Raw genomic sequence first — 238,283 nt, 5'->3', positions numbered from 1 at the left:
GCTACAGCCACTTCGGTTTACATATTCATGCAATTGAAGCCCGCATTCTACACGGATGAGAGCACGGTTTCACGCAGAGTTGTATTGATCATTCTTGTAAGAAATGTGGGATGTAGCGACATCTATATGCAGCAAGTATTAAGTATCGTTAACGTAGTGTAAAATAGAATACAAATGTCAAAACAATTTGTTTATACGCCAGAGTAGTTAAAGTAAGTGCGAAATAATGATGCAACAAACCATACACACCAACAATCAGCAATAAACTTGATTATTGGCATTCTCTCTAGATGTGCCTTGTTGTTCTTTAGTGTTAAAAATAATGTTTTAATTTGATTATTATGTACTATATTATTATTGCCCGAAAGTTATTGGATAAGTAAGCATGCTAAATGTCTATGGAAAAATCTAATTTGAATAAAGTTCTACAACGTTCGATGAATTAGGCCAAATCTTGAGGCATACGGCTGTAAGGTTACAGCCTACTTCTCCCAGCAGCAGTACCTCTGATTCCTTACTATTAAAATTTAAGCTTTAAAATTGAATATGAAGTTGTCTAAATTCACTGTTTGTATAGTTTTAAATGCTAAGGTGTCTAAGCTAAATTAGTAAGCAAGTGAAGCTAAATTATCCCCACTTGATTAGGATTGAAATAGAAGATATAAAACACCTGGGATTTTTGCCAGGTCTGTGTAGTATTCGGATGATTGGTGTTAGTGAGAGATAGAGTGAGACATTTTAGATCACACCTTGCTCCAGAATTCAGTTCGACCTCCACTGATTTACCGCCCAACTGTAACGCGTCATATCCTCCGCCGCCTTGCGTTCTCGCCCATATTCTACACCACAAACAGCACCAACATTAATCCTGCATTATTTACACACACCGTTAACGCGTTAAACACCCGTCCAACAATTGCTAGTTGCGTATGGTTTTTGTTCATTGGTTTTGGTCTGCTTTTGGACGAGAGAGACCACGCACCAACGCATTGCAACGAGGCAACGACAGCTTGCCGGGGCTTACCGATCGAGCCCGAACTCACTGTGCCCGTGTGCGATCGAGCGATCGCTCAATCAGCATAAGGCGTTTATTTCTGCGGTGTAAGCTTTTGCGCAATAATGAACCTGCCAGTGCGTCGTTAAATTATTTCCGCGCGAGTTTATTGTCAGAAAAGCAGAGTGAAAGAGAAAACTGCCACACCTTCCCTGTGATTAAGAATGATTTTAATCCTTTTCTAGTGGTAAAAATACATCTCATGTCGAAATATATTTACACAATATAATAATATATAATTAATAAAGAGTACAGTGCAGTTTATCCCTTTACTATACATAGCGCCATCTATGTGTAACTAGCCGCAACTAGTGTTAAGTGCGCAACGCAGCATCAAGACAGCATTTCGCACTAGAAGGTTAATGCACGTGAGCACAAACCGCCGCCGTTTAACCGACTAACTAAACGATCGTACGCGCAGACTGTCATGAAAGTGAGAGTGAGAACCTACGGATTTTCCTTACCTCGCGCACACTAGCAACCTGCCATGCCGATTTGTCTGAGATTGCTCCGAGCGTTTGGCCCGAGATAGATGCATGTGTTTCTCCACAGCGCAGCTCCTCGTGTAGCGCGACCACCATCTAAGTGTCAGGGTGCGTCCGAAGGCAAAGACGCTTGCGAGCCAACCGAAACCAATCGATCGTTCGGGCTGTGTGCCCGAGGAGGGGAGGGACCAAGAGAACGAAACCGATTCCCGGGAAAAAAACGGCGAGCGACGCAATGTGAAGCAGCTTTAGGTATAAGATGCCGGTGCCGTGCGCTACGAACGGTTATTTGCTAGCAGATCGTTGTCTGGAACGGTTTGGCCAGTGTTAGCGTTCGTTTGCTTACCAATTTCCCAGCTCCCCTGCCCGGCGGGGGTCGACGAGTTCCAGCTTCAAGTGGGCAACGGTGCGTGTGAAAACTAAAACACTCTACATCGTTTCTTGTTGTGTGTGCTTTTGCTGAAGGAGAAAGTGAACCGTACGCAAAGCCGACGTTACTTAGCGGTGTGCGAAACAGCAAAGAACGAACAGGATAATCGCACAGTGAAAGTTGTGGCCGGGGAAGGATATCGTGCGGAAAAGCGGAACAGTGTGCAGTTCCATTGTTTTGTTACAGTCACTAGTCTACGTTTGGACAGGATGAAACATATGCTAGCTTTGGTATGTATTTAACGAAAGTACAGACAACTCACAACAAGGCGTTTGAATAAAAAAAGGTGACAACTATAGCATTGAGGCCATCAACAATGCCATAGTTAAGCGCTTAAAATCCATACGAAACCGATCACTCCTCGACCGATCCTTGAACTTCTCTCGCTCGACCTGCCACACCACACAGTACAGCAAAAAGGGTGTGTGTGTGTGTGTGTGTGTGTGTGCTTGTATACCCGATGCTAAAGGGTGTTTCGGTCACTTTCTTGCTGTTCCAATTCCATCTCAATGACATCACACATTCGATCACTTGATCTCATGTAGTCGGTCGTACGGCCCATTGCGAGAACTATTTTGCTTGGTTATAACCGACACAACCGTCATATGGCTGTGTGCGGAGCAGGGTTGGTACACCTTTCGCCTTCCCTTGGCGAGATGAATTCGAAACCAGATCCTAGCCAGCGCCAGAAGGCCTTGAGTAACGATTGGAGCGAATGTTGCCCAACCGTGGCGCTTACAGGCTGGAGGAAAGTTGTTTGCTCGAGCGTATTTAAAGACACTCAATGGACGAAACACAGCCCTTATATTCACTTCCTCATTCTTTCGTCAACCCGTCAGATAAAGCAGCTGGAATGTTCTCTTTATTTTGCTAATTTTACTGTAGATTACCTGTGTTTTTTTTTTTTCTTCTCGACATTCATCATGATTCGTCAACTTTCCACCTTTGGCTGCAGAACGTCTTTGCAAGGGGAGCTGTACGAAAAAGGTCACTCCGTGCTGCAGGCTGCAGGACGCTACGCTAAAGAAGCCAACCCAACTCGTTGCTGCCGTGCTGGTTTGCAAGGAGTTGGCTGGTTTCGTAAACAAAACCTTTACCAGCCCAGTCCGTCTTGTCTTGGTGCCCCCAATTGCTTCATAATGTGGACCCCCGTGCAATTGTGGTCGATCCACCATTCGGCGAAACCTGATTGTAGGACGAAACTTATGCTTCGTTCGCATGCACGGCTGCACGGGATCCGGTTCATTGGTTCGTTCGTGGGCTGGGCGCGTATTATCAGCCTTACACTGGTTGCACTGCATTGTGACGTTTGCACTGTCTGCACCGTTTTGCTCTTGCGTAATAATCGAGATGCAAGGAAATGCAACGCGCTCTGCTCGTTTGTTGTGGCCGGAATGATCGCGCGTTTTATTCGAAATATTGGAACCACACATGGAGAGGCATGCATTTTTACGACCTCAAATTATGCAAGGGTATTCAAGGATGACAATTTATTAAGCATGAAAATTGCTCGATATAATTACCCGTTGTGCTGCTGTCATCGGTGCTGTTGTTTATAGTTCAAACCGATGAAAATAATCGGCAAATTCTTCTATTGGCGTTGGATAATAAAACAAAACATACATTCGAAAGTGATCTTGTATTTGTCTGCTACCAACAATCACATTGCGATCGAAAAAGATAATCATCAACCGCATAAAATATCGTGTCTCGTCCATATTTAAACTCTCACAACCGAATAGCTCGATGAACCAAGCGAACGGCTTTGCGTTTTCCTTCACCATCATCATCTCCGCTGTCGAACATTCAATTTTCCCCCCAAAAAACCCTTGTTTCGGACCGCTAACATCCTCCAAACTAATCACCGGAGCGGAAAACTGTGCATCGGAAAGTAATTCGACAAACGCTCGCACCGGTATCTACGCTGAAAGCTGCCAACACCAACGCACAATTCGCGCCAGCCGGTGTGAGAATTTGCAAAAGGAATTCCAATCAAACGATCGATCGAGCTTGACCAACCGCGGACGATCACTGGCGATCCATACACGTATATACGGTTTTACCACAAATCGAGCAAAAGTATCTACACCATTCGCTTCCTTATTGCCGCTTTGCCCAGTCTCCCAACCATTCCTAACATTGTCCATTCGCAGGCTGTTTGCAGCTTGAAACAACAAACTAATAACCGTTTGATCATTTATTCCATCCTTGGTGTTCATGCGCCCCACAGTGATCAATCGTGTCGGAATTAAAACTTATCGACAGAAAAGATCGCACTGCACCGCATTGGCGGCACTGACACGGTTCCACTCCTGAGCTGTTGCATATCGCAAAACAGTAGACTTCAATGCTGCGCGTTAATTAAAAGACACGAACCCGGTTGGCAGAAAAGAAATGCGCGTCGAAATGAAACAACGCAAAAACCCACAGCCCGTTGTCATGGTAACGAGCTACAAAACTGCATAACCAAAAAAAAAACATACACACACACGTGCCACAATCCGACGGTTGCAAACGGTAATCGATAGTTTCATTATGCAACTCATTTCTTCGGTGGCGTTAGTTCCGCCGCCATAGATAAATGACTTTCGGAAGAGAAACAGGAAACCCTTTTTTGCCTTAGGTTGGGTTTTTTGTTTTTTTTTTTAACGTTTCTTTTAAAAAAGAAAGGCAAAGGTAATTAAATTAAACTGTTTCGAAGGGGGGACCCTTATACTTTCTTGGAAGAGCATTAGCTTCCCAAAAAGCGTTCGGTTTTATTTATTTGAAATCAATTTCTAAATCGGGAAGTGAAGTTTTCTACGGAAGCCACCAAGATTAACCTGCAAAGTTCCATGGTTTAGTGTTCGTGCACAAGATATTCCCGGAAGAGTTTCTGTATCGTTTTGTCCTGAATGTACACCGGGAAAGGACAATATAAGACAGCCGCACATTCCATGCTCAATGATGCAAAAGGGACCGGTTTTGGTAGCAAGGTAGCGAGCTCCTGGAACCGTGACTACCGTAAATGCACGTCAGGTGAAAGGGAATTTCTTTTATCTGTAAGACTTCCGTAGGGATTGCGAAGAATTCAAACGAACGAACTTAGGTATGATGAAAAAGCCATCTACTGGGGGTTTTATTCAAAGAGACAACAAGACAGAACAAGAGGAGATAAGTAGAGAAATAGTTCATCATACTTTTCTTAAGCGATAACTCTTAAATTTAGTAACAGCTAGGACTTTAAATCCACTATTTTCTTCTAATAATGCAACCTTGTTTAAATGTTTTAACACATGAAACAAACCTTTTCTTTGGTATTATTTAACCTCGTAACGTATTTCTGGTGATTAATGGCACGAGTCAACGTGAGAAATTTATACTACTCTTTTGACATATATTGTAACCATATTCAGCGCCCAGTATAAATCCTTACCAATTTTTCACTTTCCGTTTCTTCTGCTTGTCACAACAACGACCACAAAAAAAACACTCCTCGCCACACAATGGATTGTGGTGCATTTGTAAACAATAAGTAACAATTTGAATGACAATGGCAAGACGACCGGTTCCATTCCCGCCATTTCATGCATTTGCCTTGGGGAAAAGTGTCGTTCCCGGCGAAACTTCTCTTAGTGTCACCTCAAATCGTTGCCAGGTCGGTTCAGGTCTTGTGCCGGGCGGTGACTTTACGGCCACGGCGGCGTAACCGGGCACATTAAAATGAGATGCAAATTGTATCGCATCGGTACAGCTAACGTGGGGGCCAACGATCTCACCACCTCCCGAGCACCAGCGCTCCCACCGGGACACTCCTGGGGAAAGCTGCATCGGCGACGGGAGAGGAATTACTTACGCCGGGTCGGATGGATGATGAATACCAAAATCGGTCCCAAATCGATTCATTGCAAATCCCAGGTACGCCGTATTGCCGGTGTGCATGCATCAATGTCTGTTAGGTGGGGGGGGGGGGGGTTCCAGTTCTTTTCTTTCTTTCTTCGGAGGAACAGATTTAGTGGGCTTGCGTGGTGAACCGGGACGCCGGTTTGTAGCACTAGACCCCGGTGCCATTGGTCGTGCATGTTTGATTAGTGAACTTTCCAATCCGCCGTTGCCCGACCGGTACCTGAACGGAGTGCTGCTGGTAAACCGTACCCCAAACGAAGGCTTACCTGCCTGTGACAGACTGACAGTGGAGTGTCATTGTTTGGTGACAGTAAAAGATTGGAATTATTAGCATAGGACGGGAGATGGAGTGCAGATTATAGCCGGGGGTGCAATATAGTGTAATCGAAAGTGAATTATTACCATACGCAATGAGAGAGTACGGTAGTTGGAAACTATCAGAGGGGCTTTCGAAACGGAAAATTAACCACTGATCGTATCTTCACCATGCGGCAGATCTTGGAGAAGATGGCGGAGCGGCAGCTCAACTCCTTCCATCTCTTCATCGACTTCAAGGCCGCATACGACAGCATAGCCAAGGTAAAACTTTATGACGTATTGAGCTCCTTTGCAATTCCCCCACAAACTTACCAGACTAGTACGAATGACAATGACCAACGTCGCATGCCAGGTGATGGTGGATGTAAAGTACTCTCAGGGCCCTTTGCTACCATCAAGGGTCTGCGCTAAGGAGATGGGCTAGTTTGCCTACTCTTCAGCCTAGCGCTAGAGAGGGTCTTCCACGACTTGTAAGTGGAAACATCGGGGCCCATCTTCTATAAGACAATTCAGACCACGCTGATGCCATATCATTCGAGAGGAAGATGCTCTGAAGAATGTTTTGCCCCGTATGTGTGGAAGGACAATGAACGATCGGCTACAATGACGAGCTCTACGATAACTGTACGGCGAACTTACTGTCGTACAGCGTATTAGACTCGCCAGGCTCCGGTGGGCTGGTTACATCATGAGAATGACACCGAACGACCCGGCCCGTAAAGTCCTTTTAAACTGTCCACATGGACAGAGGAGGCATGGTAGGCCCAAATTGAGATGGAGTGATGAAGTTGATGCATCCGCCAGAAAGGCCGGGATTATGGATTAGCTGAAGCTGTTCAACTCATCAGAAGGCATGTTAAGTAAGGTCTAAAGCTAATGTCCAAAGTTCTTCATCATTTTTTAGAACCGAAAACCCCCCCTAATATCTATCCACAACACACCAATTCCCCAATTCCCAAAGAATTCGTCGAAATAAAAACGAAAAAGAGATCGTTCTGAAGAGAATGACCTAAGAAACACCCAATGGCTGACCAGTGATCGTAAAGTTCCGCACCATCGTTGGTGATCGTTCCCATAAAATTCAGCCACGTTTTTTTGTGAAAAGGCCAACAAAATGTCAAATTCGCTGTGAGCTTTATGGAACGTTTAGAAGAAAAAACAATCTCGCAACCCCAGGCTATTCATTATCGGATTAACGAGATCGAAGCACTCAACAGAGGGCTGGGACCTGGGATCAACATTGGTTTCCAAGCTAAAGGACGTCAAAAGAACGATGAAGCCATTAGAGTTAATGGGTAGAGTTTTTTTGACAACCTATATGAAGATAAAAAGAGAATAAATCAAGATAAAATTCTTAGACCTAGGTTAAAAATAGACAAGAAGCCATTAAGATCCTAACCTAACAAATGCATCACCATCGCACAATCAAAGTCTCTTACGACAACGTCCAAGATGCAGTAGGTTTTTTGATGTCCAAATGATTGCATATCGTCTACCGTTCCACATATCGACATTCCATCACATTTAATTGCCCACCTCGTAAATGCGGCCAATAGCCTCCCCCATAAGCTGGTGCCAATTTGATGCTATTACCGAAACTGTAACCCATGCACTCATGGTTGCTAACCCCTCGGCATGTGCGATGGCGTTGATCAACTGACCCGTACAAGCTCGTGTGGCTTTCTTTGCACGATTGCGTTTCGTGCCCCGGTTTACACGGATGCGGAAACGTTCGCACTGCGCATTTTGTCATGTCAATCGGTCAGCGATTTGCTATAAGAACACCAAGTGGCGAACTGCTTTTTGAGAAAGGAGCACGGCGTATTGCCGGCGTGTTGATTGCCGGTTGGGTGTTGATCTACCGGACTGACCTTGCGAATAGTAATTGGGCGTTATAAAATTGTTGTTCCCCACTTCTTCGGTCGAGAGTTATGACTGCTCGAGTGAAGGTTACTCTAATGGACCTACTTTTTACGCAAAGACAACAACAACGACAAAAAACTTTTTCAACATGTGGAGAATGTTCCACCCGTGCCAGGGAGTTCCTTGTTGTTTTACTGCATCAATACAGTTGTATGATTGACGTTATAAGAAGTATAATGTTTATAGTGTGTATCGCTTGTTAATCCATCCCTTCCATCCAAGATCCGGGAGCAATGTACGTGGCCTCTGCGATAGAGTGTCACGACGTTCTTGAGGCGCAATTAGCAAAAACACTTCAGATCATTCCCAGGCTGCCAGCTTAGCGTTAACACTTGATCACCATCAATCATTGCAAGCTGTATCGAGATAATATCAACCATCTGGACACAATTCTGCCACAGAGATCTTTCACATCCAGTGAAAGAATGCACACCCGGAACTTCAACGTTTTTTAACACTACATCGCAATGTCGACCGAGGTCGAGGACACCGGCAGGGAAACCATTAAAACGCCAAAACCGTCAAGTTTACCAGCGTGACCCACACGGTCATTACGAGCGCAGGGAAAGATTCCGCCGGGGCCACATTATCTCCGATCTCGCCATCGGATGGAGAAGTCATCGAACCAAGCGACGGGTTGTTTCGGTCAACGATACCGGACCGTACATTAATTGCCCTCCGAAACCGGGTATTATTATGGTGGGTTCGTACCCGATTGCGACACTGGCACACCGGATGGTGATGATGATCCTCCAGGCAATGCTCGGATCGCACCGCCCGGCGTGCTGGTGGTGGTGCAATAAAACTGGTCGACACGGTTTTCACTTTCACTTCGGATCTGCCAAATCGCTTTGCCCCGTTGCTGATCGGCAATTGATCAGTTCCCGGCGAGAAAAAAGAAAACTTCCCATCGATCTTCCATATGATCGAAGATCGTGATAATCAGGTTATGGAAATTGTACCACTGGCAATGGCGCGGTGCATCACATGGTCCACAAACCTGTTGGTGATGAATCATTTTTATTACCTCAAATAAGCATGTAATAGCACCAAGATTAGCGAGCGAATTAAAATACTACGACCCAATGGGTAGCGCCCTCCGACGGTCAGGAGAAATGTACTCTTTGGGAATCTGTTTAAAGATAGCTGTAAATGTGCAATGGAAATGGGATACAAATTCGGCTACAAAAAAACAGATGTTTTGCCCTACATTGGACAACTCCTACTACCGCTGCATCAGGTTCAGCTAGGAATCTCACAAGACTGCTAGCGGATGCACACTAAAGATGTAAATGTTTTAAGATGAAGAAAAACAACTACGAACATTGGGTAAAATCTAAACATTTGAATCGTTTTTAGATTAGATGAGTAAAAAGTAATTAAACGGTTGTCATTGACGTTCACTAAACACACATACGCTAACGTGCTATACGTCACTCACTTTTTAGTCCGTTCCACTAATACTAAAATATTGATAGTAAACCAATGCATACCTTCTAAGGTGTACACACGTTGTCGCAGCCGCAGGTGAATGCACTTTCTCCGATGACAATCGTTCAACTTAATTTGTGCCATGTTTCACTGTACACTTAAGTACCAATTGATCGGTTTTGCGTGTATTTTCCGCACTCGCACCGCAATTCCCCATTTCCTTGGCCATTAAAATTAATTACGCGTTGTTGCTGTTGTTGTTGGCTCGTTCCAACACAACGTTTCTTCCGTTTTTCCCCCCACTCCGGCAGCTTCCCCTGGCGGGACTCATTACCCTAGCGACAGCCCAGTACGGTCCGGCCCCACCGAGGCTGAACATCCCCGGCGCCATCCCACTGCCACCGATCCGCGAGGAACGCCTGCTGCCGCAGCAGTCACCGCAAGTAATACGCGTGCGACGTCCGGGTGCGGTGCGCATCGCCGCCCCGAACGCCATCCACCACCACCAACTACCGTCCGCCTCCCCCAAATTCCACGATCTCAGCACGATCGAGCATAAGCCCGTCACCGAGGAACCGGAGGACGACTTCCGGCCCGCCTTCATCCCGCAGCTCCAACCCCACCACCATCCCTCGCCGGCGGTCCTTCCGTCCCCGGCACCGGCTCCACCGTCCCCCGCCGCCTCCCCGGCCCTGCAGTATCCGATCCCCGCGGACGAGCAGTCGTCCGAGCGCGACCGCGAACTACAGCAAAATGTTCTCTCTCGCTTCAATGCACAGGAAAACCGGCCAGCACCGATACCGCGCGCCCAGATCCCGGAACGGTTCTTCTCGACCGACAAGGAACCGCAGCGCTTCCCGGTCGAACGCCCACAGCCCCAGCCCGCCCCGAAGCAGTACCGACCGGCGCCACAGCAACTCGCCCGTCCGGCACCGATTGCCGCACCGCAGCAGCAGCAACAGTCCTTCCGCCAGCAGCAACACTTCCAGGATGAGGATCGGCGACCAGCACCGCAGCAACCGGCCCGCCAACATTCGTCCCAGGATCAGGACCGCAAGCGGAAACCGGTAGCGCAGATTCTGCGCAAGTGGCGCGAAGAGCACGAAGACGGTTCCATTACGTGGGGCTTCGAGAATGACGATGGTTCATTCAAGGAGGAAACGATCGGCATTGATTGCGTCACCCGGTAAGCGTAATTGGTTGCATTCATTTCTAGACATACGTATACTAACAAAACTACCGCTCTATTCTCAGCGGTCGCTATGGTTACGTCGATCCCGATGGTGAGAAGCGTGAATACAACTACGAAACTGGCATCCAGTGCGATCCGAACCAGCGGGACGAGGACGATGAGGACAACCTGGAGGTGGATTATCAGGAAAACAAAGCCGTCCTACCGAACGGCGTACGGCTCGATCTGAACAATATGGGCAAAAAGCAGTCCAAGCGACCGAGCGGACAGCAACAATCGCAGCAACCACAGTACTATCGTAACTAGGCTTTTAAGGTTGATCATTCACCACCACCTCAACAATCGCAATTTCTTTTACAATTACAAACGAGCTGCTTAATAAAGGGCGAAAGAAAACTTCGAATGTAGGAAAGATTGTATTTATTGCAAGCACGCGCGCGTTTATCACCGTTAAGGTGATACTTTCTTACATACGGCTCGTTTGGTTCTAAGTTTTAATTAATGGAAAAAAAACACACACACTCATTCCACACACTTAACTCCGAAGATGAGACAAGAAATAAAGTTTTCCGTACAGGCATTTTGATGTGTGCGATGGAAAATGAAACACTTAAAATCTAAAAACCACGCCGATTGTACTTCTTTTCCTAGTCGTGTAAAAAGACATCTCAGTGCAAATCGCTGAATGATGGCAGATTTGGTTATCTGGTCGCTATGTTCTATCGAAACAAACCCCTTATCGTACGTCCTCGAGGACGTAATTCACTTTCGTACCGCTTAATATGGACGCTGCCGACGTGGCGGTGGAATTCGGTTCGGTGGTGTAATATTAATGTCCATGAAATCGCCGATCGTAAACTTTGCTTGTGCTAACGTTTTTGAATCATCAGCCCCTTTCTGGCCGGAACAGGTGACGCCAATCTCGCGCATACGGTACGTAGACCCACGGTCCGGATAAACGACGGCAAAGTCGAAGTACGTACCCTTACGGCGCGTTTCCGGATTTACGTCCCGCACCAGCGTCGTCAGTTCCCGCAGCGTTGCATCCATCCAGGTGTAGATCTGTAGCTCGTTCGAGGGCACATTGCCATAGGAGTACTCGTTGGTCGAATGGTGGCGTCCGGTCGAGCAAAACACGCGCAGCAACAGTGGGCATGTCTGGCAACAAAGAGTTTCAATCGAATCAATTCCGTCTAATAGATTACGGCACCGTATACTCCCTGGTAAGTACGTACCTTTTCCCGGTCAACACTTTTCATCGGTTGCTGCTTTTCTTCCACTATCATCGATTCTAAGCCGGCCATGTTTGTGCACTTGCTAGATGGTTTATTTACACGCGTTAAACTGCGGAATCGGTATGATGGTGAAACAACGGAAACTCCTATGAAGTGTGGCTGTTTCTATATTCGGTACTCTTTCAGTAAGCTTTTAAAACGGGCATAAATTTAATCGGAGATTTCGGTTTTATCTTTTCCTTGACAAATTTATAAACAAATGTGCCGATAGCACCGCGAAACAAACGAATGGGGAAATGTCAAACATTCAAGCGAAATGTCGCTTTTCGCCCGACAAATGCCGCACAAGATGGTTAGATGCATGATAGTCCAGCAGCAACCTTGAGATATTCAGCGAACAAGAAAATTCAAACTATTTTTAACGATTTCTTCTTTATTTAGATAATTAAATTTGCACATCGTGCGGACAGTAGGAGATTGCATAAAATTATAATACGATTAGTACATAACCATTTCACTGTTAATTAGTCATATGACAGGACGACATTACTTGGCTTCAAATCTACTTCTTCAGCACCGCCTTCAGCTCGTTCAACAGCATCGAACCTACTACTAGCTTTTCACAGTTTACGGTTAGCGCAAATGAGTTCTTATCGTCGACCGTATTGACCTTTTCAAGCACCACCAGTACCAAACTTTTCGAGCTCATCGTTTGCCCCGCGAACAGGAATCGTAGACCGTTCGGACCTTTCGGGTCTGCGGTCACCACACTCGCCACATTGCTCGCTTCGAATACCGCTCGGTGCAGACTCTTATCGTCCGGCGAAAGTGTATCGCTTAACTGTAGCGTACAGGAATGTTCCGTCATGCCGCGTAGCTTCGCACGTTCACTATCGAACGTACTCTCCCCGATGGCAACCGATCGTACCATCTCACCGACCGGGGCCTTCAACGTTACCGTGCTTGTTCCACTTGCAGAACAAATGTCTACCCGTACGGGTTGGGTAGAATCGTTGAAATCAACACCTAGCATACCGGAAACGGTCTGTCCCGGATTGAGCCGACCAATGGGAGCAAAATCATTTACAGCCATCCCAGCGGGAAGATTAACTTTCTTGCCCATCTCAATATCGACCAGTTCGACGTTACCGTGATTGGTAAACGTTAGCTCCACCGAAACCATGCATGATGAGTACAGATGGGGCGACCGTACAAAACGATACTCAATTCCCAGCCCGAAACCGTTCACTTTGTTCAACAGCTCGTGTTTTTTCATCGGAATATAACTTGGACCGACCAGCTCTATACCGACACCCAAATCTCCGGCGTTCGCGTTCGATGCCGTCATCGGTGTCAGGAATCCACCCAACGAAGGTGTCATCACGGGACCGATCGGAGGAATGTCGTCGAGATCGAGCAAAAGATCTAAATTACTTTTACCGGGACCATCGGATGGAGGTTTTTTCTCTTCTGGTCGCGGTTTGCTCTGCTTTTTGACTGGCGCTCGATTTGAGGACGGTTTTTTCTTCCCAGTCGATGATGGAGCTGATGAAGACGATTCATAGCTTCCGCTAGTATCACTTCCACTATCATCGGCAGAGCTTTGCTTCTTTGATCGGCTCGTACCATCCACCTCATTGTAAGCATTCTTGATCGGTCGATCGTCCTTCCGACGGTTAGCTTTCACAGCTGTGCTGCGTGCATTGGTTGTACCCTTCTGGGGTTTATGCACTCCATTATCGCTAGATGCGGCGGAATCACTATCCTCACTACCACTGCTACTGATTCCGCTACCGCTGCTACTGCTACCACTATCGCTACCGCTCGTTTCACTTCCCGAACTCGACGAACCGGACGATGACGATGAACCCGAGCCAGATCCGGAACCCGACGATGATGACGATTCGGATGGTGTTGAAGCTCCTTCCGTGGTGCTCGATCTAGTACCATCCTCCGAACCGGAGTAGAACGATTTGGTTTTCTTCTTGCGACGATCACCTTCAGCGGCAGTATTTCCGCTACCCGTACGATCGTTTGTCGATCGGCCTAGATAATCTCCCATCGGTACCGGTGGTTCAACGTTCCTCACCGAGGTGTCCGGTGCTTCCGTTGGCCATGAGGGCAAATCTTGATATCCGTTCGTAGGCATGTTGAGGTAGTGCGAAAGTGACCCTAGCTGATACTGCCGTCTGCCATGATACATACTCTCCAGTGTAGGGGCCGGTTTCTCGGATAGAAAGATTTTTCTTGCTTTAGCCACCAAAATCGATTCCGCAGCATCCGCACCGTCCGGAGAGGCTAGCAGAAACGGCTTAAGGAACCGGGCACGATCCCGAATATCGTAGTTAGGATCGTAACGAGCGAGATTGTGCAGATGCTGACACAACAGGGTCGTCTGTTTCGGGTTGGTGATGTGTAGCTTTACAGCAAGATTCAGCACCTGCAGCTTCACAATGTCCTCCTCGTCGATGAAGCTTTTCACTGCTTTGCGCAACACATCGGGTGCGATCTTCGGTACCTTTTCATTGTACTCGCCAATCAGCCAGAGGATTGAAGCTCGTGCAGCCGGAACCTGAATGAAATCGAGCAGCTTTGCCATTTGCGAAATAATTTCGAAATGTTCTTCCTTTTTCGTTTGTAGCAGCTTCTTAATCACGACCACACTTTCCGCTACAACGTACTCTACGAATAAAATAGAAGTTGAGAGTATAAATCAATTTCAATTCGTTTATGGGAATTGATTGATCACTTACCATCTTTGTTAGATAACAGATGCACCAAACCGGACAGACATGTTTCCGTAACCTCAGAGATCGAAACTGCACACCGTCCAATGGCCTGAATCGTTGAAGCCACAAACTCCTTATCGTTACTGCTGATGTACGTTTGGAACTCACGCAGAATCACCGAAATGTTAGTGCCCGTAGCTAGATTCGTCAGAATTTCGAGCTTCAGCAGCTTTATATGCGTTTGATCGCTCGTACGCACGAAGAACGATTTGATGAACGGTTCAAAGATGGACTTCCGTTCGATCGACATGGAAGCGATACAGGTGAGCACGATGCTCTGCACCTCTTTGTAGCTGCGTAGCAATCGAATCAAAGCTTTCGCCACAATTTCCACCTCATTGCGTGGTGCTACATGGTGGTACAGCTGGGCAACGGCCATAACAACAGACGCATTGCGACTTTGCAGCAGTGGCTTCGTTTGCCGCAGCAACATCCGATGGTCTATATCTAAGGTATAGGTCTTACGCGGTGAAGCAACCGAACTATCCTTTCTTCTTTTGTCGGACGAATCGGAATCGGATTCATCCTCATAAAACGGCTTGTTTTCCGCTTCCTGGTAGTCATAATCATCCTATAAAATTACAAAAAATATACTTAAGCAATGAGTGACAGAGAATTTTTGGCTAGCAAACAATCTACTTACATCAGCATTAGGATCCAAGAATTGAGTTCGTGCGTACCGCGTCAGCATGTTTATGATAAGCACCTGACCCCACTCATCCACATCCGCCAGCAGATTACACAATTTGCGATAGTTTTTGTGTATCAACTCGGTCCGTTCCGGGCATACCTCCTCAAATGCCATTACTGCCGATCCCACCACCAGCGTCGTACGATCGGCTAACAGCTTCTCGATCACTACTATCAACTCATCCTTCTGTTCCGGATCGAGATGGTAAAGCTTTGGGATTGCATGGGCCGCAGTCTTTCGCACGTACGGACTCATATCGGATGCCGAATCCCGTATCGCAAGCATCACGATCGGAACAATCATTGACACACGAATGCTGGAAAGCACACGCAGTGCACTGGCACGTATCAGCTGATTCGGGTCTTTCAGTGCCCGCTGGAAGGTGGAAATTGAAAGCAGCGCAAGATCCTGCTGTTCTTCAGCGTACCGCACTAGATACACGTACACCAGCTTCTTCACTTCGATGTTCTTCGATACCACGTTCTTCACGACGGCCGGAAACAGGTCGGAGGCATCCCGGCCCTTCGCTATCATGCCGATGATGCGCTTCATTGCCTCCAGCTTCAGGCTGTCTTTATTGCTGTCCAACATTTGCTTCAAGTCATCATGTCTAGACGGGTGTGGGGCAGGGGTAAAAGTGAGATCTTGATAAACGACCCCAAAAACATACGCTACTTACTTTTTGTAATCGGCATGAAAGAAGCCACCTTCGTTCGCATATTCTGCCACTTCGGTACGCTCATTTCCGTACGCAGTCGAGGCCAACGCACTCACACCGATCGCGGCCGATCCAGAAGAAAGCATTATTTCATTTAATTAGCAACCCACGGAAGCCCTTGGCATAGAATTAATCACAAACTTAACAGAGATGGATCACGCACAACTGTTATCGGAGAAAGCACTTTTTCACTCAAACAAAAGTTGCCAACTAAACATCGACCAAGGTCTCTGTGGCTGAGATGGGCCTGATGTGAAATATAAATCCGAAATATTTAATTTTAAATTTCATGACAAAATTGTACATCATCTACTACATGTATTGAAATGAAATAAATTTTTAAAAATATTTAAAAATTATCAGTATAATTACAATGGTTGAGAACGAATAATCACGGCAAAATAGCATTTTCAAACGCTTTTCATTCGATGCTGTGAACGAAAAGAGTGGTGTGTTTATCTTGGGATCATCTGACATCGCTCTGCGCGGAGGAATGTTGTGTATTTTGTTTGGCTACTGCACGTTTCCACAATTTGCCGGTTCTTTTGGTTCACGGGGATAGTTTTATTTGATCCAGCCATGTCCGATTCTGATAGTAGTGAGGATGAAATAAATAAACAATTACTGGCAGCGGTAGATACTTCATTTCTTTGTGAAAAGCTTTACAATACACCGCCGGTAGTGGACGCCACAGCTCCTGTTCCATGTGGTAAACACAATGGTGCTAATTGTGAAATTTTTTGTTATGCGGTTTGAAACATTTGTAAACAATTTTACATTGCAGCTGATGTGAAACAACCCAAATCAAATCGTTACCTATTGGAAGAGGATTCAGTCTTCCATAGCGATCTCAATGTGACGACTGCCGTACAAAAACATGTCGCCGAAAAGTTATCCAAACTAATCGGCTCAGTAATAGAATTTAAAGATTCCGATAATATTCAATCCTCAACTCAACTGGATTGCTCAACCGATGACACCGGAGTGCGGCTTTTAACAGGATTCACCGAAGCAATTGATGTAAATGAGGATCCAGAAATACTGCCACCGAGTGTGAAGCCGAAAGCAATTAAACGAAGAATGTTGGACTGTGAGTCGGAATTACCGGTTGCCCAGAGAATCGCTTCTTGCATTTGCGATCCGGGTGCTTTCCCGAAAGAGGTGCAGCAATGGAAGGGTCCACGAAAACGATCCATACAGTATCAGTACAAGAAGAAACAGGATGGCACATTACTGGAAAAGTCTAATCTACTTGCAAATGAATTTACTAAAGCACGCAATGCAAATATGTGGCACGAAAGTAAGATTAAGAAGTTCAAAGGGAAACCTCAAAACGGTTCAAAATCTTTTAATGGTTAAAACGAAAGTAAGATTAGGAAGTTCAAAGGGAAACCTCAAAACGGAAATGCATTTAAAACGGATTAAAAATTTATGCTTTCAGTTTCGTACATAAACGCTGTTGTTTCTACCAGATCCGTATGGTCTATAATGACGCTTTTACAAAAAAAAATCGCTTTTTTGCGCTCCCAGAGCGATCAATCTTCTCGGATAATGTTTGTCAGTACAATCGCACTTCATGGAATAAGGCTGTTATTCAATATAGGTCCGATTGGCTGTTAAAATCGTGGCTTCTCCTCCTAATTTACAGTAATCTCCAACGCGATCCCGTCTCTAATTCCCACTGTCCGTTTCCGAGTGTGAATATATCTTTGGACTTAGTACGGCCGCATCCAAAAGCTTGGCAAAAGTCTCCCGCACCTCATCAACCAAGCTTTCAGCGTGCTGCAACTGTCCGCTTTGTGACCGACGCTTGCAATCCTGCCCAACGTACAACGAAGGAAGTGATGTGGAACGGCCAAGGGCAGCTTGGGATTGTACTATACGTCCGAGATGTAGCAGATACAGTATGCACTCGTCCAGCAATGGAGGAAATGCTTCGGCAAAGCGTACGATACAGGGTAGCGAGGCACGGCACATTTCAGTGCGAGTATCCCCGGAAAGCACTGTGAAGGAGAAAAGAAAAACATATTGCAGTCAAACGATGCTTTGTACCATTCTGAAAGGTTTAAACTTACCGCCTAGCAGCGTCATGAGCGTGTTAATGCATAGCTTCGCTATACTAAGCGATTTTGGCAGTGAATACTGCAGCGAAAGGTGTGACGCAAGATCTATCGCAAATATTTGCTTTTCCATTTCCGCCATGCTTAGCAGTTCCGGTATAAAGTCCAAGCAAATGTGCATCGAAGGTATGCCACGCACCGTTATCGCTAGCAGCTCGCGAGGATATCCTTGAAAGTGGACCAGCTTCGCCAGCGACGGTTCCGCGATAAACATCTGATGGATGTACGAGCAAATGACGCCGCGAACCTCTCTGAGCGCCCATAGCCGTCCCGGTTCTGAGCAATCTGTTTCATTCTCGAGACACGCCTCCAGAATAATCTGCACTCCAACGCTTTCCTGTGTAGCGATCAGTGCCAACTTCAGCTCCTCACGATCGTTGTCCGTTTTGACTTGATTCCCAATGTCGATCAGCGGTTTGTCGAGCATGTGGCGCGATAGTTGACTTCTGGAAGCAGCCAGTATCGCTTGCAATATCCGCAACACAATCGTAAGAGCACTGGAACAGCGGAAGACTCGTTTGTCGCATCGCAGTACCTGTAGCGGATCGAACAGAATTTTCTCCTGGGTAATAGTAAAATTTTTTGTTACTTTATCCTCAGGCATCAGGGCATTAATCGACATGACCCACAACCGTCGGGGGAAGATCGTGTTTAACCGCATCCAAACCTGCCGATACAGTTCTTGTAGAAGCAATGGCACCGTATGGTTAAGCGTATGCTTGAAATATCGGATAAACGTTGGAGCCAGCGGCCATAGTGCTGTAGGTGACTTTCGCATCATTCTGCGCAATAGCTTGATAACACGCGCTGGGTTCAGATCGATCTCTTCGAACGCTTCAATGATGGTAAGCTCGTTGATGCTGGTAGCAGCAGAACTGTCGTTGAACGCGGTCGACTCTTCATCAATCCAATCGTCCACCAGCGAAAGATGAGGAAAGTGTGTCACCAAAAGGCGCAACAGTGGACTAAACAGAGCGCTGTATTCGTGTTGATTTCTTTGCGCCTGTTGTAACAGATACTTTATAGGCAGCTCGGACATGAACTCGTTGTTGTAGCTTTTAACCTGCCGACCGCTGGCAATTATTTGTGGCATACTGCTCAACCGCACATCCTCGTAGAGCAGCAGATAGTAAAGTAACAGCAACTGGGGGGTAAGATTTGGCTGCCGATTGCCCGAATCATCCACATCCATCGGCACGTGATCTTTGTTCAATCGATCCGAACCAGACTGATTCATTGATTTTACTCTGCCCTGTTGCTCCTTGTTCCACAGTCCGGAAGCATTCTGGAACACCTGTGCTATTTCCTGCTCGGAAAGCGCCTTATGCGTGTGCTGTTCCTGCAAACCCTTCTGATTTGGCAGTATAATGGAGCTGACGTACACTTCTATCAATGCCGGCAATACTGGGTGCATCGGGGTGACCGAATTACAGATCTGTCTGTATATCCAGCTCTTGATCGGGACCTTATGCTTGGAGAAGGCTCTTGATTTTAGTAGCTGGTGGATACAATGCACCGGCAGATATCCCGGGATGGTCGCGTTGAGGTTCAGTGTTACCGGTACTTTAACCGCATGAGCTGCGACAACCTGCTCGGTAAAGATTTCCTGTGTGAAGATCAGCTTAATGCGCGTGATCGTGTTTGGTCGCAGTGTAAACTTCATCCCCAGCGTAGAACAGACCAGCTCGGTGATATGTAGCATCTGATTGCTATGAAAATGGATTGCCAAGAGCAGTAACATCTCACCGAACGACGCTGAAACTTCGCTCACACTTTCGAAGTATGCTTCCTCCTTGATAAGCCACTGTATCCATTCGATCATCTTAGCTTCGTGCGATTGATGCGTGATGAGTGAAGAGCAAGCAATGAACATACAAAGGCCCAACGAAACGAAGCGAATTCCTGCTGGAGTTGGAGGTGGTTTTGAGGTGATCAGCTGCACTAGTAGTTGTATTTCCTCGTCAAAGAATTTGATCCCCGATATGGTCCGTAGTGCACAGTAAAGACGTACAATGGCAGCAGCCTGCACTACGAGCTCTTCCAGCAGCGTTCCGTTCACGGACTGCAAGTTGATGTTCATCAGCTGCTTTAGAAATTCTTCCCGCAGTTGGTGCAACACATCTCCTTTACGCTTCTGACTCGTGCGGATGTACAGAGCGAAGCTGGAGCGAATGTTTTGATCATTGCCTAGCAGTAATCCGGACACGAAAGCCACCAAATTCTGGGGATCCTGAAGACTCAGTTTGATCATCAGCGAGGGCATCTTTACCGTTTCCACACAGATCGTACGCATCGACAGTGCCTGGCTGGGGTTCATTTCGCTCAGTTCGTACAATGCAGCAAGCTTCACCCGGCCATCGGTGGTATCTTCATCACTGTTTGTAATTAGTGCAGTAACAACCTCACGAAAGCAATCCGGCATGTTAGCCACGATCCAGCAAACAATCTTCGATCCATTGCGAACGTACAGTAGCGTTTCGACCACTTCCTGCAAGTTTAACAGCGAAGGAAGCTCGGCCAGTGCGATACAGATGATGTCAGCTATTTCTTCCAGGTATATTTCATTGTCAAACAGCTCCGATGGGCGTATGGTAAGCTCGTTTGAGGATGATTTCTGTAACGATGCTTGCGTGGCCAGCTCGTTAATCTGGGCCTGAAGGTAAAACAATTCCGACAGTACTACGCGAACCTTATTCGTGCCGTCCGCTCGCTCAAACCCCATCACAATACCGTTCGGAAGGCTGTGAAACTGTGCCGAGTCCTGTGTTGTGTATCCAATCTTTTGCCTAGAAATGCAAAAAAAAAACTCGAATTGACAAACACATCCACTCGGTAAGTGTGATAACAATTACATACCTAATCTGCTGTTCCTTCTTTACATCGATTTCCAGCTCATGGTAATTGACTTGCAGTAGTGAAACAATATTATTTACCACCTCGATTCCCACCAGCAGGGAAAGAATCTGTTTCCGTGCATCGGCCCATCCCTTGGTGTTGTCCAGCGGCGACAGCAAACTCATGCGTACCAGACACGGAAGCAGTGGTCTAATTTCTTGCTGGCTACAGGTGGCCAACTGCGCTATGTCGAGGTTTTGCATAGCGCTAAACGCTTTACAAGTTACCGGCGCGAAATTCATCCTTGTACCGCAGCCAGGCAACGTTTTAGAACGTCCTTTTCCGTAGGGCCAACAAAATATCAGCGCGCTGTGGTATAGAGCTAAAGTATCAACAACAATGCCAACACCGACGCGTACGTTTTGACAAACGCGTCACTAATGTCAGATGCAGAACACAGTGGACCATGATTGTACAGCGAACTGGTCAATTAAATTTGTTTATTTTTTTCTTCCTATCGATCTACTAGCTCAATTACAAACGATCTACTAAAGTAGTGCGGCCCGGTCTTCACATGACAGGACCGGTCCAAAATCCCATCCGAGTCAATCTTCCATACGTCTCAAGAGGCCGTTGTTGTGCCGATAAAGAAGAAAAAAGTAGTGCGCATCACAACCGATCAAGTCAGTTTTTGGATGAAGAAACCCGCCCAGATTAGATCTGATTTGCTAACTATAAAATAGACTATAACGAAGGATGGACACCTTAAATGGTCAGGCAGCCTTAAATTGGCAGGTATTGTAAGGAACAAACATGCACACTTATATATGTCGGACCATATCTGCAAAACTATCACCATGTCTTCGAGACAGCCTTGGTACAATAGCCCCAAACTGATTCTTTTCGGGTGTGGACTCCCCCCAACGTCTAATTAAAACAAGACAAAGCAAAAATTCAGGTTCATAGAAATTGCGACGAATTGCTGTTAGCCCAAACATTCAAAGTCTCACTACATTCAAACCAGAGCAAACTCTTTCCATTCATAACTCTGAAATGAAGGTGTTTTGCTCGGTGCTATCCCCACCGAAAGTAGAGCAACGAGACGCGACATGCCTCAGTTACACAAATTATCGCTTATCACCCAACTATTTGCAGTGAGCATCAATCGATTGCATTTAACACCGCTGGAAACGATTATCGGTACGCTTACCTTGTGCCGGTATGGCACATCCAAATGTATGCGGCAAGGTTTTACGGATCTCCCGGCTGCAGCCGTGCAACATTAATGCCCACCCGTTACCTTAACATTGAACGTGGTACACATCACAAACAATTGCCAACCATCACGTCCCATTGTCACCACGATCTACGCATATAAAGCAGCTGAAAGTCCCAGCAGTGGGAGGTACTCCCAAATCGACCAAATGAACCAGAAGCCAATGCAACCAAACCCTGTGGTAGACACCCTTAGCCATGCTGTTACTTCAGTTCGCGTTTGAAGTGCTTACGATTGGTATGACAGTTTAAATCGTTCCGGCACTAAATGTACTACCTGTTTGTTTCGAAAAGTGTGATCATATATTAGAAAGTGAACATAATCCCCAACCATGGCTTCTGGGTGCATTCTCATAACAGTGTTAGCCGTTTTATCATTGGTATGTTTTGTTGTGCATAAGTGAATTTTTGATGATTAAGTGCTCAAGTATCTGGCCGCTGGTATATCCATTCCACAGTTCTCGCTTGTGATGAGTAAACCATTCCTCGGAGATCTACTGGCACGAGCGATATCTTCATCTTCCACACCCGATGATCCTCAGTCGCACATAACCGATTTTCGGATGATGGACAAAAAAATGGACAAAAAGGCAGACAAACTACAACTAGTCGATATGGACAGAAACCGTACGTCCAATGCGATAAACCGGACAGAGGCTGAAGAAGAACAACCGATACATGCCAACACGGAAAGATCGGCTCCTACCACCCCAGCAAGTACACTTTGGCAACGGTGGAACAGAACCGACTTTTTGGCGCGCATCATAGACGACATTCTGAAACCAGCGCAAGAACGAATTACGCTAGTGTTTCAAACGTTAGTCCCCAAAGATGGGACAACCAATTTGTTCAGAGAGAAACAAGTCCCAACAAACGACACGCGGACGGTATCAGATCAACAGCTAAACTCCGCCAAGGACGATGCGTCCGACGAACTCGACACCGATCTCGATCAGTTGCAGCACGAAATTGAACCGGCTTTGGTCGATCCAGCCGTGAACGGTAGTACCCTGCTGGGACAGTTGCAGGCCCGAAGAAATGTGATCCGACGCCGCGTAGCCAAGGCACTATCGTCCATTACGGGGCTATTGATACTGGCAGCGAACACGCGCAAAGAGGGCAACGCACGCAGTACACGATCGATAGAAGCGGCTCCCAATGGGCCCGGGTACTGGACAGGTGAACGACACAGTTTACTAGCCCGTGCGCCGTATGAAGATCACATTGCAGCGGTAGTTGAGGCAGAAGGCATCGATCCGAACGATGCGAGACCCCGACGTAACGCGGAACCGATCGGTATATTCATACTGGAAGTGTTCGGATCGATGGCGGGATTTACGTGGGGTATATTTAAACAGGTTCAATCGTTCTTTTGGTATGCAATAAGCTAAAACATACGTTGCGTTGCTAGTTTCATTCTACACTGTGTAAATATATTGGTTTTGCATTTGTAAAGTACACGGGTGCTGGTTCTAGTTGTCTAAATCACAATCCAAACTGCAGCGGTGGCACCACTTCCAACACCATCGTTATCGCGCTATTGCGTGTGTTTAAGTCTGATAAGTAGTAGAAAGAGGGAGAGAGAGAGAGAGAGAGGGCAAAGAGATATATAACTTCACCAAAGCGTAGAAGGAGAGAGAATAATGCTTACCAGTAATCATCTGTTTCGAACGTGAAACGACGTCCGACTTTTCGATGTCCTTTCGTTCCAACAGTTGAGTTAGAGCGTAGTGTAGCTGGTCCTTTGCGGTCGGGAAACTCATCTGTTCCAATTCATTTAGAATAGCCTCCGAATAACCCTAGCCGAAAATCGTAAATTGTCTCACATAAATGTCCCATTGCAGAGCGTTCCCGGTCCCATGGTGGACCAACCTACCTCATAGATGCTGTACATGTTTTTCTTCGCCTCGCGCTTCAAGAGATCGTACAGCACGAGCATGTGCAGGTAGGGTTTCGTTGGCGGTATACGCTTCTTGCCACCCTTCTTGGTGCCCTTCTCCAGCACGTGCACTGCGATGGGTCCACGATAAGTATCGTCATACAGACGGCGGAACTCGTTGGCGTTATCTTCCGGCCGCAGGGCAAGCGGTTCATACGGTTCCCGGTTGAACTCCTGCAGCACCTTCAGCGGTAGCGGATCCAGGAACTGTACGTCCAGCAAGGCTAACATGGAGATGCAACATATGAGCGCGAATGCAACACACCAGCGTCAATCACAAACTTACAGCTTTGCTGCATCTGTTTGCGCTTGTTTTGCAAGAACCATTCCGCGAACGGTTTATCGCTCCACAGCAAACTAGCGGCGGTGGGACTTTCGTTCACCTTAGGCGTCTCGGTTGTCGTCGTAGTGCTGGTTGTGGATGTTTTCTCCACCGTGCTCACAACTGTTGGTGGAGGTTTCTCCGGTCCGTAATAGCCCGGTTTATGCGGACTAGTGGGGAACAGTGTTGTATCTGGACAGAGTTGCAATGAGTTGGGCTCACTTTTTAAACCATAGTTTACCGATCACCGCCCGTCCATACTAACCTGCGGGCCTAGCCGTCGACAATGGGCTTTCTTCCGGGGACTTCATGGTAGAAGTTGGCGATGTTGGGGCCGTTGTTGTGGCAGGTCGTCGCGTGGTAGTGGTGGGATTTTTCTCCACCTCCGCAACCATCGTTGGTGGTGTCATCGTTGGCTCGTACTGTATCATCTCGATGCAGTGGTGCAATATTTGCATCGTTACGGGAATATAGTTATCGACCAGCAACGGTCCCCGGTCGCCCAACTTTTCCTCCTCATCCGCTAGCATGCTTGCATCCGCTGCATTTATCTGGTAGCATTGAAGGTCAGAATCAGAACGGACTGTTATTGAGATTGTTGCGAAACATTACAGCCAAACAGTTTTAGTTTTTAGAAATTCTATGTACACTTTGGAGTCTGGAGTTTGAACTATTTAAACACCAACATTTTGTTTAAAATAACTCCTCCTTAACGCATATTTTCACTGCTTTGTTTCGTTATAACTTAATGCGTTCCTATCGCCGCTCGTTGGACGAAACTGAATATTTAAAACATTCCCGAACTCCTTTCACTCACCGGTTGTTGTAACGACGCGTATAACATTCCACACAAAGCGAACAGGATGAACTTCATTGTGCCACCCGTCGTAAATCGACCAATTCGGTGTGGCGTCTGGAAAAGCACTGATTTCGATACATCACATGCGTACGATCGCAACCCCTTTCAGGACTGTCCGCAGCGAATGAATGCGCGAATTCCATTCCCAACCCCTGAACGCAACCCCTTCCCCATGCGGCCGCTTACGATCGCGAAACCATGGCCCACGGTAGGCCAGGATGCGAACGTTCGCATCACCGTTAAGCACGCGACAGCCCCACATACTCGAAACGAAACGGGAACAAACGGGAAGGTGTGCACCGGCTGTAGCCGACCCGCACCATGCGCCTCCTTCGCATATCTGCACCCGTCCCCCCCGGGCCCCCGGGCTCAAACACGGATGGTTGCGGCCCCCGCGATCGACCCACTCGCTTGGACTTGTTTTTGTTTCGTTGTGCGCCGCTTCCTGCCCGCTCCCTGCCGGTTGATTTGCTCTGTCGGAATCGGATCAACAGTCGAAGGCGGACCGATTAAGGGGACCGCGTCCGATATGTGCCCATCCATTAGCCCATCCACGGTCCGCCCGGGCACGGTGTTGTCACTTTCTCTTCCTTTGGCGGCCGGTTCGACGGTAGTGCAAGCGAAGCACCAGAAGCGTATAGTAGCGGCAAAAGGTTAAGCGAAAAAGGGAACCAAAAGGGAGAGAAAAACAAACAAACCGTGCGCGCGCCGTACACCCGTTTGCGATCGGTGGGAGACCTCAATGCGATGACGGATGAGAACCGCGCGCGTTGCACGCTATTGATCGGAATTGCTGTGCTAGTTGCATATGAGGCTGATGATTGATTGCGGCGCGAAGTTGTGAATCATTTCAATAGTTTAAAAATATTGCGAGCCAAATATTATATATTTCTTCGCAGAGTTTAACGGATGTGAGCCGAGACGGTCTGGCAAACCGAACCAGTTTCCGTGTCGTACTAACCTTTGCCGCAGCTCCACGCCCGATCGTGTTCGACATTTGGCATTTTGGAGTTTGTCGTTTCAAACAAACGCAAACACACCAAAAGTCTCCAGCGTGAAATGAATTCCGTTCCCCGCCTGATAACGTGTAAACAAACAGCGCAGATATATAATGCTGGTTGGGTGGCGATGTGAAACCGGAACGCGATCGTTAACCTTTTCGGAGACGATGAGCGCATTATTCAATACGATCATATGTTTGCCGTGCAAACGCGTCTAATCCAATCGCGCAGCACAGCCCCAAAACTTGTTTGATCATCACGTGCAAAGGCAGCATCATGTGTTTGGCTAGATGCATCTTTGCAACGCGTTGCCTCCGGTTAAACTGACACCGGCTGCAGCAGCTTTGCGGCGAATCGCGATCTTTCGATGGCATTGAACTTGAAAAAAAAAGACACGGGAAGGTCAAAAGACGATTAAGTGCCCCAACAAACTGACACTCGCTCACACACACGCCGATCGGCTGCTGGAATCAAGATCGATTGGTTTGTTCAGCAAAAAAACACTCCCCCCCTTCACCCGCCAAGATGATCAATCATCCGGAGCACCACGAACCAGGAGTGAAGCTCGTTGAATCCGTTCATCTGACACGCATGCTTAATCGATCAGTTCAAACCGATGGACTGACACGAATATGAGCGGAAAAAACACGGAATTTATGAGACGAATGTGCAAGGAAAAGAATGTTGCCAGCGGGAAGGTCTCTCAACAATGGTTGAGTAATGTGAGAGAAAATGCATTCAGTGCATTTTCAGGCAACAAAAAAAAAACAAACAAGCCACAACGAGGACAATGCATCTCTGCTCGTCGCAACGCAACAAAAGGTGAAGACAAATTAGCGCATGAGTGCTAATTTATGGCGAACTGCATGAAGCAAACAGGAAAACCAATTTCTAAATGTATTACCCCGGGCATCGATGCTCCACCAACTTGATGCGGGAGGCGCGTCTGCAAGTGCAAGTCAAATGCACATTCACAAGCAGGTAAAATCCCACAATGAAGCGTAAGGTTTCACCGTGCCTAAAAATAGCACTCCAGCACGACCAAGCTGCAATCCTGTTTGGACTGTCCACATCTTCCCGTGCTTACGTTTCCGAGGTCGAGCCGTAAAGGTGCTGCTTTGCGGGGAAACCAGTTTTTCCTTAATGAAATGCCATGTGGTTTGGTGTGATGGGAACAAAAATTGCGACGCGCAATATTTTGGCCCGATTTACATCTGTTACGCACGGCGGGGTGGGTCCCGACAACCACGGGACGGTATCTTCAAAAAGACGGTTGGATTAAAGCACACTTCCTTCGGAGGGGTTTTGGGCATTTACTTTTTTATGATAAATGATAAGTGATTTTTAAGATTGTTTTGTGCAAAATCGTGTGTTTTAAGTGGATTGTAGATGAACACGTTATTCACTCCCACACATGAAGCTTTATCTCTTACTTACTTACTTATCCGATGCTACAACCGCTTCGCGATCTTGGCCTTGCTGCTCAGTCCTATAAACTGCTGACGGTCGAGCGTTGTCGTGAACTAATCCATTATACCTCTACCTTTCTGACGCACGCATCGACGCCATCATTCCTTCTCAATTTGGGCCTGCCACGCCTCCTCTGTCCATGTGGACGACCTGAAAGGACTTTACGGGCTGGGTCGTCCGGTGTCATTCTCATGACGTGACCAGCCTACCGGAGCCTGGCGAGTTTAATCCGCTGTACGACAGTAAGCTCGCCTTACAGCTCATCAGCTTCGTTAGTTTTGAACTGGAACTAGCTTCCAATCACAAGGCATCGATTCACTGCCTCATACCTCAACAATAATGCGATGAATTTCGTTTTCCTGTATCTTACCTTCATATTTAATCAGTTTGGCTGCTATGGACGCACTATTCCGTCGGTGCCTGGTGCCTAATTGTTCTTGAACCGAAGGATGGCCTTTCGAGTTTCGTCGATGTTAGATGTCAGTGGCTTGATATTATCTGCTAGTGCTGCCTCTAGCTGCTCGTTGAACTGATCATTTAGTAATACATCGAAATACTGATCCCATCGCGAGAGGACCTCTGGCTGATAACTGACCAGATCTTCATCCTTATTTCGACAACAGATTACCCTAGGCCTGGGAAGTTTATCTCGCATGAATAAAAAAAAAATGTCCGTTGGGCGAAAAAAAAAACAGACTGTAACTACCTTGTGTGTTTGTGTACGTATATACTTTTTTATTACATCAACGATCAGCATCGATAAAAGGACGATGAACGGTACGTCCTCGTGCATGGCGACATGCGCGACGCTGGAGGAAATCCCATTAGCTCCACCACCAGATCCATCTTCAACGAATGTTATTACATACACTTGTGTTATGTTGTGAACGTGGCGGATTGTATGTGACGGCCAGCACAACGCTGGGTCCATATTATGTTTCAAATCCTTCCCGCTGCGATAACACTACACCGAAACTGTTCATTACCATGTATCACATTGTGTTAAAAGAGTTTAGGTTGTGACTTCCAATCGTTTTTTTTTTATAGGATAAATTCAGGGCCGGTAGTGTGTTCGTGCCGGGTGGCGTTCAAAACGAACCACACGATCTTCCATCGAAGCCAACCTGCCAATCGAAAGGGTGACATCTAGCGGAGTGTTAGAGTGGGAAGTGTAACTGCATCTCGCCAAATACACCATTGTTTTCATTAACAGTTTTCATAATACACTCATCGATTATTGGTAGTGTTCGTGTGCAATAACCATTCCACAACCCCTGTTTCGTCGGTAAGGGTTGGATAGTTTCGTTCCACAGGTCAATTTTGTTTATCGCCCTATTGCCAAAGGGATTGCCTTAATCAACACAGTGAGTAAGGATTGGGTGTCCGTTTGGAGGGAAAGCCATAGTGTACAACTTTATAAAAAAAAATCGTCTCGATTTGCTTCATCGCGTAACTTAGCTGTCCAGCTCTCCGGTAAGTTTAACAGTGAGTAAAGAGTATCCGGAGCTTTGCTGCTACAGTTTGGAGGTCGAAAAGATATTGCAACACCGGGGTTTTCTGCACTGTTCTACCGATGCTGGGAGTATCTACCGTAGGAAAGAGAATATATTCCATTGTCATACAACAGAGCTGCATTACATCTTGCACGTAACTGTATAGAATGGTTTGTCTTGGTGGCGTTCTAGTTACGACCCCTTCGATCAAATTCCTTTCGAAACGGGTCCGTTCAATTCTTCAATAATTCTCGTTTTTTTTGTGCATATGCAATCAGTACGATAAATTCCTCGGTGTGGATTTTCAGCCAACATTTTTCTTGTTTGTTTTTTTTTTTTTGCACGTTAAATACTGAAATACTATTATCCTTCGTGTTCAATGCGCGCAACGGAACGTAATGACCATTATTCGGATACCGAATAGGTGAATTTTGGCGTACATTTTGGGTAAAATGATATCGCATCGCTACGGAACTTTTGCATTTTATACTTCCTTACATGAGTTCCATTTTCACTAGATTTCGAACGAATAAACACAATGTGCCTAAGAAACAATGATATTCACTAGGTACGGAATATGTAAACGATACAGAAAAATGATTCGAAAAATATGTTTCAAACATTATTGTTTCTGCTACCTCAAAAATGATTGATTCGTAACGTGTGTAATTCCCATTGATTTGTTGCCTCCTTATCTATTGGGGTTCCTTTCTTGGTACAAGGGAGCCATAAGTCAAACGCTATTGCTCCATAGTGGCGTTACGTCTATTCTATCGCTCTAGTTTCGTTTTCGCATTTATCTAAGTAGATGTAGTGATATACTATGTACGTTACAGGCATGTAAGTTAAGTTTTCTTCGGTATTATCTAGCGTTACGTGATGTACCTTTCGTTATCTAATGCATATGTTCAGTGAACTCGTGAACATAATCGTGACCTGCACAGTGTATAGTAGTGTTTAAATCTCAATATTGTTGGATATTTTGTATTCAATGAAACAAAAAAATACAAAGCACTATAATTTGATCTGTTCTATGTAACGAAACAACAATAAATGTTATTGCAGTGTTTTGATATATTTAATTTAGTCACAAAACTGTTCGACAAAAATTCGAAACCTTTCTGTCATATGTACTGTATTGAAACAAGAGCGTTTGAAATCATTCACTATACAAACACACCACCAGCATGGAGAATGTGTTTTGAAGGATTAACTTGTTGAAGATGCTCTTATGGCGGTATTGAAATAGTTCAATTGTATGTACAGTGTTCTTCAAGATGGAACAATCGATAGTATTCATCAAGACATTCGTTACGGTCCTCGCTAGCATAGCTGGAAATTATCATCAGCGGTAAGTATCTGTGCGGAGGTCACAATATCCATGCCTCGACCATCTCTAAAACTAAACCATTTGTTGTATTAACCTAAGATGTAACCACAATGCCACTATAATTGATCCATCCTCCACGGACAGTACGTGACAGTGAGTTCAAGAAATGATTCAACAATTGATTGATTTTGTGTAAGCGTGTCTCACCACGGAGACACTACCTGTATCGTTTATGCTGGAACTACCGGATGTCCGCGCATCTGATCTTAGCTGAACTGCTCGCTCATCTAAAGCTTCGTTCCGTTCTACATAGCTGGGCACTCCTCCGACTCGTGTTCCGATTCTTCCGGCAGCGTGTACACGCTGGTATTCAGATTGGATGACATCATCGAACCGCCCATTGCAAGTCCGTGCGGTACGGCAGTTTGTTCACCTGCCGGATGCATCAATGACGGGCCGCCGGGCACAACGTCCGACAGAGAAGGGCCTCGATCTAGCAGCTCCGATGACAGACCAGGACCGGGACCGTTCGGTGCCATCGTTACAATCGGTATGAGCTCGTGCCCGACCGTATGGTGCACCGAGTGACAATCGTGCTGCAGATGCAGCTGGCCCAAATCCGGTTCCTGTGCGAAAATAACCGACGTCGGTGTACCTGGAAGAAGAGCAAAATGAAATCATGGTTAGTAGAACAAGATGTTGGGACGGCTCGGTGGTGTACTGGTAGCGTTGCCGGTTTGCACACGACCGGCACGGTCCAAAATCTCATCCGGACTAATCTCCTCGTAGCAAGTGAATTGTACGTAAGTACGAGTACATACGTAATCGTAGTAAGCCAAAAATGGCAGACATGATCTAGTAGGTCGGTTATACCAAGAGGAAGAGAGCAATGTATGCAACACCGTATGACACCTCCCCAGCCACTTTAATTCAGATCGTTTGCTCGTATGCATACAGCCATGCTCAAGCGTAGATATTTAACCTCTCCACCAATGAAATCAACCCAGGTGAAAGATAAGCAGATAATCAAATTATCAGTTTCAACTGGCATCGGGCAAGCGGTGCGATTGTTGAAAGTGTTGTCTCCAAGGATCCGACAGTCACACTACTGTACACCTGCTAAACGCTTCTTGATTGGAGCTTGATCAAATTAGTATCCATTTTCAATTTATTCTCACCCCTCGTTCGAATGGGGACTACCACCCGAAGTTCATTCTTATCCTGCTCCAAAGGTAACACAGAACATTTCCCAGAAATGCGCGTTCTACATCAGCAGTAGTATCGATTGTAATTCAATTAGGGATATTTCTTACACCCGTGCCACATCGTTTGATCTATGTGTCTGCATTCTCTGAAACGGGTTGTCAACGTTTTTGATACCCTTTCGGTGTGTTAGTCACCTTTCGACCGAAGTAGTTCTTCGGTTGTTCAGAGACTTTAATGAGGCGGACTTGGTAACGTGCTTGGGGGATGTGTACCCCGACAAGCGACAAGCTTAGTGGTGGAAGATACTTCATCAAGAATATCAAGCTTTCAACAACAAACTATGGCACGGTAGGCTCAAATTTCATAAAATTCTTGTAGCTTTAGAAGTTTGAAATTGGTCCTTAAAATTGAGAAATTGAGCACCCGTAAAGATATCCCAAAAGCAGGACAAATTACACAAAATTCTTGCAGTACAGAAAGTGGCTTTTTTTTCGTATAGCTTTAAAATTGAGTTCGAGAAAAACAAAACACACGATAACTTACCGGTAATAAGGGTTTCCTCGGTGGGATTCCGTTGGTACAGGTTCGTATTCTTCTCGTACCGTCATGAGGCGAGAAACCGGCGGTGCTCGTTGTGGTTCTTGATCTCCTTCTGCATCTCCACCATGTGCCGCAACCGGTGCAGTATTTCGTCGTGCAGCACGTTGAAGCACATGGCGGTCAGCGCCATACCGGCCATGATGTATCCCGAGCAGAACCACGTGGTGGCGGCCGATTCGCGGCGTGTGCCGGGCGCTAGCGCCCCGAACCCTATCGTGGACAGTGCCATAAAGCAGAAGTAAACACCGTCCGACAGGGGTAACGATTCGAGCCGGAACAGTGTCAGCGCACCGACCACTATGTAGATCGACATCATCGCCACACACAGCAGTATCGGTGCCAGTATGCTGAGCCCGTGCATGGACGCCCGCGACTCGCTGTCGCTGCTGCCGGCCGTCGAGTCCCGGTCCGGTGTGGTTATTGCCGGCCCCAACATGGTCAGTTGTTTCTCCGGCGAGCTGACGCTGGTTTGCAGCGAACCGGAACGGACGTAGTACGGTTCCTGGCCGGATATGGTGAGATGCTGCTGCTGCTGCATTTCCATCTGTTGCCGCTTTCGCTTCATTCGCTTTTCCTTCTCCTCCATACGCTTTTCATCGTAGCAGCAGTAGCCACAGTTGGAGCACAAACAGCAGCAAAGAACTCTGAAAAGGACAATTAGAGTGGGGAAAGGCACACCGTGATGGAAGTTTTGTTTAGCCAATCTGTCGGCGGTTGTGTTCGTGGTCGAGCTCACCGGGAAAATACTCCGCGCGCAACTTTCGCCAACATACCGCCGGTGCTGGAAAGGTAGACCAGCGTCAACGGTATGCCCAGCACGGCATACGCCAACGTTATCATCCGTCCCAGGACGGTCCGCGGTGCCACACTGCCATAACCTGCAAAAAAGTAAATGGGAAGATAAACAATGGGGAAAAGACGGAACCATCTCATGCACCAGTCATAAACCATTAGTCTTCAACCCAGATACATCATCCTGCAATCAGAAAACCACCGGGCTAATGGAAGACGCCACCTTTCCCACACGCCCGGCCACCTTCCCGAATATCTTTTGCCCGCAACGATACGCTCCCGGTAAAACGTGACCAAGCGAAAAGACACGTGGCGGTTTTGCCCGTTAAAGACTCCCCAGCCCCGGAGCGAATGGTGCCGGGAGGGCAAGCGTGGCACTGGAGCACGTCATAAATGCAGCAGTACAATATTTTGCGAAATGGAATCGTAAAGCTAAAACCAGGGATCAATGGATCGTTACGGCAAGAACCAACCGCTCCAAAACCTCCATACCTCGTCCAAACGGCTACTTAAAGCTTTACCGCAATTCCATCGTCTGGACCGACATTAAATCGAAGGCACTAACCTTCGGACTTTGGTTAATATTTCGTAACCATTTTGTTTTTCGGGAGAAGGGAGGAGGGGGAGGGGGGGGAAAGCTCTTCGTGGCAAAAAAAGGTTCCCTTTTTTTATTTCACCCCGTCAGATGAGGGGTTTCGGGGATGGATGTTAATGTAAAGTGTGGAGAAAGGGAGTCCATCCATCCAGAATACACCATCGGGCCGCCGATCCGTGGCACCTTCTTCTTCGGGTGTGCCGTTAATTGCTTTTATCACTTTACCCAATGTGCCGTAAATGGCCATTAATCGCCGGCGAAGGTAGAAAGGTGCGGCGGTGGTGGAATGGCAGCAAGGTGGGTGGCAACCTTCGTGCCGGATCGAAAATAGCGGCACAGCAAAAAAAAAACCCACTTACGCCACCGAAAGGAAAGGTAAAGTTCGTGCGAAAGTTTAAACGACTTTCCGCTGGCACTGCCGTTCGCTGTCAAAGTGGCAACGGAATCAACTTGTAAATTGTTTTACGCGACAGTGACATATGCGTCTGTCGAAAGGGTTACGCGATGGGGACTCATTTTTGAATTAAATCCAGAAGAATTTGCCATTTGTTCGTACTCTTTCTTACTTTAGGCATCCGGCATCGTTTGTTTTTCTGTTCGGAAATACACTCACCGATGGTCGTCAAAATGGTGAGCGAGTACAGGAATGCTCGGGCGAACGTCCAATTGTTATCCTGCCCGTGCCCGGGATCATGGACGCCGCCGCTCGTGACCGCGTGCTGCATGTTGTTGATCTGTGTCATCTCCTCCAGCAGTCTGTTAACGAACTGCTCCTGGAACCGGGCAATTTCCATCGATGCCAAACTGTTTGCACAAACAGACCGAGAAAAGCACTCATCAGCGCAAGGAACCACCATTGCCCACCAAGGAATTGCCCAACCAAACTTACCGCGTCCAATTTTCCCGATACAGAATGTTTAGCGAGACCGTAATATCCCAAATGTTTTCCACCGTCTTCTGGCGTGCCTCAACCGCCTCCAGTAAGATTAACTGCGGAAAGGTCAGATTTGCCGTATCGTGCCGACCGTGATGATTGGTGCCCACTGGCTGTTGCTTCTGGTGCCGGTTGGTCGACGCTAGCGTGCGCTGCTGCATCTGCGACGCACCGCCTTCAATCGCCAGGAAGATAAACGAACCTGCCAAAGAAGAAGGGGACACAAAGGGTCAATTTTCCGACTTCGGAGTTCCGCTCGCGGACGTCCACTACCTAGCAGCGTGTACGCCAGCAGCAGCGTGCAGACACCAATGTTGGTCAGTAGCGCGGCCCAGAAGGTGGAACTGCCCCGGCCGGAACAGCAGGAACAGCACCGGGACTTGGCCGTACCGTCCTTGCTGTGGATCGTGGTGCTGTGCTTGGTCATCGTGGTGTGGGTGCCACCCTTGAGCACGGTGCTCGTTTCGCTGGTGCAGTGGACCGCCTTGACGCCCTTCATGGTGGCGGACTTCATCAGCGGTGCGTACGTGTCGTAACGATAGTGATCGTGACCGTCCTTTTCGTGCATGGTTCCAGCGCACTATCGTTCGCTCATGGTGAACTGCAACGTTGCGTGATGGTGGCGGACTTTCCGCTTGCTGTTAACGCTTGCGGACAGGCGGATTGATAACTTTTCCGTAGTGTTTCGCTTCGTTTTCTTTGCCAATTCACTGAACAACTAACTGTCCTACACAGACCATAGATGCACTGTTGGTTTTGCCGGGTTTCTATATTAATCTTTTTGAAAATTTCACAGTCTTTCACTATTTTTCCAGCACTATTTGCGACGAATCACCGAAACCTTTCCTGCATCACCACTGGGAGGGTGGGACAAAAAAATGGGGATTTACTCATCCAACTGTCAAACGCGATCCAGGAGCAGTGTTGACTAGATTTTCACTCCACCTCACGCTTGGCTCGCTCCAGTTTTCCCATCTCACTGGCCCATCATAATCCCGCATACGCCGTTTTCGTATGCACTCGCACAAACTTTCCCTCCCCTCGCGCACAATTTGCCACCCATCAACACGGTATCAACCCTCCCTCCCTTCCCTTCGGTCATGCACAATCGCTCAGCCTCATTATGGTCGGTGCTTCCGTTGTCAAATGATTTTGCCACACATCAACATCAACACAAGATGCACACACACACACACATTATTCATGCTGCATTGTGCCGTTTTCGCGAGCTAAATGGGAGAAAGAACATCGAGGGGGAGGAAAACACACACACACACACACGCACAAACCAGAACACAAAATTAATCACATCGCAAATCCAGGACAGTCCAGGATGGGAGGATAGGAAATCCTGAAGTACACAGGATGCTCTCGCATTTCGGCAATTCGGTTAGGATATGATGAGAAGAGATTTGGAGCAGTTTGCTTCACTTCTGTATAGAGATGCGCCAACAGCGGTGCGTGTGTGTGTGTGTCCTGTATGTGTGACTATGTTTGGTACACTCTTTTTCCTCGTTTCGTTAAACATTTGCACCCAACTACTCCCAAAAATGCCACCCCCCTCATAGTTGGGGCATCCACACTCGCGTGGATGAGTGTTCTATTGTTTCATCACAAAACCAAGAACCCCCCTCCCCCTCCATTTTCCGTATTATTGAATCCAAAATGCTATCACTATTTCCCCCCAACGTGGTTGCCAAGAGCGATGGTAAAACCTTCCCAACAGCACTGCTAGGACAGTTGCCCTATCGTAGCTTAGAGCGTTCCGGAACCATTCCACGGTTAGCCTGCGGGTCGATACGATTCCATCCACCAATTCGATAACACTGTAATACTTTTCCAAGCGAGCCCCCCCATCAATTTCCTTCCCATTCACCTCTCCCGCATTTACAATTCTCCGCAGGGCAAATGTCACCTTCGTTGCCTTAGTCTCGCAACTCCACCCCCCTTTGGCTTTAATTTTCATCTCCCTAACCGGGGTTCGTTTTTTTTTTAATAAGCATATCGCCCGACCGCGTGACGCACAAGCACTATACAACACTTTTGCAAAAAAACACCTTGGACTCCCTTTTTCCAGCTTTCCTTGCTGGTGCTTCGCAAAGGACCTCGTTCAGGTCGTTCTTAATAAATGCCAATCAGCTCGGGTCGGGACGATACAGGGATTCGCATCATTAGAGCATGGTAAATTTGCTAATAAACCATAAAAAAACCACCACCACCAACGGGAACGGGTGGCTCATTTGGGTGGCCACTTCGTCTCGACTTACTGACGGGAAGATTTATTTATTTTCTCCCATCCTGTGCATTCTTCACTTCAACCGCACACACTCACAGACACAAATACGCGCGGGCGCCTCCACTGAAAGGACACCATGTTGGTTGTCCATCACTGTTGCCGACTTGAAACACACACATATACATACACACTTGGCACAATAACAAAGCACAATTGTTTAGTGCGCTAACCAACCAATTCCTTGATGCGAAGCGAACAGCACACAGGCAAACAGCAACAAAAAAAGGGGTTGAACTAGCTGGCCGCACAATATTTCGAAACCGGACGAAAGCTCAACAACCAGGTGACAGGTGGACCTCTGGTTCTCTCTCTCTCTCTCTCTCTTTTGGTGGAGCTTCTCGTGCTGCCGTCGTGGATACCGTCTGGTGTGGCACTGCATGTGTCACTTCAACGAGAGTTTCATCCCGCTGCACAACATTCACGCACCCACCTACAACGAAGGGCAGGCTTATTTTTTGCCCCAACTTCAATTACACTCCCTTGCAGCTGAAGATGCTGTGCTGGAATACCACGGAACACCACTGGCCGACCCTACCGATGCCATGCCGAACCGTTTACGTAGCGAAGTTCGTTTCCGAACCACCCTGTGCCCAATGTGAGAGAATGAGAGAGAGAGAGATTATTGGTGCGCCTGCTCCACGCAAAATACACACAACGGTGTACAAACGCGTAGCACAGTCAACCAGTGCACTGCTCGCGTCGTGAGCATGAAGCGAAGCGAGATGTGCCCGTTGTGCCGACTTGGTAACTTGGAGAAAGCTTTAAACGCTACTATTACTTACTTACTGCGAGGAAATGTTTTGCTCTCCCAGCAGGCTAATCCTTTTTGGCGGACGCGCTGTTCTTCGGCATCAAGCTTTATGGTTTGTATTTCGCCTTTTTTAATGTGGGATTCTTCTCAATTGCGTGTTTTTTATTGCTTTTATTGCACGGGGTACGGGAATGCATTTTCGTTCTTTCTTTAAACCCCCATCCAAAACTTCTGCCAGCGGTAAACTTGGTTTTATAGCTCGAATTGTAAGGATCTCTCTCCCCCCCTCCATCCCTTCGTTCGGTTTTTATGCTTAAAATTACATGCCTTCATTTTAATTTGCTGCTTGAGGTTGTAAGTTTTGCAGTGCAAACATTCATTTTCTCGCACATTAACGTTTAGTATTTTTGGCGATGCTTTAATTGATAAAAACATTCAATCACGAACCACTGCGCAAAGACAGTACGGCCACGTGCTACACGTTGATTACGCGTGAAAGACCAGGCTTCTCCACCATGTTTGCCATTATTCGCTTATGTTAATCAAAACTCTGTATCCGCATAAGACATTTGCAGAATAATTTTATTTAAGTTGTACAAGTGATTGATTTTATAATTTCAAATTGCTTAAAAGATAAAAAAAATGAATTTAACATACAGAAGATATTTGTTTTATTTTTGGGACACTTGAATTTCTGGGCTATACTCAATTTTTAATCTACATTTTTTACACAAATAGCAAGATGTCCTGAATTGAAAGCACGTCGTAAAATTTTATCGTTATTTCCTCTATAGCTGCACAATTATAGCAATGTTTTATCTTTTTTTGAACATTAGTGCTTGGAAGCAAAGTACGAGAAATTCCCAGATAATATTTCACAACAATATACGCTTATGGGAAGTAATGAAAAGCACGCTAAGTGTTCCGAAAATTAATTGTTCGTAAATAAACGACAGCTCCTGCATGTATACGAGCGCATCATATTCAGCTTTAATTTATTCAATAATACGATTGTTTAAACGGTTAAATAGCTAATACAATTATTTAAAACACGATTTTTCACTATTCCATGCTTTATATTTCTCAAAGGTTGCACTTTAAATCATAAACCAAATAAATATAATATAAATATTTAAAAATTGTAAAATATTCAAACTAAAAACCACCGTATGACCCAATTACTTTGTTAACAATCTAATCAGTTAGTCACCTTTATCAGTTATCTCGAATATAAAAAGGTACACACACAATAGCAATCGAATTCTTCAAACTGATTAGTTAATGCATTCTCTTTACCACAAATACACATTCGATCCGTAAACGTGCGGCGGTTTCAATTCAATCCCCACCAACACTAGCGCACCGTTTGCTGCATCGGTTGCACGCCCGAACGCGGTAACGATGTGTAGCACTTCGCGAATGCACACTATTTTTGCCAACCCTAAACTAACCGCGCACCGCATTGCATGTGTGTATTGCACTTGTGTGTGGCAGTACCTTTTGATAGAAAACGCTCTATCGTCGACACCGCAACAACTAACCGCGCAGTAGTGTTGCAACGGTTGCTCTGATCCGATCGCTCACCAGGAAAGAAGAAAGCATCACACAAAAAGGATGATCAAAACAGGAATGGGATCACTAGTGCCGCGAATTCTCCGGCAACAGGTAAAACCGTGTGTTGCGGAAGAATGGGAATCAATCAATAATTACTGTGCTTTGGTTCGGCAAATCCATCTCTGCTCTCTTCCCTCCAGGCGGCGGTGGCCCCTAGCACGGTAGTGTCGGTGAAAAATTATGCAACCGAGGCAACGTTCGAGACAAAGGTAAGACACATCAAGCGTACCGGCAGTGCGGTATTGCAAATTTGTTGACCTTGAGATGTTTCGCATCACTTTTGTGCTATCGCTGCACTGTTGTGCTAAATCAAGTGCAATTGTTTCGCTCTAGCCCTTCAAGCTGCACAACCTTAAGGAAGGGCCACCCACGACCGGCAAGGTGTCGAAGGATGAGGCGGTGAAATATTACCGGCAAATGCAAACCATCCGTCGGTTGGAAACGTCCGCCGGCAATCTCTACAAGGAGAAGCTCGTCCGTGGCTTCTGCCATCTGTACTCCGGCCAGGAAGCGTGTGCCGTCGGTATGAAGGGTGCCATGCGCTCCCAGGACAACATCATCTCCGCCTACCGTGTGCACGGTTGGACGTACCTGATGGGCGTTACGCCCCGGGGCGTACTGTCGGAGCTGACCGGCAAGCAGGGTGGTTGTGCGCGGGGTAAAGGTGGCTCGATGCACATGTACGCGCCGAATTTCTACGGTGGCAACGGTATTGTTGGTGCCCAGGTCCCGCTCGGTGCCGGCGTTGCCCTAGCGTGCAAGTACAAGGGTAACGGTGGCGTCTGTCTCGCACTGTATGGTGATGGTGCGGCTAACCAGGGCCAAATTTTCGAAGCCTACAATATGGCCCATCTGTGGAAGCTGCCGTGCATATTTGTGTGCGAAAACAATGGTTACGGTGAGCACAAATTGAAGGCAAATAGTATGCGACTCTTCTAGCTAACAATGGTTATTGCCTACTTGTTCAAAAGGTATGGGAACTAGTGCCGAACGTGGTTCGTGCAACGTTAATTATTACCAGCGTGGAGACGTCCTACCGGGCATTTGGGTTGATGGTATGGATGTCGTTGCGGTACGTCTAGCTACCGAATTCGCCATTAACCATGTGCTGAACATTGGTCCGGTTGTCATGGAGGTGTATACTTACCGGTAAGAAAAAGGATCTCTAACTAGAATCCCTACCTTAAGTCCACATGTTAGCATTTAATCGTTAATCGCCCTGGGGTTGTTCCAGCTATTCGGGACACTCCATGTCCGACCCGGGCACGAGCTACCGGACGCGCGAAGAAGTTCAAGAGGTGCGTCAAACGCGCGATCCAATCTCGTCGTTTAAGGATAAAATTATTGCAGCGGGTTTAGTGACAGCCGATGAACTGAAGGTAACGCAAAAAGAGCCCGTCGTTGGACGAATTTCTACGCACTGCTTCATTGTTTTGTTCCAACACCCCGTTTTACAGGCTATGGACAACGAAATTAAGAAAGAGGTAGACGAGGCAACAAAACAAGCGAAAGCGGATGGTGAAATTGGTCTACCGGAACTGTCCACCGATGTGTACTCGAACAATCTGGAGGGCGACATTCGTGGATGTAATCCCGGCTCGTGGCTTAAGCACGGTACCCTGAAGCGTGCCGTTAATCTGTAACGCACCGTTTCGAGGTTAATCCTAACCATCAAGTGACCTTCTACTAATGGAATACTAACGAAATACAAACTAGTCTTACAACCTACACGCACGCTTTCAAACACCGCCGCCGCCCCAACGACAGTCGAAAGTATGGAGCATTTAGTTCAATTTTATTCAGCAAAATATCGAAATTTAACTTAATAAGTTTACAAGTAACATTAGTCGCTATCACTATCCCGGTAAGAGTCCTCAAACTCATCCTGTCCGTCGTCGTAATCAACGATCGTGAATACGAACGCGTGGCAACCGAAGCGGATCAATGCACCGTGGTACAGTATGGCACTGCCCTCCCAGCCGCACGCCCGTGTCGGTATTCGACGTTCCGATGAACATTTGCACAGCGGAAGTGCACGATCGGCCATGCTGGGTTGCAAAGCAAAAGAGGGGAAATATTAAATCTATATCAAAGGCTATCACGTCCTGCCGGTCGGGCAACTTACCATGTGGAAGCATAAAACTGTTCCGCCCTTAGCTGTGCATTGGCGTGGCGAACCTTTTCGAGTATACTCTGCACGTCCTGTTTGACTTGTGTTCGGGAATCACATTTCGTTCCGCTACTGCTTTCCTGCCCATCGGTTATTGCTTTTCTACCATCAGCTAGCGAGTCCGCACCGGTAGTAGTGTTTTGGGTTGATGATTCGTGCTGCCATCCCGTCGAATGATCGCTAAAATCGCATGCATACAAATGCCCATTCACTTCCGAACCAAACTCGGAGTAGTTTATTAGCTCGAACATTTGCGTAACCTAATACAAGGGTAAGGAAGAAAAAAAAGAGAAGGCACAGTTTACTAACGCATCGAACGATATGTGGCATATTGCGCGTAATACTTCATCGTAGAAAATGATCGCATGTCGGCTGGATGTGCAGCAACAATCACCATACTTGGCCAGCGTTACATCATTGCCCGGACCGGAACCTATCGTAAATGACCGGTACGACATACAGATCGCGTCGGATGCATCCACTTTTTCGAATGAAAAATAGCCCTCCTGGTTCAGGTTAACCCAGGTCAGTGCGGCACGAACACGTATTTGCTGATGCTGCGCTTGGTTCACTATGCGGTTCGTTAGCTCCGTCAGAGCGTCCTTCTTGGTAGAGGTAGTAACGGTTGCGTCGGATACATCCTGTTTGATCGCTGGCTTTTTCGTTTTTCTACTTTCCGGTCCATTTTTAGCTAGCGTTGCTTTGTCCATATCGTGATCTTTCATACTATTACCACCATTGGCGTTAGTGAATTCACGCGCTATCCGCTCGATATCTTCCTTTGTGAGCAGCTCGCTAGGCAGTGGCATCTTTTTCAAATCATCGGCCTGACACATCTCTTCTATTGCTTCCTTCTGTGCCGTCGCACTGTTCGATGTGGAGCTAACCAAACACTCGGGATGGTCCGCTATAAGTTGCTGCATGCGCTGAACCGCCAGCAGCCTTATCAGCGACGGTTCCAAGCTGTCAAGCTCTTGCATCACTTAAAGTAAAGGTTCAGTGACAAAATAATAATTGGTAAATGCGAAAAGTGATAGTATACGCGTGGTTGCAAAATCAACGAAACACAATACAAGTACATGGTAATAGTAACAAACAATACATTCATTACACTTAAGCATACACAAACCTTACCCAGATCGTTTTGATTATTTGGTGAATTTTCTCCTTTTTCACTAATATAATCTTTTAAGCAGGATTTCATGTGTCGTGCGTGAGATGATTCTTGCGAATCGGTAGCATCACTAACATCAGCATCGTTATGTACTCCATTCGATTCTGTTCTCTCACTTTCCGCTTTAGTTCCTCGCTCACTTTTACCATTGTGTTTAATATCTTTTCCATTCGTGTCCTTTTCATCATTCGTTTCATCATTTTCATCATCACTTGCGTTCATTTTTTCGTAGCCCATTCGTTCGTCCGCTTCCTCGATGGCTTGCAGTTCGCGTTCGACTATTTCGAGCAACGTTTCGTCATCGTACAGGACCGGCTGTGCATCCTTGAAGTGCATGGAAGGGTTCACCTGTCGCGATCGCAAAAATGTACTGAGCGATGGTAGTAGCGCTGGGCGGTTCTGATAGTGATACTCAATCGACGGGGGTACCATAATTTTGGTTCGCGGTCGAACCTTTTGCCTCAAACGAAAGGGAGGATGCTTACGGTGAACTTTACGCAGAAATTCTGTTTTTACTGTTTCGTGATCGATATCGTTGTTGAATTGATTCCACAATCGTATGCGTTCCGTTGCCGACACGGAAGTGACCAATTTTGCGTCCTATGATGGGAATAGGAGATACATGCAGAAGCACTTAAAAACATTGTTCCGTTGCAATCTATTACGACAAAGGTAACGCTACTTACTACAAATTGTTCTACGTGATTAGGACACATCCATAACGTTGTGGGCATTGCTGTAAGTGGTGGATCGAGACAGTCCTGGTGAAACACCAGTTCACAGTAATCGCAAGCAACCAGTGGTGCTTTACGACACGACTGTCCACAAGTGTGACACGTTCTAGCCGGCAGTGGTACTAGTCCTTGACTATCCAATTCATGCATCTTTTTTAGCTTAGCACGTTTGCCGAGCCCTTCCGACTTTTCCGTGCCCGGAAACGGGAAGCACATTTCCATGTCAGATGGTAGCTCAAACTGTTTAGGATTCAGTATCCGAGCCGCTTGTATTAGCTGGTCGAATGGTGTATTCGTTTTACAGTCGTCCCATTCTTCTTTCCTCACTCTTTCCACGTTCGGTTCGACCTGTTCTAAATCCACGACCAACGAACCAGTCGAACCGTGTGCAACGGTCTCAGAAAGCGGTGTTGTGGGTTCACTGTAGCCCGCTAGTGAATCGTTATTGTCACTATCGTGCGATTGCTTACCACCGGAGCTGCTCGAGTTGTAGCTTTTGTGCGATAGGCTGCGTACACGTATGCGTAACTTCCCGCTTGTGCCGAGTGTTTCGTCCAGATTCGTCACGGATTTGCATTTGCAGGTATGGCAAACCCACTGCCCGTAAGGTATTTCCTGCTCTGAAAGCGGCGGATCGTGGCACCCGAGATGAAACGAGGAGGGACATCGATCGCAACAAAGCAACGCACCACCTTCTTTGCACGAATCACACGTATCATTATTGTGACCCCGTCCCGGTTTCCTATAGTATGGATGGTTGGGTCGCTTTTGCTGATTGCGGCCCAACGAATCAATCGATTCCGGTGGCTTGATGAGCGCCTGAATAAGCTGCAACAAGATACGAACGGAGAACGAACGCCACATTATCGCATTGTTCACTTTGCACTTTTGTTAAACGAATTTCACGCCCAAGATTTGAATGCAAGCGCATAGATTTTACTTACCGGCATTAAGCCACCAGTGGTCAACATATCATCCGGCTGGGCTCGCTGTTTGCCTATTTTCGCGTTCATTGTTAAGCGATAAATGTTCTTTGACTAACAATTAGAAGATGCTCAGATTAAAGCCACTTCCCGCACGGAGCAAGCACCACTTTGTTTGTGCAGCACTGACAGTTTGTGCTACATACATAAACCTTGACTAGAACAACAACGTGCCTAGTGGTCGCACTGGGCAGAACATTCCTGTGGTGTCCATCGATGAAAAATTTTATTTGTCACCATAAACCACCTTAAACGCTTTTTTACTTATTTTATACATCGAATATGCAAAAATCAATGTAATAAAATCATAAGAACGTGTTTTCCTTCTATTTTTACACATAACAACAATGGACACCTTTTTCCTGTCGCTTCTATCAACCTTGGTTGTCAGAGCACAAAGTTTGACAAAACGCGTATAGCGCTATTGTGAATCGGTACGCGTGCATGTGCGTTTGTGTGTGTAGGGCAAGGAATCATAATTGTGACAAAATTGTCTTATGATGTGATTGCAGTCTCGCTGTTTTTTGTGTTTCCTGCTCGTAAAATCCGTTTTTCTTGTGTTTTTCCTTTCTGTTCGGCGCAATCCGGTCTCACTGTGCGTGGGCTATTCGACGACCCGCCAGCATCTAGCGATCCCGGATGATATGTTTTCTGTTGTGTTCGGTTGTTGCTGATTCCATAGAAAACACCGATTGTGCTGGTGTGCTGGTTTAGCGGAGCACATACAGAGCAAAGGGAAGGAACCGGAAAGGCGTTCCAGCATATATAGGGGGAGGGTGCGAGGCGTGTTGTGCGTGTCTCTGTCGAAGCGTAGTTAAGGAAGTGATCCGATAATGGCCCGCGAGTATGATCATTTGTTTAAATTGCTTATTATTGGCGACAGCGGTAAGTGCACCTGTCTTTTTTTCTTTCTCATGTCGAACTGTGGGTGTGCTAGGTAAAGGAAAGGAAGGGTTTGAGCGCAGGGCGAGAATGTTGTCAGATGATGTTGCCGCTCAACACCCCCTCGGGCAGAGTTGATCTTCTTCATGACAAACAGTTTTCATAGTCTTCTTCGATCATTATAAACAAAGAAAGCTGTCTGAGATGTGTTTTTTTCTTGCTGTCTGAACGTGCGTAAACCTTAGTTCAACCCGTCCAGGCCGCACAAAGTCCTCAATCAGAGTTACATTTACTCGGAGTTCTAAGTGGCCCGCATCTTGGCCAGGGCGGTGACTAACCGACTTGAACATTATGCATGTGTGTATCTGTGTTGTGAGTGTATTTATACGCTACTGTGCCACTACAGTTAGCGCCAATGCTTATCAGCAATTGTTGGGTGTATTATTTATTTATATGCTGCCCTACTACTGCTATGCTTCTATTTGGTTTCTTCTTTCGCGCTTAAGACAATTTATTTTCCAAATCTAGCCAGCCCACCGCAACATCTCAGCTGATAAACTTTTCCGAATTGATAAACCATGGTTACAACTTGTTGTCGTCACGTAATGTGGCGGATATTTTTTAAGGGATGACCATGTCATGTCCAGCTATTTAGCATACATTGCTCTGCAGTAATTGCTTAATTCTTGCCCAGACCCAAGCCCAGCTATCATTCGTTAACGGCAAACGCGACGTTTACTTTTTTCGTTCGCTTTTAGGTGTTGGGAAATCCTCGCTGCTGATACGGTTCTCCGATAATACATTCTCCGGAAGCTACATTACCACGATTGGGGTGGATTTCAAGATACGCACAGTTGTGATCAATGGCGAACGAGTGAAGCTGCAAATCTGGGACACGGCCGGACAGGAGCGGTTTAGAACGATCACCAATACGTAAGCAAAACGATCAGTAGGGAACGGTTTCAAATGGAGCGTAAAACTGATGGAAACTCTTCCTTGCCTTTGTCTAACGCACATCGCTTACAGCTACTACCGGGGTACACACGGCGTCATCGTGGTGTACGACGTGACCAATGGCGAATCGTTCGGTAACGTGAAACGTTGGCTGCAGGAGATCGAATCTAACTGTGACATAGTCAATAAAGTACTAGGTAAGAGGAGAATTATTTGGATTATGCCATTCGAAGTAAACTAACCCATTTCTTTTGGATATTCCAGTTGGCAACAAAAATGACGATCCAACTCGCAAGGTAGTTACCACGGAGGATGCGGAACGTTTCGCCAACCAGATGGAGATCAAACTGTTCGAAACATCCGCCAAAGATAACATCAACGTGGAGGATATGTTCCTCGCCATCACCGAGCAGGTACTGAGGCATAAAAAGCAAACACAGAAACAGCAGCAAGCGGAAACGAACAACGATACAGTACAGCTTAAAAAGGGTACGCACAAAAAGAAGAACAAATGTTGCTAATGGATCCTTCTGGCGGGTTGGGAGGCGTTTTTCTTTTTGGCTTATTTACGTTGCTGTGGTCGTAGTCTCATCGCGATCGTTATGGCCGCAGCGTGGTCGTTTGCCAAGACGTTTTTTTCTCTTCGTTTCTGTAACATAATCAGCTGCAGCTATCGCCCCAACAATTGCTGCGTAAAAGTAAAGTAAGCGAACGAGTGAGGCTCGTGCTTTTATTGCTAGTGTGCGTAATGCCGCAGAGAGCTAGTGAATGATGAGTTAGGACCGGTTCCAAAATTTTTAAACCGCACTCAACGGTGTAAACGCAAATGAATGGGCGCCTACCGGTGGCGACCTACATGATATTGATTGGCCTCGATAGTATTGGACGAAGAGACTGGTAGAAGCAACACATAGCAAATGCGTTCTTGTCTAGCGCATCGGCTCATTGGCACGAGCTGAACATTGTACCAAAAGCGCACCATTCCACAAGTGACCCGAGCTGTCCGTTTGATATGGGTTATCTGTGGGTCACTTTGTTTGCCCGTGGGTTTATTTTTTGTTGCAGGAGTGCCCTCGTGTCTTAGGGTCAAACAAATTGCAACCTCCCTTCACCCATTTCCACTCAATCCCACCATGAACCACAAGCTGCCGAGAACCCCAAAACCCCATGAAGCAACACTTCTCAACGTTCTTTCCAGCAAACCTATAAAAGCCGTAATAAGTGTAACAGTAATAATAATTATTATTATTATGATAATTGTAAAATGCTTCTTTATGATTTATCTTGATCATACATATATTTAATGAACAGCCGAGCCGCGATCGCAACAGCGATTGAAACAAATCAAAGCTTATCGAAAAATTGTATAAAAAAATCCAAAACTAAACAACAGAAAACAAACCAGCTTTTTTCGCATTGTTTTATTGTACAATTGGTAATATACTACGCGAATCGGGCAATGGTAGAACAATTGTTTCACTACAACGGATCGCACCGCTCGAACGGACTGCCAGTGTAACCTTCTGGGCAGTAACAAACCGGAACGTGATGTTTGGTCTATTGTAGCAAAAGAAAAGAAAATCAATTCACAATAATCGATACGATATCACATTACCGATATAATGATCTTACCGAGCATGCCGCATTGGTACCGCAGCTAAAAATACACGGATCAACACAGTTGCCCTTGCGACATCCCTGGAACTCCGTACAATCACCATCGCTCACGCATTCTGGTCGTATGCATTCTTTGAACGGGTCACCCAAATAACCGAAGGGACACGAACAGACCGGAATTCCTCCCAAGTTTAATCGACACGATGCCTCTACACCGCACGGATTGTCGGGACATTGGGCTGTGGAAAATAATAGTGGGTAGCGGCCATGAGTGATGAAATTTCTTCATTCTGGCAACTGAATTACTCACCGTCACTGTGACCAATAGTCGCCAGTGCGATACAAACTATTGCAAATTTGAACTAGAAGCCCAAAATAAACAAATTAGAGTAAATAATTAATGTTTCTAGATCAAATAGCATTACTTTTAAATTCGCATATTTAAATTGTTAACTGATGATTGATTCACTTGAGATTGATGATTGATACGCTTGAAAGCTACACTAATAGGACTTAAATTAGTATTGTAAATTCACACATTACAGCAGCGTGGACGATTTTCAAATCTTTTGCGGCTTATATGGCCACTCAACTTCACTATAACTTGGTTTCAGTATACCAAGTGTTTTTAACACGTCCTTCTATGACAAAGCGATGCACTATTAACCATTATGAACAAATTATATTAACTATAACTCAGTCCGTTCATGAACACACAGTTGATCAAACAGTATATAACGACGCACAAATAATCCTTCGCCACCACCTCATCTCGCAGCAACAGCTAACGTACCATAGTTCCACAGTGTAACTTCACCAGGATCTGTAACGAAGGTCGTGCACGAAAAGCGTCTATTTGCTGCAAGCTCCAAAAGTCTACTGCTGGCAGTCTACTCGACGCAAATCTATATTAAATCGACTGCACCGCTAATGCACTTGAACCAGCAAACAGCAGGTAAATCGTTTTCTCACGGAACTATGCGTGCCTCTCAATCGCAATTGTTAAGCGGCGTGCGTAATGTAACAGATGAACTAATTGATGCACGACTCGGGCATGAAATGCCCTCGGGTTGATGCTGAATAACTGCCACCTGAGCGAGGGGAATTCATTGACCTGTTTCGATATAGAACCAGCTTTAAGTTTGCACCTTTTATTTAAAATTCTCAAAACCAAACGAATCGTTTTACGCACAATGTTCGAAGATATTTGCTAAATGAAACACGTGGTCGTACTCTGCGCTTTACACGTATAGCGGTGTGCGCATTACTTGCGGCAAAGTGATAATGATCACGACAGCACGAACAAATACATATAGTTAGTGGGGTAGATAGTTCGGAATTCATCGTACCTCCAGTATCGGACAGGTAGATCATGGGAAGCTATTGTCTTTCCTGTTTTTCATTACGTACAAACATTAAAGGAATTACCAGTTCCGTACCAACGGTATAAATTATTTTATTTCACGTGAATTATCTTTTACAAATTAGACGTTTTATTTCATTGCAAGTGTGTAAGAATGGAGTAAAGTACCCTTCGAAAAAAATGTAATCTTAACGTATTTTAAATATTTCGATTGTACTTCACGCATTGAAGTTATTTTCGCAAATTTGTTACATGATCGTTTCGTCTAACAGCAGTTAAGCCTATTCACAACAGTTAAGCTATCAGGTGAAAAGAGCGGCAAAGATGTAGCAATAAGTTAAGGATGAAGCTGACGATCGGAACTTCCCTACGACTAGCGATTCCTGTACTGAACGTGAAACTGTTTAATGGTTTAAGATGCCTCCAGCAAAGCGTTTGTACTTGAAGGGACTGAGTTAGGGTACTGCATTACGCTTTTTGTTATATCGGGCCACTGGATAATTACGGGCGGTACGGCACGATACGAGCGCATCTCCCTGTGTTCCCGCCGGACAGGTACAGACCGCAAGGTGGCGCTTCGCCTGACACTGAGCACCTGTTGAGGAGTAAACGTTCGTTAGACACTGCCAGAATTAAGCGAATTCTTCAACATACCAACGCCACACTGTCCAACGCAAGGATCCACACACTGGTACGCAATGCAAGCCTTATGATCGGAACACTCTGCATCACTCTGGCATTCACCCTGCGAAGAAGAAAGATCACCTCGTTAACTGCCTCTACCCCATTGAAATGCGTCGCGACCACTTACACGAACACAGCTGGTCAGTGCGTTGCCCGTATAGCCGGCCGGACAGGTGCATACAGGCCGCTCCTGGTTGCTACGATCGTATCCGGGCGTACAGACAGCATTCGTGCCGCACGGATTCGGACTGCACAGGTCTTCCTTCGTGAACGGACGACAGCTGATAAACGGATCGCCCGTCATATCCCGCGGACAACTGCAAACCGGCGTCAAACCGCGCAGGTTACAGTCGGCATTCACGCCGCACGCACCTTCGCAGGGATTTTTGCAAATGCCATAGATACAGGCCGGCCGACCCGCCGGACAGTCCCGATCGCCAAAGCACTCCGGCCGACACTCGGTGAACGGGCTGCCGATGTATCCTTTGGGACACTCACAGATGGCCCGATGGTTCGTCACCCGGGCACAGGTCGCACCCTTGCCACACTGGTTACATCCATTCGCGCACTTGAACTGGCTGCAGTACTGGTTGGAGCTACATTCCACGTCCGATTCACACTCATGCCGACAGCCGGACAGTGGAGAACCCTGCGGAAATATGGACCCCGAAGGGAAGGCGGTGTTCTGAGAATTCAAATTGCAAAAGCAAACATTTCGAACCACTTACGATATATCCTGGCAAACAGGAACAGGTCGGCACACCGTTGATTACGTCACACTTGGTGTTCGATCCGCATGGACTAGGACGGCACAGTTCCTCTAAAAACCGGAGGTTGAAAACACAAGAACAGAAAGAGTCGTTCGGTTATTCAGAGATGGCAACATCTGTTGAAGCTGAGGCATGATCAGGGCAAATGGCGCCATCCATAGTTGACCATCAAAGGTATAATTACGCGCAGTAATCTCGGGAAGCAAAATAATTACCGACATAATTCAACTTACATTTCTACAGGCCCCTTCGCGTAATGCCTTGTCCGAATCCTTATTTGGACGCGACAACCTTCAAGTCCGTGTTTACAGATATACGCGAAAAAAAGCTTCCCCAACATCACTGTTCCGTAGCGTCAAAGCTTACCCGCGCCATTTGGCATGCGTAGGATGCGTACGGGGTTGCGAGAAATATTCATATTCTTCAAACAATATGCTATTGTGCTGGTGGATGTACAGTTCGATAGGTTGATTGTTAAATCGCACGAATATCCGGGAGTATCGCCCACGGCTATGAAGTGCCATTTTGTAAAAAGCCGACCCGTACGAAATGAGAACAGATCATCCTAACAAAACGAGCGATCGATTAGCTTTCGGTGGGAGAATTGAACCAATAAAACCTTCCCCAAAAATACAAAACCCAAATCTGTTTGGGATGAAGTATAAACAGATCCAAAATGTCACCCAAAGTGGGCTCCACAATGTAAAGTCAATAAAGGCAATCCGTTTCCGAGATGACCCACCAGTGCGAATTTCTCATCAGGCATTCACAGCACCATCGCTTTTATCGGAGGCGAGATAGCTTCATCATATGCGGCCACCTACAGCTACGCCACCATTACGATCTGAGCGTTATTTTGTGTTGATTAAGTGCTCCGTAGCCGCCTCCGGCTGGTAAACATTTTTTGTTTCCGCGGAGTTCATTGTGAGCCGCGTAATCGAACACACCGAACAAACATTGTGTATGCATTGGTTCAAAGTCAAGGTAAGCCAGTTCTACACATGGCGCTGGCCCCGCATCCACCGGGCACACCCGGACGCACGCACGCCCCAGCGTAGGTGTGGCATGCCGGAGAACAAAACCCACCGTAAATGCGAAACGTGTCGGTGTTAATGTAGATCATCGCGCGAGTCGCAGTCGTAATCCAGCACATGCCCCATCCGGGACCGATCGATTGCGGTTGCGTTTGGGAATTCGCGCCACTTCCGGACCGCGCGTTGCCTACGTGGGAAGCTTGCGTCGTTTACTTACCGGGGTCCTGCAAACGGCAGCTACTAAACGGATCACCCGTACGGCCGCGCGGACAGCTGCACACCGGCACGTGGTTGCGTACCTGCAATGTAAATCCATCATTCGACAACGACAACAAAGCCACACCGGTCGCGTGCATTGCTCCATCGTAGTAGAGGCATTGCCGTCACTACCTACCTCGCAGTTGGCATTGATGCCGCATACGCCCGCACACGGGTTGACGCAGTTCCCGTTACGGCAGGCCTGATCGCCACGGCATTCCGAATGATCGAGACATTCCGCCCGTCGGCATTGGACGAGCGGGTTGCCACTGTAGCCGGCGGGGCAGGAACAAACTGGCCGTCCACCGGCCGTCTCCTGACATGTGGCGCCTACACCACACGGACTGCGCGAACATCCTTGCCCTACAAGGTTTGGCAGAACGATCGATGGAGAGTGGAAAGAAGACTGCTGGTTATGCAATTGCTTTTTAGCGCAAACGATCGTGTTCAGGTAGCTGAGTCTACATCTACTGAGAGGAAGAGATTTACACTACACTAAAGCTAAAAGTGTTCCCCCACATTCCCATTGCAGTGTGTGGTGCGTGTCGGTGGGTCAGTAATCATTAGGAAAAGAACGAAGCGAACTTCAATGATCGTTGCGGTGCGAAACCTGCTGTCCTCATTATTCGACATATTCCCAAAACCAGCAAGACGATCACATTTCACCGATATTCAAGTATCGTTGAACAACTACGAAACTTCATACAGAGATTTAGTAAGCAACAGGTGCGTTTGTCATTCTGCACTATTTTACGTTTTTCTGTTAGACAATCGCGATCGTGAATAGGAGCAGAGCAGTGTGAGTTGCGCAACAGACGTCGTTGAAAAGTGACACTCGTGATCACGCCGGGATCCCGCGTCCCAGATTCGATCGAAACAGTGTCCTTTTGGATTATTCCAAAACCGGGTTGTTGCCAAAAAAAAAAAATTAATCACTCAAGTGTTATTATGGTGCTGGTGATGAAGAAATTGTGATTGCTTAAGCATTTTGGAGAGGTAGCAGACGTAGAGTTTGTCGAGTTGAAGCTAGAAAGTTGTAGCCATTTCTGAATTCTTTTCAGGTTGAAGTGGAATTGTTTCAGCTATAGGATTTTGCAGTTAATCCGATGAAGTTGACGCCAATTCTGGGCTCTGTTAACAAGTGAAACTGTATTGTGCCGAGTTAGATCTGGAAGACTTCATAAATGCTAGATCTTTTCCAGAGGATAACTGATTCTGTGCATAGCTTCTACGACTGACAGAATGCAAGTCTTCCAGATGTGTGAATGTATGATCCAGAAATTGTGAAGAATTCATGGTCAATCTCCGCACATTCTAGCTTAATTCAGCAAGATCTTGCAGATACTACTTTCTGAGTCATACTCAAATTGGAAAAGAACCCTTTACGAACTTTGAAAAACCACTTCGATCACGCAAAAGTTCGATAAAGATGAACAAATACTGCACTTCCATACCCACACGCATGGAACGGAAAAAGCAATCAAGAAATGGTTAAAACTTTACTATTTCATCTCAAAAAACCACTAGAAAATGGGAGGAGGGAGAAGAGGTAAATAAAAAAAAGAACAATTCCAATGCCTTCCGTCGCAGTTCCGTCATCGTAGGCAATGCGCCGAGTTGCGGACCCCACCGATCCGGAGGTGGTCTGATACTGCCTGGTCGTGATACCTTGCGCGTTCGTGTAGTACACGATTTCGGGCTGAGGGTTCGCGGCTGTGTACGTATAGTACGAGTAGCCAGGGGACGAAGCCGTGGACGGGTCGACTTTTGTGCGCGTTATCGTCACAATTTCGTCACCGGCCCGATAGACGGTCCGTTGCGTACCTACGGCGGCGAGCCAAACGTTTCCGAACACGAGCAGCGCCAGCAGTAACCGGACCCGGGCAGGACACACCGATGGCAGGGAACCCACCGGATGCTGGAATGATGGAGAACAGTTCACCATTACTACTGTTGGGGCACTACGTAAACTTAAGGGCATTTCAAAGGTCTGTGTGATTCTATCTGCGAAAGATCGTTTATCACTCGCTGAGCTAAGAAGTACTTTTCTGAACATAGAACACCCCAGTTAATCGCACATGTTTTCTTCCCGCGTACTAAACACGTGTTCCTTTCACCAGTTCAAGATCACCGGCAATCTCACTGTTTATAATTCAGTTCAGTTATAGTTCTAATGCATCGATATAGTTGATTTTATACAGCTTATCCTTAAATAACGCATTTGCACTACACATTACGGCATTGCGATCACCCATCACAACCCATTTGCTAACGTACCATTGCGAACGACCTGTGTGTTACAATACGCGAGAAGCTGCACAATAAACGATTCGCGATTGTTGTTTCGATGGCACGCTCGGGCCCACTGTACGATTGTTTAATTAAACAGTTAAACAATTTACACGCTAGGGGTTCGTCCCAAAGCTCCTGAACTGCGTGTGTGCTTTTCGCTTCGGTACGATTAACGATTGTCAACCAACTGATCGAGTGTCGCCACCATCGGAGGTATATATAAAAATCGGCCTCGTACGATCGACAAACAAGGGTATCATTGTTGTGGCTCGCCGTCGTGTCTTCTCCGAGGATCCGTCCCCAACATCCCTTCCCGTCCAGCATGCAAATCAACAACAACCCAAAACAATTAAACGCCGCCAATACTACCAGCACGTCGGTAAGTCTTGGACACTCTTCTCTCTCTCTCTCTCTCTGTGTGTGTTGGAAAAGGTGGGGAGCAATTTTTCAACCCCCGCAACTACAAGACGCGAGGGTTGTGCTACGTTGACTACTGAGCTGAGCGCGACCATAACGGTGGTACGTCGTGGTAAGATATTAGAAGATACCGGCCGTTGTTTACTCTCCTTATTCTAACGTAAGTTGGCAGAATTATTTTCCGTTCCGGACAACCTTGGCCGAGGTTAAGCGGACTTGTGATCATCATCATATCCTCCTTCTATTCAAAAGCTATAGGGAGGTTTCAAACTTCTCCTTGCGTACCGCGATCAGCAGCAGTGCGTCTGGGTGGATTGGGTCCATTTGCGTAAACAGCACCAACTTCCAATACAGCCAGTGAATATTTCCGGCGTACGAGGTACCTGATGGAGGCAGAAGCGGAAAGTGAAGCGACCAATAAAAAGAAACATACAGCCTAACACCAAGTTCAAATGCGATCATACACGCGCCAAACGAAATATAGTGTACGGTTTGCACACACGGAAAAAAAGTTGTTAGATCGAGCTTTACGCCCCCGTTTAAACTCAGCTGACTTGAGAAACAGAGGACAAAATGAAATGAATTGAAGCTACCAATAATATCGATCAAGACAACATCGTTGGCGGTCATTGGATCTCGTTTGCTAGGACATTGCAAAATACATGGTTTGAATAATTGTAATGAACGCTTTACAACCAAGCGACCCCATTACAATTTAGCTATTGTATGATAAAATAGCTAACAGTTTGCTAAACAAATCAAGCCTGAGGGCGTTAATTGTGTTCGCCCGACTTCTGGTTCCTGCTGTGCGAATTATAATGACATATCCTTTAAAGTGGTTATATACGAAACAAATCAATTTTCATTGCTGTACTACGTTGGGTTGTAGCTTGTTGCTTTTGGGTTAAAAAGTAAAAAAAAAAAAAAAAAATATATCGTGCCTGACCGAGCAATAACCCTCACTTTGTCGTGGGTGTAATACTATGGGTAAATTGAAGGTCTACTCAAATGGTATTGATTGGTGTTTAGTTTATGCGAGCATATAATTACAACGCCTGCAATCAACATCCACTTCTGTCAGCCAGATTCAGCTATGTAGCGTATAGCATATTAGCTGAAGATCTGAGGGACGCATTGATTAACTAAAATTGATGTATTCAAAAGTGCACTCCAATAGTTAGCAAACTAAATGTTTAAGACTAGGGTCCTAATGCAACTGTATTTAGATGTCGTCGCCTCGCCTATACGCGCACTCAAGTTACTGGTTTTCGAATTGCTTTTATTACGTTTTGTTGTGGAGGTATTTGTGTCATTGTTGAGTACATTCTGTTTAAATAGATTCGTACATGCATACGTTCCAAATTTAGCGAAACTTAGCCTAGATAAATTTGTTTTTGTTTTTTTGTTTTTCTTTAATCCTACCCACTAAATGAATTTAATACCGAGTAATATTTTGTCTGTTGAACAGAAAACGTGCAATGAAAAGGCATATATTAGCATGAATTAGAAACGCAGAAGCTTGCATAAACACCTGATTGTCGTTACAGCATTAGGTACAAAATACACATAATGTAACCTATGTAAGGAATCATATGGAAACCATGAAGCTGTGATTAAAACTAACATTGAAAATAGAAATAGAATAAGGAAGCAAATGCTGTTGCAGCAATCTCCAGGATGCTGATGGGACATTCAATACATTCGTTCTGTATCTTAAAAAAAGGATTATTTTTGGCTACACTCCACCGAGCAGTATAGAGCTTACACGTGTTACAAAAATATTGCATGACAGTGGCTGATCAAGGCGGCCAGCATACCGATCTCCTGGGACAGATCGGTCATATGCTGCGGTGTTGCGATTAGTGTCGGTGCGAACACGGTGGCCAAATTGTGCTCGTTCATTTTGTTGATCGTGTGATGGGAAGCAATTCGGTTCAGATGCTCCAGAATGTACTTCAAACAGTGCAGATGTGCGGGCGGTAATGCTTTAACGGCGTTGCGCAACGCTATCACTTGTTCGCCGATAGATTTTTCTCCTGAAAACAAGCAACATATGCATTCACATTGCTAAGACCATTGTTTGGAGGTGTTATACTTACGCATAGATTCCATAAATAGTGGGAATGATTGAAACGTTATCAAAGGCACGGGTAGGAGCCTTAGGTAGAGCTTCAGCACACCGGCAATCACATTTATATTGCTGTACACCTGCCCCGAAACGTCCGCCTTCTCGCCATCCTTGTCTAATGCCATCTTAAGTGCTTCAATTTCATCCGCAAATCCCGATATACGGTAGATACCTTCCTGTAGCATGCCGTGGTTTTCCACCTCCTCCACGCACTTTTGGACGATAAATGGAATGCGACACTTGTGCGCTGTTACCAGGGTGGTTAAATCAACGCCAAATATTCCGCGCAACCGCTTCAGGTCGGGTACGCACTTTGCTGGTACCAGCTCGGAGCACTTAAAGTGAGCCATGAAACCACAGTCTAGGGGAGGAAGAAATCGTTAATGGTTTTGTGCCAGATGCAACAGATTCTATGGTTTAAACATACCATCACATTTGACTCCCTGCGAGGTAAACCCCCACAGGAAATTGGCACAAAACTCGCACCAATTCAAACCTTTGAAAGTGTGAGTCTTGAACGCATGCTGCTTTTCATACTCCGGATACGCATTGTCGTATGGATCTGATTTATCGTTCGACGCCTGATCCAATCCCATCTCACCGGTATCCCATTCGTCCGCTATTTCCGTGTCGGCCGTCTCTAGACTGTCTTGCACCATCGGCAGTTTATTCGGTTTGCTACACAACGAGCGTAGCTTCCGCCGATGAAGCGTCATGTACGGACTCTGTTCGTAGCATTTTTTGGTTTGACTCATCATTTCCTTCAAAATTGGGGCCGCATGCAAGCGCATGTAAAAATCCACTAATCCATCAGCCACCATCTCCTGGATGGTTTCGAACTTTTTGAAGTTCTCCCGCAGAAAGTGGCCTTTTTCGGGTGAATAAAATATTTTGAAATGTTTCGTTGTCTGCCCAAAACGCAGACTGAGCGTGTAGTAGTTATCTGCACCAGGGCTTCGTCGAACCAGATAGCTACCCTCCGGTTTGTCTTTCAGCATTAGTTCACACTCTTTGTGGCCCATCGTGCCGTGATACTCCTTGCCGTACCGGGTGGGTCCCATTATGTCGTCCCGCTCGCATAGCACAGGTTTCGGTGTGGGAGCGTCAAGCTGTATTTTATACACTGCAGAAGCAAACGTCTTTAAAATGAGCAATCACGAAAAGCACTACATGTACAATTGACTTACGCTCAGGCTTCCATACGTTCGGAACGGCCAGTACTGCATCTTTGGACATGTTCAAAATTAAAGACCGGAATTAACCCCGGCCGTGCCCATACGATTCATTTGTAAATAACAACAAATCTCAACAAAGCATCCTATATTTAGAAAGACAAAAGATCTGGGTGTCAATTTTGTATACCCAACAAGCAAGGTGAATTCCAAACAAGCAACCTAGGTGAATTTCAAATGAATTTTGAGTTCTGGTCCGATAGCGGCATAATATTCTTATTTACAATAAAAGTTAGCAAAACTGTATACATGTTTCATACAAATCAACAAATCACAACAAAGCATCCTAAATTTAGAAAGACAAAAGATCTGGGTGTCAATTTTGTATACCCAACAAGCAAGGTGAATTCCAAACAAGCAATCTAGGTGAATTTCAAGTGAATTTTGAGTTCTGGCCCGATAGCGGCATAATATTCTTATTTACAATAAAAGTTAGCAAAACTGCATACATGTTTCATACTTCTACAATTGTCAATGTAGATAATACTGTTGAATTTAATTTTGATATTTTACAGTAGTTAAAACGCTTTTACTAACACTATCAACTAAAACAATAATATCATAATGTGCATAATACAGTAATTATTAATTTTTAACTTGTGCTCTTAAAATGGTTTTTAGTGAGATTAATAGTTAATTTCAACTCATATTTGTAATAATAAATATTTAGATTATTAAATAGCATAGATTATCGCACCAATGCTTTGCAAACCGTGATGTTTGGTGGAATGGATGAATGGAAGCCGTGATGAATTTCTCAGGCCACATTATTTGCGTAACTCGAGAAAAGACTGTATTATGAAATTATTGTTTTAGTTGATAGTGTTAGTAAAAGCGTTTTAACTATTGTGAATTATAATAATTAAATGAAACAGTCTTATCTACAATGACAAATGAAGAAGTAATTAGACCCCTCAGGATCTCGCCATATGAGGACTTCCATCAGGCCGCTATCGGACTCGAACTCAAAATTCACTCGAAATTCACCTAGATTGGTTGTTGGGAATTCACCTTGCTTGGTGGGTATAGACAAAAATGTACTTGGGCACCTGGTAGTCGGTGAGTTGTTTTGAAAGGTTTTCATTTGATGCGTTGTTTGGGGTTAACTTTTGTAAATGCCTTAAACATATTTCTAAATATAGTTTTAACATTATAATTCGTATTTCACAAATAATCTTTCAAAAAATAAAATAAATCCCAAATGCTGGATAGATTTGAACTTTCCGCCAGATGGCATTGCTGTCGCTCCACAGCAGCTGTCACTTGGCACTTCCGACAGGCCTCACGCTTCCTCTTTTTGTAAACTGCTTGAGTCGATAGGACGTGTATTTCATTTGCTGCTCACGTTTCGTGTCGATCTGACTTAAAAGTAAGTAATGGTGTTACCTTTTCTCGCTTCGAGCGATGCTAAACTCACCGATTACACTTTTCGTCGTGTTTTAGTTTTGCCAAAATGCGTTACGTAGCTGCATACCTGCTGGCTGTTCTGGGCGGTAACGCCGCTCCATCCAACTCGGACATCGAGAAGATCCTCAGCTCGGTGGGCATCGACGTCGATTCGGCCCGCGTCACCAAGGTGGTGAATGAGCTGAAGGGCAAATCGATCGAAGAATTGATTGCTTCCGGACGCGAGAAGCTGTCTTCGATGCCGGCCGGTGGTGGTGCAGTTGCTGCTGCTCCTGCTGCTGGCGGTGGTGGTGGCGCTGCTGCCCCGGCAGCCGAGAAGAAGGGTAAGTTCGACCCGGCACCGGAACGTGGTTGTTAAGGGGTTCCCTGTTTCTTTGCATTCAATCAATCAAATGTTACTAATGGAATTATTGTTTCGTTAATTTACAGAGGAGAAGAAGGAAGAATCGGAATCCGAAGACGAAGACATGGGCTTCGGTCTTTTCGAGTAAAAGGTACGTTTAAGTGTAATTTTTGTAACACGTGTGTTAAAAATGATGAATTATCCCAATACCATCTTTCGAATGATAGAGATGATTTTAAAGTTCTTTATATCTGATGTTTTCACCGTTAGCGGTATAAATACGTGTAGTGAACGCATGTGAGTAATCGAAAGATTATCTTTTCCATTTCAGTTTATTACTGCGTCACATTCAATTCAACTGCACTATATCATGGGGATATAGGTAAGTTTTTCAAATGTTTTCCTTAAATTCTCTGTTCCTTAATGATGATATAATCATCTTATAACCATCTTTCGAATGAATGTTGTTTGATTTTAATATGTACCTCACTGATACAAGTTTCCGAGAAGCGTATATTAAACCATGCATTGTCAATGTATAAATCTAACGGATTTCTTCCGTGCCCTCTCTTTTCAGCTATCAACAAAACCAACGGATTTGCATCATTATTTACAGTGCGTGTAATGATGTAGATTGGGTATTGTGTACAAAATGCGTGACTTAGGAATAAATTTTCATTTCGAAAACTACCACACTCCTTTCCATTATTCAATTCTTTTCCGATTTGTTTACGATAGCTTTATTTAAGAAACAATTGCTAGCATTTCTTTTCGATCAATATTAGGTTAGCTTTTCAGGGAACATCGCATACAATCTAAAGTAATTTGAACATGCCACACACGAAGACAATATCGGCCCATTCGGATCTGTTCCAGGAAAAGGTAATTATGTATGCCTTTTTGTAAATCAATTATTAGCAAGTCTTCCTGGGATAGTTATCTTTTACTTTCCAGAAGATGAAGATGGTGTACCTGATTGATCGTGGACTTTTGAATATCCCTGTTATATTTAGCAGATTTTCTATTGTATAATTTCAGGCTAGTACCGTACCGTCTTATCCTGTAAATTAGCATCCTAAAATGTTATAATCTCACATACACTGAAACGGACGGCGGAGGATGGTTTCAAGACTTTCAGTTCGAAAGGTAAGTGTAACATTCAACATATAATTTATCACACTTTGTATGATGATTTTTTTATTACTATCTTTCGGGTATGATATTTTAATGATTCCAACAACATTTACTGACCTCATTTATCATACAACCAAGGTGTGAAACGAGTTAGTGTAAATTGATAACAGAAAACTCTACTTTATTTCAGCGTGTACTTCACCGTTCTTTTATTCCGATTACTTGCAACCTTGCAATCGACGCAACCTGGTATAGTCTCAGAAAGAAGGTACTTTTTAATCAATTTAAACACACGTGTTTTTCATGTATTTCGAATGATGATTTTTTTATCACTATCTTTCGGGAATGATATTCTAATGATTCCAACAACATTTACTGACCTCATGTAACATACACATCGCAGGGTGTGAAACGAGTGGCGCTAAATTTATAAAAGAATATTCTACTTTATTGCAGGGTGTACTTCGACGTTCTTTTATTCCCACTTCTTGCATTGACGCAACCTGGGATAGTCTCAGAAAGAAGGTACGTTTTAATCAATTTAAACACATGTTTTTTATGTATTTCGAATGATGAGTTTGTTACTAATCATCTTTCGGGTATGATATTCTAATGATTCCAACAACATTTACTGACCTCATGTAACATACACATCGCAGGGTGTGAAACGAGTGGCGCTAAATTTATAAAAGAATATTCTACTTTATTGCAGGGTGTACTTCGACGTTCTTTTATTCCCACTTCTTCCATTGACGCAATCTGGAATAGTCTCAGAAAGAAGGTACGTTTTAATCAATTTAAACACATGTTTTTTATGTATTTCGAATGATGAGTTTGTTATTAATCATCTTTCGGGTATGATATTCTAATGATTCCAACAACATTTACTGACCTTACTTAACATATAAAACTGTGCAATGTGTTGCGCATGCCGGTAATGTAAGATAGTAACAGGAATATTCAATCTTTTCTCTTTCAGTTGTTTGGTACCGCTGGCGACTTCCTGACGAGTTAGGAAACCAATGTCTGCAACATCCGTTTCCCAGTCCTTTGATTAACTCTTCTGACAGGTATCAGTATACTTTAATTTAAATTTCATTCGCGCAATAAATATCAAACATAATACCAGTAATAAACCTTTATTACAACAACTATTACGCTCATCTTTTACTATAATGAACAGAGCGCACCATGGTGCATCAAGTCCAGTGAAAGAAATCATTTTTTACTATCTTTGGATGCCTTCTGCAGTACTGCAGCTTCATCGCGCTTCTTTTGTGTTTCTTGGTGCATTTTCCACGCTTTGTTCGTTTTGTCGACAGACTGCCGAATTCGATTCATGATTTGAGCATGATCAAGCCCCAGAATGTCGTGTTTCATCTCGGGCTCACGCAAGCCCTGCTCTTCACATCCCGGATGGGAATGTTCCTGATCGTATTCTTCCGTTCCGTCCTCGCCATAATCCGCCTGCTTGAGCAAACTGTTCAACAAACCTTCCACATAGTATCGCTTATCCTGCACGAATGTCAGCTGCGGAACTTCGCCCATCAGTCGTAGCTGCGACAGTTCATGGCGTAAGCGAAATGAGAGCGGCTTTAGGATACCGTCAATTTTTACGTCCTTATTGAGATTGGTTGAAAACCAATAGATGCTTGCCTCTCGAAAATCAGGAGCTACACGTACACGCGAAATCTGTATTCCATATCCGTAGAGATCGCTGGCAAACGATCCAGTTGCCATAAGGTCGGTGATATTTGTCATAAACAGCTTGTTTAAAACCGCTATGCGACGATTGGATTCCTTGCCCTGGCGATTGCTGCTGGCAAGTGATTTGGCCGGCATAAGTTTGGGGCCATGGTCGTTTGTTTCATCGTAGTATCGTTTCTTCTTCGATTTATTGCCATTCATCAGCTTGTTGAGCACCTTTGCAGCCTTCGTCGAGGACGCACAAAGGGTGCTGCTTGTAGAGAAAAAGCAAGTTGAGGCAATTTTTATCTAAAATATGAAAAATGAATTATTGTGTTGTTAGTTAATCCAGTTCACTAAATTAGGTACCATGGTGAAGGAGGAACTATGAAACACAGATCCCTTCTAGCGTTAAAGCAGGATCAGCTGTGCACCAAGTGCAATCACCGTTTAGTCAAGACAACGAATTCCATTCTGCAAAAATAAAAAAAATAAATTGTTAATTGCGTCCTAGAAAATCTTCAGTGCAGAATGAATTATTTCTAGATTTGTTTGTGTGTTGTGTATTCTTAAAAAGAGTGTTCACTGTTGAAGCGAATTACGATTCACATGAGAGATGAATGGAATTATTCTTTTGAAAATGTACAACAATTAAAACAGCTGTCAGTGAGGTAAAGCAACAGAGATTAATAGGAGACACAGAGGCAACCGAACGATAGAGACACGGCGAAAATAGATTAAAATATCTACAACCAAACTAACAAAATGGGACATGTACACGTTTCTTATTATGCTGATACGAACACAGGCAATATATCGCTTTGGATATCTTTTTGAAATTCTACTTCACTATTAGGGTTTCACCCTTTGTTTAATCGTGCAACTGTTGCAATATTTGAGTATGATATAATGCATTAAAATAAGAACGATTCTCACATCGCGCCCGCGTGCCAAAAATTTGCTTGTCAACAAAAATAAAATTCGAATCACGTTGTCAACTTTTCAAAACAATGGAAAACGTGTAGGGATGGTCGTACCGGATTGGAATGGAGCTGACCTATAAAATCTATATGATCCTTTGGAATAAAATTAAAGCACTCTTTTCAAACCATAAGCAATGTAAAATAAAGCAAAGAAATATCCAGATTGATGCATTGCGCTATTAATTTTGAATTCATAATTTCTGCTCAACAGAATTGTTCCGGAACGGATCGGAAAAGCGCAATGACAGTTGTGACAAGAACCATAGCTCCAACATAGAGCGCCCATCGCTAGCGACTGATTACTCAGAAAAAGTAAAGTTAAAGGCAAAGCTGAAGTTGTACAAGCAAAAATGGCTCTGAAACTACTGGTTGGCCAAAGTGAGTAATTTACCGTACATTTGTATTTAATTATCACACGAGTAGAAAGTGACGCACAGAACTAGTGTGCCGTGAAAAATAGGGTGTGAAAATCCGTATTGCGGCTCATTGCAGAGCAGCAGACCGTCATCCGCAGTGCATACCGCAGAAGCGAACGCCCCTCCCGTTTCTGTGACGAAAAGTGTGAAAATGTTGACGGTCCTGCGGGTAGTAGTGGGTGGATGCACAATTAGTCATACGCATACGGAAAGTGGTCACCTTTTCTCACACCCTGACGAAACAAGGTTAAAAGTCTGCAAATGTCCAATAGTATGATTTTGCAGGCGGGCAACTATTTACACAGCAACAATTTCCCGTCGCAGGGAAAGCGCTGGAAAGGGTGACTATTTTTGGGCAAGACAACGCAGAAATTTTGTACCTTTGATATCGATTTTTTGACTGGGCTTGCGCACCACCAACAACAAAAGAACTGTATGATGTCAGAACGTAGGAGAACAAGTACGTGCCGATGGAGATTTCAAGCGTATTTTATTGCGATCCCTTCAACCCGCAATACGCACTCCATCAAAACAATGGCTGGTTTTGTAAAGTGTAAATTGTACCATTTTACCCACAGATTGAAGTAGGTTCTTGTGTGTAACGACCCCAGTAGGCTGTTCCATCCATACTGCACATCAAACATGACCTTCGTCAAAGTGTTGATGGCTGAGAGGTTTTTGTTTGAGACATCCTACGCACATCCATCCTGCAATGTTGCTTTGATACTCTTCTTCATTTGTACATTTGTTGCCTTATTTTGCAGAAATTATGAATGAAGTCGTCCGTAGCAAGACAAAATCGGACGGCAAACCCGGCACGGAATGGAGAATCCTCATTGTCGACAAGTTAGCCATGCGTATGGTTTCGGCATGTACGAAAATGCACGAAATCAGCGCCGAAGGTGTTACCTGTAAGTAAAGACGTGCCATACAGTCAATCCATTAAAAGTCATTCCCCAATATTAATTGCAATAATAATATTCGTTCTCTCCCGTATGCAGTGGTGGAAGACATCAACAAGAAGCGAGAACCACTGCCAGCAATCGAAGCGGTATATTTGATCACACCGTCGGAGGATTCGATTCGTTTGCTGATGCGAGATTTTGAGAACCCGGCCAAACCAACGTACAAAGCGGCTCATGTATTCTTTTCCGAGGGTAAGTATGAATAGCACTAGCAAACTAGCGTAGTTGCGTTGAAAGATGGCAATTTTGAAACGCGGCACAAAACGCTACGATAATGATGAATTCTGTTCCGTCTGTGTCATGTTTCCCAGCTGTGACAGAAGAGTTGTTCGATATACTGCGCAAGGGCACCGTAGTAAAGTTCATGAAAACGTGCAAAGAGCTGAACATTGCATTCATTCCGTACGAAGCGAAGGTGAATATAAGCTCGGTTATGTTTTGTTTTGCTATTGCGGCGCTTTTTCCGGCTTGGCGGAACTTCGCGTCAAAACTAATCCATCTCACCCAGCCCACATCGTACTAACAGGGGGTGGTATGAATGCTTCATTGAAACAGATAACAGTCTTCAAGTCGGTTTAATATGCCATCTTCACTCACTACTAATTGTCTTTACATAATTATGGCTACCAGATGAAATAATAACTTCACCCATCATTTTATTCCCCGTGTGTGTGTGTATGTCTGCAACCCCATTCCAGTATGTCCGGAGGAGCTGTTCAACGATATCTGTAAATCGGTCGTATCGAGAAAGATTAAAACGTTGAAGGAAATCAACATTGCTTTTCTGCCGTACGAGTCGCAGGTGTGCTGAGTTTTGGGATCATTTACTAATCTGTTGTAGCATTGTGTTGTTTTTGTGTTTAATGCACTCTTTATTTTAAGCTTGTTTTCTTTAATATGATTTGTACGATTAATTTATTAATTTAATGCCGTAATTTGTATTTGCAGTTCTATCTGTAGAGCATTATCAAATTAAACACATTCATGTCATCAATTATCATCTCATGTATATAAATCCTTTACAAGTGGTACCAATATCTTCCTTCGATCATTTGTTTGTTTATATCGTCGATGATCTTTTTTACAATACATCTAACAGTATATTGTTTCCTTACCTGTCCCGTTCGCGATAAGGTCTATTCACTTGACTCGCCTGTCACCTTCCAATGTGCGTATTCGCCCGCACTTGCGTCAGCCCGCAGCGGTAATATGGAGCGCATTGCCGAACAAATCGCCACCCTGTGCGCTACCCTCGGAGAATATCCGTCCGTACGTTATCGAAGGTATGACTCGAACGAATATGCAACAATCTGCTTAAAGTATTATACTATGGTAAGCTTATCAATTTGTTTTTGTTTGTTTGCTTCTTTTATCTTACAGCGAATGGGATGGTAACGTCGAACTGGCCCAAATGGTGCAGCAAAAGCTTGACGCGTACAAGGCAGACGAACCGACGATGGGCGAAGGCCCGGAGAAGGCACGCTCGCAGCTGTTGATTCTCGATCGTGGCTTCGATTGCGTTTCGCCGCTACTGCACGAGCTAACGCTACAGGCGATGGCATACGATCTGCTGCCGATCGTGAACGACGTGTACAAGTTTATACCGTCACCGAATGCGGCCGAAAAGGAGGTGCTGCTGGATGAGAATGATGATCTGTGGGTCGATTTGCGCCATCAGCACATTGCGGTGGTGTCGCAGAGCGTTACACAGTATCTGAAATCCTTCACCGAATCGAAGCGTCTGACGCAAAGCGAAAAGCAATCGATGAAGGATCTGTCGCAGATGATCAAAAAGATGCCCCAGTACCAGAAGCAGCTGTCGAAGTACTCCACCCACCTGCATCTGGCTGAGGATTGCATGAAAGCGTACCAGGGCTACGTGGATAAGCTGTGCCGCGTAGAGCAGGATCTGGCCATGGGTACGGATGCGGAGGGCGAAAAGATTAAGGATCATATGCGCAACATTGTACCGATCTTGCTGGATCAGAATGTGTCCAACTATGACAAGGTGCGTATCATTGCGCTGTATGTCATGATTAAGAACGGCATCTCGGAGGAGAACCTCACGAAGCTGGTGACGCATGCACAGATCGACCAGAAGGAGCGTGAAATGATCAACAACTTGACCCATCTGGGCATCAACGTGATTGCGGATGTAAGTAGTCCTTTTTTATTGTACTAAGATTCAAACATTTTAACGAATTGTTTCGTTGATGGGCGCTTTAGGGCAACCGTAAGAAACCGTATACCGTACCGAGAAAGGAACGTATCAACGAACACACCTACCAAATGTCTCGCTGGACCCCAGTCATCAAGGACATCATGGAGGATTCGATCGACAACAAACTGGACGAGCGCCATTTCCCATTCCTAGGTGGCAGAAAGATGGCCGGATTCCATGCGCCAACCAGGTGAGTTGTGAAGATCATGCACGATCGCGTTCCAGTGCTACATACGGCGCCGGTTAACTAATTATGTACGTTTGGTTATTCATCTCGTTTCTGTTGCGACCGCAAAAGCAGTAGCGCACGCTACGGCCATTGGCACAAGGATAAATCGCAAACGGCGGTGAAGAACGTACCTCGGCTGATTGTGTTCGTGGTCGGCGGTTGCAGCTACTCGGAGATTCGTTGCGCGTACGAAGTTACCGCGGCGGTTAAGAACTGGGAGGTGTACATCGGTTCATCCCACATCCTTACACCGGAAACATTCCTGAGCGATCTCGGTTCACTGAACAAGGAATAAGCTGTTCAGATCGGTACACGCTAATGCAGGTTTTGTTTTTTCTTCGGCTAGCTTTACTCGTGATCCTCAGATTCGGAGTGTGTAGTGTTCCTCTTTATTATTTTTTTGAATGACAGAACAAAGATATCGTATTTAACGCGTTGCAATCGGAGGTTTTCAACTGTTCATAAGAGTTGGTTGGGTTGTGTTCTATAACCCAAACAGAATACATGAATGGTTTGGGAGTTAGATTTGAGTAAATTTGGCCAATTTGGCAGGCATAACTTCAACGCCCCCCGGTCTGAGGAATGCATCTGCATAATAATCAATGAAACAATCCTATTTGTTTATCTGTTAGCATTTTCATTAATTTAGATTACTTAACAGTACATTCCTTTGGAAAGGAAAACGAATGTGATTAGTTTAAGCGTTTGTTTCCGATTTACGAGAACTCGTGGTGCATAGCTAATGCATTGAGGGCACGCATATTGTTACATAATGGTACTACTCCTAACGTATGTTTAAGGAACAACGTGCAACATTTTGGCGATTGGCGAACTGCACCGGCGGTCGGACGCAAAGTTTCTCAAAATGTTGTTCTTTTCTCTGTTGACACATGTTGCATGCATATATATATATATATATATAAATATGGTTTTTAAAACGTTTATTTTAGGAGATTGTGTTTTTAACAACCGTACATAATGATCTTAGCCCAATTACATCGCACACAGAAGTGTGGTATTGTTTTTTATACTTATCATTTTAACAATTTTGCTGTGTTGCAATTCGTTGTATACTTTCGAGTGATCGTATAAAGTATTAGAAAACGGGAAAGTATATTCAAAGCAATGTAACGGAAACAGCAAACCCGGCGTGGAGGAGTAACGAGTGGTAGACGAACAAAGATATTTAAGCGGTCTTGACCAAGCAAGCTCATACAACACACGATGTCACATTAGCATAAATTTACACCAGATGAGAAAAAAAAAACAACAAAGAAATCACAACTCTCCAAACACTCAGCAAACATATATAGACATGAAAAGCGTTCGTAATATATAGCGTTTAGGGCGAGCTGGAAAAGCAGCAAGAGAGTTATGCTAAATTATTAATTAGTTTTAAAATTCCCATCTAAACAACGTTGCATTACGAAGCATTGGACAGATATAGAGTGGAGTTATGAAACGCGCAGAAGCTTCATATGCTCAGTCAGCGTGAATGTTCTTACACATTGGTGCACGTGGCAAGCATTTGCTTTCGATTTGGCAAACAAAATGAAGGTGAATAATCGGTTTTTCCAATCGCTAGGGATAGGGAAACGCAAAAAACAACAAACCAAGACGCTTGAAATTTGCGATAAAAAAACAAAAGCATAAGTTTAACCAAACGGCATTGGCTTCGTTCAACATCGTATCTTCTTGCGAAGTATCTAAAGCGAGTAAATGAGAAGGACCCGTTGTATAAAATGATCACGTTGAGGCAAAAAGGGTACACATAGCCGAAAACCAAAAGAAAAACACGTTTACCTTACCTATATTTATCTTCTACTCGTAATATGGCGTATGCGGAACCATTGTTTCTTGTGAAAAATCCACGATAATAACGTTCAATCTCTATTAGCGCAGCACCGCTGGCACGAAATGATGCTGTGCGCGGGTAGCTGAGAGGAAGCATGAAACAAAAACACAATAAAACAACTCTATACAATAACAATGGTTTTGCTTGTGATTCGGGTGGCCGATGGACAGCAAACAGCAAAACACACAGTACACACAAACCTGTACACATCACTTCTATCTATATATCTTCGAGCGTTCAATTATTAAGCTAATAGCATATTTAACATACACTCTTGTGCATTTTAGGAAGGATCAACGCGAAGAAAGAAACCACAAAACCTTCCCCGACAAACAGAACACCATCTCCCACGCGGACAAAGTGTATCGAACCCCGCCACGCAGGCAGGCGCAGGTGCAAATGTGCTAAAGAGCGGTAGTAACACACAATAGAAGTACAATGAAAAAGGCAAAAGAACGAAGCTAAAGTGTATTTGCCTAAAAAAAACGGGAGAGAACCTGCAAAAGCTGTAGATGTATTACTCGCACAGCAACATAGCTAAAACCGACCCCACCAATTACAGTAACTTCTTCTGGGGTGAAATTGCCCACACCCCGAACAACCGCGGAAGGAGTTCGCTGGTACGGTTTCTATACGTTGATTCTTCGCAAAAACAAAACGAAACATGATACAAACGTTTAAAAGGCAAGTAGGCAAGAACGATAAGAAGTTCTAGGAAAGGGAAATGGCTCGAAAACAGGACGAGAAAATTGGCTTGTATTTTAGTTGTATTTTTGGCTTCCTACCGTTTTCTCCAGTTTCATAGCATAGACAATTACATTTAATAAATATTTATCCAAATGAGCTCGTGCGTTTGTGTGTGGTATCTATTTGTTTGTCTAATTAATACCAATTCATGCCCGCAATACATTCTTCTAGCGAATGAGCGATTTGTTGATTTAAAAAAAAAAATTCTTCGCAGGTTGTAATGTTTAAGGGCGTTCTTTTAATACTTTTTACATTTTTTTTTATTTAATCGAAAAAAATACGTACTATGACAGAAATTTTTTATGTTGTTATTTATTAAGCAATTATTTATGTTTGTTCCAGGGCCAACGATGCGGCCACTATAATGTGTGCCAAACTTGAGCACCCTCTGGGTTGCCGTCAGAGGTGTCAAATTTTGCACGTCGTTGAACGACCGACGGAGTTCCACAATGATGATAAAAAAAAAACTGGAAAACGGCAAAATAAACATATGTATTCCATTTTTTCTATACATTCAGATTCATCCTTTAAACGGAAAAACCGGAAAATCTTCTTTTTTTCCTCGATCGCCACAATGTACCGCCCCCTTAAACTTCAATCATCCGTAACCATGGATTCGAATCATAGCACCATTGGATTGTTATTTCACGACAAACAAACTGCAAATATTCAATCAAGAAACAGAATACTGGAAGCGAAAGGTAAATTTCAGGTCCATTTTTGTAAGCGGATAACCATCGGTTCAGGAAGTCATGCCACGCCGAAAGCCAATTACCAAACTGGGCATATTTGGGAAGTATGATCTAAACCCGGAACAGGCGGTAGAGAACTACTTTGAGTCGAAATTAAACAACAAGTATTACGTGTACGTTGATGGTTAGCCAGTCGCGTGTTAAATTACCCTCTGCTAACGTTACCACTGCCCTTCTTTACAGCAATGTCCCCGGCTGGGATGTCGCCCGCAATGGGTTCGAGCTCAAGGGCATACACAATGATCGCGAGTACATGGAAATCACCAAGGAGCAGCACCGGATGCGTGAGCAAGCCCAACGCCAGGTGGTCGTCAACCGGAAGCGGTTGGAACAGACGACCGATTTGCTGCAGCGCATGCGGGCCGAATTTGTCGAGCTGAACGACTTCCTCAAGGACTGTGAAATGAAGGAGCAGAATGCTTTAGATACGGTAATTTTCCTCACATACGCGGTGCACGACGACTCCGCACGCTCACTTGACCGTCTTCTTGGCAGGTTAAGCGGGAAAAGCAAAAGCACGAACAGTACGGGCAAAAGATCACACAGCTCGAGGCGGATCTGGAACAGTTGGACGAGTTTGTGGTAAAGTACGAGGAAACGATTAACACATTTGAACCGTTTGAGGTATGGCGTGGTTGTGGCCAACGCTCACAAGCAGCAGGAGTAAAACTTACGTCCGTCCATTCAATTCTTTGCACGCTTTGCAGAAAGTTATGGAACAGACGATCGCCGAATCGAAGAGCTACGAAAATATGCAAGAACTCATTCAGCGTTGCGATTCACTGCGTATGTAGTACTACTTATATAAATGCGACGTGATACTACTCTCAGGTTGCACTAAACAAATTTCAACTCTCCACACACTGCAGTGCTGGCACAGGTGGAAATTTCAGCTGTAGAGCAACAAAAGATCCAGGAGATAGAGGAAATTCGCCAGAATCTCTTCAAGGCAACCAAGACAGCGCTGCACATCATAACCGGTCTCAACAATGATCTGTCGGAGTTGTTGGTAGGTGATGTTTTGTTGGAGAACTGGGGGCTATTTTATCCGGGTTGTGGCTTGGTGCAGGAGTCCTCCAAACACCTCACTGCTAAACTATTCTAATATCACGGCCTTACTGAATACTTTTATTAGTCAAGTTGCACCTCCTCTGTCCATGCGGATAGCCTCCAGAGGACTTTACGCAATAGGTCAATAGGACACTGAGTTTATCATAGAACTCCGTGGAGTACGTCACTATTGCTGGTGCTCAATTGTCCCCCTGCACACATATGGGGCAAAAAAGCTTCTGATCATATTTTGGGTTTTGTCTCATTGATCTTCAGCCCATGAGTTTTTCCCATGAGCCCATGAGCCATGAGTATGCTATTAGTATGCTGAGCACACAAGTATCGTAAGATGATGTAGTATATTCTGTAATATTTTCTTCCCTTACTTCCAAACTTCTAGACACAGTACGTGGCCGCCAAGGAGGAAGGTTTGCGCTGGGAAAAGTCGGTCACCGTCGTCAAGTGCTACATGGTGGAGAACGAATCGAGCATCAACTGTCTGCTGGACGCCATTAACCATGTGTACATTTTGCTACGCAAGCGTCGCGGCGCCGCACCGGCCGCACCACGCGGTGACGTCGAAACGCAGCTAGATCACATCAAGGAGGAGATCGAGATTCTGCACGATGTACGCAAGCAGGCGGCTGCGAAGATGCGCAACGATGGGCACAGTCTGTGCGGGGAGAAGGGAACCGAACGTCGGAAAACGGCACTGTAGAAAGCAGGAAGCAGGACACAAATTTCGGACAAAGAAACAACCGTACAAGAAACTCGGCCAACTTATTTGACAACTTTGAGTTTATTCATTTGCGTTCTCGCGTTTATTATTGTTTTTCGGACTCTGTTTATTTACTGCTAGGTTTAAACGATAGCATTTAATTTCAATCAACCAGTGGTTCCATCGATTTGCTTTTCATATGTGTTAGCGAATCAATGCATATAATGAGGGAAAAGAGTGTTCGTTTGTTTAGGGCGCATTACACTGCATCATGCATGCATATTTATAGCAGATATATGTATGTATACGTATTTTGCTTTTTTTTTCTTTGTTTTTTGTGTGAAACATATTGATCTACATACATCCCTCATTTCCCATTGCGGGAATCACGAAGTCGATCACGCTCTTGCAATTCGAGAGGGAAGGGGCGCAATGAAGCTTACCTCATCGCCCAATTTACTGCCGGTCCGTAGTAATATTAACGCATAAAATATTAATAATCGTAAATTGCATAAATAAAACTTGTCCTTATCTTGCCGATTGCGGCCAACTGTGACGACCGAAATCGAAGCTAGTGGTGCTAAACGAACGCACTACACACTACTACCCATCTGGCTCACTGTCTGTCCGAATGCCAAACAAAAGGCTTTAATAAAATCAAATGTCTTGTGCTTGTGGCGCAAACAATTAACGCAAATATGTGTTTAAATTAATGCAAATTAAACGAAAACAAAGCAAAAGCTTCAAAAAACAAACATAGCATCACTCGAAAAACAGTGGCAAATTGATCCGCTTACAGTAATCGTTCATTTGTGTACACCTTTCTGTAACAATAGTAGAAATAGAAATTACATTTCGTCTCGTGTTTATATCGCAATTTCCAATCAAAAAAGAAAAAGGAATGGTGTATTGCTCTAGTGCATGAATGAAAGAAGATTTAAGCTTACAATTTTCTTGTGCGTGCACACGTTTGCACAGGACACATCAAGACCATGTTACGAACGAAAGCAAAAAAGATTAAAAAACTGTCTTGCAACACTCTATAAAACCATAAAAAGTGATCTTAAAAATTACGATTGCATACTTTCAGGCGTCTCGTACGCTGGGCAAACCATAAAAAGTGATCCTAAAAACTTATGATTGCATACTTTAAGGCGTCACATACTTCTAGCGGGAAGTGATAAACTTATGTCCACACACACACACACCCATACAGTGTCGTGGTGGCATAAACAATAAATACTGCATTTTCACATGAGCTACTCGTACAAGACGTAGGTCTAGAAGAAGGGAGGTCCTGCTGCACGAACGAGACAGAAAGTGTTTGTATGTGGGGCGAGCGAGTGCGGCAATCATTCATTCAGCATTGGGATCGGTTCTACTAGGAATGCATCCTTTCTCTGTCTCCGCTCTTACTTACTACCGTATGCAACATATTTACGCAAACTCCACCAATCTTTTGGCGCTAAATGTTCCTTCCAAATCGGACATCTTTGTTGGGCTTTAATGTGTTAGATAGTGCGAACAACTCTATAAAACAAATCTCTTCTTGCTTTTTTGAATAGGAATTAATTAGTAGTGTTCAGTTGTTTGTTGTTGTTGCTCTGTATGATTTTCGTTTCTAATGGTCTTCTTCTGTTGTTTTGCTAATGGTAGGATAAATTTTACACAACGGATAACAAGAAGATTAGCGTTGTTCCGCGGTTTCGCTGCGCTGTTCCATGTATTTACACACACTCTCTATACTTATTACGCGCCGTGCATAGTTTGCATATGTATATGTATATATATATATATATAGATATATGTATATATTCATCTGTTTTGTATCTATTTTTTTTTTTTCATTCTCTTAGTGAAACAGGTAAGATAAATGATAACGATTTTATGTTGTTGAATTTCTACTCAATAGACTGCAAAATTCTAGGATTCTCATATAATATTTTTCGCTAGCCCGGTGGGACGCAATTTTTTCCCAACCGGGTATTTATTTCTCCGTTTTCTATTGTTTGTTTTTGCGTTACCCCTTACGCTCGAATCGTTTTATCCATGCCAAACTCGTTAAAATTACAGCTTTTGCAGCAAATAAATAGAAAGAGTTCCCATTTTGGGGCTATCGAATTCATACCTGCACAGCGTGAAGCTTCAATGTCGCTTAATCGCCACCCAGCCATGAAATACACCACGCGGTGTTTGCATTGCTTCGGTAGCGGTTAACGTTTCGCGAACTTTCCCTTTATAGTGTGCTTTTTCTTTACTGGCGATTCTTTAATTAAAACCTGAGAAACGGGAATAGAAACATACGGTCGTGTTTAACAACGTGTTCATTCACTTGTCTGCTTGATACATGCTGCTGTGTGAGAATGCTGTATACATAATCAGCTTAAGGCTTCGGTTACAAGACAAAGCAACGAATAATGCGCATGCCACAGACGGACGAAATATGCATGAGTGTGAAACAGCATTTACAAGAGGGTGTTATTTTTGACAACGAAACTATATCGCTTTATTCGTACACAAGGTAAATGGAAGGGTGGAAGTGACGCCCAATTTGGGTAGGCGCCACACACTACAGAATAATCGCTACTACGCAAAAATGTTTATCATATATATATATATATATATGTAATAGATATATTCTAACAACTAGCCGCACTTCCGTCACACATTTGTCAACCTACACGTTAAAGTAAGGTAATGTTGTTGTGGGTTTTATAATAGGCGAAGCAAAAAACAAATCCTTTGTCTAATCCTCCCACACAGCTTCCTAACTCACCTAACGGCGGGTGTGTGATTAATTTAACTAAATGCTGATGTGATTCGTATTGCGGGACAGGAATCGGAAACGGAATCGAATCAATGTAATACACCCCACCCCAATGCCACACGATATGGACCACGAACGATGATGATGCGGCAATCAATATGCACACACACGTTGTTGTTATTCATTGTTGAACGACGAAGATTACCACCAGACGGAATAGAATTTCGAAACGAGTACGTACGAACGTAGCAGCAAAACATCAGCACCAGCCATCATCGTCAGTAGCAGCAGTAGGCAAAAGAACACCAATGTTGGGGTTAGACATAAGTTTAAAGCATCCCTCAATAAAAACAAAACGATCATACACGTTCCGTCCACAGCGGACGATGAAAATTACGCGAGCGAGAGCCAAATACTTTTAATATTTTAATATAAACGTGCCTATGGCGCTACATAAAGCCCCTGCTGCAACAACCCTGAATGAAGCGTGCACCGGATACACCGATGGTCTTGTCATTGAAACGAAGGAGGTGTGTTATGATGAGTGCTACCATGAATCTACCTACTTTATTTACTCTAATTTGTTTTGCGTGCACAGAATAGAAAAGGAGGAAAAAAGGTAGACGAAAAAAAACTGATAAAACTGATGATTAAACAAAGCCTTTGCTACAATGCATTACAAATTACAAACCGTACACCGACAGTTTGGGGTCACACAACATTACTTGCACACAGGCAACAACTTTTGTCTGCCAAACGAGGTGGCCAAAAACGTGCCAGTACTTTCTCTCTCTGGCTCTCTCGCCTAAGAAACTAACAATAATCATACACGCATGATCGTGATCGTTAAATCGGGAATGATGTGCGGAAGGAAGCGTTGGGGGAGGTGGAGAATATTTTAGTGAGTTTGAACCACCGGGGTCAGAGATGAAGAACCGGGCTCACAATTGCTCTCTATACACATGCTTGTTCGTTCCTACGCTACTGTACGCGCGGCGATGTTGCATCACGCCCACAGAATGTACTACTAGTGGCCGTTTGCGCTAGGGTTGTTAACGTGCAATTTTACATACCACCGTACTGGTATGGGGTCATATTTGGTTGCGGCGGCACGTACGCACCAGCGTACTGTGGCGCATACTGAGGCATGCCGATACCGGGGCCAGCTGTCAGCATGAGCTGCGGTTCGGGCATGATGATCGATTTGTGTTCGGTACTTTCACCCTCCTTCTGTCGTTCCGCATCGGACGCTTCGAGTTTGTCCACCTTGGAGGTATATTCTCTCGTCACCTAAACACAACATACAACCATATGGTACGTTAAGCATTGCGTTGAGAAAAGCTATTAATATTAGGCCAAATAAGGTACCTGAATAATATAAGGCATCGCAAAGTCCATGATGTTGTGACGCCATGCGAGTTCTAGTATTACATCGGGCCGCAACAAATCGTAGCACTAAAATAGGCAGATTAACCAAAAAAAAAACACATTATCTCAAGATATGACCTCACCCACGGTGGAAGAGCCGTTCGTTTAACCTACCTGGAATAGGCATGCCGCGAAGCAATCGTATGCGCCCCGTTCCAAAAACCATCCGAGCAACTCTTCCGCTAACTCGCCCTGGTGGGACTCGGCCGCGTATTCCATTGCGTCCTTGAAAAGACGGTCCTTTTTGCACAGCTCCACACTTTGTTTCCAGCGGTTGTTTCCTGCGTTTTTAACATGATATAAAATTAGCACACAAACGGTCCATGTCACTGTAAGCTCACATCTCAAAACTATACAAACCTTTGTACAGGTAGGCGGCAATGCGACGGAATTCTGTAAGCTCGTGCTTTTCGAGCTTCTGCGCCAACGCAATGTTGTCAAAGTTGTCGAACGCGTCGATGGATGTCCGCAAACCCTGATAGTCCTCTTCGTCGATCAACAATCCGTTGAGTGCTTCATTGATTGCCTTGTTGTTGAGGCTCTGGACCGAGCGCAGGTAGGTTTTGACCAGCTGCAGATGACCCTGTTTGGTGAAGAAACTGACCGCACGGGTGTGATCCATGCGGGGTGCCAGCACGAGCAGCATATCGTTCAGCAACAGCGGCTTATAGTCCAGATAGAACTGTATCGCCTTGTAATACAGCTCGATGTTAGCCACCTTCGTGATGATATCCTTGAAATGACCTTCACGCCACGCCTCGGACGGATGTGCCATCATGGCCAACACGGCATTATCGTACTCCTCGTACTTGTCGTACAGGAACACGAGCTCCGACCAAAGGTGCGCCTGTTCGGCGGCACGCAGTACCTTCGGAATGTTTACGCGCGACCAGAACAGCTCGAGATGTTCACGCATCTTGGCCGGTTTGTACTTCGAGTACAGAATTGCCAACTCGGTGAACATGCCCATGTGCGCCCGCTCCAGTCCAAGGGCGGCCTCCAACAGCCCAATCAGCTCCTCAAAGTATCCCCGATCCTGATAGTAGTTGATCAGATCCTCCAGCTCATCCGCGTGTACCACAATGTGAAGGCCACACATCTGCGCCAGACGAAACTCTTCCGCGTCTACGCAGGCGAAGCACACCTCCTTCCAGGTGCGTGTAGAGTTGGCTTTACGGGCCCCATCCACAGCACCCTGGAACTCGCGCAGATGCACCAACGTGATGGCGAGCCGTGCAAAGTTGCTTACGTTGTTATACAACAGCTTCGCCGCCTCGTACATACGATCGTTGAAGCAACGATCGCCGATCTTCTGAATGTCGGCATGGTTCGGTCCCGACACGAATTCCTCCAGATCGGCCAACCTACCGGTACGGGCATACGCGTAGATCAGCTCACTTTCAATGTAGCTCTCGCGGGCCTTCTTACGTGCCATCTGCAGATAGCGTACCAGATCCTCCCACGAATCATTCTTGCTGGCCGTTTCGACCACATCAATGTAGGCGCTCGGATCATCCGCCTTGATGTAGCTATCGATCGCTTCTTTCACCAGCCCTTGCTGAAGCTGGGCACGAGCCAACTGTGACCACACGGCCGGTTCATTGCAGCGCTCTGCAAATTCGTTCGCACGCTCCAGATTGTTCACCTGCTCGATCAGCACCTGAATAGCCGAAGTGTTGACGTCGAACTTTTTGAATATCGCAAATGCCTCCTCGTACAGTTCGTTATTGATAGCAATGTTAGCAATATCAGGTGCATCATAGTTGTCCAAACGATTGATATAATCCATAACGCGGCTACGATCCGCCTTGATTGCCGTCAAAATAAGTAGATTTTGCAAATTACGATGATCGGAGAACACCGATGAATCAAGCACGATCTTCTCCAAAAGCTCGATTAGCTCGTTTGGTAAATCAGCCGTCATGAATGCCTTCACAGTAACAGAGATATCGTCCGGATCTTGCGTCTCTGATAAGGCAGTCTGGACGACCTGATCGATTAGCTGACGCTTGTAAGGATTCGCCTCGGAGAGGACTTCCGCCCACAATTCTGCATCACGGCGGCGCACCAGATAGCGGGCCTCTGACTTAAACAGAGAATTTTCGTTGCAAACCGCGATCAGCTCACGGTCGCACTGGCCACGCTCGTACGCAACGCACGCCAGATGCGGATCGCGCTTCTCACAGTAGCGTCCTACTACTCGGCTATCATAGAACTGATTCTCCTTCAGGAAACGCTCCGGATTGTTGTTCGAATCGATGTAGATCTTAGCGAGTGCATTGTGCGTCGCCGGCTCAACGCATCCTTCATGAACGCGCGATTCCAGCCACGGCAACAGTAACTTCAAACGGTTACGTTTCTCCACCTCCTCTACCAACTCATCCGTGGAGAACTGTCCCTTTACGACCAGTATCAAGTTTTTTATAATGTCCTCCGAGCAGTCGACATCCAGCAGACCTCCTACGACCACCGGCAATCGCGACGGATTCACTTTCTGCACATAGATCTCAATGTACTTCTGCAGACTGTTGCGGTACAGATAGAGCACCAAGTCGTGCACGAAATCGAACCGATCGCACACAATGATCAACGGTAGCTGATCGGTCAGCTTTGCCTCCTTCAGGAAGTTCTTCACGCGCTCCGCGTTGTAACAGTTCGACTCGCGACAGATACGCTCCACCTCCTTAATCTGATTGGTCTTGCAAGCGGCCTGAATGTATTTGAAGTGCACCTCCGGATCTTGGCTGAAGTTTACAATCGAGCCCAGGAAATAGAACAACCCTTCGTAGCTCTTGAAGCTCTCGAACAGATCGATCAGAGCCTTGGTTGTCAGCTGCTCGTGGTACTTGGTCGCAATCTGTACACAGATCTGCAGATTTTGACGAATGTTTGCAGTCAGCATCGCCCTCAAACACTCGAGCGAATCCTCCACTGAGAGTGTGCCGAAGAATCCTACCAACCAGTCACCGTTCAGCAGCTGAGTGTGGACGACCGCACGCTTAATATCGTACAGATCGGTATAGTGTTCCAGTGCGCGCTGCAATAGACCGGCCTTCTCGCACAGCTGCGCGATGTGTGCACGATCGTAGTGCGTAAACATGGCATTGCCAAGTATAGCATCGGCGACCTGCGGTGCCGACATGAGGTTCATTTCGAGCAGACGCGTCTGCAGTGCTCCTTCCGCGGGACGGTTGTTCTTGAGAGCATCGAGCAGGAACGCCGTACACTGCTGTACCATGTTCTGCTCCATGAAGATGTCCACGATCTGGTTGATGTCAGCCAACGGTTCCTCGTCCGCTACCAACATGCTCGCAAACCCAGAGCCCTGCTCCGGATTCGTCCGCATCACCGAACGCAACAGGAACACGTAATCCGGACTGTAGTTGACTTTCTTCGCGTATAGTACAATCTTCTGGAACTGGCCTGTTTCGGCGAAACACTGAATCACCTTATTCGGTACGTTCGAGCGCAGATAGATGGAAAGAGCGAGTGTGGGATCGGACGGTTTGACCAGATCGCCAAGTTCTTCGCTGCACTCAAGCTTCTCCTCCTTCAGCCACTTCTCGCAAAGCTGCTTGCGGCCCTGCGCCAATACCGGGCGACACAGTTCGAGCGATTCGTACTTGTTCAGCTTGCCCTGATCGAGCAGAATGCCGAAATATTGCAGCAAGGGTGGTGAGTTCGTTCCCGGCTGGGCCGGCACCTGTTGGAATTTTTGGATCGTTTGCGGCGTACGCAGGATTCCTTTCGGTGCAATCGCAGCCACTTTCGCAGCCTCCGCGAACTGTCCATTCTGGAACAGTTGGTTAAACTTACGGACAAACAAGTCTTCCGCACCGGACAGATTGTTCCGCACCGCCATACGCAACGCAAGGTCTGGATTCTGGAGCACGGTGTTAATGTACGGGATGATTTGCTCCTCGTCGACCGTCACCGAAAGCACCTGACCCTTGCGATTCACACCAATGATGCCACCGCTCGATTCGTGCGGTGCCGTCACGAAGATGGTATCTCCCGAAATACGATTCATGTAGATGCAGGTCGCCGTCTCGATGTCGTACATGTGGATGTAGCCGTACTTGGTGATCAGGTAAATCACATCGTACCGGGGCGATACCTGCATCGCTACAGGGAAATCACTTTGTGCCTCCGGCGGGAAAAACACATCGACCGCCTTCTTGGTAAACGCCACATTGCCGGCCGGCGGTGTGCCAACCTCAATGATGTGCAGTTTGGCAGCGGTTTGCGACCGGACGGCGAAACAAAACAGCGTCGACAGTTCCTTGTTTTCCTCCATCTTGAAGGTGGCAAACGAGGCGGCATGACCTTCGATCGCTTGCGAAACTTTGCGCTCTACCGAGTACAACTGCATCGCGCCAATCACACGATTCTGCTGTGCCGAAATACCTATCGATAGATAATGATACACGTTAGCACTATTGTGGTCTATAGACTGGCCTCTACAGCAGAAGAGTAAAGGACAGTTGCTTACCAACTAGCAGCAGCCATGCTTGCTTCGGATCGGTACGATAGTTGATGATCTGACAGCCGTTCAGCGACGAATGGCGCTCAAACATCTTGATCGGCGTCGAGTCCCCTTCCATCGACCAATGATACACGGACGTTTCCGTCACCAGCGACAGCGTGTTGAGGGTGATCCACTTCCAGAACACGACCTCTTCCGTCATCGTGTGCGCCTTCATCTTCGATTTCATCTCGATGTTGAAGATCTGCAGCGTCTTCTGCGCCTTCAGAGCGATCACCTTGCTCGCCGGGTTCATGATTGCCGAGTCCGCACTGATCGGCCGTCGGATCGGATTCTGTGCGTCATTCATGTCGATAATAACGACCTGCGCCGTCTCGCCCACCTTCTCCCGGACGCAGATGAACTTGTCCGACTCCATCGTCAGATTGGTGAACGAGATCGAGCTCGCATTGATGTTGATGTTGGTGAGCTACCACAACATCGCAGCAGGCCAGCATATTAACCATGGATACCGCGCGAACAAGCGAACAATCGGGGAGTAATCGTGTTCAGAGAGTTTGGGGTTGAAACGATAACAGCCGGGCATGGAAACAACGGATGATGGCACACACGGAGTTTCGGGACGGTGCAGTGTGCAAACATCCATACAGGAAGAGAAGAAACAAAGGGAAAGAAAACAGAACTCTGATAAGAAAAACATTCTCTGAATTTTTTGCAGACGTGGGACGATGTTAATGTTGTCGGTGTTGTGTTCGTTGATGGTCTCTATCTTGAGCATTATATTTCAATTTCAGTTCGTCATCGAATGATTTTTGCATTGAGAAACGCAGCATCCACCCACACCGATACGAGAGAAGCTAACCAAAAAGGTTGCTATAAAACTAAATCGGTCAATAAAATTGCATCTGCCCAAGGGAAATTTAATTTCCCTTCTAGCGAGGGTCGTCTTTCGTAGGAGCTATCTGGATAGGACAGGAAGAGAAAAACCCACCCACCCACTTCTAAACATCTGCTCTGCCTCAAGGGACAAGAATCCAGCATGGTTGGAACGGAGCTTTGGTTCGAGAAAATTGGAACCATTGCGTAATGCCAAATCATTCGTTTCCTTCCCTGTCGCGTGGTGGTTCCGTTCGTGGAAAACAGGCGCAGAGTGCTGCTTGCTGTCCTTTTTCTCACTCCTCAACATCATTACTTCCTGTCAACCGTCCTTCGGTAAACCAAACGAGCTGGTCCAATCGATTTCTCACTCGCAACGCAGCTCTGCACGAAGGAATTGATCCAAAAGACTTACAAAATCACTAAAAGAATGATTCATGGTACGCTATCATTAGCAGCATTGAAAGGGGCGTCGCGCTTTTTCTTGTGACACATGACCAACATTATATTCTCCAATCCCACCACTAGGGGCTGCTGCTGCTCTGCTCCTTTTTCATCTCAGCAAACCCCAATAGGCAAGCAATGTTTAAAGAGGGATATGCAGAGCAATTCTAGGTCATTCGCGTCATCTTCGTCGTTGTGTTGTAGTTCTCTTCATCTTCCCCTCACCCAAAACGAAACTCACCTGTAAATGCTCCTGAAAGCGTATCGGAAGTTGTTGCGACATTTTCGGGCTGCGCCTTATTCACTACTATGTATTAATTTGCTTCAGTCACTTCCAGGACACGTAGATCTTAGTATAGTTAATTTATATAACAACTTATAATGTTTTAAACATTCACTTTCACTAGATTCACAATGATTTGCACACGAACACGGACGAATATGATGTTGCGGTACGGCCGTATTCCGTTTTCAGGACGGGTTTTCGGTGAGACCTTACTGGATGAATGAAACAGAAATTAAGGATGGTTGCCATCAGTACCAAAGGTAACTGCTATTCAGTAGTTTCGCCAGCATTTCGAGAGAAATTGTGATGATGGTAACACGGTTCGAACACACGGTTATTTCAACTGCACGCGAATCAAGAGCGCTGTCGATCGATTAAATGGGGTTCTACATTGCTTGTTTCGGTCCAAACTTGGGACAAATCATTATAATAGATAAACCAGAAACTAACCCCAGTTTTTTTCTTCACTATATCCCTTTAAGCACGCCAACAGCAATCCTTAACAGAAGACGTACGACCGCAACACAACTCGATGACTACGTGCAGTGGAATCTGCTCACATTCACCAACACCGACGAATCGCCTGCTGCGACGGACGGCATAAAGTTGAATGGATTCGCCGAACGCATGCAACTTTACGCACACAAGCTTGCGTAAGAAAACATTGTGCACAGTAGTGGTGGAGGTGCAATTAAATAGTAAAAGCCTACTTGTACTCCTTTCGAATTAACAGTTGCTTTCTCGTGAAGTGCCTGCAGCTCTAGATCATTGGACGCTATTGCACCGTCGATAATTGAGGTTTTACGTTTAACTCAGTTATTATTTAAGCTCGAATATTTAACGTTCAAACTATATGAAAGGTTAAAAGAACGGTTCGCTTAGTCCACAAAACCTTGCTCAAATAAATTAAATCATCCGATTTATTCGTGTTCTAGGAAAGGTTTAACGATGTGTTGACACTTGTCGCAATCGCACTGTACGAGAAAAAAAACACCTTAACAACATAACTAAGTGGAGCCGCTGCTGTGCTTGCTTGTGTAGGTGTGTTGAATAATTGAATTCCAATATGGCCGTTCCGACTTGCGGTGAGCCTTTAAACATTTCCGCTATTATGGCTATCACTGGGCGCCATGCGTATTTATGGTCTGTCCTATTTCGGACAGATTTTATGGCACAAGGGCTTTTGTACGTTTAGTAGATAAAAGGATTGCAAACAATTCATCTGCCAGCGCATTAAAAACTAGATGGAATGGCTGGTGTGGCACGGCGAGTAAGAGATGAACGAGAGAGAATAGAGAAAGATGGGAGAGCATAACACGGATGCACCAATACCAATTGCCCCGTTAGCATTGTGAAAAGAACGAATACCCGTTGATGTGTGCGAGAAGAAAACAACTCACTTCCCCCGAAAGGTAAATTAAATTATCTTCGACTATTGAAATTTGTTGCGGGTTTGTTTCTTGCGCACGAAAGCGGGTCAGATACGCACACCGCCGTAAGGGGCAGACACACCGTACATATGGTTTGTTAAAGGAAGCTTCTCTATTATTTCGACACCCATCAATCAGATTATTGCCCTGCCGTCTCGTCCGTCCGGTTTCACAGGAATCGGGCGCGTAAGTGAATATTTTTCCTATTTGCTGTCCGCGGTCGGTGATGGTGCGGTGGCAATAGTAGTGTTGGTGTCAGTTTTGTATCAGGTAACGTAGGCCCCGCAGGTATCGCCCACCGTTCTCATCGTTTTCTCCGCACCGTTCGCTTTCGGTGTATAGCGGCACAAGCAAAATGGCTCGTTGAGTCACTTTCTTCCTCCCGTTACACATCAGGGAAGACCCGCCCGCCCCACACACTTCACGCACACTATGGTGGCCAAGTGCCACATCACTTCATCGTTGGGCGCTTCCGCCCATCGCTTAACAGCTCGTTTCACTGACGATATGAACTTTTTAAATGCGGTTACATATCCGGATTACGGTTAGATGTACATTTCTCTACCAACAGCACTACATCACCACCATTTTCTTTGCGCCCAATCTAACTCATGCCAAATCTCACATAATTGTTGCAGTTTGTACGACATTTCCCTAGCATACGCTCCGAATACAGTGTGAAAATTAGCTTTTCTCGCTTTATTCATCCATCTCGCATCACAGCAAATGGCAGGAGAAAAGTACTGGTCGGTCGGTAACTACACACAAAGCGCACACCTCCCACTCAACGATGCGCAAATCTTTTTCTTCTCAAACAGCTTTGTTCGTAACACTTTTTTCCCAATGGTACATCGGTATCGCTGGGTTGTTTAACTTTCATTCAATTCGCATGCGACACAATCACCGAGTATCCATTTCACTGCACCAGGATAATCTTTTGTGAACAAATTGTACAAAATTCCGAAAAATTTTACCCGTGAGACGCACACACACACGAAAACCGTCAGATGAGTTGCAAGTTGGAAAATGAAATGCGCTCCTAGTTCGGTTATCCGATGCCTTTGGGTAATGCGCCGAATAATCAAACATCACGGATGATGCGAGGTACTCTGCGGATGGGGTTCTTTCTACAGTAGAAGCCATGTTTTTTTTATCTGCATTCAAATTCAATCATTCAAATAGACGGTTGGAATTGTTGCCGGCAGTGATATTTGGCGATTCAAAAAGAAGGCTAGGTTTTCGTAATATTTATATTTTGTATTCGGATTTGTTCGGATGATCTAATTCAGTTTTACTAATTTTTGACACATTTTTAATTTGAATGAAATCTGAAACTCTATTCTGAACATGGCTCCTCACCTATAATTATGAATCGTCAAAGATTAATGGATCATTAAAGATTCTTCTGATATAGAATTCGATTCTCGTTTATTATTCGGATCCATAAGTTTACTTAGGCATAACCCAACAAAAGTATTCAAATTCAGATTAATTTTAATTTATAGCTTATTCTAAGTAGCTATCAAAATTAGCATTATTTTACAACAGCATAAGCGCATATCATATCCAGATATTTCACCGTACATAATTATTAAATGAACACTTATTTTTCCGCCCTGTAATATACTTTAGAGCTTGCCAATCGTGTTTGTATCTGTTCGAATGTTTTACCCTTTGTTTCTGGCACGAATAGGAAGACGAAAATCGCACCAAGCAAACAGAATCCAGCAAACAACCAGAACGTTCCCGCCTCTCCTAGCCCGTTCCGAAGCGGATTAAACGTTTTCGACATCATAAAGGACAGTGCGTAGCTGGTGAATGTTGCCAACGAGCTAGCCAGGTCCTTCACATCAATCGCAAACACTTCGCCAATCATAATCCACGGTACCGGTCCGAAACCGATCGAAAACATTGTTACGAAAACGGACAACGCAAGAACCGGCAGCCATTCGAGGTTTTCCACTTGTGCTGGATTATTTTGCAACAGCTGAAAATACACTCCTAGGACGACGTGCGAGGCGCACATTATGGCCGCAGACAACATCAACAACCACCGACGTCCAATGCGATCGACTGTGAAGGCGGCAAGCAGTGTGCCAAACACCTGCATCACACCAACGATGATCGTAGCCACATCATGGTTCAACGAATCCGAGGCATTCTGGGGGAATGAGAAAGTAAGACAAATGTAAGCTGTTAAAACCTATCGAACGACTTCAATTTAACTATCGCTCACCATGAAAATGTCTGTGGCGTAAAACAACACCGCATTGATGCCGGACATTTGCAGAAAGGTGACGAGCCCAATCATGGCAACCAGTGCGCTCAAAGTTTCTGGCGTTAGTAATGATTGTTTAAGTGACTTCTTGGGTTGATTTAACAATGCATCTTGCTCCAATTGAAGCTGTTCTATTTCTGTACAAGCATCACATTTTGGGCCACGCAACCACTTGAGCGTTTCTATAGCTTTGGTCTTATGTCCTCGTTTGAGCTGCAAGTGATTAACGATTGTTTAGTGTTATGCACGATAATTGTTTTTAATGAGGATCTTTCTCACCAGCCAGGACGGGGTTTCGGGCATTAGCATAAATATGGGTCCAAACAGCAGCACAATGAAACCGGATATAATGTTCAGTTGGAACACATTCACACCAACCGAAATGCTGAAGGACATCAGCATTCCAAGGTTTAGCATGAGCTGGAAAAAACTCCCCACAGTGCCACGGATGCGTTGGTCCGCTATTTCACCGATGTAGATCGGCACGGACATAGAGTAAGCGCCTGCTGCAAATCCCTGCAGCAATCTGCCAAGATACATCATCGCCACTGCTTGAGACCAGGTCATCAATACCCACCCTGTCGAATGCGGGTAACGTACATTACTGGTTGAAGGATCGCGAAACAAATCTGCATCGACGCACTTACCCAACAGCAGTGGTAAAACGAAGAACAGAATGGTGTTTTTGCGTCCTTCTGACCTCATCATTATCCCACACGGTATGGCAGCTATGGCACCACCGACAGGCATGAAGGCAATAGTCCACGAAAATTGGTCATCGCTCATTTCGAAGTTTCCTTCACCATCTTCCAATATCCGAGGTCCTGCCGGTGCGGACCAACCGAACACCATGCCGATCGCAAGTACGCCATATGATGCTGCAACGGAGCGATAATGAAAGGAAAGGAAAGCTCAACCAAACCGCTTCAGTCTTGGCGACGATAAGGAATGGTCCATCGATCAATTAACTTTCCGGAATGGTCAATTTGAAATTCATTGAGAGTGTTTGATGATTGTACTCTTATCATGCCGCTCATGAGCACGTGTTGATTTTACGTTAACGGGCAAAAAACCTACGCAGTCATCAAATTGTCAACAACATTCAATTCTTATCATTGTCGAAATTATGTTTGGCTCTCAGGAGTAAGGATTTATAAGCTGATATTATTAAAATTCATTCAACAATTTCACTGCCTCAATTGTCAATCAATGCGAAATTGATTAAATAACTTTCACCTATTCGTGTACGGAACGCTACTTGAGCCCATTGTTCAACTGTTTCTCTACCAATCGAACACTAATTGCACAAGTTAAGATAATAAATGTTGACATTGACCACCATATATTGATTAAATAACTTTCATCTATTCGTGTACAGAACGCTACTTGAGCCCATTGTTTAACTGTTTCTCTACCAATCGAACACTAATTGCACAAATTAAGGTAATAAATGTTGAAATTGAACACCATAAACTTAATCAATTGCGAAGCTACCTGCTAATGCTGCGATGTACTGGTTTTGATTGGGAAAATAGTAGGGTAGTTTGTTCATCCTTGCGTACGTAATGCGATCGTTCTTACTACCGAGCCACTGGAAAACCGCATAACAACTGAATGTGATTGTGGTCTAACTGTAGCAACGCACCGTTTTACACAAGCCGTAAGACCTGTACCGCAGATGATAAGAACAGCACAAAATCTCACTCTTATACATGGATTTTTTATTGTTATGCGTTATCAACTTTGGGATTAATCTGATACGCGCCTTGATTGATGAATCACTTGATGTTATCCAAAGTGTCTGTCGTACACTTTCAAATTATTGTGTACAGTTTGTTGTTATACCAACACATGTTTGCAACGCAATCCTTTGATATTGGACCGCATTCTGCAACGGTTTTGCATTTGGTATTTTGTTTGCAATTATAGAAAAATTCATTAGGAAAACAGGCCGCAATTAGTTAACTTTTCTGGTTTATATTACAAACAACTTTAAATTGCGGGCATTCTTTATGTTTTAATTTAATGAATAAATAGTTCACCATCTGGTTAGCAGTGTTGCATCAATCCGACTCCAGTATATTTTCAACGATAATTCCCTTTAACCTGCACGAGATACAAGTTCATGCAAGAATTGGAACATGATTTACTATCTTGTCCATTATTCCGGACGACCGGAGTAAATTGTCATTGCGATACTGATGGGTATGTCGGGAGGATCATCGATTCGCGGTTCAAGATAACCCAGTTCAAACAACAGGCCCGTTTGATGTTCCTATGAGTTCATTGAATGAATGGAGGTTAAAAAGGACTTATTCTAGGCTATTTACAATGCTTTATTCAGGCCCGTTTCCCAAATGATTTACGGACTTTATGAAATCGGTCCTTATTTGGAACCTTTAACCTGTTTCAGCGATCAGCGTGACTTTTCGAATACATCAGTGCGCAGTCTCTTGAAATGATCCGAAATTTAGATTTTACCTATCTAGGTTCACTAGGGCTGCAAATTGATATTTGCAAGCTGTCCGTTTTAAGCATTTGGCAGAGCTCAGTTTTTTGCTAAATCAACGCCACCAACTAGATAAAACTTCAGCAATTGAGAGGTACGATGCATTTGTTTACATTTTGCACGTCTTGGTTTGTTATAAGGAATTGGATCTGTTGAAGCCATATAAATAAGATCAGATACCATCAGTTTACCATAAAATATACTAACGATCGGGATACGATTGTGTGAAAAAATAATTTCATCCATACTCGTGCAGCTGAGCTTTCTTCTTCTTTCTTTTCTTCAGCTGTGCTTTTACTGTGGTCGTATGGTTTACACACAACTGTCAAAATAGGTCGGTGCATTGTGCGAAGCCGGGCAATGGGCGCACCTTCTCTGTACGCACTTTGTTTATAGGCGTCAAACGCTTTGACATCGGCAAACAGCTCCGCGAGTGGCATTTTCTTTTCACAATCATTTGTTTATTGTAGCATTCGATTTGCAATTTCTCTACCTATATTTGTTGCTGTAGCGCGTTGCAGTTCTAGCAAAAGCGGTCAGGAAGGTGCGTTTGTTTCACTGCATTAGTTCCTGTACAGCAATCGTGGAAAATTCTATCCCAAACCACCGAAACCACTCCGGGAAATGACACAACAACTGAAGGATCAGCTAAAGTTTGATATAGTGAGTTGAGCGTGATTATTTCCAATCTACACATCGTACAATGGATCTTTAAACAAAACTTCATCCATTTACTAGGAATGGGGACACGAGAGATTGGTACGGGCTCAGCAAACGGTAGAAGTTCGACCGTTCGATGTCGAATCATGGTCACTGCTGGTTCGTGAGGGGCAAAGCCGGCAAGTTAATGAGGTAAGCACGGCACAAATGATTTTAAGAAAAGTACATTCTACGAACGCCGACATTGAAACACGCTCTGTTTTTAGGTACGATCATTATACGAGTCACTGGTCAGCGTGTTCCCGACGACGGCCCGATACTGGAAGGTGTACATCGAGCAAGAAATGAAGTATCGCAACTACGAGCGCGTTGAGAAACTGTTTCAACGCTGTTTGGTGAAAATTCTAAACATAGATCTGTGGAAGCTATACCTAACGTACGTGAAGGAAACGAAGGCCGGCCTCAGTACGCACAAGTAAGCATCCATACAAGCGCACACATCGTTAACCATAACTTACCCGAGCATTGTATGAAAAATTTCCTTTTCTGTTAGAGAAAAAATGGCACAGGCGTACGACTTTGCGCTGGAAAAGATCGGCATGGATCTGCATTCGTTCTCCATCTGGACTGACTACATAACGTTCCTGAAGAGTGTGGAAGCGGTGGGCAGCTATGCGGAGAATCAGAAGATAACTGCCGTTCGGAAGGTGTACCAGCGTGCGGTCATAACACCCATCATTGGCATAGAGCACCTGTGGAAGGATTACATCGCGTTTGAACAGAACATCAATCCGATCATATCGGAAAAAATGAGCGTGGAACGTTCGCGAGATTACATGAATGCGCGACGTGTTGCGAAAGAGCTGGAAATTGTTACGAAGGGACTGATCCGCAACCTGCCGGCCGTACCGCCGACAGTGACAAAGGAGGAAATTAAGCAGGTGGGTGACGGTGAAGTCCTGTTTCATATGCGACACTACAAGATGTGTTTTATGCTATCCCATATAGGTGGAACTTTGGAAAAAGTACATTGCGTTCGAGAAGTCAAATCCGCTGCGCAGTGAAGATAATGCGCTCGTAACACGTCGCGTGATGTTTGCTATTGAGCAGTGCCTGCTAGTGCTCACACATCATCCTGCGGTCTGGCATCAGGCGGCCCAGTATCTGGATCAAAGCTCGAAACTGCTCGTCGAAAAAGGGGTAGGAGCGTTATATGCGAGAGTGAATCGAAGTTTATCAAAGATTCTAATAATTGTTTTATGTATCGCCGTAGGATCTCAATGCGGCCAAGGTATTCAGTGACGAAGCGGCAAATATTCTTGAGCGTGCTATTAACTCGGTGTTGAGTAGAAACGCGTTGCTGTACTTTGCGTATGCCGATTTCGAAGAGGGGCGCATGAAGTATGATAAAGTACACCAAATGTACAACAAATTTCTTGCGATCAACGACATCGATCCAACGCTGGTGCGTAGTAACGTTCTTCGTACAGATGTGGTTCATGTACCGTAATGAAACATAATTTTTGCCATACTCCACACAGGCTTACATTCAGTATATGAAGTTTGCTCGTCGGGCAGAAGGAATAAAATCGGCCAGAGCCGTGTTCAAGAAGGCACGCGAAGATCCCCGGTCCACCTACCATGTTTTTGTTGCTGCCGCGCTCATGGAGTACTACTGCAGCAAAGACAAAGATATTGCTTTCCGTATATTTGAGCTCGGTTTGAAACGGTTCGGCGGAAGTCCTGAATACGTCATGTGTTATATAGACTATTTGTCACATTTAAATGGTGCGTATGAAGTAAATGATGAGCTGCACATATTTAACCACATTGCTTTTGTACCCCCCGTTTCTAGAGGATAACAATACACGTGTGCTGTTTGAAAGGGTGCTATCGTCCGGTGGACTAACCCCACAGCTGTCCGTTGAAGTGTGGAACCGTTTTCTTGAATTTGAGTCTAACATTGGCGATCTGTCAAGTATTGTGAAAGTTGAACGTCGCCGCAGTGCCGTGCTGGAGAAGCTTAAAGAGTTCGAGGGCAAGGAAACGGCCCAGCTCGTCGATCGGTACAAGTTCCTCGATCTCTATCCGTGTTCACCATCCGAGCTGAAATCGATTGGGTACAGCGAAACGCGAGGGATGCTTAGTGTAACCGGTGTCAAACCACCAGCCGCTCCCGTGCCAGAGCAACCGGAACAGCCACAGAAAACGGCACGGCACGATTTCACCCAGATGATACCGTACAAACCGAAACCGAATGCATTTCCGGGCGAACATCCGATGCCGGGCGGTACGTTCCCGCAGCCGGCTGCATTGGCCGCATTGTGTGCCATTTTGCCGCCACCGATAAGCTTCCAGGGTCCGTTCGTAGCCGTCGATAAGCTAATAGAGGTGTTCAATCGTATACAGCTTCCTGAGGGTATGTTATGTCCAGGCACCACTGTTATGATTTGCTCATTTCTCTTATGTTCTCTTTGTTCTCGATTTTAGTTCCTCCACCCCCTAGCGATGGCACTGCTGATTCGAGATTATTTGAGCTAGCCAAATCTGTGCACTGGATCGTAGACGACAGTACCTACGCGGGTGAAGGTGGCCTGAAGCGACGTCGCATGGCGCCGGGTGGCGAGGACAGTGACGATGAGGCGGTGGCACCAGCACCACCAGCTAACGACATTTATCGACTAAGGCAGCAGAAACGTTTCAAGTGAATGCAATCACCCGCATGCATCTGGTGGTTTATGCTTTTAGGGACAATATATTTCCCCCCCCTTGTGCAGGAAGTATATAAAGTTGTACAATATATCTTAAGACAAAATACGCTCATATCTCAAACTATTTTGAACCATCCACAAGTCACGTCCAATGACCATTCTAGTGGAGAGCTGATTAACAGGTGGCGAATGAGTGACTACGGCAGAAAATAAATCAAAATCAGATAAACTGCCCAAACAGCAAACTCTTGCAGAAGTTAAGCTTTTCTTTCAGGTCCTTTCGAGCAATGGAACAAAAAAAGTACTCCAAGAGTCAAATTTTACGTGTTAAATGTCACTGTCGTTTCGCTTCTAGGAAGGATTCATAATTTTATTGTGCAAAATACGTTAATTAACCGAAGAGCTTAAGCGTGAGTCTTCTGGTTCCACAAAAAATAGCATCCCATATTTACAAGAAATAAGGCGTAATGCGTTGGCTTGGTATGACGCGATCTTCGTTCGGGACGGCTTTAAATATTTTCACCTGCGGATCGTAGATATCTGTAAAGTCTAGAATGGATGCCACGTTACCACAACGGTAGCAGTAGTTTGGTGCCGACCAAACCGTCACCAGTGTGCGATTGAACTGATAGTTAATGCCCTCGTGCACTAGCTGATGTGCCCGGCAGATTTGGATCAGTTTGTTGATCTCCATGAAATCTCGCGTTACGAGCGACCCGAAAAGCCAACCTGCGCCGCGCGGACTTTCTGCCCACGTATCGATATCGTCCGGATCGGACCAAACCAGATCACAGAACGCGCCCTTGTGCGGTATCTCCTGATCGCGGTTAATGGTACGGATCTGATCAAGCGTTTTGATCTCCGGGCTAAGGCCACCATGAACACAGAGCACCTCATCATCAATTATCTGGGAAACGACGATAAAAAAATACATTTCCATTATCACTGGTGTTATGTTTACGGGGTTCATATGTGATAGCTTACCGCCGCTATCGTAAGCAGATCAAACACCCTACAACAATACTTCCACGGACTAGCGTTACCGTACTTCGTGTAACATTCATCGTAAAACCCGTACACTTTGGTGATTTGGCGTGATTCGTGGTTCCCTCGGAGCAGCGTAATTTTGTTCGGATACCGTGCCTGTTGATGGAACAAAATACAGGTTAGCACACTCGCTGAACAGAATCTCTCCCGGTGCAACACTTACCTTCAACGTAAGCAAACGCGTAAACGTTTCCAGACTGTAATATCCTCGATCAACAAAATCTCCCATAAAGATGTAATTCGTGTCTGGTACATGGCCACCGGTGCGGAACAATTCCTCCAAATCGTAAAACTAGACACCGAAAGGTAAAGACGCAAGTGGGGTGTGTGTGAATGAGGAAATGAAAATAGATCTGTGCTGCCCCGGCAGATATCGTCATACACACGGCATGTCTACGATAGACACGGGGGCTAGGGCACACGGCAAGTGGCGGGCATTTATTCTTATCAGCCTCGCACCGACCGATGGTGACGCGTCTGATTCATCTAAATATATACGCAATTTGGATGAAATGCGTGAAACACTGTACCTGTCCATGAATATCGCCGCAAACGGTGACGGGTGTGCTGACAGGCTGCACGTTCGATTCCTCCATCAGCAGCTCGCAGACGATGTCGCACAGCTTCTTGAGATCATTTTCCGGCAGATATTTGCACTGCTTTGCAATCTCTATCCACTGATCCAGTTCCGAAGCCATGGCTCCGTGTAGGTGAAATACTTTGAAATGGGGGAGGTTTGCTGAACCGTTTTGAAGGGTTTATCGCTACAATGATATGGAGGGGGCCTAATTCGTGCGAGGAAACAACACAATGCGAGTCACCCCTTCTTCTTCATCGGTTTGGCACCTGCTGTCAAGAAACAGTAGATATTAAGGTTAATACAGCTTTGCTCAAGGTTACTGGTGTTGCATTTTTGTGGGAAGCGGGATGGGGCTTGAATTTCCACGTTTTGAAAGAATGAAATATAAACAATTCATTGCTTAGTATATTTGTACTCCTTAATCACTCTATTTCGACAAGCATTCAGTAGCGAAATGGCTGAAAATTGTTTGCATGCAACAACGTTGTCACATCTTTTATACATACATCTTGGCGTCTGTCAAAACGCGAAGGAAGGATAGAGCAAAGAAAAAGAAACTCTGCGCAATCAATCGATCGAAGGCAGGAAAAAATTGAGTTTTTCACCACGGACAAGGAAGGAAAAGCTCTGTTCGCTGTGCCCGCTCTGTGTGCCCGTGATTCCGATTGCATTCGCGCAATGATGTAGTGCATTTCGAACGGTTCGCACGGTCGCAAAACGAAGTTACAACCGAACGGTGCAAAAAAAAAGAAGCTGTGTTGAGATAAAAATCGAAAACCCCGTTTTTATCCTGCCGCCACTCCAACTTACACCAGCACCAAGCTGACCAGGCAGTGTGCAAGATTCGGCCGAAGGCGAATATAGTGCCGTGAACACTGCGTGCAGGATTATAATAAAGGGCTGTGCGTTCGTGCGTGCATGTTACTGCGGTCGGTAGTGACCGCTAGAGGAGCAGCAATTACGTGAAAGTTTTGTGAGCTGTTTTGCAAGTGGATGCTCAGATTTGTCGACCCCCATTGTGCGTGTGTAGTGTGTTAACCAAAGTAGGCAAGGCGCAGATACGACGGAACAAAAGCGCAAGGTGGCGCTTGGTTCTCGAGCACGAGCAGGAACAAAAACAAGTGAAAACAGTTCATCAACAGACAGTCCGCCACAATGGAGTCACTGATTCCGATCGTGAACAAGCTGCAGGATGCATTTACCCAGATGGGGGTGCACATGCAGCTTGACCTGCCACAGATAGCGGTGGTTGGTGGCCAGTCAGCAGGAAAATCATCCGTGCTGGAAAACTTTGTCGGAAGGTCAGTTGAAGCGAAAAGTCGAATGATGATATGAGCAGGGCGATGCTTTTGTCGTTCATTACTCATCCAAATACACCACCACCACCCCATCTTCTAGCTGTCAACGGTTGAGAACAACGCAAACCTGAGAAGGGTTTCCGTTTTTTGCTTTTGCATAACATCCTGTCCATTGCGGAAAAGGATCTCTGTTTCACAATTCGTCCCTGTGCAGTTTAAGTAACATGATCGTCTTTTTTCTTTAATAGTTCTTAATTCAGAAACATAGCTTCAAACTGACGGAAGTGTCATTTGGAGCGAATGTGGAGGAATCATAAAAAAACATGATTCACCAATTCCACCCCAAATGCGTTGGCTGGAATTTCGATCCAGCCACAATTCGGGTGTGTATGTGTGTGCAGGGGGTGGATTTTTTTTTAATGGAATTGAAATTGGGGAACCGTGTGATCGTAGTACTGTGTGTATGTACCCACTAGAAACAATACGAGCGAATGGGATGACCTACCGCGAACGATTGGTGTACGAGTAAGATAGCAAGCGGCGAGAGACAGAGAAGGAATGAGATGGAAAGAGCGAATGCGCGCGATAAGACGAGCGAGAACAAGATAGCGTGAAACCTTCTTCGCGAAAGAGCGCGCGCTGGTTAGATCCCAGCCAATACGTGTGTTGCGGAATCACCGTCGGGCTTCTGGAGCCCTCTCTTCCTGGTGTCACCAGGTGGTGGTGGTGGTGGAGACTATCAGAGTTGGAAAATAATCGATAATAGAGCGGACCTTTATCGAAGGGGACACCTTCGTACGCTCGCAGCATTTTCGGTAGGGCCCCAAATGTTACGATGGATGCAGATCAAAAGATTCGCTGTATCCCTTATCTAACGTTGCGGGTCACTTCAGCAGTTGTAAAATAAACCGTGTAAAATACCCGCAGTTAGTGGTTTGTTTTTAAGTTATTTGCAACTCTCATAATCGTGCAATGTGCACTGAGATGACCTCCTACCAGCTTGCCACAGATGCAAACGCGCCATATACCGTTCTGGAGCGAAACATCTGAGCAAATATTCCTTCCCGCGGTACAAGAGAGACATTCCAAAATAGTAAAGTGTGCGCAAGGGCAGCAATAGAAGCATGATTTTAGTAGCGAAAATATTTACATTTTTTTCTCATTTACTCGAAATTCGTTACTGTTGCGAATGATGATGGCTCGCTGGATCGAGCATCATTTGTCAGGCTACATTTTTGAACACCAAAATTATTGTTGCCCCACGCTTATTGAGAACTATTTTCACATACGTAAGTTCTAAACACTTACTAACTTACTCTCTCATACTTGGTTAAGTTTCAACATTAGTATATCTGTCTCTACTACCAATCATCAGAATGCGTGCTGATACACAGGAAGGCACACTCCCATACACACTAACACATGGACATATTTTTGTACGCGATGTGTCTGCAAACACTTCCGCCTGCTTCGTCCTTACGATGGTTGCGATGGTGAACGGAGCTCGTACAAGAGGAAAAAATTACATAATATCCAATGATAACGGGGACAGCAGAGACCGTTGACAGTTGCAACAATCCTTACCACGTATGTCCTTCCAAGCAAGCTAGCAATTGACGTTGCAAGAATGTTAGAACAATCGTGACTGTTTCAGAGCAAAGTTACGCATGACGAATCATTTAGCATCCCATCCCCACATTCCCTTGCGATGACGATGGCAAGCTCATTGGCTGGGTGAAACGTTGTGTGTTTTCACTCCTGCGTTACATGCAGGAAGTCCGTAATGATTACTTGATGCCTTTCGGTAAAGATAAAAACCTTTCGATGCGATATTTAAACGTTCGTACAATGAACGACACTGTACTGTATACTGGTGTACTGCTGGGTGCTTGGGGAAGTAATAAACTGTCTTTGTGTAGCACGATTAATGGCTTGTGTGCCGATTGTGTTTTTATAACCACTTTACTTTACACAATCGATTATGACAAATATTTTTCCTATTTACAAACTTGTCACATGAGTTGGAGCGATAAAAGCAAGCGTTTGGAATTCATCTCAATGATCCCATGCGAAACTTTGCCAATGCATTGAGTATTCATTCTGTATTTGTTTATTAATTTTCTTTTTAGAGATTTTCTTCCCCGTGGATCTGGCATCGTAACGCGACGGCCATTGATTTTACAGCTGATCAATGGAACTGTGGGTAAGTTGACGTTGACGAGACTTATGAAGCGCAGGAGTATAAGAAACAGAATTAATAAAACATCTTTCCATTCCACAGAATTTGGAGAGTTCCTTCATCAGAAGGGCAAAAAGTATGCGAACTTTGAGGAAATTCGACAGGAGATCGAGGCGGAAACCGATCGCATCACCGGCAGCAATAAGGGCATCTCGAACATACCGATTAATCTTCGAGTGTACTCACCGCATGGTAAGCAATGAAGGTTGCTTAAAAGGGGTGAATAGTTTGGACGGTTACGTAACCGGGACATTTCGCTTTCTGTTACAGTACTCAACTTGACGCTGATTGATTTGCCCGGTTTGACCAAGGTGCCGATCGGCGATCAACCGGCCGATATCGAGAACCAGATCAAAGGCATGATCTTTCAGTTCATTCGTAAGGAAACTTGCCTTATTTTGGCGGTCACGCCTGCCAATACCGATTTGGCCAACAGCGATGCCCTAAAGCTGGCCAAAGAGGTCGATCCGCAGGGTGTACGAACGATTGGTGTCATTACCAAGCTGGATCTGATGGACGAGGGTACTGATGCGCGCGATATTCTCGAAAATAAGCTGCTGCCGTTGCGCCGTGGCTATATCGGTGTGGTGAACCGTTCGCAGAAGGATATCGAAGGGCGGAAGGACATTCACGCTGCACTGGCGGCCGAGCGCAAGTTCTTCCTGAGCCATCCGAGCTATCGGCACATTGCCGATCGGCTCGGTACGCCATACCTGCAAAAGGTGCTCAATCAACAGCTGACCAATCATATCCGCGACACGTTGCCGGCGCTCCGTGATCGGCTACAGAAGCAAATGCTCACACTGGAGAAGGATGTTGATCAATACAAACATTTCCGCCCAGATGATCCTAGTATCAAAACGAAGGCTATGCTGCAGTAAGTATTCACAATGGGGGAAAAATGAGAATTTGGTCAGGTTTAATCCATTTCCCATTTGAACTTTCTCGTGCACAGAATGATCCAGCAGCTGCAGTCAGATTTTGAGCGCACAATTGAAGGTTCCGGTTCGGCGCTAGTCAACACGAACGAACTTTCGGGCGGTGCCAAAATTAACAGAATTTTCCACGAACGGTTGCGCTTCGAGATCGTCAAGATGTCCTGCGATGAGAAGGAGCTGCGGCGTGAGATTTCGTTCGCCATTCGCAACATTCACGGTATTCGTGTCGGTTTGTTCACACCCGACATGGCGTTCGAAGCGATCGTCAAGAAACAAATTTCGCAGCTCAAGGAACCGATCCTGAAGTGTGTCGATTTGACCGTTTTGGAGCTATCCAATGTTGTGAGAATTTGTACGGACAAGGTATGAGCTTTATCATTGTTCAAAGCTGTTTTATCTGAATTGTCAAACTTTCATTTCTTACTGCATAACAGATGGCTCGTTATCCGCGCTTGCGTGATGAAACGGAACGCATCATTACGACGCACATTCGTCAGTGCGAACAAAAGTCCAAAGAGCAGATGATGCTACTGATCGACTATGAGCTGGCCTACATGAACACCAACCACGAAGATTTCATTGGCTTCGCAAAGTAGGTGTCATCCTTTGGTGCGCTTGTAACTACAATTGCTTCAACTACGTGTTTGCTTTCTTTTCCAGCGCTCAAAGCAAAACTGAAAACGCTGTCAAGACTGGTACTCGCAACCTCGGTTCGCAAGTTATCCGCAAAGGACACATGTGCATTCAAAACCTGGGCATCATGAAAGGTGGTTCGAGACCGTACTGGTTCGTGTTGACCTCCGAGAGCATCTCTTGGTTCAAGGATGAAGATGAGAAGGAGAAGAAGTTTATGTTGCCCCTTGACGGGCTTAAGCTGCGCGACATCGAGCAAGGATTCATGTCCCGGCGACACACATTCGGTCTATTCAATCCCGATGGACGTAATGTTTACAAGGTATGGCACTGACGGCATCTCAGTTCGTATGTAAATGGTGCTTTAGTGTTCAGCGAAGATATTAATGTAATTTATAATTCCTCAAGGATTACAAACAATTGGAACTGTCTTGCGAAAGTACTGATGATGTGGATTCATGGAAAGCATCCTTCTTAAGGGCTGGCGTATACCCGGAAAAGGATACTCCCGCTAATGGAGATGAGGTGAGTGATTTGTAAGACATGCTAGTAGTGGTGTTAAAATAATTATATTAACACAACAATCGAGACAACAAGCCGTTGTTTCTCAAAAAACCCACAGTTGGAAAGAGTTCAAGCGGGTTGTTGTTGCTCTTCATATCTAATTACTGATTTCTATCAAACTTTTTATCTCTCTCTCACGTTGCACCATTCTTGACCATCGAAGACGGAAGCGGAGGTTGGTTTAAAAACTATTTTACTATTTTGATTATTGTGTTACCGAAGTCTATACCTCCTCCTGTTAGTGGGTTTCTATTCCCCGTTCCTAATAGTACCATATCGTTTTTGCTTGTAATATGTCATAGTAGATTTAAATCGACGCATTACCTCGATCAGTCGATCACATCCATACCTTCACCGCTTCACTGTGGGCTAGGGAGGTTTGTCCTTATCGCTTCGCTTGTCCGAGGGATTCCTGAGTATGCAACTTTAATTCCACTTTTTTAAGCGATGCTCAATGATCCACCCGTTCGTTTACATTGTTTGGTTCGTTTCAGAAATTGCTGCCAAATCAGCAATCTATGGTAGACAATGTTAATAAGACAAACGATCAAGTACGCAGTAACGTATGAATGAAGAGTGTTATTTATTTTTTGTTCGACCGTTTGTTTCCCACTCGGCTATACAACCATTGTAACTAAAAACTAACCCTAATATCATTTAAGAAAAAATATAGTAAACAGCAGGAACTGGTAGGTACACATAGTCAGGGCAATAGACAAAAAAACAGAAACAATAAAAAAAAACAACTGAATTAGGGACAAAACACGGGATGGAGAAAAAGAAGAGACAGAAGAAAGTTACTAACGAGAAACAGAGGATGACAGAGGAGAACGGAAGGAAGACAGAGAGATACCATTTGTTTCCCTTTTTTTGAGTGCATTTCAATTCACACCGCTATTAGGATCCAACCAGCTAAAGCACTCGTAAGACTGTGTACATAAAATGCTTTCTCTTGTTTTACTAACTTTGTGGAATATGATTAGAAACTCTCACAAATTTGTATATGCAAATTTGGTGGGTACAATGTGTTAATATTTGGAATTTTGAAAAGTATTGTAGATTCATGATTTTTTAACGTAAATTACTGATACTTTTCCACCATTTCTAGAGTGATAACTGCTTCTTCTTTTTGGCTTAACGAAATAATAGATCACATGCATGTCGTCTGACGTCATTCGAACAGCATCTTTTGGGTGTAGGAACTTTTAGATGGGTTCTCTGCGGCGCACACTCACGGTTTCAGCTTAATTATGATCAATGTGACTTCGGTTCCGAAACAGAGCCGTCCGGAGCTGTTCAAACGTTTTCAGCATCATTTGAAATTATTTGGAAACGTCGGAATCTCAGTCACCAGTAACAGTGAATAAGTATTAAAATCGTCAAACTGTTTGTCAAATGAGCAGGCAAGGCGAGAAACGGTCAGAAACTAAAGTGAACTGACCATAAGAATCAGAACACACTATCCGGCTGCAATTTCGAATGCATCTACGAAACTGTTTCTGAAGTACGGAACTTCCGGGAACACCATCGGTTGTTGCCATTGTTATCCAACCCTATTTCGGTGCGTCAAGATGCAAGCTCGAAACCATGCGATTGTCCCTTAACCCCCGCTATTAGTAAACTACTAGTAAACTAGCTTTGCTGGTAAAGAACTACGATCATTGCTTTTACGTACAAGTCTTGATCATTGGTATATGCATTGGCTCATTTCCTTCTCACAACTACAGGATGTTTCCCCAAAAATTTGGCTTTTAAAGTCCTAGTCAGTTTTGGCCATGAACAATCAGATTGGCTTTGTTTTTTAATTTATTTGATACAGCGATAAATTTTGTTACTTCCATTTTACCACATGCGAACAGCCATATGGGTTTCTATTGGTCTGGGTATGGGCTGACCTGCATGTGTGTTTTTGTGATTGTGTGTGGGTCTTACGCTTAATTTAGTTGTATCACTAAAAAAAACAAAAGCAAACATACGCTTTCAGATATGGTTATAGAGCTCAGTTTTCTAGTATAGACATGTGCAGAGGGCATATTGGTGCAAAGTCGTTTGACGCATAAATGTTTACCTATTCCATAGGAGAGCAGTGAAAGTGGCCCCGCTGGACAGTCTCTCGATCCGCAGTTGGAACGACAGGTTGAGACGATACGCAATCTCGTGGAGTCGTATATGCGCATCGTAACAAAAACTACACGTGACATGGTTCCGAAAGCTATTATGATGTTGATCATTAATAATACCAAGGATTTCATCAACGGCGAGCTGTTGGCGCATTTGTACGCCACCGGAGATCAGGTATGAATTCAACAGTTTAATTATTCGCTATCTACGCGAAACATAACATATTTGTTATCACCTATAACAGGCCTCAATGATGGAAGAAAGCGCGGATGAAGCACAAAAGCGGGAAGAAATGTTGCGAATGTATCACGCCTGCAAGGAAGCTCTACGCATTATTGGTCGGTATTGGGAATAGGTTTCGTAAAACTCTGGCATGAAATTCTAATCAAACGTTCGATTTGATTAAATGTAGGTGATGTTTCAATGGCTACCTTCTCAACACCCGTACCACCGCCGGTGAAAAATGATTGGCTGTCGAGCGGCCTGGACAATCCGCGGCTGTCACCACCGAGCCCGGGCGGTCCGCGTAAAGCAGCACCACAGCAGCAGGTAATGGCAACAGCAACGATGGCGTTTGCATTAAGCAGCTGCATCTTAACTGTTTGTCTTTGCTGGACAATTTTTAGGGTTCGCTTGGCTCGATGGGAGCTCCGGCTGGCCGGGGACCACCACCCGCACCCGCTAGTGCGAGACCGGCTCCGGCAATACCGAACAGGCCGGGAGGTGGAGCTGCCCCACCCCTACCTGGTGGACGTCCAGGTGGCCAAGCGCTACCAGCTCCATTGATTCCATCGTAAGTATTACCGTTGCTTTTCTTTTTCTTTAAACTATTTGCTTGTTTCCATAATTTTTTTAATCCATTTTCAAAGAGGAAACCTTTTAATATCTATTTGAATAAGATTTTTTGTTATTAAATTCGGGACAAAAGCTATTATAATGTTTTTTTGCTAACTTTTCATTAAACATGTGTACTGTTATATAACCGTACATTGCTGTTTACCGTTGTTCAGCTTTGAGACGCATTTTTTGTAGTACTTTCCCACGATAAACTAGTAATATGACATCAGATACGTATTCGGTGTGCTTATCATGCTTTGTTGTACCTGTTTTGCTTTCTTGATACGTTTCTTTTTTATGCATTTCATGTGTTGTGTTTCCTTTTTGGTCACATTTAGTTGTACTACTATTGTTGCGTTTCCATTCCCTCCAGTTACTATTGTTATTTCTTGCAAATAATGTTGGTGTCGTTGTATGTCTGGTTTTATTAACACCCTCCATACCTAACTTTTACAGGCGGCGTTAAAAACTAACTAAACATAGCGAGAGCATAACAAATAAAAAAAAAACAAACAAACGAAACAACACGCGAAAAGAAAAGCATTCTTCTCGTATGCAATATGCAAATTTCTGTAGAGATATAAATATTATACATATACACATATAAACCCAATATACAAAACCCGTAAGCAAAACTATGGTTCGTTAAATTGTAGAGTGAGGATAGCAATCGGATGGTCGAAAGCAGTCAGCAAATCGAAAGGAGGTGTGTGTAGACGTTTCGATTCTAAACACGTAAAATTTTGACAAACTACTACTGTTCATGTTTACAAGGAAAAAAAGGAAGTATATTCATACACACATACAAACAGAACAGAAAAAAAAACATGAATACGCGAGAAACAAAATGACAATTTATGGTAATATGAAGCGTTGATTAAAAGAGTATAAAAAAGCATTTAAAGATACCACTCGTTACGATAAGAAGTGTTGATAATTGCGCTAAGCGAGAACATCATTTACAGAGCGATGTGTGTATAGTAAATGAAAAAAAATAACGGTCTGACATCGGAAGAAGAAAAGGTATTTACGTATGGTTTTTGCTAGTCGCACGAATCGGCGAATATCTCTCCGCGAATGATTTGGTTGAACTTCCAACGCAATTGGTTCTTGGCACTGATACAGGGCACGTTAAATCGTTTTCTTTTTCTGTTGTTCCTTATTTCATTGCGTTAATTCCTGCTGTATGCTCATTTGTTCTTTCACTAGAGTTTTAGTATTTACAAGAAAAAGAAACACACACATACTCTTAGAGTAAGCCCGTTAGTTAGTTAGTTTTCATCGCCCCAGTGTATGATGTTAGGAGGATGCGAGTGGTGGGAATACGTTAATCAATCTCAAAAAAAGCACGTAGGAACGTAACGGAAACGGTGGAACACTTTCCACATAATGTGTTTGTAATTATGTTGAAAGCTTTGCGGGCAAATAGTGAAACACATAGCAAAATTGGATTTATGAACGTTGATACGAATATGTACGTTAATGCTTTAATTTTCCACCCATCCCTCCTCCCCATTCTTCCCGATCGATCTGTGTTTTGGTATGCACGCACGGCGCACGGTGATGCAAAACGCATTGCACTCTCATTGCCACATTCCACGCTCATCCGCAGGCGTCCGGGTGGTTCCGCTGCGGGTATGGTACAGATGCTTCCGGCCAGCACCAGGCAACAGATCAACCAGCAGGTTGGCCAGGCCGTCACCAATGCCGCCATGAACGAACTGTCGAACGTGTTCGCCTCGAAGTTCAAGTAAAGTATTCCGCTTCCGTGCATTTCACATCTATAAACATTAACCGTGCTAAATATAATGTTCGCGTAGTGTGGGACGCCCTGGAACACGGGGTTTTGTGTTGGTGTGTGGTGAAGGATAAGCATAACATGCGAAAGGATCAAAACAATCTTTGGGAGGACATGTTTCATCTTCATGTTCCTCTCTGGCCCATGTTAAGTTCATGTAATTCCTACGAACTCCATCTGCACGCACATTGTACTCTCGTTAATTCTTTATCCCCGTTACGCTGTGCATGTCCCAACCATCTCCCAAATCCCGATCGGTTTTCCCACCGGTGTGTTGTTACTTACATTGTTATGAGCGGGCTTGTTAAACTCCTGAACTAATCCTGCAACTCGTGAAACCCGCTTACCCAAGCGCGATGGTAGATTCCGATAGATTCTGGTTCATTATATATATATAATTGCAAAGTTACGGTATTACGCGGGATACGTATCATGAAGTAAGAATAGAAAACACGCGGAACGTCTCATTCCAAACGAAAGTACATGTATTATTAAAACGAGGAGAGAAAATATGTGACGCAAAAACACAACAATATATAAGCAGCTACCAGTAGTTCGGTAAACCACACACATGTGCACCGACCCTTCTGTGGGGTGATTCCATCTAAATGATGCGAAACCCCATATGCTGCACCCTCTGCACCGACACATGAGAGCCTAGCTGGTCAAAACAAAACATGTTGATGTGTTGATTGTGTGTTTGAACGCTTTAGTGTCTTTGTGTGTCTAGTTTTAAAAAATGCATTGAATCCATGGCTCCAGTAACAAAAAAAAAATTGCAAAAGTAAAGAGAAAAAAAACGAGGAAGCGCAAAGTTGAAAGTTGAAAACGCAAGCAAGATAAACAAATACATCCAACAACACTACCCACAGTAAAGCTATCGAACAAACAAACAAATGTTTCATACGTTATAAAACAACTCCAAACAAACAAAGTGAAACCTAAAGGGAAAACTAATACCAAAACAAGCTCGGAAGTAACTACGGCAAATTAAAGGCAAACAAACAAACAAAAAATACGAACCATTCTTTTAATGTTGAATAAAATATCGTACCTCTATCTTTACTATAGGGCTGCAAATTAAGCTCGCGTAACCTCCAACGTAAGAATACTACATGCGTGTAGAACGATTCTCATACAACAACACGAAACACAACATTCATTCATTCCACTATCGATGCGATATTTTAGCGCCTATCAAGCAAACAAGTTGCAACAACAACCAAATCTCCAACACTTTACTGGTCACGAACAAACACAGCGAAGGAAAAGGAGAGGGGGGCTGACCATTTATTGCACGCCCGAAATGTCTAAACCACAACCCTGGCATTAAAAAAGCATTAAAAACACCTCCAACAAACGGAAAGCGCGAATAAAACAAACAAACGAAACAGACGAGAAGAGAAACGGGGTGAAAAAACTCAAATATTACAACAAATGATATAAATATATATATACACACACAAACACATGCATATATAAATATAGTTCAAAAAGATAAAAAGTTGTTCACTGTTTGCGTGCGCGGATATTATTAAAAAAAACGCTTAAAATTGTAGAAGTTTATAGAAACGAAGCTGTGAGCCCCCCGCGAGAACGATAGCAATGTTAGTTGAAGCAAAATGCAGTAAAAGAAGACAAAAAACACACAGGTTGCGCGTGCATAGGACGAGATAGGAGGACAAAGGGAAAAAGACACAAAGAGACAAAACAAAACAATGTATACTCCGTTTCACTATTCATTCTCTATGTTACAACAACGTTTAGTGGCTTATGTTTCCGTTCCGTACAACGTAACTCCCCATTCTATGACTCTGGCCCCTCTGAACCCGGGAATCCCCTTTTAAATAGTGGAGTCTTGTGTGTTGCCTTTTCTTACGAATTTATTGTAAAACATGCAAGGAACAGAGAGGAGAATCTTTCGGTTACAAAGCTACACTCCAGCAGGAAGGGCACGAAGGATTCGTCCATTTTAACTGTTGATCGTAAGAACCGGGTCTATGAGAATGGGATTGGTGGCAATATTTGTTCAATTGGCAATAAAGTAAGGTATATTCATGACTATTATAAACAGATCATGAAACATTCGTACCGTAAGGCCGGTGAAGGAATGAAACATTCGATTTGCAGAAAAATATGTTCCCGCCTAACGAATCCGACGATTTGTCTGACGAGCAAATGTTTGCGCAACATTTTCATAGCCCTGATCATAAGCGATCGTTTCATTGCAGTACGTCACCTTTGCCGGCTTAGCTGTTTTTGCTTTGTTTGCGACCATCAAACTTTGGTAATGCTTTAAAAAAAACCGGACAACGTTGTGGGAAGCTATGCTGTAAGCAAACAAAAAAAAACAGAAGAAAGGATGTGCGTAACGGTTACAATGTGTATAAGTCAATTATAAATATTCTATTTGTTGTTACAATGTTACAGCGCTGGCTCTCATTAACGATCATTAAACTTCGACGGTTAAGCATGCAATCTCGTATGAAAGGAAACCATTTTGGTACCATTTAATTCACAAACTGCATTACTTATTTAAGAAATGCCCGACCCATGCAGATTGCAAACAGAATTGAACTTAAATAAGGAAGCTTTCTTCAATTAGTGTTGTAAATGTGCATACCGCCCATGGATTCTCGCCACATACCGATAGTGATCGCATATTATACATGTATAAATTTGATTTTAAAGAACCGTAAAACCACCTCCCTGTAAGAGAGAAACCTCCGTTTTTCATTTACTTTTAGCATTAGCTGATATTTTAGCAAACCCAAGCACATAATATCATACTATTGTGTGGTGCCCAGCTTTTTGTGGGGATTTTGTTGTGAATATTACTTTTACGTACATTCGACAATGGTGCAATCTGTCTACCATCCGCAGCAGCATATCCTGCACAGGAAAAAACGGACAGAGATTGTATTCAATCTTTGGCGGTTGTTGTGCAAAAACAAAACAAAATATTTGCCAATTGATAATGAAGATAACTTTGCTCTCTCTCTCTCATTCTTTTTAAAACACACACTATCTCTCCTTAAATATTGTACCCGTGTATGGAAAATCTACTTCTGACCGTACAGATAAGCTACTGCAGGACACAAGTGCAGCACGAGAGGTAAAGCCGAAACGAACATAAACCCGAAACTCCTTGGTTGAATGTCAGTAATAATAAAACATTCTTACAATTGTTTGCAACTCCTTCATTCCAACTTTTTCCCCACGTTTTGGGGTGTTTTTGTTTTTGATTATATGAAAAAATCAGCGCCATTTATGCAAGTTTGCCAACCATTTTTGATATATTGCAATGCGTTTATCTGAAGTAGGTGAAAAAAAAAACAATTAATTAGGAACCCAAAACATAGCAAAACGAGAAATTTAAACACCGACAGAAACATTAGGACGCATACACCTTTAAGATCGTCAACATGCGCCTGAAGTGGTAGTAGTGAATGGATTCGATAGTTACTTACATATATATATATATACATATAAATATATATCGAAGCAAAAGCAAAAACAAACAAAAAGAAAACAAATCAAAGCACACACCCACACTTGAGTAAACAATGCAAACAAAACATCAACATGTAATCATCATAGAACAAACAAAACAAAACAAAAAACACACACCAACGTACAGAGGACACACGCAACGAGCAAACTAAACAAGTAAAGAAAAAGATGCACGTTCCCGGCGAGAGAGAGAGTGAAAGAGGGAGGACAAAAACACTATTATACTAGCCGCGTCGTGTATGAGTAGTAGCGAAATGGCGAAAAATCGAAAAACCCAACCAACAACGCGAAGAAAACATACAAAACAAACCAGAACAAGAACTATACATATTATATCTATTCTATGACAGAGAAAAATAAAGTATAAACATAATTAATTGGAATTGAAACGGTTTGGGCTTGGGAGATGTGAAGCGTTTGTTCTTAAAGTACGCCGCATGTGTGTGTTGGGGTGTGTATATGTGTCATGTCTGTCCGTTGTGTCTGATATGTTTGTGCGGTGGGGCATGGACAGGTTGTTGAGCTTTTTGGGGCGGGGGAGGAAGTCGTTTGGTCGCTTGGGTCCTTTACTAGCTCTAACTCATGCTCTAAACTTCATGATGCTGCTTCCACCTGTGCAACTGGAGTTCGGACCCCGGGGGCTTACCATCTGCACTGTTTCACTTGGTTGGTAATGTTGTAATATCTACTTATTAACTACATTCTTGCCTCACCACCCAGTATACGGTGTCGCTCCAGTTCTTTTTTATTCTTTTGTTTTGTTTGTTACATTTACTACATCTTTGAAGTACATTTATTCATTCACAAGCGTACTTACAGTCTTGTTTACTGGCTTTTATGTATCTTGTTTGAGTTTCCACCATACTTTTTATTTACTAAAACCCCCCATCTTGTTAAATTGTAGTCGGCCAGCACAGAATGCACCGCCACGTTTACCGGAACGACCGTACAATGCTATGGGACGGCCATAAATATCGGCGCTTGGAATGAATGACGGTGTGAAGAACACGCACACACGGGAGATTAACAAAAGAAAGGTACAAGAAGAAGCGTAACGAATCGACGAACCGATTGCTGGACCACAAGTGGCCGTTTAGTCCGCTGCAAACGGACGAAGTTAAACGTGTGCACAGAGAAACAATCATTGTTTCGCTCCTGAATGTGAGAATCGTTCCATCGGTGGTCATCTTACAACTGTACAGTACGAACATTAGCTTATTGCCAATACTTTCTTGCCCCTCCCTTTTCCGTTCTTTTCCACCCCTTACTTCCCATTGATTGTTTGGTACCGTAAGGGACAGTATCCGCGATAAACACACAAACGAAACCATTCCGAATTGGGCCTGGCGGATGGGCTAGGGCTTCGATTCAAAAGGGCGCTTTAACATGAGGTTAATGCTTTATATTACAGGTTTAGTAGACGATTATTCCGGTGGCGCTGCTTGCACAAGGGGCAGGAATATGCGCGCGCTGCCTTAAGTTTTAGTTAGATAGCCACATAAAGGGCTTTTTTATGCGCGTGTACTGATATCCCCCCCGAAAGGGGGGCGCGCGGGTGCATAAGCAATGCGTGTTGTTGCCTTAATTTAATACAACTGTAAATCGTTAATGTAGGTGTAGATAGCAAACCGAAGATACAGGGTATGTGAACGATACTAGTAAACGAGAATGGCAGATGATTAGCAGTCAATTTTGAACAATGCTCCATCATACTCTGATTCTGAGTGTGGAGTGTGTAGACAAGATAACAAAGATCAAACTAATCCGCTTCCACTTCTGTCGGCTGTTCTGTCCTGTCTGTCCCTCTTCCAGTACTACTCACTAGCCCTCGCGTTTCCATGTTCGTGACATCGAACTGGGAACAAACGAAAAACCGTCGAAGTATTAATTTGTAGTCCAATGGCAAGTAGAGAAACACTTCTACGCAAGCAAAAACGATTAATAATTTCGATAATGAAAAACAGACTTAAATGTAAACTAATCATCCATCGTCCGGATACACGCGGCGTTCTGGAATGTTTTTTTTCTTCTTCTGGTGCTTGGGTTGGGGTGGGAAAAAAAGGGGCGAGATCGAGGGAGCTCAACCTCTGGGACAAGTCAATTCTACCGTGTATCATCATCGAAAAGCTCAATATTTTTAATGCGCTAAAGTATTATTTTGTACATTGTTCTTTTTTTGTGGTACATTATTTGTAAATAAATCACCCCCGGGCCGGGTAGGTGGGAACTCGAATCGCTTTGTTCTCTTGGATATCTTGCGCGGGATGAAATTAAAACTTTTACGAAAGTTTGGTAAGAATAAATGGTGGACACGTCATACTTTGAATTGGTGAGTTTATCACAAGCATTAAAAACAAAAATCAAATTTAACTCACTTAGAACGGTTTATTTGTTGTTTGTTTGTTTTTTTTTTTCCGGATCCGAACACATCAAATTTCGTAACACTTTTCCTTTCCCGGGTTTCGTTCCTCTTTGAGTGGTTTGTTCTTTACATTTTCTTTGTTGTCTAAGTGCAGTGTTGTGTGCACCGTTTGTTCATCAGCTAACCTTCTTTGTTGCGACGCCACCGCTACAATTTCTGCACCTTTTTCTTGCCTTTTCATGCAAGAACTTAGCACTGCAGGCAGCGAGATTGCATCAACTTTTGTGTTTCACTTCTTAAGACGCTTGCGGTTTAAAAACACACGCGCACACACACAAATAAATAACCATTCAAGTGACGCTAATGCTCCCCGCGTAGCTTAGTAGGCGGATGGTGACAGATGCAGAGAGACCCGGCAGACATGACATGACGAAGGCAACGATTGAACAAATGCGAGATCCGTAGCAGGCGGTGACGGTTGTTACAGTTCCGTTTTCACGTACTTGTGCTTCAGCTCCTCGATGCGCTTGATGAAATCAGTCTTTTCCAGGCACCCGTCACATTCCTCATCCCAGTCGGAAAGAATCTTCTTGAGATCGCGTACCTTTAGCTTCTTCAGATCGACCGTGGTCAGGTCGATTTGTTTGTCTGCAAGTTGTAAAGGCGAAGGGATAAGTACTGTTGTGGAAGAACATGTGGCACACAACTTACCGTATCGTAAATCACAGATTTGAGCATCCTTCTTCTTCAGCTTCTCGCAGATCTTTTCGGCCGGCATCGACCAGCTGATTGGTTTCGATAGCTCACCCAGAATTCCGGTGGCAGAATCTTCCATCCCTCCAAGGTAGTAGCACTGTAAATAAGTAGCATTTAGCAATAAAGATTCTCGACTTAATTTGATGGAAAAAGCAACTTACGAAACGTTGTTCCTTGTTTTTGGCCTTTTTACAAAAACCCTTGAATTCGTCCTCTATCCGTTTGGTGTCCTTTTTCGTTTCTTCCGAGAGTGTTGCCGTAAACATGTTTACCGCCTTAACGCATACTGAAAATGGAAATCCGGAGACAGTGGAAAATGGGTTTTAACCAAAAAGTTCCCATTCACAGGTGCCGTCACCGATTAGTTTAGTTGTTGTAGGACACTTACCCTCACAATCGCCTTCACGCAATGCAATCGTTTGCGGAAGCAGGAACAGTATCAGCCCGAAAATGCCCACTAATAGCACTAATCGGCCATTGAGAAAACTACGTTCAACCATCCTGTGTGTGTGTGTGCGCGCTTAGAGAGTAGAATATCTGGCAGGGGTGGATATTTTGTTCCTTAAATTGTACGCCTAGCCTCTGTTGGTCCCCCCGTCTTCTACGAGCAGCAAGGCAAGTCTGTTTGTTGATTAACTATTACGTGTACACTTTCTTCTACACCACAAACTATAATGATCGATCTTGCAGCGTTTTAAGTAACGGTTGGGAAAATGAAAGATCCGTGGCCAAATCTGATTTGGTATCGTCACGGAATTCAGATTTCTACCCGGCTACAAATATAACGGAACGCCAAAGACGACGTGTACCTGTCGAATTGGCTGACAGTTCCCAAGTAGCAAAATTGTATCGAGTGGTTTACAGTGCCGGATAAAAGAATGAAGCGGTTCGGAACACAAATCTCACGTATCCCCATCAAACATTTAGTTTGCAAATTATTACACTCGAAGTTGTGGGAAATGGTATAAAAACATTTGATAAATTTGTTTCTCATTATATCATGAGCAATCTGCATGAAAGGCGCGAAAATTTACCTTCATTCAACCTTATTTCATATTTTTCTGTTCATGGGTTGCTTTTGGGGGGAGCTTTCACGTAGTGATGGGCGCTCGCTGTGCGGAACTACTCCGTTCCGGCGAATTAATGTTCCAAAAAGCTGAAAGCTTTGTTTTGTTTAAAAAAAAAGACGGTTGACAAATATCAAATTCGGTAAACCCAAAAAGGACGAATGAAACAAAATAATAATTCATGTAGGTATACCTTTAATTCGAATCATGTCACACAATTTCGTGTTAATCTAGCAAATGTAGGCTAAAATTGTAAAAACCAAGCTGGGATCTTCTAGACCAGAAGGAAGTTCTTGCTGGGTCAAGTTATGAACTGTAACACTACTGATTGATGCAATACAAACGATAGGTCATTTATTTGAGGATAGAATTCAACGTACAGATATAGTAAAGAATTTGTTAATATTCATCAAAGACCATCTTACATAGCGGCGTGCTTTAGATGAGTTTCATGTCCGATTCCGTACGGGAGAAATGTTTGGTCATGTTGGCCGTACCAAACACTCGATGATGCTCTCTTAATCGGACCGCATTGATCTTAAATACAAAAAAGGTAGCAAAGAAATTTATATTGGGTATTTTATGAATATAAAGAACAACGCATTACCTCAATGAAGCCTGTCGACGAGTAGGGCGAAAAATTACCATGCACCTCCATCGATGCCAGTTCCTGGTTGTAGACGGAATTTATCGACTCCCGGGAAGTCACCATCACTGTTGAGAAAGTAGACACAAATACAAGAACTCGTTTCATTCCACATCCTCGCTAAGCAACGTAATCGTTTCTTACCATGACCTTTAAACATTTCCACCACGACTTTTCCGGACACGTGCTTCTGCGACTCTATGATACACTTGCGCACGTACTCAGCTTCGGGCGCATACCAGTACCCGTTGTAGACGTAATCCGCCATCCGATCGGCAAGATACTTTTTCACCCGCAGCACTTCACGGTCCAAGCAATAGATCTCCAGATCCCGATGGGCACAGTGGAGCACAGTTACGCCGGGCGTTTCATAGACACCGCGTGACTTCAGCCCGATGTATCGATTTTCTACGATATCGATGCGCCCCACACCATGCTCACCGCCGGCTTTGTTGAGGAAGGTAAGTATGTCCAACGGTTTCTCCATCGTACGGCCACTGACTAGCTCCGTCACGCGAACGGGCAGTCCCGCTTTAAACACAATCTCAGCCACGGTCGGTGCATCCGGAGCACGGGTTGGCGATTGCGTGAGCTGATAGATCTCTTCCGGTGCCGCCACGGATGGATCCTCCAAGATGCCCGATTCGTAGCTGATGTGCATAATGTTAGCATCCATCGACCAGGGCGCTTTCGGCGTGGCACTCACCGGGATGTTGAACCGTTTCGCATACTCGAGCAAATCGGAACGGCCCTGAAACCGTTGACAGAACGCGTCCATGCGCCACGGTGCAATGACACGTATCGATGGATTCAGCGCGTAGCAGCTCAGCTCGAAGCGTATCTGATCGTTGCCCTTCCCGGTGGCACCGTGCGAAATGAAGCTGCAGCCACGCTGGGCCGCAACATCCATCAAACCCTTGGAGATGCAGGGCCGCGCCAGTGACGTCCCGAGCAGGTAGCGATCCTCGTAGATCAGTCCCATCTGTACCGCGGGCCAGACAAATTTCTCGACAAAGAAATCCTTCATGTCCTTCACCACCACATCGGTGGCACCGATTTTCAGTGCTTTATCCCGTGCCGCAACAAAGTCTTCCGTTTGGCCAACGTCGGCCATAAAACAGATCACCTCGTAGTCTTGCTCGAGCAACCATTTCAGTATACAGCTCGTATCCAAACCACCTGAGTAGGCTAGCAGAACCTTTTCTTTGCCCATCGTTTTCACCGTCCAGTCCCGCAAGGTGTAGGGGCGCTATGCTTCCTTTTTAATCGGCTTCACACTGATCTAGTCGGCGACTGCGAGGTAACTGTGGCAACTCATCAATGCGCTTGCGCTTCGGATCGGGTATTCATTCATTCTGCTGATAGCACGGAGATCCTCACGAACATCCCCCTCCAAATCCTTCCCGTCCATACATGTACTCCGATTATCGCCCATCCGTCCGACAATATTTTGCTGACCCTTGCTAACCCGCTCCGGTGGGATTCTAATCGAATAACTTGCGATGAGAGACAAACCTCCACCAGCGTGTTTACAATACTTCAGACGCCATAAACAACTGCCAATGTTCGATTATTTCAAGCAGTTTTATTTGCCCAATAAATGTGTGGTATGTATTTTTGTTTGTTTGCTGTTGTTCTTACACTTCACTTGACTCGTGTGTTGACATGCTGTATTTAACACCAAAATGTACTAAGATACTTATTTATCAACTTTGCAACCATCGGCGCATCAGCGTATGTGCACTTTTCGACTACTGCTGCTTTGACTATCTGCACCTTCTTATCCTTGTTTTTCCCCCCCATCTGCATCCATTATCCTTTCCGCTTTCCATTATATTCTCTCTGTTTCCCTACTACACTTTCTTCTTCCTCGTTCTATTGCACGCTACCGTCATGCCGTTTCATTTCTATTGCAGTTTATTACCTTCTTATTTATTTATATTAAATCCTTTTATATATTTTTCATCTAGAATTGAACTTGCCTCCTCTTCACATTACCGTCTGCTCTTTAGCAAATTTGCTTTAGCATCGGTGCTAGATCTTTGGGGTGGATTAGGAGGGCCATATGTTTTGCTCTCCAATTTTCCCCTTTTTGTCGGTCGGGTTTGGTGAACAAGATAATTTCATTATCTATTGCTACTTTCTTACACAATGTAACGAAAGCTTCTTCTTCTTCAATGTCGATTGAAGTCATCGTAGTCAGTATGGTTTTGCTGTTGTTGTTGTTCATTATTTGGTTTCATTTCGTGCTGTGTTATTTGTAATCTCGTTTTGTTATTTGTTATCTTGTTCTTGCTTTGCTCTTAATAGTTTTTGTTTACTTTTTTATGTAATTTTTTGTTGTTTGGTTTACTTCTTCATGTTTATGCTTTTCAGAAGCTTATCAGTATCAACAAGATTGAAATTCATTTAAAAAATTAAGCCATGTAAAAGAGTTATTTCTATTTCCGATCGTTCAACAAACTGCGGGACGTTAGTGTGTTTTCTTAGGCGGATTTCTTGCTGTTCCTATCCTATTGTTCTTCCAGTTCATTATCAGTACCGTTACGCTGTAGAGGTAAAAGCAAACATGACGTTCGTAAAACGGAAAGCGAACCACGGCAGCATAACGGCAGCAGCAAAGAAGATCGAAAGAAGAGGCTTGGCTGCACGGTTGTGCATTGTGTGTTTTGCATCGATTTTGTCGAGGTTTCCCGTTTATGTTTATATCTTATACGAGATATTTGAAATATGCACACTACAAATAAGCTACCCAAATGTACAACTGTCTTCCATCGGTTAGTGAAGCGCGCTTCACGTTTAGCAATTATCGGTGTAAGCATTTACGGTAATACTAAATTGACGAAACTAAGATCCATGAGGGATAATTGTTTACAATGCGTATGCGAAACTGAACACATGCATACAGAAGGAACCATCACACAACAGTGATGGACCACAAGGACACAGAGATTTTTACACCATTGCATCTTCAAACCATAGTTGGTTCCATTTATTCCACTGGCCGTCGTGTGGATTCGTTCCGCCTATCCCAATCTTTTTCTTCCCAACATTTCAAGCCACCTTGCCATGCTCCGTGCTCGACCAGCTGCATCTTGATTCGTAGATGAAAATCAAGAAACCTAAGCGACAGTAATTTATTGACCAGGCGCATTTATGCCCTTTTGTCAAGTTCCATTCCTTCTACAACCTGCGTTTGCTTGTTCTCGGATTTCCTCGCCCGTGCAAACACGTTTTTATGATTTAATTTATTTTTATACTATAAAGAGTATGAGACAAGAGACTATAACTACACAAATCTCGAAGCTCTAGAGAGAGTGCGCGAAAATGTTTTGCGAAGCGTATTTAAATCTTTGATACAAATAATTAAACAAAATTATATGGCATTTCTTCACATCTCCACAACAGCGCTGAGGAACGTATTCGCGTGAGTCTGTATCGTTTATATACGTTAATATAGCAAATGATAGTAATAATAATAATACGACAACATGCCCGCGATAGTGAGCATCTATTTCCCTACGCTCACATTAAGACGCTTATATGTAGCAAATATGAATTTATATAGTTTCAGTAATTGCTGTTTGATCCTTCAAGCCTATAAAAAAAACCTACGATATACCACCATCTTCTTTCGCGTAACAGCTACTATTGCTCACAACTGAAACCAAAGAACAACGAAAACGAAACCGAAAGGAACTACAAAAGGGAAACAAATAAACACAATCGCGTATAACATTAAAAATAACTGAACACGTGTTACTGTTTAGCGGGCTTTAAAAAAAACAACACACACCGTTTGTTTGGCAATTCGGCTGTCGATACCCGGGGGCACAGTGTCTCTAACATATCGTTATGACTAGCGTAATGCGACGAGAAATAAGTTCTCCACGAAAGCGAGCTAAAAACTTGGCTTTTTCCAGACGCTACACGTTTCCGTGACCGTCTACCGTTCTGCTCTGCTGCCGTCTAACACATGGCAATATGTTACTTCATTAGTCGAGCACCGTCACGTGGTAAATAGTCCCGATTTTGCACCGCAAAATAGGACCCAATCCTCGGTACCACTGAGCCGATCGGATCTGATCGTAACCGTTAGCCGCAAGGGGGACGATCACAATTTAACCTCTTCGTCACGTCGAGGGACTGTTACATTCCCCGCAGATCGTACCAATTTCCAACAGTCCGAAAGCATTTACGCAACCGACGACAATATTGGAATGGTTGTGACTATTACTGCGCGCAGCTCGCGTAGCTGCTTTGTTTGTCGCTAAGTAAAATTGAATCTTTTGTTGTATAAGGTCAGGCTATTATCATGCCGCGAATAAATTCGAACAGATAAAAGTGCAGCGTACTCATGCGCAAAAAGCACAACTAAATTAGTGGAGTATTTTTCATAGTTTTTCTCTTCCGGGTAGAGCAATGTGTAGCAAACGTTTCCCCTAGAAGGATTAGCCCCGGGTTAGTGCTATGTGCGCTGTTGTTGTTTTTTGCTTGTTTATTCGCTCATACGGTGTTAGAAAATTGTTACGACACTTTGTATATGCTGCGTGTCTGACGAGAGTTTGAATAAAATATTTAACTTGATTACGGTACTACAGCATTGCTCGTCGGTGTTGTCGCGGTGTTTTGTTTTGGGTTTGTTGCCAAAATCAAACACAAATCAAAACACATAAATCACATTCACCTCAGTGCTAATAGATTCCGGATGAGGATAAGGAAAGAAAATATCTATCCCCGGTAAGCAACACTGCTCACTGGGCAGCATTTAAGGTCTACATACTACGGGGTAAATAGCATCCTGATAGCGCCTGACTTCCATTTCCGACAGGTCTGCTACACTGTCTGCCTGCAGTGATCGTTGCGCTCGTTTCCGAGGTTAGGTATTGTTTTTGTGTGTGTTCTTATCTTGAAACTATTCTGCTACAGCATTATGAGAGCTTTGAAATCGTGTACAAATTACCTACATCCCAACAAACATCGGCCAACTAGCGCGCGTCCAGATACATGTACGAGCGTCATGGAGAGCAGACGATGATGTACGATCCCTGGTCGGAGTACGGGCCCGAATATCGACCGCTTACGTCGGACATAGCACCTTCAGGATGTAATCCGTCAAAAGTGTAGGAACGGTTGGGCTGTCTTCATTGATCGCTTTCAGTACTGGAAATAATTTGAAAGAGACACAGTGTGAATGATGTGTACAAAAGCAACGCAACAGCACAACTTGAACAATACTTACTTTTGATCAACACTTGCAGTGTTTGATTATCGGGTGTACTGTTCAGCTGGTAGGGTATAACCGTGGTGAGATACTTTGGATCCATACCTGTACGAGTCGATGATGTGAAAAGTTGTTTAAAAAAAGCCCTATTCTGATGTGTAAAATATGTTCTATACTAACCCGTACTGTTTGCTGCACCAGTGGGACCCTTGCCACCTCCCTTTCCCTTCTTCTTTTCTACATGGTACTGACGGCGACGGTTCTGTACGGCTAGCAGCAACGAAATGAACGTGTTCTTCAGCTCCTTCTCATACTCCAGTTCATCGCGCAACGCTAGCTCCGAGATGAGCGTCTCGGAGAACTCACGAATCAGCACCTCCATCTCCATGTACAGCTCATTCAGCTGGGTAATCGATAAGGACCGCAATTCTGTAAAAGTTGTTTAACGAAAACATTTGCAGCATTAGAGAAAAAAATCACATCGAACCGATACTGAAATTGCGCTACTTACTCTCTTCGTATAATGGTGAACTGAGCACTTCCTTCGCCTTTTCAATCACCTCGTTATCAAGCTGCCCATCTTCCGAACCAGTTTCGTCCATGATGTCATCGATCTCCTTGATTACCTCGTCGGCCGTTTTGATCGGTTCGTTGTCGGCGTGCAACCCACCGAGTATGAGCGCATGCATGTCAAGATCGTTTGCGACCGCCTCGTCTTCCGAGCTGAGATCCTGCAGCAAATCGTCGTCCGGTGTGCCGGGTTTACGCATGCCAAGGTTCAGTGCCGGTACGTGCATCTGGCGGGCGTACGTTTTCGACCAATCGATTGGCAGAATGTTGCCAAAGTTGCCCGTAATCGTCCACCACATCCTGTTTGATGGTGATAGTATGATAAAGTAGATAAATTATGTTAATAATACACGGTACATTTATAGGTAAATAATTTTTGAATTCGAAAACAACGAGGGATACATTAATGCAGAAAAATTCCTCGAAAATGTACTGCATATATTAGTTACCGTATATATTATACCATCATGAAGCGATTTGCGTTGTTTTCAATTAATCTTTAGTTTAAAGTCAATCCCTGTATACATGAATCTTAAAAAAATAATTAATCTTCGAAAAATTCCGAACCTCAGGAAATTCTTGGTTTTATCGATTTCATCCATCTATATCCATTGGGCTAGAACAATTTCCAGCCACTATTTAAATTTTCACAGTTAATAATGAAATGCTCGAAGTTTCAAATATACTTTGCGATCGGTTGACTCGGTTGTAGATTTAGTGGACATCGTTGAATCTTATGTACACCATACCCTGAAGCTTTCCCACATAATATTAAAATTCTTGTTCGTTTTCATTTAACTTTTTGCTCAGATGTTAGCTTGTTAGCAGATTTGCATGTTAGCTAATCGAAAAAGTTCTAGCAGATTCAAGCAATTTTGGGAATTCATCTGAAATTTGCCAAGACACTGCTTAACGTGATAAAAAATCAACCAGATTCGTGTATCTGAATAAGATTCACCCAACACTAGAAACAATGTTAAATCTTTACAAAAGTAAGACCAATTAAAGAATGAAGAATTAACATTACTACTTATCGAGATAGTCTTTTTAACTCATAAATCTGGCAAGTGCTAAGTAACTTCTGGTCAATAAATCTTGTCTCGCATTGGATGTCCAGTCGATGGTGCTGCAGCACCGCTATTTAGAACAGTGAAAAAAAAACGCTACCACTAGTTCAAGGTCGGTACGGAGAGGCTCCAGTTATGGGCTTCGTTACGGTGGTTGTTACTACTCCTTTCCGGTAACTGGGTCTGCATTTTTGTCACTAATCCTTGCTGTACGTTCGCCCACAGTGTCGCGAACGGTTTGTCCATGCCTTATGGCATTTGGAAACACGTTGCAGGGGGTTGTATGTTTTTCTTTTCTTAACATGACTCATTACACGGCACATATACGGCACACGGATAAACACAGTGCACATGTTGAACGTATCGATTGTTTTGTGTGGTAGCAAAAAACTAATAATAACAATCTTGCTAATTTATTCAACATTAAGCATTACTTAACGCATTTGCAGTGAAGCAGGTGGAAGTAACCTTCAAGAAGCTATCTACAATGAAAAATATACAATTTTGGGAATATGGAACTGAAAACTTTTGCGGGAGGGAGGGAGGGAGCCAAGCAATCAACAACGCTACCAAATCATTCCAAATCCGTGCTGTGCATCACCGAGCTGTTGTGGCTTGTGTTAAGTTATCGTCGCAATTGATATAACCAAAATTTGAATAGAGGCCACTGTGCTGGCCGCCGAGCTGCCGTATATTACATAAATAAAGCAAAAAAAAAAACAAATTGAAGTGTGTCGAAACAGTGCTAAAAACAGGAAAAAATGCATACATTCGCTGCACACATCAATATGCACAAAAATAGCAACACAAATGACTTGCAATGTAATCAATGTTATGGAGAAGCATTGTTGAAAATAGGAAGCAGCACACAGAACTGAATGTGCAGAGTATTGATTTTAGGTACATAACGTAAGCAAAAAGAGATGAATCCACACTGAGGGATGTTTGTTATTATAACATTTGACAGCAACGGGCTGGGAAAACTTTTTTTTTGTTTGTATATCCACCCCCTCACAGGTAGGAAGAAAAATCCCCAACGGATCGTGGTAGGACATAAAATGCATGCGTTTCCATACAACGAAAGTTTGTTTGCAAAGTTTGTGCTGTGTGCTTTGTGCTGTTGTTTTTGCGCAAAGTGGCGTATTTTTTGTCGCGACGACATACAGATCGCTATCGCTGGTGATTGGCACTAGCAGGACCAGGCATGCGGGCAGGTAATTTTATGGCAATTGGGGGGGGGGGGGTCGCGGTGGAGTGCTAAAACTCGGTTCCGACACTTTCTTTCTTTAGGGCCCTTTCCAGCTCCACCTCCATTGCAAATTTGGAGAAAATGTGTATCAATGACTATATAAATTGCTCTTCGTGTTCTTCCTTCGGAATGGATGACCGCCCCTGTGCTATTGCACACATCGGGAAATAAAATTAAACTGATGACTAATTTCGTTCAATCACACCAACCTCCGTGGTGTTTCACCACCGCCAGTTGCTGTGCGTGGTACCATCGTGCACGCAAATGAGCAGAGGCAGCAGTAAGAGTGTCTCATGTTTCATTTGGCCCACTAGATCAGTATTCCCAAGTACCCTTTGTTTGGCGCGTACGCGGGGGATGACGACCAACACTTACTGGCATTCGTTCATGATTTCCTCCTGCGAGCGAACTTGCACCGGGGCTAGTTCTTCGACAGATTGCTCGTAATTGCCGAAACATTTCGTAATCTTCTCATCGAACGTGTTGACCAAATCCTCCAGACTGCCGGTAAACGCTTCCGCAAAATCTATGTTGTCTTTGATCGGTCCAACCTTAATGTTGTTGTTGTTGGCGGTAGTGGTGGTCGTATCGCCACCGTTTCCACCACGCACTGTATCATCCCCGAGCAGCAGGTTGTCGTTCAGCTCGTTCATATCGTCATCTTTTAGATGTTGCTGCTGCTGCTGCTGGTTACCATCGAGCGAACGAAGCGATTCTTTCAGATTGTTCAGATTCAGGGTGTCGCTGATGGTGACGGCCGCGGTTTTACCGTTGCTGGTGACATTCGACGATTGGTACTCAACCGGGCCCCACTCATCACTCTCCTCGAACTGTGCCAATGGTGCCTCGAATTTGAGTTCGGCCATCTTATTAGCCAGGTCCCGCATCACTTTTTTTATTGCGCAAAACTACACACTCGCGTGGGGGATGGGGTTGAGAATCGTTCGGTTGGTGGTGCTGTTCGTACGAGTTCAATAATGGGCAGCAACTATTGTTTCCCGCAGTCTGCTGATGGATAGAAAACCACACATTCGAGACGGAGTGGTAGCAGTGCAAAACACAACACTATTTTCCTTCCGTAGGGTGGACACGGTGCCACCAAACTTTCTCTCTACACGCACACACACAGACCACACACACGCGCGCTCGTTATGGGTATCAAATCAAACCAAATTCGATTCTTTATCACAACGATGCAAAAACAATAGCTGTGGCATACACTATTCACATCAATCCAACAACACCAGCAAGTCCCAGGAGCAACGCACTACCAGGCAGTGAACGATTACGCCGCGACAAAAAACGCACTATGTCGGTCGGTCGATATCGCAGTGCCAGGGCAATGTTGTTCGTTTTGTTGCGTGTTGAAAATTCTGCACCAAAGCAGCACCCTTTCAAAAACCCGACGTCCAATGTTTTGCACAGAGCAGGCAGGCGATAGTTTTCTTTCTCCAGTCAACGTGGGTGTGAGCGGGACAAAACAATCCCCCCTCGCGAAGCACGGTGGACAGTCTATCGGACACCCGACGATGTCAGCTGAATGACATTTGATGAAATTATTGTTTTGTGGAATTAGGTTTTAGATTCTTATTTTGTTATTGCAGAAAAGATAAAAGGTGAAAAAAAACATTCTTAATAGAAAGGATGTGAATCTTAAGAAAAGCAGCAGATTTTGCAGTAAATTAAATGCCATTGTGCTATGCTGCATTTGCATTGCACGTGTATGAAGTAGTGTTGACAAGTTCTTAAGTGTGTGTGCGGTTATCTTTTCTAAGTGAAAAGATCGTGCAATTGCCAATGATTGATTTACCGGAATCGAGTATTGTGCAGCTTTTTCATTTCCTGTAATTCTGAGTGTTCAATAAGATAATAACAATAAGATTTGTAACTTTAGTACAAGAAATAACTGTCATAAATATGAAAGATGAATGAATGCACATAAAAGCTTGAATGCTTATTTTAACAAGCATAAAAATATGAACAGCGTATAGCAGAAACACGGAAATGGAAAAATGAATGCTCTGAAACAGGTAAACAATAGAACAACAATAATTATCTAAGTCTATTTTTCTCGGGTTCTGTTGCATTTTTAACAGTGATCCCCATTTATCTACAGTGAATTAAGCCGTAATGCACATTCGATCATGTTGTTTCTTCAGCATAAAAAAGGTAGATGCTTGCAAATGCAAAGGAAAGAACTACATGATTTTGAAACGTTTCTCTGTGTGCGTATGTTTGCGAAAAACAAAGAGAGCGAGCGAGATATGAAAACGGACGCGAGCGAGAGCGAGAACTCTTTTGCACTCTTCCTTTCATTCCTGCCAGCCCTTAACAACGTGCTTATCGACGCTCCGCACACAACACACACACCACCGATACTGTCGACGAGGGAGCGCGCGCGCGTGTGTGCGTGTAGTTGTACAGAGAGTATGGTGAAGAAAATCCAGCATTGCACACCACTCTTCATCCCGGTGCTTTTTGTGTGTGGCACGCGCACAGCAGAGGACATCAGGAGTTGGGCGCAGGAAAAACCAATGTCCCAAGTTTTGGGTTTTGCACGGTGTCCTGGTTGAAGGGTTGGGCGTAATAGACAATCGGAGGAGGAGGTGGTGGATCGTGCAGTGTTTTTGAGGTGCAGTGGTGAACAGACAACAGCAAACCCCGTTGTGGGACAACAGAAGAAGGTAGACGTTTATTCCCGTAACGGGTTAGTTAACTCTCGGGTTTGGGCGAACAAATGTGAAGAGGGATGATTGTTTGCGCGAGCAGTACCAGCCAGAAGAAAATGTCGGCCGTGTGGTGAAGATCAATCGATGAAGATGCTGACGCGAATAGTTGGAGGTGTTTGGTGTATACGATTGGAGCGTCTGAAGTAGAAGATATTTCCTTTATTCCGGAGCATTTTTCTGCATAATAGGTGACCGTGGTATGGGGGGATGAAACATACTATTGCGTCGAGAGGTGCGGTGATGATAATATTATCGAGACACCGCGACACACACCGTATGAGAGCAGATTGGCATTGATGATATGCTGCTGCTGCTGCTTACTTCGATGGTGTGTGTACTTTGGTGTGGAAGTGTGCGCGCGGCGCGTTTGCAAGATTTACCGACGACAATGATGACGGTGATGATATCCCGCAGAAGGTGATCGTGCGTGATTATTGCGAAGAGCAGCACCGGGCCTGGCGAGCGTTGCCGTGTGTGTGTGTGTGTGTTTGTGTGGGGAGAACATACAATGGAAGAAAAAATAAGCTACTGGTCTAGGCATGGTTAGGGGTTGTCTCTGGATTTCGATAAGAAGGTAGTAATGTTATGCTGTGGCAAGAAATTTGATCCCCGGTCCAACTGGGACAGAGTGTTGCGTGCGTACTTTTCGCTTTTCCACCATTTGTGCTCCGTATTATGGGTCTCACATCCAGGTGCCTGCTCAGAAAGTTGAAAACGAAAGGCGATGAAATCGAAAGTATTAACGGCCCACAGTCGCAAACTACGGGATGAAGAACTCTAAGATGAGAAGAAGAAACTCGCATTGCCCCCAAAGCTTGGCTTTGCCTTTATTATTGACTGCTGCACGCAGAACCACGGATCAAAGCGGCACGTTTTGCGGGTGTGTATAGAAGTATTTTTCCTTCATTCCGTGCGCTCACTCGTTTGTTCTTCAGCAAGGGGCACACTACTATACGCGACATTGCTGCTGCTGCTGCTGCTCACTGTGTTTTGTGTGTGTTGGTGTTGTGTGTGTGCGAGAGCAGCAGGCGTTTATCAGCATGGCCGAGGAGTGTGCTATTTGATGCGACGACGACGACGAGCCATTTACCCAGCCAGGGGAGAGTGTGTGTAGTTAGTGTGAATAGTTAGTTGCTCGATCGAAGAACAGTTTTACTACGCCTGGGTTATATTATGTGGTCGCTGGTAGCTTTCGTGCCATTTCGTCTACATATTGCATAGAAAGTGCAGCAAAAATATGCCTCTGTCCTATAATTGGGCTAGAGGGCAATACTTTCCCAGCATCCCAGTGCTTGATGAATCTTCGCGAGAAGCTGCGATCTTCGCCAAGGAAGAAAATTGGTAGTGTGTGCAGTGCGCGAGTGTTACTTGAATTAGTTTGACACTTGAAGGTTTTATTTTCCCCCCTTCGTTGGGGATCGTTATTATAGTGGTTTTCTTGTTCGTCTTCTGTTGAGGCTGAGGGAGGATGATGTTGTCGAAACATCGTCATCCGCTTTTGCAGCTTCCTCCTCCCCCCCACCGCTCCCCCGTGCGTGTTTAGCGAATAGTGGATGAAGTTTGTTGTTGTTGATGTTACTAGCTATTGTTTTCTCAAATGCTGTGTTTTCCCTTTCAGTTGTGAAGCTGCAAACGAAGGATGCACAAATCGTACCCGTGTGCCTAGAGCATTATGCAGTGTCGGTTCAAACAGTCGCGTTAGCAGTGCTGGGGCTGTGTAATTGCTGCAGCGAAGAAGTTGTTGCTGTGCATAAGGGACAGCAGAATATCTTCGCGTGAGAGTGACGAGCGGCCGATGGCCTAGCAACTAACCTATCGTCGTATCAGCATAACATCATTCTAGCACAGCATTTTCCTGCATCTTAGTAGCAGATGTGTGTTGAAGCTAGGTGTGAAGCATGTGTGAAATTATTGGCGTGTAATGAGTTTTTTTTTAAGTGGCGTGTTACAAATACTTAGTGACCTGGAGAGAGAGGAGTCCCCTCTACCATGGGCTGAAGAATTGCGTTCGATCGATCGATCCGTAACCGTGTTCTTTTCTTAGCCTGCAAATACGCCTACGGTGGCAAACACGATAACAGAAAACCTAGCTACAGGAAACAAAAGTGACAAAATTGGTTCAATAAGTGTATGCTGAACTGCAAATCCGCACCGCAGCCTGCTACCAGCACGGTTCTTTGCTAGAGCTCTATTTCTTCTCGCTGCATGCTGAACAGTGGTGTGTGAGATGAGGTGAATACCGTGAATCGTGAGCCACTTAGGCGGGTGAGATGAATGACGTGAGCTGTGCGTGAATAGAACCCGCGTCAAAGGGCGAGTGAATCAGTAAGGGTGGAAAAATATGCAGCGAAAGCGGTAAAGAAGGGTGGTTAGAAGGCGTACGTGTGTATGTGTTAGTGTCCCTGGTGAAAAGAGCTGTTGAAGAAGAGGAATAGGGTGGAACCAATTGCTATATCATTGCTGTTCATAGCAAGAAGCAGGGTGGTAACAGGAGCTGGTATTAGCAAAGATATACTGGTGATATATTGTCTCATACAACAGTGCGAAGGTATATTGAAAAAAAAAAATACACAAAAGAAAAACAAACTAAACCGCGAGAGGACACGCGAACGATGGATTACATCGGTGATCTGCTTAATCAAATGTCGTCTGCCTTCAATCAGGAGACGGCCATACCGAAGAAGGAGGAGATCTCGATGGACGAAACGCTCAAGTGGCGCGCGCTTAAGAACAATCAGTTTGCATCCCGGACTCGTTTGCCGCAGCAGCAGCAGCAATCAGCGGGTAGCACAGGAAGCGGTACGCGTAGCAGCTTGACCAACGGACGTAAAAGCGTAGCGGGTGGTACGTCGAGCGGGAGCAACACCTCCAACAGGCAGCGGCGCCAAACATCCGGAGGAAACTGTAACGATAGTAGCAGTATCGCGACAACGGTCGACGACGGAAGCAGATCTCCGGCGGCATTGCTTGGAGACAACGGGAATCTAACACCTGACATTGCGGATGAGGAGGATATTGAGATAGAGATAGCGAAGGATATTAGCGGCGAAGAGTTGCAGGAAGCGCTCGGGCTTAGTCAGATGGTAGAGGTTGAGTCTGAGGAATTTGGAGGTGCGCTTGAGGTTGAAGATCGGCTAGAAACGGTCGGGAACGGTGGAGATTTGGTTGACGAAAAGAAAACGAGTCCGACGATGGAACAACATCGCGATAAGGGAGCAGAAACCGTGGCGGGAGATTGTAAATCCGAGGACGTGATCGACACCAAGTTGTCCTTAGGAGTGCCATATAGCAGCAGTGCCAGTGTGAGTCCTACGGTGCTGGTGGAACAAAAGGATGTACCAAGTGAACAGCTCGCAATGCTTCCAACTAAATCTGACACAGATGAACCGGATGTGGCGTTGGATAAATCGGATCAATTACCAACATCGCCAAGTTGCAAACCGAAAGTAGCCAATTATGTTGACGGAACTCTTGAGGAGCAGTTGAATGTTGAAGAAAAAGTCGGTGAAAAAGCAACAATCGATGATCGCGTAGATAATGCCGATTTTGACGAAGGTTCAGTGATGGAAGATGATGAAGATGATGTACTCATCATTAACACGGACGAGGCGGACGAGGTCGTAGAGCTGGGAGAAACGTCGAAAGAAGACGAAGAGGATGAAGAGGAAGCGTCTGACAAGATGCCGTCGGAAACTGACGATCGTGCAACAACTGTTGTGGAACAAAAGGATGATGGTGTTCAGTCGAAGGAGGAAGTAATAGAGACGCCCGAATCCCAACCTAAATCCTTAGCTGAAGATGCTATTTCTAAACCTGTAGTTGACAATGTCGAGGAAAAATTTCATCCCAACGAAGCCACTGACGGAAAGCCGGATGACGGGCATGATCGCAACATTACCGATCGAGCTTCCAACGATTGTGAGGAGGTTAAATTTTCCGACTCTCTAAAAACATCCTGCAGTTCCACATTAGCGAAGGAAAGTGGTGATCCTCGATCACCGGTATGCGAAAAAGTGGAAGAAAAGACTGAGTCTGTGATGGAGGAGCATAAACCCGTCGGAAATGAATCATCTGCGGACAAAGAGATCGCCAGCATTACGACTGAAGTAGGCGCTGAAAAGGCAGAACAACCTGCTGGACGAACAACACGTAGTAAGAAGGGTACGGTTGTGGTTGGATCCGTCGTCAACACATCACCATTGGCCACTGCCACAGCACATTCGCAGCGAAGATCCCAGCGCTTCCAGAAGGATTCTACCGGTGCGTCAAGCGACGGTAAATTAAATGGGGAAAATCCCATCGAGCCAATCGTTGTTGTAAAAGAGGAAGAATCGGACGAATCTTTAGCAGCAAAGAAACGAAGCTCCGTTGGAGTAGCACCTCCGCTACCGGGTGTTGAGGTCAAGCTGAAATCAACGGTCAAGTCAGATCGAAGTTTGCGCAGTAAGCAGCAAGGAAGTATCACCGTGAACCAACCTGCCGTAATGACACGCCGTGTTTCGGAAACGGTTAAAGCATCTCCGGACGAGCCGACGGATGGACCGCAGGATACGGACGTGGACAAATCGATCGTTGGCCGTCGCGGAAGAAAACGAATGAGTCAGGATCGGTCGGCAGCTTCGTCGGTAGTTTCGAACGAACCAGTTACACGCACAAGGGAAAAATCGACACGTGATGAATCGGTTAAAGGTGAATCGAGTGCAGCTGGGCAAGGACGTACAAGTCGCTCGGGGTTTCCTCTGGAACCGGACGAAACCGATACCGGTGGCAAAGAGGAGGTACCGGATGCACCACTGCCAGAAAAAGTGACTCAACAACAGCAGCAACAACAACCACAGCGTCGTGGACGAAAGCGGAAAAATCTAAACGTCTCCGACAAAGATAATACAGCAACATCTGCAGCTTCGTCGAGTGCTTCCAGTGCCGTTGTTGCTAACGCGGATAAACCTCTTCTCCATCCGTACAAACGTGCGGCCAGACAGTCGAGGGACGGAAGTGACGGTATTCTTGCCTCAGCTCTGGCACGGCGCGACAAAGTTAACTCACAAGGTCGGCTGTCTCGGCAGATTAAGCTGTCCGCAAAGATCTTGGCCAACGAAGAGCTCCGTCAAGGTTATGAACAGCAGCAGAACAATGGAAGGATCACGCTTGGCTCCGAACCATCGGTTGCTGTCGGTCTGCATGAGGAAGATCTTCCAACGTCGGATCGTGATCGTCACTTGGAACCAGGTCCGGAGAAGCAACGTAAACTGGCTCGAGATGCTACCGAAATGTCGGTGGCCAGTTGCAGCACTATCGGTAGCAGTACCGAGGATGTAACGGTGGTGTCCGTGACCTTGTCACCACCGAAAGCTGGTACGTCTGGGACGGCGACTAAAAGAACTTCATCCGCTCAAGTATTGCAAAGTGATACATCGTCGGTCCAGCAGCAGCCGAACAAAAAGCTTATAGGAACGTCTTCTACCGAGCGAATGTCAGTTGCGAAACGAATGCCCAAACAAAGCGCCCCAAACGCTTCGTGTCCCAACGTGGAGACATTCCTGCAGGAGGTACGAACTATGCGTCTCGGTACAAATCGATCGCCGGAAGAAAATCGTAAGCTTAACCGTCGCCAGCAGAAACGAATGGTGAAGATGAAGGAGAAGTTTATGAATTCATTGAGTCTGCGTCGCCGTAGCGCTCAACAATCCCGCAACGGAACGGATGGCAATGAGTTCGATGTGGAGCAGTCCGGCGGTGAGCCGGAGTCGAGTGGTAGTGAAGCAGACTTTGTCCCAACACAGAAAATAGGAACGGTCGGTAAACCGAGCGTTACGTTGCGCCTCCGCAAGCCGGAAACACTGTTGGAAAATCATACGCGCAAAGTAACACCTGCTCCTGGAAACCGCTTACCGTTAGTGACGCTTCCGAAAGGTGCGTCTGGTATGCCGAAACTGAATGTTGGACGTTCCTCCGCTGGCTCTACTGGACATGTGCGCCAGGTAGGTAAGCAGTCGAACGGCGGAAAGTCAGCAACGGTGAACGGACCGGGAAGAGTACGTCCCTCGTCGGGTGCAGTGATTTTACCAGCCGCAATGACCACCCTGGGTGCACGATCTACATCAAAAACAGTCAACAGCACATATTCCTCCGCAAATCCCGCTGCTAACGCACTGCTCAAGGATAAAGAAACGGAACAGTTGCAGCGCTCGCTGCAACGACTTGGCTGTGAGGTCACGTTGATACCAACAACGGCGGCCGGTCGTACTGTTGATACACGCCCCGCGTTTGATGCTACGCCAGTGGCCGGCTCATCCCGATCCGGAGCAGCAAATGTTTGGCCGTTACGGCGCTTAAAGGATAGCGCAGGTCCACAAAGGTCCCGGTCGCAACAGAATGCAGCCACACCGCCTATTCTACCCGGTACGACCTCGCCGAGCTTGCAGATCGTGCTGGGAAGTGCGGGATCACCAGCACCGGTGCAAGATTCTTCCAGGTTGCTGTCGTCCAGAACGGCACCGACCGCTTCACCGTCGTCGGAAACGCTCGTCTGTCATTGCCGCCAGAAGTCGGACATATTCGTGGAAAAGACGGTTGGCAATGGGTTCTGCACGGCGATAGACGATATCGATGGTCAGCAGATTGGTTGCTGCAACGAGCTGTCCAACGATCTGCCGAACATGCTGCGTCCGAGTCCGAGGGTTAGCTTTCAGCTGCTTTGCAACATGCACCGGAAGCGGTTGGAGGACCATGGTTGCTGTGCCATCTGTGGAAGGTTTTGTACGCAGGTAATTAGAAGATTTTTTTTGTTTCGTTACCAGACACATGCGGGGTCAACGATCGTACGACAATTTGCATACATTTATAAATTAAAAGGGTTTGTTTAGAGTTCTAGTGACAAAATTGGAACCATTTCAGACTTATTTCAAGTTGGTTTATAGTGCCTAGGGTGTATCGAGATAGAAGGAAATCTTCGTTCTGGATCTGGGTCAAAAGAAATATTTTGTTCTTAATGATCTTCTGGAGTTCTTAGTGCTATGTTCTGGAAAAGCGTGAGTCTTTACAAGATGGCTTGGGATTTGTTTGGTAACTTGTTGAAAATGTCATCGGGCACAGCGGGATGTCCCAAAAACTGGAATGTTTTTCGCCACTTTCCATCGGGTTTAGTTGATCGGATAGTTGAATAGGTTGAATGGCGAATGTGGGACTTCAGAGCTTTTCCTTTAATCAAATCTGGAGAAAATCCGTCTCGGGGTCAATAAATATATAAACATTGGAAGCGATGTGAACTATCATGTCGACAATAAGTTTTGAGCTGGATTATTGATTTGGTTTATTAACTTCACGGCCCGCCTGGACAGAGGTTGTCAAAGATCGTTTGATATTGGACTTCACAGGGGCATTGGACTATACTGGCGTTTCTAGAAATGTATCAATCATCATGATAAGGACACCTGATTGTAATGTTTCCGCATATCACTAGTGTTACAACTTTTAGTTTAACTTGAACAGATACCAGAAATGACTCTAATTATGTAACTTGAGTTCCTGAACTCTTTATCTTTTGGGCATTAAACTATTGCTTTAATTATTCGTATAGTTTTTATACGACACGTTTAAGATTAAGCTGTTCTCCAGTGATTATAGTTTTGATTTCCTTCCATCTCACGATTGCTGTATGGCTAGACATGCATGTGGGCGAATACTTGCTCAGACGTGCAGAAGCTATAGGAAGAAACAGGATGACGTTATGATCAACTGCAATTTTCATTTGTGTTTCATAACCCACATATGCATCGGAGTGAATGCCTTATAGTACACACTCGGTCGCCGGCCAATCGGATCAATTCGGACTCTGCCGCTAACAAAGATTTGAGATGGTTGCGCGGGAGAAGATAGTGCGAGCGGGAGTTAGTTCCGCGTAGGTTTATTATTAGAATTCGGTCAACTCCGGTCGGGTTGTTAGCGTATGGAGTAAAATCTCAAGAATGCATTTGTTTTTTTTTCTCTTTCCCCACAATCTCTGTTATAGAATGATTATGGGATTCATTGCTTTTGAACGATTAAATTCATAGAAGATGTTAGATATGAAATTTATCTATATTGAGCGTAGATTGATCGATAATAAGCTTGATAATAATAGATATTAAAAAAAATGTGTTACTGGGGCTCAAAACGAGGCTATTCGTTGACTAGATCAGTTAAAAAGTAACGGAACTACATTATTTTATACAACTTAACAATATTACCTATAAGACAGTTAATTTCATAAGAAATTTCCTTACCTATTCGCAGGGTAACTTTGCAATGTGCAAAAACGCACATATATTTCATCCGAATTGTGCCGATAAGTACATGCTCAACACGCCGTACAACCCGGCCCGCCCGGAGGACTATGCAGCACCAACGCTGGTGCTAAAGTGCCCTCACTGCAATCAGGAATGTCCGAACAGAGAGATCGAGGTGAACATTCAGCTTACATCGCCTCCAGTGCTATTGCCATCCCGAAAAAGTATAGTGTAAGTATCATCATCGTCGCGAGTTACCCATTTAACATTTGTATAAAAAGCTTTACAATATTCTCTTTTCCCGCAGTAAACCTGCTAAAATGACGGTTTCCAAAACTAGTGACAACAAAGCTAATGGTGTCAGTGGATCTACCAACGTTAGTGAGAGTTTCCGTACCACCGTTAAATCATTAGTACCGAGAAGCCTGAAGAACATGCTTTCGGAGGATCACGCTGCTACAAATGGCAGTGGTGTTAATACGGCTCACGCAACGACCAGTAATGCTGGTAGGATAAGTTCTACCAAAGACACTGGTACGACTGGAACTGGGAAGAATCGTTTTACGGCGAAAGATTTCTTGCACGCCGTATGCACGAAGAAGGATGATGCGCTTGTTTCGGAAATCATCAGTAAGTGTTGCATCGCAAACATGGTTTGAAGTTCCAATTTTCTGATTGTCCTTTTTTCCTTTATCTCACTACCGATAGCTTCCGGATTCGACATCGAAACACGGTTTCGAGAGTTTCATCATGGTACCTGTCTGCATGTTGTGTGTAATTACGGTACGCTTGCAATGGTCTACCTAATCATGTGCCGCGCCCGTTCGGTGGACTATCTGAACATTGTCGATCGGGCACTGCGTACCGCTGTAATGTGGGCGGTAATGGGTTCGAAGTGCGATATCGTAAAGCTGCTGTTGGACAGTGGTGCCGATGCAACGCTCAAAGGTCCGTACGGTTTGACCGTGCTGCACTTGGCGGCCAAACTTGGTCAGCACGAAGCCGTACGCACGATACTGGAGTGTGCACGGCAACGGTTGACCGCACGCGACCTGATGGCGTTCGTGAATGCGGTCGATAATGGGAGCTGGACGGCACTAGCCTGGGCGGCCGAGAACCGTCACAAGCAGACGGTCGAGCAGTTGATCTCCATTGGAGCGGATGTGAATGTGTGCGATCGATTGAACAATACAGCGCTACATTGGGCTGCACTGTCCGGTTGCTCCGATACGCTATACTTGCTGATGACTAAGGCCTGCAATCCGAATCTGCAGAATAGCAACGGAGAGACACCGCTGTAAGTGTAGAGATGTATGATGGGTAGAGTTATTTCCATCGCCGGGAAAACATATGGAGACATATGGAAACATATGCTGCATTTGTGTATGCGCACGCGAATGCTATTGTTAACGAGAATGTTTCTTTCTAATAATCGCAGAATTGCACGTTTTTTAACATTTATTCAAATCGTGCAAAATTCAAAATTTAAAGTTTCGTCGCTTGTTTTACAGAGTTCTTTCAGAGACATTCTTCTATTGTTTTTTTTCTTTCTTTGATTGTACTTTGGTTGAATTTACACCATGGTGAAAAAATAATCCGCCCTTATTCTATTTACTTCGGAACTTACTATTTCAGGTATTTAACAATATTTACTAATTAATTTACTTATTTCACGCCTTTCTCAGACATATCGCTTGCCGCCAGGGTCATGCTGAAATTTGTGTGGTATTGCTAGCCATGGGTGCTTCCTTGAATGTTCGCAACGCTTCCAATAAGCTGCCTCAGGACACGATCGAGAATCCAAACAGTGAATGTGCAAACATTATAGTAGCGAATGTGAAAATGCGTAACCTTTCAAGCAATCTGAAAGAAACGCACATACTATCCAGGTATGAACAAATGTGGTGGTATTTTAAATGCTATTGAGGGTTTTGAACAATTTAATATTAATTCTACTTTCTGTCTGACTATCTCCCGTACCAAACTGCAGCGATATATCCAAGGGTAGAGAACGCCATCCGATACAGGTCGTGTACTATACCAGGGGCAAGAACGATCGTCAGCTTTCTGTACCGAAATTTAAGTACATACGGAGCAATGTGCAGATCGATTCTCGTATCACAATCGAGCCGGACGCTCGCAACATGCCCGTTTGTTCATGTGTTGATAGGTAAGTTAAAGTGGAAATGTTTTGCACATTTATTTATTACGAATGATAAATAATAATGATGTTCCTCTGATGTTTCTTTTTTGCTGTACCGGATGTAGCTGTACGTCAACTCAATCGGAGTGCCTCTGTTCGGAACGTACCTGGTATACAAACGATGGACGGTTGATGAACGACTTCAACTACCTTGATCCACCGACCGTTATCGAGTGTGGTGACCTGTGCGACTGCAATCGGCGGTTGTGTCGGAATCGGGTCGTGCAGCATGGTCTCCTTATACCGCTGCAGCTATGCTACATCCCTGGCAAAGCTTGGGGTGTACGTACGATGCTGCCTATTCCGAAGGGTAGCTTTTTGGTGGAGTATGTTGGGGAGATACTGTCCGATGAAGCAGCCAATCATCGGCTTGACGATAGTTACCTGTTTGATCTTGGCAATGGCGTAAGTAAACTCCAGAATTAACCTATCTAAATGTTGAAGGAATGGTTTGTTTAACGTGTTACATTGTCTTTGGATGCGTAGTTTTGCATCGATGCCAGTGCGTACGGGAATGTGAGCCGATTCTTTAACCATTCCTGTCAACCAAACGTTTCACCAGTGTCCGTATACTACGACCATAAGGATCAGCGTCACCCAAGGGTAGCATTGTTTGCCTGCCGCGACATTGAAGCACAGGAAGAAATATGGTAAAGTATAATGATATGATATTAAATCACTCGCCTTCGTTAGAACGTATCTAATTACAAACCTTCCTTATCAATCGATATTGATATTTCAGCTTCGATTATGGTGAAAAGTTTTGGATGGTAAAACGTGGCTCACTGGTGTGTCGGTGTAATACGGCCAAATGTCGTTATCGACTGGTGGAGTAAGACAGATAATGTAAATGATTGACATAGTTGCATGCCGATGGCAATATACACATATGCACAAAAAGCGCAATGGGACGAAGGAGAACGTTTACCCGATCGTTGAAGAGGTGGTTTTATTGATATTGGAGATTCTGTGTGTGTGTGTGGTTCGAGATTCGATTGGAGAGGGCAAGATTGAAAAGAACACGGGAAGAAAGAGTGTAAAATGGTGTAATATTTATTTATTTTTCTATACGCCATTAGCTAATTTCGAAGGAAATATGGATTGTAGATGATTCGATAGTCAAAATAAGGGATCCTTCCTTCCAGTGGGGGATGGCGTACACAAATGTACAAAAGGTAAAAAAAAGATTGCACATACACACGAAGGGACAAGTGATTCCAGCACAATGATGCTTAGGAAAGATAAGTTGTAACAAAAAGAAAACAAGTGGAGCAAGATGGGATTGATAGCATCTCTTTGCAGCATGTCTGAACGTGCATCGCCATATCACTAGCAAGGATGAGAAAAAAACAAACGTTAGTTTCCGTATTTATTTCTTGTTGAAAGCTGTATGAAACAATCTTTTTACTGGGCGTTTTTTTAAAGATTAGTTTTACTTGAATCGATGTTGCCATATTCTGTAGCGAAGGCACTGCGTTTGGAATGTTTAGTTTGGACCAGAAGCTGGACCGGCAAGCTGATATCGATCAACGGTCCGATTAAGGCACAGCAGCACTGCAGACAATGAAGGATCAATAATTTAGTTTAACGTTTAATGTCTAACGGCCGGTTGTCGCAGCAGCACAATAGACACATAATCGTTCCCGTTCGACGATTAGTCAAGATAGAAGTATATAAAAGCCTTGTACGTACATGCATGTGTCGATGTGTCTCGTGTGAAAGTAGCTTAAGAGTTTCTTTGCTAGAATAGTGTTTAGGTTAAATATTTCGGTTTAGGCTACAAAGGAGACGATGAAGCAGATTATGTTTAGTATTAACAACAACAAAAAGAATAATGCCATATTTAGTTGCCACCGATTTTTCTTTGGTAGTATAAGCCGACAAAGAAGCATACGTAGACAAAACGGTGATGGAGATGCGTACGTGTGTGAAGCTTTACATTGGAACGGTTGCCATTCGGTTTTAAGGAGACTGTGAGACCATTACGTTTACCATGTTTTTTTTAACTTTAGGAATATTTGGCTGGCTTTATTATTTGTTTTTGTTTGTTTCGCGGACAAGATAATTTAAACAAATAGAAACAAAACTGTTTGTTTTTCACAAAATCAAAACCAAGGAATTCATCTAATCACTGTACAACTCATACCATCACTTTACACACATAACCGGACGATTAATTTATCCTTAGAACAGTAGGGAGGATTTTGTTTAATTCTTTATTTTTACTAACAATTCGTGGATATATTATTGGATGTGTTAATTGCAACAGAAAGTTCACACGCATAGTAATAGTTCATTAATTATTCTGTGTGAAATATATTTGTCAGTAGCGCTATGATACCAAAGTCATGGAATCGTGCGATTCTTATTTAGCGAAATACTATTTTTTTTTTTGCAAACGCTTTACTGTTTGTACTACTATAACTAGATATCGCAGTATCGAACGTACGTAGTTCCTTTAAGTAGTTTCATTATGGTACGTTTTAATGAATTTGGTTTTCCTAGCTTGCCGGTGAAAATTCATGCCACATATTTGTAAGCAAGTGTGATGCGTGTGTATTGTTTTGCGAAAGGACAAGAACACAAATAGATAGCGTTAGAGAGATACAGTAGAAGCAGTGGTAAAAGGGACATGCAAAATAGAGCAGTGCAACGGAACGGGAAATGCAAACAGAGAGCTATTAACATATTTAGTGTGGTAGATACAAAGGCATCTTTAAAAAACAACCGGCAAAGAATAAATCAATGAACTAGTAACGCAATACTAAAAAGGTTATATTTCTTTCATTGTTACTGCGTGGTAGAAATAAAGAAAGAAATTAAGATATTTTAATGTGCGTTAATCGAAGATAGAATACCCGTGGAATACGTGTTGTACAGCGGATTAGGCTCGCCAGGTTTCGGTAGGCTAGTCACCCGCCGATCCTGTCCGTAAAGTCCTTTTAGAAGGTCCAACTGGACAGAAGAGGCATGGTAAGCCTAAATTGGGATGGAGCAATGGTGTTGACGCGTTCATTAGAAAGTCCGAAGTAATGGATTAGCTGCCGATGCTGAAAAATTGATGGCGAATGTCGAACATTTTTTGACTACGAGACTAAAATTTTACCCAATGTCAAAAATTGGTGGCTGGTGGTTGACAAAAATTGATGCATTAGAGACAAAATTTAGCGGCAACGGCAATGTAGCAGCATCGTCTCATACTTGTTTGCCAATACTTGTTCTTTACGATCTTCGATCAGGACCAGCATTTAGTTTCGATACTATTTTTCTAACACAAACAAACAGGCAAATCAATTTGCTATGTTTTTTTTTTATTTACTTTTATTATTCCAATCATACAGCATTTGAGTGGACTGTCGTTCGATAAAATTATTTACACAATAAAATAAGCATTCATCGACGAAAACGTTTCTGCGTGTCGTGTTTCTGTGATACTGTGTTTTGTTCGTTAAATAGTGTAAGAAGGTATACGCTTACTGGTACGAAAGTTGGGAACTTAACCAAAAACTGGCTGTGGTTGGCATAATTTCGCTGGTTGTGTAATTATTTGTTGAATTGTGCGCGACCTGCTGATGTGACGAGATGAATCTCCACGGTAAAACAACCCGGAACAGGTTTGTGGAATTGCGATAGTGGTGATAAAAAAAAACAAAACCGTCCTAGATGGGAATTAGTGATAATGGATTATAATTATAAAATAAATTACTATTTCGCTTTACTCTCGCAGCACTCCAGTTCTATCTATCACTCCATTCACTCACACTATTGTACGCGCTCAACCGCGAAACCGTTGTCCTTTTCTCGTGCTATTCAAACGTCCTGCAAAAAAAAACGACACATTTCGTCCGTTTCTTATATTTTTATACTCGAAATAAATAACTTTAATATGTAGCGTGTTGGGAAGTGGGATTGTTTCGTATGATGCGTTTTTGCGTTTCAATAAATAATTGTTTCCAATCTCTATTTAAAGTTAACGATTTGTTCGATCCAAGCTGGCCGGTAGATCTTGTGCAAGTACGCGTATGCGTCCCGATGCGCTTTGCATGCATCGATGCATACGAGAGCAAGAATTAAAAAAAAAAAAACAAACAAACATTTACTAAGCCCCTACCCTTCCGGTCCCGAAACCTCGATTCTTATCCCCTCGCCTGGGTTTCTGCCACGCTCAAATCGTCAAATCGGAAACTCAATAGAAAGTGTGAATAGGTTGTGTATAAAGCAGGGTGTCGTCAGTGGCGCGCCTGCAGTGCGCTTGCTCTACCGCAATTACTACTGCTATTATCTACCTTGACGTCCCTTGTTTTTTTTTCCCTAGTTACGAATTATCCTAGTATGCTGTGTTGTGTTGTCCCGCTCTAATCATCTCGAGCAAGTGCCTGGATACGATAGGTATAATGTGGTGGGGGGGAAGGGTGAGCAATGGGTGAATTGGTGATGATGGTTTCTATGAGAGCGGTAGACACTGCGTTGCTACTAGTATGTAGGAAACGGCATAATGCACCGCCATTAGTCTGGTACTGTCGGTTGTGTGATGCACGTGTACTAATTGTTCCTTACGCTAGAGTGTCCTGAAGAAGAATTAATTGTTAAGTCACTTCAAACATTTTACCAACGTGTGTGCGCGTGCCGGTTTGTGTGAGTGGAATTTACTATCGATCGATATCGATCGATCTATCTTCTAGGGTGGGATACTGGAAGAAAGTGGGTTCTTGCCTTTGCTCGATACTAGAGATGTGTTTCCGAATTTAAAAAACAAAATGGGAAATACATAATAAATAGTAAAACCAAAAACCTTCCCCCTAGGGGAGGTATACTTTTCATTTCCTACGCTTCTCTCTCTAGTGCTTGTTGGGATAGATGGATGAGTGTGTTGCGGCCAGTATGGTTGTTGCCACGAACGCGGTACCATTCTGTACGAATAGGGCTGTATGGTTCGTTCATCCGTTCACTGGCTGTTTTAACCACCGATTTGCCACGCTCAGTCTGGGTCGTCCTCCCGGCACCGGGGAGGTGGAGTGGCATCGAACCTAGATCCTATGGTATTGGGGTCACAGTTTCGGGGCATCCTGCCTAAGCCATGACTTTGTGCGGTTGCATCCACTTCTTCATGTAGTAGCAGAATAGTGTCGATAGGTAGACCAACACCATCAGCGCACAAGTGACGGCGAGCGCCAGCACCGAAGTCTTCGTTGGACACGGTTCGATGATAGTGACGGTCTTATCTGTGGTCGTGTAGATGGGAAGGACAGGTAAGTAAGGCATTTAGTGCATCGAGATCAATTCATGTTTAATGAACTTTGCAATATTCTTACCTCTGCCAAAGTCTGTACTAGCTTCGCTGCGCAGGAAGTCACGGTTCTTCTCATCGCCAAAGTCCAACACCAAGATCTCCTGTGAGATGTTCATGTCTTCCTCCTCTTCGACGGTGTCATTGCTGGAAAAAAAACCCAATAACAGTACTCGATAAGAGTTCCAACCCGCACACCAAGTTAGGGGCAAGTTCTTGATACTTACCTGGACGTAACGGAACGACGCTTCCTGCCCCAGGATTCTACTGAATCGCGTCCCCACTCGCAAACGGCCGGTTCACACGGTCCCAGACAGTACTTCACATTGCACTGGAAGATCACACCGTAGCTCTCGGTGAACCGGAACGCTTCGTAGATCGATTGCAGCGCATTGCCGTCCTGCGTGAAGGCGGGGAAGATGCTCGGATCGACCGGACAACCATCGTCGTCGATGATCTGGAACGTGCTCTTGGAATCCTTTGCCATGGCAACGCACGATCGCGCAAAGATGCCGTAGGGAGCTAGACCGAAAAGATGGGAAAGTGCAATTGATCGTTAGCACGTACGCGTTACGCCGTTGTGGTGTCCCCAATTTCGGAGCACTAGTGGTGTTGGGTGCTTACTGTCTTCTGGGATTTCGATACGGAACGTCAGCCGGTCTCCGATGCGTACGGTCTCCACCTCGCGTGCACGTGCATCCAGAATGCGAATCCTTGGTGGTGGAGCTTCCGGCGACGAGTTGATGTGGATCATCTCCGGATCACGAATCGGCAGCATACCGAAGGAAATGTTCTTCGAGCTCATATCGTACGTACACTTGACCTTGTAGATTTTGTCCGCCTTCGTCATCACGACCGAATGGTGCTGCAGGACAACGGTGTTGCTGTAGATGCCGGTCTGTAAGGTAAGATTTGATGAACTGATTAGCGACACTAACACCAATAGGAGTTCTGGCTAGAAATGTGGAGTTACACCCACCGCGCTCTGTGTATTACAATCCTGTCCACCCATGGTTAGGTCGAGGCGGAAGGTGTCGGAATTGATAACGTCAATGTTACAGGTTTCCGATCGTCCCAAAGCGTAGATGCGTCCATTGAACGGTTTGTTGGTGCGTACTTGCACAGCAATACGTGTATCCTTGCAGTGGACGGACACTGAAACGAGAGGGTTAAATTAGAATTAGACTTCACTTGTTGGGATCCCCAGGAACCAGGCATGGCTAAAGCGCATGAAGCCTCACCGTCGTAACAAGTTCCAGTTTTATCGCAGTTAGCATCATTTCGGGTGAGATTATTGACGGACGGATCCTCAACGGTATCAAACACAACAGGGAGCGTATTTTCGGCCTGGTTCGTTTGCTCTGGAACAATTGAAAATTGATGTTCAAATAGTCTGTCGTAGCATTATCGTTGGGCCGCTCCGACATTAACTTACTTTCGCAGATATTCTCAAAGTAATCACCGCTCGGTTCACCGACATCGATCAGCGGACGTTCGCCGTTCAGGTAGGTCGAGGGTCCATCGGGCAGCGATTTGTGGTCGAGATGGTACAGCCGGCAGTTGTACTGCGAACCGGTAGGTTGGCCAAGGTACAGGAACGAACGGCACAGGAATTCGCTCTCGATTTCACAAGCCAGCTTGCACGCCGTATCGGACGTCACCTGCAACTCCTTGTCGGTGTAGTAGTGCAGCCCAACGTACTGGGACACCTTATCATCCGAGACGCCAATGCGGGGCAGCTGGAACTGGCGGTTAAACTTACACGCCTGGCTCGGCTTGAGGCAAAGGTTCTCGAAATAGTCGACACCTTGCGCATCGACCAGCTGAACGAACTGGCCAACGGATCGGCGATCGGAATCGCTCAGCACGCACTTCATGTTGTTGTAGTCGTACTCGACCGAGCGACAGATGAAACGCTTCTCGTTCAGGCACGCCGACAGGCAGGCTTCCTTCGTGCTGGTGTAGATCAGCGCGTTGTCCAGCCCGCGAATGATTTTGTTCGGGACACGCTCGAAATTCCACGGACGCTGGCAAGCGTTCTCGGACCGCAGCTGAAGCTTCACCATGTAGTACATGCTGGAGGAGCGCTGCGGCGTACTGGCCGGGTTGTTTGCGGCCGTCACGTTCTGCAGCTGACAGAGTGTCTCCTGGGCGGGTGTCAGCGGGTTCACGACGAAGCTGTACCGAGCACAACCGGGTGGCCGGGTTAGAAAGGCTTGAATGTTTTGCAGTAACGCGGTGCCATGCTTACCTGAATGCTGCCGCCTGACAGTCGGGTTCCTCCCGGCACCAACCTTGGCACTCGTACAGCGACAGATTCTTGACGCTGTAGTACGTCGTACCCTGGAAGTCATAGTCGGTCAGCTTCTCGAAGGCGACACGGGCCTGTACGAGCTGTTGAGCCGCCGCTAGGAAGCAGACGGTAAATAGCAGTAAGTTTGCGGGACGCCACTTCATCTCTTTGCCGTTGGGTGTATTTGGATGGCTAGTTCGTTACGCTGCGGAACAATCTGCAATGGAAGCAAAGGGAAAGAATAAGCCATTAGTCTCTGTTTTGGTCGATCGGTCTTCCTGAGTTTCTGCGTTGATCTTCGTGGATGATGCGTTTAAATAATTTCACCTCGCTAAAGAGGATTTCTTATTGGGTACTTTAGACTCATTCTAAGGAAGCCTGGAGAACCATAAGCATGGCAATTTACGTGATGAACTGCTATGTTTAATGATGGTTCAAAACTGTTTAGTCACTGACTAACTGCACAGTCTTGTGGGATGTTTGACGGAACAATGTTGTTGCCGGGCTGCCAAATAATAGGCTATCTACAGCAGATCCATTTCAATTGCAAGGAAATGAGCATTCTTCGTTGGAGAAGTAAAATCGGTAGTCTTATTTACGCTAACGTCAGTAATTGTAAATCGATATCTTCTTCGAAATGTTGCATGAAGTGTTATATCACTAGAATCAGCGGGTCTTTTCCCGGTAAATTCCTCATACTTTCTAGCACAGTGCCACCAATAAACCCGACGCCCGGGGGAACAAAGGCAACAGCTCAGCTTTATTACGCTATACCGGGCCAGATGGCAGTTTATAGCGCATTATGTAGAGCGCCGCCGTCCAGCTTTCATTTTGAGCTTTTATGATTTTATGCTAGAATGGTGGATCGTATATCCACCGTGTATGTTTATGGCCCCACCGTTCCCATACCACCGTGTACGCTCATTTGTCTCGCACGCAGGGAAATGATCGTCTGGATGATCAGGTGGAACAAGTTTATTGAAACGATGATGTGTGAGCAGGGCCCCTCGCGGGCGGGTCCCCACAGCCCCAGCACTACCTGTTGCGGTTTAATTTGTTGACACTTTTCCATCCACACATCGCACGGTGAGATCATGCACGCGAAATAGTTCCTCCGCGTTCGGGAGGAGGGAGATTCCGTTATGAGAATTTCGGTGCAGATGATGTCAACCATTGGACCCGTTGACCGACATTCCAACCGTCCGTCAAACATGTCTGGACAATATGTTTGCTTTTTCTTTCTAGCTGTGTCCACAAATTGATGGCCCTATTTTATTTCAACCTGATATATGGCCTTTTGAAGGGGGTTTCGGTTTTGTCGTCATTGAAAATTTCGCATGGTGATCACGCGTTTGTAAGGCGGAAGTGTTTGCCGATAAGCAACAGACCGCTGTGTGTCTTTCGCCGAAGGCTGGCTGGAGAGCTTTGGAGCGGAATGTTTTAGTGCTGAACTTGATTATAGCCTCTATCGATTGGGATTAGTGTAGCGTTTCCTTTGCCAAAAAAAAAAACACACCTTTACTTTGTGCTCGTTTCAAAGCACATCCAATAGAATCGATACTTCCCATCGTCCAAAAGCCCATTGGCGAAGTGGATTGATCGTTAATTTAATTTATGCACCACAAATCAGCATCTTCATTGGAATTGGATTGGACGGGCGGCAATCTTTCCGGCAGTGCAAAATATGCCCATGCTTGGCAAGGTGCGAGCAACGATCGTATCGCTCCTTGCATCCAATTCTCGTGGCCGAAACAAAAATAAAACTGAAATTAGCTACGGGAGGGAACCAGGCACACCAGGAGCGATTAGTGGAGCGAATGATAATGGCGAGCCAATAGAACTCGCGTGCACTCACGGAGCGAATTCGTGAGGAGTTTTACTTTTTAACTGCTACAAAACCAAACAGAAGCATAGGCGGTGGTGGTGACGAAAGGCGGAACAAAAAAAAAATATGAGAACGAGAGCAACGGGAAAACAGCAGATCGGGAAAACAAGCATTGTGTGTGTGTGTGTGTGTGTTGTGGAAATGTAAACCCTACAAGGTAATGTTATTTTTTTTTGCGAAAAACACACTGAAGCAATAAGAGCAGAAATCGTGGAAGCAAAGAGAAAGATGGGCAGTGGACTCTACGCCGTGGTGCAAAGTCTTGGAGGTGCGATATCTAGTTCACATAGACGTTCACGAGTGCACGAGTACGCAAGGCAAGTGGTGTGTGCAAAACTGTGTGTGTTTTCCCAACCACCACGCTTTGGGGGAGCAACCACGGTAGCTGAAGTACTCGACTCGGTTGCCTGCCTCGACGGCGTTCAATGGTAACCTAGTCATCAGTCAGGTGGCCGTTGATGGGGGTACTGTAGCGTCGGCTAGAGCAGTAGCGTGGACCCGTTATGCGAAAGTCTTTCACCCTGATTTTACACTGCCACTAGCGTAGCGGAACCCGCGATGGTGGAAAATAGAAGAAAAAACAACTCCAAAAGAACGATTTGGATCTTTCTCAATAGCGTACAACCCCCCCCCCGTGGATGGTGAATGGGGATGCAAACACAAACTACGATTATCGCAGTAGGCGACATTGCTCACCAGCAGCTTGATATACCGGGCAGGGAGCGGTGCAGTACTGCATTTGACATTTCCCATCCCCCCACCCTATCCGAACACAACACATCAGCAGTGTGGCGTTGGGTTGGTTGGGGTGAGGTTCACCACTTGTGAGAGATGCATTTAGAAGTACCCGTATACGGTGACTGTTGGTGCGCTCGTTTCCGAAACCGATGCCACCGCCAGGCGTTCACGACTCGGTACACGCTATCGCATCACCACCTGGCGAAAGTACCGGCGTTCCCCCTGCGTGTCTGCTCAAACCTCAAGCTACTGCAACATGTCTGATTTGCGTGCGAGTGTGTTGTAGCTTTTTTTTTCATTTCACCCTCCCCAGAGGGAACACTCTTGTATAATCGGGTTTTGCATGGCGAATGTTGTGCCCGTACGGTGGTGTGAATTTGCGGAAAGCTGAGGGCTACCCAGGGATGACATGTCATTAATTAAATGTCGACATTTGTAACATGGTTTGACCTAGATGTTCTCGTCACTCTCGAGATTGATGAAGCTGTACCGAACCTGGTGGAGGTATGTTCTGGATGCTTGTTCCGGCAAAAAAGAAAACAGACCAAACAGAAAGAACAGATCCGGGAACCGCTGATAGAGACAGTTAATTATTGTTCTTTTAGAATTCTATTGATTCGACGACTAATTGTCCTTGTCAGAATTGTTTGTTTTTCGTGCGCACGATCATCCGAAATCAGCCAAAACGAAAGCTTCTTCCGCTTGGTCGGTGCTCTGTATCTCGCACACGCTTCCGCATAGACGAAACCCACCGGATGGCACAATTAACTGGGGCACGTCAGCAATCGACAGGTGGACCCTCAGCCTTTATCCCGCTCCGATGTGGAACAAAAACTGTGCCTCTTGTCGGCTAACTGTATCCCCCCCCCCCTTGCCCCGGTGCTCCGTGGGCCACATAATAAACGTAAACGAATATCGTGAGGGCCCTGGACAGACGTAAGCTTATTGTGCTAAATTCACAAAAGGGAACAGGGTAGTGAGGTTCAGGTGCAATCGAATGCGAATGGGAAAACCCCCAAAACTGACGGGGTATTCTGTGATCTCTCGCGTGTCCATTGCTGTTACCGCTCAAGACACTAATCCCTCCCCCCCCGGCACCCAAAAACAAAGCACCGAACGATGCGAGGCACAAGAACACGACGCCAAAGCACGGCACGAAACCTGTGCCGGTGGAACTAGAAAAACTTGATTGCCTTGAAAAAGAAAGCTCGATCTAAAGGTCCCGGGCAGCGAGTTCCTCGTGAATTCTATCGCGTCCGCGTCGGTGAAGGGGAAAGCATTGCCGATCACGGGGCGGAAGCAGTGGATGGGAAGTTGTCCAGATTTGGTAAACCCGGTCCCAGGCTTCCCCGAGACCAGTCCGGGTAATTAGACGCACCGTCCGCGGGTTGATGCATGCAAGATCCTTGAGGATTTCTTCGCGCGACCTTATTGTGTGGTGAGAGCTCACCGTTACCGGCGAAGATCTTGTTTGGTGGCCGTTGGCCTAGACCTTCATACCGGTGCTGCGTTTTCGGGTATACCGTCATATGTTCCAGCTGATGTTAATCTGCTTATGGATACACGCACCGAACGGTACATGCCGGGCAGGCCAGCAGTAGGCCGTCAAGTTCGTTTAGCTAATGGTATGTACGCGGCTGTGTGTACGGGAGTGTAATGCTTTCCCACCGGCAGCCAGCAACAGCCAACCCGCCAACAGTACCCAGCAAGATTGAGGCCCCCGGAACAACAATAAACAATGGCTGGCGTTTAGTTAAAAAATTAGTTCAGCCCGATGGCAGGGCCCCGGGTCTAAGGCGGTGCAGGGGCTGCTGCAGGCGGGAAGGGTTGCCAGCCAAAGTCGGGCATTATTCCACAGCCGGATGAATTTTTATGGCCAACGGGAATCGAGCCGCACTGATGTTCGTTAGCGTGGCGTCCTCGTGGAAGTGTACCAGATTTTTCTCTCCACCAAACCGAGTGAAATAAAATGTGTCAAAATGAAAACAACCCTCGGCGCGGCGCACATGCGAGCGACGCAACTGGTTGCGCGAGATTTCAAAACACAGGCTTTACACGCGATCTTTTAATCGCGCCTGCACACACCGTCCGCGCACAGCGGATGGGCCAGGGCTTGCTTGAATTGAGAGATGAAAAGATTAATCCGTGACGCGGGTAGACCGTAGCAGCAGTTTGAGGTTTGCTGTCCGTTCCCGAGTCTTTTCCTCGCCGTTCCGTTTTTGTTTGATTTGGTGTGGTTGTGCTTGTGGTTGTCCTTTCGCGCAACCATCGAATGCACCGTACCTGTAGCAAAAGCCGCAGAACGCAATGCAAACAAACTCTGGGTATAAACTAGTGATGGGAAAGTTTCATTTTTTTGTGGAACCGAACGCATAAACAGGTTCATTTCTTAAAGGAACGGGAAGAAGCTAGTAGGTTCGTTGAACTTTCACGGGGAAAAAATCAAATAAACCCAAATAAGTATGATTTTTACATATTTGTAACATATATTATTACTAAACATATTTGTACAACATTGAGGTATTGTTCTGAAAACATCATTAAACAGAGAATGAAATTTAATAATTAAAGAAATTGATGGTATGTTAGGATCGAGTGATCTTTTTGAAAAATATCAAAAAAAAGTTTTATATTAAACGATGCAATAATCGAACCGATCGCAACTACAACCATTAACGAACGTAGTTATGGTTTATAAAAGATTTTTTTCAAAATTTCTTAAACGTTGGTCTATTCCGTCGTTCTGTCAGTGTATATCCAGTTTCAGAGAAAATTGTTCCGTACAGAATCTAACCTTCTAAGCCTTCCCAACAATATCGTGCCACACGGACTTTTGTCACCTATGAGGATGGAATACAACATAACTGGTTATTGGAATGATTCTCTTGAAAAAAAGGGACAATTTTTAATATAAAATAGATAAATTTTGCAGAAGATCATTGAACACATGTGTACACATTCTTTTTACTATGAGTGTTGCTTACATTTCATCACAGCTTTAAGCAAGCGGAACAGAAATAAACGTTAACTTTATAATCTTCGCATTTTCTATGCACCTAGGTTCGATCGCTCCACAGAAGGAACGGAACGGAACCTAGCAGGTTCGGAACGAAATTCTCATCACTAGTATAAACCCGTGCCGATCGACCGGAACCCTATGCTGGGAGCGAGTGCGCGCGCGAGCGCATTGCGCGGTTTGTCGCTTGTTTTAGAAGGGGAGATCGGCCGGATGATGAATGCGGACCCCCCTTCTCCCCCCCTCACTAGGTTACCAGCCAGTGGTATGGACAGTAATAGAACACAAAAAAGCTTCGGGAGTGTGTTTTGTTTCTTTCCTTAGCTGGCACGATCTTCAACCGTGCGGCTCGCCTCTTCACGCGCAGTGTGCCACGTGTGATGAAAGCAAGCTATGTGTGTCTGTGGACACGGGGGAAAAAGAAAGGCGAACCGGGTTTGCGGGAATGGTGGAAAATGAGTTACGCCGGGCCGGGGAACACTTTTTGCCGTTGTACCTAACTGTTGTTGCCGCCGGTCGCTTTCCGAGTTCTGCTTTGCGCTTTGTGTTCCGTCCGCTTAAGCTTGGGCTGTTGTGCCTGATAAATCTCAATCGGTTTGAACTGCGGCGAAGGGGGCATTTACATGGTTTTCCACGTGCAAAGCAGGGCAGTTTTTCTTGCGAGGGACAGTACACGCAGTTGACGCGCGACACAATCTTGGCCCACAGTAATGGTGCGTTGATTTCATTCCTTGTGCTGCTTTTAATTGACAATGGTCTTAAATTAGGTGAAGATCAACTTGTGAGCTGGCAACGGAAGCATTTTCCAATCAAGAAAACCCCGAGAAACAGCAAAAAGAAAATCACGTTGACAGATATGAAAGTTTTTTTTTTAAATGATTTTATGCGTACAAATGGTGGAAATTGGGATAAATTTTAGAATCTACCCCCCAAAAAGCTCAACTAGTAACGGGACAGTAAGGGTGCGCATAGCGCCGAACAATGGGCAGTTTGAGCGTGTGATTGTGTGCCGGTTGGAATAATTGTTTTAAATTCGGGAAGAAACATCCCCAAATCGTACGGCTAACCTTCTTTCACTGGGAACTGGAATAAAAGCGTCATGAGAGAGATTGTAGCGCACGCGCTTGCTTTAAGACGTTGTTGTGGCCTACATTCTTTATTATTCATTCTCGAAACGTTCGTTTCTTTTTTGTGGTGAAAAAATGTTTAAAGCCAAGTTTTAGTTAAGGCTTTGCGATAGCGGTATCAACTGTGCAGGGGTAGCCTAAGCCGCGACTGCTACTTCCATCCGAAGGGCTCGGGCACCCAACGAGTACTAATGAGGTTATGTATGGTTGAACGAGTCGCACCGACAAATGGGCTACGGATTCGCACAGCAAAGCAAAGATTTATTGATCCCCACCTCCCGGGGAGGGAGATGGGGGGGTTTCCCAAAGGTAGGCGGAGGGGTGGGCACAGGGAGTGAAACGTTTGTGTAATGCGGAAATGTAGCTAATGTAGTGATGTAGTTTTCGTCTGTGTGTATCACCCAAGGACAGGATGGAAGGAAATTAAAGTACAGCAAAAAAAACCAACAACATCGAAGTGGCTGGACGTCCACAACAAAAACCGCAACACCGAAGATTGGAGAAGGTGATCGCCGGGTTGATCGGATTGATTTTCAAAACAGCATCTCGGCACCGTCGAGTGCCTCCGGGACATTCGAGTTGTTGTGCAGCAAATTGGTGTCTGATGATTTGTTTCTTTTGTTTTAATTCGGAGATTTGTCCCCGCAAGGTTTGGACACTGGAAGGAATGGACCGCCAATGAAACCTCACAAAACCAGGGCCCATTAGACAGAAGCGAGACATTAACGTTTTTAGTGCAGACATGCTGCGCGCTGCGAGTGGAACTTCCTGTGGATGGGAATTGTGCAGGAATTGCTACCAATCGTCGTGAAATTTGTCCATCGATGCTTAATGTTTTGGTTTTCTCATACCAACTCTACGTCCCGTGGGTTGTTCTTTGTTGAAGAATTGAGTTGTTGAAACGATGAAGAACTTTAGGTAATAGGGTTTAGTCTCCAGCTCCACACAGTGAAGCGCTCTTGACTTTTCTAATAACCCAATAATGTAATAATGTACCTCGGCGGCAACATCCACAACATAGCAACAGACAAAACTAATTGCGAGAGCATCATTTTTGCACTTGACCATACTTGAGGCCTTCGGTTGGTGGAATGCGCAACAAATCAAGCAGTACGCATCTAGCTTGCGGTGTGTTTGTAGTTACCCCGGCCACCATTATTGGCCCGGTGCCCCGTTTTACCAAAACGCCTGTACGCTTTACGGCCATAGGGCCGGGTTTCTTGGACAGCCCTGGGTCGTCGTCAGCTGGTGAGCTTGACGGCACTATTATTGAGTCATTTGTTGGGTCGTGCGTCTTTTTTGTTGTTGCTCCGCTGTACGGGCTCAGGAAGCTAACCGCACAGGAAATGAACGAAACGCACGGGTGGAGCGAAAATGGGTTCCCGGGTTGCGGTGCGATTCGCCCCCCCCCCTCTCGGTACGTAGATTGGTTATTTACGAAGGTAGGAATCACCGTACGCATGAGGGACAAAAAGCGCATGTAGATGTGCGACGCGGTCGAAGAGACTCTACAGCAGTAGTATGGCGGAAGCGTACGTTAAGTGTTAATTATTCATTCTTGCTCATTTCATCGCGCAGTAATAATATCTTTGCAGTGTGTTGGGAATCAAACGACGGCAGGAAAACCGCTCCGTTCGGTTCGTTCCGCACATTGGAGCGACATTGTAGGCAGGCAATTCGCGTTAGTTCTTGGCGGGCATCACTTCTTTCGGTGCAGCTTTACCATCTCGCAGCTCGCTCAGAATACAATTAAGAGATCCCTTTTGTTTAGGGACACACTGAGCATGTACGGGTTGGGATCTCGGTGCTCGGAAAAAGTGCACGCTAGTGCCAATCCAATTACTTGCTGTACTTGTGAGCAACGGCACTGCGATGTGTTCATTAGATGGTTCTGTTTGCATGCCCATGCTCTGCCACCTTCCTAATCCTTTGTGTAGTGATTTTACTGCACAAAATTGCATTTGCCCACACGACCCCATGGCTTCTGCATTCATATCGTGCCGTGTTAATTGCCTTTCTTCGTCTTCGTCTGATGCGGTGGCTCTTGGTGCCTCCGGTGCTAACACTGGCAATCTCTCCCCTGGTAATAGTACCCACCAAAACGAACGAATCGTTTGACGCTTATTGACGTTTGTGTGAAACGGAACCTGCCAGGCACGGTGCAGCAATTCAACGCCACTCTACATGTGGTGGCATGGAGTTGTAATTATTGTCGTAACTGCTACCCACCGAGTGAAATGTAATAGTAGCGTTAACCTGGAAAAAGGAGGTGAGAGCTCTCACCGTACCGGTAATGACCTTTTTCGTGTGGCCGGGACAAAACTGGTCCCGCGTGGAAACATTCGCGGACGCGGTTAGGATTCGGGCGGCACGCTTGGCACTGCTCTGGCGTGCTTCCACCGACCTAGAAAGCAACCGTTCTGTAATATGTAAAATTATGGCTGCATTGTGCAAAGGGAGATCCCACACAGCCCAGCAAAACAACATCGCATTTGCATAAGTTCATCGTACCAAACCGGGTTCTGGCCGGGCAGTTGGGAAAGGGCGCAAGGGCGGGAATACCTACCGCGGTAGCACTCCGTACCGGAGCGAAGTGCATGACGCTCCGGATGGAGCGTTTGTTTTGCATACAAATGACCGAGGACGGTGGAAGCGATGGACACCATTATCGGTCCCGTGCTTCCCAGAACGATCGACACCGCGAGATGGTAAGATTAGCCCGGTAGGGACTTGGGAACTTGGAAGGGTTCCCGAATCGACAAAACTGGGCCATTGCAGGCTGGGCTACGGCGATCGTACGGGAATGGGCGCACGGACGCGATGGAATTGGGTTTCGATTTGTCATTCCTGTGCCGAAATGATGACGAGGACGGTGATCACTCTCCCACCCCGCCCCCCCTCAGCCCCCATTACACACGGAACAAGCAATATGGCCGGTGCGAGCTGTGGAGGTTAGTAAAAGCGTATCGGATCACCAGCTCGCGCGCGTGTACAAATCGTAACCTTTCACCAGATCGGACGACGGAATCAAGAGTCGTTGGGAGTTGGCGGCAGTTACTTGCGGTTTCCTAATGCATATGAAGGAGCGTGAACGAATGTTTCCCGGGGGCGCCAATCACAATGCATCACAGTACAAATCGGTGGCCAAAGGTGGACGAGTGATGACTTGCGGGAATCCGTCGTCGTGGTCGCTGTGCCTTTTAACCTTTGGAGATAGACACACTGGCCCAGTGGCCGACGATGCCAGTTTTGGAAGGCCGTCGCATGCAACACACACACACACACTCTCTCTCTTTCTCTCGCTCGCTCGCAAACATACCCGCCTGGGTGCCAAAGATCATGCGATGATGATGATGATGATGATGAACCGTGCATATGGTAAAGTAGAAAAAAAGGCACAAAATGACGGCCCAGGCGCCTGCAAAGTAGAACTTGACATAATTGAACCAATCGACATTCGATCGGGTGAAACCTTTCCGGTTTCGTTGGAGTGCTGGCGGGCGTTTTGGAGTTGGCGGATTGAGCGCGTATCGAGAAAGCAGGCCCCGACCGTACCAATGGCGCAGGGTATGCCAGCATTTCACCACGAAAGCCACAATTTCCCGCCTTACCGCCGGTGGACACCATACCCCCCTTCTCTACCCCGCTGCCCCTCAATGCCCCAAACTCCATGAATGTGCCAACGAGTGTGGCACAAGAGGAAATGCTGCTGGAGTAATGCTTCCCGAATGGCGTGAAGTGACGGAACAAACCCTCTTCATTCTTGGGTTCGGGAAGGAAGCTGAAATCCACCCATGTGTTGGCGGGGGTTAGGAAAATCAGGGCTACTGCGCGGCCCTGATCCTCATCCCCACACAACCTTCACCGCCCTCCCCTCCTTCGCACAAACAACACGCTGTAAATGATGTCATGATGCGATTGGAAATGGGTGAATGAGAACGAAGGAAAAAAAAAATGAAAATATTGCCTCCCGAGTATACTTCCTTCTTTTGTGCGATGGCTTCCCCCTATGGTGAGTGTTTTCCTGCGCAACTTCACTGCACGCCGCGCACAAAACGGCCGGGCAAACCCCCAACCGTGCCGGCGAGCTCCAGCAGGGTGGACTTAGCCTACATGTTGCTTTTTAGGCCAGGTAACGGAAAGTAATCGATCGTTGCTGTACGGTTGTAAGGCTCCACGGTTGGGCACGATATGGCCACACGGGGGATGATGGCGAGGGCTCGCATAGGCGCGGTGGGAATGTGTCATCCATCTGGTGTGCCGGGAGGGATACCGCCAGGTAAGGGAAACCCCTGTAGTACCACCGGTTGCCTCAAGGCCAAAACGTTGGAAAGGGGCGTTACGCAGGCTCTAGCCTGCGAAGTGACAGCAGTAACATTGGTTAATCTGTAAGCGATCCGATCGATGATCACTCGGTGATTACGATTTTTGACAGATATTCTCCACCGTGCAGCGGTTCACAGTATGATCGCTTGTTCTACGCTCGTTTCATCGTTTGTGATCTTGTCTATTTGGACAGCTGCAGGCAGTTTTGGGGTAAGGGTGACTGTAACGGGTGCTGGGTCAATGATGTGGAGAAGCTATTTTCGCACCTCGATTCCGCAAGCTATTTTTAGTGTTAGATTCAGTGATTTTTTGGTTAACGGATGACTGAGAATCATTATCATGACAGGAATTTCTGAATGTTTAACGGCTCTAGGAACTCCAAAGAGATTCTTCAGATATTAGAGTTTCTTAAATCTTCAGATATGCAAGTGTTTTTTTAGAGTTTCTTTGTAAATTTTGGTCTTTTGTAATTTTTAAGAGTTGACTCATGATCCGGACGGCTTATTGGAAACTCTTACAAAATTCTTCATGGAATAGAAGTTTTTAGAGTTTCTTTAATTTTTCGAAAATTTTGTCATGAAATAACTCATGAAATGGTGCAACAAATTCAAGATTTGTCAGAGTTTAGAACTCTTTAGCTTATGGAAGAAGAGTTCTTTAAAGATTCGTACAATTTTTGGAAGTTTTCAGAGTCTACTCACTATTCGAATGACGTTTTAGGTAATCTGTTGATTTATAATACCTTTTTGAGATTTATGAAAATAAAAAGACTTTTCCTCTGATTCCTATAAGATTCGTTAATCTTTTGAATAATATTCCGGTTTGACTCATGTTTCAATGAGTCTTATTCGGAGATGTGTTAACCAAACCACCAGTTATTATAGTTAAAATTCAACCATGCAGACATTGGTTTGGAGAAAGGTAAGTGTTCGGCAAGAATTAGGCTTAACATTCCTCGTGAAAAACCACACGATTCCTATTTTCTTTCGTTTGCGGGTGAAAGAAAACGCACAAACCACACAACACACCATGGTTAAGTGCGTTAACTGTTCCTACTGCACATGCCTAATCTCTGCTTCCCGATTGATCGATCGAACGTTCGAACGTTGCCGGTTTGTGGGCTCCGCATGTCCGATTAAATGCACGATTGATCTTCGATTTTCGGGCGTTTTTGGAGAAGCGCTAGAGTAAGAAGGATGAACTGGAACGCCTACAGTAAACACCGTGATGATGATGATGATGATGGGCGCAACATAAAACCTGAACGTTTCTGATGTTGTTGATCATAATCGCAACCAGCAATAACACCCAACTGTACTGTGCACGCCTGCAGTGTCCGTCGCCCTCTTCTTCCTCCTTCCCCTTTCTCTGCGGCCATTCTACCGGCGGCCATGGTGTGGCCAGCACCAGCATCCGACACACATCGGATCGAATCGGCTATTGGGCGATTGTAGTTTTGGTACGAACCATTAGGCGTCCGATGATGGGCTACGGTACGCTACGGTGAAAATGTTTCCCCGAAATGAAAAAAAAAAAATCGGCCACACTGATAACACGCTAGAAGGGGTGAAAATCTTTTGTGTGTAAACACACACACACAAAATAAAAATAACTCCACGCATAAACGAGAGAAAATTAAAAGAAAACAGGTGCCAATTTGGGCGGGCCCGGTGGTGAAATTTGTTTCGATCGGTCGTTCGATCGTTCGTCCCGAAAATGAATGGGATCACAGCGCGAGTGAGCAGCCCCCGATGAGGCACTCTCCGCGCAAATACACCTGCGAAATTGCCGGCCACAGTTTGCCGGCCACGGGGTGAGAAAGTAAACATTGGCTTTACGCTTTTCCGTCTCGGGTCGGGGTGTTTTTTTGTGGAGGGCGCCCGATGGCAGGTGGTGCGAGCGAGGGGTTAGTTTTCCATCTGATTGAGACCGAACAATGAGAGGATGCTGAGGGATCGTGCATGTGAATGAAAGTGCGAATTGCGCTTTTGCGTATGATGGTTTGCTTTCCTTTGCCTTGGTATTCGAATGTGTCCGCGCCTTTCCGAATCGATTTTCATCTACGCACACAGAGTAAGGGAGAGAGAGAGAGAGGTCTTCTTTCCTTCACAATGTCGGCCATCCCTAGCTGGGGGGTGGCAAAGTTATGCTCGAACAACCCACCGTTACAATCATTTACGCCTCTTTGTCGCCGGCTTTTGGGACAAAAGAATCTCACCCTGTCATCTGCTCACCCCTGTTTTCCACCCCTAGCTCAGCTACCACACCGAAACTTCCACGCTTTCCCATGCGCACGGGAAATCATTTGTGTGCTTGAGATCCCTTGAGAAGTAAGGGGGTAAAAATACCTCCTGTGAGAAATTAGTTCACTGTAAAGCTTCTTCGTTTCGCCGCCATCTTCAATTCCCATGATGTGTTCCCGGTCATATTAAAATCCCAATATGCGAATACGTGCTCGGTAGAAGACTTTCGATGCACTCACACACACACACACACACACACTTGCGGGTGCTCGCGGTATGCAGCAGTCATAGCTATGGGGAGGCTGTTTAGCATAGCTACATGGATTCTTCTCACATCCCTCAAATGTGGGATGGTGGGGGGGGGGGGGCCGCATTGGGGGTATTTGGTGGGATTATGATTGAAAATCGTGACCGGGTGGTGGATAATGGTTGGGGTCTTGGTTAATAACGGGAACCTACTTTTCACTTTCGTCGCTACTCGCACTCTACTCTGACCCCAACAACCAACCCCAATATCAACGGCAATATGGCGGCCGGGGGTGGGGAAAAAGATGATCGACCCGACCCCGACCCGGTGGGGATTGTCGGGGCCAAGGCTCTGAAAACTCTGAACCCCTTATATGCCCCCCATCCCTTCCTTTGTCTTTCCCTTCCGCCACATCTTCTATTACTCTCTAAGTAATCTTTTAATTTCGGACCAAATGCCGCTCCTCCCCCCCTCCCCTCCCTCTTATTCGATGCCGATGTGCACCGGGGACGGTAATGAAAGTAATGAATTGAAGGCTTCGACCACGCGGATGCTGCGGATCACAGACGAGTGGCCACAAAAGAGAAAGAAATCCTCTGCTGGTACACACAATGGTGAGTGGGCTTTATGTGCTTTAGAAGAAGAAAATTAGGGAGTACGGGGGGTTGGGAGGGTAAGAAAAAACCAATAAAGTCACTATTTGCAGGGCGCACTTTCGTGAATGATGTGAATCCGATCTGGTTGATCGTTAATGGTTAATGGAGCACGAGAGACAGAGGGACGAGAAAGAGAGCAAGAACATGGCACTAGGCAGTCGAATAACGGTCGTTTTAAAACGGAGTTGACCCGCCTGAAGCGGGTGGGACGCCACAGAGGTAGGGTATTGTGAGCAAACACGAAGCAAACGGGGTTTCCGTGTGCGCATTGCTTCCATCAAACAATGAGTGAATATGGTACAGCGAAATGGACTGATGGTTTTCTGTGCACTCTCTAGCTATGCAGCGAAGGGAAGGCGAATGATTGTTTTGTTTTTATTTAAAGCTTACCGATTTGATGGCAATAGGACGGTTGTGCCGAAAAATATCCTCCCCGAACCGTGAAAGTAGTGATGCTGCTGCAGTTTCAATTACATCGGCACTTCGACCCCTAAGTTTGGCGGCACGGCAATGCCAAACCGAATCGATGCACATTGCGGGTGTAGACATAAACATTCAAAAAAACCATCTGTGGCGGTAGTAAGCGGCGTAACGTTCACAACCAACGGAAAAGTAGCAGGTGCCGGGTGGTAATCTTTTTCGAGAGGAATTCTTTGCACAGCCAATGCGGTACAATGCGGTGGTGGTAGAAAAATGCTCATTAAAGCTAGGTAGGGGGTATTTTTTTCTCGGATGGAACTTTCTTCAACTGCTTCATTTGCCCATTTGTGCTCCGGTAAGGGTTCATTTTCCCCATGTTAAGGAGCCAATCATGTGCACGGGGAAGATGTTACAGTGCGTTTTCAATTTGTGCGTGCGTAAATTTTGCTTTCGAACCTCATCAAGCAAACAATACAACAAAAAAAACCTATACCCCGCAGAAAATCAAATCCGATTCGATGAATAAATAAAATACAACAACAAAAAACCCGCTCGTTTTGTGGCAATTGGAAGCGAAACTTTTTAAATATGGTGTTTTTAAGGGGTGTGAAATTTGAGGAGCTCTCCGGTGGGAGGGAAAAAAGAGCTTCCCATACAAAACAAGCAAACGGTTCCTTTTAAGGGATTTTCCCTGCGTAATGAAAGCAAATCCGTGGTGAATGTTTATCTGTGCTTTTTTTTCTTTTTTGGGGAGATGGTGGGGTGAGGGGGAGGGGGGGTTGGGTTGGGTTGGCAAAGGTCACTGAAAATATTTGGCCGAAGAAAATTGAGCTATTTGAAGGTGAAATGCGTAAAATGGTGTTTTTTTTTATCTTCCCCTCTAATTTCTCATTAAAGTTAGATCTAATTTATGCCTTAGATGAGGGCAAAAAAGTCACCCCAAACCGGCCAATGTCAATCGTACCGGGCTTGACTTACTTTCATCGAAACACCGTAACCTGAGCACGGCAAACGATGTTCCTTTATGCCCACCAAAAACCCGATTCAATGAAAGACTGTCCGGGGGAGGGTTCCCGGGCACCGAACCTTACACCGCACTCCTCCGGTGGTGATGGTTTGAACGGTGACTTTGTTTATTTCACGTGGCGTTTTTCGGACAAAAGCAACACCAACAAATAAGCCAGCACAATCAATGAGCGTAAACACTTGCGGAACATTCCCGTGGGTGGTGATGGAAAAGACACTTTCAACACTTCCGGCCGCCTTTTTTTCTTTCGCCGTGCTCTCATTCCCCACCCTTGACCTTGTTCAGGGAGCATTGTTCGGTCGCACGATATCAAGCGCAAGCGAGCGCAAATAATTACCAAAAAGTTTACGCTTCCCCTCCGTGGCTACTCCCGCTTACTTCAAAAAGACGTTAAGTTGAATAAATAGAATCGAGTGCGGAATGGTCCAAATGCGGAATGCGGAACCAAAAAAAAATGTATATAATGCCCACAATTTATATCCACTTTCACCACTTTCGGTTCAAAAATCATCGGTCACCATTATTTGTCACCAATGGTCGTGGTTTTTTTTTCGTGTGTGTGTGTGCGTGTTTTTGCTTCTAGTTACCCGGGTACCCACCGAGTGGCCAACGAAGCGGGAGAAAGAATCTGGCACGAAGTAGGGATGAACATTGAAATTTTTGCATTCAACTTTGCGGTGACCTATTTTGGAGTGTGTACCGACGCTGGTCCGTCCGTATTTAGTGGCCGGATTTACTGCTCAGCGTCGGGGGATATTGTGGGCTTTGGTAAACTAGGCTTACCGTTCGGATCCGATGCGGTTCGGAAGCGCGAAAACCGATCGATACAAAACAGGTTTCGACGGTTCTGTAAGTTGTTTATTGCTTCCTTTGTCAAGCTGATGCTGCATCGACCGGGAACGGCGGGAACTGTGGCGTTCGAAGGAAGATTTATCACGCCGAAGAGCATTTATTGTAAGCTTGTTTCTATTTGCAAAAATTTTGAGCACTAAAGAGCTGGTGTTTATTTTGTTGGGACAATCGTGTTTTTTTTTGCGCTGGGTATTAAAGATCGCCCTTAGAACGGTCGCTCCATTACATGCATGGCAGCAGGCGGGAACACATTACAACGTAAACATTCATCATCCGAGCAACGCTCACCCGGGGAACACAATTACATTACGGAGTGGAATGTACGGCAGACATTATTTGCCCCCTTTCTAAGCCTCCTCCTCCCCGTTTAACGAAACCGTTCCTTCCGGTGTATAAAACCAGCGAGACAAACTCGCCGAAACGGCAGGCGGAAATACTTTTTGGATGTAATTTTCGGAAACAGAGCAACTCCGCCAAGTGATGTCCTCCCGCACGGAGCGAACGTCTAACAGACTTTACCCTTCAGCTGTCAGAACTGTTTCCGAACCAACACGCATCAACAACGTTGGCGAAAACCCCCTCGAAAACGTGATTACATTTGATGGTTAATCTATTTTTAATTGGAACGCAAAAAGGAAGACGCACCGCCCGCACGTAATGGCAACATAATGACAAGATTAGACAGACGAAAGCTGCAAGAATGGAATGAATTACGAGCCCGTCGGCCGTTCTCTTTGTAACGCGATCGGATCCGGTGCTTTTCGGTGTTTTGCATCCATGTCGCTGCCCTGCTGGCTGTTTTCGGCTGGCTGTATTGCCGCTGCTTACCGTAAGCTTTTGGTTTCGGAATGTTTCCACCCAACCCCAAAAATGCACAGTTATGCTGCGCTGTGTGTGTGTGTGTGTTTTTTTTTTAATTTTCTGATGGAGGTAAAATATTTACGACGAGACTGGCCGTCCAAATGGAACAAGTGCTTACTGCTGATGAGATGAGCAGTGTTGCCGAGTGTTTTTCGAAGAGGGAAACAGAAGAGCAAGTGTTGTTGCCGGGAGTACCGAACGGAAGTAGTTTATTTATGCATTTGTTTATCCACCCTTAATCCGTGCCCAGCTTGGGGTTGACTCGTTTGTTTTGGGCTGATTTGCCGTAACTTATCAAAGGTTCTGTTTAATTTTCACATCGTTGCAGCCGTTTTGGAAGGAGTGGAAGAATATCCAGACACTATACCATGCCTCATGGACGTGAACGCTTCTCCCGATAATGTGGGACAGCATCGGAATATTTTTCCCACCATAGGGGCCCTCGACGACAGAAGGTAAATATGGCAAAGTTATGAATGCTACAGCACTGTTCTGTAACGCATTGAAAGTTTAATGTTACATTCTCTATGCAATATGGTTTAAACGCGCGAGAGAAGCAACCCAATTGAGTTCTCTCCCCCCCGAGAGGAAAAACCACCCTTACCGACGGGGATTCGGCAGAGGAAACGCACGAAAAACACCACCCCCTCAAAGAGTCTAGGTCCAGTTCCGAATTATTTCATTAACAGTAACGGGTTCGGGCATTGTTGGGTCCGCCTTTTTCGGGGGGTTTTGAATTGTCGATCACGATCGGGCAGTGTTGGGCATCGGTAAGTGGGAAAACTTTACCCGTGGGTTTTATTCCGACCTTTTTTCTTCGCACCATTCCCGCTTCTTTTTACATCACACAACACACCTCAGTGCGGTGGGGGGGATGTTTGAACGATGGTTGCGGATGAATTGAATTCTTTTGCGTGTGTTTTTTTTTGCTGTTCTGTTCTCGCGTCGATCGAGAAGCTTCACGTGGTAGAAGACGTGAAGCTGGTTGTTTGTACACATCTGCGATTGATAGTGATCCGCAGTACGATCGTAGCACGAACGGCAGCTTCTTGCTCGCTTGTGGCGCTTTAGATTCTTTCCCAGTTGTTCTTTTTTTTTCGCAAGGTTGTACGATGGAGTTCATTCTCGATCTCTTTGGAAGCCAAAAAAGTACCCCCTCCCCCCCAATGGAAAACCTTTCCGACGGGGGGAGATGTAACGAAAACAGTAAGAAGATATATCGTTACACGGGAGCAGATACGCGTGATCGGGCAAGTTTGGCATCCGGATTCCAATTAACGAGCTTGGTTGGTTTTTGGTGGGTGGGCCCAAAGTTTGAGAACTTTGAGAGCTCACCTACAGGCGGATGAAAACTCACGGAAAAGTTGCACCTCCCAATCGAAAATCAATCGTTCAGAAAATAGAAACACGATGACTCCTCCGTCGAGTAGTACCCGGTATCGGGTCGACAGGAGAGGTTACCTTGACCGTGTCGATTGGCCGCATTAAATGCCGGCCCCGTGCTACAGCAACGAGACGGTTCATGTGGTTCATCGAACTGCGAAGCAACCGCCCGAAGTCTGTAATATCTCCTTTCTGGAAGGGCCACGACTGTGGAGTTCCGCCGATGGCTTCGTTTTTTGTTGTTGTCGTTTTCAATTAAAAAAAAAAAGCAGAATGCAACTATCTAATTGAGAGAATCTCACGATTTCAGCCGAGCGTGTCGGGGCTGGTTCCAATCACCCACCACCGAGGGGACGATGACAGGGCGCTAGAACCCACCTATTGCCACCTTTGCGTGAATTGCACGTAAATTTTTCGTTCCATTTTTAAATTGATTCTTTCAAAGTACAATCCCCTCCCCTCCCTTTCCCCCTTTCCCTTCCCTCCCGGTGTTTCTCTTTCCCTTTTTCTGTCGGATCATTTCCGGGCCGGTCCCCAACCCCACACGGCCTTGGGGGGGCTAAGGTAATGTGGTCTAAGTACGCTGGACGTAACGCTTTGGGTATTTGGTTCCGATTCGTCACCGTTACGGGGCATTGAGGTTTCGGGTGCTCTTAAAAACAGATTGCTGTTCATTCCTCCCAGCTATCCACGAATTCTGCTTGGAGCTTCAGTTCAGCAATGAGCAGAGCATAAAAAGAAAAAAAATGTGTGATCCCTAGTTTTTCTGTACCGTCACCAAGAAGATGAGATGACACATCTCATCTCGGGGGAAAAATGGTGCTTCACAGCGAAATAATGAAGTTATCATGTCCATGTCCGTGCGGACTTTGCTGTAAGCAGGAGGACAGTTAGAAGGTGCCCATCCACAAACAGGCAACATTTCATCCCATCTCGTCTTGTGGGGGTCATGTTTGTTATTGGTCAAACAAAAACGATTATAAAACGCAGTGATATCAGGGCGAAGTTTTCCGAAAGAAAATAAAATATTCCAAGGCACCAAGTCCTCTAAATTGGGTGGGAATCCTAACCGTTGCTCTTTCGCTTGGTGTTTGGGTCAAAGATTTGAATGTATAAGCCGTCCGTCGTTTATTGCAGCAATCCGCCGACTTTTGCCGGATGTGGTTCCTCGAACCCTTGGAAGAACTCCCGGGACATCTCAATCGGGACCGTTTGTGTGCGGTAAAGTTTACTTAGGGTTTTGGCCGGGGCTCCTAAATGTCTTACACTCCGATAACGGTTTTATCTTAAGGGTGTTCACGGTAACACCGTTTACATTTCTACCCTGGGAACCATAACATCCCGTACCGAGGGTCCTCGCTTTCCAATTTGCCTCACTTGCGGGTGGAAAGTCAACAGGATCACGTTAACCTGTGTAGCACCGTTGTGCGTGAACGCTACACATCGGGAAGCACTTAATCAGTGCGTCGCGTGTGTGGTCCGCACACAACCACGTACGTCCGGTAGGAGCGAATGCGCAAAAAGGATAATTGGAACCATTAAAATGTACGATGAAACAAATTAAACAAAACTTTATCGTTGTACGCGGGTGATGGCCGCGTACCATTTAACCATTGTTCAGCGTTTTCATCATCGTCACGATTTTGAGTGCATCGTGAACGTCGCTTTTGCCTGAAAGTCAATCTGGAAAACGGGGCGAGAGGAGGAAGCAATAAAGGGAGAAATAAAACGGGAGCAATTCCTTTTTTGTCCCAACCGATTGTGGTTTCATCGTTTGGGGTCTAAGAATGGGCCCCTGGTTCCAAGGTATGTAATGGGTTATTTTACGCTTTACCGTTTGGAAGTACAAAAGACGACGCCACCGTCTCTCCGCCAAGGAAAGATGATGGCAAAAATGATGGTCAGCTTTTATTGGAGCTTGTCCCCATCATCCCACCTTCATCTCGATCGTTCGATCACTTCAACAGGGAGGAACCCCCTACCGGCGCAAGGGGTGTTTCGGCATGGGATGGGCAGAAGTTCGTACGATGGTCGATTTTACGCTAAATTAAATTTATCACTGCCACCACCCAACCGTCCGAACGTTGTAACTGATTTAAATGGGTCCGGGAACAAGATGTTCGGTTGGTGGTTGGAGTTTTTTTTTACTCGAATGAATCGTCCTGCTGCCTTTTCATTCATATCTGGACAGCCTGAAACGACCGTACTACGGTTGGATGGTTGGTCTACTAATATGACAACTGTGATGATGATGGTGATGATGATAAATTGATATAAATCGTGCACAAAATGAGACTCATTTCTCGTCTTACGCGAGCATAATGAGCGCGATGCTCTGCAGCAAAGTGATTAAAGTCACAATATTGTCTCCTGGTCACGGCACCAAGCGTTTGCCTGTGTGCGGATTCCTGCAGGGGAGGAGGTGATGCGGGGTTGTGGCTTTTTGGTGCTTATATGCTTCCACCTAGTGCCCGCGCTAATCATTTTCATCGAACTGATTACATGTAATGATCGCCAGTATATGCCGTTATCGATCGTGATATCGACCTAGGAAAGAATGTGGTTTTGCAGCGAGGCGTCTCCGCTTCGTTTGCCTTTCTTTTAATCACATCCCAGGTAAGAGTTCTGGGAGGTGTGGTAGGATGGTCTTCGCTTTGCTGCGGATTCTTGCTTGCATTCCGCCGCGCATACGCAATGCCCCCAGCACCCAAGGCTGTTCCGTTTGCTGCAGTTCATCATTATTCGCCATTCACCGCCGATTCGTTGCGATCGTTAAGGGTGGCATTCTTCCAGCATCCCGAGCTGCTGGTGAGGACCCACTTGAGCGGAAAGGGGGAAACCGCTGCAAATGGGCATCGCGGAGCGTGATGGTGTCACCGACATCAGAACGCTCCAGCGCGAACCATTCTGCTGCCACTCATTCGGGGTGAAGATGTGAACGAACCAAACCACCGTCCGTCGGATGGTAGCCACCCATCTGCGCGGTGCTCGTTCAAGTGTCGCCGCGTAGAAGTAGTTTTCTAACAATTTACATCGGACCAAGCGTTTACGGAGTGATCGTACCGAGATACGAACAGGAAGATCCGCCAGTACACACGGGTGGTTAATTTGAAACTTCGTTCTATTCGCCGGTCTGTGTACCTTTTGGCGCAGTGTTCGGAGTGTTCGGCTCGTCAGCATCGCCTCTTGCGCTAAAACGCGAAACTAATTGTCCGTACCTATATTTCCGTCCGTTTCGCTTCGGAGTTTCGGAGGCAGTTTGGCTTTTCCGAGCGGAGCACTGCCAGAACTGGAACTTTAGCCAACGCTCTGGCCGTTGAGAATAGATGATCTCGTGAAGCAATTGTCTCGCGCATGGAACGTCTCAAAATGGTCCCATTCTCTTCGCAACTCCTTCCACCCCTTGGTGGGGTGGATAGAAAAGTACGCCCTCCTTCGGTTTTTGGGAAGCTTCGCCACCCGTACCACCGGAAGCAACTTGAGGGAAATGGCAGTGAACGAATTTTATGCTACCGAGCGGACAGGCTCCCAGCCGATCGGGCTTATGCTACCGTTGTGCGCATGCCTCTGTGTGTGTGTGTGTGTGTGTGTGTGCACAAGCACATGTGCGGTTTGGTGTGTATGTTTGGTTTTATTATTCCTCTCCGTACACGGTCGGTAAACCCGAAACGAAGCGTGCCTGATTATAAAACATTGACCTGCGCGCGGCCACGCAAGTACCGTTGGCTCCGATCTTGCGCGCTCGTGCGCATTTTATTCCGCGAGGTGTTCTTATTTCTCCTGCGGTACAAAAAAAAAAAACCACTGCCGGTTGCTTTCTGCCTGGTGATGATGGTTCTCTCCGGTCGTCAGTTAGCTTCTTTCCTGCTGTTTCTTCCGTTTCACTCGGTCCGTTCGTACCGTTTTCATGCTGGCTGTTGCCCTGCTCACGATGCTTTCTTGATGCGATCCATTTCTCCAGCGCGCTGCACCGAGTGTGTCGTTTGCTATTCGCGCTGTAAAATTGCTCGTACAGCGCACTGATCACACAACCGACGCCACGGTGTGCGGCACGGAGATGCTGGAAGAGCGCGAGATTGTAATTCTTTATACGATCGCCGCGTTTTTGTTGTTGTTGTTGTAAACCTTCAACTTCATCTTGCTGGCATGTTACTGGGAGCCTTGCGAAGATGGGATCAGGGCTCTATGCTACCTCTAGCATCTATGCATCGTCTATGCACGGATGCATAGAACAGCTATCATTATGCTTCTTTACCCGGTGCATAATGCTGCACAAACCGATCCCATCCCCCGGTTCCCCGGTGCCACCACCCATTTGGCAGAAGATGGTTGGGGCCTTACCTTGACATCGGTATCCCCCAGCCCCAGCAAGCCGGGACGGGTGAAGGCTCGAAGGCGGGACGCGTTGCTTTCTTTTCAATGTCGATGGTGGCAAATGTTTATGGTTTGTGCCGCTGGGCTGCGTACATAAAGCAGCCTGCAGCCTGGTGTGAGCGACATTTGCATGCAGATTTTTGCATTGCAATTTTGCTTCCATCTACCATTCTGGTAGGGCTTCCTGAGGAGCGGATCGCTGCGATTGCGATGAACTTTTATGGTACGGAGCACTAGGTATAGCTCGACGTACTTGAATGTTCGATCTATTCTCTACCATATGGCAATGGGGTCCGATATCGGAAGCGGAGTCGAAAAAAAAACGGTCGGCAACATTTTGTTTCCACCTTCGAGCGGGGGGAGTCTCGGACAAGAGAACGGTGTGGTTCTTGCTGTTTTCTACCAACTTCCTCATGTTCGCGTCCCACCCCGATCTCCCTTGTACGGGAAGTTTGTGGAGGAAGCTTTGGAGCGAACGGAAAGAGCGCAACTTCATGCTGATGTTGATGAAGAAAACGCTTCTTCGGGAGAAGCGAAAATCCTCCGAGTGCTACGGGCCCGCGATCGAGAATAATGATGGTTGATTGTGGGGCCTACCGAATGTGTGTAAGAGTATAACCCGGGAACACTCGAACACTGGGTCGTACCAGTGTGGTAGGCAAGAGTAGTGTTTTTGTTCTGTGGTGTGGTAAGCACAACACAAAACGCAACAAAAAAGCAAGAATGAGGCGGTTTATATTAGAAATTCGTGCCCGAAGCATACTACCGCGACGAATTCGCGTTGCTTGTCCCCGTGGTCGGGACGACTTTTCCGGGGTAAAGCGAACACCGGGACATAAAGGTAAACTGCATTGCATTAGCACCAACAGTGCAGTGCACGATTTGTGGTGGTTCGCTTAGTTGCGGTGGACTAGCGAAATGGATGATACCATCTTCAATAAACGCTCTAAACCGATCTGAAACGCCTGCCGTGGTCCGTACGAGTGGCCGTATGTGTGCGGGAAGATGCAAACCGATCGGGCACAAATGTGGTACACCGAGCCAGGCCAATACACAAAAACAAAACGGCCCATACATTATCCGTTCGGTTGTTTGGGCATGCTCGTAACCACTCTGGGCGGTAAAAAGAGCCTCAGTACATCAAGATTAGATTGTGCTGGGGGTGGTGGATGATGCCCCGGGATGGGGTTTAGAAATAGGGGAGCAGATAGCTACATGCGATTGGCATTAAATTGCACATTCAAGTTCGGAGCCATACATGAATTATGGGGGCCGATCGACCACTTCCGCAATTTTCCACGGAATGCACGCGGTACGGTAACGGGTGAGATCTTAAGAGTTAGGAGCTCACCTAGGAAGGGGGTGCATTTTTATTGGGAATATTGTTGGTGAAAACCCCTCACCAATATTGGAACAACACGATATTTTAGAGGTGCATTCTGGCAATGGTACAATACCTGGGGGGATGTAAACTCCTGCTGGATTGTTTCCCTCGTCACACGATGTTTTGATTCGGGCTCCAAACTGTTTGCCAAACTATTCGCCCAGCGAGGTTGAAGTTCTTTGTACGTTCAAGCAATGGCGGATCACAGTTGCATATCTGCACTTAGAACACTGATGCACCAGGAGGCACTGTTTGTAGCTTCACCAACCCTTCCGTTTGTCTTGGATCACTGCTGTACGCGATCCCCGTTGCACTTGGTTAGCGAAACAGGTGTTTATGGTCGGTTTATAATGTGCACTACCGTCACACAACAAGTGTCAAGAAGCGTACACACCACGGATGTCGCAAACGCGTGCGTAATCTTCACCTCTCGCTGCAGGGCTGCAGCGATCTTGGACCAAACACTCAAACACGCACGGTGTCGTTGCACAGTCGAGCACACAGCACTGGCTTCACACACCGGTGAAGGTGATAAACAACTATAACGAACGCGTTCCAAATAAATCAAACAAAACGCAAGCAGCACACAGGAAGACGGCCGGGAATGTCGGGATACGCATACACACACAAAAAAAGACACGCACGTCACAACTACGGCAGCTGGGAGGAGAAGATGCTAGCACCCGGAATGCATCATGAACAATGGTTCGCCAACGATGGCCCGGTGGCTTTTTATGGTCTCGCTGAAGAAGTTCGGCTGTTGGAGGAAAGTTCGACCTTCCGACGCACCGCGAAGACCGGAGCGTTGGTGCGCCACCCCGGCAAAAGAGAGCCAATTTCTAACCCTGGTGGGAGCCTGCACGATCGCTCCCGATTCTCCCCGGCTTGGGGGTAACTCTCCGCTGGCTCGCTAGGGGGATGATCAACACACCCCCCTTCGTTTTGGTTTCATCCCTCAGATGCTCAGGTGCGTGGCGCCAGAATGGGAACATCCATCCGGGAGAGCGCGAGCTGTACGGCGATGAGCAAGCTACTCTCGCGATCGTTCCCTATGGGCAAGAGGTTGATACCTGCGCTCAGCAAGCTCAGCTGAAGCAGATCTCACCGTTCCACATTTTGTTTGCGGCGGAAACGGAGCAGCTTTTTGTTCCGTACGACCTTCCCGGTGCTGCTGGTAAAAGCTAGAACGAGAAAGCGAAACACGTACCGCATACCTGCATGATGAGGATGAAAATGAACTGGAACGCAACGAATCGTATCGGTGAGCGAGAGAACGGTGAACGGCGATGATCGCGCCCGTGGAAAGAAAGTTCCACCGCGCTTCCCATCCGGCCCCTCGTTTCGACCGGCGGTGCCACTTTGGGTGAGAATCTTGCATTTTCTGTTTGCCCGTTTGTTCCCGCGGGAAAGAGCGCTTTTCTTTAAATCTGCTCTCCACGTACCTTGCTGGTGCAGAAGTGCCTTATGCTGGGAGTGCCTCATGTTAAAGGGGTTTCTTGGTTTTGCAGCAGAAAAAGGTTCTCTCGGCGAGATCTCTCCTGAGAGACTTTCTTTTGGTGCTTTTTTTTCTTTAATTTTCGAAGCACGATCGTTTCATTTATTTTTCTTCCAATTTGCTTCACCTCTCCATTGTGTTCATCGCTTTCTTCTCATTCTTGATCACCACCCACCGAACCGCGTAGGTTTCGTATCAACCTCCTGCCGTGTGTACGGTAGCAATCGGTTATGCCTTCCCACCGTGCCAGACGGTCTGTTGGGGCTGCTGATGTTTTTAGCGCCAGCCTTGTGGGGCTTTTGCATTCTTGCCGAAACGAACGGGACGAATGCGCAGACAAATGTGGAAGGAGTTAGTATAACAAAACCCGCTTCGGCCGTCATTTGCTTTGCAACATTCCCTGACGCGTCGCACTGCAGGATCCGCTGTTTGACGGCAGAGGTCAAGATAGCGTGCGTGCGTAAGAATTTCCATGCCATCTATGATTGATCTCCGAACGCCACGGGGTACGCTGGTGCGTTGCTATATTTAGAATCCGGCGGAAGATGCTAATCACGTCTGACAATCGTAGACACGCGGAAGGATGTCGTGGCGTTGACAGTTAAGCATTCCGGTGCTTCCTTTTAACGACCACAAAATTAATTGAATTGCGCAATTGAAGAATTCCACAACAGCAGTTGTATTGTGACTATTTTACTTGAAAAGTTTCGTAAATATGCAAGAATCACCAGTGAAACGTCGGGAGCTACTCAAACTGATTTACATTTTTTGAAACGGTTTGTTTGAAGATGATGGTGAGCAGTTAGTCTACAAGAACATCCTCACTTTTCACTATTAATGGCTTATTTGGTAGTGCTTGGTCTGCATTTTTCTGAATGGACCACCTTTGCTAAGGAGTCCACTGGATTAAGTTTAGATTTCGAGATCTATAATGTATTATATAGAGTGTTGACTGGTATTGGGTATAATGGACATCGGAACGGTGTCGTGGCATATCTCTAAAGAGCTAGGTATTGAATTTAAAAATGGAGAAAATGAGCAATTTAACAATCCTCCCAACTCATTCTTCAAGTAAACAACCAGTTAGTTCAAATAGTTTGATATCTCCATGAGATATTTAACTCTCCATATTGAAGAATTCCTGAACGTTTCACTGTTATCTACACCAACGGTAAGATATGTTCTCCGATGCAATCCCTTGTCGGTCGGAAAGAACTGATATTCAATAACATACGCTCCCTTGAACTGAAGTGTCATTCTAGCGATCACATTTATGTAAAGAAGGAGGCAAAACCTCAAACTAAGTGCAGCGCACCCAGTGCGGTTAGAAACACCAAACAAACCACTGTGGACGATGACGGACGATGGGAGGAAATGGAATGTGCACCGGCATATGGTATGTTGATATATTCACTTCGAGGTAGCAGCATACAGCAACATAGCCCCAGACATGCATGCCTTGGTTCTGGAGGCTCCTGCGGGCTGCGGTGCCAAATGTACCGGGGGGGGAGGGGCCGTGGACAAGTGAACGAGCATGAACGAGCGACCGATTTTACATGCGCCTCGAGTGTTGTAAGCATAAGCCGTACAAACAACGGCCGGGTCCCCGGAACCGATCGCTAACTGGAGATCCTCCCACGACAACGACGACCATGGCCTTTCCTTTGCCCGTGCCAGTGTACAGTTAGATGAATTTCAAGTGCGACTAAACGAGCTCGCAATGGTAGTGGTGGTGGTGTTAAAAAAAAAAGCCCGACATGTTTTTGAGACGATCATTCGAAGCCTACCCTGTGGGCTCTGTGGGGCCTCACGGTTGATCGTGGATAACGAGGAGTGGGAAAAAAGGTGGGCCAGGGTCAGCATAACCAGCGTTCCAGCGTGCGCAATGGCTGGTACAAGAAGAAATGGCTCTAATTGTGGCATTGTACGTGATTTCCACGTCCAAAAGTGTGCACTCCGGCGCGATCTCGAGATCTCGTTAGGATGGTTCGGTATCCTCTTCTGTTCTGCACGTGAAGTGGACGGTTTTGGGGGAGTGAAATTCTTAACGAAGGCACAAATGTTATCGTGCGCTGTGTTGTAATGCGTGATGTATCGTTGCAGTGTGGTCGAGAGTATCTAAACATACAGTGAAAGGTAATGCGTCTGTTAGTATTTAAATTTTATACACCGCGGAAACCAACGACAAACGATTCCCAACTACGTTCCAAACGCAAATAAATAACATTGGTGAAAAATGCAGCATAGAAATTAAATAAAAAAACCTCTCCTTATTACTTTAGTAACGACAAATTACAATTGATTTAGGGCGATGGTTCTACTCGACAGCAGTTTCGTTCGTGTTTTTGCCTTAATTTAAATCTTTCGTGACATGATTTGCAGCGAACAGCGGAGAACAAATGTAGAAACGCATTTCATTTGTCCACGTTTCACATCATCCCCCCCCCCCCAAAAAAAAAGTGTCCAAAATCGGGAGCATTCGCCGTTGCACGACATCCACCACGCGCAGTTCGTCTGCAGAGCTACTGAGCTAAGCGGGGTGGTCTTAGGGAGCTTTGGGGCAACAGATAGGTTCCGTCGCGTCCGTCAAGCGCTCTACAGTTAGCGCCCACTGTCCGACGAAATCTGTTTTAATTGATGTTTGTTGGGGTGAAATAGAAGGAACAGAAATAGTGGCTGTGGTTTTTCTTTCCATCTTTCGGGTGCCTCCGCACGAATTTTTTGGACACTCGCCTAGTGTGGTTAGCTACAACCGCTAGCGTGTTGTTGCTGCTGTTACGTGCGGCTGACGCTCTCAGATCACCGATCTGTTCCACCGTCCAACAGAAGGTCCCGACCGATTCGACACTACCACTAAACGCCACTCCGGGACCCACGGGAATTGGACATGAGGGGTGGGGAGGGGGTAGGTGTTTTTTTTCTTCTCTGCTAGTATGACGATAAACTAATTATAGAACTACCGTTTCTAATCTAATTTAATCGCGAGTCTATCAATTTTTCTCCATTTTCATCTGCGCGTTGCGCTACGGATGCGATGGGTCCGCTCGTTGCACAACCGGTTTATCGATCTGCGCTCGTTGTCTGTTTTCCACGTCCCCCCCGTTCCGGGAGACCTTTGGCTGATGTACGTGTGTCTGTTTTTTTTCTGCTCTCGGTTTAGTGCCTGAGTGCTTTGTCACAAGGTGACGACGATGTTGCTTTAAATTGTCATTCTCTTTCGCTACGTTTTGCTACGTTTTATCCGTTTCGGATGTAGTTTTTTTTTTCGTTCGTTGGGTGCAAATGCGTTCATTGGAGTCTTTTGTCGGTAGTGCAGAAGTTTTCTTTGACAAATTTGCACACCGTAGTATATGATGAAAATGCCGGGCTTTTTACGTGCAAGATGTTGTTTTTTTTTTATTGAAATTTGATCTTAAATATGAATTATTTTTCACATAACTTTTAGAAGGAAAGAGCTACAGCTCTGAATTTAAATAATTTATGTTAATAATATGATGATTTGATGATAATAAGATGATAATTTGTTTACAATGTTGTATTCTTCCTTATTTTTAAAACATTCTCATAATGCGTATTAATTGTTTAGTAACGGAAAAAATTAATCAAATACCTAAAAATCTTATACAGTTTGACAATTGAAGTTCGATTTCAAAAAAGAACAATAAATCATAAAATTATGGTAGTAAAGCTGTATAGTGTAGCATTAGTGTACAAATGAATAACTGAACAGGCGTGTTCATTTAAGAATATCTAATTACAAAAAGGATGAATCCTTCGATTGCTTCGATCTATTTAAGCCATTTGTTTCATTTCAATGTAATTAAACAGATTGATCAGATTGCAAACTTTAAAGATGGTTGTAAATATCTCGGTAACAGTCAGAATGGCCACATAAACACTAAGTAGAAGTTCCATGCCACAAACCAGCCGATCGTGAAGGAATCGTGCAGGGCGGAAGGGATCCCCGTGCCCGATAGCCGATGTACACAGCGTTGTATTACATCGTTAAACCATTACCGTAATCGACCGTCCGATCATCGTGGTGGTCGATAAATTTTCATTTCAAGACATCATCCGGATCGGCACTGGTTGTATTGTCTTTGCGACTGTGGGCGCTCTGCCTTCGCTGCAAAATCGCGTTTGGTACGCTGCATTACACGGTGGGGCACTGAGCAGGGGTGGGTGCAAAACAAGAGCTGAACCGCTGAATGTTTTTTTTTCCTTCTATTCGATGGAAAACATTTTTCATCTTAAGAATCGTACGAACTACTAAACCGTCTATTGTTTCGACCATTTAATATACGGCGCCGTAACACCCGTAACGGTCAGGAAGCGGGTGGTTTTGGGTGGAAAGACAGTGCTGCCTAGAAGGAAAATCGAGTCGATCGAGCATGGCTATGTTGTGGTGCATCCGTATGTACGTTAAGATTCTTCTGCTTGGGTCCCTCACCTGAGGTCCCTTCGCCAGAAGGCGTATCTTATCTCCCATTGGCACAGTTTTCCACCCACTCGGGTACACATCTCGGGAGGTCAACCTGTACGTCCAAAACCCCTAACCCACATTTTCACCACCGGGGAAAGAACTTCCAGCGAAGATCTCACATTGCGACAATTTGCTGTTTTTTTTGTTTTTAATTTTATTATTATCATTTCGCTCGTTAGCTTGTTGCGTTCCCGTTTCATCGTTAAGCTGTTGTTTGGTTGGGCTGGGGAGGCGAATGGGGGCTGAATTCTAAAACGGCCAATGATGCTGCTGGGAATGGTGGGTGTGGGAGTTTGTGTGAGCAAAAGCGAAGGCAAAAGCAACAAAGCAAAAAAAAAAAAACCGTATCAACCAATGTAAGCGAACCTTTTTACACAATCTTCGTGTGATCCATCCACGGCTGTGTTAGATCACTGCCTGCAACCCGTTCTACGATCCGTTTCCTGTCCGATTCTTTCCCAGCAACCACGGAACCACGGATCCTCCTCCGCCCGCGTAATGGTCTGTAATTGTCTCTGGAGCCCGGTAGTATTGGCACGGGTACCGTAACCACCACCTCTGCACACTGGAACGTGTGCAGACGATCGCACAACCCGGCCACAACACCCGGGTCCCGGACGGCAGTAACCGTAAACGATGTAGAATCTTCGATCCGAAATGCATCTGGAGCAGTAGTAGTGTGTGCGGCATTAGGGTGCATGCGAAGCCCTGCCGGTGGGTGGAGTAGTTGGAGTTAAGTGTACAGATGGCGGGGAGGGAGAAGGGTTGTACAGTGTTGCGGTACAGTAGGGCGCGGGGCGGATCAATTTTTATTTCATAATGGCAACGGTAAAAATGGAATGAAACCATTGAGAATATCGTTAATGTCGTTAAATCATTGCCATTATTTTTAAAGTGCATTTTATTGCAGCAAGGAAGCAATGTTAAGCGTCTACGGAATGTTTAAAATTGTTTTGAAAAACAAAAATTGTTACTACTATTGAATACTACGGTAACGATCTTCACAGAAAACTAGAATATTGATCTTCACTTTCAAAGTACAGTGGAGCTCTTTTTATCTAATATATTTGGGTCTTTTATTTCTTCACTTTTATAATGTTGCAGGGAATTTGTAAAATTTCCATTAGAACTGTCATTTCCAAGCGGTACGGAAAATCAGACATCCGGTTAAATTGCAGCCGGATAATCGTGTTCCTAATTGTGTTTGGAACTTTCATTTAAATATCGAATAAATCGAATTTTGTTTGAAAGGCACCGGGATAGATTTTATGATTTGAATTGTGGCTATGTTTTTTTTTTATTGGAAATGATTTTGAAAACAAGAAATTTATAACCACTTACACCTATTATTTCTTTCAGTACACTACACTTTAGTTTATTATACAAACAAGAACGATGTTTCAATACTTGTGTTGACACGATTTGCAATGAAAAAGACGACACAGATTTGAACTACGGTGGGTCACATTTTCCACGGTCATTTTCTGCTACCTCTTTTGTCGATCTTCGAACCCCGAGCATGCTCCTAAGTAAACAACCATTGCGTGACTGCGTGTCCTTAAGATGGGAAAGCTTAACAGGGGGGATGGGCTGAAATTATCTTCCCTCTTCGGTAAGGTTCCACCCCGGATCAGGTAACCGGGGAGAGTAAAAACAACAAAGCCACCTAACCTTATTCAAGCCGCAGCGATGGAACAGTGTGCCACAGCTCCCGAGGGGGGGAAGGTGATGGGGGTTTTGTTGCGCGATGCGTTCCACCTGGCGTAAACGCGTCCCGGGCACGCATGCAGATTTTCGCGCAAAGTATGTGTGATAGCGGTGCGAGCGATGCGTGAGAGAAATGGTGGAACATAATGCGCCCTGCTGGGTCACGAGGGCCACGAACGCGTTCGTAGGGAAGCGCGTTTGTGTTCAACCCTTGCCTTGCCTTTGAGCCACCGTTAACAGGAAACGTTACCCATTGTATCTAGGCGCGGTGTTTTTCTTGGGTGGAAGCAAACAAAACCAAGCCCGTACGATATGATTGCGGTGGTGGCAATAGATGGTCGCATGCTTTACGTGGAATTTGTTGCCAAACCAAACGCTGGTTCTGAAATCCATTTTACAGGTTGTTAAAAAATTAAAATAGCAGGTAAAGTCAACGAGAAGGGAAGAGAGAAAGAGTACGATCCCGGCAGTTAGGAGGATTTTGGTGCTGGTATGCATACGACGCTATCGGCAAAGTAAAACGATGCGCTCTGATAAATTGCTCATAAGAATATTTCATAAACCAACCACGACGATTAGAGCCGTACGGTAGAGGATGGTCACGGTGTAAGGGTTCGCCCGCCCAAGGGGAAACTCTCCCTCTCCCCTCCCCCTTCTACACCTTATCTATCCGAGGTCCAGTCGGTGCGCGATATCGTTGCGCTTTGTTCCCTTATTAATTCGGAAGTGGGACAACCGAGAAGATCATCTGCCCGATTAGTTTGATCTTCGACGGGCTTTCAGCAAACCAATCGGATCGGTAACGAGGCCGGCAAGAAAGCAACAGCAAAAAAAAAACGTCGAATAATGAGGGTAGAATGAAGGTATATACACGCGGACAGGGGACATGCGATGTTTGCGCCTGCCTGCGGTTTCGGGGTGGAATTTCGCTATCGCGAAAACTGAGACGTGAGAAAGAAAGCGATCCGGTCGCGGGATGATTCGGTCCACACGGAGAACGGAAATTGTAGGATAGAAGGGGAGGGGAGGGGAGGGGGAGGGGGGTGGTAATCGGAAGGGAAAACAAAATAGAAAACCCCCAACTCACTGCGTCAATGAAAGAGAGGGAATGGTCGAACCTTAATGGGGGAAAAGCGAGACGGGAAAACAATAGAGGGAGGAATGTTACGATGAGGAAAATGAAGCGAGATAAATAGAAGAAAAACAAGGAAAAATTCGCGCACGGAGATGATGAATTTTCTGTGATCCGAACCGGGAGGTTTACGGAATGAAAACAATAGCGCCATAGCAAAACGGTGCACACAAACAGGGAGAAACAAACGTCCCGTTAGATTGTTGAACCCCCCTCCCCTCCCCATCCCAAGGGTCCAAGTGCTGGTGTGTGTGTGTGTGTGTCTATCGGCTTGTGTGTGCTTGGCACCTTGCAAACCCATCGAACGGGCCAGTCAGCCAGTGTGTGGTGTAACCTCGGCCTTCATGTTCATGGGGGTAAACAATACTAAACACCCGATGGAAAAACCACCCTTAAGAAGAAACTCGCCAAAGAAGTGACTGCGTGTGCAGTTTGGATGGCCTTTTTCGGTTTCTTTCAAATCCGCAAATCGGTTGTAATCTTTGGTGTGTTTTTTTGGTTGTTATTTGCTGTGAAGATGGTTGTTGTTGTTGGTGATGTCCGACAAAAAAAAACCCGATCTTTTCCCAGAAGGTCGTACAACAAATTGGCCAAAATCAACCGTGAAGCGGACGCGATTTCCTCCGGGGATGGTTTACCGGTGGTAGAAACTGGGCTGGGTGGCTGGGTAGTGGGAAAGCCGGACGAGGGTGAGAACTATTATCGGGAAAGGGGCAATTATTCGCTTTATCTGGCTGCCTGCCTTCGGGGTAGTTTTTCCTTCAGGTTCAAAATGATTTTCGTTAAACGGGGTTTGACAAACAATGAGCCGTGCATGGTTGCGGTTGTATCGCATGAGTTGAGTAAATGTTTAGTATCTGCCTGATACGTGGATGATGGTACGAAGGAGAAGGATTTATCGAGCGAGGAAAGAAAAGTTTATTTTAGCCGTTATGAAGGGTATTACAGTGAAATTTTGACTGTTACTGTCAATTGGGGCCATACTGTTCAGATTACAATTGTTGAATTAGGTGTCATGAGTTGTAAATGATCAAATATGTATTCTTTGCCAACAACATTCCAAGAGCTGCTACCATTCAACTCCTTTGACTATAATTGTCCTTCGCAATTAGATTAACAATTTCTAGACAATTCGTTCGGTAAAAGCTCAACCAGCTCTCGTACGTCAACTGAATGTTAGATTTCATGAGAATATTGTCGCATGTATGCAAAACATTGCATAAGAACTTGCGGCAGTTGAACCTGCCCAGTACGAGAACTCGGTCATGGAGCTTTGGTTTGTACCTATACCAGATCTAATTGTTCAAGGAATTGTTCGCTGGCTGGGTTTTGAAGCCTGAAGACATGAAGACTTCAATTTTACCCGGAAAAACTTTAACATTGTCGAGATCCACTTCAAGATGATATCGTTTGTGAGATGTTGCGGAATGGTAGAATTCGAGGGAATAGGTTCTGCAAAGTCAAGTCCTTCAATTATCAATCCACCGTCGGAAAGTCTCTACTTGTAATGCATTTTATAGCCGAATTCTATTCCGAAAACGACACTGTCTAGAGACTAGACCATTACATTCAACGTAGAGAACGTAAAGTGGACAATATGGATGTGAATGATAATGTGAGGCTAATGTTGGAATTAGCCGCTAAAAAAACGTTCAATGTTCGGCAAGAACTATTTACAGGCATAGCTTATTTGCGAGGAGCTGATATCAACTGATCGCAAGGATCGTGAGGTTTTATTCCACTTGAGTTTTTGTCGAAGATCTATGCTAATAAACCCCCAAACGTCCGATGCTCCCTGAAGCCAATATTGTGCCAGAATGATGAAACTTTAGGTCTTTAGGATGCACGTCACCAAGCGAAGCCATTAGAGGTCATCTGAACGATGTCTTCCTCATATCCAATTTCTCACACACATTTAGTTTGAATTAAACTTTTATGATAGCAAATGCTTAATGAAAATACCTTTAGAAGCACCGTTCTCTTCCAAAAATACCCTCTCTCGTGTTTACCGGTCACAGATCACCAACAGCGTTGGGTTTTAAACTTGTCATAGCCATCGGTAGAATATTCAAGTCACCCGACGGGGAACATAGGTTAAAATGCAACGAATAATGTTACGCTCAAGTTGATGTTTATTTTTACTTCACTGAAAAGCTTCTATCGATTGATCAATCAAAAACTTTATGTTTAGCTTGGCCCAGGTCTCTCCGTGTAGCCCAACACAGCCTAACCATCACCCTAACGATAAGCGGAACGATTTGAACGTGCACATGATTCTTATTGAATAATCGCCCCGGCCGGATCTGCACTCGGCGATAATCAGCCTGTGGACCTGTGGTTGTTGTTGGTCGCGGTGCGGAGCGGAGGGTTTTCCCCGCTTTTCTTTTGCCCACTTAACTGTCACGTAATTTTTGCGTTCGAGAAACTTAGCCTTGCTTCCGACGGGAACCTGTGCTGTTATCGCTGTTGCATCGTACTTTTGTTGGCCGGCGTAAGGGAACGGACGGGGCCATCCACAGTGGATGGCTGAGGCACCTGGCATCGACTGACAAAACGGCACAGATAAGCGCCGTTCCCGGTTCGCCCGGACCGAGCCAGGCACTGTTACTGGAGGTAATTTCATTTTCCCAATTTTCAAAGTCTCCCCGCTCGGGAGATCGTACACCGAACCGGTGTAGAAGCACACTCAACGTACATCGCGGATAGTTGGGAGTTTGGGAACGGACCGGGATTTTGTCGGGTTGTGTACGGCGAACACGGGCGCTCATGGCTCATCGTGATGCTTTGTGAAAGCATTCATTCTTACGAGCGAGCGTTTAACGCAGGCCACCCTTCGGGCCGTTCCGGACCGTTTTTTGGGGTGGTATTTGGGCTTTTCTTCACATCTGTTCTCGATCTCAGCGTAATTTTACGCATGCTTTTCCAACCACCACCAGTTGGGGTTTTTGGGTGGCAACCGACCGAATGGGGAGAGGGGGGGATTTGGGGAGTAGCAGCTGACACAAAACCCGTGCAAAATGGTCATGTGCTGGGTGCGTTTAGTTCGACGCCGTTTAAAGCCATACGACCGATTGCGGTGGGTAGGACGCTGGGAATGGTTTAACCAATTTTTCGAGTGATTAAATTGACTTTCTTGTCAGTCGGAAGCGAAAGAAGAGCTTGCGTTGCGAGCGGTAGGGAGTGTGTGAGAGGGAGCGAATGAAGGGAATGGTATGGCCACGACCACGATGGTGAAGGGAATGAAACTGATACCTTCATTGCGTTCTTTGTGCTGTGAGATTGCTTCAAGAGCTGGTTGGTGTTGGATGAATTTTCCTAACGGTGCTTTTCCCAGGTGTCGGGAATGTAGAGCGTTCCAACGTTGGTGGAACCATTCTTTCCTGCCTTTATTTTTAAAACTTCGCCATTTGCCAACCGATGCGGCAGGATTGGGGGAAGATGGAGACGGAAAAAAGGAGTACACATTTAATATGCCACATAAAACAAGAAGTATGTGGCGATTGCACAAATTTATGATATTTGCTTAGCGGTCGGGATGAGCGACAAAAGCGAACAAGAACGATATCTTGTTGAATTAATAATCGCCATCGGAGGAAACGTGCCTGCGCAAGTCGCACCATTTATTTTATAACTTTGGTTACATAAGTTAGGTGCAAGGGTGTTATTTAGTGTAAAAACAATATTTAATGTAAATAATAATGAACGAAACGATCTATTTACTACTCGAAAGCATTCTATGCATTTGATGCTCTAAGTAATTATATCAGATCTGCCTGTCTTTGAAGTAGCTTCACCAAGAGAAAAATGTAATAAATAAAGATTCCATGAAAGTAGCCTAAACTATACGTACAGCGATGGAAGAAACAATCTCGAAAAGGAATGTGCGAGATAAGTTCGATAAGATCTTGCCGAGCTTGTCCATGAGCTGTAAAAAAATGGAAATATGTAAAGCAAAGCATATTTACCACATAAATCATAAGGCTTGGTTTAAGATGGCCCTGATGGCAAAGAACCACTTTTGTGGAAGAAAACTTTATATAAAATCCACTTTTACATTATTTCACACAACTAACCAATTCTTTACCAAGAAACATATCTAACTGTTACGTAATTATTGCTTTGAAACGGGTATACTTGCAGTTCCCAACAGTTTGAAGGGTCTTTTATCGATTTGAAGATTAGCGCAGTCAATGTGCACTAATCGCAAATTCCTAATTACGTGTGCACCCAACCGATGGAGATTAATTAGATTTGGAGTAACGAGATTTCCTGCTGAGTGGCGCAGATAGACATAGGAATGGAGATAAGGAAGGTATAATAATGGACAAACGAATAAGGGTGTTCGCGTAAAAAAAAAACTCATAACGCTAGAGCTTTGTGTAATAGGGGAGAAAAAAAAGGGATTGAATAATTGGAGAACGTATGAAGAGTTAACGATAAAGATCCTGCAATATTGATGTTGAATGCATTTAAATGGAAACAATAAACTGTTTAACAGACGATAATAAGACACGTGTTTATTTAAACACAAAATAGTTTATGTTACATTTGATAAAATATGAGTTAATTCGATTTAATTTCAGAATTAATAATATTTAATAAGAATTAAATTAAAAAAATTGGTCGAAAGAATTAAGCAAACTAAAGTTTAACCAAGAAATTTTAGATTTTTCACCAAATCGGCTTGAAATATACAGAAAGTGGAAAAAAAAATCGGAAAACAGCAATGAAAAATTGTTAAACACAACGACACAGAACGATGCATACACGGAGGCGTATCATCGATCCACTACGCCACCAACGGGTAATGGGATAATAAACGAACTGCTCAAAGGAACTCAATTCCGCTAGCTCCCGTTCTAGTGTGTGGCTCACTTATGTACGCAAAATTTTGCGGTTTTCGCTCAGCGCCATTCTGTTTAACGTAGCGTGCCACTATCACCAACCATGCCAACTAATTCAATGTGTGCCGGCTTAGGCAAACTGCAATTGGGCGCACCGATTGAGCAGCCGGTGGTTTTGCTTCTTTTTTTTTCGCCCACGGTACGGTTTCCCCGCGGTGCCGTTAGTCGCTCATACAATGCAATCAGCACGCTCAAGGTTTCCACCCGCGCTCCCGGACACCAGAAGATCGCGCCCCATAACGCTCCGGACGCCGGAAAGATGGTGGGCGATCAGTCAATATTGCGATCTGGATTGGGATCTTGCGGATCGAGCGGCGCCTAACGAAGGGTTTGCCCGACCGGTCCCCTGCCCGCGCGGAAAGGTTTCGGGATCGATAAACAATTTGTCGGAGGCAGGCATAACAAAATATTAACAAAACTGATTAAGGTGCCCGGTGTGGTGCGTTTCGGTGGGGGGTGGGGTGGGGTAGGGTTTGGAATTTTTCACTGGTGCGCCCATCTGGAAATCGGACCGATCGGAGGATGAGCCGTGTTGGATTCCTCCGGCCAGCGAACGCCTTCTCTCCCGTCGTACTGTGGCACCCACACCAACTCCCGGAGCTGCCGGGGATTTCCGGCGTCGGAGGTGTGCAACAGATAGCAGGAACCGATTAGAGCTGGACCGCCTAACCAGCAGCAGTGGCGGTGCGAGGTAGTTAATGAGTTTTTCCACCAGGCATCATCATCATCATCATCATCATTCTGTTACAACCGTTCGGGGCTGGAAATCGATTTTATTTTACGATACCTCGATTTGATTTCCCGTATCCGTGTCGCATGTTCACGTTCCGGGGGCAGAAGTATGCGCTTCAGAACTGCGAATTCGTACCGATCGAGGCCAGGTGTCAGTGCGTTCGTAACTCCTTGCGGGGCAGAAATTCGACTTCGCATGGTGATTTAGGTTCCCGGTTTGCCCATTGCACGCACGCATTTCTTTCTGGTGGCTTTTGCATAGCTTTTTTTCGTTTGTTTGTTGCATTGCCACCGGGCATTGGGCGGTTTGCTGTACAACAGTGAAAGAAAAGCCCCCACGGCAGTGTGCGGGAACCTACGCTTCCGTGGGTCGTTAATTTAAAGACGGCGTTTGTTATCGGGCCCGGTCCGGCGGGCTGTTGGGACCCTGTTGGGGGTTACTACTCGCACCCTTTACCCACCGGACCCCGGAAAGTGGTGCAGTTTTGTAGGTCGTCGTCTGGGCACGTCTTGACAGTTGGAAGAGAACGGTAACAACAACAACAACAAAAGGCCAAGCAGTTACTTCCACCCCGGGTTTTGGGACGACAATCGGGTTGCTTCATTGCTACGGTTTCTCAGAATTGTTTTTTCCCAGCCCACAGTTCTAGTTCCGGCAGAGGATGCTGAAGATGATCCAAATTGTTAAGATTGTCGGGTCGCCCGGGCATCCGGGGAACACCCTGAACCCGGTGTTGCCCTGAGGGCGGACGGTGTTAGATGCGTTCGGTTACTGTTGCTGCTTCATTACGGCTTGTTAACATTGTGGAATGCGTTGTGACAGCCTGGCGCTGGTGGTAACATTTCATTTCGCTGAGCTAATTGAGCACCGAGTGCTGTCCGATGAAGTTGTACCGCTGGGGGATTTCCGTGCTCGGTGAAGTGATGCAATGTGTGTTTGTGACTGGTCGTACACGGTTAGGGGCTTTTGTAGCAAATGTTAATTTCCGGTGTATGTATTTTTGATTGATTGACACGAAGGAATGTGATGTGACACGAAGGAGTAAAGGTGAAGGTGTAGTTTTAGCTAATTTTTAAATTATTGTTTATTTATCTGGGCGTTTAACTTTTAGATTGGCGTTAGATTTGCATATGGACACTTTAAGTGTATAAGGTTTTAATTTTTTCTCTCTCTGTAAGCTATAATCTTTTTTATTTTAGTTAGATAATATCTTAAATTCCTCACAATTTAATTAAACAATCTTGATTTTCAAGGTTTTTTTCGAAACAGAATGCAATGAATTTAATCTTAAATTTCAAACAGTTGATCATACAGTGTGTTACACAATTATATTATTGTTTAATATTGTTAGAAAAGCCACTGAGTTGAAAAGAGCTGTATTTTCCAGAAATTTATTGTAAAATTAAGTTTTCTCATCATATTTGTATGCATTATACACATTTCTAACCATTTGCGGACTCGTAAATATGAGCACTACCTTGGAAGCCCGGCATCTCGAAAGCTCCAAATATACTTTATAAGAGAAAAATTATAATTATAATTGTCAGAATTCCACAACCCATTTTCAATAGGCATTTTTGGTAACTACAAAAGTAAGCCTAGAAAGAAGTTTCTATTATTTTTAGTTACAGTTTCCCCGTTTGGTTTCGAATGCACCGAACAAGTGGTCGTATAATTATGTCACGAATAGTCTATTGTCGCATAATGTTAATAATATTTAAGCATTTTTAAGAAGCTTATGAATGTTTCCAACAACCTGACGATTATGTCGTCATATAATGAAGATTGGCGTGATACGTATAGCATTCTCGACGTTATGTACTTAGCATTCATACGTTATTCCGTGTCCCAACATGATCCGCTTTAGACACTGATTAAGTGCTTACGGTTGCATTGTACCACCGCACTGTGTGTTGATGCATGTATCGCCACCAATACGTCAACTAAGTGCCCTATTAAGCTCCCCATTTACCACACCACAAAATCGCTCATTCAAACTTCTTGGCTCAATAGCGCTGTCAGTTCCAAAATCGATGACATTTGTATTCCCCCCAACAACTACCCGGGCCCGGTCGACCGAGCGCTCCACTTGTGCGCCACTTCGTAATGAGGGCTGCCCGGTAGAAAAATTATGAAAATTAACTGCATTTCATTCCAGGAACGTGCCCCAAATTTAGAGTGACAGAACGAGTCTCCCAGCCAGGCAGCTGGTATGGAGATTATGGTCGCGAGTGCAGCACGTCTGCAACCGTCACCGAATGCGTCAATGAGCGCTATCAAATGACACTTTGGAAGGTTTTGCGTAGGGCTGGTTGTTTTCTTTTCTTTGGCATTCCTCCCTCGGAAAATTCTTCTCCACGGGGGAAAGTATGGCAAACAAACTGTCCGGCCAGTGGGCCACAAAGTAAAATTGCTCCAAGGCACGACAAAAGACAAAAAAAAAAAACTCGCCACAGCACGACGGGGGCTGCTGAACGGATTGTGTCCACGTTGTTGTCCACGAAGTTTAAGAGGGGGGAGGATGGTTTGGTGGCTCGCCTGTCCGCCCGCCCCAGAGCAGAGTTCGATGTTCCGCTTCAAAACGTCCCGTTATGAAAGAGCGGGCAATTGTAACCGTAGACCGTGCAGTGACCGACGCTACGGACGGACCCGACTGTTTTGCGGCCGGCTAACAGAGTGACTGACTGACTTAAAGCCGCTAACTGCCAGCTACTGCTACTGACACATTTTTAAGACCGTGGCGCGGGGATAAGAATTAATTAGGCATTATCGGGCGGGACCCAGCGCCCCGTCGCCGTGCAAGGAAAGGTCGGCTCTGGGCGGTGAACGTGACGTGGGGTGAACTTTCCTCGGCATTGGCACTTTGGGGAGGCTGGTGTCGTGGAAGCATCAGTTCCGGCCACAGCCGTTAGTTGCTGCGTTATCGCCGCTACCTGTCCCCCTGCTTCGCACCGAAAGACTGGTGGTCAGGCCACAAGGTCGTCGTGATCGTGCGATCTTTCTCCCGAGCCATTTGATCTTCCATCGAAAGCGGTTCCGAGCCGTTAGTTCGGTTGTAGCATGAGAACGAGGCCACTAGAAGCGTTTCGTACGGTTGTTCTTGACGTTTTGCTGCGCACCGGGAATGGAAATGGCGTGAATTTTGTTTTCATTACACATGCGCGAGAAAAACAGAACGGAAACATGGTGATAGGTTGTTTAGCGTTTTTGCGATAAGTTGGCTTAGCTTGGGTGTTGAACACACTTAAAGGGGAAGGGTTTTTCTTCTGTTTTACTTTCCGTGTGCTTCGCGGAAAATTCTTTGCGGAATGTTTATGCAATGGGATGAAACCGTTGGCGGGCAATCTGCATCCCAGCTGGTCGTCCCTGCACCCGGTAAAGCCCACGTTAATCTAATTCTCGAAGCATTACAACAAAGGATCGTCAATTGCACAAGTCAAGTGGCAATGTATTATGATTGAGATGTTTATTCACACTCCAACCGGGGAGTATCGTACGTACCACCGGAACGTTTGAATGGTGTGCTCGAAGTGTCGAAGGGGCCGCGCGGAAATCGCGGCAAAACAGTGCCATATCGTGAGCCGCTGAGTGCGCACCTATCATTGTTTTCAAACATTCGCTCATTGTTTCCCTGGCGCGCGCTAGTAGGTTAGTTGGTTGCATAGTTAGCATAGATGAACTTGCACTCGAAAGCATGCAAATCAACCTGCGATCGGAAGATTCGCACGAAGCTCGCACACTCCAGAATACAGCCCCATTGTTAAGGGCCCCGGTTGTTGTTCGCCGGGACCGGGGGGGAACGTCTGTTCGCAGAATTTCCAACGCGTGTTTTGGCTGGCACATTCCATTCCGCTCTCGATTCCAGCGCCCGGTTCTTGTAGTGATAAACAATGACAGCATCTACGACAAACGGCATTCCAGCGTGGTATGGGTGATTGCTGGGTGATAGAAATAGGTGCACACAATGTAATGAATAACTATGCAGTTATGTAGTAATGTGTCGGGACAGCACTTTTGTGTAATCTTCAAAAATGAAGATAGAGTTTGGGGCTCTTACTTGGGCGTTACTTCAATGTTTCGTTTAGTTTAAAAGCATTTGAATTCAATTTTTCAATTACAGCGTTGTTGACATAAATGTATTGCCTTTTTTGTTAACATGTTTTGATTTATATATTATCTTCTCATGTAGCACTGACAACATCGAGAGGTCTAAGTCTGCCATTTCTAGTTCACTTTGACTTTATGGCAGCCCTAGATCTCTCGAAGCTCTTGTGGCGATAAAGAAGAAGAACGGATAGTCAAACCTGCGTGCGGGGGGGATTGATTCGGATGGAATTCCTCTCGTGCGGAGCAGGAACAGGTCGCTCCCTAATGACCCATATTTTATGTTTTATGTTTGGAAATGTCATGCTGGTAATGATGACATCAGTTGTTACAGTATTTTTTCAATCTAATTTCAACCTCAAATTCAATCGAATCTGATGCCTGAGATCAGATTGAGCATCCCTGGAAATGTTTTATTGGATGCATTCGAAGAGTAAACACATTCCTGTGCGAAAACGCATTTCTCAAAACGACATTATTGCAAATGGATTCCCAGAATTCTTTAACACCTGGAACACACCACAGGGTTGACTTGAAAATTTCATCCAAAGTACGTCATACTTCGTTTTATATTGACGTCATTATGTTTTCAATGCGCTTTACTTTGTCCCCATTACATGTTCTAGTCGTAATTCACGTTTTCTACCTTTAATATCTAGCTCTTTCTATCATATGCACTCTTCTAATGCACAAATAAATAATTGGGGGAGATTTTACTGTAACAAATCAATACAATGACAATTTTTCCGAACATCAAATAGTGCATTTGTGCCCTTAATTCTATCATATCTAAGGCAGTAATCAGTGACTTAAGAGTCAATAGACGATGTTTACATTTGAGCTTAGAAGATAAGAGCACTTTCTTTTCCTAATAAAAGTTTAATGAAGAGCACTGATTGCAATGGCCATAACGTTCCATTTATTCACCTTAGTATCTTTCTTAAAACGCCAACCAACGGTAAATTCTTAACCAGCTACTCGACCAAAGCCCTTTGCCCCTTTGAGTGTTTGCGCTCCGTGGGGTGGGTGGCACTAGGCATAGTAGCCATTTTGCGGTGGCAAGGGCAAAAGTCGATATTGGGATTGTGTGTTCCTACTACTCGGTTTTCTCACCGTAAATGGGCAAACGCGGGTGCAGCGGGTGCACGACCTCTGTCTAATGCCAGATAATCGGCCACGGGGGGTTGAAAAGAAACAAAAAAAAAAACGGCAACGGTGATATTGGCTGACAGGTTTTGCACCGACGACCTGCAGTGCACTCGGGAGTCGGGGTGAGAAAAACCCATCAACCGATACCATAAGCATCCCTTTAAATGTGCCCCATTGTTTCGTTTGTCAGTGGATTCGATGAACTGCCATCAACTGGCGGCGGCGTTCCTCTTCTATGTTAATTAATTATCCCCTCAAATCGGTACTCCCTTCCTTGGAGAGGGATGGGGGTTGGAAAACTCCCGACCCGGTCGTGGGTGGTTTTTGTGGTCGTAGCCACCCGGTGGTAGGTATTTGTGGCCCCCGGGAATGGCTTCGTTGACAAATCAAATAACTTTCACCCGAGCTGGCCGCATTTGTACCGAGACTGTCCGCAAGGAGCGTGTGTTAGGAAGACCTGATACGGAGGTAACTTCAACGTAGTGCAAATGAAACCTGAAATGTTTGGCCGGGGTGGCGGGCGGTCAATATGGCACGCGGAAAACCGAACTAAAACCGTTCTGGTTATTTCTTCTCATTTGTGCCCGCAACAGCAGCTGCCTTCTCGGTGTGTGTGTCGGTGTTTCCGCATTTCTTAGGCCGGTTTTCCAACCGCAGTCGGTGATGGGGTTTGCCACGGGAACTGCTTACGGGAATGGGTGAATTGATTCCGCCTGGACACCGGCACCGGTACCGATCGCAACCAACGGCCTTCTCGCTTGGCCACGTCCTCCACGGCAGCTCAACACTCATTGCAAACGCTGGGGTTGGAAATGATTCTCTTCCCTGGTGTCTAACGTCCCCTCCCCCCGAACGGGCCACGCTTGCCGACTCATTTCACCAAACCGCAACACCTGGAATCGTGTCGAAGCCCGTACAGATATTCTACCTACCTTTTTCGCCATGTTCGCTACCCTCCACAACCCGGCAAAACCTGAATCTCATCACATCGAGTACCCGTACGAAGGGATGGTAAACGATCGAGGTATGACTAAAGAAAAATTTTAATTCGAAAAGTGAAAAAATCTAACGGTGCGCATCGTCCGCTGCCTTGCCTCGCTGGGCCCGGGTTACCAACGTGCATTACGCGGACGGAACGGCGGAATCTCCTGGCAATGGATGGAATTTTGTGCCACATAGAATAATGTGGATGGGGACGTGATATTTGCTGGGAGTTCCCCGCTCTTTTGCGATGATCTGCTCTACTCGATGATGAAGCTTAGTGGGTAGTTTCAACCCATAAAGCAGCAATTCTGACGGAGGAGATCTCAGACCCTTGGATGGAGCAACAGCCTGTGTGTCCGCTGGTACGATCGTTGATACGCAAATGTTGGTGTGCTCCTGTTTGTTTGGGTGGGGAATTTGGGGTGAATAAAGTGAACATGAACATGGTGCCGACTGCTTAATTGGGCGTCTGGTAGTGGTACAAGTTGCAAAATGGCTGGAGGCTCTCTTTCTCATTCCCTAACAGCGTCTCCGATTGAACAGTGAGCTAGTTACTGTGCGGAACTACAGGGCAGCCACCAGTGCAAGAGTGGGCTATATTCAACTCGCAAAAAAAACATAAGGATGCCCTTCAGTGTGCGGATTAGATGAGCGTAGAAGTGGGTAAGTGGTTTGACCCCACTGTACCAAGTGCCATTACTGAAGGACTGGATCATGCAGCATCCGTGAAGGACCCAGATAGGTGGGACCCCGGGTACGGAACGCGGTGGTACATGCCACAAACGCGAAGGAAAGCGAAACATAAATGAGATGAAATGAAACGAAATGTAGCGAAATGAAATGAAATTGGAATTAAATGGAAGGAGACGTCCACCCGGGCCCGGGTTGTTCGACAATTACGCGGTCTCGCGGTGGGTCGCAGCACGGAAAACCGGGCCTTTGGCCAAAAGGGTGCTGCCCGCTGCCGTTGGTCTCGATTATGCTCTCCGGTCGGTCTGGCCGGTGCTTTGCTTTGCCTGATCGCAGCAGCATCGGAGTCTAGTTTGCTGCCGGTTGTTTTGTTTTTCCTACCGAAGATGCTGTTTTGCCGATGCTAAGGAAGATGTGAACTAGGAAGTGAAAGAAGCGAAGATCAAACTTTCACTGGTTCAGCGGGTTTAATGTTGAATGTTGTTGGTGGGTACTTGTGGTGGGTTTTTTTTTCTTTCCTTCTGGTGGGTCGCCCGCTTCCAGGTCGTAAAACCGGTCGGTTTTGTTGTTTCAGTTTTGCTGCAATTGATTTGAGGTGTACACGGGCGTTTGCTCTCATTGCGACGCTAGAAGGTGGGTTTTGGAAAACTGCCTGCCCCCGGCACACACTAAATGGAGGTCGATTGATCACGCGCGGAAGATCAGTAGGTCTGCAACCCGCAGTACGGTTTGGGGGGGTGTAAAGTAGGACGTGTCGGTGTGTTGTGCCTGGGATGATGATGCTGTTGGTCCGTCCGTGGACTGTTGTCGTCGGCCGCCCAAACCATCCGGCGAGCTCGGCATTTAAACTCCCGTGCGTTGGCGGCGGAGGGTTCGTCGCTTGATGCGTTCCAGGCGCGGAAAAATCGTAGAACCCCCCAATTGCATCACGTGAATGGGTCGCGCAGTGATGGCCCAATAAGCAGTCCAAATTGATGTGCGAGATTTGTTTTAAAAACGGGGGAATTGGAAATCGGGAAACTGGTACTGGCCGTCGCGATATGGTGTATTTATCACCTCATTTATGCAGGGCCCTGAACTCAATTCCGAATCGCGTCGCCAGTGTTCAGCACAACCCGCGCGATCGATCGTGCGATGGGGTGAGATTCAGGGTGACAAAGTAAAAGTAGGAAATAGGTTCCGTATCGCGCAACGTTTATCAGCGTACGTCCGTGCGCTCCACTTGCGTGGGGGAAATGAGAGCAGTGAGCAGTTGGGGCACTTACAATTTGTACACCGGCCAGTTAGGAGGTGTTGTTTGGCATTACACCTGCGAATGGATGCTGTGCCCATGGTGGCGTGCGATGCTTCATTTGCATGTGTGAAAGTGACCATTATGGGCTGTTGGTTTACCGGTGCCACCGTTATAACGAGGGTTTATTTTTGTATCTTTAACCGCTCTAGGAATGTCGCCTTGTTGTGTGTGTTTTTATTAAGCTGTGGTTTCTTGCAGTTTATGGAAAATCTTACAGTTTATGGAGAAAACATGTTGCTTGGTCTGTAACGTATGACGAATCGATGGACATGGATGACTGGAGAATTGGAGTACTTTAAGGAACTTGATCAACTTACTGTACAGTCTAAATATCGAAAGACCGATATCAAAACAGAGTTTTTGCAGTAGTTCGTGATTATCTTCACCGACGATGATTCCAAGAAATTTTTTTACATGATATTTTAATATTTATTATTTTAGATATTTTGCAATATATAATGCAATTTATTACGTAGTTTAAATATTTTGCATGATTTTTCAAAGATATTTGTGTTCGAGAAACAAAAAGGACTCTCTCTCTCTCTCTCTCTCTCTCTCTCTCTCAGAAGAAACAAAAGAAAATATAAATTCCTTTACCGTTGTACATTTTCATATTCAAGTTCCTTCATGTCCCCATGTGATACTTTATGTCGATCATCAATAATCTCTTTAGCCACTCTCGATATAGGCTCTTCCATAGTGTTTGTTCTACAGTTTTGTTACACTTATTATTAAAATGTTAAGATAAACAACTCCCATAAAACGATATTTTATAGAAGATACTTTGAACTAGGAATTATCGAGTCAGATTTAGTGTAGACCATCAATTTAAGATAAAACGGTGGTATACAGTGCATGTTAATAAAGGGACTTTTGGTGATGAAAGTTACCAATAATCCAGTTTGATTGTTTAAATATTTAATGTAAATTTCCAGTAAATGGATTAACAATCTTCTCGAGAAATTCATAGAAATTCAGAGAAAATGTGTTTGAAAATTAGGAAAAAAAATTAATTACATAGGATTATGTTAACTTTTTGGCTAAAACTTAATTGATTGTTCGTATATTTATTTGAAACTTTCATCAGATATTGCTTAGACTTTGGGTTGTCCGATAATTATTAAAATGACAGTGCTAAACCTGATAGTGGACTCACGGATGAACACGGATGAGAAGCGATGACATGTGGACATATCAAAGTAAAGCAAATAAAACTTGCCTATGATCCGTTTTTTCCTTACGCTTTCGCTTATTTTTCATCCATACGATCGATTGAAGAGATGTTCAGCAGCCGAAAAAGAAAATAATGGCGTATTGAATACCGCCTTTGTCAAACAAATTTCCCCGTAACACGTTAATCGCATCTTAACAAGCTTGTTAGTTGTTTTTTTTTGTTCTCACGTAACAATAATAATAAATCCGTTAGTGACATTAATCGGTGGATGCCGGAGCTTAGCTGCGCAAACCCATAACTCAACGATCATGTGAGTATAATCCGATGCGTACGGCAAGCAACCGATCACCCGAACGATCCACCAGCAGCGCATGTGCATGTCGTTCGCTAGACAAAAGAATAAATAAATAAAAAAAATGATTATGTTCTTGCACATTTTATTGAAAATCAAGCACACTTTCATTGCGGCATGTCGTTTGGTTGCGGGGCAAACATGCACACGCCATAAAACACGATGCACGCTGCACGTGTGAACACCGAAGGGCTTTCTATTTTAATGCACACCTCAAAATAATCGTTGCCCGTAATTGTTTATTGCGCACACACATCGAACCCATCGAACGCGCTTGGCCCGCGCAGAGACGGGTCGTGGTTGGGTTAAGTTTAACACGACCCTTGGAAGTGGATTGCGAAGCGCCACGAAAGGTGCGTGGTTGCGTGATCGACGTCGATCAAAAGGCCACCGTGTCCTATCATCGCCGGTGCACTTTTGCAGTGGTGTATCCGCTGATTTGCCGTGCACACAGTGGTGTGCTTGCACTGTTTATCTAGTGCCGTGTCTCCAATGGCAGATAGCTCGGGTAGGTCGCTAATGAATTGAGGGTGAAACTCTCCGCTCGCTCCCGGGGTTGTTTCACATCCGAACCGTGCGTGGATGGGGTGGCAAACAAAACAAAAGCGATTCATTGAAGCGATGTTTGCAGGGCGTGCATTATGACCGTTTTGGCAAAACGATGCAACGAGCAGGCTCACATAAGCCGCGTGGCAAGGCCACCAAGATGGGGTGCGCCGGGACAAAGTTCGCACAACAAAACTGCCATATCAACTCGGTGCGCCCGCTCGGTGCGATATCAATCTGTCTTTGACCTTACGATCTCTCTTCGGCAGCTTGGGTGGGATTGTTGCATCTATTATCTATTTGTTTTCACCTCATTACGTTGCCGCCGGGTGTGACTTACGCATCGACGAGATACTAGCGCGGGAGGGCAAAAGTGAGAAGAGTTCGCGAGCTACCGCCGCACAATTGGTGTGCCTTTTGCATAGCAAAACTATTCCATCATTTGTTCGAACTTTCTTGAATCCGGAATGGGTGGATGTTAGAAAATTTAACACACCATACGGGCGACGGGTGTTTTACCATCACCTCTGAACGATCGTTAATGATGAATTTAAACACTCGCCCGATCATTAGTGTGATTGATTTAGGTTTGAATTAAGTACTCGACCGTCCTCTTTCTGTGATGATTAAACTAGTTCGAGCTGCAATTGCCGCGAAGCTCGACCGCTTCGTCCGGCCTTCGTCGTGCCGGGGTTTTGATTATCTCGGCATTTCGGGAGACGATTAACTTGGTACTTAGGGGGACGTATTTGGGTCCCCGACACGACCCCACGCTCACAGCTTCACCTGATTTTGGTGCTTTAGATCAGCTCAGTTGAAAGTGAAGCATTCGGCCGGTGGTGGCCTGGCTGTATGATCGTGTAAGTGATTTCTCTTCCGTTCCCAAATGCCACCGCCAAGGGGGGAGGTTGGCAACGGGAGGGAGGCCATTTATGCTACCATGAAGGTGGAAGACTAAAGGCATGCCGTGGAAACTAATGAAGTCTTAAGAAAAGAGCTCATCTTACTGAGCGTCTTCATCGCCAATCGAATATTTTATTGCTCGAAAGTAAATTTGTTGGCCTAAGCGCATAAATTTGGTTAGTAGTTTTGAGGTTGTCCGCAGAGATATCGTTGATCAGAGCACATAAACTTGGTAAGTATTCTTGCGGTTCTCCACAGACATAGACCAAACATGTAGACATTTTTCTGCATGAGTTCATTATGTACAGAACACAACCTGTCTTAGGAACACCCACGGGCGGTGATAAATGTGTTTGAGCTTCACCTTATGTTGTCACTGATGCGATAATGACACTATGGGCGAGGTTGTGCAATCCAACCGACTCCTTCCAGTGGCTGTCCTCAATCTGTTGAACCATTAAACGGGTGGCAGCTGCAATTCCACAACTCTGTGCTGGTGCTGGCCGCACATTGCGCCAGAAGAACTAGAATGGAAAGAATTGAATTACTGAGACGCCCTCCCAGAGGGGGGGGGGGGGGGGGGGGGGAGTTCTGTAAGCCCCGAATGTGAAGATGCGTGTAAAGATGATTATGATGAGCCCACCCATAACTGCGCCAATAAATGAAGTTGGCGGCTCCGACGAGTGTATGTCATTTGCCAAAGCTCACTGCACACACCACACACACACGTGAAGGTGATCATGTTGTTTTGCGAGCGCGTCTAATAACGCTTACTGTTAATGCAATTAGTTTCAGCACTTGTGGCTTGTTTTTATTTTCTTGCTTTCTGCCCATACACATGCTTTCTGCCCAACTCGGGTAGGTACTGTTTGCCGCCATCTGTGCCATTCAAGAATAGGTAGGTTTCGGTTTGCGCCAGAACTATTCTCTCACGTCATCAACTCGGGTAACTGTGCGACAGATCGAGATAATGTCGGTACGATCGTCTCGAAACTTGTGTTTCACGGGAGGCTTTCGCATCGATCGCAGCGCACCGATGTGTGGACGTTCCGGCAAGCGGAACACACCATTCGGTATGGTTAACTGTTAAAATCGGTCGGTGCTTAACACTTGCGCCTTGCCGCCCTGCGAAGATGATGATGCGCTGTGTGAACAACCATTCTGGGCATGGTTTTTGCGGAATTCTAATCACCTCGCTGCGCTCAGAATTAGAGCAAAAGGGGTTTACGCTTCATGCTTACGCCGGCACCCTGTGCACCGATAACGGACGCTTCGAATGCGGTTTTTGACAGCTGACATATATACACACACATGTTCACACACACACATACACACAAAACAGCACGTGCAGCAATCACGACAATTGCGCAATTCGAAACGTCATTAAACGTCATTAGAAAGGAAACGGTGGATGACAAGTTGACAGTTATGGGGTATGGTCGTTAAGTAGTATCGGTACTACTAAAACATTTCCTTTTGCGTAATGTTCATCCGGAGGTCGTTTTTTTTGATGACTTCTTTTTGTTTTTGCGAGTTCCTGTTTTTGCAATCGAACTTCCGGAATCGTTGCTTACTCACTTACCGGCTCGAGAGATGATCCGGTCGAGCGTTTTTTTTTTGTTAGTTTTTGCTAAACGTTGCGCAGTTGATCGCTTATTTTTGCATAGCGCCATTTCGTTACTGGGTGCCACGTTTTTCGCGCTGCACTAAATGCGAACCTAATGTACACTAAACGCCTGGAACCTGTTTTGCTTAATCGATCGGTTATTTAATACGGCACACTCACACCACACAACAAAACACATTATCCAGCACGATTGATGGCACGGTAGAAGGGGTGGTGCTTTTTTTTTCCATGCTTTGGTCGCACTTGCCCAGTCATCCGAGCGGACTGCCGACTGCTCCGTACTCGATGTAGCTTTGCAATAGGAAAATGCACTCGAATCCTTTCGGACATGCACAAGCAGCAAGAACCACGAAACGAGACCGTATAGTGTGCGGCGCCATATTATGCCATAGAGCGTGGTGTAATGCCGGGGTTTAGCGAATGGTCAAGGCGTTCGCCATGCACGCTGCACAACCCCGCAGGGCTGAAGAGTGTCTTTCACCTGGCACGCATCGATTGCACATTGTTCGGCATGGTGGCCATTCACGAAAGCGCCGGTAAGGTGGGCATTCTAGAGCAGCCCACTGGTAACCCGGTTGCACACCGGCTGGTAGTTTCGTGAAAGTGCAAGTTTTCAATGCAATGTGGGGGGGTGGTTGAGGAGTTGGGGAGTGTTTTCAGTAGAATGCTTCAAACTGACGGAGCTATCGAGCGAGTAGTTGCACCCGCTGAATGGCAGGCGGTGGTGATCGCCATCATCAGCAGTAGGTCGGTTGATAACGATCGCGTGGTCCGTGAGGCAATGGTGTTTCCAAATGGTACGCTGTTCAATTGTTAATAATTATGCTGCGAATCAAAACTAGATTGTATTTCCACATGGTCGCTTATGCCATTTGCGAGGAATGTTCGTTGGTCAGAACTTGTTTCGAAAGAAAATCGCAAACAGAGCCAAGTTAGCAGCGGCGAGCAGATGTAAAGATACGGCTGTATCTTTTTAATCGCAACTTTTCTTTTTATTAGAGAGATGCTGTTCATTTCCTGCCATGTTTGTCATACTCCATACTTGTTTTGAATGTTTTAAGTCTGGGTTCAAAATCTACACTCCCCGCCCCATACCCGGTAGCAGATATTTGCAAGCTTTCTTCAATAAAAATAAACATAGCCATATCTCTCGTCTAGAGTTCCCTTTCCAAAGGGTCTTCCAATGCAAACTCCCACTCTAACCAGCAAGCCATAGCAATACCGAAAACCGGTGTTAGATCATCGTAAGAGGTAAGCTTACACCGATAGTGCCCTCCCTTTCGTTGGCACCTATGCAGGCGAGTTGCAATTGCACTCCGGCACGAACCCACACTACCCACGTCCAAGACCTCTGGACACGCACCGGGCCTCCTAATGCTTCTGCTACTCACCGAGTGGTAGAAGTCTAAGTATCCAAGTGAGCTACAGTCAAAATCGTAAAAAGTCACTGACTCAAAAAAAAAAGCGCAAACAACCGCCAAAGACGTAAGCCTTCGAGGCGGCTGGTAAACAAGCTGGCGTGCCGACTGCCCGAACGCGGTTGCAGCATTAGACGATCACCACCACCACTGCCGAGTAATATCGAGTGCTAAGCGTTGATCCCGGTCATCAACTGCAGGTTGCAGTTGGTGCATGCAGTCTTGGAATCACTTTCACTCGAACAGGACATCAGTCGGACGGCATTAGTTTTTACCGGCCAGATGGTGATCGACGGTGCCGTGTATCGATTAGTGGCAGTGCGCAAACCAATGGCAGCTTTGATCGTTCTTTCCCTGCCAGTGTGTGGTGTTATTGCTGGATAAGTAGAGTGGCCGTGAGTAGAATAGTCTCGTGAAGGTCGCTTGTTTTGGGAAGAAAGAATCCTCCGAAGCACCCGAATAGCGCATCCAAGTGATCATATGATTCCCTAGTGTACCCAGTTTCGGTCAGTATTAATTTCGGGAATCAGCAACAGTGAATGGAACCAATCTCGCTACTGTGTCGTTCTGAAACACGTGTGGTTGTGGCTGTCGTACTCTGCAACACCAACTCCAGCGCTGTGCAATGGTGACCGTTTCAATCCGGATCGTTCGGTTACGTGAACGGCGTATGTTGAGTTGGTGCAGTTTGTTGCTGTTGGTGCAGCTGTTGCAGCTGGCGTACGGTACCGAGGAGCGCCCGGTCGGGGAACGGTTGTCGCCATTTCCGGGCTCGGGTGGTTGGCAAACTTACGCAACGCCTAACACGCAATTGCCTCCATCGGTACGGGATTTAAGCGCAGCAGATCATAATGTTGCATCTCGCCACATTGCGCACGGTAACGAGCGTGTAAACCGGCGGGAGTCCATTGCCACCACGGTCGATCGGTTGGATCCGTCCCAAGCCGATCTGGTGCTGCCAAACTACGAAACGTCCTCGGCGCGTACCGGAGGATTACCGCCAGTGTACAAATACACCGACAATGTGTTCCGAGTGCCGAAACGGAAGGCGAAAACCTCAGCCCACCCGGAAACGGGCACGCTGCCGAGAAAGTCACACGCGAACCGGTCGCTGGGAACCGGTCGGACGGTGATGCACCAGGGCGACGATGCAGCGTGGTCATCGTCCACGGCATCGGTGGCGTATGCGCCCGGTAATGCAGCGGCCCTGGTCGAACACCGTGCCGAACTGGGGCTGTCCGAGGAAACCTTGTTCCAGCTGTTCACCAGCCTCTTCGATCATGGTAACTGGAATATCCTCGAGCTGAAGGGCCGGGTTGGTGAACAGTGTGCGGCCCATATTGGTCTGTACTTGCGCGATCTGCGCCGACAGCGTGGCTGGGCGTTGAAGGGTAAGTACAGGCGAGGATCGTGCAATAATTACGTAATCGGGCCCCCATCGGTGAAGGTTGCAACGTTTGGTTGCAATAGAAAGTCACTCCAGGAACGTTTGATCCAGCAGGAGAGGTGAAAGCGGTTGGGGAGATCCCGAGGATCTCCTGAGGAATAAATTGTTATCCCACAGCGACACAGTGCGCGAAGAATGATTATGCATCCGGCGCACCATAATCAGTTGAATAGCGTTAAAAAATGTGTCTAGCGGTCGAGCTGGACCGCTATTTGTGTTGTTGCCGATGCCATTCAGTTTCGCACATTTCATAACCTTTCCGCGGGCGTGATTGAAAGGCCATCCCAGCCATACCGGGGTTTGGCTTCAATGGTGCACATATTATGCGGTCAATTTATTATGTTTAGCCACCGAGTGGATGCCAGCGCGAGGCAAAAGGGCAGTGATTGATAGAAGCAGTCGGCTGGGACGAGATGTCTGGCAGTGTCTTCGTCGGTTGAAATTCCTTTCGGGGCCCCGTTCACCCGCCCCGCGTTGTCATTATTTATCAACGTGTCGTATGTGCTGTCATTTGTGTGAGCGATCTATTGCAAAATGAATTATTTTGTGTCACACAAAATGGGACTCGATCGTTCGAATGGGATGGCTGTGGTTGCTTATGAGGGACGGGGTGATTGTAAGAGCCCCTCGCCATATGCCAGTTCGGCAGAAGAATGAAGTAAAACGGGCTAATTATGAGTGTGAGTAATTATGGTTTTACCGCTCTTCTTTCTTCGCCTAGTTAGGGGGGTGCCTTTTGGGGTGGGTTACTTCGAAGGCGTGTGAGATTGTTGGCAGCAACGGGAACCTAAATGAGAAATGATCGATGATGCATTAACAATAAGGCGGCGGAAGGTTTGTTCTAATTAATGAATCTGGAAGAGGCACTCGATTGGAAATGAGAGTTTTTCGGTTGACTTCTCTAGGTTGGCCATCCCTGCACTTTCTGTTGTCTTTTTTACATTTAAAACGCTTTTCTTGAACGGAATTTGAATCTCCTTTTTCATGTAAGCTTATTAATGTAATAAACCTTCGTTTTGTATATCCTGTTAAAATGAAAGATGTTCTGGATTTATCATCACATTGACAGCGGTTTTGGGCTAATGTCGTAAAGTTGGAGCCATTTCTGGAATGCTTTCAAGTTGAACTGGATCATTTAGAGGTAGTCGTGGCATCCCTTCACCTTTCTCGAGCTTTTGCGATTTAAAATCCATTCTGTGTAAAGCTTTTTCCACTCGCATACTTACAAAAGCTTTCCATCATGATGGAAGTGTCAGTAGAGAATGTTTTGAAGCGCTTGAACTCAATTCCCCAGTAAGCAGATTATGTCATTGGACAACATCCGAGACTCTAAGACGCTTATGTCGAAAATATTTTGAGCATAAAAAACAATCAATTTCGTATAGCATAATAATTGCTCATTATATCTGTTTTGTGTTTCTGTTTTAAGACTTAAGATCCTCGCAAGTTTTACTAGTATTTCCCCTGTAGCTGTATAGTAATTACTTCTTATAGGAGTACGCTTTCAGTACATCACTGGGTCGTCTCATTTATGAAATGTTGCAGTCTACTAAAGCTTCCTCAAACAGAAGTCAGCTTTATAATGATGGTTTATTGGCGGAATAATCAGAGGTGCCTTTGCGAATAGCTTTGACACTGTTCATACAGGATACATATAGGGTAGGCTCGATTCCGAATCTCATTTGGACCCTTCTTTCGTAACCTGGATTCGACTGTCCAGCTTCATGTAATAAGTTAGTGATAGCTAGAATTGGCAACACCTCCTGAGGTTCCGAAAAAATCGACCATGGAGTAAATTAGCAATAGTGACTGCTGCCAATGGTTTTATGAATCGAGAATGTGCTTTTTTCATTGCAAATCGCATTAAACACCATGATTGTACACTTTATTACAATGCATTACATTAACGGCGGCGGATAGGCAGGCAAGTAGACTATCGGCGCTAAATCATGGTCCCGCCTGACGATCATAAGTTCGGGACAGAAAAAAAAAAGATCAATTACTTAACATGTAGGTCATGAGGTTTTATTTTTTCCCACCGAAGTTAATAATCAAAAACGTATGCGAGGCGTAACTATAAGAACAAAAGGTGAAAGAAAAACATATCTTGCTAGACTGATAGAATGGCGCATCTTAAACTTATGGCTGGTGGTTAGTGACAGTGAAATTCAACAATTTTTCCTAACCTAAACGGATTGCGTATAGTTTGATCGAAGTTGTATTGTGTTTCCCATGTTTTTTTTTGGTTTTAATAAATTAAATCAAAAGACTCTGGGAACACACACACACACAGTCGGAAAGAAAATTCTCCCTTTATTCGTTCGATTGTTCTCATTTTTGTTTTAAATTCGACCCTCGTTCGACATGGAGATTAGTGGTAACGGTTTCGTCTATGCACCGAGACGCCGTCGAGTGAGAAGGAACCCCGAATAAAAAAAGCACCGCTTAGCAGGTAACAACACCGCATACCGGCAGTCTAATGAGAAAGCACCACCGATTTTGTCTTGTCCAGACCAGACCCATAAGTGCCGGTTCGTAGTGCCCCCGGGGGTTGGGTTGGTTGGGTCCGGTCTGTCCAATTAGGGTTGCGATTGATCGGGATGTAAAATTGGTTGGTTGTTGCTATTGGGAGGGGGGGAGGCCTTCATTGAGTTGGGATGCGCCTTTTTTGTTGTTGTATGGCGCGAAAAATTCTGCCCTGTATGCCCTGTAAGGGGGTAGGATTTTTCACAGTTTCCACTTTTTCCCCCCTAGCATTCGGTAACTGTCTCTCGTACACTGTACTATTGTTGCCCCCGGGTGCCTGTGCAAAGTCGCCTGATGAGGTAATGCACACCTTTCAGCACCTCGTATGCATTGCTTTTCTTCTGCGTGTCTCTCCTTCGCTGTCGGTGGGTTCTTTTTTCGCGTTTAAAAGCGGTAATAATTGGTACACAGTTACGCACCGGTGGCTTCATTTGTACGCACTTTGTTTTTTTTTGTGTTACCACCTTTTGTTTTTTTTTGCTTATCCGATCGATCGTTGCCTTCCATCGAGCTTTGGGGTGTTGATTTTCTGGACCCATGATTCTAAGACTGGTGCCCTATTCATTCGAGATATATGCTTTTTGGGGGGGAGGGTTCGCGTCAAGTTGGGTACACGAAAGGCTCGCCCCTTTCCTTTTTTGTCTGTGACAAGCGTTATGCGATGAGTACGGTTATGCGTGTCGCGATCCGACGCGATGCCCCTTCAAGCGCCGACAGTACACTCACACAGAACACGGTGTAACACGGGCTTGTGCAATTATCTGCCACCGAGCTCAACCCTCCCAATGGACAGTGTGGTCAATGGGTGGATGGCTCGGTGCTAGGTAACAACAAAAAAAATCTCGGTAATAATAAATGCAGCAACACTTAGAACGGTACCGCGCGTGAACGAAATCGGTCGAACATCAATTAGCTGAAACGGTTGTTTTAACGCTTCGGGTGCGCGCGCGTGTGTGGCGGATTGCTACGAAGCCATGCCCGATATTTGTTTATGCATAAACAACATGATAACTAATGATAATGTGATGGTTTGCGATAGGTGTTAATTCGCTTAACAATAATTTGTTTCCACAACAGTGCAATGAGGTGCAAAATTTAATTACTTACCGATGGTGGATGGGGCAGGCTCATTCCGCTGGTTCAAACCCGTTCCGAGGTTATTTATGCGTTTTGGTGCGTTTCTACACGCAATCTGTGTGTACCGTAGACGCGTGTCAGCCTATTGGACAGGTTCATTAAACGGTTTTTGCAGGTAAAATGGAAATGATTTTATTGAGGAAATTAATATTGTTTTAAGAGGTAATAGATATTTAATGAAGTTGTTAATTAGTTTCTGATGGCGTTTTGTTTTTAAATTGCGGATTGATTTCTTCTTCTTTGATTAATGACCTGCTAGTTAGTGACATCGATGGCTTTTTTTTTAATTTACCAGTCCATTTACCTTCCCAGTCCAGAACTGATTTGATCTTCAAACTTCGGTATAGTAGAGCGAACACCGACCCGCAATGCCTTTTCATCCAATTGATATACTTAAGGATCGGCATCGAAATTTGACGTTTTTTACCTTAATATCAACACCGTTTTATTGGTTTTTGTACAAATCTTACAGGGCATTTCCGGGCATACTCGGTTGAATAATTTATCGATCTATCGATTATTTTAGGTGGTTTGTGCTATTTTGTGGGAAAAAACATAGTTATGGTCTTCTTCTTCCCATCGGCACGATAACCCCACGACGCCTGCCATTTCTAGCTTTCTTTAACTTTACTTATCCGTTGCGGATCCGAAAGGGATTTTGGACCGGTCCTGTCGTGTGAAGACTGATGCCGCTACCAGTACACCAGCGATACTATATAATATACTCTCATATTATAATATATGCTCATGTGTAAGACATATCCTCACTGAAAAGAGCTTGTTGAGATATATTTTTATAATTATTAAAAGAATTTAAAATTTATGTGGACAAATTCCGTAAACTCCTGGACATTCTACACGTTGAAATGGGATACAATTGGGACAGATGAAAAATCTGTAATACTTTTTTTCTCTAACTGCATCTGTTTAGATGTGAATACAATGTTCATCTCTCATGCCAAACTGCTTTTCAAATGTCTAAATTGAAAAAAAAAATGCTTTGTAAGGAATCTATTTTGTCTTGCAAAAAGTTCAGGAAACTTACCTTTAAAGGTTTCACTTTAATTTCCAAATCAACAAGAATTGTTCGATTTGTACTCAGAATCCCGCAAACTCAAGGGCAAACCCCACCAAAATTGAATGCATAATTAATACTCAAACCTTGTTTCTTCCCGCTTACCGCACAGCAAGCGATTCGAGTGGCCGATACGGTGGACAGTACTTTTTCGGCAACGAGTTCTGGATGGGGTCGTTGACGTTCTGCGACGAAGTTAACCGCGTTCTCCGGCTTACCCCAATGCCGCCCGGTGCACGCCATCTTGAGATGCGATTTTTTGTCGCCAAAATATCCGTCCAACTTGAACGATTGCTTTCGACGCAGGTAAACCATCGGGCTTGACGTGTCATATGTAGCACGCTGTGTAAAATGTTGTTGCACAATTATTTACCTTCCGTTTCAGTCCAGCTCGATCCTGCTGGGACAATGTTTGCCCAAGAGCTGCACGGTAGAGGACATCACCGAGCTGCTGCGTAGTGATCCGATGCTAAACCTGCTAAACAATAGCACGTTGAATGTGGTAGTGGCGTCTACACCGTTGCCGAACGGAAGTCCTGCGAATGCTGCCTTAACCATCCTGCACGTGCGGCCCGTCCCCGGCAGCTACAATCTGTGGAGCGATCCGAAAGTGTTTGCACTGCTGTACGTTGCTATATTGTTGCTTTCAATGTCTATTAATATCCCAACGGGTGTCCTGCGGGAGATGTGCCATAGCGAATAGCAGGGGAGGTTGCCGGTTGGTTTTTGCGTGTCCATAAACCGGGACGCAGACCACTGTCCCCGGAAGCGTTGGTGAACGGTGCTAAAAGAGTAATAAATTTCATTAATAATTAAGTTGCCTATTTTCAGCACGGTCCTGGCGGTGCTGAGCGCGGTCATAGCGTACGCGTCCTGCGGCACCGGCACGGACGGTAAACCGAAGGCTAGAGGATGGCCGAAGAAGGTGCACGACTCGTCCGTGCCGGGTGGTGATGGGCATCATATGAAGCGGGAGCGTGGTGTTGCAGACGGCGGTCGGATGGGTGATGCGTTCGAGATGCACAAAATCAACGTGGAAAGTAATAACAATGTGTCGGGTGGTAATGGGCAGCAGGCACCGGCAACGGACGGGATGTACAAGGACCGCAAGGCAACACGCTGTAAGTGCTGATACTACTACCGTTACATCGATCGATCGATCGGGATTGTGCGTAAAGGCAGGAGGTAATATACAGTGATGGTCAATGTAGGTTAGGTTGTAAGTATTGAGTTGTAGAATATTTATTGCACATGCGGACAGATTTCTTTTCTTAGATGCTGTAGTATTTTTATTATCCTTTACGCAGTGGATAATACGCAGTTCATGATAGAATTGGATTTTTTTGAAGCGGATGTAAATCATTTTCTCTTAGCTTGTATAAAACAATTCTGAGCAAAGAGCATGAGTTAATAGTAAATATGGCCGTATCAGCTTGCACAGGATCGAGAAAGAAGGAAAAAGTCTTTATCAACTTATTCCATTTAGACCTTTAAAGAATCTAACAATGGATACAAAAGCATCAAACACCTGTAAAGCTCCTGTTAGTGAAGTTTTCGCATTTATAGCGATAAAGTTGGAATCATTTCAAGATTATTTTCAAGGTAAAGTGGAACATGTAGAAGTAGAAGTGAAATTCCGCAAGTTAGAAATGTCTGTCAAACTGTCAGTTGAGTGAGTTGAAAAGTTGAGTTAAAATGAGTTGGAGGCTCAAGAAAGGTGGAAAGATTCCTCTTCAATTTCTACTTATTGCAATGAATAATTAGAGAAGGCCTTCAACGTCAAAGTTGGTATAAAAATTCACAAACCCGCTATTGCTAGACGGTATGTTCAAAATTTTAGCTCTTTTCGGAGATTTTAGAATCAATCCTCCCCTAATCATACGACCATCGCTGTAATTGTCTCCTAGCTCACCTTTGCACTTCACAGGCAAAAGGTTACAATGAACTTACACGGCGTACCGTTCGCATCCGTTACTTACCGTTGCATATTTCATACCTTCTTCGTTTTTCTTCTCTCTCCCAGTTACACTGCACGACATCCTGTCCTGCTTCGATGTGGGACCGAATGCGGCCTCGATCCTGTCGGTGGAACGTGCCGGCGAGGTAAGACTTGGCAGGCAGTCTTCTGTCATTCAAATGGGATCAAATAGGAGGAAAATTTTGCTACCAACAGTGCCATCTGTAACCGGCACAACAACCAACAAAGATTGGTCTCCCCTGGCTCTAGGGTACTTCAGGGAATGAATTGATTGCAAAGAAGCAAGCAACATGGACATGCGGCTGCCAACGAGTGGCTGTGATTCGGTGAATGCCAATTCCATTACGGGGCAGACAGTGAATGGAAAGAAGTAGCGCCAGAAGTGTTTGTGCGGTGCGAGCCGTTCATGATGGATAACTCGTGCTCAAACTGCTCGGAAGTAAATCGGATCACAATGCATTCTTATTGACCTTGCATTAGCAGAGACATCGAGCAGGAAAGACGAACAGAGCATCGGACAAGCAACTTCACCAGCCGTTGGCCGTTTGATGGAATCATTTTCACGGATTAGTATGATGTAAATTTTTCATTCGTTCTCGGTAAACATCGTATCGAATGTTTGATTTGCGTGATTGTGCCCACAACCGTTGCTACCGATGGTCATTAATTCTGACCCATGATGCCGTATTCTCGGGGAACGGAGTTGTGGAAAGGAAAAAAAAAAGGTTTATGTGGTCTTACTTTCCGTCCATTTGCATAGTGCTACCACCCTTCAGCATCGAAGAGTGGCGAACGGGTCCGTAATGTAGGGATATCGGACGATGGTCTATTTCGATAAAACCCATTTTGTTTCACCCGAAAAAGCAATCAATCGAATGCATCACGAATGAAGCGTTGCTTTGGAATATAAATGATTCCCTTGGGCGCTATCAGCTACTATCTGAAGAACATTGGGGAACCCGCTCGAGTCGATGGAAAAGCGGTCAACATTCCAAATTTTTGTCCCTTTTTGAAGTTAACCATTAAATTAACTCGTTTTGCTTCGTATGGTAGGATTCACTGACGTGTGTACATGGATTGCGGCTCTACTCCCTGCTCTGGACCGTGCTCGTGCATACGTATCTGCAGTTGTTTGCAGTTTCCGAAAATCGGGTAAGATTTATGCCTAACAACCTCTCTAAATGCTCTCGTCTAACTGCACCCTCTAACTCTCTACCATTTGCAGTATGGACGGAAGATTGCGGAACGTTCGTTCCTGTATCAGCTCGTCGGCAACGCATCCTTCTCGGTCGATACGTTCTTTTTCATCAGCGGCCTATTGATCGTGTACCTATATTTAAAATCGGTGACCAAATCGGGCCAACCGGCCTCCAAAACAGTGCGACCGGAGGAATCGAATGGTTCCGCTGCTGGCGGGAACCGGGACGGTCCGACCAGCCGGAATACATCGCTCGCGGGATCATTGCGTAAAGTTGGCCTTTCGATCTTATACCGTTACCTGCGGCTAACTCCGGTCTACTGGTTCACGATAGTGACGAACGAAATCATCCTAAAGTAGGTTTGGTCCCCATTTCTGCTTCGTGTGGTTCTCGGGCCGCTTTTCTCACCGTGTGCTGTGCATTTGTTTGTCATGTTAATAACGATCCAGCGAGCCCCGAACACCGAAATGTCTTAATCCTCCCGGGGCCCTGGGCCAATATCTTGATCCTCCACGCTCCAGATAGTGTGCATGCACTCGCAAGAAAGCGCTGACCGGCCTCCACGCGGCTCTTCGCCCTGTGTGTGTGTATGTGACGTTGGCTGATGAATTCATTTCCCTTGCCTCTTCCGCACAGATGGACGTACGATCGATCCGTATTCACACCGGGCATCATCGATCACATTACCTGCGATCGGTTCTGGTGGCGCAACATTCTCTACGTCAACAACTGGTTCCCGTTTACCGAGATGTGTATGATCTGGTCCTGGTATCTGGCGAACGATATGCAGTTCTACGTGATTGCGATCGTGCTGCTCATGATTTCCTCCAGGTAAGAAACCTCCCGTCCCGTCCCACTAATCACCGCCATTTCTGGAATGTGGGACCTGTTCCGTCGGATGCAGTGTTTTGTGACTATTTTTGGAACAAGATGGACAGCTCCAGCGACTGTTCCACTTTTAAGACTAACCGGGTGCCCTTGCCGATTGACTGAACCTATTTTTATGTCTCCTTCTCCAACTGCCCGTGCCTGTGATACGATCGTTCCGGTAGAAATTTCCGTCTCGCTGCGGGTTTGCTGTTCCTGTGCCTGGGCGGTTCGTGGCTGCTGTCGATCTACTTCTCGCTGCACTATCGCTACACGCACAAGGTGGCCGATCCGTTCGAATCGTTCGACATTCTCTATGACAAACCATGGCAGCGCATCGGACCGTACATTGTCGGTGAGTAATGGTGGTTTCGCTGTTTAGGATGAGACATTTCGCCCAATGGCTATGTAATGGGTTTCCTTTCTTACCATTTCGCCGCAGGTATGATCACGGGGTACATTCTACATCGCCGTCCAAATGCGCCCAGGATTGTACCACCGCTAAGGCTTCTGCTGTGGACCATTTCAACGGGAATATTGATTGCGCTTATCTTTGGCGTTTGGAACGGAGAACTGAGCGTACACTGGACGGCTTGCTATGTCAGCGTGGGACATACGGGTAAGTTTCAAGCAGATAGTGATGAAATTCTTCAGCTTCACACGGTTACAATTTTTCGTAGAACAATGCTTTTAAAACTTAAAATTTAACGATTTATAATAATTAATTATAACTAGTACATGAGTTTGAATCATTTGTATGAACGATTCGTGATACGACACTAGACTCCGTACTGCTTGTTCCACCATTGCAATGGGAGAGATTGCTGTTCAGCCCTTGGAAAGAGTGTTGGAGTGTCATGCTAGAACATTAATACATCTAGCATTCTCTTTCTTCAATGGGTCGTAACGCATAATTCTAGGAAGATCCCACCAATTACCTTCAGATTTGCTATAATGATCGTCCTTGTGCTTATCCATCAAGTTTGCTGAGTATAAGCATTTTCTCAATGGAGGGGCAAGACATTCGAAATTGTAGTGACAGAACGAAGATGACGAATTGACTCATAGTAATACTGGCTAGTAGTCAACTTCGCCTTAGCGTCCCATTTCACCAGGGGTGCTAATATCGTGCATTAACCTACAGTTAGAATCACTACCGCCTGAAAGTATGCTATCATATTTTTAACTAGAATATTTAAAGGATGTTATGGAGCCCCAAAGGGATTTATAACATTTGTTAAACATTTTGAGAGTTTGGAGCGTCCCAGTGGTAGTGGCGCTACTCTCTCATGACGATTTTAATACTGCAGAGGTATTAATTAAGCTAGTTATGGCTGGTATGACTTATGAATAGTTCTGTAAATTTGCTTTAACTGCATTTAATTTTATTAACTACCGCTTGGCTGGGTAAACAGCGCATCACAGTCAACAAATCAAGAAAGGCTTTAAAAAATCGATATTCATTGAATGTCGTGAAGCTTGTACGGCTTAAAATTCATTAAATCATAATTACTACCTCCTCCTCTTCCTGTACATTTCCTTGTTATTAATAGGTAATAATCCATGGGAACTTGTATGTCCATGCACCGGGAATTTCCTGTCCATATGACAGATTTTTAATTTGAAACTGCATATGAAATGAGCAGATATGTGATTGGAACTTTTATTTGCGTCGGATTTTTTTTCTCTCCAGTACATCGTTATGTCAATGCAATCAGAATCGTGTAAGCCGGTGCGGTCTCTCCCTACCCATTATTGTTAATCGAATAAAACAGTCAAGTCCTGATGTCGGAAGTCTTGCTTAATTCTACCCCACGGTTGCGAATGCGAATGAATTAACAATGCAGCTGTAGTGAGCTTTTATCCGGCAGTCGGTGTCAGCTTGCAGGCTATGATGATCATCACCGGCAAAAGCGTTGCCCCGTCGGTGTAGGGATGGATTAATTTAAATCCACTAGTTGTCACAATGTCACACAGTGTCAGGTGCAGTTTGTACACATTGTACTACCGAGTCTATCATAAACATTGTAAATGAACGTTCGCGAAGTTTGCTAACGTAATTAGCGGCACTGAGCGGACGGAGCTGCAATTGTTCCCGGCTACATTTGTCGTACAGTGCGGTGTTATCCTTCGCTTCCTGTGTGTGAAATAGAACCGATCCGGTTGACATGAAAATAAAATGGAAGCTAAACTACCCAGCGACCACCCAGCCAAGGGTGAAAGCTTGGAGAGATAGAAACGAGCACAGTCCAGCTGGATGTTCTAATGAAACTTTTCCACGTGGCCATTGAAATGCAAATGTGTCGCTGCGCCATGCTGTCTATAGCCCCAGCAAAAAGGGGTTGTACAGCTCGCTATTGGATGCCCAAAATCATCGCAAACACTTTGCCACAGTGGAAGCAGCTCATTATCCATCACGGGGTTCATCGAAACAAGTCAAAAGCGTGAACGCGCTACCCGGTTGGATTCGAGTGGCGATACAAATGATGATAATTTGCACTTCAAACGCACCACTGCAGGAGGAGGGGAGCGTTGTAGCCGGCCGGAAGGCCCTCGGGAAGTGTGAAAAACGGGATGGAGAAAATGTTCGGTACAGAAACTAGAAATTACTTTCGGACGCAGGTATGCGCCCGCGTTCCTTTCCTTTTTTTCTCTTCGTACGCTACTCGTACAAGCACCCGTACGGACGTGCGTCAACATTAGTGGACACCGAACGTGGAGAACTTGTTGACACTGATTTGTGCCAAAAAACGTGTGGGGGGTAAAAAACGCGGAATGTTCGAAATCGTGAACAAAAAACTTCAATTTCGAAGTGCATCCGGAGTAAGTGGACGTTTTTTGTTTGCTCTTCATCCTCTCCCTCACGTCCATCCCGTTCGGCACCCACCGAATGGGGCAACTTTTCAAGGTTTGATAGGTAAAATTTTCTACCTAAGTAATTTGAAGCCTTACTTCCTTTGCTCACCTTGCCATATCCACACTGGCAGCTTCCCCGCACGGTTCATCATTCCGTGCAGAAAGGAAGTTTAGGGTGTTGCTTCCCATTCGGTACGCTGGTGCGCTGCATTTCAATTTCGCTTTCCTCATGGAAAAATAACAACTGCAAAAAACACACCTCTGAAAGAAGGGAAAAGCACTGAAAAGGCATTTGGTTGAGGGGTAAGAAAAAAGCCTGAGTAGGAACGACATTAGGAAAGTGACCGGAGCGGCTAATTGAAGTGCTGTTTCCAAATTGTACACCTTCGGATCCCTCATCGAATTAAGCCGGTAGATGCAGAAATGGGAAGGAAGGTGGCGGTGAGCTGGAGGATGAGCGGGTGGGAATCATCTTGGGCGCCAAAGAAAGCCAAATCGTTTGGAACCGGTGGAGGAGAAGCGAGTTCGGAGCGGAAAAAAAGTGAATCTTCTTTTCCGTTTCCGATCGATTTGATTCGTCAAAATGTTGTCCACCGGTGACCACCATCTTTGTGAAGATTGATGTGTACTACGGGGGACACCGAGGAGCGTAAGCGGAGAAAGGTATGGAACGGTACACTAACGGTTTGAAGGGTTCGATGGAATCCGGCACTGATGACTTTCATTCTTGGCTGTTGGGAAACCGGGCGGTTGATGATAGAGGCAGAAAATGGAGACATTAGGGGTGAGTGTCATTATTTGATAGTCCGGGTAGTGGAGAGTTTTCATCATCCAAATGGTTTTAGATAGAAAGCAAGCTCCAAGTTCAGCTAACCGTGTACCATTGAAGCAAGCATCTTACATTCGAAGTTTTCGATGCTGTTCTATTGAATGGGAATAATTGAGGATACTACAATTTTTGAGTGCTAATTTTATGTAAATAAATCGACTAGTAGTCGTACAATCTTAGATCCGCACAAACATGCTGTATTTCAATCTATTCAGCAACTTTATTCACGGAACATGCCAAACGCACAAAGACAAAGCTTCCTTTTGTCGAATGCGATGCGGTTGCTTAGATTTCATCTGTTGATAGCGAAGTTTCCTTACACTCAATCAAAGCAGGCAGATGCTGTGCTATTGAAGATCGAAATAAGTTTCCCTTCGTTCCTTTCAAAACGAATTCAGTTTCCGTGAAGTTACCCAGCCTTATCGGCTGCTGATGGGAACTTTAACAAGGGGTTTTGGAAAGCTTTTCATTCTTTGACTTTAGAAAATCTTCACTTTCTTATTGCTGGGTGGAGGTTTTTTTTTGGTCTCCGTCTGGCCCCATTACCTGGCTGCCACTACTACCATATATAAATTTCCATTCCCCCCTCCGCTCCCCAGCGGAATGCCGACAGCGTATTTTCCCAAAACAAAAGCCACTCCGGTCACAATTGCTATTGACCCAATGCGAAAGAATTCAATTTGCTTCGACATCCCCCCCGAACGAAAGCCCTCTCACCGCAACCTTGACGATTTATGCATGATTATTTTATGGAAAGAGGGACGGGGGGGCGGAGTGGGGCAGCGGTAAGAGGAGGGAGATAAAAAAGGAAAACACAATTGGCCTTGCCACTTCTTGTGAAGCAGTTTTTTTTTTTTTGGGAGAAATCAACGACAAAACAATTATCGTCACAATTTCCTGGTCACCGGGCCATCCAGGGTTGGATCCCGGGAGCTTTCCTCATGCCTCAAACGCACAAATGCGTTTCCATTGCGGTGCCACCTTCCACCTGGGCGCGAAGTACCGTCAAGTGGCAGCTGACACTCGGGACACCTTCGCTTCGGGTCGCACTTCAGCTCAGCTTTTTGTTCGGTTTCGATAGCGTCTTAATTGAACGTGACCACGATGGCGTTGGCGGATAGTTTTGATGGAGTTTTTGGTGTGTCCGTTTCTCTTTTGCTTCTGGTTCGTTTTGTTTGCCCTTATACCTTGCTTAATTAAGCATCGACTACAGGCACTACAGAATGCGAACCCATGGTCTGGTTTGAACGTTGTTTTATGTAGCTCACCCGTTGGCAGTGATCTTCCCCTTTTTCTTGCCGTACGTTTGTTGCTGAAGCGGAGCAGAATTTGTCATCGTAAGTATCGTAGCTCGGTGGGGTTTTGTGGAAAAGTTTGGATTGATATTCACTGGGTCTGGGTGAGAAACCTCATCTCGCATTCGCTATTGTACGTCGAAGCGTCGTACCATCGACTCTGGAGTGAATGGAAAAATCTGCTGCGAAAGTTCAAGTTCCAGAGTTTCAATTTTTTCTCTTTTAGCAAAGGTTTGCCATTGCTGCTAAAAGTACGCGACTCCTTGCGGTCCACCATCTTTGCCAGCAACCGAAACTTCCGACGATCGATATTTTACTCTCCCCAGGAAATGGAATCACATTAATTTAAACTGCGCTCGAATTATTCATGTGTAACATCTGCAGTAATCAAGTAATCGGTTGATGTGATGGTGGTACGCTCGTACCACTGTTTGTTCACGGGTTGCGATAGCAACGAGCATGCGAAAGTGTGCCGTAAACTTTACGTTGCCCACCGAACGGAATGAGGGAAGGGAAGTATTGGCAGCAGTGCAAGTAGCGGTAGTGCCGGTTGTAGTGCACGCATTTAAAGTTATTTATTTTGCGGACGGCGAAAAATCAATAATCGAATCCTTACTCCGAATACTGCTGCCTTTGCAGTCCAAAAACCAAAAAACACACACACACAGAGTAACGTCGAACCATAAATCGATTGTTGACCACCATCTTTCTTTGTCTTCCTCCTTCCCTGGGGATTCACTGGGGAAATCTTCTTTCCCACCCATAGCCTGGGGATTGGCACTGATGTGGATAACGCTGTCCTGCTGCTGGGGCTACTCGAACTTTGTCAACGGGCTGCTCTCCTATCGGGGTTTCTTCCCGCTGAGCCGGCTCGCCTACTGCACCTACCTGATCCATCCGGTCGTCATGATGGCTACCTCGTTCCAGCTCGAAGCACCGATGCACCTGCAGCACGTCATCATCGTAAGTACCCCGGGCTTGTTCCCCTCAAAACCCAAATTTTCCTCGCCCAAGTGTGTGTGTTTGTGTGTGCGTGTGTGTGCATGGGATACAATTTTCCGGTCCGTCCGAAAATTGATTGCTTTTCAATTCCATTGTTTCGTGGTTGCTGTCCCCGTTCCCCTACCCCCATCCACCGCCCATCCACCCCGGAATGTCATCATGATCTTCTAATAATCATTATCTCTCTCTCCCTGCCTGCTTGGATGTGGTTCAACGTTTTATCATGGGCAGATCACGGCCTTCTTCGGTAATGCGGTCATCTCGTTCCTGATCGCGTTCGGAATGTCACTAATGTTCGAAGCGCCAGTCATTAAGCTGTTGAAGCTGTTCTTCCAGAAAACATAGTGGAATCGTCTGCTCAGCAACAAAAAAAGAAACAAAAAAGAAAACAAAAACACGTACAAAATCCATCTCACGCAGTACACCGCTCAAGGAACGCTCGAGCGCGTGTCCACTCGTACAGTCCGGTGACCCTATTACGGGGCAACACAGTTTTCACGGTCATCACGGAGCTACCGAGACGGAAGCGTGTGCGGCAAACCACACGAACACGGCGTGGGGGTGAGGCAAATAAAATCCAATCGAATGGAGAAAGTGAGTGACAGACGGAGCTTCCCGGCGAGCGGGTGGTTGGCACATCGGGCGGGCTGGAAAAATCGCGCTATCGACCCTGAGAGGAAACACTTCAGCGGCATGTGATCGGCATTTCAAGCTTCCCATCATCACCATCATCGTCATCGACCACCGCCACATCATCCTCGTGTCTGAGTGTATTTTACGAGGCGCGTGTCAAAGACTGATCAGGAAAATTTGTGTGTGTGTGTGTTTTTTTTCGTTTCATTGTTTTCCCAACTCTCCCTTTCCTGGCATGTTCAACATCCCCCCAGCGGCCTCCCTTCCCCATTCTGCCCCTCCATTACTGTGGCGGTAAGCTCGTTTTGGGCGTCGTCTTTAATTTTTCTGTTTATTTACGGGCACGTTATCTGTTTCCATTTTCTGGACCAACTTTTAATCGTATCAATTCATGCTTTTGCTCACAATCATAATGATGATAGACGTAAGCAAAAACAAAACAACAAAACTCTGCCCCACTAGCTAGACTGGCACGGGCGAGCGTGACGGAAAAGTGCGTGTAAATGCAATGGTTTCAATGGAAATTGTTTGTAAACGATTGATGCAACACAGAGTAGAGCCTTGTTAAAAGTGACTGTAAAATGTACACCTCTGTAAATGAGGTCCTGTTCTTTGGTGTTTTGCCGTTGTTACGGAAAAGTTCTGTCGTGCGTTTGGTGCAAGAATTACCAACATTTTACTACATAAGGTTAGAATGTTTCAATGGATAGCGTTTAAGCGTGATATAAGTTGTAGATACACATTAACAAACAACAATAAATGAACGTTAACAAAACTTTACTGTTGGTTTATGCGGTTCATATCTTGTTGACAATAAGCTGCCATGCGGATTGCATACATGCGAGCAAGAATGCATATCTTAGCAAAAAAGTTGTATTTCTTCGTAAAAGTTTATAAGTTATCACAAAAAAGCTGCTTGAAGTTGTTACAGAATTGAATTTTGCATAGATTTATAATTTATGAGAGAAGAAAGAAATTTGTGCTGTGAAAATATCCAAATTAAAGTGCCCAGTATTTTTTTTAATGACGCAAGCTGACAATTCTAAAGCGTCCCTTGTGCCATGGTCGATTTCCTTAAATATTTGTTATGCTTTAAAGGGCGCAAAATTCGGGTGAAATGAAACCACTAAAGTACGCATGAAAATTCTCGAAAAATTTCCTTTCAACATATTACTGCTCGTATTTGCGTGAACATGGCAAATATAGCGAAATGTTACCTTACACAAGATTCGAAGAAAATAACGGCACAAAAAATGTTATTTACTTTTGCGCGTATGAAATTTCATGCGTAGAGCTCCCACAATATTCATTTTTTGTTTGCATCCAGCTATCTTTAGATATGAATGTTTGAGAAGTCGTTGTTTTCGGAAGACATACGGAGAAATGCTGGTGGTTTCTATTGAAAATAATAAAAATCCACCCTTCAATGCTGCTGGATTTGATGCAGATGTTGATGGAGTAATGGGGTGACAAAGGCTCATAAGTACGCATTGTTGTAAGGACCCGAACGTCAATGTATTGTTTTCTTAAAATTGTACCAAGTACTTATTCTTTATTGGCACAACACTGTCAAGAGATCTAGGGCCTACCATTACTGATCATGCCATTTGGATTAAGATTTGGCACTCTTGGGCTGTAATGAGTTAATACATCTTTCGGGATAATCTTCTTTGGATAATATTAGTTCAGATCATGAGTCGCAGGTGTCACTAAAGAATATTAAGCCTCTGGAGGTTAATTAATCATTGAAAATAATTGAATCCCTGAAGATTCATTAACCTCTGAAAATAAATGAATCCCTAAGGATTTATTACTCCAACCAAACATTAAGGAATCTCTGAAGGTTCATTCATCTTTTAAGATGTGTTCATTTGCTGAAGCTCACACCCCAATAATGCGCAAAATCCAGGAATCTTTGAAGGTTTATGAATTCGTGAAAAATTCTTGAGGAAGTTTCAGATATTCATGACATTCTAGGCAAGAGAAGCAGCGTCATTTGATCTGTTTTTAGATGCATTAAGATTCGTTTTATTTAAGCAAGAAATACCAGGGTCAAATTAGCACATCCAAACCATCAAATCTTCAATTCATGGCTCTTCCATTATTCATCAATGCTATCAATACGTCGATACACTTCACTACTTACCCCTTATGGCTTTTCCCGTTTTCCCCGCCAAGGAATCCACGATACGGTTATAAACTTTGCAGCCCTTAATAAACTTTACACAAATCACATACCTTTATTTGTCTTTGCTTTGCTCCACGGGTGTAGCTCAGCACGGAGGCCGATGCCGATCGTGGGTATAATGGGATGATGAATTATCGTTCTAATGGAGCTGGTTCAATGGCCAGGTAGAGGGGGCCAACTGTGTATGGTTGGGTGTATGCGTGCGTTTACGGTGGTGGTGCAAGCTGTATAAAAAAAAGTACGATCCATCGAAAACATCGTCCGTCCTAAGACACGGCGCCCCTTTGAACACAACTAACCACGAGGTTTGCGATATGTTTCATTTCCATCTGCCTGCGTACACTACTCATCATCGTTGGTGCTGCTGTTGGCGGTGCTTGCGGTCCTGCAGCAGGTTAGTTTGGATGGATAGAGTTTCGATCGTTTTCAGGATGGTGGCGCTCGCGTACGGATATGTGCCCAACCACTGTTTGTACATACAAACTACATGCAAGCTACTGATGAAGCACAATACCTTGGCGGATCGATCGCTCGACAAACTTTTTTCTCGAGAGTACACGGTACCGACCTCTATAACCCTTACAATGTGCTGTGCTTTCCAATGGTTAAAATGTTCCTGACTACAGTCTAAAACAGCGCCCAACCGTCCCATGCATGAAAACGGGGACAGGGCGGAATAGGAGGACTTTGGCTTTTACTACTGTGTATATTCATAATTATTTTCTCTAGATTGTTCGTTTGCTAGGCGACCTGGAAATAGGGCGGGTATTGTGTAGTTTTCCATTCGGGATTATTACGATCATTTGATCCTCTGTAGAAGCTCTTTGTTCTATGTTTTCGGTACAAAAAAAAATGGTATAACGCTCTGGTTGTATGTTGGAAAGTTTTTCAAAGGGCCACTGGGAAAATTCTACTGTGTGAGCGATATAAAATATCCCGTCCGGGTTGTTGCAAGGATAATGTATTCCTCACACGCTTGATATGCTTCTGAACGATGTTGATGTCGATTTTGTCGAGTGGTGAAGTACCTTTCCAGGGTATTTCGGACTGCTTTTTTTCCCTACTTTTGGACACCGTACTTAAGGAATGGTATTTATGAGCGTGTCTGTGTGTGAGTGTTTTAAAGCATTTGATAGTAGATTGGTGGAATAAATATATATCTACACCTTCACAGCAGGTTTCCGCTTCCGCAGAAATCGTTCCTTTTGGATTAGTTTAGTGTTTGCTGTCTCTATTAAAATACATTTCCAGCTACGGGAAAGGCCGCACGGAAAAAGGGGGGTGGTTACGGGGAAAAGGGAGAGTTGGTCTCATTCACAGCACACTACCATTACCGATATGGTTTCACAATTTAGCTCGCAACAAGATACTGGCTATACTATACTATTTTGGATACTTTTAAAGCATTCAAGGATTGTTACGCGTTACACGATGGTGGACGAATGAGGGTTTGTGGGATGGACGATTCCGCACACACGTGTGCCATGTGCCGTGAATCGGAAGAGATAGGTTGAGTTTCATCTACGCTGTCTACATACATTCAGCTCTACTTATGCCCCATACGGAAAGGAAGGATGCTCCAACAAGGATAGTCTGCAGTGGAGATCGGGTTGAGCATGTCGTTGCTTGCTGCTGACTTCATCCCGACCGTAACAACGAACGATTCTTCGATGTTTTTTGGGCAGCTACCTTGAAACGAGACTGGAATGTTCAATTATGGAAGAAAAACAAAAAGAAGGACATTTAAGAAATCACATCCAACGTGTGTTGCAGGAAAAATTCACTTTTATCCTGTTTTTTTTTTTTTAACTTACCAGACACCAACGGTTTGTCAAGCAGGTCCAGTTGTTCGCCTTCTCGTATGGTATGTTGCGGGAGAACGTCACGAAATGCACATTTAATTTTTGGGGAACACAGCCACAGGGTCGGGACGCGAAACATTAGCCACTATTGTGCCAGCACCGTAAATGGCAAATCTGGTGCTACACATCCACCGAGCAAAGCGTTTCCTCGAGTATCGTGTCCAGCTCTAGCGAGGGTATGCTGTGGCTTATACTTCTCTCAGAACACAAACTGACAGCTCGCGTGGCATTGTAATCTGTGCAACGGGAATGGAATGAGAAGTATGTAAAATCAAATTACAACCCCAAAAACCACAATCCCGAGAAACGAAACAGAAACAGTGATAAAGAGAAAAAATAGAGAGAAAGAGAGACAGATAGATGAAGAAAAAGCGAAACTAGTTAGTACGAGCGCTGTACAGCCAGAGGGCAGCAGTGGTAGCCGTAGTAACGCACAGCCAAGTAGTAGTAATAACTGCGCTAAACGTTCTTTTCATCTGACCGTGCTCTTCTTTGTGGTGTGGATGCAGCTTCATACCGCATTGCCACTTGTGCAATAGCAATTTTCATCACATTAACATAGTAAGCACTGTGTCTCGATAAGCGTATTAAGGCAAGTGCATCCCTTTCCATCTGGACCACACTATGTGCGTGCTATGCCGCTTGGAAAAGCGAAATTGAATTTAGTTTACCGTTCGGTGTGATTATGTGTACGTGTAAATGGGTTCGGCTATGTGCGGGACCTAGATGTAATTAAAGTTTGTTGTTTTGTACACAGTAAATAGGGAAAAAATAACAAAACGCAACGTGAACCAGATGCTAGATCATACTGCTAGTAGCTGGTAAGCAACTTTATCTATTGTTATTATGGTTGCAGCTTGAAGCCGGCAACCGTACCGAAATGTTTGATAGTTTAATGATTGATTTTATTCTACTGTACAGAAGCAAAGCAAAAGCAATTGGCGCAGTGTTTGAAGCATTCTTCTGTTGGTAATATTTACATGGTTTGTAATAGTGTGGTTTGCAATGCGTAATGTGTGTCAGATACGTACAATTTGCCAAACACAACGCTGGACACCGGGATATTGTACGAATACTTCGTCTTTGTTGGTGATTTACATGCCGGATGGTTAAATATTGGGATTTTTTCAATTAACTTTCTACTTTGCATAAAAAAAATCGAAAAGGAATTGTTTGTGCAACTGTATTGTTAGAGAATTCCACAAATTCTCTTGATTAAAATGGAAGCAAGGAACTATCATGGATTAAAATAACAAAAATTACTAGTCTGTAATCTGCTTTACAACCTGATATTATAAAATTCCTGTTTATTAAAGAGCTTTACTCTTATGTATTTTAAGAGCTTTGGGATTCATTGACTTGCTTGCTAAACTATATGCACAATTACGGGAATTGGTCGCGATTGAGGCTATAAATGTGTACACACCGTAGTGAATTTGTATAAAAAATTCTAAAAATTATCAGATTTTTTTTAAACATTTCCAGAACTTTATATGTAATGTGATAAATTTAACAAAAACTAAACTGTTGAGGCTTTCCTTTTCGCTTCGTGAAAATAAAACTTTCTGCACTCTTTCACTTTCGTCCCTGTCGGACGCTTGCGAGATGAATATGTAAGAAGATACAAAACAAGCATTTTAATATATGGAAAAAAGCCTCTAATCCTAATCCTTTAATTTACAGACGTCCAGATTTGCGCTGGAGCTGGATGGTGGTCACAACAACATTACGATTACGATTGGTGTAATGGAAAATTCTCACTTACCCTGGCAAATACCTAAATCAATCTGTTTTTCTAATGTGCATTCGGCTGGTCGACCAAATCGACTCAATTTCCAAATTATTGCCATGCTTTGGCAAAACCACAACACAAAGCGATCGCAACCGTTCGAAAGCTAATTCGATGCTGGTCAAACATTGCATGTGAAACACTTTGCAGAACGATTTATAGATTTATTCGCTCGTACAACAGTTATCGTAATTAATCGATAATGCTGAGGCAAACCATCTATCCGGGTTCGGGAAGTTCAAAGGGAAATTAATTTATCAATTAGCCGATTATATTTACATTGGAATCGCTCTAACCGATCGAAGCTGCACTTGGGATGAATGATCAGAAGTAATTATCCACGGTCGAGTTACTTAAAACGTCATTTACAAATCATGCGCTATATTTCTAATCAGACATAACCACAAACGAGTTTGATTACCCTTTGGAAAGTAGTTCCACAATGAAAATCTATCTAAATCTATTTACTACTGGGTCTATATGCTACAAGCCTCCCCCTAGACGCTCCCACTAGAATGACATCAATCCTAATCAAACAGTTAAAATCGGACCGTCCGAATCGTTAAACTCAAAATCATCTTCTCCTCGGGGATTTTTTTTTTGTGTCAAAGGGCTTCAACGCCTGACGTGGAACATTTAAGGTGTCACCGAGCCTAAAAAAGGCCGACGTGCTATTTAATAAAACCCGCGAGCCATCGCGAAACAAAAAAAAAAGGATCAATAAACGTTCTGCCCGAACTTGGCTGGGGTTGGCGTTTATTGGATGGGGCGTGCGGAAGGAATACCTAAAAAGAACTCCAAAAAAATAATAATAAAAACGGGAGTGACGAACTAAATGAAAAACGGGAGCAACCGAAGCCAAAAGGATTCAGAAACCCAACCACGGTTCACACCTGGCGTGGAAAAAGGTCAGCAAATCAACCTGCGACCATTCACCGGCAGGTTGGTAATTATGTGATCGTGACAAAAAAAAGAGCTTCTAACAGCGGAAAAGCGCTTCGAGCCACCTCTGCACGAAGGTTAAATTGTTAAACGCTGGCCGACAACAGGTAGGTAGCGGGTATAGGAGCCACACGAATACTTGCCACGTTGAAAATTTATTGTGAATTTAAACGGATGGAGGGTGTGTTTTTTAAAGAAAATTAAATTAAAACAAAACAGCCACACATCAAACTTAAATAAAAACCCCGCCGCGTTCGGTCCTTGTCGCTCGAGAAGGATCGAAGGACATTTTTAATACGTACAATTTTCCTCATTTACTTGTTTTGCTAAACCAGCCATCCAAGTAGGTATCCCTTTTCCGGTGCTTCAATTAATCCTTATTCTGCCTTGACGCGTTTGCCTTCATTGTGAACCCTTTTGCTAGCCGAATCCTATTACGGCATAAATAACTCAACGTACTACCGGGAGCTCCCCGGGGTCGGTCAATGCCGGGACGTTCAAATTACTTACAAGCCCCGGGCACATTCGAGCCTCACTGCCGTGAGGCCTGTGAAGAACAAAAGCATGAAACCTTTGAAATATTACAATGTGCACTTATTCGCTCTGTGAACGTTCGGCGCAAAGGAGGTAACACGGTCCTTTATTAAAAAGGAAAACACTATAATAAACATTTGCTGCCTAGACGTCGGGATACCCGGGGTAAATTAGAAGCTGATGCTGCCCTCGGGGTGCTTGGGTAGCTTAATAAGGCATGCAACAAACTGACCGACAAGACAACGGTTCACATTACGGCTACTGGAAGCTTGTACGACACCAGAAAAGGATTGCTAAAGACAATTCCGTACTTGCAACAAGGCCAGGTTTACTGTGATGAGTATGAAGAAAGGTACGGCTTAGTAGCCTACGGTTGCCCCTAATCCAACGAAAACAAAACCGTTCCGTAGATCCAAGAAGGCATTGGCGTACCCGAAACGTCATCTGTGTTGTGTGTTGTGGAAGTGCAAAGTTCCACCGAGCATGAAAGTGAGAAAGAATTCCGAAAAAAGACTTCCGACGGATGATGAATAGGTAGAGAGGTGCACTCGAATGATGATTACTGTTGTGACGATGGCTTTGGAATGGTCCGAAGAGTGAGTGTTTGCATGTGTGTTTGTAGCTAGCCACAGAAGAGGGTTTTTGCTTATATCTACGTGTCAACTCACTGAACCTATGTATGGCATTTATTCGCACCAGACTGACTGCATGATCCTGTAGGTCGATGTTCCGCCGCCGGTCCCGATCTCTCGCCAGTTTGGCCCGTCGCCGCAGGCAGCATATCACCAGCAGCGCCAGTATGGGGAAGCCAATGATGCAGGACACAATTGGTATGATCACCGTCTCGGGGGACACTGTTTACATCCCCGGGTTTGCATCCATGGGGTTGAGGGAAGAAAGGAGAGGGTGCGAAGGGTGCAGGTTTTGTGGTGAATCGATCGAATGCAAATGGGCTTGGAACGTGGATCCGTTCGTTGTAATACAATTACAAAACCGTTGACTTACCAGTAGGGTAGATGACTATGGTGGCTCTCTTGGTGTTTTCATTTGTGGCAAATCCTTTCGAAATGGTGATGGAATGGAAGTACTAGCTGGCTTTGCACGACGCCGTACGCAGACGGTAGCGTTATCGGTCACACTGTTTATTGCGAACGTTGCTGGTCGCTGGTGGTGAAGCATTTAACACTCATGGCTACCTGCCAGCTGGACACACTCTCCAACTTTGGGTGTTGGGGTGAAGAAGGAAGAACAGTTTCACAGAAAACAAATAAATCCCGTGCGTTGGTCCGACGAAACTGAAAGTATGAGAAGTTTGGGACGGTTTTGGTGATGGGATTCATGGCACGCAAGTAGGAACATAAATCCTTCTGCTTTTTTTGTGAATAGGATCAAACTTTGGATAAATGGCTGGAATTCGATCTATCGAGCGACCTAGATTGCTGATTTATTTATCAATTTTAATTGCATGGTCCTTAATATTACCTAAGCAACTTAAATCTTTCTTTTACTGTTTGGAAGTCTGTCAAGAATTGACTTCACAACAGTTATATAAATCATAAAGATGGGAATTAAACGTATAGTTAGTATGGAGGAGTATAATACTGTAGAACTTTAGCTGAAGAATCATCATCAACTTAGGCCAATTAATCTGGATAAAAGGAATAAAAGGAAAATCTAGCCAACAAGTCACCCAACAGATACCGTCACCTTCTTAGGACAATACTGAAGTATTCATATCCCGTAGAACTCTAGCTGAAGAATCAATATAATCTTTAGCTGATAATCTGGACAAAAGGAATATTGAATCTTGCCAACAAGTCATCCAACAGATAGCATCACCGTCTTAGGACAATACTTAAGTATTCATATTTTGTAGAACTATAGCTGAATAATTAAATGTTAAATAAGAGACTATCAATTTTAACAAATAAATCAGCAAAAAAAGGCGATATCGGTGTCCTATTTGGACCGTTCTCCAGCAGCAAGGATTGACTCTCCAGCTACACAGTAGAACTAGACACAGCGAGCCCGATAGTAAAGCTTAGAGGTTGTTACGCCTACACGAAGAAGACACTCTCAGCGACCCATGGTAATGGTTCTAAGTACTGTATTCCATTAAACAAGATGTGCTTAAGAATTAATCGGGTATATTTCGTATGGGCGAATTGTAGTTTTGCTGTCCCATTGAATGTAGATAGAACTCCATGCAATCGAACAATACTCAATTACTAGTACTCAAATATGTTCCTATGCCCCGTCTGTTCGAAGAATTTCATAACGAATCCTGCCGACATTCACGTGCTTCGGTGTGGTATAATCAAATTCCTTAATTCATATTGACGTGTTGCTTTCGTTATTATCCTCGTGTCCTTGCTCCGTTATCCGTTCGGCGGTCGAAACGCTCCCAAGAATGCACACCGAACGATCGATGAAAACACTCCCAAACGAAAGTGTGTACTGGCGGCTGGCTTCTTTTGTGCCTGGCCCGAAAAACTCATCGAATCGATCGAACAAGCCTCCGACCGTTCCGTGGAGCAATTCGCGCAAGGAGAGCGCTATTCACGGACCACTCGTACGCGTCGTCGGCCAGGGATGATATAGCGTCAGAATCAATTAAAGCAATCCGGTTGCGGCCGGTTTTCACCCAACAAAAAAAAAAAAACGCCCGGCACTCCTGGCGGTACTTATGATGCCGTGCAAACACTTATCCGGCACGTGTTAAAACTCACACACACACTCAGCTGATGGCAATGGCCGCGAGACACCAGTGCGGCACCGAGCACGATGGTGGGGGTTGTTTGTTTTTCGGTTGGAATGATGCTCGTTTCACTGTCACGTCACTTTCACTGGTGGCGTTGGATCGCAAACACAACACACACACAGCCCGTCCTGCGTTATCCTGCGGCTAGAGCATAAACACGGCGCAACCTTATCCCGACCACGGTTTACGGTCAACAAACAAAGTTGGCGGCAAACGTACGACAGCCTGGTCGCTGCAATACACCGGCACCGATGGATGGTGGATGTGCTGCTATAGCGATGGTACTACTAACTTCGGTTCGCAAAAGCTTCCACGCTTGCTGCGATCCACGGCACGGACGGAAAGCTTTTGCGACGTGTGTGCACTTCGGGATCGTCTCGGGCAGAGCCCGAATGTTTGGCTACTCGTTCGGTTTCCTGGCACACCGACCATCCAGATGGCGCATGCGCTCAACGCCATACTTGCAATCCGATGCCCCTCCATTAGAAGCCATTTTGTGAGGGGTAGCCCCGAGATGCTCCCCATCCCTCCGACTCTCTCCCACTTAGGTGCGAAGTTCCACGAGGATATGCAGACGGTAGGCATTTGAGCGTTCGCTTTCCTTTCGTTCACCATTTGCCACCGAATCCTTTACAAGCACGGTGCAAATCGAAAGCAGAGCGTCAACCCCCATGGGGGCACAACTTTCGTGCCGGATTTCCTTGGTACCCGAGGGAAGTTTACTGCTTATTTTCTGGAATTGCTTTTTTTTTGCTTTTAATGCTCACCAAAAACGACAAGCGAAAGCTGAAAGTGAGTTCGAATCTGGCAACGAATGAATGCTTTCGAATCGAACGAAACACACCGGTGGATCCTTTTTGGGCACCAGACGCGTCCTGCTGGTGGGCATGGCCGTGACGTAACGGGTGAGTGTAGTTTCGACCTCACCATTCAATTGGTGTGCCCGGTACGGTGAACGTTACCCATGAGAATGCTACCAGATGGCGGATAGCCCCGGAGGAAGACTAAGCGATGTTAAGTAGATTAGTGAATGGATGAGAGAAGCGGGAGAGAAAAAAAAACAGAACCGAAACGTCCGCCAGTCATTAAAAAGGAGTACAGCAACCGCCGTTCACTACGGCCAGGTTGTCGTTCCCGGTGGCACCCGGCTACGGTGGCAAGGATGCTGAAAACAGCTGTTTCATGCCGCGCTCGACAACGACAAACGAAACGGAATATGTCCCGGTTGGAGTTTATCTTCCGATACCTTGCCTTACGGGGCTTTTACTTTTACTCGTTCTCGGTTTCTGGTCGTGATTTCCGAGACAAAGTGGATAATAATTTCCACCGTGCGCTGGTAGCACCACTACAGCACCGGCAGCTAATTGTGCGAAATGAAACCGAAACATACAAAACACGTCCATTTCAGCATCCGTTTTCCACCACCGGCCCGTTTTTCCGGCCCGTTGTTTCGAATATTAGATTGTCTAGCGTGTTTTTTTTTGTGCCGCCGATCCCGTTCGTCAGCTCGTAAAACGTCGAACGTTGTGCCATAAAAATAGCCAACAAAATGGGCAAACAAAACGGACCGACCGACCGAGCGACCAGAACCATAAAAGTACCACCAAATCTTCCACCGCACGCACCACACCGTCGCTGATCGCTGACGCTGAAGATCAACCCCGGGTATCAATGGGTAGACCGCAGAAATGTAAATGAGTCTGGAAGAGGGCCGCCAGTACGCGAGTGGCCGATTATTAACCTTTTTATCCTCTCCGGTCGACCCGGCATCATAATTAAGGCGGGAAAAAAGGTGGAAAAATAGGCATTAGTTTGGTTGGGTGCTAATAAATCGAGCGCTGCTTCCTTCGCTGGCCGGTTTATTGAGTCGGTAGGGTTGGCGAAAAATTGAAAGCGAATAATTGAAACGATAGGAAAATAGGAGGAATAAACACAAACACCCTTCACAAATCCTTGATCAATTACATCTAGTGCAACTGAGGCAAACGTAAATTGATTATTACTTTAAAAACAGGTTGTTAATGCAAGGGCTTTGAAAGTTTGCTAGCACTAGAGTTATAGTTGAAGCCATTTTTTGGAATCGTTTCCAGATGAAGTGGAATAACAAGTGGCAGATGTAGCATCTTTCCACCTTTCTCAAGCAAAAGCTTCTTTATCTTAAACACTAGCAAAAGATTTTCGACATGACGGTTATCGTGTCTTTTCGGGGTTCTGTTCAAATTGAAGGTAGAATTTATAGAATATTTCCAAATTCAATTAAATTTTTGAAAGTTTTGCGAGCCGCAAACGATTCTGGGGTAAAGATTTCTTAACTAACACACTTTCTAAACATATTCCGTTATGACAAATGGATTGGGCGAGTGATCCTTGACAAGATTCACATTGTTTTTTTGAAAAAGGTCTGGAACGTAGGAAGCACTTCATTTCAACCTCAACAAATCCCAGTTCAACTCGAACAAATTCCAGTAACTCTCAGTAATAAACTAAGATAACGTAATCAATTGAAGTAGGGGAGGAATTTACTACAATTGCAATGGTTAATTAAGCAACTTGCAAACTTATAGAACATTAGAATAAATTATTAAGTCGTACAATAGTTGAACGAGAAACATTTCAACCTTCCACAATTGTTCACTAATTACGAAATAAAAAATCGACATCTATAAAGAAGAAATGCTTATTTTCATAGAGTTTTCATATTGGAGATGTTTCATTATAGTATTTTCGGTAATCGTTTAAAGTCAAATTTAAATTTGTTGAGGTGAATGAGGAATCATTCCTACATTTTGGATCTTCTTCTAAAGCAACTCGATAAAAGCTTTCTCGACTGATGTTTCCATCATGTGAACAGAACGGAAAGTATTCTAAATGCGTTAGTTGAGAAAACTTAGAGTTGCGTTTTGAAAACTGTCTTGAAAACAGACAGGTCAGAAAATTCCATATCTTCCTCCAGATATTAAATTCAACTTAAAAAATAACATGAAATATTCAAACTTTCACCAAGTCGTCCAACATGTCTGAAACTACCTTGAATCCTTTAACAAAGGTTCAACACCGCGACAACTGAGCGAAAAGCTTTAAAAACGTGTTTAAATTTAATCGAACACCCTGAACCAATCTTCCGCTCACTCGACTGCCAAAATTCGTCCCCTTTTTCCAACAACTCCTCCAACAACAACTCCAACAACAACAACAATTAGTCAAACAACAACAGTGTTTGACTAATTTATGCTTTCAACGCCTCCAAACATTAAACATTAATGTATGCTTGTTGTTTTCGTGTCCTTACACACTCCAATGATTGCATTTTGCAGGCCCGTTTTTCGGCAGAAACTTATTCATAATCATGCGCCATCTTTACTAGAGGTGTGTGTGTGTGTGTGTGGAGGTTTTTTGCGAAAGAAAAACAAACCCAGTACCAGTACCCTACAGCATTCCGAAACGCATTGCCAAAATTTTCACAACCTACACTCGTCCGTGCTTCCGTTCGAGAAAAAAAAACACATTTCAAGAAAGGAAAAGCTTAAAAAAAAAATACAAAACCCGCAAGAAGGAAAACAAACAAAAAAAACACGATAAATATGCAGGATCACTTTGAGAAGGGTCATGTTGCTGCGCTCGGAGGTACGAAGCAATTTTCCTTCGGTGGCTTCATCTTTAACTCGATTTGGGTAACCATGCTTCCCGATCGTTCCACTCGCGCATTCCCTGCAGTAATGGGAGCTTTCGTTTGCACCGAGCTCCGATTTGTCTGCCGGTGCTGGGCGGGCGCGAAGGAAAGTCCCCAAAATAAACAAACAACCAACCATTACACACACACACACACGCAAATAAACTCACAAATAGAGGGAAAAAACATACGAGCAATTTGGAAAGAAAATGCAAGGACAAAACAAATTCCACAATAGTCACATAGTGAGTGGAGGAAGAAAAAGCTCATCCAAGCAGGCAGCACTTTGGTCGTTCATCTTTTGTAAGAAAAATACGCTTTCCGTCGTTCGATTCAGTGACAAAACAGCGCAGCTTGAATTTTGTACCACACTCTGCGTACAGTTGAGCTTTTCGATTTGCTGTACGCACGTGCACAGCACAGCTTTTAAAGCACCGCCAACGTGTGATGTGTACGTTCATCGGGAATGTTGTGTAGAAAGGCAGGCAGGTTGATGGTTCTCGCCTGTAAAGAAAGAATAAAATTTAAGTGCGAAGAATTTCCACGCCTGCCACGATTCGCATTGCGTTTGGCAAACCAATCACCAATTTCCCGCCACCACCATGTGTGTTTGTGTATGGCTGCGTGCGGTTATGCTGATGCTGGAGGATGCTGGTGCGCTGGTATACTTATGGTAGCCACACGTAGAGCGAGTTCGTGGCTACGCGTCCTATGCGTCCTGTGGGACACTTTATCGATTATGGGTTGATGGGTATAAATTAAAGAGCCTTTTTGATTGGCATAAAATTGCTTTTCACGACGGGGGCCCCCGGATTTCTTTTCCCCCACCCCTTCCGCGTATCGATCGCTGGAGTTGGAACAGTTGTAATTGGGGGAAAAAGGCAATATAAATCCCATTCCGAACCGGGGTTTGTGGGCTTTTCCACCCCCTTTACCGGTGTGCAAATTAGTTTTGATTGTAGAATGATTGGAAAATGGCCCGAAACGGGGCTGGGGGGATGGTGTCATTTGAGAGCAAAGTGTTTAAACTTTCAAATCCACAGACGGTTGTTATGAAACTTTTCTTTCTAATCCGGTTTTAGTGCTCCTGCTCAGGTGGTTTTCGATCAATAATGCATCGGATTATCAACTTTTTGCCTGGCGACGTACTTCCCGGTGTGGGCGTAGTGGGTCGCTGCTGCAGGTTATAAATATTCATTCCAAAACAAATGAATCAGACGATGGTCTTTTGATGGAACTACCATCAACTGTTGTTACATTCTTCCATCAGCCATTCATGCTGCCCGTTCGACGGGGAAAGAGCGCACGGTCACAATTGCCATCAGCCGGTTAGATGGTGCAAAGGCAACTGCCAGTACAACATTTCCAGCTGGATAAGCTTTGAAATCTCCATTTGCAATTAAAACGAACGTGAATCATTCGCATCGTCAATCGCGTCTGCCGTGCATGGTGGAAGACGATCCCCGGCCGCTTGGAAACAGAGTGACAAATTCCGTTGGTGGTGTTGCCGAGTTGTGTTTGATTAGCATCTGTTAAATCGTTCCTTACCCCGTAGCTGGCTCTCCCCGATTATAGTTTCATCCAGAAAAATGTCCAATCAACTTCCTTGCTTCCATGTTTGCTTGCTGTTTCCCTGAAGCCCTGGAGACATCGCCTGACAGCTGACTCCAACAGCAGATACAGCAGAAAACAGCAGAATAGCAGGACAAAAGCGTGGCAGTGTACAAGCAATTTGGTGCATTTTGGTGCTCTGCCGAACAATGGGTGGACTTTAGCGATGCTTTCGTTGCATAACTTCCACCATTGTTCGGCGGACGAACAACAACTTCCATTTTCTTCTTCTGCCGCAAACTCAGATGCAACTTCGGGTAAGTTTACAAGGACTTGCCGATATGGGGTGCTTCGTAAAGGGTTTGTTGGCAGGAGCTGCTGTTAAAGATGTACAAAGGCATTTCAGGCATTGACGGCGTCTCGGACCGTAAAGTGTGCCATAAACAGGACGCCACGGTATGGGGGAGATCAGGAGGCTAGGAACTCATACGTCCCATTTCGTAAGGCTTTTAAACTATAAACATTGGGGATAAAGTTTAAGGAAAGCGTAAAGGGGGGGAACGAGGAATCTGGAATGTCTTCTTCACTTCAACTCACACACATTGGGGCGGCCCGGGATGGATTTACAACTATTCCTCCCAGCAAAGTTAACAGCAGTGCCCAGACGCCAGACGCCATTGTTTCCGGCCGGGTTTTTGGGGCGTGCTGCATCCAGAACAGGTGTTTGGTTCGAGGGGATGAAGTTGGAGCGTATTGTTTCGTATGTGACCTATATTTTGGGTTTCTTTCCTTTCCTGTAACCAGCACGCCGATTTTTGTCAAGCTGTAACCGTAGTGCTGTAAAGCATCAGCGCTAAATAAAAACAAAACACATGAAAGCCGGTCCGTGCTGGGCCGCCTGGGCCTTTAGCACCGCTTTTATCTTCACACTGGAGCAGCGCCAAACAATGGAATCAGTGCAGTTGTTGGTTGTACGTATATAGAACTGAACCTGCTAACTGTAACCTGATGGTTGGAGCTGATTTGGTTTTTCCTTTCAGGCCTTAGAACCTCAACGGTTGCTTGGAGCAGAAATTTTCACGCAACGATGCTACCGGCATTTAGACAACCAAACGAAAAAATAAGACGAAGCGGAAGAGCATGCGGAACGGATTCCAACACCTAATACTACGCACGCCAAACCTGTCCAAAAAGGGTCAAAATAAATGGGAAGGAAGAACCACCCGCAAAGAAAACAAAGCCACCAAGCGCCGGTGTCGGTAAAATGTGCAAAAGTTTTGCATATTTTATCGACAGCTCGTACCCGAAATGGATACGCGTCCCCGAAACACCGTCGAATGGTTAGTTGCCACCCTGTCGACGGTAAACGATGATTGGAAAAGTTATGCAGAATTTCTAATTAATTGTTGCCGAAAACCCGCCTTCACCACCTTCGCCGTATCCACTGCAACCGGCAGCAGCCGGTTACCATGGTGCGCGCCGGTTTTCACGTTTCGTGCCCCGGCTGGCAACATCAAAGATAGCTTGGATGGTGCCAAGAATGTATACGAGCGTGCTGGGGAAAAAAGAGCCACGAGTTCGCGTTTTGATCACGAAAATGATGACAAATGTTGAAAAGGTAAATAGTAGACATCACACAAATACGGCACATTCCGGTAGTGACGAATGCTTCTCCTCATCTCGTTGGTGTGTGTGTGCGTTTGATTCTGTGTCCATGGAAGGAAGAGAGTGATGTGCGCAAAAAAAAACGGAAATTCGAAACCATCAAAGCGGGGGTTTTTGCCCAAAGTACCCACCGATGTGTGATGCGGGATTTTAATTTTTTTTTGCTACCATCCATTTTCCCCGCTTTTCTCCCGGTCTTTTTTTTACGTTTCATGTCCCACAAGGGCAAGCAATATTGAAATCTCGTCAGGTTTGATTGCAATAATATTTGATGATGTGTTGTTGACGTGCATTTGTTGCGTTCCGCGAGTTCTTTTGCCCTTTTTTCCCCGCTGCTCGCTGCGCTATCGTTACCACTGCTAACGAGTCCCATCGTGCGATGTTGTGCGCTTGAGTGTGTGTGTGTCTGGGAAGAATAATAATGGAGACTGGCGTGGGGAAAAAATGAGATCATGAAGTGCAAACGATCGGATGAATATTCGACCTTGGGTTTTGGGTGGAAAATTTTGGAACAAAAAAAGAAAAACCGCGCTGGCAAGTAAAATAGCACACCGTCAGCAATGCTGTGTGAATGGTTCCTGGCTCATATTTATTGGCATTTTTATTTAAATTGCTATATTGTTCCCTTTATTATTATTATTTATGTGCAGCCACACGTAAATCCACACGTGGCTTAAAAGTTTTACAGGCGACCGTTTTATGGCTCTTTGTGATGTTGGCGGTTCGTTTGGATGCGCGATGCATATTTCACCTGGGCGGAGCAATTTGAATGGGTTCTGATTTTATTCTGGCTCCGCTCCATACGGAGCACCATCCGATATGGATCCGTCTTATGAGTTGATCAAGCGAATTGAATTTTCCTGCCCGATGTTTCTGTTACGCTAGAAATACGACTGCCTGATAGTTGCATGAAATTCATGTACACAATTTAAAGTATTTCGCCTGTTGTATTATTAAAACTTTTCCTAGAGCAAAACTTTCCACTGGCATAGATTGTAGAGTAAGAAATGTAGTGAATTGAAAATAGTAAAAAGGAAAGAAAAAACACCCCAGAGATGGAGCAAGTTTTTGCGCGGAAAGTTTTCTTTTTCCAGATTGATTACCTTCAACCGATACGCATCTTCGAGTTTGTGAAACACCCCGACACTCGGTACACTTTATTGTGAGTGTATACATTGTATACGCTACCGAAGCGCCGAGAAAAACATTTTCCGCGAGTAGGAAAACTTTCGCAATTGCCTTCGTTTTAGTGCTTCTTTAGTTTTCCATCCGGCGTCCGGCTGCAAAATACCATCGCATCGAGCATGATCAGGGAGCAGGGAGCAAAACATAAACTGTATTTATTTTATTTTATTTGTCTTCTTGAAGGACTCGTTTGCACCATGGAATACATTTTCCGCTTTCTACCCTTTTCTTCGCAAACTATGGTGATGTACGCGCGCAAAGTGAATGTTACGCGATACGGGTAAGTAGCTTGGTATGCTTATGTTCACTTTTGCCACGCAGATCGTCCGTCCGTCGGTGCTGTTCCCCAGCCGGCTGCTGGTTGGTGATGCACTTAAAACCATCAAAGGGAACCAACTGCACAGTGCGGAGGATGTCCTCCAAACGTTTTCCCCCCTGTTTTCTTTCACCATCACCACCAGGTAATAACCTTTTCCAACGGTAGGCAAAAGTTTTGAAAATTGAATTCCTCCACCATGCGTTACTGGGTGGATTATAGTAATCACATTTTCTCTCCCATTTGCTGCGCCCATTGGCTCATACTGCCGCAACTTTTGTTGTGGCATAAACTTGCCGGGGGTTGTTTCGTTCTTTCGCTGGTTTTGAATTTCACACACGTCATTCCGTCTGCTGACGGTATCAGCTTTACAGCAGCTGGATGTGCGAAAATAAAATACAAAACAAAACAAAGAAAAAATGGCCCAACCACTGGAGAATGATAAATCTGCTTGCTGCTGCCAAATGGAGAATGACCGTGAGGAAGTGATGCAAGGCAACCTCGCAGCACTAAAACCACTCGGTAAAGTGTCATCGAAAAATAGTACCGCGAATGAACGCTGTGGAGCACGTTGGGAACGGAACGGATGGAACGACATGACAAGTGAAACACAACAAGTAAAAGTTGGGGCAAAATGTTTGAAGGGCACAGGGTAGATGCAAATACAGTGCTGGACGTTTGTGAGGAGGCACATAGAACAGGAACAGATTTAAGAAAGATTGGAACGAAACAAAAGTTTCGTTAAACAGAGTGTGCGAAATCGCTCTGCATTTAAAGAAAAAACAAGGAAAACTGTGAAATCAATCGAACTGCGGAAAATCAAAAAAAGGTGTTTACAAAGCCCAAAACACAATGCTACAAAACTATAAGAAAACTTAATTGACTCGCAGGACGTATTGCTACATAGTGTCTGTAATAATGCCACAACAAACAACAAACTCCGCTACGATTTCTTTTAAACTCAGGAAATATTTCGAGAAATCATCCATTAAAAAGAACTGCGTAAAATTTAAAACCACCTTAGAACTACCATAAGCAAAATAATAATTTATTTTGAGCACATCGCTTTTGTACAAAAACCTACTCCAGCCGATTAATCCATGACAAAACAGCGCGCTTCCCGATGAGATCACATAAATGGTCTATTTTGAGTACAATGGTGGCCTAACTTATACATCCAAATTTTTTGTGGGCTCCAATTTCGAAACAAAAACTCACTGTCGCACAGCGGATTAGACTCATAAGGCTCTGGTGGGCTGGTCACGTCATGAGAATGATACCGGACGATCCAGCCCGAAAAGTCCTTTTAGATCGCTCACATGGACTGAGGAGTTGTGGTAAGACCAATTTGAGGTGGGGTGAACGCCATCACTCTATGCGTCCGTCAGAAAAGCCGGGATCGGCAGACGTCGGTGCTCGACCATTAGCGGTTTAGAGGACTCTTTTAGCCTAGGCCAAGGCTGTGAAGCGGTTGTAGCACCTGATAAGCAAGTAGGTATTAACTTACAAGATTTACATGCAATAATTATACAACACTCCAATATTACTCAAGACTAGACAGCCTCGGATAGATTGGTCATCTCATTACAGCAACCCCAGACAACTCACCCGTTGCGAGTTTATCAGAAAGACCGGGATGGTTTGAAATAAAATTCGATCGTCGATCTTCGATGCATTAGTCCGCCAATACACGAGAGCAAAAGAGAAACTAGTGCAATACAAAACCAACTGATCCCAGCTTCCGTTCGGTGGTTTCATCCCTTAGCATACAGGAAAACTTGCCCCACTACTTCATTCTTATTTGGATAACACTTTTTAATTGTCCTGCAGCGTCAAATCAGTACCGCACTGTGCGGTCGCCCCCATTACCTCGCACTGCCACGATTCGCAGTGACACAGTTTCTTTTCGTCCGCCTTTACGTCATCAGCGGCAGGATAATCCCAATGGGGGAGTCATGTCCCTCCCTCCGTTTGTTCGCTATTTGTGTGCGCCTCCCACCATTCGGCAACGCCACTTCCAGAGCGCGCCACGTCACGAGTGTCCTTTTAACGCTCGATTGACAACATATTTCGTCCACTTTCAGGCGCTCCAGCGGTTTCTTTAATATTTTCTTGTACCGTGCAAGAAAATAAAAGAGGAAAAGAAAATTGTCACTTACACGTGTGGCCTCCACATTACTACCACCGTGTGAGTGTGTGTGGGACAGAGAAAAATAAATGACGTTCGTGCTTTAGTTGACCAAAACCCAGAGTCCCTACACTGAAATTGTCTGGTGGGAGCTTTCCTTTTTTTTGTTGTTGCTTTGGTATTTACTTTCCCCACACGAGTGCCATAGATGGGGTGTGAGAGAAAGAGAGCGTATGTTCCTGGTTTTGGGTAGACATTTAGATTAAGCAAAGGAGAAATGGGGCCGTTCGGGTGAGGGTGGACTGGATTGTGAAGCAGCAAGTAGAAGCTCACTTAAACTGAACGTTAGTGTGTAAACAGAGTAAAGTGAGCAAAAAATGGCGGCGTCCCAACAAGTGTGTGAGTCGCTCGTGGGCACGATCACATTGTGTGCGCTCGATTAGTCGCTTCGGTTCGTTTATCCCGATTAGCTAGCTACTTGGAACCGTATGGTGGAACCGAGATGGAAGAATACTAATACTGTTCTTCTGTGTGTGTGTGTCGTATATGTTAAGTGCACTTGAACTGTACAACATTGGGTAGAATTGTTTGAGCGCTCCCATGCGATCACGAATGCAGGACTGCAGTTGCATGTGTTGACTTGCAATCGGCTGGGTGAATGTATTGCAGATGATTTTTAAACTTTCCCACATTATCCGTGAGCTATAAAATGACAGTTAGTAAAATAGGTTTGACTTTTACGACCGTTTAACCGGTTGGCCCAAGGAGAACTTGAGAGTTTTCTATTAAGAGTTTATCAAAAAATGGAAAAAAAGAAAAAAAGGTCCATATTGTTGATAAACAATAACTTCTAATAATCATTTTATTATAAGTATGAAAATATAAGTAATTTTTGTAAATCACAAAAAAATGACAGCTAGTAGTAGTAGTATTTAATTAATAGTAAGAAAATAGTAGTAACTTTTTTAAATCACTAAAAAATGACAGCTATTAGAATAGTTTTAATTTTTATCACCATTTAACCAGTTGGCCCGTGAAGAACTTTAATTTTTTTTATAAAGAGATAATCTAGTTAAACTACCTGATTAATGATCCATAATGTTAATAAACAATAACTACTAAAATGAAACACATCTGAATGCTTTTAGCGTTGACGTGCGTGTCTTCTTCAGTTTTTTCAACTTAGAACGTTGAAGGACCTGTTATCCGTGGAAATCGATTAACCGGCGTGCCGTCGGTCCACTGTTGCCCGGATAATCGACATTCTACTGTATTTAAAATCTTAACTACCAGGGGTCTTTAAAAGCTTTTTAATTTATAACCACCTAATTTATATAAAATAATCGAGCAGTTGACTTATGTTTTCTTAGTTCTTTTGCTCTTACTTATGGTAGAATTGTTGGGTTGCTATAACTAATCGCACTGAAATCAACCAGATCAGTCAGAATTACTAATTCTTAGTAGTTAAAGTGTAACTCTACGCGTGAAATTAGACCTTGGTAGGTATTTTTCTGTCCTTATCGAAAGAAAAATCGTCGCAAGTGTGAAAAGGTAAAGAAATCTTATCTTATCATATGTTAATTTATAGAATTAGTCGGGACTTTTTACCATCAGATAAGATGCTCAAACCACCGGAGTAATTAAGGAATTCCCAAGTCATACCGAGGAATTAACTCGTTCAGCAGAAGAATTAGCCGAGAGCTTCAACGAAAATTTGCCCCCCCCCAACCTTTACTCCACTGTGAAAGCTGTGTCCGGTGAAAATTTAGCTCCGTAAAAGTATGTTCCACGAAAGTAGTACCAAAAGTATAAACCGGTAGTGATTTTTGTTGGTTCTCTTTTTTCGTTTCTTGTTGCATATCCCCAGTGAAAGATACTTCTTTGTAGTGTCATTACCACTTTTATACACCTCTGATCGTTGCACGGTGGCATAAAAGAAAAGTGATTAAAAAATCTCGAGGATAACCCAAATGCATGAAGCTAAAATTGCCTGCAAGGAGTAAATGTGAGCTAAACACTCGTGCCGTTTTTTTGTTGTTGCTGTTGCATGATGTAAATTGTTGTGAACACGTGCATAATCGTGGAAAATCCCTGGTATGTGCGGTTCGGTGTGCACTGTGGCCTGTAGCACACTTTATTTTGTAGCACATCCTGTCCATCTGCTAACCATTAGTCAACGTCCTCCCATGTTGTCGAGTAGTGGTGCTTCGTGTCGTTTTCCTTTGGTTATTCTCTCTCTCTCCCTTTATTCGCTGTTATTCGACCGCTTCTTTGCATTATCCGTTTTCTGTGTAGCAACGAGTATTGCCATTTCTTTGACTATATCTACAGTTTGACTTACTTTTTTCCCTCCCCCACCCCTTTTCAACGGTGGCCAAATGTCAGCTTTGTGCAGTTCGCACTTCTTCGCTTGAGCGATTGCGGGATTCTATTCCTGGGAAGATACCAACACGTCCCAAAGCAAGTCATGGAAAATGGAAAACACACATCATGCACGGGGGAAATAACACTCCGGGAAGGATAAAAATAAAACCCGGAATGAATGAAACATAATGCTGGGGAGAAAATAATCACCACCAAACCCCGGCCGGCAAGCCAAAATGCCAAAGTAGCCTTTGCTAAAACGGATCGCCCGGTCGGTGGGGAGATTTATTGTTTGAAGGCACTGCAGTTGGAAGGCTAGCGAAGAAATGGATGTATAAAGGTAGAGAGCAGGGGGGAAACACGACGGTCCTGGCCGGTAGGACGACGTGCTTTGTAGCTCTGTCTGCAAGGAATCATATTTACACCTCGTAGCAGCACTGTTTGGCATCTTCCTTTGTTTCCCACGTGCATGGCACACAACCTAATCACGCCAACCTCTACTTCCGCTGCCGGTCTCCTACTCCGGAACTTTCCCGGTGTTCCAGAAACGCTGGGATTTGTTGGATTGTGCTGGGTGTGGAGCTAATTCGCTCTCTCTTTCTCTCTCTCTCTCTATCGCTCTTTCTCCGTGGCCGAAGTCCGTTAACCGAACGTATGTGTGTAATAATGAAACTGTTGGCAACGGTACGAAACCTGTCACGAGATGGAAAATATGAAACGGATCGGCATCCGGTGGGATTTCCTGCCGGCGTACCACACACTGCTGCCCTGCCCCGCAAATGGAATCCGGAAGATGGATCACACTCGGTCGGTGGTTCACCGATACGGTGAGTGTCCATTTTTTTGTTCACCATTCACTGTGAGGGTTTGATGAGGTTTTGTTGCAAAAATTAGTTAAAAAAATGGAGTTTTGCTTAATGAATCCCATAAGAAGAGTCATTCGTTCTTTGGTGAGAAGTAATTCAATTCAGGAGTCGACTCTCGAAATTTTCATGGGTCATCATATGACATTTGAAAATAGTATAAATATGCAGATGAAACAAGTTACAAAAACCTTCATTAAACATAACAATTTGAAATTAAAATTTTTAAGAATTTTTATTATTTTGTCATGAATCTATAAGGATCCATAAATCTCTGAGGATTCATGAATCTATAAAGGTTTAATTCTTTTAAGTTTCATGGGTTTTCATAGATTGTTTCAATATAATACAAGCTTAAAATATTTTAACATTCAATTTTTTTAAATTGCTAAATGACAATGTTATAACTTATTTAATCTGTATATTTATTACAGAAACAAACGTAAAAAACCCTAAATAATATTATATATTTCATAGATATTATAATTATAATATTATAGATATTATAATTATTATAATTATATTTCTATAGATATATATGAACCTTCAAGAATCCTTTAAGATTGATCGATCTATGAGGTTTCGTGAATCTGTAAGGAGTCATGAATCTATGAGGATTTATGAGGAGGAGATTTATAATTCTCCGATGATTTTCTCAGTGATGGCGTTGATGTGTCTGATCTGATCTGAGAAAGATCGGGATAATGGAATGCCTTTTGACGGCGCTCTACTGTGCGTAGCGTAGAGGATTCCTGCAGCAGGATTCATTAATCCTTGAGGATTAATTAATCTTGGAAGATGGAGATATAAACATAACACTAGTTTAAACATTGATTTTGCTTTGCCTGTTTTCATTATTTAGTAAGTAGAATTTTAAGAATATTGTTCAAAAAAATAAAATTAACGTATTGCACAATAATTAGTCATTTTCAAAAGACTGTGTGTGGGGAAAGTTAAATAAAAATTCAAAATAACGCTTTAAAACAAGTATTAAAAATAGTGAATCAGTTGTCAAATGGTACTTACCATCCCGACGGAAATAGATCCGGCACTGTATCCGATACAGTGTATCGCATCCCCACCAATAACGAGGGAGTGGTTTTTCCCGTTAAGCCATTGCAGGGGATCGGAACACAACGAAATGCAAACCCATCACGCGCAAGAACAGGAAGCAATGACAAAGCGATAAGAGGAACCCTGTTGGGGTGGAATTGGGGGTGTCCAACCCTTCCACCCCACCGTAGGCTGGAGGAATGTTGTGCAAGCTTCGCTACAAAACATTCGGAATGTGTAACACAAAATCCTCTCTCGCTCACTCACACACTCACTCTCACTTTCGGTGCGCTCCATCTCGCTCCAATCCATTCGGGACGTTGCTGTCTCTCACGTTACCCCTTGCTGCGCCCTACATTCGCCGGCCATTCCGATCCTCGCCAAGCGAAAACAACGGTCAGCAGAAGTCAGACCGAAGTGGCATTTACTAACTGGCTGTCGGAGCAGCAGTTGTTCATAGTCGCCGTGCCTAGCAGGACGAAGGAAACATCGGGTACGGACGTAGTGGTTGTGTATCATTTTCTCATTCCCTCTCTCTCTCTCCCTCTCACTCTCTCTCGCTCGCGCACACCCTTTTTCTCTCACTCTCTCTCTTGCACACATTTAACCCGAACCGTGGACAGATTTTCGCGTTTTCCCAACGCGTGTGTTTCAAACGATCGATTTTCATATCCTCTAGCCCAGCGCACGGCTGCTTTAGATCGGACGGTTAGACGAAAACTGTAGGCGAAGAATCAGGACGAGGGGTGGGGGAGGCAGATGTGAGGAGGGGTACTCTTTCTTCTTATCCCGATCGGTCCGAATGCGCGTATTTTCCGAAGTCCGAACGCGTTCGGTTCGTTTTGTTTGCGTTTGGTTGGCGGCCAACGTTGAATTCATGCTCGGGAATGGAACGGACTGCACGCTCTGCACGTTTGGTGGGTATTTGGTGCTGCAGTTAGTCGCGTGGTCGCTTGCGGTTCGGTTCTCTATCCCGTCCGCTCCCGCTTGGTAACGAAGCGTACAATCACCACAACAATAGCTAGCTTATTTAAATCGAGAACACAACCAACCCAACCCTTTGCCCTTTAGCTACATACACACACACACACACTCATAATTAAGCTCCGTTCCAGTAGTCGTGCTAAAGTTTTACATCCGGCACAGCATGTGGTGATATAACCCCGGTTTCGCGCATGCAGGGGTCGTAATCGTCCCACTCGACCAACATGTGAGATGTCGCCCCGTGCGGTACATTTAGCGCGGCGCTTAACTACCTGTTTTCCACCCACTTGAACTCGTCTCGCCACCGGGATGCTGGGAGGGGGGTTTCGTTTTGCTTGGTTGGAATATTAAAGTACCACGGGGTAAGTGTGAGTCCCCCCGGTGCGGGTGATGATGGTGCCGCCAC

General features: G+C 45.1%; 29 protein-coding genes across 30 annotated transcripts; 12 read left to right on the top strand and 17 right to left on the bottom strand.

Moving 5' to 3' along the window:
- Nucleotides 1-2,178: 2,178 nt before the first annotated feature.
- LOC128707573 (nematocyst expressed protein 3-like) lies at nt 2,179-11,024 on the top strand. Its single transcript, XM_053802530.1, has 3 exons — nt 2,179-2,199; nt 9,838-10,712; nt 10,781-11,024. The coding sequence occupies exons 1-3, from the start codon at nt 2,179-2,181 to the stop codon at nt 11,022-11,024; spliced, it is 1,140 nt and encodes a 379-aa protein (XP_053658505.1).
- Nucleotides 11,025-11,495: 471 nt separating this feature from the next.
- LOC128706698 (histone deacetylase complex subunit SAP18) lies at nt 11,496-12,022 on the bottom strand. The gene is made up of 2 exons (XM_053801638.1): nt 11,954-12,022; nt 11,496-11,876 (listed from the first exon to the last, which is right to left on the bottom strand). The coding sequence occupies exons 1-2, from the start codon at nt 12,020-12,022 to the stop codon at nt 11,496-11,498; spliced, it is 450 nt and encodes a 149-aa protein (XP_053657613.1).
- Nucleotides 12,023-12,515: 493 nt separating this feature from the next.
- LOC128718926 (AP-3 complex subunit beta-2) lies at nt 12,516-16,237 on the bottom strand. Its single transcript, XM_053812542.1, has 4 exons — nt 16,113-16,237; nt 15,386-16,043; nt 14,707-15,313; nt 12,516-14,635 (listed from the first exon to the last, which is right to left on the bottom strand). Exons 1-4 carry the CDS (start codon nt 16,235-16,237, stop codon nt 12,516-12,518), a joined length of 3,510 nt encoding a protein of 1,169 aa, XP_053668517.1.
- A 493-nt stretch (nt 16,238-16,730) lies between these two features.
- Nucleotides 16,731-17,510, top strand: LOC128710196 (uncharacterized). Its single transcript, XM_053805240.1, has 2 exons — nt 16,731-16,860; nt 16,936-17,510. The coding sequence occupies exons 1-2, from the start codon at nt 16,731-16,733 to the stop codon at nt 17,508-17,510; spliced, it is 705 nt and encodes a 234-aa protein (XP_053661215.1).
- Nucleotides 17,511-17,822: 312 nt separating this feature from the next.
- On the bottom strand, nt 17,823-21,408 carry LOC128708202 (integrator complex subunit 2). Its single transcript, XM_053803163.1, has 3 exons — nt 21,128-21,408; nt 18,227-21,057; nt 17,823-18,154 (listed from the first exon to the last, which is right to left on the bottom strand). Exons 1-3 carry the CDS (start codon nt 21,406-21,408, stop codon nt 17,823-17,825), a joined length of 3,444 nt encoding a protein of 1,147 aa, XP_053659138.1.
- Nucleotides 21,409-22,713: 1,305 nt separating this feature from the next.
- LOC128709217 (uncharacterized) lies at nt 22,714-23,772 on the top strand. Its single transcript, XM_053804200.1, has 2 exons — nt 22,714-22,761; nt 22,840-23,772. The coding sequence occupies exons 1-2, from the start codon at nt 22,714-22,716 to the stop codon at nt 23,770-23,772; spliced, it is 981 nt and encodes a 326-aa protein (XP_053660175.1).
- A 94-nt stretch (nt 23,773-23,866) lies between these two features.
- LOC128708363 (uncharacterized) lies at nt 23,867-25,516 on the bottom strand. The gene is made up of 6 exons (XM_053803337.1): nt 25,460-25,516; nt 24,908-25,193; nt 24,607-24,834; nt 24,258-24,544; nt 24,033-24,180; nt 23,867-23,937 (listed from the first exon to the last, which is right to left on the bottom strand). The coding sequence occupies exons 1-6, from the start codon at nt 25,514-25,516 to the stop codon at nt 23,867-23,869; spliced, it is 1,077 nt and encodes a 358-aa protein (XP_053659312.1).
- A 7,089-nt stretch (nt 25,517-32,605) lies between these two features.
- On the bottom strand, nt 32,606-35,490 carry LOC128707403 (potassium channel subfamily K member 18-like). Its single transcript, XM_053802355.1, has 5 exons — nt 35,196-35,490; nt 34,878-35,124; nt 34,602-34,792; nt 33,338-33,479; nt 32,606-33,245 (listed from the first exon to the last, which is right to left on the bottom strand). The coding sequence occupies exons 1-5, from the start codon at nt 35,488-35,490 to the stop codon at nt 32,606-32,608; spliced, it is 1,515 nt and encodes a 504-aa protein (XP_053658330.1).
- Nucleotides 35,491-39,583: 4,093 nt separating this feature from the next.
- Nucleotides 39,584-41,226, top strand: LOC128708254 (pyruvate dehydrogenase E1 component subunit alpha, mitochondrial-like). Its single transcript, XM_053803215.1, has 6 exons — nt 39,584-39,634; nt 39,724-39,792; nt 39,917-40,481; nt 40,555-40,732; nt 40,818-40,962; nt 41,041-41,226. The coding sequence occupies exons 1-6, from the start codon at nt 39,584-39,586 to the stop codon at nt 41,224-41,226; spliced, it is 1,194 nt and encodes a 397-aa protein (XP_053659190.1).
- Nucleotides 41,227-41,426: 200 nt separating this feature from the next.
- On the bottom strand, nt 41,427-44,674 carry LOC128708253 (PHD finger protein 12). Its single transcript, XM_053803214.1, has 6 exons — nt 44,606-44,674; nt 43,614-44,489; nt 42,888-43,527; nt 42,098-42,735; nt 41,709-42,013; nt 41,427-41,631 (listed from the first exon to the last, which is right to left on the bottom strand). The coding sequence occupies exons 1-6, from the start codon at nt 44,672-44,674 to the stop codon at nt 41,427-41,429; spliced, it is 2,733 nt and encodes a 910-aa protein (XP_053659189.1).
- An 803-nt stretch (nt 44,675-45,477) lies between these two features.
- Nucleotides 45,478-47,001, top strand: LOC128709570 (ras-related protein Rab-35). The gene is made up of 4 exons (XM_053804576.1): nt 45,478-45,529; nt 46,285-46,459; nt 46,553-46,677; nt 46,745-47,001. Exons 1-4 carry the CDS (start codon nt 45,478-45,480, stop codon nt 46,999-47,001), a joined length of 609 nt encoding a protein of 202 aa, XP_053660551.1.
- Nucleotides 47,002-47,959: 958 nt separating this feature from the next.
- On the bottom strand, nt 47,960-49,513 carry LOC128710189 (delta-like protein 4). The gene is made up of 4 exons (XM_053805234.1): nt 49,508-49,513; nt 48,408-48,459; nt 48,113-48,336; nt 47,960-48,037 (listed from the first exon to the last, which is right to left on the bottom strand). The coding sequence occupies exons 1-4, from the start codon at nt 49,511-49,513 to the stop codon at nt 47,960-47,962; spliced, it is 360 nt and encodes a 119-aa protein (XP_053661209.1).
- A 402-nt stretch (nt 49,514-49,915) lies between these two features.
- Nucleotides 49,916-54,151, bottom strand: LOC128710186 (neurogenic locus notch homolog protein 3-like). The gene is made up of 7 exons (XM_053805231.1): nt 53,785-54,151; nt 52,343-52,569; nt 52,166-52,247; nt 50,873-50,964; nt 50,272-50,793; nt 50,115-50,205; nt 49,916-50,055 (listed from the first exon to the last, which is right to left on the bottom strand). Exons 1-7 carry the CDS (start codon nt 54,149-54,151, stop codon nt 49,916-49,918), a joined length of 1,521 nt encoding a protein of 506 aa, XP_053661206.1.
- Nucleotides 54,152-56,685: 2,534 nt separating this feature from the next.
- On the bottom strand, nt 56,686-58,279 carry LOC128707705 (beta-chimaerin). The gene is made up of 4 exons (XM_053802664.1): nt 58,231-58,279; nt 57,471-58,166; nt 57,015-57,404; nt 56,686-56,951 (listed from the first exon to the last, which is right to left on the bottom strand). Exons 1-4 carry the CDS (start codon nt 58,277-58,279, stop codon nt 56,686-56,688), a joined length of 1,401 nt encoding a protein of 466 aa, XP_053658639.1.
- Nucleotides 58,280-59,728: 1,449 nt separating this feature from the next.
- Nucleotides 59,729-60,173, top strand: LOC128709571 (60S acidic ribosomal protein P2). The gene is made up of 2 exons (XM_053804578.1): nt 59,729-60,005; nt 60,112-60,173. Exons 1-2 carry the CDS (start codon nt 59,729-59,731, stop codon nt 60,171-60,173), a joined length of 339 nt encoding a protein of 112 aa, XP_053660553.1.
- A 2,204-nt stretch (nt 60,174-62,377) lies between these two features.
- On the bottom strand, nt 62,378-63,217 carry LOC128710183 (putative ribosome-binding factor A, mitochondrial). The gene is made up of 2 exons (XM_053805227.1): nt 63,203-63,217; nt 62,378-63,154 (listed from the first exon to the last, which is right to left on the bottom strand). Exons 1-2 carry the CDS (start codon nt 63,215-63,217, stop codon nt 62,378-62,380), a joined length of 792 nt encoding a protein of 263 aa, XP_053661202.1.
- Nucleotides 63,218-64,178: 961 nt separating this feature from the next.
- Nucleotides 64,179-67,954, top strand: LOC128710493 (protein ROP). Its single transcript, XM_053805547.1, has 8 exons — nt 64,179-64,206; nt 65,009-65,155; nt 65,246-65,401; nt 65,908-66,011; nt 66,344-66,492; nt 66,590-67,364; nt 67,436-67,620; nt 67,735-67,954. Exons 1-8 carry the CDS (start codon nt 64,179-64,181, stop codon nt 67,952-67,954), a joined length of 1,764 nt encoding a protein of 587 aa, XP_053661522.1.
- A 3,059-nt stretch (nt 67,955-71,013) lies between these two features.
- Nucleotides 71,014-72,781, top strand: LOC128707585 (uncharacterized). The gene is made up of 6 exons (XM_053802543.1): nt 71,014-71,126; nt 71,197-71,443; nt 71,509-71,637; nt 71,721-71,799; nt 71,883-72,022; nt 72,464-72,781. The coding sequence occupies exons 1-6, from the start codon at nt 71,014-71,016 to the stop codon at nt 72,779-72,781; spliced, it is 1,026 nt and encodes a 341-aa protein (XP_053658518.1).
- Nucleotides 72,782-76,604: 3,823 nt separating this feature from the next.
- On the bottom strand, nt 76,605-83,065 carry LOC128719640 (clathrin heavy chain). Its single transcript, XM_053813267.1, has 6 exons — nt 83,024-83,065; nt 81,469-81,931; nt 77,337-81,383; nt 77,091-77,257; nt 76,917-77,003; nt 76,605-76,838 (listed from the first exon to the last, which is right to left on the bottom strand). Exons 1-6 carry the CDS (start codon nt 83,063-83,065, stop codon nt 76,614-76,616), a joined length of 5,031 nt encoding a protein of 1,676 aa, XP_053669242.1. The 3' UTR covers nt 76,605-76,613.
- A 3,036-nt stretch (nt 83,066-86,101) lies between these two features.
- LOC128710250 (facilitated trehalose transporter Tret1-like) lies at nt 86,102-88,328 on the bottom strand. The gene is made up of 5 exons (XM_053805296.1): nt 88,271-88,328; nt 87,424-87,654; nt 87,056-87,354; nt 86,735-86,989; nt 86,102-86,659 (listed from the first exon to the last, which is right to left on the bottom strand). The coding sequence occupies exons 1-5, from the start codon at nt 88,326-88,328 to the stop codon at nt 86,102-86,104; spliced, it is 1,401 nt and encodes a 466-aa protein (XP_053661271.1).
- Nucleotides 88,329-89,909: 1,581 nt separating this feature from the next.
- On the top strand, nt 89,910-92,653 carry LOC128718852 (protein suppressor of forked). The gene is made up of 9 exons (XM_053812468.1): nt 89,910-89,948; nt 90,024-90,137; nt 90,212-90,420; nt 90,499-90,886; nt 90,954-91,145; nt 91,219-91,410; nt 91,487-91,733; nt 91,801-92,364; nt 92,436-92,653. The coding sequence occupies exons 1-9, from the start codon at nt 89,910-89,912 to the stop codon at nt 92,651-92,653; spliced, it is 2,163 nt and encodes a 720-aa protein (XP_053668443.1).
- Nucleotides 92,654-93,104: 451 nt separating this feature from the next.
- Nucleotides 93,105-94,401, bottom strand: LOC128708615 (serine/threonine-protein phosphatase 6 catalytic subunit). The gene is made up of 4 exons (XM_053803595.1): nt 94,234-94,401; nt 93,867-93,995; nt 93,641-93,799; nt 93,105-93,563 (listed from the first exon to the last, which is right to left on the bottom strand). Exons 1-4 carry the CDS (start codon nt 94,399-94,401, stop codon nt 93,105-93,107), a joined length of 915 nt encoding a protein of 304 aa, XP_053659570.1.
- A 1,037-nt stretch (nt 94,402-95,438) lies between these two features.
- On the top strand, nt 95,439-104,670 carry LOC128709914 (dynamin). Its single transcript, XM_053804951.1, has 13 exons — nt 95,439-95,584; nt 97,711-97,784; nt 97,863-98,012; nt 98,091-98,697; nt 98,776-99,121; nt 99,193-99,350; nt 99,419-99,713; nt 99,800-99,916; nt 102,035-102,250; nt 102,321-102,414; nt 102,489-102,625; nt 102,703-102,869; nt 104,526-104,670. The coding sequence occupies exons 1-13, from the start codon at nt 95,439-95,441 to the stop codon at nt 104,665-104,667; spliced, it is 2,649 nt and encodes an 882-aa protein (XP_053660926.1). The 3' UTR covers nt 104,668-104,670.
- A 6,372-nt stretch (nt 104,671-111,042) lies between these two features.
- Nucleotides 111,043-112,618, bottom strand: LOC128718909 (mesencephalic astrocyte-derived neurotrophic factor homolog). Of its 2 annotated transcripts, XM_053812526.1 has the most exons (5): nt 112,603-112,618; nt 111,731-111,808; nt 111,504-111,628; nt 111,298-111,439; nt 111,043-111,234 (listed from the first exon to the last, which is right to left on the bottom strand). In XM_053812526.1, exons 1-5 carry the CDS (start codon nt 112,616-112,618, stop codon nt 111,068-111,070), a joined length of 528 nt encoding a protein of 175 aa, XP_053668501.1. In that variant the 3' UTR covers nt 111,043-111,067. The 2 variants fall into 2 exon arrangements, with proteins under 2 accessions (XP_053668501.1, XP_053668500.1); XM_053812525.1 differs by lacking the exon at nt 112,603-112,618 and having other exon boundaries at nt 111,731-111,842.
- Nucleotides 112,619-112,847: 229 nt separating this feature from the next.
- Nucleotides 112,848-114,268, bottom strand: LOC128707947 (argininosuccinate synthase). Its single transcript, XM_053802905.1, has 3 exons — nt 113,200-114,268; nt 113,017-113,123; nt 112,848-112,946 (listed from the first exon to the last, which is right to left on the bottom strand). Exons 1-3 carry the CDS (start codon nt 114,266-114,268, stop codon nt 112,848-112,850), a joined length of 1,275 nt encoding a protein of 424 aa, XP_053658880.1.
- Nucleotides 114,269-118,135: 3,867 nt separating this feature from the next.
- Nucleotides 118,136-122,081, bottom strand: LOC128719952 (fasciculation and elongation protein zeta-2). The gene is made up of 5 exons (XM_053813594.1): nt 121,541-122,081; nt 118,791-119,149; nt 118,460-118,708; nt 118,298-118,384; nt 118,136-118,218 (listed from the first exon to the last, which is right to left on the bottom strand). The coding sequence occupies exons 1-5, from the start codon at nt 122,050-122,052 to the stop codon at nt 118,136-118,138; spliced, it is 1,290 nt and encodes a 429-aa protein (XP_053669569.1). The 5' UTR covers nt 122,053-122,081.
- A 4,425-nt stretch (nt 122,082-126,506) lies between these two features.
- On the top strand, nt 126,507-135,200 carry LOC128719784 (uncharacterized). Its single transcript, XM_053813421.1, has 9 exons — nt 126,507-130,661; nt 132,169-132,392; nt 132,469-132,791; nt 132,870-133,458; nt 133,847-134,050; nt 134,152-134,331; nt 134,430-134,769; nt 134,851-135,014; nt 135,107-135,200. The coding sequence occupies exons 1-9, from the start codon at nt 126,507-126,509 to the stop codon at nt 135,198-135,200; spliced, it is 6,273 nt and encodes a 2,090-aa protein (XP_053669396.1).
- A 4,234-nt stretch (nt 135,201-139,434) lies between these two features.
- On the bottom strand, nt 139,435-142,108 carry LOC128719701 (uncharacterized). Its single transcript, XM_053813329.1, has 8 exons — nt 141,903-142,108; nt 141,087-141,829; nt 140,893-141,012; nt 140,631-140,806; nt 140,276-140,549; nt 139,879-140,173; nt 139,677-139,798; nt 139,435-139,586 (listed from the first exon to the last, which is right to left on the bottom strand). The coding sequence occupies exons 1-8, from the start codon at nt 142,106-142,108 to the stop codon at nt 139,435-139,437; spliced, it is 2,088 nt and encodes a 695-aa protein (XP_053669304.1).
- Nucleotides 142,109-195,803: 53,695 nt separating this feature from the next.
- Nucleotides 195,804-211,734, top strand: LOC128710181 (O-acyltransferase like protein). The gene is made up of 12 exons (XM_053805225.1): nt 195,804-196,569; nt 201,476-201,669; nt 201,749-201,987; nt 202,195-202,484; nt 203,387-203,466; nt 204,395-204,493; nt 204,567-204,895; nt 205,177-205,371; nt 205,593-205,762; nt 205,850-206,026; nt 211,154-211,350; nt 211,621-211,734. Exons 1-12 carry the CDS (start codon nt 195,804-195,806, stop codon nt 211,732-211,734), a joined length of 2,850 nt encoding a protein of 949 aa, XP_053661200.1.
- The last annotated feature ends 26,549 nt before the right edge of the window (nt 211,735-238,283 follow it).

This window comes from Anopheles marshallii, chromosome 2, assembly GCF_943734725.1.
Source record: "Anopheles marshallii chromosome 2, idAnoMarsDA_429_01, whole genome shotgun sequence".
NCBI lineage: Eukaryota > Metazoa > Arthropoda > Insecta > Diptera > Culicidae > Anopheles > Anopheles marshallii.
This window is presented reverse-complemented; position numbering and strand designations above follow the sequence as displayed.

Coding starts and splice junctions, on each gene's coding strand:
- LOC128707585 (XM_053802543.1), top strand. CDS start 71,014: ATGCCACGCCGAAAGCCAATTACCAAACTGGGCATATTTGGGAAGTAT. Junction 71,127..71,196: donor TTAAACAACAAGTATTACGT/GTACGTTGATGG, acceptor CCTTCTTTACAG/CAATGTCCCCGGCTGGGATG. Junction 71,800..71,882: donor TCAGCGTTGCGATTCACTGC/GTATGTAGTACT, acceptor CACACACTGCAG/TGCTGGCACAGGTGGAAATT.
- LOC128718926 (XM_053812542.1), bottom strand. CDS start 16,237: ATGCTTTCTTCTGGATCGGCCGCGATCGGTGTGAGTGCGTTGGCCTCG. Junction 16,044..16,112: donor TTTCATGCCGATTACAAAAA/GTAAGTAGCGTA, acceptor ACACCCGTCTAG/ACATGATGACTTGAAGCAAA. Junction 15,314..15,385: donor TCTTGGATCCTAATGCTGAT/GTAAGTAGATTG, acceptor GTAATTTTATAG/GATGATTATGACTACCAGGA.
- LOC128718852 (XM_053812468.1), top strand. CDS start 89,910: ATGACACAACAACTGAAGGATCAGCTAAAGTTTGATATA. Junction 90,138..90,211: donor AAAGCCGGCAAGTTAATGAG/GTAAGCACGGCA, acceptor CTCTGTTTTTAG/GTACGATCATTATACGAGTC. Junction 90,421..90,498: donor GCCGGCCTCAGTACGCACAA/GTAAGCATCCAT, acceptor CTTTTCTGTTAG/AGAAAAAATGGCACAGGCGT.
- LOC128708363 (XM_053803337.1), bottom strand. CDS start 25,516: ATGAAGTTCATCCTGTTCGCTTTGTGTGGAATGTTATACGCGTCGTTA. Junction 24,835..24,907: donor GTCGACGGCTAGGCCCGCAG/GTTAGTATGGAC, acceptor AACTCTGTCCAG/ATACAACACTGTTCCCCACT. Junction 23,938..24,032: donor TTCGAAACAGATGATTACTG/GTAAGCATTATT, acceptor ACTACTTATCAG/ACTTAAACACACGCAATAGC.
- LOC128710196 (XM_053805240.1), top strand. CDS start 16,731: ATGTCCGATTCTGATAGTAGTGAGGATGAAATAAATAAACAATTACTG. Junction 16,861..16,935: donor CACAGCTCCTGTTCCATGTG/GTAAACACAATG, acceptor TTTACATTGCAG/CTGATGTGAAACAACCCAAA.
- LOC128710189 (XM_053805234.1), bottom strand. Junction 48,337..48,407: donor GACTATTGGTCACAGTGACG/GTGAGTAATTCA, acceptor TATTTTCCACAG/CCCAATGTCCCGACAATCCG. Junction 48,038..48,112: donor GTACCAATGCGGCATGCTCG/GTAAGATCATTA, acceptor TTGCTACAATAG/ACCAAACATCACGTTCCGGT.
- LOC128707403 (XM_053802355.1), bottom strand. CDS start 35,490: ATGCACGAAAAGGACGGTCACGATCACTATCGTTACGACACGTACGCA. Junction 35,125..35,195: donor GCTGGCGTACACGCTGCTAG/GTAGTGGACGTC, acceptor CTTCTTTGGCAG/GTTCGTTTATCTTCCTGGCG. Junction 33,246..33,337: donor GCGCGCGGAGTATTTTCCCG/GTGAGCTCGACC, acceptor TGTCCTTTTCAG/AGTTCTTTGCTGCTGTTTGT.
- LOC128710493 (XM_053805547.1), top strand. CDS start 64,179: ATGGCTCTGAAACTACTGGTTGGCCAAA. Junction 67,365..67,435: donor GCATCAACGTGATTGCGGAT/GTAAGTAGTCCT, acceptor TGGGCGCTTTAG/GGCAACCGTAAGAAACCGTA. Junction 67,621..67,734: donor GGATTCCATGCGCCAACCAG/GTGAGTTGTGAA, acceptor CAAAAGCAGTAG/CGCACGCTACGGCCATTGGC.
- LOC128707573 (XM_053802530.1), top strand. CDS start 2,179: ATGAAACATATGCTAGCTTTG. Junction 2,200..9,837: donor TGAAACATATGCTAGCTTTG/GTATGTATTTAA, acceptor CCACTCCGGCAG/CTTCCCCTGGCGGGACTCAT. Junction 10,713..10,780: donor GGCATTGATTGCGTCACCCG/GTAAGCGTAATT, acceptor CTCTATTCTCAG/CGGTCGCTATGGTTACGTCG.
- LOC128707947 (XM_053802905.1), bottom strand. CDS start 114,268: ATGGGCAAAGAAAAGGTTCTGCTAGCCTACTCAGGTGGTTTGGATACG. Junction 113,124..113,199: donor GGAAATGTTTAAAGGTCATG/GTAAGAAACGAT, acceptor CTTTCTCAACAG/TGATGGTGACTTCCCGGGAG. Junction 112,947..113,016: donor CGTCGACAGGCTTCATTGAG/GTAATGCGTTGT, acceptor TTTGTATTTAAG/ATCAATGCGGTCCGATTAAG.
- LOC128709571 (XM_053804578.1), top strand. CDS start 59,729: ATGCGTTACGTAGCTGCATACCTGCTGGCTGTTCTGGGCGGTAACGCC. Junction 60,006..60,111: donor CCCGGCAGCCGAGAAGAAGG/GTAAGTTCGACC, acceptor GTTAATTTACAG/AGGAGAAGAAGGAAGAATCG.
- LOC128719952 (XM_053813594.1), bottom strand. CDS start 122,052: ATGCGGGACCTGGCTAATAAGATGGCCGAACTCAAATTCGAGGCACCA. Junction 118,709..118,790: donor TTCACCATTATACGAAGAGA/GTAAGTAGCGCA, acceptor CAACTTTTACAG/AATTGCGGTCCTTATCGATT. Junction 118,385..118,459: donor TGGTGCAGCAAACAGTACGG/GTTAGTATAGAA, acceptor CGACTCGTACAG/GTATGGATCCAAAGTATCTC.
- LOC128709217 (XM_053804200.1), top strand. CDS start 22,714: ATGGCTTCTGGGTGCATTCTCATAACAGTGTTAGCCGTTTTATCATTG. Junction 22,762..22,839: donor TGTTAGCCGTTTTATCATTG/GTATGTTTTGTT, acceptor TCCATTCCACAG/TTCTCGCTTGTGATGAGTAA.
- LOC128708615 (XM_053803595.1), bottom strand. CDS start 94,401: ATGGCTTCGGAACTGGATCAGTGGATAGAGATTGCAAAGCAGTGCAAA. Junction 93,996..94,233: donor GCGGCGATATTCATGGACAG/GTACAGTGTTTC, acceptor TTCGGTGTCTAG/TTTTACGATTTGGAGGAATT. Junction 93,564..93,640: donor ATCTGCTTACGATAGCGGCG/GTAAGCTATCAC, acceptor GTCGTTTCCCAG/ATAATTGATGATGAGGTGCT.
- LOC128709914 (XM_053804951.1), top strand. CDS start 95,439: ATGGAGTCACTGATTCCGATCGTGAACAAGCTGCAGGATGCATTTACC. Junction 97,785..97,862: donor GCTGATCAATGGAACTGTGG/GTAAGTTGACGT, acceptor TCCATTCCACAG/AATTTGGAGAGTTCCTTCAT. Junction 102,251..102,320: donor TGTACGCCACCGGAGATCAG/GTATGAATTCAA, acceptor CACCTATAACAG/GCCTCAATGATGGAAGAAAG.
- LOC128706698 (XM_053801638.1), bottom strand. CDS start 12,022: ATGGCCGGCTTAGAATCGATGATAGTGGAAGAAAAGCAGCAACCGATG. Junction 11,877..11,953: donor AAAGTGTTGACCGGGAAAAG/GTACGTACTTAC, acceptor CTTTGTTGCCAG/ACATGCCCACTGTTGCTGCG.
- LOC128719640 (XM_053813267.1), bottom strand. CDS start 83,065: ATGTCGCAACAACTTCCGATACGCTTTCAGGAGCATTTACAG. Junction 81,384..81,468: donor AGCATGGCTGCTGCTAGTTG/GTAAGCAACTGT, acceptor ATCTATCGATAG/GTATTTCGGCACAGCAGAAT. Junction 77,004..77,090: donor TCGCGGCATGCCTATTCCAG/GTAGGTTAAACG, acceptor TGCCTATTTTAG/TGCTACGATTTGTTGCGGCC.
- LOC128710186 (XM_053805231.1), bottom strand. CDS start 54,151: ATGGTGAACTGTTCTCCATCATTCCAGCATCCGGTGGGTTCCCTGCCA. Junction 52,248..52,342: donor GCATCAATGCCAACTGCGAG/GTAGGTAGTGAC, acceptor TTTACATTGCAG/GTACGCAACCACGTGCCGGT. Junction 50,206..50,271: donor CACTGACCAGCTGTGTTCGT/GTAAGTGGTCGC, acceptor TCTTCTTCGCAG/GGTGAATGCCAGAGTGATGC.
- LOC128708253 (XM_053803214.1), bottom strand. CDS start 44,674: ATGAACGCGAAAATAGGCAAACAGCGAGCCCAGCCGGATGATATGTTG. Junction 42,736..42,887: donor AAATAATCAAAACGATCTGG/GTAAGGTTTGTG, acceptor CTTTACTTTAAG/TGATGCAAGAGCTTGACAGC. Junction 41,632..41,708: donor CAGTTTTATGCTTCCACATG/GTAAGTTGCCCG, acceptor TTTGCAACCCAG/CATGGCCGATCGTGCACTTC.
- LOC128719701 (XM_053813329.1), bottom strand. CDS start 142,108: ATGAAGTGGCGTCCCGCAAACTTACTGCTATTTACCGTCTGCTTCCTA. Junction 141,013..141,086: donor CTTTGAGAATATCTGCGAAA/GTAAGTTAATGT, acceptor CAATTGTTCCAG/AGCAAACGAACCAGGCCGAA. Junction 139,587..139,676: donor TAGTACAGACTTTGGCAGAG/GTAAGAATATTG, acceptor ACACGACCACAG/ATAAGACCGTCACTATCATC.
- LOC128710181 (XM_053805225.1), top strand. CDS start 195,804: ATGGTGACCGTTTCAATCCGGATCGTTCGGTTACGTGAACGGCGTATG. Junction 204,494..204,566: donor TTGCAGTTTCCGAAAATCGG/GTAAGATTTATG, acceptor TACCATTTGCAG/TATGGACGGAAGATTGCGGA. Junction 205,763..205,849: donor CATCGGACCGTACATTGTCG/GTGAGTAATGGT, acceptor ATTTCGCCGCAG/GTATGATCACGGGGTACATT.
- LOC128707705 (XM_053802664.1), bottom strand. CDS start 58,279: ATGTCCAAAGATGCAGTACTGGCCGTTCCGAACGTATGGAAGCCTGAG. Junction 58,167..58,230: donor GAACGTATGGAAGCCTGAGC/GTAAGTCAATTG, acceptor TTGCTTCTGCAG/TGTATAAAATACAGCTTGAC. Junction 56,952..57,014: donor ACTATTTATGGAATCTATGC/GTAAGTATAACA, acceptor GCTTGTTTTCAG/GAGAAAAATCTATCGGCGAA.
- LOC128719784 (XM_053813421.1), top strand. CDS start 126,507: ATGGATTACATCGGTGATCTGCTTAATCAAATGTCGTCTGCCTTCAAT. Junction 132,792..132,869: donor GCTTGTTTCGGAAATCATCA/GTAAGTGTTGCA, acceptor CACTACCGATAG/CTTCCGGATTCGACATCGAA. Junction 133,459..133,846: donor AGCAACGGAGAGACACCGCT/GTAAGTGTAGAG, acceptor CGCCTTTCTCAG/ACATATCGCTTGCCGCCAGG.
- LOC128708202 (XM_053803163.1), bottom strand. CDS start 21,408: ATGAATTTCGCGCCGGTAACTTGTAAAGCGTTTAGCGCTATGCAAAAC. Junction 21,058..21,127: donor AAGAAGGAACAGCAGATTAG/GTATGTAATTGT, acceptor TTGCATTTCTAG/GCAAAAGATTGGATACACAA. Junction 18,155..18,226: donor GCTCATGACGCTGCTAGGCG/GTAAGTTTAAAC, acceptor TCTCCTTCACAG/TGCTTTCCGGGGATACTCGC.
- LOC128718909 (XM_053812525.1), bottom strand. CDS start 111,842: ATGGTTGAACGTAGTTTTCTCAATGGCCGATTAGTGCTATTAGTGGGC. Junction 111,629..111,730: donor GCGTGAAGGCGATTGTGAGG/GTAAGTGTCCTA, acceptor TTCCATTTTCAG/TATGCGTTAAGGCGGTAAAC. Junction 111,440..111,503: donor AAAACAAGGAACAACGTTTC/GTAAGTTGCTTT, acceptor ACTTATTTACAG/TGCTACTACCTTGGAGGGAT.
- LOC128710250 (XM_053805296.1), bottom strand. CDS start 88,328: ATGAACAAACTACCCTACTATTTTCCCAATCAAAACCAGTACATCGCA. Junction 87,655..88,270: donor GTACATCGCAGCATTAGCAG/GTAGCTTCGCAA, acceptor GCTCCGTTGCAG/CATCATATGGCGTACTTGCG. Junction 86,660..86,734: donor ACGCCACAGACATTTTCATG/GTGAGCGATAGT, acceptor TCATTCCCCCAG/AATGCCTCGGATTCGTTGAA.
- LOC128708254 (XM_053803215.1), top strand. CDS start 39,584: ATGATCAAAACAGGAATGGGATCACTAGTGCCGCGAATTCTCCGGCAA. Junction 39,635..39,723: donor CGCGAATTCTCCGGCAACAG/GTAAAACCGTGT, acceptor TCTTCCCTCCAG/GCGGCGGTGGCCCCTAGCAC. Junction 40,482..40,554: donor GTGCGAAAACAATGGTTACG/GTGAGCACAAAT, acceptor CTTGTTCAAAAG/GTATGGGAACTAGTGCCGAA.
- LOC128709570 (XM_053804576.1), top strand. CDS start 45,478: ATGGCCCGCGAGTATGATCATTTGTTTAAATTGCTTATTATTGGCGAC. Junction 45,530..46,284: donor GCTTATTATTGGCGACAGCG/GTAAGTGCACCT, acceptor GTTCGCTTTTAG/GTGTTGGGAAATCCTCGCTG. Junction 46,460..46,552: donor TTTAGAACGATCACCAATAC/GTAAGCAAAACG, acceptor CATCGCTTACAG/CTACTACCGGGGTACACACG.